The sequence below is a fragment of the Pseudoliparis swirei genome, chromosome 19 (assembly GCF_029220125.1).
Source record: "Pseudoliparis swirei isolate HS2019 ecotype Mariana Trench chromosome 19, NWPU_hadal_v1, whole genome shotgun sequence".
In the NCBI taxonomy this organism is placed as follows: domain Eukaryota; kingdom Metazoa; phylum Chordata; class Actinopteri; order Perciformes; family Liparidae; genus Pseudoliparis; species Pseudoliparis swirei.
The window spans coordinates 16,903,792-17,170,553 of record NC_079406.1 but is presented as its reverse complement, the minus strand read 5'-3'; the positions used below and the strand labels follow the sequence as shown (position 1 = coordinate 17,170,553).

Genomic DNA, 266,762 nt, shown 5'->3' with positions numbered 1-266,762 from the left:
TAAATGTGTTTCATTGGGGACTACCCTTTGCGCATGCGCCAGCTGAAAATCAGTTGTTTACATGAGGTGAACACACTTTCAGGGCTGTACGTGGTGTAGTGGCTAGCACTGTTGCCTCACAGCCAGAGGTCCGTGGGTTCAATTCCCAGTTGGGGCTTTCCTTCTGTGTGGAGTTTGCATGTTTTGTTAGTTAGTTTATATTTTGAGTTGGACAAACACAAATTAATTTAATTTAATGAATATCGTTATTTTATTTTAGATGTATTTGATACAAATGAGTTGGACTAACTTAATTACATTTTATTGCACTGATGTGCTAAATTTGAGTTGGAGTTGTATATAATTATTGGATGGAAAACCTGCCAAAAATTTAATTGAGTTCATCCAATGAGTCATTTCTTTGAGTGTACGAAGATAGATCAAGTTAAGCAATAACTTGTCCTATTAGATATAATAATTAAAACAAACGATTGAGGAAGAAATCGGGTGTGCAGCAGCAGTAGCTACAGAAAGGAGTATCATGATTTTGACAGCGGGCCAGATCCCTGGAGGTTATTAATGTGTCCCGTACTGCTAAGGTGGGGTGACGGGGTTCATCATATTGCAACACACGTCAGCCAGTTCTCTGCAGAGTAGGTTTGCTGTAGTTAGGGATGTTTTATACATTTGTTTCCTCTCCGAATCTCAAAATTCCTTTGTTTATGTGTTTCAGAGCCACGATGGTGTCACACATCTTCTTTGACCTGGTGATGCTGTATGGCGGTGATATGTGTCACAGATGTATTTCTGCTAAGTTCAGCAGAGAAAAGATACAAAGGGACCATACTGTTCAGGGACAGCCTGGAAAGGAGAGTCTTGGTCCACTTCAAAACAAACTTTGGGTTGGTTCAATTTTGGTAAGCACATCAAGAGGTTTTGAGGGAGTAGATATGATACAAGAATGCATACTATTTCTCCCCTTGGTGTGGGCCAGATAACCCAAACTACAGATGTGAAAGACAACTCTGATAGTCATACAGGAACATTTTCAAATTCTTACTTTCTTCTTTCAAGTCAGCGTCCTGAACTCCCTGGATCAAGTTATTGTAATCCATTGGTTGAAGGATTATTAAGCTTTGCACTCTACCATCAATGTAATTTAGTTATAGTAAACACCACGTTGGTCAAACTACAATGATTAAGAACTAACTGTATTTACTAAATCTATGAAAGATAGAAATACAATAGAAAGAGAAAAGAAAAAGACAGAACTTCTGTTACTAATGCAATATGTAACCATTGTGCCAAGTGCAAATGTGTGATTTATTGTTGTGTTTGACTATCTGTATAGTTGTAACGTAACCAAATCCAAAGTTCAGCTGACCTTTGGACCATAAAACGATCTCACTCCGTGGGCCATCCAGCAGCTGTTTTCCAAGCTTTTAATCAATAACAGAGGAGAAGTTCAAAGAGCATTTGTACGTCGACAGCTCAACAACAACCGAGCAAATGTATCTGCTGAGGAAGCTTCAGAGCAGCTGCTAAATCAACCTTTTAGTTCAATGATCTAAAACCTTAAAAAAAAAAAAAAAACACCCAGAGAAGAATGGAGAAAAACAATATTCTTCATGAATATTGTTTTTCTCAATATTGCAATAGAAGCTTGATTGAGACCCAGCGTGGCCCATTTTAAAAATAAAAACAAATAAATAAAATACACTGGTTCATTCAATAATACAATAATAATTCAATAATTGTAAGATCTAAAATATTTTGTGTCCAAAGACCACAGTTTTGAGTTCTTAAAACAAAAATAAAAAAATCATGAAAATAAGGATTGAAAATCATGAATTTCCATCAAAACATTGAGAAAGCTCACAAAAATCTCACTTGATATTTCAGGAGCTGATGTTATACCACAATCCACATGAGACACTAAGGTAGCGTAAATAAAAATAACTTTAAAACATTTTAAAAACCTATAATAACCTTGGTCTGAGAGCCCCCTGAGAAGGACGATGCGACTCAAGAAGTTCTCAAAGACGATGTTTTGTTTGAACAAGTTTATTTTCAGGAGTCAGAATGTCCCGCTGCAGTGAAGAGAATGTAAATGATTATTCACAGTGATAATATTGGCAAAGTTGTTGTGAAAGACTTTCTTATATCTAATCCATGTCTTTTACATTCAGAGAAACTGTTTGTTGTCTGCTTTTCACTATTTGTTTTATAGCCTTGGCCCATGCCAGAAGTCACACTCCCAGTAAAACCAAATCAGAAACTATTGGTTTAAGTGTGCAGGAGGAGTGGCTCCCACTGGTCGATGATGGACCCCGATAGGAGCAAGGACTTTGCTCAAGGCAACCTTACATCACGCTCAGTGATGACTGAAATATGGACAAACAGTACAATGCAAACAAATCACAATATGATGGAGTTTTAGAACCATGAAACTAAAGGAAGAAACTTTCCACCTATAACTTGTTGCAGAGTTTGGAAGATAAATATTTTTTTAGAAAGAAATACGTTCTGTATGTCAAATATTTCCTATAAGTGAGACTCAAAGCCAATCTTCTGAATGTGAAATGCTCATTCATAATAATCAGAAAACATCTCTGCCATGTGTGACTGCGAGAATATGTTGAATCTGAATAAAGTGTTATTTTGGGCTGGAGACACTGACATATGCCTGTTTTGAACACACTGTTGCATACACATGTGCATCAGAAAAGTTGAACACTTGCACATTAATACTTCTGCTTCTCATTTAGGAGAACACCTTTTATGGTATATTTTTAATACTCTAATATCCTCCGAGGCAACTGTATTTAGCAGCAAAGCCTTTTTATTGTGACACAAAACTGAGTTGAAACTCAGAATATAATAACAAGAGAATATCAAAGTAAAGACCATGCTCACTTTTCTTCTCCACTAGATGTCAGGAAAGGCACACACTAAATGAATGACAGCAGACAGGGTTGAGGGTCGAGGGGGAAGGAGACGTCCATGTGCTGAAGAGCTTTAGCAGCGAAGCCAAGGAGGGAATGAAGGAGCATGTTGGGACACAGCTATTATCTTCTTCTGCTTTCTTTTAGAGACACAAACAAAAAGAGAAAAAAAGGACAGCCAAGACGGATTTTGAAGTTTGGCAGGCAGCGAAGCAGGATGCTAATTACATCACAATGTTCAAATGCGTCATCATATCATACAAAACACCCAAGAAACAGTTTCTGTTCTCAACTTGGTGTTCACGTTAGGTCCAAATGGAGTATTGGGAATAAAGGAGATACACTTAGTCACTTTTTCCCCCTAATGACTTCTTCCGTTTCGGTTTTAAAATACTTTTCGGCTCACATCACATTCAACTCTCAGCTTTCAGGTCATATTTACAAAAAGACACCTTTCATTTGGAGCTCTGCATGTGTGCACGTGTTACATTTCTCGCATAAAGATACTGTTAATAGCCCACTGTGATCCTCACTCATACATATCCATGCAGCCTTTCATGTGGGAGATGGTTTGTTTAGTTTTCCTTGCCATTCCCCAAAATGATCAACTTCCCCGTTGACAGGTCGTTGTCCATTTTACAAACAGGTTCTCCTCAGAGGAAGACGGGGAAGATATTTTCCTGCTTAAGTGCTGTTCCTCTAGGCTAGGGGGAGAAGGAAAATATGAAGAAAATGGTTTTAGTCAATATGATATGGGAGAAATAAACTTGTATTATATGTGTTTGGTCCCAGGGAAAAATAAAGTTGCACTTCACTTGAACTGGAGTGCCGATGAGTCGACACTGGAGGGGAGAAAAAACAAAAACCCATCTTGGCACATGAAATATTCATTGAAAATTCCGCAAACCGCACCTCAGTATTCCAGGTACTCGTACTCCCAGGAGAGAGGGTGAAAGGTGGAAAGAAACATCACCGGTGAGAGCAACCATAATGTATGTAACATTTATTTATTTATTGATTCCATTACTACTGGGGGTGCATTTGTGAATTATAGAATATACCACAGACACAACAATGCTGTTGAAAATAAAATTGGACTGTTTTCTGTGTGCTGTGTTGGTCTGTGTGGGGACGCTCGGGCTCTCCATCTTTCTCTACACCTCCCCCTTCTCTCGTCTGTCAAGGACAGATGGAGACAGAGAGACTTGGTCAATATCCTCTTTGCTTCGAGGCGAGAGCAATGATGGACCACTAAAGCCCAAAGTTCACTTCGAGGCGAGAGCAATGAGAAGTAAAAGGACCCAGTTTATATTCTTTTCTCATCGTAGATCAAGGAGACGAAGCAGACGTTGTCTCCATCCACATTTCAGTCTCTCATTGAGAGTTGACAACAGCAGACAGAACATGGCAAAGACTCGTGGCTCAGGGCAAACAAGTGTAGGTGTGTTATTGGACGGGCCTGTGAACCATTAGTTTTATGCCAGGTTGAAAGAGGTTTCCATGATATTTTGCTGCCTTTGTCATTACCAGCCAATAGGAGGAGGAGAGACTGTGATCGTAATCAAACAGGGATAATTTAATCCGAAGTCTTGTGGGCAGGAGCGCCAAAATAAAAGCTTGGAACTGTGATGCAGACCTTCAAAATTACTTGTGCCCACTTTATTTATAACGTTTCAGTTCCTCAGTATCTCAAGAGCACCTGTACTATAGATGTAGGGAAACACTCTCAAACCCAAGAGCGCCAGCAGCAGCCCTTTCCAAGGTTGATGAGCTTGTATAATTGTACACATTTTGGCCAAAGCAATTCCAAGTGTAAGCAAGAATACTGTGAGGAGATTGTAGCCGTCACCCATGGGTTTCCCCCCCAAGCACCAAGGATAGCCAGACAGCCGCGACGAGGTTCCGTTGGACGACATATTTATTATATTTCTTGTATTAAACACACACCGAGCAGACCGCAACACAACGCGTCTGCTCCCTCTGCTCCCTACCTCCAGCTCTGCTGCCCTTTTATACGAGCAGCATCGGCTGCTGACTGATTGTCAACCAGCCAGCAGCCGAGGCCAGATTGGGAACAGCTGCCACAAATACATTCACACATATGAAAACTACATATATATTTTACAAGTCGGAAGTACCATTGGGAAATCTAAATCTATAATTTCAGATACTTATAAATATCAATATACCTCAACATCTGAGCGAAGAAAACCTGTCTGGAAAAAAGTCAAAGAGAAATTTGTAAAAAGAAATGTAACTTTGGAAGATTCTCACTTATTTGGCTCCAACTGCTGAGGCAGATTATCAGAGTCGACTAAACTTGAGAATCAGAGTGATGCCAGTGAGGGATCAGTTTCCCTCTATATGAAAAATCTGTAACTTTGATAATGTTTATGCATCTGAGTATTGCATTAAAAACAGACTTAAACATTAACCGAGCAGTACAGTAAAAGTTTTCTTGTCATTTCTGTCGTTCGTGCTGGTGACATCAATGAATGCTGTGCGGTTTCTAGAAGGACAGTGACGGGAAGCGAGTGTTTCACCGCTGAAAAGCACCGGCAGGACTGTGTAACGTCCCTCAGGAGGACGGCATGCTTTGTGAACATGATTTGATGCATGGAAGAAATCCACCTGTTTTGGCAAATCCTCACCTGCTCCTCACCTGCTCCTCACCTGCTCCTCCGCTGAGGGAGTCGGGCTGTGACTGGGACATTGTTGTGAAAATGAGGAACAGTGGAGGGGAACAGCGAATAGGTGATGCTTAGTCATCCTCAACGACAACAACTGTCAAGGTCCCCTTGAAAAAGAAAAAAAGAAAAAAGTTTACCACAACAAAATAAAAAGAAGAAACAATAGTTTAAAAGATTAAAGATCCGTTCTAGACATGTTTTTATATAATGTGCAAATACTTCTAAATGTGCTGAATGCTGGACCAATATTGGCTTTCAAACTATTTGTCACTTCACAATATCTTGCTTGTATGTTGCTGTCTTTAAGATGAACTCGAAGAAACTTTCTTCCCTCAGCACACATTTTTTATTCCTAATGCACATAGAAAAAAAAATTATAATTAAAATCTAAAATATATAATTTCCCTGACTTATTGTCTCCGTTCTTACTAACTGTAGAATGCAGTTTGAGTAGGAACATTCCTGTAGGGACATAAATATATAATGTGTCCATTGCTTGGTGAAATTATTGAGTAATTTAGTTTTGCGATTTACCATCATTCATTTTAAAGTTTGTTTCCACAGTTTTAAAATAAAAGTTTCAGTAAAATCTTAATGTAATGTTGATGTATTTCCATTTTGTGATTATTATTTGACATATCAAAGATGTGAGGTAATAAAATGTGTTTTATTGTATTAGATTAGTTTAACAGCACAACTTCAACAGTAATACTGCTGTACTTTTAAAATGTGAAAGCAAGATGTATTTAATTATTCGATCTGTGGTGCTGATTACTTTACTTTGACATCATACATTCATGTCCAGTAGGTGGCAGTAAGCACATTGATCTTCCACCTTCAGTCCGGGAGGCAGACAGTCACCTCATTTAAGTACATTGATGCTGCAACTCTGAGTCAACGGTGAGCAGAGGAAGGAAAATAACTGCTTTCTTTCACCTGATGAATCAGATTATAACCAAGTGACCCGTTCGGTAATAACCGTCTCCTGTCTTTTCTCACCAATGCAACCTGCTTTCTCATAAGGAGAGCACATATTCTTTATTCACGCCTCTGAAGCTGAGGTTACTCTTTGCTTCCACTGGGGAGTTTCACACTGAAATTAAATATTTTTTGTTGGAGACTTCAGATTATTGACTAGGAACCAAATTCATTGCAAGTTTGTCATCGTCACTTTGAGGTCAGAACTCACATAAAAAAAGTTGCAGAAAGAATATAGAATACTTAAATATAAAATATAGACTGAGGAATAATTAAACATTAAATATGATACCGAGGACACATCTAGTGTTGTAACAACTGGCAGTTAATCATGTCGCTTCTGATTGGACGAACATTACTTCAGGTGAGTCGGGTCAGACGAGTCCACATTAATATGCTCTGACACAGTTGAACACTAATTAAAAAAGAGCCTGACCATCATTCCCTCACAGTTAATTAAAAAAAGACGACATCATGACACATTTCTTTACTTTACCTTATATTGAGCTGGTGAGCACAATCAAAATAATATTTCCTTCCAAGGTGCATGCGCCTGCAATAACAATAAATGAGCAAATTAGTAGAGTTTATATAAGTATGTCGAGATTAATTTAGACCACTAGCCTAACACCACCTGCCTGATGGTCTGTTTATAAACCACATTAACCCCCCTGTCAGATTACATGAAATCCCCAGAAAAAAACTAAGATGACCTTTACCTGCCGGCTTTCAACAGAACACATGAGCACAGAAGGACCACAATGTGAACACAGGATGCTCTCCCAGCTCCCCTGTCACCTTCCATCTTTAACCCCGTTAGGCCTCCTCTTTGTTGTCCTGGAAGCTCATCTTGAACTGCGCATCCAAACGCAACAATGTGGGATTGGTAATAACCTGCTTCAGGACTTGGACGTCTCTGTTGCAGGCCGGGGCCACCAGGGCCACCAGGGCCAAAGTAATTACGCAATCTGTTTAGGTGTCATCAGCACATTATTTCTGCGGTCGCTCAGACATAAAGGAGACCTTGAGTTGCTTATTTGTGTGTGTGTGTGTGTGTGTGTTTGACAATCAGTCAACTTTCATTGAAGAAAATTATGGTGCAGAGGACGAGGTGTGATATTTTATGAAAGATTTTCTTATGGACTGAAGAAGTCTCTAAAGGTCTCCATTGTGGAATATGCCTACTATGAACTATTCATACACTCTGTCACATTCATTGAATGTATTTTAACTCTAAATCTGTCCTTCTGTACACATTACATCTATTGCATCTGTCCATCCTGGAGAGGGATCCTCCTCTGTTGCTCTCCTGAAGGTTTCTTCCCTTTTTTTCCCCCTGAAGGGTTATTTGGGAGTTTTTCCTGGTCCGATGTGAGGTTTTGGGGCAGGGATGTCTATGTGTACAGATTGTAAAGCACTCCGAGACAAATTTGTAATTTGTGAAATTGGGCTATACAAATAAACTGAACTGAACTGAACTAAACGGAAGTCGTTAAACTACTATAATAATAATAATGAATTGATGCGATTTCAGTTGGATATAATATTCAGATATCACTTTTTTCAGTCTAAAATAATGTCAATGCCCGAGCTAAAAACAAATATATTTCTCAGTTGCTGGAGGGAAAAAACGTGTTAATGTTTGATTGACAGCAGCTGGCTTTTAGCGTAATTTTTTAACTTAAATGTGCAGGGAAACGTTAAATTACTTCAAGAAGTATGTTAAGTTACTACTTTGGTTTAGGCAACACAACTACTTGGTTTAGGAAAAATTAGTTTGGGTAAAATTAAGAAGTATTTAATGTAACATATGTCAAAGTATATGAGTCAAGAATATTTTGAAAAAATGAGTGAACACTGAGTTGTGGTTTCACTCTATGATTATGGATGTATAGTTCTGGTTGTCCTACTAACAGAAACTTAGCATTTTCAGGAAGAACTAAGGGAGCAGCTATCTAAACATCCCAATGGACTATGACATCATATCTATCACAGGTGACTCACATTCATATTGAGAATATCATTGTAACAAGAAGGGTTACCTTCCCGAGTTTCGCCCAGCACCAATGATTGAGCCCACTCAAGGTTTCGCTTGGCAATACTTTACTGAGACGTCCGTGCTCTAGCAGCCTAACCACGCCCCCACCACCACAATATCGTACATACGTAAACAGTTGTTGGAGTTGGTTTGTTTGTTGTGATTTCACACAACATGTCTCCTGCTATACTGACAAATTAGGTCATCCATTTAGTGCTATCCAAAATGTTTCTCACTATTACAGCTGGGCTCGAGCTTGAGATCTCTGGTCAACATTGTATCTTTTTTTAACCGAGGCTGCAAACCTATAGCCAAATATCAAATTGGTTCAGAAGCGTTACATCGATGAAAACACGGGCAACATGTTCGTCCGGGAGTATTCCCTGTGTACTTTACTCCCTTGTCTTCCTGTGATGACATGGTAATTGCTTTTTCTGCTCCTGTATCTCAAATATTGGACCAGGTTGCACCGGCGAAAACAATTGTGCAGACCCGAGTCACCCTGGAGGAATTCTAAGAATGAATCTGCCGAAGCGCAGGTGGCATAAAACTAATGAAAAATAAAAATGCAATCTACTCTTATACCAATGGAATCAATGTTAGAGATGCTTATAACATTTCACAGTTAATTGCCAATAGTCTTCCCTCTTCCTCACCATTGATTAACCAAATAATCCCACAAGATCACTTCCCTCTGAATTTTCTCACTCAAACAAATGAAACACTTTTTCCCCTTTTAAACTATCTATAACATAAATGTAATGTGTAACTTCCAGCCCATAAATCCCAATAGTGGTGCAGAGTTTACTTGGTTTCTGGTTCTGACGTCCACCGATACCGATTACCGATGAGCCAAATCAGGTGATTGTTTAAAATAGATTTTTTTTAGAGCTGGTTGTTTACAAGGCTACAGATCATTATTATTATATAGAGATTTTTTTACTTTGTCATGCTCATATATAAAGATTATTTGCTAAAAAACATCCAACAATTAAAATGATGAGACATTTGTACCTTTATTGATTTAAAAATAATCCAGGCATAAGCAGTTTTAATTATGCATCATTATATTATTTGACACTACTTTGCAAGCCATACATGATGATATAAAGAATCCTAACATATCTTAGCACTCACAAGCGGACGACATACACACGTCGGTGGCACAACTCATTAGGTTGTCAATTAGGCCAAGGTCAATGGGAGAGAGCAATATAGAGCTATTTTAAGATGGCAACACAATTAAAAGTGAAATTGCGTGAGGAAATAACTCCATACGCAACCAAAAAAACAATCTGCAGGTCAAACACCTGGCTGTCATTCTGGATGATGACCTCATCTTTAAAAAATCACATTTCAAACATGACAAGATCATCATTCTACCACCTGATAAATAATTAAAAGGAAAAAGCTTCATATTGGAAACAAATTCTAAGAAACTGGTTCATGTAGAGTTAATGGAACAAGAAAGCATTATCACATTATTCCAATGCCGACAGAGGCTTCACCTTAAATCCTTAAATTGTTTATTTTAAAGCACTACAGTGAGCCAAACTCACCATGTATATTATAGTTTATAATAAGAACGCTATTGCATAGGAATCTGTCGATTGTATTAATTAATAATGGGAATATTTTTTTTAAATAATAAAGAAAAAAAATGTATATTGTGACTTATTCAATTTGCTTCGTGATATAACGTGCATATAGAGTTAGTAAGATAACTCACATCTCAGATCTGGGTTGCCACCGTAACAGACCGTGGTTTAATCTGTACTGCATGACCCTCTCTACGTTCCTGTCCATTTTTGGCTGATCCAATTAAAAAAGGCCAAAGTCCCAAAACATATTCTAAAAAATATATATAAAATAAATAATAAGTAATAAATCAATTCGTTATACCTTTAAGAATGAAGTTTACCCCCCTGGACGGCTTTAATGTCATTATTTATAACAACATGACTATCACACACAGTCTTCCTACTCGGTTCAAAAGAAGAATGTAAAAACACTGTAGATTTAAGGACAAAAAGTTGCAGTACTCAAAAGTGTAGTGATGAAGGTTGTGATGGATTCCCGACCTTTGGACCAGCACTGCACCACAAGCAATCTGTTCTTTAATGGAAAAACATTTTTTAGGACTATTTAGATTTATGAAACATTTTCTCCCATCAGGCTCATGCATTTCTGTGTTTTATGACAATATATTGCCTCTGAGAAACATGTTTTCCAACATTTGCAAACTTGAGTTGACTTCTCACTGACACAAAACTTCTATATCATCAAACAACAAATAGTGGATTGAAAAATCAAATGCTCTCACTCTCTCTCTTTGGCTCCCTGACACACAGTAGTGCTGCTACATAATACAAATGTAAATAGACAGCAGTGTGGTAGGTATTTATAATGGACTGTGCTTCATCATTACATCTATTCATACACTGATGACAGGGGCTACCATGCAAGGAGCCACCTGCCCATCAGGATTACCATTCAACACATTCATACACCGCTGACAGGATCAATTTGGGGTTAAGTGGACTAGCGCAGGGGTCCCCAAACCCCGGGCCGCGGCCCGATACCGGTCCGCGGCTTGGTTGGAACCGGGCCGCTGAAAAAAAGTGAATAAATAAAGTTTTACATTTTTTTTTTAATCAGTCGGAAAAATATTTTATTTTGAAAAAGGAACGGATCCACCCGTGTGTACGTCTGAGCCGCGTTCAGGAGTCTTAAAGTTCGGGTTTATCGCTGCAGGCGAGTCTCACGCGCCGAACCTTCTGCTGGCGGCACATTTCAGTGACAAAGAATCTTCAAACAGTTTTCAACCTGCTCAATGAATTCTGTCACTTCAGGGAAATGACAACTGTTTTCAAGTTGGCCGATAAAGTCGCTGCTGTGTGGGCGAGTGAACAGCGGAATATTCTACATGTTTCAGACGTTGACCGGGTGGAAGAGGCTTTTAAAAGAGTTTGAGCGGTACTCCAACCACAAAAGACCCGACTGCAACAGAATAGACCTGCAACCGATTTGTAAACAAACCCACCCGGTGAATCGAGCCCGTCCGAGCTAGAAAAAAATGTGCTGGAAATGCAAATGACGGTGGCCTTAAGGGACATTTCACACAACAACTCTGCCGGTGTTCTAATGACAGCGACCAGAACTCGGTTAGGAGCAGCGGACCAAACACACGTCTGTGTCGCCGTCTCCATTAGCGGCTCGTTGCAGGTAAACAAGCGCACGGCTCACACGAATTCGGCGTAATGATGAGTTGTAGTTTTGGCACTTTATGCCCTTCGTATAATTGTATGACGTCATATGTATTACGTCATTTATATTGCCGGTCCGTGAAAATTATTTCTGACACGGAACCGGTCCGTGGCTCAAAAAAGGTTGGGGACCACTGGACTAGCAGACTCGGGGAATCGAATCGCCAACCCTCTGACTGAAGGACGGCCCCGCTCTACCGCTGAGCCACAGTCACCCGCCAACATAAAGGGTTCATTGGCCCAAGATTCAATTTGGGACAGAAACCTAAACCACAAACATCTAAAAACCAGAAAACGAAGACCGGTTCATGCTGAGCCACTGGACTGGGCCACCTCAATAAACCCGGACTCAGAATCAGAATCAGAATCAGAAACAGGTTTATGGTGGAAGGTGCAACATTTGGACATGACAAACAACAATCAGGTGGTAGTCCAACAAGCAGTTTAGGTCAAACTTTATTGCCATGCATCTTACTATTAATATTAAAGCCAATTTACAGTTTGAAAAGAAGTAACACAGTAGTTCAGCAGTTTTGAAGTCTAGTATTACTACATAACCTTTTATTTAATCATTTTTGTATTAAAACATAAAGCCGGGGACATGGAGATCTGACATTTTCTAAGCTGTTGCTGATTCCCAGGGCCTGGAGAGAAGATGCCTCTCCTGCTTCTCCACGCTAACAGCACGAGGCAGAGCTTTTCCTCATGCTTAAACTGACACCTGCAGACTGAGGGCTCAGTGCCCTTGAGGTGGTTTCCTTCCCTCCACCAGCCGGCTAACCCTGACAGTCTGAGCATCTAATCCCATCGCAAGCTGTTTTCTGTATATCATAAAAAAAGATGTTTGAGAGTAGAGGAGAGACAGACAGCAAGGAAGGATGGTACATGAGGAAGAGAGAAAGGAAGGGAAACAACACGTTGTCACAACAAAGCAGAAAAGCCTCCTCAAAGATCAAACTCCTGTCTGCAAGAAGGTCAATAAGTCGGCTTAAGCGGGATCTGAGCCGGAGAGCTGGGGGGATCTTAAAGCATCTTTGAAGGTTTAGGAGAACAGCTGCACGGTATTCTTGTGTGTAAATAGCATGTGAGGATAAGTATGTGGGTACCTGTGTGCAATACCGTGTTCAATACCGTTTGTACATTTCTGTGGATAGCCAACCTTTAAATCCTTTCCTTTCATTTGACAAACCCAAAGAAATGGACACAAGAAATACAGTAATATAGTCTGTTTAGGGAAGTTCCCTTTGGCTCAGTGCAGCAGATCTAATAGCAACAGCATCCCAGCAGTAGGATGGATAGAAAGAGGGAGAGAGAGAGAGAGGTTGTCTCACAAGCCTTCACCACACACAAGCCTAACAAGAGTGAACATCGTCAGTTAATTGAACAAACTCTGGACAGCTGTTCTGGGAGTTTCCCCATCTGAGGGTTAGTGAACTCAGGCTCAGAGTGTGTTGAAGCTGCTTTCAGGCCCCAGGTGACACACACTCTGTCTACACTGTCCAAAGCCCAAGCTGAACCTTTCTGCGAGGTCAGTGTGAGTCCATTTCATCTCATCTCAATAAACAAACACCAAAAGCATTCTATAAACCTACATCTGAACCTCTGCAGCCCTGTTATGCACTTCTATACCTCTATGATGAAATAGGAGAATGATGCAAGCGCAATGACATTCATCTGCCATCCTGGCATCTCAAGAATGGATCCAGAATGTATGAGTGTCAATAGACAAACAAAACATGAGGAGTTTTTTAAAATTTATTATAGAGACGTGTGATTACTGATCAAAGTGAAGATGAATAGCAAAGAATGCTATGATTCAAGTAAAAGCTCAGAGATTATGTTACATGTATAAGTATAAAGGTTCCCCAAGGGACCTAATGTCTGAAGAGATGTGTGTGGTAATAGCCAACGAGAGACTTTTTCTTTTGATCACATTTGCAAATAAAGGAATCCATAAAGATCCATTTAGTTGTGTGAAACCTCTTAGTGAACGACGGCTCTCGTCTTGCACAATGTCCGTCACCAACAAGTTAAGCTTTCTATGTCATGGACAAATGTTTGATGCATTGTCTTCAGCGACTCCTTTTTTTTATGAGCCGGGAAGTGAAAGAACTAGCAGGACCCGTTCTTCATGCGAGTGCATCCTGGTACGAAACCAAATGCACATAGCATGCAACATGAAACTCCCCAAACACGTGTTACTAAACACAAGAACCACCAGATTCTTGCATCTTTAGACCGGTCGCCAACGGTTCTGATGTGAGAGATGTGAGCCACCTGAAAGCTATACAACGCGACAACAAGCCAAGCAAACAGTGTGACCTTTGAAGCGTGCCATTGAGCACATTATCCCCAAACTCAATCAGCTTAATGTGGAGGTATGTGGTGAGAGGCAAACGCAGACGACAAGAACAAATCGCATACAATAGAAATAAAGAACGTAGGCTATAGCGATCTTTCCATCTTTTCTCTGCAGTGGCGGGCCGTCAGGGCCTTCTAAGCCTAAACATAATTAAAATGTTATAGCTATTTTATGTATGTATCTGCACATTGCGGGTATGTATTTGTAGGTGTTGCGCTTTCACTTTCACTTGTTTTACGTTACTTAATACACAAGAAACACGGCAACGTTATCTCCTTCCGTCTGCTCCTTCACAATAAAAGCCCGGCACCGGAACACTGGTGGGTGAACTAATATCTTACATTAGATTGTTCAGCTGTAGTAAGACGGCATTGAAGGCCTAGGTAGAAAGTTTGAGAAAACAGCGCTGTGCCTTTCAGTTAAGGTTTGCATGAACTCACACTCTTTGATACCTTCCTCCTTTCCCAACCCTGCCGTTTAGAAATCAGACTTAAATACACCACTAAATGGATTAGTGGCCACACATAACTCTTGCTGCTGCAAACCAGAAAAAGCTCTGGTCTTTTTAATCCTGCAATCTGTGCGATGAGGCTCTTCATACTGAAATAATATTGACACAGCAGAGTTGACAACAGAGGGCCGTATAAATATATATTTAAATGTTGTATTGGCAGACTGAGTTTAAGGATTTTGTGCGTTACTTTTTCCTAACTTGTCTGCCTCTCCCCGTCTTCAAACCGTGGAAACATTTTCAATCTCTCTCTCTCTTACTCATCTTTTCCTTGCTCTTCACTTTCAGACCGCCACTGGCAGCTGTAACCATCACCTTCTTGTTTGTGACACGCGTTTCCACATTATGCCATAATATGTGCTGATCTGCATTCATCGTGAGGGTTAGCTGTCGGCGGCTTCTGGCATGTGTGAAACTCCACAGTCTGGAACAAGTGGACCAAAGGCATTTACACACATTCTGCATATTTTGTGGGTCAAGAATGAAACTCCGGGACAGTTTGTCCTATATTTGTGAAGTTACTAACCATCCATAACGTGTGAACGTATAGATGAAAGTAATTGCAGTTTCCTCACAGGTGTTCTCCATAAGCAGGTTTGATGGTTTGATATATTGCGTGTGAAGTACACAGGTGGGTGGTTAAGAGGGTAAGTGGTTCTGATGTTGTACACACATCATTATTTTGATTGGATTCATAAATGTTCGCATCTGCAGGGTTTTAGTTTTCAAAAATAACTTTTTAGTTTTTTGTAACTTATTTGCGCTCAGGGGCCCATTTACATTTTTTCTTAATTTAATAATACTCTTCACTTTATGTTCGTGATGCACCGATCTTTTCTTAGTCCTGAGACACTACCTGGGTTTTAGGTATAGTATATCATATTATTAAGCTGCATCACTCACTGTGAGTATGTGAATGGGTTCATTCTTTATGTGCAAGATATGAGAATACACTTACACATTGCTTTCTAACTATCTGATACAAAACCTATCAAATAAATACATAGATATAAATGTATTGAATAATTTTGTATGAAACATAATACATTGTAGACCATTTAAAAAAAAAATGTACAGGAATTACAGTACAAACAAAAGTGTGAACCTTTTTAAAATCAGAAACAAATTGGTAAAAACCGAAACAGGAATATCAATTCTAGTTTGTAATGTATAACGTATATGCATATGTAATGTAACTGAATAGCTCGGCCCCAGTGTCACTGATACCCTCTCCAGCTATTTGAGTCAGCAGAGTGCATCTTTAGATTTGACATCTTGTCCTGCAGAGCTTGTCCTCTGGCAGCAGAAACACGACAACTCCTTCAAGTGTTTATGTTGAGTACAATCAGCCTAAACTATCCTAAAGAAAAAGAAGAAAGCATGTGCAACACAGCTCACGTCTGCAAATGCAAACGGGCCAAATCAGCGAGCCAAATTACACCTGGTAAGTTGCAGTATGTTTTGAGAGCATCTGTCCTTCATCTCGCTCAGCATCTCTGTCTCCTGCTCTTCACTCTGCAGCGTTCAGGCGCTGCCACCTACATGTTATCTGTCAGGTCACAGCGGAATGAATACATTTAAAAACCGACGACTTCATAATTTAAGCCTGTAAAATGAGGGCTGAATGTAAAGTATTACATTATTTAATCACTAATTTCAGTAAATAGCATCAAGGATGAATTATGCAGAATAAACTGTCACAGGTTCTTAGCTGTCACATGTCGGTTTCTCCCCACAAGCACCAAATGATGAGCGCACAAGGATGATCTTTGATAATATCCTTTATTTGGACTGCAGACTGTGCCTCTGCTCTCCTCTCTCGTGCCTGCATCCCTATCCCTCCTTATTTAGGGAAGAGATACTCATCAGTTGATTACATGCAGCTGAGGCCTATTAGGCCTCTTCACAGCACCTATTCCCTGAGCCCCTCCCCCCACACCTCCACAGCTGAGCCTAACCACGCCCCGGCCGGTGGTTAGGCTCAGCTACCTGCTTAATATATATATACAGGACTGTCTCAGAAAATTAGAATATTGTGATAAAGTTCTTTATTTTCTGTAATGCAATTAAAAAAACAAAAATGTCATGCATTCTGGATTCATTACAAATCAACTGAAATATTGCAAGCCTTTTATTCTTTTAATATTGCTGATTATGGCTTACAGCTTAAGAAAACTCTAAAATCCTATCTCATAAAATTTTAATATTTCCTCAGACCAAGTAAAAAATAAGATTTATAACAGCTGAGTGTTTGTCAAGGCTCAGGAAACCCTTGCAGGTGTTTCGAGTTAATTAGACAATTCAAGTGATTTGTTTAATACCCTACTAGTATACTTTTTCATGATATTCTAATATTTAGAGATAGGATATTTGAGTTTTCTTAAGCTGTAAACCATAATCAGCAATAAATCAGAATAAAAGGCTTGCAATATTTCAGTTGATTTGTAATGAATCCAGAATGCATGACATTTTTGTTTTTTTAATTGCATTACAGAAAATAAAGAACTTCATCACAATATTCTAATTTTCTGAGACAGTCCTGTATATATATATATATATATATATATATATATTATGCTGCTTGCCTTTAAATTAGTTATAGACTATATGTGCTCAGAATATTTTTGGTATATATATATACACATATATAAATAATATAGATATACATATATATCATTTTTAGATGTCTACCTAAGATAAGCGATCTCACTGGCTGTGTTTTTTTCTTTTAGTTCATAATATTTTGCAATAGTCAAAACAAAAGAAATCTACAAATCAATGTAGTAGTAAAATATCAATACCAATAAAGGTTGGTAAAAGAAACAGATCCTTATCAGAGGTGGGAAAATTATTGATGTGTGATGTACTGAGGAGAGTGAGGGAGATGACATGAATTGTTGTCTGAATACAGCATAAGAAGCACTCCTCACAGTGAAGGTCTGGGGTTGTGTTGCCTCAGGGAACTGAACCCAGAGAAGCAGCAGCGTACGGTGAACAAGCTAGACATGCAAGACTGGCCCATGGCCCTGAGGCATTGGGTTGTGATCTGTTCTTTTACAGCCTTGAATATATACAGTTGTATTTTAAATGATTGATACGTGCAGAAGGAGGAGGGGGTGGGGGGGGGGGTTACTCATTCTCAGGCTGCTGCATAGGCCTCCATCGTGTTAAGATTATTAGATTGTTACAAGAAGAGAAACATGCACACATGCTGAGTAATAACAGCACTAAGCAAACCTGACCCATCTTAGTATGGCCCTGGGGGGAAGAGCATCAAAAGTGACCTCACCCAAAGCCGTTTTCTCTCTGCAGCACATGTTGCACTCATGAATGCGATAATTGAGTTAATGTTCCTCGACTGCTCAGGAATTAATTACATTACATCCATGGAAAGTCTGCAAAGAAGATTCATTTAAAGCATGTATTTCAATTATTTTCAGAATTTTCCATTTACTTCAAGCTTTAATGCTGTGCTATTAGCGTCACTTCCCTCTCTTCTTTTTGAGAAATTTACATTTGATTTGTTTTCAGTGAACGGTCTGAAATGTCTGTTGCTAATGGACTGAAACCGAGGATGGAAATGTCATTTTTTACTGTTGGCCTTTTGTCCACCACGTGTAAAGGAGGCTTCATGCAAAGTTAGCAGCTTTCATGTATGAATGATTTTTCCATATCAAGACATTGCATCTGTGAAATTTAACCTTTAACCTTTAACCTGACCTCTCCAGAAATAGCCTCTACATCCTGTGGGAATTGATTGATGCACAAACCATCCAGCAAACTGCCACACTAAAATAGTCATCTCGTCCCACAATAATCCCAAAGGATTACCAATAAATGTAATCCTTTATTCCAATTTATATTGACGAAGTAAAATCCCCACAAGTGTCTTTGTTCTTATTGGTAAAAGGAGGAGAGCATTGTTTTATAACCCTTTAGTTGATGAGACCTCCTGGTTAACTGTTTTTTACAGTGGGCATAGATGTGTAAACTTGCACGTGTCCAGTATCAAAAATCAGTGGGTCTTTGTTTTGCTGCATGTTGTGTCCTCCTATATTGTTTTCTGCAGCCCTATACTTTGTCTAGCACCTCCTCTGCCAGCTGCTGTGGACAGTCAGAAGAAACCGGCTACGCAATTTTCAATCAACCAACTGCAGTCTTGTTGAAACAGAAGAGGATGTAAGAGCTGAAAGAGGGAGAATCTCTGACAAGACCAGCACACTGATGGGAGGCGGCCGGGGTTAACGACCCCGACGTGGGAGAACAAACAGCTGAACCGTGAGGCCACGCGAGACGAGTAAGAAAGAAAGAATCAGAGCATTACCGCAACGGAGCGGAGAGACGGGCGCTTTCACGACGGATGAGGTAACTCCCTGAAATGACTCGTTTTCTTACATATAGTCCCTGTAGTCACGGTGACACTATTTCAAGGTTGTGCACAACGTGGAGCGCACACACACGCAGGCACACGCACACGCACTGTCCATTTTAATATCTAGGTGTGTAAAAAACTTTTCCAGACAAACACTGATGAAAGAGGCCAGTTCTCCACCCTGTGGGTCTGTTTGCGAGTCGAGCCGACTGCAGTTGTACAACTGGTTCAGAGCCACTAAACCACACGTCACCTGCTGGTCTTTTCTCCACACCCGATGACCATTACTCTGATAATATTTCATCATCGCGGTGTGGGGCTGGAGAGGTGACAGTAACTGTTCACAAGTTACTGTATGCTGCATGGAGGTCTCTCCATAAAGCCATATTTAACTATGAGTCAATAAAGTCAGAAAAGCATTTGGAAGAATCTTCAAGACCAAGTTCATTAAGGTCAAAATGAGAGGCGTCGCCATTTATAGAACATCAATGGTAGATTCTGGTGTTGGGGGGTATGAAAGGCTGTGTGAGGCCTGAGGGTAACAACTTCATCTCCTCTCTAAGGGATCCTGTTGTACATGTCAGAGAGAGAGAGAGAGAGAGAACTTATTCTCTTTGAAAAGTCAAATTCAAAATAGACGGACCAGCTGGCTTTCAAAGTAGCACAATAACTTATTTTTTTACAAAATACAGAGCAACATTTTGGGGAAGTAAATCAATACATTCTCTAATCTAAAAAAGGTCCACAGGGCCCACTAGAGCATAAGTAGATCTATAAATTCAAGTTGGAAGTGAAGTGCGGGGTCCTCTTATAAACCAGAGGCAGTTATATAAGATATAACTCAAATTAAAAAATGTGAGCTTTAAAGAATTCTCAATGTCCAGTGAAACAGCCCAGACCAGAGCAGCGCTGGGGGAAGCCCCTCTGTCCTCCACATGATTAAAAGAGCAATCTATTTCCAGGACCACTTGGAACAAGTTGATCCCGAGTGGGAACAGCCTCTACCCAGAGACCGATCCTCTGAAAATCAAAGTAACCACCATCTCAGCAATCTAAGCATTGTGGTCGATGACCCCTCAGGGAAATATCTGTCTCCTTAGCTGCTAAATGCTCCGCTCTGACCAGGAGCTCCCATTGCTGACTGTCCGTCTGCAGGTCAGGTAGCGAACAGCTCCATCAGAGGTTCCTGAAAACAGCTGCCTGCATCTGGAAACAAAGCTGGAGAGTGGATCAACACATCCAGCTGTGAACACAGGAAAGTAAAGCGAGAACTTCTCTTCAGGTTCACCTGCAGGAGGAGCAACACCCATTGAGTCATGTGATCCATTGGTAATGAACAAATATCGATTGGAGCAGCTTTAATACCACCTGTATTTCCCTTATGTGTTATAAGAGTTATTTATACAGCTGAAATGATTAAAACTCTGGATTCTAGATGCACCGGAGAAACATTTCAAAGGTAAATGCCTAGAGATAAAATCACGGCTGTATGGCTGTAGTGCTTCATTATTATTCTGTCCTCGCAGATCATCCCTATTAGTCAACATCTCCAAGACACACACACACAGACACACACATGTGGGTCAATGTCAGTTATTAATATCTTCATAGCTGTAGCCAATTAAGTCAACATGTCAACCTGAAACCATCTGCAGCTAATAGGCTTCCATTTGATAATTATCCAAAGAGGAGAGACAAGAGAGTAGACAGCCTGATATTAATGATAATAAAAGGGATCATCGAGATAGCGGCTTGGTGCACGGATCAGATATGAGTGGATCAAAGTGTCAAAGTGGATCAAGCTGCGTTTATTTTTAATTATGATCCCTCCCCAGAGAATAAATGATGCAGAGTTGAGATAATCAATCATAGCGGAGTCAATAGCTCTGTGTCTCTGAGCTGGTGGGCTTCACAGGGCCAGCTTCTCACTGAGTGGAGGTATACTGCTGTCAAAACGTCCCTGCTTAAAACCTCGGATGTCAGTCCACATTTACTCTCTGCGTCACAGCGGCTCAAGAGGAATTTATTCTTCAAAATGTCTGGGAAGTTCTGCTGTTTTCATTGGGCGCTCTGTGAATAAGCTATTTCACAAAGGTTATTCCATTTTCTGTCTAAATCGGCAAGGATGAAACAGAAACGCTTTCACAACAACTGGCTTCACCAATCTGTGTCCACCAGTAAAATGAACTGTAAACTCTAATCTCTAACTCCTCAGTGAGGTTGTATGTTTTTCTTGATCCATTAACCTTCTGTACACATGGCATCTATTGCACCTGTCCATCCTGGAGAGGGATCCTCCTCTGTTGCTCTCCTGAAGGTTTCTTCCCTTTTTCCCCCCTGAAGGGTTATTTGGGAGTTTTTCCTGATCCGATGTGAGGTTCTGGGACAGGGATGTCTGTGTGTACAGGGCTATACAAATAAACTGAATTAACCTGTGTAAGTGAATGATGAAGAGTTTCTGCCAGTCATCCCCGCTGGCAAAATTAAAACTACTTCAAGATGGTTTCATCCACATAAAAGCACTCAGTCTTAAGGACATGCTCCGTCAAAAATGATGCAGCACACCGGCTGCAAGCGCGAGTCGCCGGAAGTATAAGTTCTTCAGAAAGAGTTTTCCAATTGAAAATCATGTGGAACTGACCTGAATCCTTTTAAAAATCTCTTTTCAGACATCTCATATGAACCAATAGAGCCCTTACAATATTAGTGAAGTGTATAACTTCTCTAGAACGTAATGTTATTCTTGCACATCACTTAACGAGGTGCACAATTACATAAGTGACCCATTAACACAAATATTTGACTCTTTGTTTTTATATAAACATGGGTTCTTAAAGACCTGTACAGACAGAAGGCTTCTCATGTAACCAGTCTGTCCACTGGTTTTGTTACAGGCTGGTATGATCAGCTGTGCCACGCCTACTTAGTTTACGATATGCAAATTGTTTAAAGTCAAACTTGGTTGCAGCTGTCGGTGTAGTAAGCGATCAGCCGGACACGGTACACCTCCTTACACTTTTTACCTTCGCATTGAAAATGCCGGAAGGTTATGTTTTGATCGCCGTGTATTTATTTATTTATTTATTTGTATGCGTGTTATTCGCAAAACTCAAAAAGTATTGAACCGAATCACATGAAATTTGGTGGGATGATTGTTTATTATCCGGGGACCAGTTGATTAGATTTTGGGATCGATCGGGTCAAAGGTCAAAGGTCATGAACAGGTCAAAATCTTTCGCAGAACTCAAAAAGTATTGAACCGAATCGCATGAAATTTGGTGGGATGATTGTTTATTATCCGGGGACCAGTTGATTAGATTTTGGGATCGATCGGGTCAAAGGTCAAAGGTCATGAACAGGTCAAAATCTTTCGCAGAACTCAAAAGTATTGAACCGAATCGCATGAAATTTGGTGGGATGATTGTTTATTATCCGGGGACCAGTTGACTAGATTTTGGGATCGATCGGGTCAAAGATCAAGGTCAAAGGTCATGAACAGGTCAAAATGTTCTTGAATCGCATGAAATTTGGTGGGATGATTGGTTATTATCCGGGGACCATTTGATTAGATTTTGGGATCAATCGGGTCAAAGGTCAAGGTCATGGAAAGGTCAAACTCTTTTTTTACCATAGCACGATACATTTTTGTCCAATTGGCATGCAACTAGTGCCAAAATGTTCATAATTCAATGCCCAATCTTGTGATATGCGAAGGTATGCGCTCTACCGAGTGCCCATTCTAGTTCTTTTATGTATTTGGTTAAGGAAAGACTGAAAACTATGGAATGTGGAGCTGTGACTGGATACCTGCTGTTCAGAGTCGGGGGTTTAGCCAATGGCCGAGAGGATAGACAATGACCCCACTAACACCATTCCAAGGGGTCCTCACTAAACTGTTCATCAATGTGTCAGCGATAGCAACGATATCTCGATGAAACTAACACCCTGTCACATCCATCGGGAAAGATGGAAAGGTAGAGATTTTCTGCCGAGATCTCTCTGGACGTATCTCTCTCTTTCAGCAGCGCCATGAAGCCTCCAGGGCTCCCTGAGACGCCACCGGGCCGGGTGATTGATTCCACCCTCAGAGATTAATCTAGATCTTGCCTGTGTGCTGTGTTAGTGTGTGTCTGTGTGGTTGCGTCAGAGAGGGAGAGAGAAACAGTGTCTAATAGAGACAGAGACAGAGCGCCTGGTGATCTACAGCCTGTTTAGGTCCTCGTTTCCCAGAGTTCATAGCTCTCCTCCATCAAGCCCCAGGCAGGGAGTCAAGCCGATGCGCTCTCCTCCACGGTGGTCGAATTCATCCTGACTCAGGAAAGGTAAAGGCTGCCTGTGTCGGCCTCAACAGGTCCAAAAGCAACTCATTTGTATCACTTCTCTCTGATCTGCAATCTCAGGACTCCTTATCTTTGATTGATTGTCTGCTCCTTCTTTTGTTTTTATGCTACATGCAATAAACCGGACAGGAAAAATGAGCCTCAGTTTTGGAACAATTTCATTAGGCAAAGGTTAAGTAGGCAAAAGTGTAGCCAAGGGAAGGAAACCAACGCATACAACGAGCTACATGCAGCCACCCACAGGCAGGCATAAACACACACAACACGTGCACAGTTGTGCACCTTGCACTACTACACACTGTCAAACTCCCATTTGAAAGCAGATCAGCCTCTAATTTAGTCAGATCTAAATAACTTCCTCGAATGCAGATGGTAATAAAATGAGGCTCTACTTGGATATCACTCCACTCTGGGCAGGTAGGTGCAGCTGGAGCAGGTGTGCGTCTCTGAAACAGGGCCAGAGGCTGGATGCAGATATGCAGTTCATTATGCCCAGCTGTGCATGTGTCGCTCTGACAGACCTTCACTGCCTCAACACCTTGCTGATGACAAATATGGCTGGATCTTATGAATAGGCGAGTATTACTGTGATGGAAATAGTGATGACTTATTTTAATGTTGGGGAGAAACCAAATAAACAATGATTGACACTAGACTTGCATTTAGTCAAACTTCTTTCCCCAGATATGAAGTTATGCATCACCAATAGGAAATAATACAATAATAATACTAATGCTGTTGTGGCGAGGCCTTAAGGGAGGGGGAATGAAAGAGACCAACAACGTCACCCGGGGCCTTGCAGCCCAAGAAATACAAGTTTACACCTCAAATATATAAATTAATTCACAGATTTGTTGACCGTTATAAGTCCAGAGACGTGTTTTAGTAGAATTTACCAGAAGTTTATAACAGGAAATTAAGATGATTTAAAACAAAACAATTAACAGCCCAAAACATGCAAAAATATCTAAATTTGACCAAACCATAAAAAACAAGAATGGGCACTCGGTAGAGCGCATTCCTTCGCATATCACAAGATTGGGCATTGAATTATGAACATTTTGGCATTAGTTGCATGCCAATTGGATACAAATTGACCGTGCTAAGGTAAAAAGAAGATTTTGACCTATCCATGACCTTGACCTTGACCTTTGACCCGATTGATCCCAAAATCTAATCAAATGGTCATCGGATAATAACCAATCATCCCACCAAATTTCATGCGATTCAGTTTAAAACTTTTTTTGTTACGCGAATAACACGCATACAAATAAATAAATAAATACACGGCGATCAAAACATAACCTTCCGCATTTTCAATGCGAAGGTAACAAGTACAATGGTGGCAACAAAAACAGGTAAAAAAGTAGCAGCAAAACATGTGGGGCAAAAGCAGCACCAGTGGGACCCAGAGGACAGGCCCAAAGGGAGCGAGGCAGTGGCAGCAGGTGGCTTTTATATACTGCCACTGATTGGGGCGGAGCCAGCCTAAGGGCTGCGTTCCAAATCCTACCCTTCCTTCTCTGGGGAGCGTTCTCCGCTACACTTTGAATGAGCCATCACAAAGTATAATTTCATACCAACAAGCGAGGCCTGAGAATCTGCAACAGCTACAACAACAACTTCCTGTTCCAATGTGCTCCACAATGAAGTCAAAAACCAGAGAGCATGAAGCCATAAAGTGGCATCAATACAAATATTCTGTGATGATGCACAAGACTGATGAATTCAATCAAATGTTTAGGCTCCACATCAAATTGCTTCAAATGTCAAAGTATACAGATGTGGAACAGCACCCACCACAGAGCCCACATTAGCAGCCTGGTTGGACAACGGATCCTCGATTCTAAATACATACAACCACTCATCCACGAAGCCGTATTAGTATGGGCCAGAAAAGAGGACACAACCCCTGCCTCCTCCCAATGACACCTGGGATTGGCTCGAGCCCCCCCGACCCTACGTAGGATAAGCTTTTTGGATGATGGAATCCAGATGTGAAGGGATGAAATCTGCTTGATTGGGTGAAGCTGAAAGCTACAGTTTGAGATGAAATGCTTCCCATCATGTGGACTCTTCGTTGGTGTAATTAGAGAGTTGTTGTACGCCACATTAGAAGCTTTGGTGACAAATGACTTAACAAGCTACACAGGGAGTCCTAATTATTCTGCAATTAGAAATGTAATTACGGGTTGCTTCAACTAGCAGTGAGAGGAGGAGCAGAGACGGAGTGAGCGTCACATTATAATGCCAGCTAATCTTTCAAAGTGCATCGGCCCCCAACCACAGACCCACGACTTCAATTGTGCACTGCACTGGACCAAGTTGAGGCGATAAGGTTCATAATCCATCATTGAAAACCCACACTGGGTAAAACTACTGCTTTAAATGTCCCTAAAACCAGTAACAAGTGTCCAGACTGCTGCCCTTCTGACCAGTAACAAGTCTCCAGACTACTGCTCTTCTAACCAGTAACAACCAGTGTCCAGACTTCTGCTCTTCTAACCAGTAACAACCAGTGTCCAGACTTCTGCTCTTCTGACCAGTAACAACCAGTGTCCAGACTTCTGCTCTTCTGACCAAACCGATCGAGTTGTAACGTGTTGAGTGAAGGCAGGTCATGGATGCTTCTTGGATCCCCCCAGCCCTTCAGTGTTATGTCAATAGTTGTTAGTTTACAATCGGCATCATGAGCTGACCAGTCTGTATATTCCTGTGAAGTCAAACTGTTCAATGAGCTCACGGCCTGGACAATGCAATATCATCAGGTCAGTCTGGTGCTGTTAATCTGTTCTGCACAATGTATTCATCCAATCTAAGATAGAGGTATTGGCTCGATGTACATAAAGACTAGACTCCCCTGAAAGTGTCTCAAGTCGAGTATCAATATTGTTTATGTTTGTTCCCAAACAGGAAACCTGTGTGGAGCTTTAAAGCAGTTCAAATGCAATTCCTTTGAAATAGGACCAGAGTTAAGCAATACGGTACTCGAGGCAGTATTGTGCCGTCAATAATGTCCTGTTCAAGGGTGTTGTTATTGGCAAACCCTTCAACAGAACATTATTGGCGATACAGTACTGCCTCGAGTACCTCATTGCTTTTATCATACGGTTGCCTGTGACAATATAAATAAGTAAATAGTAAGCCTCTCAGCACAACATACTTGTAGCCACCAAATGTTGTGTATCGCATTTCAGTAGCCTAGAAGAAAGAGTCCCTGTATGTGTGGCTGTTGCTATGCAACAGAAAAACCGCATTGGGAACATCACCGTTTGTTAGCCTAGCTACATCTAGCATCATCTCCTTCATTCATATTACTCATTCTAAAAAAGTTGCCATTAAACTAGACAAAATGACAATGGCACACTTTCAATACAAATATTTAATTTAAACATTAGGCCAAAATATTTTAAATCAATCATAAATGCTTCGTAGGCCCCGAGTATATCAACGTTGTTTATAAACGTAACCTAAATAGCCTGTGCTTAATAAACTACAGTTACGAGTGACTTGGGACTCGATAGACTAACATTAGGCTGTTGTTAACATTTGTTTATGTTGATTTGGATACCTACATTAATTGTGCATCAGTTGAAAACGTTTCTGATGTCCTCTTCGTCTCTGATGACATCACTTCCGACCACTTCTCTCTGCCGGTGGCTCAGTGTTGACGAGCCTTCTCCAGCTGGACATTACTCCAACGCTGTCTTTCATTGATATTTGGTGCCCAGTAGATTGAAGGTGTCCACTCACTGACACGGTTTCTCGTGCGTCCAACCAGCATTAGAGTTTGCACCAGGTGCCAGACTCACTCTCAACCAATCACAATGCTTGATTTCATCTACCCGTATCATAATTAAGAATGATGTATCATTAATTATATTGATCTGCAGACAATCATCACATTTCCCGTGTTCAGCTGACCGACTAAAAGAATCAAGGGTATGTTATCTTTAAATTTAGTGGAATTAATGAGTTGGAAGGGCATCAAATTAACTTTCTCCATATTTGACCCATAATTAGAAACAAATTACATAGTTATTTCTAAGAAACTACTTGGAAATGACTTGGAATTAACACCCATGAAATAAAGCATCAGCATCTTTTGTCAGACCCAATAAACATTGTTCAGGTTCTGATTGTTTTTGGACTACCGGTTGGTTTGGGCACATTTTCTAGCTTCAGGTTGAGACATGAGTTGCACGGACCTCCCAAGGTCACCAAGATGAGTGCAATGTCATGTTGATCCCAGAGGGCGTTCATTCATCTTTTCAGCAGGGGCCGCAGAGTGGGGTGAGGGGCACCACCAGGAACAGTGCAGTTGATCTGGTCTCCACTGCAGGGCCCAACAACAAACACATGACAGCACTACATTATGTATGTTTCCGTCTTCACACACTTCTTTATCATATTATATGCCGATCGCTATATTCTTTCAAGGTTTTAGCGACTGAGGTCCGCCTGGTTTCCTCGTGCTGCCTCACGTGAAAACAAGCTACAAAATACACGAACATGTTGCTCCTCATTTCAGGGTCAGCGTGTGTGAGCGGCGTTGGGACTCGTGGACCACAGGACGATGGTGGAGTCATCAGGTGATGACAGACGAGGGCTCAGAGGGCACCGTCCCACTCACCCCACCCGGAGTTTGGGATGACCTGCCAGGCTGCAGCAGCTTGCTCTACGTTTCATTCCAAGGATCAGCCTGTTGGGAAGCTTTGGGCTGTCAACACGACACACCGGAGATCAGAGGCTCGAGTCATGTATGACATTGATCTTCTTGAAAAATTGTTTTTCACAGATTTGTGTATTTTAAAGGGAATAAAAACAGTATAAAACATCAATATCTTAAAGGAAACACTTTTAGACACAGCTGAGAAAATGTGACTCCAACGCATTTGGGATCAGACTTTTAATTTGACTTAAATTCACATAAATAACATTGGTTCATATATATTTTGTATATTATACAACTTTATATAATATATATTTCCCCCTATGATTTTCATCCCTCTCTGGCTAAAGGTATCTCTTGTGTCTATGGAAACAGAAAGCCTTGCATGAATGCAACGCTGCCTTTGTTGTGCTGTTCATCGAGGTCCAGAGGCCAAAAGGAGAGGAGCGCGTTTCTCATGAGTTGTAGAAAATAATTTCCCAAGTTACACAAACAGAAAAGCAAAAAAATGTAGAATCTATTGCATTGTCTCTAAGGTTTTACACTGCACGACAAGGAGTGGGTAGCTATTGAAAATCATTCGCCGTATATATATATATTTACTGTATTGACTTGTGGCACAAGAAAAGAAAAAGCACTGCAAAGTATCCGATATGCATGGGAATGAACACTTTGTTTTGACGTGTTCTAGCCATCTTCTGTTTTTTTGTAAAAAAGAAAAGACAATATGCTTGACGCGTGAAAAGAAACCCCATCGTGAAGATGAGGAGAGTTTTGAACCTGCTGCGAGGTCACGTGACCATGCAGCGACGCGGCCGAGCCCCCTGCTCAGAGGAGTTGAGCTCGTCAGTCGGGACCGACCACACACACACACACACACACACACACACACACACACACACACACACACACACACACGTGACCGCGTGGAGCCGGCCACCGACAGGATTCCTCAAGATGGTGGACATCTGGATGTCAGGTGACATTCACTGACCGTCCTGACAGAAACAAGAGAAACCTCTCCTCATATCGAAGCTCCTGCTGCATTGACCGTCTGTGTCATGCAATCAATATCTCGTCAAACAAGAATGACTTCACGCATCACCGCCCAGAACCCTGCAGGTTGAACGATGCACTGAGGGGACGCGGCATGCCAGGTTTTCACTACCAGAGCTGAGAGTTTTACATCACTGGATCTTCGCTTGAACTCGTCAACACGTAACCATGGTTACTAGCGAATGGTTAAAATCAGTGCGCGTTTTCAAGGTCGAGCAAATTATAGCTTGTAAATACAAATGTTACATGACATTCAACATTAAGTATATACCTGGTGATGTGTAAAGAGTGAACATGGCTGTGAGTTGTCAGATCTAACAAGATGGGATGTAAAACATCGATTATTTTTTTTTTAACACAACCTCAAGTGTCCCTGTCACAATCCGTCCTGACTGGTTTTCTGCTACACAATCTCTGAACTCTGCATACACTATAATACATATTTGATTGTCTGAATTAGAGCCACTACCTGAATATCAAACCAGAGAAAAACTGCCAGCCACACGAATACCAAGACCAAGCAACCAGCGGATCCAGCTGCACGCCATCGGAAGAGAGACGACAAGAAGTCGAGTCGGCTGGAAGTAAATATGCAGAGAGTCAGTCTGATGGAAAACAAGATGGAACTTGGAGGAGCTACTTAAATGACCCAGTGAACCGGTGTGGCATCCTACAATGTTTCATGCATTTATCACGACAAGGCCAACCGAAACAAAACATGACATGTGTGAGGGTTGGTGTGTGTGTGTGTATGTGTGTGTGTGTGTTAACAAATCACAGAGGAAACACAATCATGCCATTGCGACAGACAGCAAGTTAAAGTGTTAACCCCTCCTTCCCTGATTAGTTGAAAACAGTGACTGAAAAAATTAGTTTATCATATTTCAACATGATAAAAAGCACATCCACATCATCATAATCATATCCCTTTTCTAAACAAGATAAAGTTACTATAGTCAGGGTTTGTGTTCAAAGCAGTGAAAACACCTTTCTAACTTTACAGCAGGGGCTTCTGAATCGGTGTATCATTTGTTCTTTTCCTATTCCATTGGAGATTTTGGATTCCTATTGAATGTGAAAAGAGAAATTAATACACAGATTCTTATGGAAATGTAACCTAGACAACAAACAAGTGATTTAACTGTATGTTATTGCAATACTTTATAATGGTTGATATCCAGTACCCATAATATATATTTTTTACAATAATTGAATTATTTTTTATATATACGAGTGCGAAAATAAGGTGATGCAGATTTTTCAGCAGTAGACCTAGTTGTCACTTCCCCTCTCCATTACACCGCTGCCACTCATCTCAAGCTACTTTAATACTCAGAGGGGGAAAAGTAAATAGTGTTAATTAAAAAGTGCATCATTAATATGTGGAGATCATAATAAAAGTAAACCCTCTTTTTTTGTCATAAATAACTTTTGTTTCTTGATTATTCAATAAATCTCTTATTATACAAGTTGAGTAGTCACATGATGCAAATCCCTGTGATCATATTAATATCTGGGAGCAACGTAAACACTTCCTGAAACTTGGAAGCTACAACCCTCCAAAACAAAGACTGGCGAATCAAATCTGGGAGGAAGGTCACGAAAAAGACGTCAGCAACGAACACCGACAGCCACCGAGGCTCCGGCACACGAGGAGACGCGTGATGCGAAACAAAAAGTCCACAGCTAGCGTGGATTAGCGCCAGCAAGATGGTAGCGTGTAGTTGACTTGATGAAGTGGAGTGAAAGAAGGCACGTCAACATTATGCTTGCTTTCTGGGGGTTGGATGAGAAGAATGATGACACTCTCATGTCTGTGTGCTAAATATGAAGTGACACAAGCAGCAGCGGTTAGTTCAGATGAGAACACAGGCGGGGAAACAGCTGGCCTGGCTCGGTCCAAGCTCCGGTCAAAGAAACATCCTTGCAGCTCTTCAAATGCTCTCAAACGACAAATGTCAGAGCGTCGTTTTACTGTCCAGTCTTTATGCTAAGCTAACTCCACGGCTGGCTCGAGCTTCATATTCCTCATGCAGGTATGAGAGTCGTATCGCTCTCCTTTCACTTGCAAAAAAACCACACGTGTATTTTGTACGTCAAACTTTTCTTTTGGATGCAAACTAATTTACAGTTTAATTTAGCTTTGGTCAGATTAAGTTCACTTGACATATGGACCAATTAAAATAAAACCAACAAATCTGAGGATTCTTCACTGTTGTAGTTGTTGTTGCTGCCTCTGAATTCTGCTGTGTTTCATCCACCGTGGGGTTCCATTGGATTTGATCATTGGTTGTAACTTAAAACTCAAACTGGCTGATAACTGGGATCAGATCAGGAGGAAGATAAATGGAAAAGGAAGACATTAAACCCGATGTCCAGCCCTGCCCTCAGTGACTCCAGGGCCTCAGATGGATTCGAGTGAATGACCGTGCTCCTCTTCACTGAGGGATTTGCTAAACATTGGATGGCTACAAACTAACAGGACTGACATTTTTCCAGACTGGTGTGGATCCCTCCAACACTTTCTAAATGCACTAGAACGTTACTGGTCGGCTCTTAATGGAGAGGATAGACCCAAACTCAGTCCCACTGGCAATGTCTTTCAGCTCCCATCAACCTTTCAGTCACCGGGGCCGATCGGACCTTTCAGTGGACGGCGCTGCTCGGCCATTCCTGAGCCTTTTTCAGTGGCAGGCCTTCAGCCCGGTCAAGTATGGCGACTCTTGCCGGCACAGGCCCATCTGCTGCTGCTCCTGCAGATCTGAGGCCACGCCATCGACAAAGTCGGGGACGGGGAGCCCCGAGAGTATCATGACTGACTTGTTCCAGATCATGAAAGTGGGCACAACGGGCAGCAGGAAGGAGACCTCAAAGGTGTGAATGTGCTGGGAGTTCATGGCATCGTGGAAGGTCAGGGAGTTGTTGTCGTAGTCCAGTAGGACTCCCAGCCGCCGCAGCTGGAGGCTTGCCTCCACCAGCATCTCCTTGCCGTCATGGCGCACCATAAAGTTGTTGTTGCAGCGCGAGAACACCCATGTGGACGAGTTCTTGCCACTCCATTCATTTTTGGGGGCTGATTTGTAAGCCACGCCGATGGCATACCTGCAGGGAAGACACATTTTGGAATGCATTAGTGATCTGCAACCAGAGTCGTCCTTAATGACTTTCCTTGCACAGCCAGGCTACCTCACACACGAGAGAGGCACAAGCCCGTTGGGTCCTAGCTGCATGAAAAGGTCTACTTCTGAGCCAATTAGTGAACAGAATATAAATAGGACAAGAGCATACATTGTGTGCAGTAAGTGTGTCTGTTTTGTGTGGGTTTGCACAACAGCACAGATTTAAACTCCAGAGAGAAAGATGTTTTGGAGTATCGAGCCTCCCTGCTGGCTTATATAATGCAGTCTTTTGCACATTTGTTTCTTACCACGTGGACGCTCCCAGCAGCACCTCCCAGTAGTGGCACCCGCTGTCAATGAAGACATTCCCCGCGGCCCCGTAGGAGCCCGTGCTGCTGAAGCGCTCCGGGGTGTGACTCTTCTTCAGCGAGCTCTCGTCCTTCTCCATGGTCAGACAGTCGTTGGACAGACGCAGCTTCTTGTGGGCTGTTTTGGGATCTAACTTGAAGGGTTGACCTGCAAAGAAATGTCACGCTGTTAAGGGTCTATTACTGTATGTTGGCAGATAATGCTGCTCATGATAACGATCACATAAGCACCATCATTCCCAAGCATCATTAACAAACTGACACCTATGTCTAAAATCAGAGTTCTCAAAGGTTGTCCCTGAAAGGCGTAACAACATGATGCAACATATATGGAGACAAAAGTTATTAAAAAAACAACATCACTAAGAATAATAAAAGCAAGGCCAATAAAATCCCAAGATGTAATTTATTTTGTATTATTTGCTGTTCTTCTAATACTATTTATATTGCCATGCAGAAGAAGACAGCAACTGGAACATAATTAATTATGCAAGTTTGAGCTTTAAGCTGCCTTGTAATGTCTTCTTGAACAGATATATACAAATAATCTCTGTATCTTCTTTCTTTATGTATCTTTATAATCTCTGTATATTCTTTCTTTATGTATCACACACTCAAAGTACAAAAACAGAATATATTGTTTCGGTGGAAAAAGTCAACAGATACCACAAGATCAGAATGTGAAAGAGCTGAGAATAAAAACAACAGCAAGATTTTAACTGAGACTGACAGCAAAAGAGGAAAACAAATAGAAAGTGGGCTGAGAACTCACAGAGAGAGAGACAGAAAGGGAGAATGTTTGAAATACAAGGGCAAGAGTCTCAACTTCAAAGCCCCTCGCAGCCTTTGGTGAAAACATTTGAGAACAGTGGAGGAAGCCACCCGGCGGCCTCCTCAGCGCCGTCTGCCTTCCATCACACAGACTGGGAAATTAGCTGGAGGAAAGAGCCTTCGCTTCCACTGCAGTGGAGATGCTGCTATCTGGTTGCAACAATCCAATTTGCAATGACTCCAGTAATTTGGGTGTAATGGGGGGGAAATTGAAAGGGTAATAGTAGGTGAGTGGCACAGAGAGAAGGAGAGAAAGAAAGAGAGGGAGAGAGAGAAAGCGAGAGAGAGTGGAGTTAGGGAGCGAGGAGAGAAGTTGAGGGGATAATATGAGGCCGAAGATTCAGCAGAGGAGCCCCTCTCTTTGTCCATAATGTGTGTGTGCATGTGTGTGTGTGTGTGTCATGGAGGTTGGCCACGTCCCTTCCAGACCTGACATTTAACTCTGACACCTCTCCTCTCATCTCTCAGCCTCCCTCAGCTTAATGAGCGACACAATGACGATCCCTCTTCCCCCCCCCCCCGTCTCTCATTCTCATCCCCTCTCCCTCTCCGATAATCTGCGTGGTGCGTGTGCATATGAGACGACGAGGCCAATGTGCTGCTGGCAACCAATTACATTAATGCGCTCTCTTCTTTGAACTGCTTATCGCTGCCAGCGCAGCCATTCCCAAACACTGGGGCTCTGCCATGCCTCTCCAGGGGAGGACTCCTGAGAGCCAGGCTGTGCCCGAGGTTGGGGAAGGATACACACACACACACACACACACGCACGCACACGCACACGTACACACGCACGCACCAACTCCGGCCTCCTCACAAGCAGACATAGAGTATAGTTAGTGGCCAAGAGGAAGTGTTTTGAACTAGCAGCAGCAGACATCTTGTAAAAAGTCCTGCATTATAAGGTTTAAATGGTGCGTTCTTCATATGTAGGAATATTTGTATACATACACACGAAGCTGGTAGAATACAGAATACTCACAATAATACTGAACTCGGAGGTTTGCAAAATGGAAGACGCACCACCTGGATTACTGTTGCACATGTTGTTCGTTGCCACTGTGTTCACACAAGCCTCAAGCCATCAACGGCTCAACACTGTCATGTGAGCTGGTTATTTGTATTAAGTATCATTGTTACTTCTTGTTTAACCCTCCTGTTGCCTTAGGGTCAATTTGACCCCATTCAATGTTTAACCGTCCTGTTACCTTTATATTTTACCCTCGGGGTCAATTTGACCCCAGCAATTAAAACCTCCAGAAAATTATTAGAATTAATATTGTTTCCCAAGTTTAAGTGTGAGGTACTTTATGTTTGTTTGTTGACTACCTAAATAGCCCTTTAAATATATAAAAAAGTTGATATTTCTTATATGTTTGACACAGTGAAAAACAGCCTGGGGTCAAATTGACCCGAAAGAACACCGACATTAAACATTGAATGGGGTCAAATTGACCCTAAAGGTAACAGGAGGGTTAAGGATTGTGCAAACTGTGTCAACTCAACACCCAACATGAGTCACAAACTCATCAGTGGTAGAAAGGCCATTGACTTAAGTATTATCTTTAATCTCTGCATTTATATCGTATGCTGCTAAATACTTATGAGAAGAGAGATAAATATTGTATTTTTTGTTCTACTATAATGTATCAGACAGTTGTCGTGACTCATTCCTTTGCTGATTAACATTTTCCAAACATAACACAAGTAAGTTAATGATGATCAGTTTTTAAAATGTGACGCATTGTTTCTAAATTCAAGAATCACAAAGCAAAATTACAATATTCATAATAATTAAACAGCATAAAATAAATCAAACTTTTGACAATACAGTCCTATTTGTAGTCTGAACGCAGGACTTCAAGATGCTCGACCTTGAGCACATCTTACCACAGCTATGGAAGACGCCCCCCGTGGTAAGCTGGCCCAAGACCCCGCGTACCAAGACACCGTGTACGGCCCAGACCATGATGACGACCCTCATGAAGACCCTGTCATGCTGACCCTGGCCCGGCCCCCTGGGTTGACCATCTCCCCTGACCAGACCCTGTTCCTGGTTCATCCCATCCATCTGGATCGCCACTAATCATCATCCTGGAGAACGCCCTCTCTCTGCAAAAAGGCTGAAGCACTGGTCGTGGAATCTCCTATCCTCTTCAACTGCACACACTCCACATACAGCTGCCTTCACCTGTGTATCTTGTGGACTGGAGGACCACCACTGGAAGGGACCTGATCCTGCACCAACCGGACTGGACCTGGAATGGCTGGACAGTGCGGCCACAGTCGGTGTCCTGAGCGGAGCACAGTGCGTCAGGAGCCTCACAGCTCATCTCTCTTCATCTCCATTCCGGACTTCTGCCCTCTTCCATGCACTTCAACCAACTCTAACAACCCTGGCCTGCTGCACCTCCCCAATCTCTCCTTCCCTCCCGATGACCGCCAGTGACATTGCTAAACCAGAACTTTTAGGATGGTGGACTTTAGAACCAAACCAGAGAACCGCCCAGATTAACCAAGTGGTGGTGGAAGGACTTGGTGGTCTAAAAGTGGTCTGGTACCCCTCCTGGCCGGTGGCATCCATCCAGGAACATTGAGATCGTCAAATCTTATCAGTACCTGGGTGTTTCACTGACACTTGAACAACACATACATGCACTTGCACAACATACAAAAGGAGAAAGCAGCAACTTTCTTTCTGCTGAGAGACTGAGCAGGTTTAAGAGGCACTCCTGTTCTCTTCCTTCGAGTCTGTGGTGGCTGTGGGTTCATCGACTCATCTGTGTGCAGTGGCATCTTTGCAGCAGCAGCATGACAGGGGAGAAGCTGACAGATAAAGAAAGCCAGCAGCGTGCTGGGGGCGTGCGATACCGGCTGTGGTGTGGTGGGGGACAGGAGGTGGGGGACGAAGGGATGATGAGCATGATGATCCCCCCGCCTCCAGGACACGTAGCCCACGCTCAGCAGGACACTCGGTCGCCGGCTGATTCATCGGTCATGTGAGAGGAGGTACCAGAAGTCTGAGGGAGAGTCCTTTCCGCTCACTACCGGTTGGGCTGGTTAGGCTGGTAGGCGTAGGCACAACCAAACTGAACAAACACAGCTGGTCACTCATCAGTTTATCACTATCACTACTACCTGGTGCAATGTGCAACAACAATATGCACTAGTTTTTTTTTTTATATATATATATTTATATATATATATATACTTTTTATTCAGTCTGTACATACTGTTTTTCTTTTTTTTTAATTATTATTATCTGTTTTTTTTTTTTTGTTTTATATTATTATTTTATTTTTTTTATTTATTTTATTTTTATTATACTGTGATACTGTGATCCTGTAATCCCCATAAGAGGACTAATAAAGGAATATCTTATCTTATCTTATCTTATCTTATCTTCTTCCACCACTGGAGATTATTCACATTGCAGAGTTTCCTTGAAACGAATAGACCTGCAGTCACAGTCATCGTGGTATTTGCTAGCAGCCCTCAGAGATCTTGCCACATTGGATTTCTACTGGAGATCTGAGCTGACGGCCTGAAGGCTGGAGAACGAATGAGTGGTGCATCAGCGAGGAGACCGGTTCAAAAGAAGAAAAGTCGATGTGACTAAATGTTGGAGAGAGTTCAGAATCGTTTTTACATCAGCTGCCTGCAGAAACACACACGCACACACACGCACACACACACACACACACACACACACACATTATATATATATATAATAATAAAAAAGAGATGACACTGTTTGTTTCTAAATCACCAAAGCAAGAGCACGTCCGATTGTAAACGATGACATCATGGCACAGTACATCCGGGACTAGGTGCGTCAGTCTGCTCCCAGTCGGTAAAACAGTAGCAACTAGAATGGGCACTGGGTAGAGCGCATACCTTCGCATATCACAAGATTGGGCATTGAATTATGAACATTTTGGCATTAGTTGCATGCCAATTGGATATAAATTGACCGCGCTATGGTAAAAAGAAGATGTTGACTTTTTCATGACCTTGACCATGACCTTTGACCCGATCGATCCCAAAATCTAATCAAATGGTCCCCGAATAATAACCAATCATCCCACCAAATGTCATGCGATTCGGTTTAATACTTTTTTACTTATGCGAATAACACGCATACAAATAAATAAAGAAATAAATACACGGCGATCAAAACATTACCTTCCGCATTTTCAATGCGAAGGTAATTCGAGATGTGTCCAGCTGTCTGCGAGGTAATAAGTGCTCTCTGTTTCACTGCTTTGAAGCTGTGCATTGTTACGAACTAGCAAGTAATAAATGGAAACCCGTAAACTCAAAAAATAAAGTTAAAAAAGAGGGGGAGGAATAAAAGGAGATAGTGTTGTGGGAGAATTTATAAAAAGCAATTTAGTTCAAACTTCAATTTAAAGGTTCCTTGCTGGAATACTTAAAGTGGGATAACATCTGGGTAGCCGACTCTATTTCAATTCAGTGGATTTCACTCGCTTTTTTCTTTTTCACTGGCTCACATTTTCACTGAGGGATACCGTATTGAGTTGTCTCCGTAAAGAGGGAGATATAAAAAAGAAGATCCAATTTACTGCATAACTAAACAATTCCTCCAGTAGAAACATCGGGGAAGTAGAGAGCTCTCCAGAGCTCCAAAAAAACAAAAGCCTTATATCTTTGTTAAACTCTGTTAAACTTGCCGATCATTTCAAGTCATTCAAGATTCAAGATTCAAGATTCAAGATGTTTTTATTTGTCACATACACACACAGGGTGTGCAGTGAAATGAAAGTGGCAATGCTCAACAGGAATGTGTGGCAACAAGTACACACTATTACAATAAAAAAACAACACATTTACAGTAAGTGTGTGTGTGTGTGTGTGACCTCCTGGTGTACAAGTCCTGCAGGGTGTTCAGCACGCACTACTCGACTACTCTCAAACCAGGCTGTGATGCTTCCTGTCAGTTGTCCTGGCACCAGAGTGACAGATCAGCAACTTCACCACTGTGTCATTGATGATGGTGTTGAGCTGAACCTGGCCACACAGTCATGTGTTGACCACCTGTGGCCTGGCGGTCAGGTGTTCAGTCCCAGCTCAAATGCATGTCTGTGTGCCACTTGGCCTCCAATTGACTGATCCATATGTAACGTGGTGTGTGATCCAACAGTGCTGTCGACTCAAACACGCATTGACAAAAAATGCATCGGTCCTGCACCCTGGCCAGAGCACAGCAGGCGATGAGGTGCACAGCAGCTATTCCTGGCACGGTGTTCAATTCTATTCAGTTTATTTCATATATTTAGATTCTTTTCAAAAATGTTAGTTTTGAAAACTTTGTTCAGTAACTGTTTTGCAATGTTACTCTAACACAGCGGTTCTCAAACTGTGGGGTGCACCCCTCAAGTGAGTCGCCGAGGTACAACAGGTGGGGCGCGGGGGGCAGTGCGGAGAACTTCACATATTCCAAAAGTACGTGTAAATGTTTACGTAACGATTACGGCGTTAACAGGTTACTCTTGCGCATGCACGATCGTGACGTCCGAGCTCCTTAGCGAGTCCCGTGTAGCTCAGTAGTTTGACAACGGAGAAACATTTGGCACGAGGGAAAATAAAATCAACCGCAGGCGATGCAGATGAGGAGAGACCAGCCTGAGTGTTATGTCTGAAAACTCAGCGGGCAGTATGAAGCCAAACTAATTAAAAAGACACTTGGCGACATTACAGCCCACTCACGTCAATAAGCCACGGGAGTTTTTTAGGAGGAAACTTGGTGAATCACTTTGTAAAAGTGGCATCAGCTGATGAGCTGTTTAGGCGTCTGGACCGTTACCTGACAACACGGGCTGAGGGGAGAGTTGTGTGGCTTCTGCACAGATGGAGCGCAGACCGTGGCAGAGAAGCGCTAGATGTGCCGTGAACTACGCAAGGTTTTGACCGATGCTATCAGCGTGGTGAATTTCATAAAAACAAGGTCCCTGAAAGCACCACTGTGTTCACTCTGTGAGGAGACCGGAGCCTTCAGCTGTTCACATGAAGCTCGGTGGCTCTCAGGAGGAAACGTGTTGTCTTTGAGCTCAGAGACATTAAACATCCGTCATATGATGACGTGTCGTACAGGACGATGCAGATGAAATGGAACACAAATGATCCATACACATCCTGCAAAGAGGAGGTGGACTCAGTTTATCATTTATGTTATCTTTGTTACATTACACATGTATATACTTTTAAGGAGTCACATTTGTTTGCTGATGAATCATTTCTGATGAAATTGGCCTATCTCAATGACATATTAGGAAGGATGAATGAATTCAATCTTCATCTTCAAGGCAGAGAGCATCATCTTCCTCAGCTGCAGACCAGATCAGGTTTCACTGAAGCTGAGATGTTGTTTGGCACAACTTTATTTGCATTGTTCTAACAAAGTGATTGTACTTTTTATTTGCTTTTGTCTGATGGAGTAATCTGGTTTCATTAAAAGTGAATGCAATTTTCTTTATTCTATTATTAGAAAAAGCACAGATAGGAGTCACACAAAGTGGTTATTGTAATAAAATCCAGCGTGGACCATTTAGTTTCATTTTTGTTGGGGAGCCAACATGTTTCTTCCTCTTGAAGCGGGTCGCGACAGAACAAGTTGGAGAACCTTTCCTAACAGCAGTAAATAGTGTGTTTGTTTGGACTCTTTTCAGCTGCAGACAACAATGGAGGTCTCTGAGGCAGTAAATAATAAGGTAGATTCAAAAGTAGTTTTTTCATGAGTTCCTACTGCTTCCCGAGAGTTGGAGAGAAAGCTGCTTCTCTTCCCATTTCTATGTTGAATCTACTTTCAAGCGAAACATTGTTGTCTTTGGCATGAAAATATTTAACTTTGTCTTTGCTTCTCCCGTTTTTTTTGTCGATATTTTGTCAGCATGTCTTGTCTTCAATTGACAGTTCGCAGAAGAGATTGACAGGAACGGCGGGGGGAGGAACGAGAGTGACAACAAAGATCTCCCGCCGGAATCAAACCAGAGACATCGTAATCACCCGTCTCTCCTCTCCTGTTGTGCCCTCGCCTTCACCTCGTTCTCTTCTTCTCCACTCCTCTTCTCTCATCTTCTCTCCTACTGTTTACTTGGGGATGTGTGGTAGCTTGAGGCCTGTCACCAGAGATGCACGCTGGGTAAATATTATTGCAAGTCCTCAACAGGAAGTGAAGAGGGACGTGTACCCTGTGGGCTCTTTGACAAGTGATATTTTTGGCCTGGACTTGAGCTGCTTACTTAACGCACGCACTGGGATCTGAGACACACACACACACACACACACACACACACACACACACACACACACACACACACACACACACACACACACACACACACACACACACACACACACACACACACACACACACACACACACACACACACACACACACACACACACACTCTGGGGTGTTTGCCTACTCTCTGCTTCTTACGCCCAAAATAGTTTACCAACACGATGACGAACATTATAACGTCACCAGTCCAGTGTTTGACTGTCAGCATGTCATTCCATCAGAGAAGCTTTTGTTGTGTCACAACAATGTGCTCAGTCACGATAGAGCCCAGTCTTCACTTGTAAACAATAGGGCTGCTAAATGAAGACCTATTAAAGCCAGAATGTATGCTGTTGCTACTCCTGCTCTACACCATCCTGCAGCTCTGGACTGCAAAAGGACAACATGTGGATGTTGATGTTCTGCTCACTGGGACCAGTGCTCTCAGGAAGCTGCGATGCAGCTGGTCATTGTGGGAGCACACAATCGCACCTCAGTTACCCGAGCTGGCCCCTTTTCAGATGCACCCATTCATATTTACAAAGGTAGGTAATATAATTATGGTTTTACTACCCGGTAAAATTACAGTTTAAAAAAAACCTTCAGAAAAGCAAATATCAATGAGAATGCAACAAGTTAAACAAAGAAGAGAAACCTCAAAACATCTTTAAAAATGTGCTGAGTCTAAAGCTGAGGAAATCCCATGTAGTCTTCCACTGTCCACATGCTCACATAAATAAATCAGACACTATAAACAGGACAGGCTGCTTTCTAAACCGGACCAGAGAGACAACTCAGACACATCCCACATTATCATGTCACAATCGACACGCCGCTGGTACCACCGAGTCGACATTTGAACCCTTCCCTCTGACCTCAACTAACAAACGGCTTTCCTCTCTGTAACTTTGTTTCTTATTGGTTTGAAGGCAGACAATTAAAGAGCCGACACAAGGCACAGTCTAATAAAAGCCTTCTTTATCTATGTGAGGCTCTTGTTCCGTCAGCCGCCACTCTAATAAGTCGTGACCAAATCAGATGCAACCGTAATTAAATGTCATGTTGATCTATGGCGAAGAATACGGTGCTTTAAACACAACTATAATTATGACAGTGTTGTCAACTAGAAGATGCAGATTTGACTTGTTTATGTTAAAATGTTAAATTAATTAAATAGGCTTAATTTTTGTGGTTTTCCAAATATATCAGCTATATTGCGAATATTAAAAAGGAGTTAAAATCAGTCAAAGCCTGAGCCTTATGAACAGAAAGAAGTACTTATATTTTGTTTTTTAATAACAATGTTACCGTTTGATTGTTAATTTCAGATTTAGAAATTGAAACTGGACCAGCAGATTACAACTGTGCATGGCGCTGACATGCACTGTTTTAATGGGGAGAAAGCAGTGGACTGAAGGCACTCGTGTATGCACACACTCACAACTGCAAAGAGCTATTTGGTGTCTTCTATTCGTCCAACACTCTCCTTCTCTCACTCTCACTCTGTCACTTTTCATCCACTTTCATCCCCCTCTGTCTCTTTGTCGGCAGTTGTGGAGGAACCTGGTCACAGTTCGCTCAGAGTTAAATGCAGAAGTATGACCATAGTAATAGAGGGTCACACACACATGCACACACACACTTTCTCCTTCACTGCTTCTCCTCTTCATCATACTTAATTCATACGCGTTTCAAGAAGCTGTGGGTAACTTCACATGTTGGCTGTGAGAATCTAACAGCACTGTGATACTTCTCCAGTGTAGTCCACAGCGAGCCACTCAGGGTTCAATGAGTGGTTTCATTGGAGTGACCGAAAAGCCTTTGAAAGCTTTTAGACTTCACATCATGGTTTTAAATGTTGTCTCCATCAAGCCAACTGAATTGCACGAGACAGGACTGAAGCAGAGGCGAGAAGCCATTAAAAGAGTTCTCCACTGTTTCAGCGTCGCACTCCTCCAACGCCTCATGCTGGTGAGAGAAACACAAAGCAGGACCAGAGATCTTTGATTTGACTTTGTGTAAATCCATCTGAAGCCACTTCTTCTAGTTGTGTTGGAACCAGTTTATTTGTATATGTTATATGCCCTCTCGCAACACCTAGTGTTGTAACCGGAAGTGACGTTTAGGAAGTCCCTTTTGGCCCACGAGCTCAAGGAGCGACAATCGGTTTACAATCTGTGCAATCATCGCCTTAAGGTCCACTAAATCGGCTTCATCCATGTTTATGTTAATATTTCGTTGTTTTGAATACACTTTTGGTGATTGTTAGTTTCTGTCAAATGCATAATGATGTACTATTGTACTTACAAAGGCATGAGTTTTGTGTTCTTTTTCAGTTTTACAAAAATATTACATTTTCCTCCATTAAATCTGCCAAATACAACAACTGTCTGTTCCTTGGAGAATACGGTGCTGGAGAATGTATCGTCAAGCTGGCTGTTTAGCTGAAGAACACGTTTTATACCACAACCTTTAGCGAGAACAGTACACTAGTAGTAAAGCTCCCCATATTGTGGGGAGTAAAACCACTTTGATGTTTACAAGTGGTGGAGCTCCACTTTAATGTATCTGGGTATCATGATATATATTATATCTTCATCAGATACCTTTATGTTTTCCTGATTTCATTAATAGACCGCATGTTTGGGCACCATTTGATGAGCAGACCATTTTTAAACCAATGTTTAAGGTCCTTGGGGCTAATTTTGTCTCCGCTGCTGTAACATTGAATCAACTCAACGAGTTGCTGCATTTGGCCTTATTATTATTTTCTCATGCAACTGCACAAATGGCTACAAGCTGAAGTTATTCCAGGTATCGTCATAGCGATGCAGAGGAGGGTCCTGGAAGGCAGACAGATGTAGCCTCTCTACGAGAAAAACCCAACAAACCAAACCACACAAATGTGTATACAGACTCTGGATTTATGTTATGTCTGCGTGGCGTGTCTGGCCCGGACTCGCCATCTCGAGTTGAAAAGATTTACCACTGGGAAGAATTGACAGACGGCATAAACACTGAGGAAAAGGCACCAGAAGAGGAAGTTGTACGCCACAGTCAGAGGTCACAGAGGACAGCATGCCCAGAGAGTGGTTACAGAGGGACATGAAGGGGAAACATGGAGACATCAGAACAGACTTGAACGAAGCCTCTTGAAGTTCAGGAGAACAAAAACAAGCCGGTGTCAAACTCCTTGATTGTTATTTCCAAGGCGAGCAGTTCCCGCAAACTGTATTTCAGTTGTTAACAATCAGTTGGTTGTTAAAAGAGATGAGAACACGTGTGTCACGATGCAAACCATCAACGCTTACACTCGAGAAACCTTTTCTCTTGTAACATCGAGGATTACACAGAAAACAGATCACATTAATACAACATACTATTAGGGTTGCAACTAACGATTATTTTGATAATCGATTCATCGGTTGATTATTTTATCGATTAATCGATTAATCGGATAAAAAAACAAAAAAACTTTAATTTTCAACCCTTTATTCAAAACAGGGTCCGTACGGTCATGGAAAACCTGGAAAAGTCATGTTATTCTTAAATGGCTATGAGCAGGCCTAGAAAAGTAATTGAAAAAAATAAATGGCTATGAGCAGGCCTAGAAAAGTAATTGAAAAAAAATAAATAAAGTAATGCAAATTTGTTTTATTCAAATGTTAATTTACACGGTATATATACGGTATGCTTTAGAATTCTCATTGTTAGTTTAAATACTACATCTTCTCACTTTGTCACGTAAAGACAGAGTTTTCACAAAATGTTTAATCATGGAAATTTGGCTTAAAGTCATGGAAAGGTCCTGGAGACCCACTGGTCACCATGGTGATGAACCTGTTCACTGGTCAGCATGTGGATGAACCGTCACAAACAGACTGACAGCTTTCCTCTCCTGAGCAGTGGTCCCCATGTGGACCGGCACTCTGAACAATATGAGACGCGTTCCGAATTTTTTTTTTTTCACCCGCTGCCGTTGAGATTACAGTGAGACGCGGAAAAAATGTGAAGTGGTGCTCTTCGCAATAAAACATCTTTGATGGACGTGTCGCGTCTCGGCCAATCAGCGTTCAGATGTCCACAGCGTTTGGGAAGTTAGGTTAGCTTGAATGTTAGTCCGCTACATCTACTGCTGTCACGCTGCACGGTGTATCGAAACTAACAAAGTACCCGTACATTAAAACGATGTGATTTAGCATATTTTTAGTATCGATACTTCATAAAAAGAGCGCACGATCAGAGCTCACGCGCTGCTCCGCTCCGTTAAATGTTGTCTGCACGCGCAGCGCAGCGCTCACAGCGAGTGGCGTCGTGGCTTATCTCCGTTGCCTTTCTCCGTGGAAAAATATTTTCCGCTATCCGCCACGGAATAAATAACCACGTTTTCTACGTTCTACTCTTGTGGAAATGCCACACACGTCGTGACATGTAGCGCCCTGGTGTCTGGGTTCATAACGTCACCCGGAGGCGCACTTAGCTCCGTGAATGTCTCCGACTACGTGAAGGACTTCCGCATCCAGCGCCACGTGAGCAGCAGCAGCCAATTAGATTCATCAACAGAGGAGCAGCTCAGCGCTGATTGGCTCTCACAACGCAGCGTTCCGTCTCTCCTCTCCCTCCGCTCTTGTTTCTCCTGCGCGGCTCTGCGCTCAAATCAACTTTGTTTATACTCCGTGACTTATTGAGTGCCGTAATAATCGCGCGACACAACGAATCGATAATGAAATTCGTTGCCAACTATTTTAATAATCGATTTTTATCGATTTTATCGATTCGTTGTTGCAGCCCTACATACTATACTTTACATCATACAGTTTAAATAAAAAGTGCTTGCCTCTGTGGTGCCTTATGGACAGAGTTTGCTAATCAAATTTGTCTGACACACAGTGCAGCATTTACAGTGTACTTAGGAGTTACAGACAGCGCCGTGGCGCACCACTTTCCAGTATCTGCACAACTTGTCACTGCCTTCTTTGCCGTGCCTGCAATATATGATGAGCTTAGGCTAAAGCCTCCAGAGCCTCATTTTTTCATCTTTAAAAATGTGACAGCTAAACCCTCCAATATAGTCACAGACAGAAAGTCTTCAAGTGCAAGGAAAATAATGTGCGGTACTCAAACGCCTGCTACTAGAGGTCGTACATCAGCAGGATGGAGAGAAACCCAATAAGCCTGTCAACGTGAGGTATTTGTGATCCATTTTGTTGTGGCCCCTTTTTAATCTAAAAACACTGCTTCACCAGATCAGATGAGAGAGGCACTTTAACCCTTGTGTTGCCTTCGGGTCAATTTGACCCGATTCAATGTTTCACCCTCCTGTCGCCTTCGGGTCAATATGACCCGATTCAATGTTTCACCCTCCTGTTACCTTTATATTTACTAACATATTTTACCCTTGAGGTCAATATGACCCCAGCTATTAAAATCTCCAGAAAATTATTAGAATTAATATTGTTTTCCAAGTTTAAGTGTGAGGTACTTTATGTTTGTTTGTTGACTCCCGAAAGAACACCGACATTAAACATTGAATCGGGTCAAATTGACCCGAAGGCGACAGGAGGGTTAAATATTGAATCGGGTCAAAATGACCCGAAGGCAACACAAGGGTTAAGCTGAGTACCAATTCTTCTGAGAAGAAGAGGGAGGAGAGAAAGAATGAAGCACAAGAACATACCACAAAACCTCAACCCTGGAGAAAAATACTCACGGATTGTTTTGTTATTTTGATGGCTAGTCCAAACCATTACAGCACGGAGAAACGCTGGTTGCCAATCACACGCTCAACATCTCAAACCAACTTTTCTGTGGGTGGACAAGCTTCCCCACCTGACAGCACTGACTCCCAGAGAAGATGACAGACAGTGGGAGTGGAAGAGGACAGAGAGAGAGAGGGGAATTGTCTTTAGGCATTGTTGACAATGTGTTTGGTCCACTGATAAAACTTATTTTCTTCATATATAACCAGTCTATGTTATAGACATCAATCATTGTTTTTTTATTTTCTCTACACCCTTTTTCTTTCTCTAAATTGTTTGGAACACAGGTGTATTCACTTGAAATAACAATTCAATCAAATTTTCACTGAATTGTGAGAGAAAGATCAAATGTATATGGCGTTTTCAAAACAGGAGATCATTCAGACCCTCTTTGGTGAAACTGTAATATAAGGAACAACATAAACCTGCTTTCATAAAGTAATACATGCTTTTGTGGTAATTTGTGTTAGGATTTATTAGTTGTAGTATGCAGTATATATACAATTATTGGGTATTCATTGTATGTATTACTCACTTTAATCTATTTACGTATATTGGCAATGCAAAAAAAAGAAAGAAGTAAATGTCACTAAAGTCAACACAGCTTAGTTAACTAAACTCAGAGAGAGAGAGAGAGAGAAAGAGAGGGAGGGAGAGAGAGATAACAGCTGTGATATTAACAATTACAAATATCACCAACACACAAACATCCCATTCCTGTGTGACAGTGGAGCTCATTACAAATCAACCTGCTCCATCGCGTCATCTATAAGAGCCCCAGTGATGACGAGCGGACTGCCAACAGATACCCTGCTCTTCACCTCTAAACGCTCTGCAGCTTGATGTCACGCCCACTTCACACAGAGGCAGTAATCCACTCTAATGCCATAAGAACACAACTCAAGTCTGACGGTGTCTTAGAGGCTGGAAGATGTTGACATGGGGGGCAGGAAGTCAGAGGATTGGATGGATACATGGTTCACTTGAAAGTGCCAGAAGGCAGGGCAGGATGCTGGGTGAGGTGGTGGCGAGCTCCCTTTAGAGGCCCTTTAACACTCATAACTATACAATATATTTAATTGTAAAAAAGGGAACAAAATGAAAAGTATGCGTTTGTGTCCTATTCACTTGTAACCAACATACTGCTTTTAGTTATTTAAAGAGAACACTCGTAGCATTGCGCCAGTAAAGATGTAAAATTGTGTGTTAAGGAATTATGATTCTGAATACATTCAATTTGGATACATAAAGGCAGGCAGTGAGGGTAAACAGAATATTAATTTGTAACTTATCATTACAGCTGACAGAATCATAATCCATATTTACAGGCCACTACATTTCTTTCTCCTTTTTTCTCATGTTGTGTTTTTATTGTGATTTATTTGGGAAGGTAGTCCAGGCAGATTAAGGCGATAACTCTCAGTAAATCATCACTACAAGGGAAGCCTTTCATATTGTCATTATATTCTGAAGATATCGATCATAGCCCGCTTTAAGCAACATAGAGCAGTTTGAAGTTTGGTCATTAGTCTTGAAGCTGGTGTGGACAGGTTTAGATGATGTGTTGCCTCTGCTCACAGGCCATTTAGAGGGCCAGCAATGTGAGGGAGAGAGGTTGTGTACATGTGTCAGTGGCTGAGAAAGAGAGAGAGAGCGAGAGAGAGAGAGCGAGAGTGAGAGAGCGATATAACCCCCACACACCGATTTTACCCAGCAGAGTATCCACATTACAGTTAATCCTAAATGCCACAGCCAATCTCCTGCCGTTCAGAGAAGTTGGCATCTCAGCTTCAAGATTCAAGATTCAAGATTCAAGATGTTTTATTTGTCACATACACACACAGGGTGTGCAGTGAAATGAAAGTGGCAATGCTCAGCAGGAATGTGCAAGGGCAACAAGTACACACTATTTACAAATAAAAAACAACACAATATTTACAGTAAGTGTGTGTGTGTGTGTGTGTGTGTGTGTGTGCCTAAGAGGGGCAGTTGTGTGGGTCTATGTGGGGGTCCTGGTGAGGTCGGAGTTCACAATCCTGATGGCCTGAGGAAAGAAACTCCGTCTCAGTCTCTCTGTTCTTGCAGCGTGACTACGGAGGCGCCTGCCTGACCGCAGCAGCTGAAACAGTCTGTTGTTGGGGTGGTGAGGATCCTTCATGATCCTGCCGGCTCTGGTTCTGCACCTCCTGGTGTACAAGTCCTGCAGGGTGCGGAGTGTAGTTCCAATAGTGCGCTCAGCCGAACGCACTACTCTCTGCAGAGCCTTCCTGTCCTGAGCGGAGCAGTTGCCAAACCAGGCTGTGATGCTTCCTGTCAGGACGCTCTCTACAGCTCCAGAGTAGAAGGACTGAAGGATCCTCTGGGAAACTTTAAATTTCCTCAGCTGCCTGAGGTGGTAGAGGCGCTGCCTTGCCTTTCTCACCAGAGTGTCTGTGTTTGTTGACCATGTCAGATCCTCGGTGATGTGGACTCCCAGGTATTTATACCCGCTCACCCTCTCCACAGTAGTCCCGTTAATCCCCAGTGGTGATTAACGGTCATTTGCCTTCTCTGCACGACTGCTGTCATTTAAGGCCGATTTAATATTTTTTATTGAGCACCCTTGAGGCAAATCCTAAATTAGCTTTATCGCTGACGTTTTAACCCGGTACATGTTGAGCCCGAGACCCTGGTGAGGAATATTTAAGTGATCAGACTTCCTAGAAATGGCCATATTGTCCTTCTTCACTGATTTAGAAAGGCACATTAAAACTTAAACCAATGTGTTTGAGTATGTGCTCTTTGTGAATAAAGTTTAACCCAAATGTAACCCAACAGCTCCAACCAGCATCAATACATTTAAACATTCTCTGTTGATTCAGATTGTTTCTACATATTTATTTTTCTGTGTGCAGGGAAGAAGAAGCACTGCAAAATAAAACTGTTCAAGAAAGATTTCTGCAGCATGCAGAGAAGGAGCCAATTACACACAATCTTTGTGTGTGTGTGAAAACAACTATGTAACTCAGCTGAGACAGAGAGAGAGAGAGAGAGAGAGAGATAAAGGCATGGAAAACAAACCAAAAAACACAAAAGGAAGCATAAAAAAACAGAAAAAAAGTCTGGTGCGTCTAAAATGAAACTTTTGCACAACTCGTTACCCGCTGACTGGAGTGTAGGTTCCAATAATAATAATAATAATAAGCTCTTATATGCTCTGTTTGATTTAGTACATTTCTTAGCACATCATGAATGCGCCCAACGTCTTGACACTGACCCTTTCTTACATCATGTGACACAATTCTCTTCATAAAGTCGTTAAGTCTCCATAAAAAAAGTGGAAAAGAGATCATATGTATTTTCCAGGGGGAGTTAGAACAAAGCTCAATGCACACAGTAAGTACAATAATTTCAAAAAAATCTAAACAAGTGGAGGTGATATTTATTGTCTGAAACACAGGTGGACATCATAACAGTATTCTGGAAAGATTAAAGGCTAAAACTATATAATAGGTTATTTTCCTACACAAGCGTGATGGCTTACACAACCTGATAAATAATGTTTAATAAACCAAGTCAATCTAGGTTGTGCTTCCCTTGTGTAAAAAAGAAAATCTGATCTCGACCATCTGTCACTTTCATGACTAAAAATAATTGTTTCAATATGATACATTTCTAAAAAATAACACTTATTTACCTCCAGACAAATCATTTCGGGAAGCTCTCGTGCAGTGAATGTTGGAATGAGTGTCCGTGACAGAAATCAGTCGAACACCACAGACGGTGTTTAATTTTCCATAGTTTACAATTGAAGTTAGTCGTAATTCTGCTACTTATCCATTTGTAAACTAGAGACAGCCGCCCTGAGGAAAGCTTTCATGATGGCCTGCGAGTTATGTTGCGCACACGAAACAGACATGAGCCTCCACTTACTGTTGGTCTTGAGGCGGGCGGGCTCACTGTTGCGGCTTCCTGCCTGGTTGATCGCCTTGACAAAGAAAATATAACGGGTGCCGCTCTGCAAGCCGTGCACCGTGTAGTGATTCTGCTTGATGTTGGGTACGATCATCCAGCTGTCTGCCGAGTTGTACAGACCTGGCAGGTCCACAGAAAAACACAAGGACACACATAGCATGAGTTCATGTTGATGTTTCGGGGGTAAATCCTGCTGAGAAGCTTTTCAGTCATTTTCAAAAGAAAAAAACCCTTATTTTCCCCCAACAGAATCTGACCATAGCAGTTTGTTATTTTTTCTCAGAACATCAAGTGAGTCATCAGACAGCAAGAGGCTCGGAAACCACACAGTTAGCGATGCCATGCAACATTTATGTGGACGCACTGATCTACCCCGTTACCTTTCCGTCAGGTTTATCACGGCGTGCTCTCTTGGGGTGATATTGTTTGCACACTAAGCTGGATATATAACCCATTAGGAACACGGCATCTCCACAACATGACCGAATGTCTGCTGGTAAGCGCCTGAGGGCAATTAGCCTCAATGTTCAACTGTATGAAAACATGAGCGAAACCAACGTAACCCAGTTAGTGGGCGCTTTGATTCAGAGCGGCTGCAGCAGAGGGGGAGTAAAGGTTGGGCTAGCTCTGCAGCAGCCTGCCTCTAAACACAACGTTTTCAGTCTCTCAGCTGCAGCCGACAGTGAAGGATGAAAAATAAATCTCAGCTCCGAGCTGAGGAGAGGCTCGACGACAACGGGGGGCTCTTCATGACCTTCTCGAGAAGGCCGTGCTTTTTTAAAGTACTATTTGTCCCATCTTGAAGCTGAAACACATGGTGAGAGGTGTTCATTGAGGATGACGGAGTTGGAACATTTTACAGTTACGCCGGTGCTGCACCTTGATGTGTGAAAAAAAAAGCGTGGCGTGAAATGAGCCGCTGTCTGTGCCTTGGCTGTGTTTGCACAGGCTCTCATGAGAGAGAGGACAGGTGAATGGTTCAGGCCCTCATCTCCTTGTTTAACGGGTTTGTGAAACAACACAGATACAAATGAATGATTATTAATTCCACTGTGAGCTTCACAAACCGTATCAGAAATAGTGCCGTGTTGGGACAGAAATGATGTTCTTTGAGCAGACAGTGAACGCCGGCCTCGACAGTTCTTCCACCCACAACACTTTGAACACATAACATTTTTTCTCTCTCACAAAACCACACAAAGCACAATATAGCACTACAGCTGGAGTTAACGTTCGTAGAGTTGGAGGTAGAATCCCTTTCCTCGTCTCATCTTTCTCCCCCTCTGCAAAATCCTGAGAGGGAGCGTGCTCTCAGGGCCACGCCTGCCTTGTCCCTTCTGGTGAGGACGGCGTGTGAATTATTGAACAAGATGGCAACAGCATGCATAAGTAATATCCGAGAGTCTGCTTGTAAATATAAATAATTCACAGGACGCAAATAAGGCCTTTAAAAGTGAGGCGGCTTTAAGAATGCATGAGGGGAGGGGACTGTTATAGTTAAAGTGAAGGCTGTGTCTCTACACGTATGCCGACTTCCACAAGCTTTCCTCAGACAAAGACAACCACGTACAGGGCTTTCTTTCATCTTCCTCCAAGATGAGAGAGAAAGGAAAACAGAGGGCATTTTAGAGCAGCTCTTTTACACCTCACATCGACACAATCCGTTTTGTATCCAGAGATGGCCAGCAGATTCATCTGCATTGTATTTTAGGCTCTCACACAAAAAACAAGAATGTCGTTCTACTGGGACAGCTGTCCCTTTTTGTGAAAACTGTGCCTCCCCTCACACCTGTCATTTTAGCCACTTCTTGTAGAAATTAAGTATGCTCCAATGTTATTTGCGCTTTCAAAAAGAGATACAGGGGAAAGACGAGGGTGAAGGACTTCACGCTGCTTTCATTTTTAACGCTTTTGATCTGCGTAGCACCTCTCTTTTTTTGCAAAATCAAATTCGGTCAGAACACAGCGATACTGCGACTGCTACTTCTACCTCTGAAAAGGGCTTTTTGACACTAACCGAGTGCTGCTGCTACGGAGAGAACTGTGACTTTAAAGTGTGGTGGAGCAGGAACTGAATGTGTCATTGTAAAAAAGAAAGAAAGAAGAAAAGATAAAGGAACCGGGGAAACAGATCAGCTTGTGTCTTGCATCCAGATATCTTGTGTGAGTGTGTGCATGTACAGTATCGTGTGTGTGTGTGTGTCTGTGGACAAGAAGGGAACAGAAACACACGGTGTCCTCGGCCAGCAGGAGGTTTGTCATTGATGAAGTGATGTAGAGTTCACGGTTACTGTATGTGTGTGTGTCCGTATGGGTAAGCAAGTGTGTTGGTGGGGGTGTGTGTGGGGGGGGGGGCTGCATATTATTATGTATTGTATGTGTGCATAAGGAACATATTGTGTGTGTGTGTGTGTGTCAGCAGCTGCGCATGAATACAAGGTTTCACAAGTTTCCTCTGCAAAGACTGAACCCTTATCCACATCACATCAAACTATCCCACAAAGATGGATCCAGCTGTTCCTCCCTGTGGAGAAACTTTGAGCTTTCCTAACGCCCACTGGGCCGCTGCTCTCACCTGTGATAATCATGTTATCACTTCACCACAGGCCAGTGCAAATGAATACACATGAAAGACACCAGCAGGCAGAGGTATTGCTGAGGAGACTGAAGAAGTTTGGCATGGATTCAGTCATCCTCACCAATTTCTACAGATGCACAATAGAAAGCATCCTGACTGGGTGCATCACAGTGTGGTATGGGAGCTGCACAGCCAAGGACCGCAAGGCCCTACGCAGTGTGGTCAGGACTGCGGAGCTCATCATTGGTAGGGAGCTCCCAGCCCTGCAGGACACATACCACACGATGCCTCAGGAAGACTGGCAGGATCCTAAAGGACGGCCATCATCCAGCCTTCAGACTGTTCACCCCGCTGCCTTCTGGAAGGCGGTACCGTAGTATCCGGTTTCGCACACAGAGACTGGAGAACAGTTTCTTCCCGAGAGCCATCAGGCTGCTAAATGGACATTGATACACTATCGACACTTTTGCACTCGTCACTTTACATACACTGTCACTTTCCTTGTACTTACACTTACATACTGTCTCTTACACGACAAATACATACTTATCAGAATGATTGCACTACCTGCTACTCCCATTTGTCTGTAGTTTAGTTTATTATATGTTACTATATGTTATATGTATATTTGTAGTATTAGTACTTGTACAGAGTGTATGTCATGTTATGTTATGTTTGCTATGTTATGCTATGGTAGTTGTTGTGTGGTGCCTTGTCCTAAGAATTTCAGTGCCCAGTCTGACCCTGTGTCATTCTGTGCATCTGACAATAAAAGACTTTTAACTTGTAACTTGTATTGCAACTGCGGTTAGCAGGCCTCTCGGAAAAACCTGAACATTGGCAATAGGAACTGGAAAAGAGAGGTTGAGGTCATACGGTGGAGCGAACGGGGCTATTGACGTCTACTGGTCCAGAATCAGCTCAGCGACGCAGGAAAACGGACACGTATGGAGCGTGCTAGCTTTGTTAGCTTATAGGACCAGGAGGAGAGGCATGAATAGAAAATAAAGTGGCCGTAGAGCAATGAACAATGGTGCTGTGGATGTAAAGTGGGAAGCCTTTTCACCTGTAGAATATCTAAAGTTATTTTTGAAAACGTTTTTTTGGAGTGGATGTACAGAATAAGTGGATATGTGGGGATGTTGGCTGGCAGATAAATAAATGAGTCAACAACACTAGACACTGCCACTTGCTCAGGGCCAGAGGTAGCAGCTACAGTACACTATTACAGAGCAGACGTCTTTACTTGCAGTCATATTTGTTTTTTTGACGCAGCTTACTTTTCTCCACGGTATTTGGTTCTAACTGGCTGATTCTATTTTCGGCTGCTGTGCTTGGATGACCCTGCAGAGGCAGGGTTCACAAGCCCTGCCGCCTCATGGGAGAGCCAAGGCTGAGGTTGATGGCGCTTAGGTGCGATCAGTTAGCCACGCAAAGTTTGAGAAAAATGCTTTGGAAAAAACTCAAGCAGTGTGCCAGGCTAAATGGCTTTCTCTCTTTCTCAGTTTCTCCTGTGAATCTCTGAGGACTTTGTGGCAGCTCAGTGCTGAATATCTGAGTCACTCTGAGTCACAGCTGAAATGTATCCTGATGTTTCAAATGGCTCGGGCACTTGAGATGCATGGTGAGATGGAGAAATGTCGGGCTACACAGAAAGGAGAGGAGAAGAGACGATGAAAGGATTAAAGTGGAGAGGCTCAGGCACGGTTATGTACATTAATCATACCCTCCTCATGTCAGGAAGTGGTATTTCTCAGCTGCCCTCTATAATCATTATCCACTCGGATTCTCACCTGTTCCTTCCTTCCACTCCTCCTCCCCTGTGACATTTATTTCCCTTAATTTATGTACATGTGATATACAATCAGCTCTAAGAGCAAATGGGGCCAAGATTTTTGGTCAATATATAATTCATGTGCAGGAATATTACAAGTTTGAATTCATTTAAAGAAATTAAAACCCCTGACTACAGAGATCATTGAATGAATGTGTAGTACCTTTACACCATTTCCCCAACTGGAGAAAAAATGTCATCAAATTGTGCAGGACTGCTCATCCATAACTCATACAACATAGAAATATGCATTAAAGCACAACTATGTGTGGTAGGTTTGACCGTAACCCATGAATTTAGTTATTTAGGACACTGGAGTTATGAGCCAAAACAATCAGGGCTGATCTGACAGATGCATGTTAGAGATATTGAATCCACATGTCTGCCCTGAAAACTCCTAACGTGCTCCTATAATTACAATGATTGCAGCTCAAATGTTGCAGCTCTATATGGTGCAGCTCTATTTGGTGCAGCTTTAAGTATGCAACAAGAGAAGCATCGGCAGACACTTACCATGGCATTGTTAAATAAGGATTGGACGAGGACAAAGCACTGATTTTACATTCTTACATTTTTCTGGAGACTTTTCACAACGCTTGAACAAAAAAACAGAAACTAAATAGCAAATCTTTTCAAAGCATCCCCTCATGAATATGTACGGCATGTCCTATTTTTGTATTCTTGATAACTCGGCTCTATCTCTCTATAAATATAAAGCATAGAACAAAGAATAAAGTTAGATAGAAAATCTAGGTTATGTACCACAGTTTGTATAAAATGTGAAAGTTATGAAAATAAGACTGAGCCATCCTCAAAGTGATTTGGTGCTCCAGCTCCACTCTTCTTCGTGGCAGAAAGATCGGTGCACACAAATTAAATCTTAAAGTAGAACGCTTCTTTTAGATTTAATCTGTCAGAAGAACCTGTCTTCAATGAACTTGCTGATCGGCAGTAACAATTACATGATGTACATTGATGAATGCTATAATGTAGCACAATTGCACCACAAATAAGAAAGAGTCGAAAAGTCAGAAAACAGACTAATGTCAGTTTAAATCCTACAAAAATGTGCTTATATTAGTCATCATAAGCTACTGGCCTCCCACAACAAGTGAAGCTTGAGACCAAAACCCCTGAGTGAGATTGTGTTTTATTTGTAAGAGGAAGATTGTGTTGTTTCCTCTGTCAAAAGTTACACAATCTCACTTTAAAAGCTCTTCAAATCTTTATTGGATAAAAGCACTCTTGATGCTTAAAACACTCTGTATGCCTGAGAGATCCGTTGATCTCTAACCTCTGAAGTTACCATGCAGGTATTTTGCTCTGATGATATCGAAGAAGCCTTCATATTCGAGGCTTTCCAAAGGCAACTGGATGGGAGTATTCTTTTGAACGCTCTAAATAGTCAGTTTGACATTAAAATGAATGACTTCCTTCGTAAACAACATCAAAAGCAAATCAAAGATTTCTGCCAATTTTCCAATTCTATGTCAAATTAAACTGTTACGATATTTGAACACAGGTCAACAGAATATTTGATCCTGTTTGGCCAACCCTTGATTAAATAAATCTAATTTTCTTGGCTCAGGTAATGAGTCCATGTGATCTGCTGGACAGATCTCTTTTTCTTTGATACCAGACTTGTGTGTATGTGCACGAGACTCACTGATGAAATTGGTCTGGCCGGTGTAGATGGTGTACTGCAGCTCGTAGGAAGTGACGCTGAACTCGTCCTCGGACGTCCAGTGAACAGTGATGGTGTCATGGGAGGCGGTGCACAGCTCCTCTCTGATTGATGGCGGGGTGGGAACTACACAATGAGGAAAGAACAGCATGATTCATAGTAAAGCAAAATATATAAATTGTCACAATAATAGTGGTTATAATCTGCATTAATACAGATGTAATTTTTCGAGAGATGAGTCACCCCAGGATTAGTATGAAGTTAAGTGCACCGGAGTAGAAACGAAAATGTCAAATATAGAAATATAATAAGTAAGAACTGCTGAAAATAGTTATAAATATGTTGAGATAAAAAAAACATTTTAGCTGTGTATGCATCCACGTACTAAAGGTTAATACTGCATGTGTCATTCGTAGACCAGACTGACGCAGATCTTACCTGTGAGGTAATCTAGTCCCTCCAGAATCTTCTTCTCTCGAGAAAAGTCAAGGGCAAAGTTGTCAAACGCATCATTCAGGTTGACGTCAGGAATGAGCACCTGGGAGGAGGCTGTCGCCATGGCAACCCTACAGTAAGGTCAAGACATGGGAGCGAGGACAGGAAATGTCATGGGGACAGGGGAGAGGTGAGGGAGCAGAGGGGACGAGCAGGAGAAGATGAAAGGTGATGTAGAGGGGAATAAATGTGAGAGGGGAAGGAGGCGAGGTGACAAGAGGGGAGAGGTGGCAGACAGCAGTGGTTTGTGAGAAACAAAACAAAAAAAGGGATGGAGGGATATAAATAAAAACATTAAATACAAAATAGAAACTATGTACAAATATGTACAGCATCAAACAGAAGTGTCTACAACCAGCCCCGTCATAAACGAGCCAGAGATCCATCAAAACCCAAACCAGACGCACATTGACACACTGACTGCATGGTCTGTGCAGCTGTGTGGAAACTTGTGTCTACTTGTGTTCGGCGCGCCTGGGATCCGTCTGTGGCCGGCCAGCCTGAACCACAGAGCTGAGTCTCTGAGACTTCTGTTCCTCAGAGAAGAGAAACCAGCCGGTCAATAAAGCGCCCAGCCAAGCGCTGGAAAAGAATACGGGCCAAATATAAAGATGCTACGCGAGTTACAGATTTTGCACAGAGCTTTGCTTGTGTGAGAGAATTTGTGAGAACGCTTCCAGAAGGTGTCACAGAAGTATGCAGGTGGAAAGAGACATCGCATAGCTGGCCACTTAAAAGACAGACGATTCTCACCAGAGGCCTGGCATTGATCGCGGGAGCTAAAGAGGCTGATATCATGCAGATGTCATGGAAACAAAAAGGCCAACTCATTGTAGGGCTCATGTTTGTGTCTTACCACTGCTTTTATTCCTGTGTGCCTTGTCTTTAGTGTATTTCTAAGTCGCCTGTTGATGTGCATATGAACAGGTCTCTCACCGGTAATAGTAGGTGTGTGTGTGTGTGTGTTGTAACCCACCTTTCAGCTACATTTCGGGCAGTCTGGAGGAAGCGGGCGTGGTCATTCTCCTTCAGGCTCTGTTCGGCTTGTGTGACGAGGGCACTGGAGCGCTCCAGACACTGGCGACAGTTTGCAATCTGCTGAGCCAATTTACGCAGTTTCATCACCTGGAACAAAAACACAAATACACACCATGTTGCTTTGTTTTACAACACACCTGTTATAATCATTTGTTCAATCAATCTGTTTTGGTGACCGGGCGGTTGGTCTCTATATGAGGCATTCATCATTGTGACACCAATCCATAAATATGTTCTTGTACTTCCAGAACGTATGAAGAAGCTTTTATGCCCAATTGCTCTATAATACTGAAGTCTGAAGTGGTAGCAGCACCTGAGATGAGATGACACCTACTAGGTGTAACCAACACGTTGCCATATTGCAGGCTATTGATTTAGCTGAACTTTTATTACAACGCAAACCCTCTGCAGACATTTTGGATAGATATTGAATGTGTTGGATACTATCTTGTCAGAATAATGTTTAAATTATGTGCAGTTCATTTAACATGAAAAAACACTGAGCTGCATCACAGCGTACGTGAGAAACTGAGAGGAGAAAAGAAATAGAGAAAAACATTTAACACATCTCATAATTTCTATATCACCTTTTGACGGCCGTCATACCCTCAATAATACACCTCCAGATTCCATTAGCAGAATACTCTTTTTTATCTGATATAATACATGCAAAAGCAAAATGCTGAGAAAAAGATTTATAAAATGGATTGGAAACAACTTTGAATCCACAAAAAAACCCACCAAGGATGAGGTCACCCGTCCGTCTCTTTATACACAAACATAAACACACATGTTATGTTCTGAGTATCGAACGAGCATGAAGAAGCCTATGTGTGTTTGTTTGAATAAGAGTCATCCATTTATCTCCATGAAGGCTCATATCCTGATTCCTCAAATGAACTTAGCTTGATGAAGCTCTCCCTCAGGCTGCGTGTGCGCCTGCAGACTGAGAATTGAACAGCAGCCTCTGTTTGCAGAGCCAAGCAGCAACGATGGTTTCATAAAACCTTATTGAAATGTTACATGGCAAACGATAAGGTAAAGTCACTTTAGTGTCTGGAGAGTATACGTTCAGTCAGAGCTCACAACTTGAATCTCTGAACACGAGTTCAATGAAAAAGAGCAGAAACATAAAATGACGAGTGCCCTTAAAGAATGTCATTAATATTTTTAGAAAAAAATATTTGCTTGCAGGGCTTGAATTATTCAAATAAGAAATATAAAAAAATCACACACACACACACACACACACACACACACACACACACACACACACACACACACACACACACACACACACACACACACACACACACACACACACACACACACACACACACACACACACACACACACACACACACACACACACACACACACACACAGGGTGGCAATCGGTTAAGAGCTTATCATCCAAAGCTCTCAGAAACTCTGCTGCTGCTCTGCCGTCTCTCTGAGCAACTTAATGGATTTTTCAATTGACGTCTTCGCTGCTCGTCCAAGTCCAGCCTCACCCGTGGTCACTCAAATCAACATTTGAGCTGGTTGTTGTCCGCGAGTTTAATGATTGGGTTTTTATTCGGCAACACGTGTCACAGAGATGATTACTCCCTCTTTCTCTTTGTCTCTTGGAGTAATGGACAATATGGCAGGGCTCTTTATGTGTGTGTGTGTGTCTCACTAAAAAAGTTTTAAATGTGTCTAATCACAGCTTAAATGTTGCGACAGTGTAACATTTTCTACAAACTATTGCTCAAAGTAGTTTTCAGGCATCCTGCTTATGGCGGGAGGCTGCATGTGAACAGCAGTCAGTCTCATGCTTTGAGCAGCTGGCCATCGATCACAACCTCCAGCCCCAGAGGGTTGTGGTGTCATCACATCGTCACGCTCCCACTGCCATTCCTTTTGAGACATGGCAGTAGTAATAGGCAGAGCCTCAAAGGGTTAATTATTGTTTTATTAATTCAAACAAATGCCTGTTATACTAATAACATCAGTTTTTAGAAAACCCCAAAGAGATTTGAGTTGTTAATCCTTAAGGCTCTAGAGGAGTTCAAATAGTTTTCCGGATGGGAAACAGAGAAGGGTGGAGGACAAGCAGCGTCACATGATAAAGACACTCTTGCACACACCAGGACATCGAAGAGTGTGTGCTTTGTTTGGGCACGGAGAGATTCGGCTGCTCAGGGAGCACCTTGCACAGCTCTGCTCACCACGATCACGCCTGCATAATCCTGTTATTTGGTGGCTGAACACTTCCCTTTGCAACACCGTTCTGAACTTAAGAAACAAACAATGTTTTTTGTTTGGGGAAATGTAAAAAACAACTTAAGTTTAGTTGACCTGAGTGTCTCCTCTCCTCCCCACAGCCGGGCAGACTTCCCTTCTAACACATCAATGGTTATTTCACACCAGGGGTATTTCATTCATCTTATTTGGCCCATCGTATGCCCATTTTTCCACAAGTTGATATGGTTCCTTGGGGTCTTAATGAAATGTTTGTAACATATTTTGGTCAAAATACCACAAGAATCATTTCAAACAGCACCCTTTTTACCCTGTCAAAAACACCTCCCCACAGATTAAGCTGTTTTGAGTGCCTGTTCCTTTAAATGCTAATGAGCCAGCTCCCCCGTCCTCCCCGAGATGCGCTCGCCTAGCTGCTGCCTGCCCAGCTAGCCATTACCTTTGTAGAAATATGGCTACTGCAGATGAAGATAGCGTCGTGCAACCATATCGTTTTGAACCAGAGTCAGACCCTGAACAAGAAGAGGCTCCCGAACAAGTTCGAGAAGTTAGGGCTCAACAGGACGTTTCTGAATGGTAAGTTAACTTTGTCACTTCTACATTTTTTGTTTGTTTGTACATTGGCTAATCGTTGTATTTGCTGACTTATTTGATGACTCATGTCTGTAATATGAACACAACTTTACCTGCAAAGTTGTGGTGGGGGGCGGTCCAAGGCCATGTAGCCAGACTCCCTACATGGGCGTGCTTCAAAATCTACGTAGACGTTGGTGGTGATCCCATTGGACGCACTCAAGCATATCGTTTCTGACATAGAGGAACCACAACAAGCCGCGTGAGTTGTTTTTTCCCCAGCGTTTTTATGTTGGGAGACATGCCAGATACCCAAATTAACGTATAGAAGCACTAAAAAAGTGGAATTCTCATAATATGTCCCCTTTAAACAACCTCAAATATTAACACATTGTCTGCTGACATCAATGAAGCGTTCTTCTCGTGTTTTATGTGCACTTCCCTCTCTCCTCCGTCTCTTACGTATCACTCCTTCTACTAGACAGACTGTCAGGAGAACAAGCCTTGCTCTTTGTCGGCTGTCACTAAGGACACACTGACACATTTGCTTCCCCCCAATGCGCGCGCACACAGACACACACACTTCCATCTTTGTATTCAGTGTTTGACAATCTTTCATCTTTCAACAAAACTCTTTTGCTCTTTCAGAGGATCTTCCAAAAGCACTTAAAACCTCACCTGTGGGACGGTGATATTTAGAGTTTGCCTCTTTCCTGAAACCCTTAGTACTTAAAGGGCAACACACCACCCATAAACACGTGTCCACAAACACATACAAATACACACACACACACACACACACCGTCCAACCGAAAGTTCACGTCAGTCTTCGCTGCCATCTCATATTATTTCATGCGTCCATGTGATGTGTGTTTGGGTAAACAAGTCGGCTTCAACTAAAGAAGCAGCTTGAAAAAAACCTCTGAGAGACTCTTGTTCATTCGCGAATATACGTACTCTGAAGGAGACAATGTAAACTCAATAACATCGCACTATTCTAAATCTAAAACTGCAATACAATGTATTACATTAATTAAGTCTTCATTCTCCTTTATGTCGATGTAGCTTAAACTTACTGAAACCACACATCATCATAATTACAGACAACTTTAATTATTCCCGTTGTCGAGCCAAAAACTGAAAAAAAGTGTAAAGACATCCTGGGAATATGTTACCTTGGATTCTTTGATCTTCACAGCGATGACCTGTTTTCTCTGGCGGATGATCTCCACCAGCTCATCACACTCCTCCACCAGCTTGGCTTCATGCATGGCCGTGTTCACCTGGAGACAGAGGCAGGTACACATGTGAACGTCGTGCTTCTTCCTCTGGGTTTGGACACATGTTTGGATAAGCAGCCATGACCACATGCAGAGAACATCATTTGTTTTTTCAGTCTCTTCATGCGAACAAGATGTGCTCCTGGATTACAACTAAATGACTTAATCAATAGATTAGTGATTTCCAGGATCTTTAATTGTACCCTGATCCAGGGATCCTTGGAATGCATCCAGTAGGTTGCCTCACAGTCATCCATCTAATGGACATCGAAGGTGATAAAACACTTCAGAAAATAATTTGTCATCCTCTGAAATGTTCTGTTTCTTGCTGCTGGATTTACATAATGTATTGTTCTCGTATGACATAATACCATCTCATTGTACGAAAACATGTTTATTTCACTCATTATGAACAAGAAATGAGTTGAGGATTGTTGTACTATTTGACTGGTCATTAAAAAAAGCTCCAAGAAAACGGTCTGTGCAGACACTCATTAATTCACTGACAGATTTTGCCGCTTTAATAGATTCTTTGATTATTTCAGGACCAAAATTGCCAAGGCAACTCATCATCAGTTCACTATCTCAGACTAACACTTAATGAAAAGCAAGCAACTTCAGGGGGGGGAGGGGTATCTGCACTGCAGTAGCTTAACTGCTGAGGGTCATGTTGGCTGTGGTTGCCGGTTCACCAGCAGACTTATTGTTACGGTCAGCAGACACAACTCCTGAGTTAGAAGCCAGATCTGTCCTCTGATGAGATAGAAACGTATCTCTGCACGTCACACAGACAGAAACCTTGTCGCTGCAAGAGCTGTGCATAACTCAGCGTAACTGTACACGACTGTGGCGACAGGAGTCACCATCCATTTGTCTGAAGGAGCCAATTCAGAGAAATCCAGGACTTACTCCAGTCAGAACACACTCCACAAGCCAGCACGATGACTGTGGGGCGCTTTCACTCAAACTGGCAGCTCCAGAAGTACCCAGAGATGAGATGAGGAGGAGGAGTTCCTCTAACAAATCAAATGGGGGCTGACCATAAACAACGGCCTTAAGGCAACCAACATAAAACAACAGGAAAGCACTGGTGAATGTTTTCTGCAGCGCACTGACAGAGTCCTGCTGAGCCGGCACACATTATTAGGGTTGGGTACCGGAAACCGGTGCCAATATGGTACCGGTTCCAATACAACCGGTATTACCCGGACCGAAACGCAACGCACATTTCGGTGCTTCTTTCCGGTGCCTGAGCCTATTGAAATTGAAAAAAACTATTGTTGTGAACTTCTCTGGTGACTCCGCCCTGTCAGCAGGTTGCGAGCCTCTCATATTTAAGTTTGAGAGCGGAGGCTGCGCCGTGTGTGACTAGTGAACCCGTGTGGAGCACACCAGCGTCAGGCTGGGCGCGACGGGGAGACCGTCACCGGTCCCCCTGAACACGTGGAGACCGATGATGACGAGCAGCCTGAACTCAGATTAGTACCGTAACGTTGACTGCAAGTCTTGCATTCATAAAAGTAGCCCAAGAAATAATAAATTAGCCATTATAACCATGCTTAAGCTAGCTCGTAGCTAACACGAGCTACGAGCTACGAGCGTGACAGTCTGCTAGCAGATGTGTTGATGTACAGCGATCCCGGCTGTATACCCGGTGTTACCGGGAATATAATGACGGAGGAATAAAGACCGTGGGGCATCACTTTGTTTCAGTGTAACTCTCGCTGTCAGAAGCAAAACTTTATCTGTCACGTGTCATCTTCAGTCCCTCTGATTGGTTGTTCTCTTTGCCCATCAACACAGTGACAGGATTAACCCTATAAAGTCTGCACATGACAATACATATCACATATAATGGAGAACATATATTGTGTATGTTAACAGTCTGATATCCATTGTTTGTCAGTGCTCCATGATAACGGCCTCTACAGGGAATATGGCCAAAGAGGTTTTTAATGTCCTTATTGTGCGTAAAAAAAAAAAATATCGGTTCAGGCACCGGTATCGTTTTAAAAGTACCGGTTTAGCACCGGTATCGGAAAAAACCCAAACGATACCCATCCCTACACATTATACCGTGGTACACCCCGAGTGCCTTGTGGGCAGAGACTGCTCACACTGGGTTTGGCCATTGTTAAGTTACATTTAAATCAAAATCATGTGTGCCGAAAAACTGGAAAACTAAGGAAGAAAATCGAAGAAATATTTTACATTTTGATTTTGGAGCCATTTTTAAAATTAATAACCAGTTGTGCAAATAAAAAAAAAGTAAACAGGTCACAATGATATTAAAATAGTTGTTGGGAAACTATGAATAAATAAGAGTTGAATTCTGTTTCATTGCCACTCTTATGTAGGTATAGTTCCTCATTAATTGTCTCAGATGGGTTTTGTTTATATTATTAATAATTAGTTCAGTGCATGGAGTGAAACCTGAAAGTCTATGTCCAGAGAAAGATGAATCTCCTTTTGAATAGTCCGTCATTCTTAAATTCATTGTGAATTACAACCGAGCTACTTGGCAGTTTATAGTTACGGAAACAATCTTCATCTCCGTCCTCCTCCTCTTTCACCTCACTCTAAACCTCCTCCTCCTCCTCCTCTTCTTCTTCCTCAGCCAGCTCCTGACATTGTCATCATCACTCTGCTACACAAACACGGTCACAAACTGTGCATCTCCCTATTCATCAGGCTCCTCTGCAGGTGTCCTGAAGTCACAGTGCCACGTGAAACTCAACTCAGAGTCTATTCTTGGAACAGGAGGAGAACAACCCAGCCAGGTTGAAACCTCTTTCAGTGACAAAGACATTTCCAGCTGTTCCTGCAATCAGGACAGTTGTAGAAATCAGCTGCCTGAGATGGCCTGAAGAAAAGCTCAAGCCACTGCGATTGTTTAAAATACCAGAAAGTATAATAAAGTTATCTTATTGGTTGATGATATTTAGGATTACAATATTTCTTAAATTAATTGGGATTGCCATTTCATATTGGGATTATTGTGCAATAATGCAGCGCACAAGACCGGTCATATTTGTTACGGCAGTTGTATTCATCCTGCTAATGCGTATCTAGTCTCACTCAAGGATTCAAAGATTCATAAATTACATTATGCAACATTGTTGTGCAACGCAATGTGGTTGCAGCTCATTTCATGCCAAACAAAACAAAACCAGTTCTGCATTTCTGTAGTGAGTTTTTAAAAGTTGCTTGAGGAGGAATGTAAACAACAGCAACAAATGGACATTTATCTGAGCAGATGACATGGCTGACATCCTAATATGAACACTTCGTCATCAGGGAAACATTGTTTATCAATTTGGAATATGTTTGAGCACCGAGCATCATTGACATCAATCTAGCGGGATATTTGAGTGCACCCCATTCTTTGCAATCCACTCATTATCTCATTAAAAAAAGCATCATCAGCAAACATAATTACACTCTGTCAGGAGATGCAAACATAATTAGCAACATAATAGTAATAAATAAGCCTATCTAGACAAATATGACGCAATGTAGCACAGATTGCAATCTGACAGCAGAATGATGAAATGAAATGTCCATTACAAACCCTCAGCACCTCTTCCACCTCTCGGTGGTTACATTGAGCCCATATGCTCCTATACATCATTAAGTTGAGTTCAGCTACACCATTATGTCAAGATTTGTATTCCAAGTACTGTATTACTTACAAGCCTGAGTGAAATAAAATGAGCCATGCTGCTGCATTTGTTTTCTGGCTTCAAAATACTGACAGTCACAATTTAACACCCACTGTGAGCTGTTCCAGCCAGTTATGATGTGAGTGGAGAGCGGGGCCGAGCGGGGCCGAGCGGGGCCGAGCGGGGCCAGTCACACCAGGTCAGGCTCAAAGTCCATTCTGTATGCACACACACACACATACTGGGCTGAAGTCCAAATGAGGAGGAAGGTTTGGAGCTCCCTTCATATTGTGATATTGTGAACATTGTAATCTCTCACTATTTTGAGATTTTGAGAAAATCTGTTGTCTCCAGAGAAATGAACTGAATTGCGTGTTGATTGATTGATTGATTGATTGATTGATTGATTGATATATTTATTTGTCGTTTGCCAGAGTACAGGTGAAAGAAGGTATTATAAGAAAGGGTGGATGAAAGAGATTAGCATAACATGAGGGAAGAAGGCGAGAAAACACCAACCCCCGACGGTGCCCCCCGAGACACCAGTGTGGAGCAGGAAAAACACTTAGCACATAAGCACACACATTTTAGACATGACTTGAACGTCTTGTAGGAAGGGAGGTAATCCAGGTGATGCAACTGGTGACCTAAGCCCATCCATTGGGGGGCAGAAGGTAACCAGCACCGGCTGGGGCAGTGCCAAACAGCAGCGCCAGCAGCCACAGTAGGTCCCTACGTGGGGTAAAAAAAAAGCCAGCAGGGTAATGGATAGGCTAAGAAGTGAATGCAATCAGTATTATGCATTATTGGTGTGTCTGGGGTGCTTGTTCCAGCGCCCAGGCCACAAAGGCCACAAGTTCTCAGTCCGCAAGATGGTCATGGTCGCTGCCATGTGAGATAGCCAGGTCCTGGAGAAAGAAAACAACCACAGGTGTCTGTAGGGGCTGGAATGGAGAGAGGTTCTCTACCAGCCGATCTCAGATGTTGTTTGTTCTACCGCTACCTTCTACTGAGGTTCTGTTGAGGAGAGGAAAGCAAGCATATGGGTGGGTTTATTCGCCAGTACATCCAGCATGCAATTTGGTGCACCTGCTACCTTTTTCACCATTTTCATTTTCGATCCAGCCAGCCTCGGGGGCACCAGCCTTTAACGTCTCCTTCATTCTTTTCCGACAATACAGGCAACGCGCCAAATCCAACAGAAATCCTGTAATCATAGTTCGAATAGGTAGATGTGATGTCATCCTCCACGGAAAGGTAGCTACACACACGCACGACACGCGTAACGACCTGCTGCACCCCCGGCAGGGGCGGGCAGGTTCCCGAAATCAAGCTTTTGAAAGTCGACAAAGGCGGTGCTAATTGCGTTGAGAGATTCAGTTGATCAGATGACTGAAGGATCGGTCCATGGTTTTGTTGAAGAGCGATGAGGAGAAGTCTCATAGTATAAAACAAAAGAACGAGAGAAGCCAAGCAGGGAAGGGAAGGTCATGGGGAGGAGAGGGAGAGAAAATGCGACCGCCTTCGAAGAGAGCCAAAGAGTGTGTGTGAGTTTTAATGATTTTGCAGAGTTGAAGAGGTCAATGGCTGCCTTACACGATGTGAAACTCTTGGAAATGTCATGTGTAACCGATGGCAACTCTGAGACAGTCAGACAAGATCACACACAATGTGACAGCCGTTCATTTGTGGTTCAACACAATCAGAGCCCTGTTGTCTGAGGTGTCAACTTGTGTAGAATTTCAACATTTTGCTTTTAAATCTGACTAGCGATACATGAACAAAGATCATTATTTCATGTGGCATTTTATAAGATAGCTGAAAGTAGACAAGTGACAAGAAATGAGTGGCTGACACACAACACAGGTGGATGTAAAACGTAAAGGTAAAGTTCATGGTTGGCACCTAAAAGCTGCAGATGGTAACAATTTATAAATGTCAATGCAATCATATTCAATCATATTTGTTCACTGCTTGTGAACTCTGCTCAAACTGTCAAACTAAGCAGCGCCGCTCAAATGAATCACGGTTCAGTTACTCCATTGACTATTTTTTTGAAAAATGTTTTAGTTTCGTGTCAAGCTGTAAAATGAGAAAGTTTGTGAACCGGCCGCCGTGCTTTAAAATGACATTGCTTCAAACCTTACTGAAGGTGTTATCACGAATTTACTTTATTTGCTTCCATACGATGTTGTTTTTGTATTGTGTTTAAAAAATACTGTTATACTGTAATACGGTACATTCATGATTTTAATCAAAATGTAATAAAACACTACAGCGAAAACACAATATAACACATTCAATGACATTACATTCAGATGTGATTTTGCAAACATTTGCCATTTTGTGGTATGTAAGATTATTCTCAGAAATGTCTCCTGCCCGACACCACTTCAGAATGTGGACAACACGCACAGACAATTGAACAATGGACGCTCCCAGATTGACCCACTCTGGCCAAAGTGGCTGCCATCCAAACAGAGTGAGGACCGGTTGGCTGGAGCAGCTGTTGACCTCTCGCTGACCCCAAGAGATTCACATCTTGAATCAATTCTGTGCTCATTCCTCTCCAATCAGCCTTTCCTGTCTCCTATTCCACTTTACCTTTTTTCCACGTCTTCCTATTATACCTCTGGTCCCCATTCGGTCTGCTTGACTGAGAAGACCCCCCCCCCCCCCCCTTTGTCTCTCAGACATGATCTTCTCTGAAAAATGCAAGGGTTCAGTCTGACAGCTTTATCTCGGATGCTGTCCACAGATTCTGGGACAGTTCCGAGAGATTTATGGCACCTTTGTGGCACCTGGCTTTAAAGACAGGAAAGAGTGGCTTAATGGATGCCGTAAAAGAAACTGCATGACATATTACGGAGGTTATGTCAGAAAGAGGTCATTCATGGGAATGCTTCACTGGTAATGAATTTAAAGTGGGACTTTTAAAGCCGACAAAGTGTTTGCGTACACTTTTATTTGCTAACCAAGTTTACCTACAGTATATAATATAAATCAATGATTAATCGTCATGATAATATATGATATATGGGTTTGGAGATAAACCTAGACAGGCAAGGGGTGAATTGATTCTGTTGCAGTCTTTTTTACCACACTAGCTGATAGCACTTTTGATCTGCACCACTTTGATCCAGACGAAATATCAAAAAATAATATATTAGATGGTTTGCCATGAAATGTGTACACACAATCATGGGGCCCAGAAGATAATGATTTTTGTGATTTAACAACTTTTCTTTTCGCGCCAGTCAAGACACAGTGTTCACTTTTACGCATTTTGAATAGATATTCAGAGTTCACTGACTCAACACTTTAATGATCCTCTGACTTTCATCTAACAGTCCAAATTTCAGTCCGTCCAATACCTGCAAAACGTACACATTCCCATCTGCCTCAGTCTTATCTCCTTGTGGTGGCGGGGGCGTGGTTAGACTCATCTCAGAGGGAAGTGGGGGAGGGGCTCAGGGAACAGGTGCCAGGAGGAGGCCTAAATGGCCTCAGCTGGAACTAATCACATGTGTTGTCTCTTCTCTACATTCTGCTGACAGGGAGGGATGGAGGTGGAGAAGAGAGGAGAGCAAGAGCAGAGACTGCCAGAGTGCGCAGGTCACAATAAAAGCATGACGAACCGATACCTTGAGTGGGCTCGACCATTGATGCTGCGGGAACACGCGCCTGCTAGTCATGTTTAGTGATAAAGATAACATGCCATGGTGCCAAAATGCTGAACTAAGTTGGTGTCCTTGGTAAACATAAGAGGCCTGCCTGCTACACCTGGGCATGTTAGCAAGCTGACAGGCTTATGGCTTAAAGCGGTGGTTCTTAAACCTTTTCTGTCGCGCCCAACCGCCCCAACAACATTGTAACTAAATGGTCCACGCTGAATTTTTATTGAAATAACAATTTTTTGTAACTGCTCCATCTGTGCTTTATCAAATAATAGAATAAAGATACAAAATAAAAATTGCAATCACTTTTAATTGAACCAGATTGCTCCATCAGACAAAAACAAATAAAAAGTGCTATCACTTTGTTAGAACAATGCAAATAAAGTTGTGCAAAAAAGCACTATTATTTGGCAAATAGCTTATTATTGCAATAGCATTACAACATTTTTCAAGATAATAACAATCAAGATAATAACAATAAGTGCAACCTGTGAAAAACTAAACTAAACAAGTTAAAATATTTGGCAATAAAGAGTTTCATTGAGTTTTACTCTAAATATCTTTTCAAAACGATAACGTGCAGATATGTGTAACCTGTTAACGCCGTAATCGTAATGTAAACATGTACACGTACTTTTGGAATACGTGAAGTTCTCCGCACTGCCCCCGCGCTCCACCTGTAATACCTCGGCGCCCCACAGTTTGAGAACCACTGGCTTAAAGTATTGCTGCTCTTTCACTGAAATGAATGGACTCGACAGATGGAAGGAGGAACATTAACATAAATACTTTATCTGAGAAATATATCATTTTACAAATGAAAACCTTGTGTGGCCATCTGCCAAAGGCACAAACAATAATAACTGCATAAAGACAAGAATTATAGTTCCGTATAAGCCATTATCCCACTGCATTGATGTCCTCGTCTGCGCCTGAAAGTGGAACTGGAATTATAGCAAAGACAAACAAAACCCGCCGACTCTCCGATCTCACTGATGCTCCGGGAGAAAGGTAAAGAGAGGCGAGATGAGACCTGATATAAAAGGATTAGGGAGCATTACAGCTCATTGATATGCTCCACACAGTGGGACCACAGTCAGTGGACACACACCTAGACAGTTCTGGCTCACGACTTACAGCTCGATGTTTAATCAGTAGACATACATGTCTGAGAATGAAACCCAGTGGGATCTATTTGATGGGATTCTTTCCTTTTTCCATCAGTCCTAATACGCTACACACTTACAGCTTTATTAGTGAGCTAATTTATTTCCTCCCAGCTGGCAACACTGGGAGGAAATACTCCTACTCTCCCACTCCCGCACCAGAGATCACATCACCCCAGTCCTTCAAAAGATCCACTGGCTCCCAATACAGCAACGAATCCAGTTCAAGATTCTCATCATCACCTACAAAGCCCTTTACAACCCGAACACTCCTTATACTTTTCTGACCTTTACACCGTCCGACACGCTGCCACACGCAACCTCAGATCTGCAGATGCCAACCTCCTTACCCCCCTACTCTCTCCAAGCATCGGCCCTGGGGGTCAGGGCCTTCTCCATTGCTGCCCCCTCCATCTGGAACTCTCCCCCCCATCACCTCAGACATTCTCCGTCACTCGACACTTTTAAAGCTGCACTTAAAACCCATATATTTAAATTAGCCTGTGATACTCGTTTGTCTTGTGATCTCTTACTCTTACTGTCTTCCTTTAACCTCTCACTCAGTCCCTCCCCTCCCACTCACAAAGCCGGCAACCACCTTGACTACATTTTCACTAGAAACTGCTCTACCTCCAACCTCACTGTAACTCCTCTCCATGTCTCTGACCACTTCTTCATCTCTTACTCTCTCTCGCTCTCTGGTACTGACAACCCACCCATATCTACAGACTCTGCCTGCATGCCGCAACATTCGCACCCTCTGCCCCTCCTCTCTGGCCTCCTCTGTCCTATCTGCTCTCCCCTCAACTGACTGCTTCTCACTCATGCATCCTAACTCTGCCGCAGACACTCTCCTCTCTTCCCTGTCTTCATCTCTTGATTCTCTTTGTCCTTTAAGACACGACGGTTCGGAAATCCTCTCCGGCTCCGTGGTTGTCGGACTCGGTCGCGCCGAGAGAGCCACCCTGAGGCGGAAAGAAAATGGCGAATCGAATCAAGCGGAAGACTGCTCTTCTATCAATCTCTCCTCCTCCTTCTCTTCCTCTATCTCTGCAGCCAAAGCTCGTTCTACCTGACCAAATTCAGTCTTCCTTCTCTAACCCCAAAAACTCTTCTATCTTTTCCAACCTCCTTGATCCCCCTGTCCCTCTCCTCCTTCCACCCTTTTTGCCGAGCCACTTTGTCGACTACTTTACAAACAAGATAGGCGACATACGCTCCTCCTTTACTAATCCATCTTCTATCACCTCACCAACACTAACTTCTTCATCCCTCTCTTTCCTCTTTCACCCCTTGTCTCCCAATCAAGTTCTTAGCTTGGTGACCTCCGCCCGACCGACCACCTCGCCCTTGACCCCGTCCGTCTCCCATTCTCCAGGCTATTGCTCCTGACCTTCTGACCTTCCTCACCCATCTTATTAACAGCTCCTCTCAACTGGCTGTTTCCTAACTCTCTGAAGGAGGCGAGAGTCAACCCTCTCCTGAAGAAACCCACGCTGACTCGTCTGAAGTCAGCAACTACAGACCGGTCTCTTCTACCTTTCTCCAAAACTCTGGGCGAGCTATCTTGAGCCAAGTGTCCTCCTATCTCCACAGTAACAACCTTCTTGACCCTCACCAGTCTGGATTCAAGGCCGGCCACTCAACAGACGGCCCTCCATGCTGTCTCTGAGCAGCTTCACACTGCTAGAGCAGCCTCTCTCCTCTGTCCTTATCCTTCTCGACCTTTCTGCAGCATTTGACACGTGAACCACCAGATCCTGATCTCTTCTCTTCAGGACCTGGGATCTCAGGCACTGCACTCGCTCTTTCTCTTCCTACCTTAAAGACCGCACCTACGGGTAACTTGGAGAGGATCTGTGTCTGATCCTTGTCCTCTCACTACTGGGGTTCCTCAAGGCTCGGCCCTGGGTCCCTCCTCTTCTCTCTGTACAAATTCTCTCGGCTCTGTCATTAGTTAGCATGGCTTCTCCTACCATAGCTATGCTGTGACACCCAACTGATCTTCTCGCTTCCACCGTCCGAAACACAGGTGGCGGCACTAATCTCTGCCTGTCTGACTGACATCTCTCAGTGGATGTCTGCTCACCACCTGAAGATCAACCCTGACAGACCGAGCTACTATTCCTTCCAGGGAAAGGCTCCCCACCCACCCACCTGACTATCACCTTCAACAGCTCTGTGTTGGCCCCTACCCTGACTGCCAGGAACCTCGGGGTGACACTCGACAGTCAACTCTCCCTGACGGCCAACATCGCCAAGTTGCCCTGTAGGTACATGCTGCACAACATCAGGAGAATACGTCCTCTTCTTACTCAGAAGGCGGCGAGGTTCTGATCCAGGCTCTGGTCATTTCACGCCTCGACCACTGCAACTCCTCCTGGCTGGTCTACCCGCTAAGGCCATCCGACCTCTGCAGCTCATCCAGAATGCAGCAGCTCGACTGGTCTTCAGCCTCCCGAAATTCACCCACACCACTCCGCTCCTCCGCCTTCCACTGGTTACCGGTGGCTGCCCGCATCCGCTTCAAAACACTGGTCCTGGCGTACCGTGCTCTAAACGGATCGGGCCCCGTCTACATCCGGGATATGGTCACACCGTACACCCCGGCACGTTCGCTCTGCTCGGCAACAGCCAATCGACTTGTGACTCCTGCACCTCGAGCTAATCACTCGAAATCCAGACTGTTTGCTGTCCTGGCTCCTCAGTGGTGGAACCAGTGGCGGTTCGTCCATAGGGGGCGCTAGGGCGCCGCCCCTCTTAAAATTTGGAGATGAAAAAAAAAGAAGAAGAAGAAAAAGAAAAAAAAATCTGTCAAAAAACATTATATGCCAAATCATTTAAATAGTAAATATACCGTGTTGACGCGCTAAATGTGTGGGAGACCGCACTTAAGTTTGTGAAAAATATAATATATCGCCATTATCACGGAGAGAAGCCCCTTTCGGGCTGGTCTAACGTGTGTGTGTACGGGTATTGATACAACATTTCAGTCAAGACCGGCTTCACATTGGCGGATGAAACCGAATCTTGGGCCGATTGATTATTCGCAGATCAGAGTGTTCCTCAGCCCATAGAGCAGTGTTGCCAGGTCCGCGGTTTTCTGAATGGGCCACTTTGAAGTGTTGTGAATTTTTTGTCCTTGGTTCGGTAGACCTATTTTATGCAAATTACATGAATATCTTTAAATAAAAACCATATTTTAAATGAAATAATTTATTCATACCCAAATCCTACCAAACTGACTCCAGATCAGCACGTACACACACATTTTATTTATGATAATATACTGTATCTAATTACACAAGGCCATTTTAGGACATAGGGGAAATAACTGTTTAGGAAACTGCTTTTAATGCTGGCAAACTAAACATATGTTGTTACTTTGTAGATATTACAATATATTTGGCAAATGATAGCAATGTTGTTGGACTTTAAAAGCAGTGTTTTTGTTGTTTTTGTTGTTTTCGTTTTAAATACTGTTTTCTGCTGTGATTCCCAGAGCTCTTTCACCAGAGAAGAGCCTTCATGAACATCAAGGGGAACAACTCAGCGGTTTATTTCCAACGCTTTTTAACTATGTGGAGTTACTGGACATTTTTTGTAAAGGTGTGCTCACCTTCGCCCACGGTGAAAGCGCCGCGGAGAGGGAAGCGCTCAGGGGCGCTGGTATCGGCACGGAAACGCTTGGGATCTCAGATCTCGTGCAAGCTGCGCTGCTGCATATTTCTCTCCAACGTCCGCTCACTGTGCACAGCAAACTGGAGCGAACTCCAGCTGCTGAGTGAGGGAGAGACAGAGACTTCTCCTCATCCCTCCTTCCTCTGTGTTCACGGAATCATGGCCAAGTGGATCGATACCAGATTCTGGCGCTCCAGCTCGCTGCTGGCTTCCAGCTGTTCCGCCCGCGACGGGACACGGAGACTCTCCGGAAAAGCAAAGCGGTGGGAAGGAATCTGCTTTACCTCAACAACGGCTGGTGCACACGGTAACGGTGATCCCTACAGCACTGTTCGCCGGACCTGGAATCTTTATCATTCACCGCAAACCGCTTCACTCCCCACGTGAGTTCGGCTGATCATTCATCTGGCTGAGTTTACATGTCACCGTGAGGGAACGCACGAGGCACAGTGACCTCAATGAACAGACATGGTGTGGAGCGGACCTTCCGACTTTAGTTATTGTACCGTGGATTTAAATAAAGGAAACCTTGCCACGAACTCTCCCCTAAATATAGACAGTTAATTAAAATGCCCTACCAGAGAGAAGAGCATTCCTGGACCATCACACACAATCAGCAGGGCCTATCACCGTCCCCCGAGCTGCACTGGGAAACCTTGACCACGCCATGGTTCATCTGATTCCCACAGGCAGACCAAAGCCTGCAAACCTGTGGTGAGGAAGTTCAAGAAGTGGGACCAGTGAGGCTCTGAGACCCACGGAAGTGTTTTGGACTGTGTACTGACTGGGATGTCTCAGATCACAACAACAGCCCGGATGACAGAGGCTGTAATCTCCCACATCAGCTTCTGTGAGGACAGCTGTATTCCATCCAGCTCCAGGTGAGTTATAACAACGATGAAACCCTGGTCTACAGCGGAGCCCAGGTAGCCAAGACTGCAGAAGGACCAGGCATTCAGGAGTGGGGGACAAGGACCTGTACACAGAGTCCAAATACAGGTTTAGCAGAGAGATGCTAAACGTCTCCGTACTCTGAGAAACTGCAAAACAGCAGCTCTCAGCAACCACTCTGCTTCTGTACTGGAGGCTCAGGCCAGATCACCAACCACAAGCCCACCCGTCTTAATTCCCACTCCGCTGAACAATGTAGCTTCTGGCAGGCCCAGCTAAATGAGTTCTACTGTCATTGAAAGACAATGGAGCCAGTCCTGAGACCATCCCCACAGCCCCATCAACAAGCCACAGACCATCAGCCCACCCTCCCCAGCCCATCAGGGGCTCACACCTCTGGAGCACCCTCCATCAACTCAGTTACTGACTGGTCATCCTGGAGAGAGGCAGTGCAACAGGCTGTTCAAAAGCAGAACCCGCAAAGCTAAGCGGGCGGCCCGAGGACTCTGTCTCCCCTCACTCCACCCTGAAGCACTGTGCTGACCAGCTGTCTCCGGTGTTCACCGACATCTTCAACTACCTCCCTGGAGACAGGTTGCCTTACGTTCCAGTAGCCTGCTTCAAGGCCTCCCACCATCATCCCTGTCCCAAAAACCCAAGATCACAGGACTCCAATGACTACCCAGGCCCATCGCTCTGACCTCTGTGGTCATGAAGTCCTTGAACGCTTGGGTCCTGTCACACCTCAAGACCATCACCGACCCCACTCCTGGGTTACCCCTGCAGTTCGCCTACAGAGCCAATGTAATACACACAGAGTCTGCAGACGATGCAGTCAACATGTTGCTTCACTTAAGCATCCTCCCAGCATCTGGACTCCCGAGGAACCTACGCCAGGATCCTGTTTGTGGACTTTAGCTCTGCCTTCAATACAATCATCCTGTCCCTGCTGCAGGACAAGCTTCTCCCAGCTGCATAAGCCCCGACTCCACCTGCAGGTGGACTCACAGACTTCCTGACCGACATGTGGAAGCAGCACGTGAGGCTGAGGGGAAAACCACCGTCCTCGAAGGGCTCCGGACCACCAGCACGGGTTCCCCCAAGGGCTGTGTCTCTCCCTCTGCTGTTCTCCCTGTACACCAACAGCTGCACTCCTCCAGTCACCAGTCCGGGCCAAGCTCCCAAAGTTCGCGGATGACACCACCTCATTGGACTCATCTCTGGTGGGACGAGACAACGCCACAGGTGGGAGAGACTGACCACCTGGTGACCTGGTGCAGCCAGAACAACCCTGAGCTCAACGCTCTAAAGACAGTGGAGATGGTTTGGCTGGATTTCAGGAGGAATGCAGCCCCACCCGCCCCCTCCTCATCCTGTGTGACTCCCCGACGCTGTGGAGTCCTATCATTCCTGGGCTCCATCGCTCTCCCAGGACCTCAAGTGGGAGCTGAACATCCGCCCATCACCAAGAAGGAGCCCAGCAGAGGATGTTCTTCCTGAGGCAGCTAGAGGAATTCAACCTGCCAGGAGAATGATGGTACAGATTCTACACGGCCATCGCTGGAGTCCACTTCATCTGCTCCTCCATCACTGGCTCAGCAACGCCCTGCAGCCACAGCTAAAGACGATGGGCGTAGGTGCAGTGAGCATCATCCGCTCGGCCCGAGTGGGTTATCGGCACCGCAATCTGCCTTCCTCCAGGTCCTGTTCACTTCCAGGTCACTGAAGCGGGCGTGAAAGATTGTCGCTGACCCCTCCCACCCTGGACACTCCCTGTTCGGTCCTCCCTCAGGAGGGAGGCTGCAGGTCCCATCATGACCAAGACCACCCGCCACACCAAAGCTTTTTCCACGGGCGTCGGGCTCATCCAATAGGAACCCGGGACTGACTGGACTGTCACCCCAGGACTACCACCTCTTCTTCCCACCTTCCTCTCTCCTCCTTCCTTTCCGCCTTCCTCTCTCCTCCTCCCTCCTCCTTCTTCTTCCCTCCTCCACACACGTCACTTTAACATGCACTTTAACTAAAACACACCACTTGAAGCACACACCCAAACACTTCACATTATTTGTTGTCTTTCTGTCGTGTTGATTGTTGTTTGTTTGTCATGTCCAAATGTTGCACCTTCCACCAAAAAAAATTCCTCGTTTGTTTGTGAAAACATTCCTGGCAATAAAACTGTTTCTGATTCTGATTCTGATTCTGATTCTCCATTGCTGCCCCCTCCATCTGGAACTCTCCCCCCCCATCACCTCAGACATTCTCCGTCACTCGACACTTTTAAAGCTGCACTTAAAACCCATATATTTAAATTAGCCTGTGATACTCGTTTGTCTTGTTTCTCACTAATGTCATCTTTCTTGTTTTGCTTCTATTGTTTGTCTTTACCATGTTAAGTGGCTTTACAAATACAATATATTACACATTTTAGGGGTTGTAAAAAACGTCTGCTGCTTTAAACCGCTTCCACAAAGAATACTAACGCAACATTAGTTGGGTCTGGATGTTATACCTTGGGATACAGTACAGGCTCGGCAGTCTACGCATGTTAGGGAAAGCGCTCATGAAAAAGCCGCCAACAAGCACAAGAGAAGTCGACCCACAATCACAGAGCATAAGAGGGAGATAAAGTGGGGCAGAGAAAGATGAAAGAGCATCTGTTGTCAAGCTGCAAAACACATCCAGAGGAGAGGGAAGACAAAATCAAGAACTTCACAACAGTGACACAGTTCTCAAGTGCACACGCTTTAAGGAGGAGTGATGTAAGTATGGAAGAGGAAGAACAGGAGTCCTGGAATTAAATGAAAATCTGCTCACAACTTGTACAAAACAATGATATAAAAGAGCTAAGTGAGATATCTACTCCAATAAGAGAGAACAAAAACCTTACATTCCCACACAATAATAGTAGAATATAGTTAATAGCATGAAATTGGGACATAATATAAAAAGTTTGCATCCATGCTGGTAACTCTTATTTGAAAATATAAGTAATTAGGCAATGGAAGTGATACATGCACATCAATAAAGGCATTTTACACAACAATTAAATTTTCTTCTCTTCACATTTTATAGTAAAAAAGATATTTTGTAATTGTGATAAACAGCATGCAGGTAACAGGACATGATTGCGGGTATCAGCTCAGCTTTTTCTTTGCTCCATACTTAGTTTTCATTGCCATTGTATCAACAGCGATTCCATTTCTAAGAGGCCGTTGCTCACGGCATAATGGCTCACCGAGTGTCTCTTCTCTGCAGCCAGCTCTCTGGCATTGAATGGATGACAGCGAGCGTTAGCTCAACAACAATCAGTGAAATGCTCAAGGATCCTGTCACTTGCTCAACGTTTTTAAGAACGCAGAACATTACTCTGAATGTCATGAAGTGCAGCAACGTAATTAACAATCCCACAGCAGAGGAAGCTGTATAAGGAGGCTGCTCCAAAGAAAAGAAACCGTCAAGTCATCTTCCCTCGCCTTGACAGAGGAGACATCTCCCAAGAGATCCCCAGGAGATCAGCTGCATCGTCGCTGTGTGTGCTGACACAGTGCAGCCGACTTTCATGCCGCGTTTGAATCATATTGTTTGGCACCAAGACAATGTGATGCAAACGAGGAGGAGCGGAAACTAGGGTCAAGCTCTTAAAGCCCATGCTTTGTGCACACGTCTGTGCTGTAGGCGATTGCCTGCCTTCCTCAGAGCCTGGACCCGCTCTCAGTCAGAGAGATCGCGGATTATCACGCTAACACGTATACCACTTGAAGCACACACCCAAACACTTTCACATTATTTGTTGTCTTTCTGTCAAAGTTGATTGTCATTTGTTTGTCATGTCCAAATGTTAAACCTCCGCCAAAAAATTCTCGTTTGTGTAAACATTCCTGGCAATAAAACTGTTTCTGATCTCTGATTCTGACGTCCCTTCTCAAAATGCTTTCTCAACCCTGCACATTCTTCCCTTTGCTTCTTCTTCTACCTTTTCATTTGTCCTCCTCTCTCTCAAGAGCCACATTAATATGAACTCACCTGAACACGTGGTACTAGATAGGAGGGAAATAAAGTTTATTTTCATAATTGGCCTGGGTGTCATCGAGCATGTTCTATTTCATGTTGCTCTTTATTTATTTTGATGCAGAAGTCACATGAGATTTTGCAGAACATGGCATGCAGACTTACATAACATGAACACAGACTTTTTTCTCTCCATGCTGTTTACGAACTATTTGTCTTACTTTACGAATCGAAGGATCATTTAATTTGGATTGTAGATGAAATAAATGACTATTGTTCACGGACCTCGAGTGACTCAGAGAAACGGAGTCAGTCTTCAATAAGAAATGAACTCAAGACACAGAGTGAAGGCGGCAAACAAAGTGCATTTGTCTCCGCGGTTATTAATGTCAACTCGAAGAAATGGTATTTTATTAAGAGCCAGTGGGTTAAAACACAGAGTATGATTTTGTGTATGTGTGTGTTTTAGGCAAACACGTGGTAGCTCAGCATTGGTACTATCTGCTGGATTCCACCGTACCTCCTCGAAATCATAGCAGAAGCCCAAATGGGAGCGGCCAGCAGTGACGAGGCTGGACGAGGTACAATACTCTGCAGACAGGTTCATGCTCGACTCTACAAGGTTGTCACTTAACGAAGCGGCTGAGCCACTTTGGAAGATAAATACCATTTGACAGGATAATCTTGTCTGTTTTAAAATTGTCCAGTGGGATCTAAATTCTTTTTGCAATCATCCTAAAATCATTTTCAACACCATGATGAAGAACTCAACCTCCTGTATTACAAGACACAGTTGAGATAACACCTACACAGTCAAAGCATCACATTACGCTATATCTGCACAGGGAGTAGGCATGCTTTGTAGTAGCGTTGCCCGTAGTGTCGTGGTCCATCCGATGTTCAAAGTTGTCTGAATTACATAACTGCCTCTCTTTGAACAGCTGGAGGACGGATGGTTTCGAGAGCTACTCGAGCTCATCCTTTGTTCTTTAATCATGGTTTGAGTCAGATTATCTGGAGAGCTACAGCTGGCAAGCACAAGAGGCCACTAGATGCGGACTGGTATCTGATTCTTCTTCATGGTGAAAAGCGCTGCATCAGCCACTGGACTGCTGGCAAATAACAAGATATGTACAAAAACATCCAAGTGGTTGTAAACAGCACATTAAAGATAAGAATTTTAAAGATATTTGGTTTATTTGCTCCATTTTTGGTTACATTTTTATATTTCCAAGTAAAACGCCTTCGAGAGTAAAATTGGTCTGAAATTCAAAGCACTAAGTTGACCTTAATGAGCCCATGATAGGAAACCAATATCCACTTCTGAGACGATTCAATATTTAATCAGTTGCGCCTGAGTTTCTTTAAGCCGGTTGTTTGACAAACCAAAACCTTATCCAGGAGGAGGGAGGGAAAGAAAGGAAAGCTAAAGAAAGAAATTAAAGTCCACTTTTTACCGCTTGCACTTCTTCAATCCGAATTGTTCCAGTCAGAGAAAGTGAAAGCAGCGGGCAGCGGAGCAGACCCCGAGTAGCGGCGGCAGTAGACGGTAGAGAATCAACCACAGTGAATAGCGCCATGGCCTGTTTTACGGTTTCCTGTTCACTTATGCCGTAAGTTATGTCTTCAATACTTGAAACCCGCTATCTTTTGTCTTGCATTTAAAGTTATAGGACGAGGGAGTACATCGGCTTTATGGATGTTTCTTACTCTGAAGACAAATACTTCCTATCCAAGGTGGTTGTAATTTAAAATGCCTAATATTCAGATATAAAGTGAGATTTTGTTTTAAATTCACAAATATCTAATATACAGACTGTCTCAGAAATTAGAATATTGTCATGAAGTTCTTTTATTTTCTGTACGTAATTCAAAAAACAAAAATGCTCATATTCAAAACAATGAAATGGCTTTCTTCTCGTTTGGCTACGCTGGGAAATCTTCATCTTAAAATTTTAAATTATTAAAAATTTGAAAAAACCTGATTGGGCTAGTCTCTTCTCTGCAGCCAGCTCTCTGGCATTGAATGGATGACAGCGAGCGTTAGCTCAACAACAATCAGTGAAATGCTCAAGGATCCTGTCACTTGCTCAACGTTTTTAAGAACGCAGAACATTACTCTGAATGTCATGAAGTGCAGCAACATAATTAACAATCCCACAGCAGAGGAAACGATAAGGAGGCCTCCAAAGAAAGAAACCGTCAAGTCATCTTCCCCTCGCCTGAAGAGGAGACATCTCCCCGAAGAGATCCCCAGGAGATCAGCGCTGCATCGTCGCTGTGTGTGCCGACACAGTGCAGCCGACTCATGCCGTGTTTGATCATATGTTTGGCACCAAGACAATGTGATGCAAACGAGGAGGAGCGGAAACCAGGTCAAGCTCAAAGCCCATGCTTTGTGCACACGGTCTGTGCTGTAGTGTATGATTGCCCCGCGTCTTCCTCCTCAGAGCCTGGACCCGTTTCGGTCAGAGAGATCATGGATTATCACGCTAACACGTACACCACTTGAAGCACACACCCAAACACTTTCACATTATTTGTTGTCTTTCTGTCGTGTTGATTGTTGTTTGTTTGTCATGTCCAAATGTTGCACCTTCCGCCAAAAAAAATTCCTCGTTTGTGTAAACATTCCTGGCAATAAAACTGTTTCTGATTCTGATTCTGACGTCCTCTTTTCCTCGGCTTGCCTTCTCAACCCTGCACATTCTTCCCTTTGCTTTCCTTCTTCTACCTTTTCTCATTTGTCCTCCTCTCCTCTCAAGAGCCACATTAATATGAACTCACCTGAACACGTGGGTACTACAGGGAGGGAAAATAAAGTTTATTTTCATAATTGGCCTAAAAGTCAATGGAGCATGTTCTGCCTCATGCTATTGCTCTTTATTTATTTTTGATGAATAAGTGATGAGATTTTGCAGAACATTAGTATGCAGACGGAGACAATATGAACACAGACTTTTTTTTCTCTCTCCATGCGTTGTTGATGAACTGTTTGTCTGTACTTAATGAATCACTCAGCGATCATTTAATTTGGATTGGGTGAGCGAGCTGCATGATTTATTGTTCACGGACCTCAGAGTGACTCAGAGAAACGGAGTCAGGCCCTCTAAAAAGAAATGAACCGCACACAGAGTGAAGGCGGCACCAAAGTGCATTTGTCCTCCGTGGCTATTAATGTCAACTCTCATGAAGAAATGGTGGCATTTATTAAGAGCCAGTGGGTTAACACACAGAGTATGATTTTGTGTATGTGTGTGTTTTTAGGCAAACACTTGGTAGCTCAGCATTGGTACTATCTGGCTGGATTCACTCGGTACCTCTAGTAAATCATAGCAGAAGCCCAAATGGGAGCGGTCAGCAGTGACGAGGCTGGCCGAGGTACAATACTCTGCAGACAGGTTCATGCTCGGACTCCTACAAGGTTGTCACTAACTCAAAGCGGCTGAGCCGACTTTGGAAGATAAATACCATTTGACAGATAATCTTGTCTGCTTTAAAGATTGTCCAGTGGGATCTAAATTTTTTTGCAATTCATCCTAAAAATCATTTTCAACATCTATGATGAAGAACCGAACCTCCCTGTATTACAAGACACAGTTGAGACAACAACCTTGTACACAGTCAAAGCATCACATTACGCTGCTGGCATCTGCAATAGGAGAAAGTGCACAAGTGCTTTTGGTAGTAGCGTTGCCCACAGTGTCGTGGTCCATCCGATGTTCAAAATTGTCTGAATTACATAACTGCCCCTTTGAACAGCTGGAGGATGGATGGTTTCTGAGAGCTACTCCAGCTCATCCTTTGTTCTTAAGTCATGGTTTGAGTCAGATTATCTGGAGAGCTACAGCTGGCAAAGTACAAGAGGCCACTGGGAGCGTGACTGGTATCTGGATTCTTCTCTTCATGGCAGTGCGTTGCATCAGCCACTGGATCAAATGGCAAATAACAAGATATGTACAAAAACATCCAAGTGGTTGTAAATATAAAGACATTAAAGATAAAGAAGACTTTAAAGATATTTGCTTTATTTGCTCCATTTTTTTGGTTACATTTTTATGGCTTCCAAGTAAAACGTCTTCGATATAAATTGTCTGAAAACGGTGCTGCACTGTTGACCTTTAATGAGCCCATGATAGGGAACCAATATCCACTTCTGAGACGATTCAATATTTGATCAGTTGCGCTCTGAGTTTTCGTTTTTGTTGCTTGGACAAACCAAAACCCTTATCCAGGAGGAGTGGGAGGGAAAGAAAGGAAAGCCAGAAAGAAAGAAATTAAAGTCCAATTTTTACCGCTGCACTTCTTCAATCCGAATTGTTCCAGTCAGAGAAAGTGAAAGCAGCGCGGCAGCGGAGCAGACCCCGATAGCGAAGGCAGTAGACGGTAGAGAATCAACCACAGTGAATAGCTACGGCCTGTTTACGGTTTCCTGTTCACTTCATGCCGGTTAAGGCCTCAATACTTGAAACCCGCTATCTTTTGTCTTGCATTTAAAGTTATAGATGAGGGAGTACATCGGCTTTATGGATGTTTACTCTGAAGACAAATACTTCCTATCCAAGGTGGTTGTAATTTAAAATGCCTAACATTCCTAGATATAAAGTGGAGATTTTGTTTAAATTCACAAAATATTCAATATACAGGACTGTCTCAGAAAATTAGAATATTGTCATGAAGTTCTTTATTTTCTGTAATGCAATTCAAAAAACAAAATAAACATTCTGGATTCATTACAAATCAACTGAAATATTGCAAGCCTTTTATTCTTTTAATATTGCTGATTATGGCTTACAGCTTAAGAAAACTCAAATATCCTATCTCTAAATATTAGAATATCATGAAAAAGTATACTAGTAGGGTATTAAACAAATCACTTGAATTGTCTAATTAACTCGAAACACCTGCAAGGGTTATGAGCCTTGACAAACACTCAGCTGTTATAAATCTTTTTAAACTTGGTCTGAGGATTTAGAATTTTATGATATAGGATTTTAGAGTTTTCTTAAGCTGTAAGCCATAATCAGCAATATTAAAAGAATAAAAGGTTGCAATCAGTTGATGAATCCAGAATATTTTGTTTTTTTAATTGCATTACAGAAAATAAAGAACTTTATCACAATATTCTAATTTTCTGAGACAGTCCTGTATATCATATCCGGAATAATAGTGTAATACTCGCGTGCACGTGAACGTAGTCATTGACAGTTCTAAGTACCACTCTACTGAACTCTCTGAGTCATACTGTCCGATCACAGGTATGCATGAAGCTTTCCTCCTGTCACTCGGGGCTCAAACACAACGACATGTCGCATACCTCCACCTGCTGACAGATCTGGATGAGCTTGGCCATCTGGTTCTCCAGTTCGCCGTTCCTCTTCACCAGGTTGGTCAGGTTGTTCTCCAGGGTTTGCTGTTGGGAGGAAGGAGGAACAGAGAGTCACGGACCATCACTACTATACAGAGTGTGAAGAATGTACATTCACAAGTCAGGTTAGGGACCACCTTGTTATTCTGTATTTAAAGTCTGAACATTCAGTTTAAAACACTGGAAAACACCTGAAAGATCACTTATTGTAATTTCTCACCATGCAATTGTGTTTTTTCAATAATCAAACAATAAAGAAGACAACAATCGTTCTTTAATATGTGAATCTGGTGATAGCATGCCATAGTGTGTGATGTTTTCGGAGAAGTCTGTGATATCAGTCCCTTGTTATCAACCACTTAACCAATAATTATTAATTAGAAATATTATTATATTATTAATAGCAATACCCATATTGATACTGAAAAGCAGAAGGATATAAAAGGAACTGTCAGATAAAGATTTGTGTAATCAATTTACATACATATTTTTGGGGTCAGCTACAACACAGATATTATTTAGTCTTTGGATACTAGAGAAATGGTCACTACTAACAAATATTTCCTGGGACATCTGCACGAAATAATAAAATACTGAAGTACGTTTTACCCATCGATCATGTCCTGAGAGTTACCTTGAAACAAATCAAATCCAAGCAGAAAAAAGTGTTTACAAATGTTTAACTGCTGTTCTTTGGCACATTTTAAATAGGACCGTGAATGGATCCAAATGCTTTGAGACATAACAGGACGCTATTAAAACACATCCAAATGATTTCTATAGCCGAGTCAATACCAAAGTTACATTGACAAGTCAAAACTTGAAATCCGCATTTGAAGCGAAATATATTAGTCATTGCTGGCTGTAGGAAACAAAATCAATCCAACCAAGCAATTGTTTTATTTTTTTCTCTGTTTTATTAACCAAAATACTGTCTGTGATATGATTATTATTTAACTGCCTGACCTTGTCATATTTGACTTTACAGCCATAAAAACCATCATATGATCCCTGTCAAACTAAAAGCTTCCACTGTTTAATGATCAAACACTCAATTACTATCCGTTAACTGTGGCTGTTTGTCAAATGCAAAACACAAGACACACACACACACACACACATACCAAAACATTTAGTCAAACACATATACAGCACAAAAGATGAAAATATTTTGTTTTTTATTTTGTTTATTGTTGTTTTTGTTGTTGTTTTATTTTCTTCTTTATTTTATATTAATTTTCTGATTTATTTTGATTTCAATTTAGGATAGGAATTTATAAGCATTTCTTGCTTCTACCTATACCTTTTCAGTCTTTCTCTTTTGTATATTATATAGGATAATATTGTATTGTATTTGATTTGATTGACTGAATAAAATACACAAACAAACAAAATGGAAACGAGCAAATGGCGAGACAGAAATAAAAGTGCCAATCAAAAGGAAGCAAATCAACGATGGCGGTAACAAGATGGGCATCAAAACCACCACAACACAACGACCACAGCTGCAAAGGGACAGGAGAACAAAGCAGCAGACAAGCGGCGGGCGTTTGAAGTGGCTCAACTCATGCAAGTGAAAGGGAGGTGGGCTGAGAAAGCACCTGGCCCCACCGCTGACTGTCTGACTGTCTGTCTGACTGTCTGTCTGTCTGTCTGCTTTTTTGATATCTCCTCTGCTTGAGCTCAGCCTGATTTACTCTGTCTGCTTGTGTTTGTTTGACTTCATTATGTATCTGGCTGCTTATCTCCCTCCCTTTTCCACCCAGGTGTCCACCTGGATGCCTGTCTGCCTCTATGCAGCGATTGCGAGGGCGGTTGGGGAGGTTTTGGAAAAAGGCAGCCAGGGAACTCACCGCAGCGCTTGTCTTTGAAGCCTCCATTACCGCATCTGACATTCTGCCCGGGCTCACCTGATAAGCCTACAAATACACACATACGCTCGCATAAGTGCACACATAAACACACACATGCAGACGAGCCCGAGCGCACACCGTCTGCCACCTAAACGCAACTGAAGAGTGGAACTCCTCCCTGAAAACGCTGCCCCAAACACTCCTGTGATCGTCTTCGACATGAATGCAGACGAGAATGTGGCTCAGTGTCTGGAGCTGGAGTCACATCACGGGAACTTGTGTGTTTGTTGTGTCGCAGCCCTGCGTGAGTGAGTTTGTGTATGAGGGAGTTTGAAGTGGAACATCAGTGAGAGGGGACAGATGGGTCATTAGTTAGCAGGCTGGAGACAAAGATGATTAATACATCAGAACGTATCTCTGTGTATGCAGATGACATCTACTTGTACTTGCACATGTACATGAATAAAGCCACTAAACTGTGTTTGTGTGTACCCATTTCACAAGTGACCACAACACGTGTAGGAGAGTGTGTGTGTGGATAAGTTTCTGCTTAGCAGTCCTGTGGCTTTAGCCTGGCAGGCAGGATGAGTGGCAGAGAGAGAGAGAGGGTGGGGGGGGCAGAGCAACCGTCAAGAGCAAAACTCATTAAAACACACAACAGACATCAAAGGCAGCTCAAACCACTCCGAGAAAGAGAGAGGGAGCAGAGAAAGACACAGATAAAGGGAAGAAATGGGGGCAGAAAAGGGTGTGGAGGGTGCCAGCAAGTAGTGGATGGTGTCAATCAGGAACATGCTATGATGGCTTATTCTGTCAAAATTAGAGTAGCTATGGCAACTGTCTATAACTTTATAGACATCAATCCTGGGTTTCACGAGATATCGTGTTTAGTCCCTCTGTAGTTATTTGTAACTACAAGCTAGTTTCAGACTAGTGATTTACTGAATTTAGGTTTTGTGATTCAAACTTTATGTCATATCTGTAGCACCATACAAACTATTTATAACTATATACTATAACTTATTAAACAGAAAGTCATTGTAACATCATGAGCTGTAACATAACTTCTAAAAAAATAAACGTGTTGGATGCCAAACAATAAAATCAAAACTTTAAAACTATGATAAGGTTAAATTTCCAACCATGGGCGTAACTTAATTTTAGGACTATATTTTGATAATTTGAGACTGTTCAACTATACTGGCAGATGAAGTAGGAATACAAGGTAATAAGTACAACAAGGCACACAATTAAGGAGACAGCGAGGGATACAAGAGAGGGCAGAGGGAGACGGAGGAGTGAGTGAACGGAGAGCAGAGGAACCCATGAATGGAGGGAGGAGGAAGTAAAAGGCAAGTAGAAATGAGTGACCCATTGCATTTCAGTTGCTTGAGGCGCATGGTTGGGCTTGCTGGGTACAGGCAGGTATCTCAGCATAAGGTCAGAGCATTTATTCACTGATTCTCTCTGGACGTGGCATGTCATGAGAGTGAACTGAGATGGAGGGGGTGGATGGGATGCATATAGGCGGTAGTCCCCGTCTTCTATCTCTCTGTCCCTCTCTACCTTCTCTCTGTTCTACAGTACATCTACTCCCCCTCTAACCTGGCTGTCCGTGTCCTCCTTCGCTCTGTGCCTCGCTCCTTCTGTCCGTTCTCAGTCCGTCTCGGCGCAGCTACAACTGCAGCTGCTGGCGGCCCATCGGCGTGGGTGGGACCGCCACCCCCTCATATGACATCATTGTGTTGAGGGGCTCCTGGGTCTCATTCTTTTACGGATGATCCCGTTTCTCTTTGAAACAAAAAAGGACTGATCCCTATTTATATTACAGTAGCTACCGAGACTGGAGAGAAGGATTGTGGGAAAGCACAACCGAACACCTGCATATGGTTTTAAGGTTTTAAGTCTGTAGATCGATTCACATTACTGCTCAACAACAATATTACATCAAAAAGAAATACAATTCTGTTTGTCTATAAGGTGACAACCCAAATACTCATTTAGGAGAAAAAAACTGCAGGGCATTACTTGCCAAATAAGATGACATCGTCCAGTGGCTGAATGAATCTTCAGGTCGATGTGATGATGTAACAACAACAATTCATCCACCGCCACAACAAAAATGGAACAAAATGCCCAAAGGCAAAGTATCCAACTTCAAAGTATTTTTATTTAAATTAATGCGGGATCCTCCCCCATGCACAACAAGAGAGTAAGAGAAACAGAAATGAAAGGGAGAGAAAGTGTGAGAGATTAAACTCGAGAAAAAGAAAGAGAAAAGAACGAGCGCCGCTGTACAGCTGTGGTTAACGAGGCTTTTCAGAATCGGGACGTGTCAGTAACACAAGCCTTCTGGGAAACAGGGTTTTTGTCTGAGGATAATATTCCATAGGGCACAACGCTTGAGAGACCAGCCAATTGTAGTGAGGTATAACAAAAGGGGAGTCACGCTCGTCTCCCCACCCTCTGGCTGAAGCTCACTTAATGAGACCAATAGGGATACTTAAAGCGAGATTAAATGTTCACACTTTTCTGTCTGGACCTCGCTACCAAAAGCAGTCCATTTGTTCATTTTGGCTCTGCCTGTCGTGACGTACACGAGAGCCCCCCTGCTGCCGATTCCACATGCAAATAGATATACAATACGTCTGTAATGGACTGTAAAGTATTCACTTTCAAGGTTTCAGCTCTGAATAAGACGAGACACATATTTGAACTCCAGGTGGAATTCTGCGACCTTCAAGCTAGAAGCGACCGCACGGACCTTCAAGGGATCTTGCAACAGTGGGGAGCAGCGTAACCGGGAGCAGACGGCGAGAAGATACTCGCTTTCATTTATAAGTCTGGTGGGGGAATTTATTCAAAGTTGCTCAGAGGAAGCAGGAAGAGGAAGCAGGGAAGGGTACGGAAGGACAAGTCTATCCTGCCGTGTGTCGACTTCTCACAGCTTTGACGAACCCTAATTGCTTTTTCCACTCACGGCTTGTTATGAGAAAAGGCCATCCTAAATGGATACAAATCCAATAGTAATTCAACTTTTCAGCCACATGAGGGGATGAGGATCAATAAATCTCTCTGTAGGTTTGTAAGGGAATATTGCATCGTCATGACTACTGAACAGCAGCGAGGAGGACAGACACAAGCTGGCATTTGATTTTGTTTCTACGACTCTGAGATATCCCAGAGGTCCATATGTGCTTTCAGCTTCCCAATTATGTGTTTAGGTTGGGGACCGACTGACCCAGGACTAACAAAAAACATAAAAAAGGATGGAGAGAATAATAATGAAAAAGAAAACACAGAAATAGATGTAACATTTCCCGATGGCCTTCATAAAACAATTTCATATCATATAACAGGCTGAGAATACTGTGATATTTTAATGTTAAGAGATGGGAATTTAATACTGCAGATTATGGGGGATCTGGACGAGATGAAGGGGGGTTAGTAGAGGACAGAGAGATGGTTGAATGGGCTAAAAGGATCTCACCGTTTCATCTCAACGGGCCTACACTGGATTCTTGTCGGAACAGTGCAATTCAGTTTGAACGATTACTACTGAGAACAATAGCACATGAACAAGGCTCGGCGGCTGTTCGATATGATCTACAATACCTCTGCTTAAGAGAGAGAGGAACTGATTTTCACCTGTTGTTTGAGTCAACAGTGACACCAACAGTGTTGTGTGCTAATAGAGTATATCTTATAAATGGAGCAGCAGGTCGATGGGAGCAAAGAAATTAACTTCATTAAAATAAATAAAATAATTAGTGAGAAACATAGGCCAATTCTGTTAACATCAATATACGACACTGATATAATTATTATGGTAGTAACTCAAAAGCAACACACTTGTATTCCCACTGGATTGGTGCCTTGCTGCTCTGATCAAACACTTAGTCAGTCACTGGGTAACAGCAGCAGTGATGCACATGCAGTACAGTAACAGCTAAACTCCAACAACTTAGCCCAAACTCCTCGTGCTCCAATAAAGATCTTTTCCAAGATTGATATTTTTGTGTCATGGTCATTTCTGTCTGACACACTGGGTGGATGTAACTCATGACGACCACAGCACATTACACAGTGGGGATGACCATTCAAACCCAATGATTTTCGTGGTTGAAGGCTACATTTCCATCGGATGGCCAGTCAAATAAAAAACACTGACTTGGTATGATTATTCAATGATTATTATATAATTAATGTAGTATTGACTTTTAATAAATATTAAATGACTTGCATGTCAGAGACACCAGAGCCTCCAGAACAGGACACGAGTGGCTCTTTAAAATCGTTTGTGTCATCTTGTTGTACAGTATGCTTTTCAGCTCATAACAACTCCTTGTTATCCACATCCAGCCTTCTCCATCGGCGGTGATGTCGTGAGGTTGGGGCTCCTCGCTGTGGGCCAGGTCAGGAACACTTCTCTCCTCAAGACTCGAGCTGAAGGCAACACCTGTGACTGCTGAGTAAAGACATTATTATCCCGGTGGCTTGGTTGGCTGCTTTGTGGAGTAGCGACAGGCTTTTGAATATCTTCATATATCACACATGTACAAGGTTATGTGCTAAAATGCAATATTGATAGTAAAGTCCAGAGAGAACTGCTGTTACCTAAATCAACTATGGCAAGGTCGGCACCATGGTGAATGCGTTTCTTTTAATCTGTGACTGAGAGCCGGTGTGCACAGTCTGAGGCAAAGATTACACGATACAAGTGAAATGAATACGGTCACAAACAACTGCTTGGCATGTTTGGCTCTGATTTGTTGCCCAATACGCTTTGGCCACGGAGAACTATCTAAACAGCAGAACTGAGCGGAGCGCTTTCTGTACCCATGAGGCTGCACCTCCGTACTCCTGATCATATCTGGACTGTGACAGATGTGAACCAAACACAAGAAGAATAAACTGCTCTAGTATTCTGACTTTTTAGGTTCAAACTGAAAATGTTGGAGAACACCTTCAAGGGACCAAGAGGACCACACCAGTCACATCTTCAAATGTGGGCTTTGATGGACAAGTGGCCTAATGCGGCCCTCCACCTAATCCAGGTTAAAGCTCTTGAGTCAATGGGCATCTCTGCTAAAGTGTCCTTCAGCAACGCAACCCGAAAACATGGTCCTGTAGCCGACCTTCAACTCTGAAATCTCCGTGAAACCGGAGGAGTCATTGTCCCGTGGATCTTTCTTTTCTTTGCATCGCTTGCACAGTGATGACATGTCAGCTCCGATATCATCGTCTGCGAATGTTAGCGAGCTTGCTACTTTTGTAATGTCAAGCAAACTGGATCTACATCATACAACAGGACATTGTTTAGCTTTTGTCATTCCCATACAACCCACACCCCTCTGATCTTTCATCAGCAGTTTTGTACTTAACTTGTTTAGGGTTTTATAGGGTATGGAAATAAGCCTTTGGGCAAACCTTTACAAATGTTTTATTAATGTGAACAGTCACCATAACTTAAATAAATGAATATACAAGCCAAGCACTGTAGATATTCTGATATCGATGCCATGTGTGACGTGAGGACGAGGCGCAGCTCGTTACTAACCGCCCGTCCTCGATATTCACCCACAGCTCCAAGTGGCAGCCTGCAGCTGGATGGGCTGCACGGTCCTCCTTTCCTCCCGATTGGTTGCAATTGCAGACGGATCTCGTATTCACACTTTAGTTTATTTAAAATACCCGCTTAGCTCCTGCATGAAAAACCAGACGAGTTACAGAAAGCGACACAGAGAGAGAGAGAAAGAAAAAGCCACACAAACAGGCAGCGCAGAGCCACATTCCATTGGCTGTAACACCATTATCTATCTGCCGACTCGGTGGCTTATTAATATGACACGTTACTCCTTTTCTAAAATGCAATAACACAAAGAGAGAGAGAGAGAACTGTTGAAATGTTTTGGGACCGAGTCATTCTGACTGATGGGAACTCGGAGGTCGTTGCTTTGCTCCGTGTTCAAAACCCTCGGACTCATTGCAAAATGATCAACAAAATACCAACGTCTTTTAGCGAAGATCGGATATGCATCTCTTTCAATTTGGTCTCCAGAAGAGTGGACATACAAATAATGAATTCATACTCTCATGTAGTTCAGTGTAAGGTTCGGAGAACATCTTTATTGAATATTACTTAGATGCACATTATAAAAAATAAAAAAAAAGAGATTCAGTATATTTACTATAAACATGTCCATACAACAAAGCTGTTCACCTGCACATTATGCTGGCTGCCTCTCATTCGATTGTCTTACTACAGAGAACATTATCGAGAGCCTGATCAAAGAGTTGGTGCTGTACTCCCTTAGGATCCTGAGGTTCAGAGCTGTTTGCCCGTGAACACGTGATGAATAACTGACATGACAGATAACCTCACAGAGTCTCACTTCCGACACATGGACCGCAACACATATGCGCTTGTGGAAAATTCATGTGCTCTTCACAAACACTGGATGTGCAGGGCTTTCTGGTGGAGCTGCTGCATGAGCCTCAAACCCATTTCCCCCTTTGAGACAAGGCTGCAGAGAGGAGACAAAGTGGTTTTCTAGGAATGCTTTCACTATCATCATCATTATCATCATCATCGTCTTCTTCTATCTCAGCATTGCAGTCTCTCTTCCCGTGCACCTGGATGCATGAGTCATGTACACTGGGACTGTCAGCTCCCTCTCTGTGTTTCTCTTCTACTCTTCTACCCCCTATATTGCAATTTAATCAGAGTGAACTTCACTTATTGAGACTCATCTCACTTGGCTATGTCCTAGAATCCTCCTAAACATTTGATTGTGATGATGAACTAAGACTGAACGATGTGAGACACAAAGAGTGACCATGAGACAACCGGGCCAGGTCGTGAGGGCTGCAGTCGGCTGAGTCTTCAGCGATAGTTTCTCCGTGTGCCGCAAGCAAATCTGGCACGAGAACACACTGACAATCTGCTATAAACTATATAAATGATACATCATATGCAATATGAATGATCTCATTATGATCAATGTTAAAGTATGCATGCTGCGTAAAGCAATAAGTTGACATTTTAGGGAAAAAATGCATCTTTACTCTCCTTGGAGAGTTAAATGACAAGATCCATATTAGTCTCACATCTGTATTATGAATATGGAGCCAGGGGAAGGTTCGCTTAACTCAACGTGAGGACAGCATCTCTGAAACTCATTTATCAACACGATACATCTTGCTGGTCTAAAATGTACTAAAGCGGTGGTGATTAATTAGTTTGTATGGCTAAACAAACACCATCCAGCATGCTGCTTAGTGAGCCTGAGAGCTTCACTAACCACCTGCTGGCTCCAGATACACATTTACTTTACAGACATGAGAATGGTGTTGATCTCATCTAATAACTCTTAGAGTCAAAAAACAAACAAACAAACCGGCATTTCTGCACAATCTGTTTACTAGTTTCTGTCCGACATGTTGACGGCTGACACCTCACGTGTGGAGGGCTTGTCATTTAAAGCTTGAAGCGATGATGAGTGAAACCCACTCAACGTCTCATCATGGAGTCCCTCTAGCTTCTCCATCTCTTTCCCTCCCCCGGATGCTGCTCTTCATTTCCTGACACTTCTGATCTCTCGTTCTCTCTATTCGACAATGTCAGCTGTCACCCTCTCCAAATTTCTTCCTCGACCCTGACCGCCATCATCTTGTCCTCCACTTCTTTGTTTAGCCGTTTTTAAAAATGTATCTGTCACAATAAGAATCCTGTTTCTAAGACTTAGAGATATTCTATCTTATCTGTTTGAATTGAACATGTTTTATTGGGTCACAACAACTCGCGGCCCCACTGCCAACAGCAGAAGTGGAAATTACACGTTTCATCTGATCTTCGATTATTGAAGTGCTACAAATGTATCTCCTCTCTCTTTGGACTCGCGCCGCTGTATGTGTCATCTTCTTTAATGTTCAGCCACAAAACTGGAACAATAATCTGGTGTGAATGACACTTTCCAGGCTAAAAGCTTTACACTTGTCAGCTTCTAGTAAAACCTCCAGACGAGTTCATCCGATCTCACGGACGACAGAAATGGGGGTCGGTTCTGTGAGTGTGTGATAAGGTGATGAGCAACACGGCTCATTTCTTTTGAGGTGACAGGGTTCAGAGGCATACGAGACGAGGAGGGGAAACTACCCACTCATACATGACCATTAAAAACATAAAGAGGAACACATGTCACGTGTGTGTCAACATTTAGCCTGAGATGCTGCTGCCTGCTCAAGGGCATCTTACTACAGCATAATGTATCATTACTGGCACAATATTTCTGGAGAAATGGATGCACAGAAGGCTCTGACGTCAAGCAACTGTGATTCCAAGCTACTTTTACTGCAGTCCCAAATTTAGTCCCAGAAATACGCCGTCTCTAAGACTTTTGCTTATCTCGACAGATCTCAGCAGCGCATACTCAATCTGCCACAAATATGCTTCTCCACTTCCCTGCCTCTTGAATTAAAAAACTTCCTTTTGCACCAACCTAATTAAAAAAATTTCAGCACTGCCATGTGACTTTTTTAATATATGTTTGAAATGTACTTGCGGTACATAAAGGGAAAGTGGAAAAAGAACAGCACGATTGTAGTTGGCGTATGTTGGCTGCTGTTTCAGCGCTACTGGATGTGTGTCTGAGAGAAACGGGGAGATTTCCAGCCTGAAGCGGTTTTTTTGCCTCCCACAAAGAGACCCCCTCCTGAGGCCTGCCGGCCTGCAGATGTGGAGCAGAAAAAGACCCGGGCGCTCATCCTCCCAGGCTGCAGTAGGTAACATGCACACGACAAATCAGACAAATGTATATGCACAATAACAATAAGTCGGAGCCTGCACACACTCCCCTCCTCCATTTCACACACGGTGGCAGTGGTCAGTGACAAGACAGAGCGACGAGACTCACAGTGGATCCGTCCACTCTCACGGACGGGTTGGCTTCCTCCAAGGCGGGCGAAGTGATTTACTCTCCACGATACTTTGCCTTATCTAATTGGACCGACCGTGGTCGGGAGGCAGGCCAGTAAATCACGTCAGAAGCATGTATTTATAGAGGAGGTCATGTAACTGCAGTGCTGATGGCAGCTACATAACGTATATATATGAGACCTGTTAACACGCCAGCTGCTGGCAGGATGCCGACAAAATGAGACGACAATGCAGTCAGTGGAGCGTGAGCAGAAAAAGAGGAAGCGAGCAAACGTGAGAGGCAGAGAGATAACCATCTAATTCTCATTGCACATATAATATATATATATATATATATATACCACGTCTGACTGGGACACGTTTCAACACCATGGGTTCACGTGCTGAGATTCCCAGCCCAAGGAATGAAGGCTGGTAAGGATCCCAGCGGAAGTGCAGAACCAGCGCCACTGCTCTGCCTTCGTGATTTGGCCAGACACCAGAGTAATAGTGCAGGGAACCAATCTGGACAGCGTCCGCGATGGAAACAGGGCGCCCCCAAACTGAGAAGACACATTCCCTGCGTTCCTGGGATTCTGGTCGACTCTCTGGCGTCGATATCGGCAACAGACATTCCTCTCGACTCCCCGGGGAGATTCACTTTGTTACTGACTAACCGTGCGAAACAGGAACCTCCAGGGATGTCCTTGCAGACCAGTAACATCACCAAAGTATCTGACTTTTTTAAATTATAAATAAAGATATACCTATCATACCAGGGAACATCCTAACTGGAGGTCTGACTTAATAAATAAACAAACTATAATGCAATGCAATCAAAGTTTAGAGAGAAATCTGGGTTTCGTTAAAATTAAGCAGCCACCTGCCAATTTAAAGAAATAAAGCCACTCAGATATTTTCTCTTTGATAACACTGATTATAAAGGACATGCAGGGGAAAATCTCGAAAGAACACCCAGTGATATCAAATGTCGAGAGGGTTTGTCTCTGTCAGTCGGTCTCTACTATATGTGGATGTACCTTTATTCATTATTCTAACTTCTATTTAAGCTGACAAGTCAATGAAGAAATTATTTAGCAATTTTCACTTACAGAAAATAAGAATTTTCAAGGCTTGAGATGTAGTATTATGTACGTGTGTATGTGTGTGTGTGTGTGTGTGTGTGTGTGTGAGAGAGACCATTTCAAGCCCCTTTCAAGTGATCTTTTTGCCATAGATACTGTATGAATATACGGGACAGGGTGCTGGAAAGGGGATGTGTGTCCCTTTAAGAGCACAGTGTCGTTATATGTTCTCAATCTTTATGTTACAGGAGATGAAAAGGCGAACAGGTAACTCTCGTTGTCCAAAGTTAATTCACGGTCATATCGTCCTGCTGCTATGTGGCTCCAACATCTTTGAAACCAAATTGACTCGTACATCTTGGACGAACACTGCCCGGTGTCTGGTGCCCCTCACAGAAGGTTCACTCGGGGTCAAAGGTGCATGCAGTGGAGAAATATGGGCTTGAACTGATGAATACATGGAAGCAGAGAGTATTATTTGGAATGTTTAATCTAAAACACACAGACATTTTGTATTTTGCCAAAAACAATGGTTGCATTTTCGAGTAAGATTGACTTTAATTGTCTGTTTCAGCTCCGATATGGATATTTTGGGAACATAATAATCAGGGTAGATGAGTAATTAGAATTGGATACTTGGAAATGGAACTTTTCCATCTCTTTTCTTAAATTAATTCCTAAGAATAGAAAACAATATAAACGCAACTGCTTGAAATACACATTTACACAGAATCTATGCATACAAAAAACTTTTACTTTACCAATGGCATCAACAAAAAAATCACCCGCAACAATATGTTGTTCAAATTACAGGCAGCGACTTCTTTTAAATCTGGTGTGTAATATGCAGCACTTCCTGGCTTCCTACATTATGTGTGCCACTGCGTTAGATAACGGAGCCCACGGTTGTGTGTGTGTGTGTGTGTGTGTGTGTGTACGTGGGCTTTTAAAGAGAAAGTGCATGTTTCAGGAAGCAGGAGATTCATGGGAATGGAATGAAGAACATTTCTGTCCAAGGCAGCTGCGTCTGAGACGCAGCGAGATGCTTGAGTAACGTGTGGGAGACACGACATTCTCCTCAGCCAGACAAAACAACACAAACATACTTCGAAATTCATTTGGAGGACTTTGCTACAAAGAAAAAGGAAGAAGGGTAATAACGTTATGTATGCCAGATGTGTTACAATGCAGAGATAGGACAAGGCAGCTCAAAAAGAATGGATCCTCAATATTTCAATGAATTTTTTATGGATAAACATCCAAAACATTTCTGCATATTGCTTAAACCAAACAATCACTTGGGTTTCTCCATCTATTTTTCTTTTTCACAGTCCTACACTTCTACAGAATAATAATAATGTTCATGAAATCTGAATATACAGGACTGAACTTTTGTTCCTGAGGGGAAACTGTCTGTTGCTGTAAACTGGAAGTCAATTAACCCTCCCCCGCCTTTGGGTCATTTTGACCCGATTCAATGTTTCACCCTCCTGTTACCTTTATATTTACTAACATATTTTACCCTTTGGGTTCAATTTGACGCCAGCAATTAAAACCTCCAGAAAATTATTAGAATTAATATTGTTTTCCAAGTTTAAGTGTGAGGCACTTTATGTTTGTTTGTTGACTACCGAAAGAACACCGACATTAAACATTGAATGGGGTCAAATTAATCCGAAGGCGGGGGGAGGGTGTAATATTGATTCGGGTCAAAATGACCCGAAGGCAACACAAGGGTTAAATGATTAAACACAGACTGGCATGGATACCCATTTGGGGAACAGTTGGGGCTTTTTCAAGGGAATTCATCAGTTTAACTGACAACTTTTATTTTGTTCAACTCTTCTCCTGTATTTTCCTTTTCTTTCTCTAAACTCTTGTGATTTTGAACAACGCTAACTTATGCCTGATTGACTGGCCTTCAAGGAGAAACATTTGTTCTTCTGGTTCCTGGAATGGGATTGCCTCAGCAGTCTAGTCGCTGCATCAATGACATCAAAGACAAAAACATAACTCCATTTATGGCATGATGTTGAACAACGTGTGTCTGTAAGCAGATTGATTCCTCACTATTTGGCCCACGTCCAGTTATGATGCCATTTACATGACAAGCAGTTGCCACCGCCTTCCAAAGATGAAAAGCACCCCATAATGAGATCGACTATCGACAGCGCCTGTCACCAAGTAGTCAACCATCTTTCCAGGATGAGAGGGAAAGATATACTGTAAAGGAGGCTTGCTAACAGTTATCAGCCACAGCCTACATAGTTGAGTCAGTACTCCACTTACATTCAATTCAAAACACCAGAACAATCAAAAACAGTTCAGAATTTAGTTTCAACCCACATCATGAGATGCTTTTGAGTTTCTATCCTTCAGGCTCAGCCACACTTCCATCAGTGACGTAGGTTAGCACTGGTTTAGCGCTAGCATTCTCTGAAATGACATCATCATTAAACTAGCATGATCATTTGACCTGATTACCACCTTATAGAGATGATATCGTGGCAGTGTTAGCGAACCGTTTCCCATTCATGCATCCAGGAGACACGGAGCAACAATAAACATTTAAATTCATTCAGCTCTGTTTGGGTCTCGACCCGCTGAGGGACGTATCTGGCCCATGAGCCACTGAATGCTCCACGAGGTTCACCGGCTCGTCCCTCGCCTTGCAGGGAGCGTTCAGGGAGTCGGAACGATGCTCTGGACAAAAATGACACAGAGCAGAGCGAAGAGAGTGAGCCGGAACAAGTGGGGGCCATGAAACCAAAACGATGAACTAAAAGATTCTCGTAGAGCTGAGGGGAACTGCAAAGTCAGGTGTTAATTATCCGTGGATTGCACATTACACACAGTTATTACATCCATTGTTATAAATGCACTCTTTAAAAGTCACAAAGTGCATATTTAATTTCAAAACAGCTGGCTGTGGTTATAGGCTGAATATTCAGTAAAATTGCTTTAAATTCACACTTCAAAATGTAGATAATGATTCAATGCTGAAAAGTATTATTAAAGTATAATCACTGTTCCCTAGGTAAAGCTTAGAGAATATTAACCACCGGGCTATTTAAGTTTGGGGGTGAACCGGAGGTCCCCGTTGTCCTCAGGCCGGTGAAGACGTGCTGTTCTTCTCACACGGGCGTCGTCAGCTCAATCCGAGTGTCTTCCCAGAGGCAACACACTTCTCCTGCCTGGCGGCCTCACAACAGGACACAGAAGTCATCTCGCACACAGCAGCATGCAAAAAGGAAGTGTGTGTGCACAGACACCAACAACATGTCAGCAATGAGAACAGACAGTCCCCCAATGTGCCTTCAGCCTTTGTGTGGACACATGCACACATTCATACGGCTGCGTACTTCGGTCTGACGTTCCAGAGTCCTGAGACATATTCCCGTTATGCTTCATTATCTTGTCCATTGTCCCTGAGCCACAAAACACAACAGAGGACCTAGGACTGAATCTCTCGCTGGTATGAATACAATTTGTGGATTTTAGGATAAGCGTTTAACATTTCTAACGTCCCTCAGAAACACTGAAATGTAATTTCTAAATCAAGTTATATCCATAGAGTGCATGTGTTACCAGTTTCCTTCAACAGAGCCCCTTCCTTTCCCTCATATACATGTGATCTGTGCCAGGGAATGTTGCACACTCATAATAGGGAGTGCTTACTCATCAGATATTACAGCCAAATAATATGGCACCATAGGAAGGGTAAGGATCAAAATGCTTAGAAGCCAGTGAAAAAATAACATCCGCGTGGCAAGATGAGTCTCCACTGTAATTAACGTGTAAATCCTCCTATGTTGTGGTGTGTAGCTGCCACCATCAAACTAAAATACATAAATAGTGATGGGTTTATGATCGGCTGTGCATTATGACAAACCACGCTGAACAGTAAATGGATGAATAATACCACTGCAAACAAAAAAGAGATGGTGTGTCACATGTTTTAGGAAACAAACTAAATCTGGCATGCTCAAATGCATCGTAAATATACTTATAGAGCATGTTTTTAGAGTTGATGCCACACAAATCCAAAAGGCGTATTTATCAGCTTCTTAGTTAAAATGTTTTTCCCTGAGTGTCTAAAGAGTCGGAGGCTCATCTAAGCTTTGCTATGCTGTCAGCTTCCAGAAGCTTTACACCAAAATACACCCAGCACACGCCTTCAAGAGCCTGAGTTTCAGTTTCAAGCCTCGAAAAAAATGCCAGAAAGACAATTGTGAAAAAGACAGATGTAAGAGAAAAACAGGGCGGGAAATCGAGTTTGGATTTAGAGGTCCATTTTACAGGCTGAGGCGGATGGTCATACATGTATTTAATGCTGGTATTTAGTGTTTTCAAAGTTTTTTCCGAGAAGGGTTAATGCAGGAATGTTATCCTTGGTAGTGTGAAAAGTCCCTAAAACAAGATTTACTCCACGGGACACTAAAACAATGAGGACATTATTTAGGGCATGCAGACCAAACACGCATATTTCATAGGATTTCATAGACTTTGAAATAAACAAGTTATTGAATTTAAAATAAATCCAATAGAGGTAGTACATTAATACGGCTCTACGTGGTGATGGCTTGCAGCTAACAGATAAAGGCTATGTCAACAAAGCAAGGAGCATCTCAGATAATAACACACACCTTCCCTCTCTGCTCAGGTCGACATTACTCCACTGCATCTTTACATAGATCACAGTTGTTTGCTGCCATTTTAATGCTTTGCAGATAGAATTCAGCACCTTTAAGTATATGTTGCAGAGAAGATTGCATCCTGCGTGGACCGTTTGGCACGTTATGCAAATTGGAAAGGGTCCAGGGGGGAGAATGGATTTGATGTGTGGCATGACGAGCCGCTCAAAGCACTTTATTATGATGGGGGTCAGTGCCAGTGGACTGTCGTCATTAAAGCAGGACGGAGTGGATTTCTTTGGCACAGGTAAGATGGTGGTGGCCTTGAAACATGATGGAACAGGAGCTCGTCTCAGAGAGGTATGAAAGACGTCCGTGAAGACATCCGTAAGCTCCTCTGCGCAGTCCTTCAACACACGACCCGGTGGGGTGTTGTTTGGACCTGTTGCCGTGCGTGCGGGTGTTGGTAGTGGCGAGTGTTCTCTTCACGCTGGCAGCAGGACCTGACCGCGGGGAGGCGGCAGAGTCCTGTGTGGGTGTGGACGTTGTGCTTCAAACTGTGCAAAGAAGCTGTGGAGGTCGTTCATCAGAGCGATGCTGTTGGCAGGTCTGAGGCTTGTGTCTGTAGTCCGGTGGTCTGAATGCCCTGCCACAGGCTCCGTGGGTCTCTGCTGTCTTTGAAGTGAGAGGTTATCTTATTTGTATAATCCTGTTTTGCTCTCCTGAGGCTGTGGGACAGGTCGGCTCTCGCTCTTCTCAGGCCAGTTTCACCCCCGGCTCTGAAGGCCTCGTTTCTGGCCCTCAGCAGCCGATGGACTCCCCCCTGTCAGCCATGGCTTCTGGTCAGCCCGGGTGTTGATGGTCTTTATATGGGTCACATCATCAATCGGAGGAAAGCAAATGGAGGGGGAGGGGGGCATCAATTGATAATGTATAAATGGGGATGGATAAATGTGTACATTGCTTTCAAACATACACACAGACTCAGATGAGTGATGGCGGTTCGATGCCCTTTCCCATTGCGTTGTATCACCGCTGACACCAAGGCTGTTGAAAGCTTTCCACTTTCTTTCTGCATACATTGTGCATATGCATGATGCAGTGCCTGGGAGTTATTTGATAAGCTTTATTTATTATTTCATTTTTTTCATGACCCACTTAATTGTATGATAGGCTGGCGTGACATATTGTCACAACACATGCATGATGCATTAACAGTAGTGAAGTACTGGTGCTCGCACACACACACACACACACACACACACACACACACACACACACACACACACACACACACACACACACACACACACACACACACACACACACACACACACACACACACACACACACACACACACACACACTACCTAAAAGGGATGTGAATGCACGTAGGCACAGAAATGACGGATAGACTCTAAAAGCTTTCTCCTACATCCTTGGTGCTTCCTTTAGCATGACTACGTGTGCTCCACCTCACACTGATCTCCAGATAGAGCCATGAGTTCCCCTGGCATCTCACACTCAGCTCCCAATCACTCCAGATATGACAGAGGTAATAGCATCTGCTACGACACACATGCATACCCACATGTGCGCACACACACACACACACACACACACACACACTTACGTGTACCTATAGATACTTTTCACAGGTACACATATTTGATGGCAAACTTCCCAAACACAAACACGCTGGAGGGCTGCGAGTCTCCCTCTCACCAGCAACATACTGCTGCACCAGTGTGTGTGGGTTAGTGGGCGACTGTGGGCGCAGAGTAGAGATGTTACCTAAAACAAGGCAGATTGGCCAGGGGCCAAATGAGGTAGCGGGAGGAGAGAGAAGAACATAGTGACAGGAAGCAGGTGGGAAGGATGATGTTCATGCAGCTGCATGCAAAATAGAAAAAGTGAGAGAAATGTAATGAGGGAGAGGACAGCCACAGAGACAGTGTGGACACACAGACTGGGCATTAAGAAAAAGGAGGAGAAATAAAGATTTGGTGTGCATGAAGAATTCAGCTTGGTTGAGTACTCCAACTCGCCGCCTTTTGATTAGATTCACTCGTCAGTGTTTGCCGTACAATCAGTTCAGGTGCGCTGAGCTCGATGTGCCTGCTTCTGCGTGTTAACAGTCAGAAAGTACAAGTAGGTTTGGTTGTGATTAACTACACAATAGTGTGTGTGTGTGTGTGTGTGTGTGTGAGATCCTGCACACATGCAGAGGCCCCCCTCTGGGTTTAGCAAAGCAAATGGGTGTAAATACAGCGGCTGTGGAGTCAGCAGCAGGAGCAGCCATGATGCACACAGCGCACAGAAAAAGAGTTAGACAGTGCCTTAAGGAGCTCAGATGAGAAGGTGAGGAGTGAGGGGAGTGCAGCAAGAACACGGTGAGGATAAAGGGAAAGGAGCAGGGCTGGAGGGGCTGAAGAGAATGAAATGAAGTTAGAGAGCAAATGCTGGAGAGGAGAGGGGGGGGGGGGTGTCAGGATGCTATGACCGACCTCTTTCCAAAACAGGAATTAAGCCAACAATCGCAAGAAAATGTTTTGCATATTTCTTCATTCTTCTGCTACACAGAGTCTATCATCTGGCATGCGTACGCGTGAGACCTTGGAGACGCACACGTGCACAGCACATGCCACTGCTGGAGGGGAAGTGCACATAGGAGGCCACAGAGAGAGAGAGATCTCTTCAGGTCCATCTGCTGCTTGGTTCAAGTGTCGCGTGAATGTCATAAATGTCAGCAGCTCGCTGTCGGCGGTGCCACCATGGCAGCTCAGTGCTTGATGCTAAAGCACACGCACTTTAAGCCCTCGAGAGCCCGAGGAAATGAACTGCCAGCACAGACGAGAGGAGAGAGACTTCTTATCCGAGGGATGTGAGCCATTGACCACCAGTCTCCATTTCCTTCAGTCTTTCTCTTCTTGACTTTTGGTTTCTCTCTTAGCACTTTTTTTATTCAGTTCTTCCTTTAATCAAACTACTGTGTGATGTGTTGGTGTCGGGGAGCAAGTGAAACGGACACATTGATGAGCACAAAAACATGTCGGCACAAGAGCTGCGAGGAGACTTTACAGACAATGGGTCTCAGACGAGAACCATCAGCAGGAACAGATGTGTTCTTACGGGGCAGGAATCAGAGAGTTTGGTGTGTTCATCAATGTTCTCGTAATTTGAAGTTTCTCTTATGAATGAACACAATTTACAAGTAGTACGACCCTCGGGTGAAACTGCATTGCCAGAACTCGTCACTTTCCTTGGCTTTAGTCGGTCCCTTACTTAAGCTGCTAACACTGTTAACATGTTTAGACTTTCCTTATGCAGGGACCGGACGCGTATGGAATAATTGTGGCGTTACTTATGTTAACTTGTTATTGCCATGAACATGCGCTCATATTTTATGCACAAATGGCATTCCTCACTGGTAATGTATACAGTTATCTGAAGTTATGAGCATTTTCCGAATCTGAATCTTCTCAGCCGTTCTTGATTAAAAGAATAATTCAACATTTTGTAATACGCTTGCTCGCTGTGCCCAGAGTTAGCTGATAAGATAGATACCTAAATCATGTCACATGGTAACTACAGGCCTAAAGCCGGAGTAAGCAGTCTGGTAGCAGAGCATTGCACATGGAAGAAACCTCGTCTGGCTCTGTGAGAAGCTGCTGACCTCGGCCTACCAGCACCTCAAGCTCATCTCACACGTTGTAGCTCATCTGTGTAGAAACAACCGGGTTATGTGTGGGACTGTCTCTTGGTCGGGAACAGCAACTGTCTGTGTCGCTGCTGGTTGCCTGGCAATTGCTACCAGCCAAACAATGTCTAAATGCTAAAGAAGGCTAACCTGCTGCTGGCTCCAGCTCGATCTTCTGTACAGTGATCTTAAGCATACTTTCCAAAAGCCCCAAACAGATCCCAACAGAAATGGAAGCACAAAAGGATTTGCCTGAACAGGAACGAAGACAATCTCAGTTACAATCTTCCAAGATTGGAAATTGGACTTATTTCCCCTGGAGCAACTGCACTATTCTCAATGACCTATTCCTTTGTATCCAAGCTGTTGACTTCCAAAAAGAAGAGTTCTGCAATAACTCTGCTTTGCATCTTCACATTAATAAATACAAATTAACCTAAATGTAGTCTGACCTATAAATTCGTGACCAGTTATGAACCATGTGGTTGACCTACAATGTTGAACCTTCATCTTGGGGGTTACACTGCTCCCCTTCCAGCACCTTTTCACAATACCAACATCCTTTGCTGAGAGCACACGACACACAATTGAGCTCCTTAATCTCGTCGATCCGGCCACAAAATGACACTAATAAGCCAAAGACTTTCCCAAAGCAGCAGGTGATGAGACATCCACCGCTGCAGTGGTTTCAGTGGCTCTGATAGTGTGATAAACCAATACAAATCTAATGTGCAGTACCCTTTAAGATGCAGTCTTTTCAAAATATAAAAAAGTTCGGCCAATTATAAGGCCCAAATGCCTTTGCTTGCGAGCAAAGAGCTCTGCTTAGCAGCTGCCTGGGGATTGGACTCGCCTCCCTGCAGTTTCAGCTGTGGCACATTCTTTTACAGCACTGCACTTGTTGGCATTTTCTTCCCTGAAATATCCAACCTCCTTGCTCAAGGAAGCTTACCTTCCTCTGAATGTCAACAATCATTTAGTGACAGTGCAGCTCCCAGCATGCACAGCAGACAGAGGAAATAACTGGAAGGGTAATTCAGAGGTCAAAGATCAAATGGAGTGAGGCGGGTCAAACAGAGGCTGAATTGACGTGTGGCCCATTAGAAGAGCTGAATGGGGCCTTGCAGAACACCAGTCAATAATAACCTATAGTTACATATGACTGAGAACACAGTGTGATTCACTAAATACTCGTCTTACAAAAACACAGAGAAAAAGGAGAATGCAGTAGAAGACCCACAGCCCCTTTTGACCTTCCATGATTAGCTGTGCACATGTCGGACTTCCTCTCCTTTGCCATGAGTGAGAAGAAGATTATAAGTGAGCTGCCGCTGCCACTGGGGAGCTGAGCTGGAGCTTCGACTGGAGCTGGTCTCCTCCCAGATTTGGGGTTGATTGGGGATTTCAAAGTCAAGCAAGTTCAAAGCCTTGGCTGTGGAACGCTGAACAGAACCACAGCCAGCCATGAAGTGGAGAGGAAGGAGGGGAGAGCGAGCGAGCGACTTACAGGAAACTCTCCCACCGTCTGTCCAGAAGACTTCGGCAGAAAAGGGGAGGCGTAAAAAAAAAAAAAAGAAGGGCAAATGCCAGTGAAAATAACCTTTGCGCCCCAATGGGTGAGTCAATGTGAGGTGCTGAGCAGGTGGGATTGTTCTGACATTGATGCAAAACTAAAAGAGAGCCAAAAAGTTTTGATTTAAGGAATCATAAATAATACAGGATGTGGGATTGCATTTTCACTGAATCACACAGTGTGATGGATTGTTGTTCTACATGGAATGTTATCAATGTCTCTGGAAACTGTGCCGCCCATTCTCACACCCACCATGTTGTAATGTAGAGTGAAACGTGAAAAAAGCCCAAATGTGATTAAGACTTTCTTTGTGAAAAAGAACATCAACCTACGAACACACACACTTTTCTCCAGATGAGGCCTTAAAACCGCAAATGAAGTGCTTTCTATTTTATCTCTGTGCGCTCCTCCATGCCATTCATTTGACACCCTGACAATCAAACCTTGGCAACACCCCTTGCACCCTGGGGACTTAAAGAACCAATTCATTTGATTGTGTTAGTTATGCTCGTGTAAAAACAGTTACACCTCAAACTTCTGTAATAATTGTTTATTTTGGATAACGGGTGCACAAAGAGGTACGTAAACGTACTAAAGACAGACACACTTGTGCTGAAGGTTTTTAGGCCAGCTGATGAGACTGGCTGCTTTAGATCTTTAGTGGTGGAATTAGCTCCAGTTAGTGCCTCGCTCTTTTGTTTTCCCCCTGATTCAGCAGTCCTGGACTTTACGCAGAGCCTCTGAAAGCACACAGTGGCCACAGGGAATGCCAGCTCATCGACTATTATAATGACGGCCTTACTATTGCTTTCCGTCTCTCTCGACCCTATCCCGATTGTCTGTCTCTCTCTTTCTGTTTCCCCATCGGTCTTTCTGTCCTTCTTGCTAAACAAAGGCTGGTGTGAATGTGTATGATGCGACTGTGGTAGTGCTGAACGTTCATAGTAAACAGAAATGCACAGAATCAGCATCCCCAAGGTAGGAATGAATTAACAATGCTGCTGCAAACTGCAAACACAGATATCATACTCAATGTTGCAGGCTATAAATGAAAACAACTCTCTGTGAATGGCAATAAGCTCCCGAGCTCGACAGTAAATCACAAGTCCTTTTCAATCAAATCTTGTTCCAGATGGTGACTTACCTTGTTTCTGTGACACACAAGTCAAACAACACATCACAGGAGCAGAACAAAGGCATTGTTGCTGATAGGACATTATCGCATGCTTTGTCAACAGAAGAGGCCAAAGGACTCACCTTGAGCTTATCGAAGCGCTCAGTGAGCGACGACACCTGGTGCTCCCGGTGGCGCCCCACCAGCTTGCAGAGGGCACAAATGAGCTGGTCATCCACCAAGCAGTACATGTTGACCTTCTCATTCTCGTGCTCCAGGCAGGTCAGGCCGCGGATGTGAGTGTCCGGCAACGGCTCCACCAGGCGGTGGCTGGTGAACGGCTTCTTGTTCGGGTGTGTTGCGCGGAGGCAGCGGTCGCAGTACGACACCTCACACGTGACGCACGTCTTGACGGCCTCGCGCGGCGGGTCCTGCTCACAGAACTGGCAGCTGATGCGTGGCTCCATCTTAGCAACAACAGCTGGGCTGTGGATTGCGTTGGTGTGGTTGCCGTGCGGGTGGGAGTGGCTGGAAGTGGCCGGGCTGCCGCGGGCGCTGCTTCCACTTGTGCCACTACTACTACCACCACCACCACCGCCGCCAATGGTTCCAGCTATTGTCCCGCTAATGGTGGCGGTGTAGGGCCGCTGCGGCTGCAGGCGCCGGCTCTCAGTGGGGGAGTTGGGGCCGCTCAGGGAGGCCTTTTGAAAGCGGTCAATGATGTTCTGCAGCGTCACATTGCGCTTAAGGCCCTCCAGGCCGCGGTGATTCAGCGTGATGACGTAACGACAGGTGGGGCACTGAAAGGCCGATATGGACTTGAGGGTCTTGCTGGTGGAGCAGTGAGACACCAGGATGCGGTGGGCACAGTTGAAGCACAGGCTGTGGGCGCAGGGCAAGAGCAGAGGGTCTTCAAACAACTCCAGGCAGATCGGGCAGGTCAGCTCAGACTCCAGTGTTTCCATCTTCAGTTGAACCAATCTAGAGGTGACATCAAAGCCCCCAGAAGCTGGCAGGTCACCTGCATTAAGAAGAAAGAAACAAGTATGAGAAATTACTGATACACGTCACGTCGTCACTTAATTACAGGAAGAACTTAAACTTTACCGCACTTTCGTTCCCTGTCTTTTTTTTAATTGAATGCAACAGAGGAAAGTGGAGGGACCTCAAAAGTGTTCCCATTTACCCATTTCTGATTTTAACTGAACCAGTCATGAGATACTGGCTTCAGGGAAGAAAGACTGGCTTGTGCAGATTCAGCAGAAACATCACGAACACACACTTTATTTTACTATTTTGTATCAGCCACCCAGCTTGCAGAACAGTGATCTGGGCTCCCATGTTGCAGCCGTGAACACATGACGCCTCCTTGCAGAGCTGCATCAGAAGAAGAGGAACGACTTCATCAAGGAGGGTACGGGTTAACTAAATAGTCGGGAAGAAGGACAAATAAAGGGAGCAAAGAGAATAGTAGAGGAAGAGAGAGAGATGCTAAGCAGAGAAGGACTCGTAACCTTACATTTTTAAACTTTATATTCTTTCTCGCACATTTCTCCCGGTCATGCCTGACTGTCTATATTTCTGGCATCCACTGTAAGATTGACTTATAAAGCAATAAACACTCAAAGGACATTTAAACCTTTAAAGCATGATCCCAACAACAATTTCCAGTGGGCAGTGAAACGGGGCTGAGCTATCCTTCAAATCTCTGCACCTCGTAGGCTACATATCAAGCTGTCACCCCTGGGTGGCCTTAAAAGCACTGAAATGAAAAATGACCAATAACCCCCACACTCACTGATTCAGTTGTTTCGCTCGTTATCCTTTTAAGTAAACAGTGCAGGCACCGTGAAACGACAGTGATAGTAGTTAAACTGTACAACCCCAGATGGCTGACAGTTCCATGAGTTGAGGTTTGCTCCTGAAGGACTGCCCTCGTCGCCCTCTGCATCGGGCATGCAGGATTCATCGGTGACTGGGTTTTACTGGTTATGGCTGATCAAAAAGTTCACCTTCAGGACTTGGTTTACACTTCTGTGAGTGACCTCTGAGGTTTAGATCATCGTGTACATGACTATGGTCAGACACAAATACAAGCCGTAACTCACGGGGGAAACACTATCAAGAAAAGGGCCGCAGATACAAATGACACTAACATTTTTTAGATAGTCCAAAGACACAATTTCAAAGTAAGGAAGTGAAGTGATGAGTAAGCACAATGTGTGTCCACAGTGGTGCTTATCAGGAGGGTTATCCTGTTACCATTGATTCAGCTTCCTGGTTTTCGTACGCTGATAACTCAAAATCAAGCAACTTTAAAACACATGCACAGTCTGCATTTTTTGTTTTTGTTTGCAACATCCCGCTATTTTGTCCTGGCTGGCAAGATTTTTTTAAATCTCCAAAGATTAAAATGCTGAAAAGAAATGAGCATTTAGAACTAGGGTTGGGTACCGAAACCCGGTGCCAATATGGTACCGGTTCCAATACAACCGGTATTACCCGGACCGAAACGCAACGCACATTTCGGTGCTTCTTTCCGGTGCCTGAGCCGATTGAAATTGAAAAAAACTATTGTTCTCTGGTGACTCCGCCCTGTCAGCAGGTTGCGATAGCCTATCATATTTAAGTTTGACAGCGGAGGCGTGATCCGTGTGTGACTGCGTGAGCCCGTGTGGAGCACACCAGCGTCAGGCTGGACGCGATGGGGAGACCGTCACCGGTCCCCCTGAACACGTGGAGACCGATTATGACGAGCAGCCTGAACTCAGATTAGTACCGTAACGTTGATTGCAAGTCTTGTATTCATAAAAGTAGCCCAAGAAATAAATTAGCCATTATAACCATGCTTAAGCTAGCTCGGAGCTAGCGTTAGCTCGTAGCTAGCGCTAGCTACGAGCTACGAGCGTGACAGTCTGCTAGCAGATGTGTTGATGTACAGCGATCCCGGCTGTATACCCGGTGTTACCGGGAATATAATGACGGAGGAATAAAGACCGTGGGGCATCACTTTGTTTCAGTGGAACTCTTGCTGTCAGAAGCAAAACTTTACTTGTCACGTGTCATCTTCAGTACCTCTGATTGGTTGTTCGCTTTGTCCATCAACACAGTGACAGGATTAACCCTCAGGCATGAGAATCCCTCACCTTTCGGCGAAATTCGCCGTTTTGAAACCAAAATAGGTGACTTACGTGAATCGTGTAGATCCGAAGAGTTTTTGTTTTGGGGTAGGGGGGGGGGGGTCAATTGGCCGGCCGGCGTTTATGAGATTGGAGTGGGACACGGAGAAAATGTGAAGTGTTGCTCTTCGCAATAAAACATCTTTGATGGGACGTGTCGCGTCTCGGCCAATCAGCGTCAAGATGTCTTCAGCGTTTGGTGGTTTAGGTTAGCTTGAATGTTAGTCCGCTACATCTGCTGCTGTCACGCTGCACGGTGTAGCGATACTAACAAAGTACCCGTACGTTAAAAACGATGTGATTTTGCATATTTTTAGTTTCGATACTTCATTAAAAGAGCGATCAGAGCGCACGCGCTGCTCCGCTCCGTTTAATGCTGTCGCGCAGCACTCACAGCGAGTGGCGCGCGCATCGGTGAGCACATTCTCACTAGCACCCCTCCCCCCCCCCATTCTTTTAAATTCACTCTTTCATATGACAAAGAAAAGCAGCAAATCCTTCTGTGAAAAAGCAAAACAATTTAATATTTGGCAATTTTCCTTGAAAAACAACTGAAACAATTGGTCAATTAAATATATATTTGCCAAATAAATGTTCTGTTGATTGACTAATCGATTAATTTCCTAATCGTTGAAGCCTTACTGAAAACATTTAAGGTGCATTTTGCAGCTAAAATATGTGGTCTATATGACCGTAAGCGGTGTGGCCCTGTCCTCTTATTGACTGTATTGACTCATATTAAAAGGTCTCTGGCGTTAGCTCTGCTGCCCACAGCTCCATCATAATGACCCTATTGTGCCGTGACACTTTGCTAACTTGGTAGAGTGAATTCTGATGCATAGAGAACTACACAACTTTCCATAATCGCTGAGACCAGCAAAGTACGAGCTGCACACATGTCCAGAAACCGAGCTCAAAGGCTCAAACTCATTTGCACTAACACAAGTCTCCTCCCTTCTGCGGCAGCAGAAAGAAGGCGTGGCCCGGAACGGCACTCAGCGGAGGAAAGCAGTTATGAGGATGCAGCGGCTTCTTCACAAAGTTCATTATCTGCAAAGGAAACAAATAACTTCTCACATCCAATCATGCAGATATTATACAGATGGAAGCATAGTGTGTGTGTGTGTGTGTGTGTGTGTGAGGCTGTATATGATTTTACATTTGAGGTATTTGTCTACGAGAAGCTGCATGCACATGTGCACATAATGTCCTTATCCAAGATTCGCCGTGGCGGCTGTTCATCAGATGCTTTCTGTGGTTGTTTCCGCACAGACCGCCTGTCGACGTAATCAACGAGTATATCACTTTTATACAATCTATAGCCTTTTTTTGGTGGATACTTTGCTTCTAACTGAGAACACATTGCAGTTAATTCAGTAAGACAAACCGGTAATACACATTTTTTATTATTTTAACAAGAAGAATCCGTCAAATCAAATGAATAAATGATGTTAACATTTTCTAAGTGAGTGCAATCAATAATTATTCCACCAAGAATGAAGTTCTCTGTCCCTGAGAGCAGCGTCAGGCTGAAAACAGGTCAGCTCTATGCGACTGCTGGGTCAGTGGAATATGTCAACAACAGGAAACAAGGCCCACATTCATTAAGACTCTCAGGACACACACCCATTCAAGGTCATCAGGTCATCGCACCATGTGAGGGTGACTCTGTAATCAGATCAAACTAATGCAATAAAGAACAACATCTTTTCATCACAGCACCATAAACGGTTGCCAAGTTGGAAATTAAAGTTAATTAATAGTTTTGTTTTTGTCCCCCCACTTATTCCCAAGACTGAGAAGAGGAGGTGACACAATTCAATCATTTTCTAAAAACCTTTCCTTTCTGTTCACAAGTATGAGACAAATAAAACAAAGGAAGTCACACAAATCCCACGATTCCCGTCTTACTTACAGAAATAAACCGTATATCATCTCAGTGAATGTGCTGTGGGATTGTGTAACTGCCGAGGCAGCAGAAACACAACAAGAAAACAATCAGCTGGATAGATGGAGACCGCAATGGAATACCAGACCTCAATTATGAAGCTTGCCTCATCAAGAGAGATGAGCGCATGACCCTGATCCTGGATCTGTAGACTGCATCCGCCTCCCTTTATTCCCGAGGACAGAGCCTAACAGGGACGCTTACGTTGACGTTAATGTGACTGTGTTTAACGAAGCTTGGTGTTATAATTAACACCAAGCTTTAACACACCATCACCAGGCCCATTAAACTTTAGCTGTGTCACTCTGGGGACACAATGCCGGCTGAACCCCTTGGGGACTGAAACGACAGCTACATAGTGAAGGGGATTCATCTGCTGACGGCTCACACACACAAAATGAATACACACATACACACACACACACAGAGCCAGCACGGCACATTTACAAGCACAAACACTCTCTGTTTCGTTGTTCCTCTTCATCTGCCATTCTTGTTGAGATGAAGTGTCCCATCTGGAAGGACAACAGCTTGAGAAAAAACACACATGCGCACACACACACACTCACATTAGAGGCATACGCACAGGTGCCCACGAACTAAAACGCGTACGCACACACACACACACACGCACGCGCACACACACGTGCCCATGAACCAAAGCACACAGACATAAAGCTGCGAGGCACTCTCTCTGATCTATTGTTGTGCTGATTCATGTAGATTCTTTGGTCTCATTCAGAGGTTTTCTTTTTGCAAACAGATGAAAAACAACAACTCAACATTAGTCTGTCTGAAGAGGCAGTGCTACATAAATAATTGTCTTTCGTGCCCACAAAACAGACTGTGAATTCTAATTGGCTTATGCGTCATACTTTAGACATCCTTTGACCAGGTGCATGTCCACATCCACACACAGAAAGCCCTTTCAGCCGATGACGTGGACACAATGCAGCGGCCGGATGGAGGTTTGTCTCACACAATGCGCTATTTTGAATCGTCTAAATCCCAATGTGTTTGCTTTGCCAAGAGGGACTTGTATGAGCTTAAAGCAGCACGGCTAACAATCATGGACCCGATGCGTGTTCAGGTCTGAAGCACGATGGCAGCCACCTTGCTGCTGTGGAGGGCAACATGCTAAAGGGTCATTAAGGGTGCTGACCAACTGCTGCACAATGCAAGGACCCGATGTGACTGCATGACTATCTAGTGGGTGTGTATCAGAAGTGTTTTTATGCTTCAATTAGATCCAATAAGCAGCAGTAATGAATTCCTCTCACAGCTTATGAGACATGACCTTGGAGAATGCACCAAAATAGAAAACATTGATGTCACGGTTTGTATCATTTCGTAATCTTGCAAACATCGACATAATGACAGAGCCAGTTCATTTTAAACTAGTCACACTGTCCTCCTGGGTGTCGACTGTCTACTTGCATGTGTTTGAATTAACTTTGTTGACACATGCATCAGTCGAGAAAAAAATGTATGTGTGGAAAAAAGATGATTATCTTTGTATAAACAATCCAGTTGTAAAAACTGAATTGCTCCCCCCTGAATTGCAGAGGCAACAGGGTTTTTCCTGGGTCAAAATGGGTCTTCGGTGCTCCCAAAAACACGGTCTGTGTTGCCATGTCCCCGTAATTAGCAGAAATCTATGTATATTTTTTTCCTCCTTTTTTCCCCCCCATAAATAATGGAGGCTATGCTTGAGGAAATCATTTTGCTTCCACTTTAGATTAAAATAGATAGGCTAATAGATTGACAATAGTCCAGATGTATTCGTGCACGTCGGGCTGTTGAGTGAGTGATCAGCAGCTGGCCGCTCGGTCCATTCGCCTCACAGTTGCGTATTGATCAGACAAGAAGACACGCTTATCAACTCCAGTGTCTCCCCTACCATTATAACAGGTGGAAATCTCCACCCGTCACCCTGTAATTTTCGTCTACCTCCCCCCCCCCCGTCAACAATTCTTGGCTCGCGCGACAGACCTTGATCGACATATTGAGCACCCCTGCATTAAAACATTAAAGAATAAGAATATACACTTTTATTAATCCCCAAGGGGAAATTAGTTCTCTGCATTTAACCCATCCTTTTATGCAGTGGGCGAAGCAACTGGGGTTCAGTGCCTTGCGCAAGGAACTTGCAACTAATGGGGAACCCTTGCAGGCCCCTCTTACCCCACTGAGCTAAAGCCGCCCAAAAGAGCCGAGAGTTTATTTCAGCGTGAGAAATACGATGTGTGGCGGGAGTGCGTGAGTTAAAACCGAAATGCGTGAGTCTCACGCTCAATGCGTGACACTTGAGAGCCCTGCATTTATACACAGGGGGGCACATAACTTGCTCACCAGTGCGCGCGCCAGCATCGGAGCTCTGCCGCGCGAGCCGAGAGAAGAGTTGTTGACGGGGGGGGGTGCAAGTGACTTTTTTTCGTCCCGATGTGCGCGCACACGCCGGCATCCGAGCTCTGCGGCGCACGAGACGGAGATCGGAGTTGTGTTAACGCCACACGTAGAGACAGAATGACATGCTGCTGTAGAGACGACCAACAACAGACGGATTGGAAGCTCATTCTGCGCATGCGTTAAATGCGTTAAAAAAACAAAACTAGTTAAACCTGTAATTGAATTAACGCGTTATTTTTCACAGCACTAATATATATATATATATATATATGGTTCTTTGAAATAAGTTTTTTTGAGAAATCATAGGTAGGGCACTGATCTAAATAAACTAAACTAAACTAAACTAAGGGGTTAAAAGGGCCCCATTTGTGAATCCCACAGAACCAAACCCACCCCGGGATGGGGTGTAGGAGTAATCACACAGGTGATTCTCGCCAAACCGTCCCACCCCGTCGGGGAGGTCGGCGATTCATAATCAGACTCGCCTATGAATCGCTCCTCCCGTGTAGGCGGTTCTGAACCGCCTATCGCCCACCGCTCCTGTGAGATTCACAAATCCCTGCTGCTTTGCTGGAAATCACTTCTACTTATAGACTCTGGTCCGGTGCTCCGTGACGTCACTAGCGACGTCACAGCACAGAACCAAAGTGGCTTACATGTCATGTGACTGTTTCCATGGTGACGGACAAGGCCACGGAGATCGAAGGCACTGACAAGTGACTTCCACCAGGAAACCTGTTTATATGTATGTATGTACATGTTGTGTATGTATATAAGTACTTATGCGTGTACATACTACTGTTTATATCTGTCAGGGGACACAACATGTAACTATCTAATCTTTCATGGAACAATGTAATTCTCAGGCAGGTTACTGATGCCACAATGGTGCTAAAACGCTAGCTCGCGATTAGCATCCGCTAGCTAAACGGCGCCATCCTTTCATAACTTTACAGATGTGTGTTTGAGGTGAAACCCCCTTGGCTTTGAAACACACACACACACACACACACAGCCCATTATATATATATATATACATACACATATATACATACATACACACATATATATTATATATATATAATCTGAGTTCAGGCTGCTTTTGTTGAATGATCGGCTCTCCGAGCCGATCCGCCCTTCTGTGAACCCCACCCCACCCCGGGATGAGGTGTAGGAGAATCACACAAGGTGACTCCCACCAAACTGCCCCCCCCCCGCTCCTTCTGTGGGATCCACAAGTCAATCCCACCACCGCCTGACGTGAGTCTGCCAGGATCCCCCCCATCCAAGGGATGCAGCTGAGTGTAGGAGAGTCACCCGAGGTGACTCAGCGAAACGCCACAAGACTTAAGGAGTTCACTCCCCTGGGACGAGGGGACCACCCCCCCACTCCTCCTGAGGGCGTCACATCACGGTGCTGCTCTGCTGGAAATCACTGCTATATATACTAACTCTGCTCCGTGACGTCACGACTACGAGCGACGTCACGGCATCAAAGCGCAGGCAATGTTTCCATGGTGACTCAGTGACGTCATGGAGAATGTCTTGTCCGCCAGCTAAACGGCGCGAGCCTTCATGAACCGTTTTCTCTTTAACTCCGACACACTTCTATCAACACACAGCACCCCAAAGCGAGCGGACGTAACTTTAATACCTTCACTCTCTACAGCTGTTTCTCCCCGGCTCAAATCTTCGTGCTACGCGAGCTTACTGAAGCGTCATCGTTCATATGTTTTACACCAAGAAACAACTTTTCAGTGGGCGAGGGTTGTTTATGTGTTATTAGTTGTTATGCTAGGCTAGGCAAACAGCTCCTTCTGTCGCTTCATACTGACTGTACCGATGTCAGTGTTCTCCGTGTCTCACTTCAAGCTCATAAACGCCGACCAGTTGACCCCCCCCCCCCCCAAAAACAAAAACTCTTCGGATAGATAGATAAATTTGTCAGAGCAAGTAAAAAAAGAATAACACAAAACACAAAATATGAAAATGGTTAGGGTGGCAAGAGGTGAACTGTAGGTGAACTCTCTCTGGCAACAGGATGGGAGAGTGAATATGACACCAAGCCTCTTCAGGCGTCACCTGCACCTGTCTACACCAGCAGCACTGGCGACAACCGACTGGTAGAATAACTCCAGCAATCTTGAGGAATTTCAGGAAAAGAGTCGACTCATCCCCTTCTTGTACACAGCGTTGATGTTGGCCTTCCAGTTCAGTCGGCTGTCGATGGAGACGCCCAGGTACTTGTACTCCTCCACCATGTCCACGTCCACCCCAGGACACTCAGAGGTGTAGGAGCTGTCGCCTTCCTCCTGAAGTCCACCACCATCTCTCTGGTCTTGGCCACGTTCAGCCGCAGGTGGTTCTCATCGCCCACTTTACAAAGTCACTCACCACTGCCCTGTACTCCTCCTCCCGTCCATCCCTAATACACCGACCACTGCAGAATCATCAGAGTACTTCTGCAGATGGCATGACTCCGTGTTGTACTGGAAGTCACTGGTGTACAGGGTGAAGAGGAAGGAGACAGAACAGTTCCCCTGGGGCTCAACATCACTGACCACCGTTCCAGACAGCACACGGCCCATTCTGACAAACTGTGGTCTGCCTGTGAGGTAGTCAGTGATCCAGGAGATGGTGGGCGTCCACACGGCCACTGCAGCTTCTCACTCAGCAGCAGTGGCTGGATGGTGTTAAATGCACTGGAGAAGTCAAAGAAAGTGACTCACAGAGACATCGGTTCCATCCAGGTGCGACTGAGCTCACAGCAGGTAGATGATGGCGTCGCCCACTCCCACATGAGGCTGGTAAGCAAATTGCAGAGGGTCCAACGATGATTTCACCTGCGGCGGAGGTGGGCCAAGACCAGCCTCTCCAGCACCTTCATCACATGGGAGGTGAGGCGACCGTCGGTAGTCGTTGAGGCCAGATGGTGCTGACTTCTTTGGGACAGGGACCAGGCACGACGTCTTCCACAGCATCGCCACTTCCCCCTGGTTCAAGCTGAGGTTGAAGAGGCGCTGCAGGACACCAGACAGCTGGGTGGCGCAGGTCTTTAGGACCCTGGGGCTGATGCCATCAGGACCTTCAGCTCTGCGCTGGTGTAGTTTCTCCAGCTGTCTTCTCACCTGGTCAGTCGTCACAGAGAGAGGGGGAGGTGGAGGAGCCCATTGTTATTGAGGGCTCGGTGGATGTGCAGCTCAGCAGGGGACAGAGGGGAGGAGGTGTTTGGGAGGTGTGATGTGTGGAGGAGACGGGGAGGGCTGTGAACTGAACCTATTGAAAAACAGTTCAGCTCGTTGGCCCTCTCCAGGGAGCCCCTGGCTGTCTCCTCCCACCTTGAAGCCAGTTATCTGCTTCATGCCAGACCACACCTCCCTTGTGTTGTTCAGCTGGAGTTTGGCCTCCAGCTTCCTCCTGTAGGAGTCCTTGCCCTCCCTGAGCTTCACCTTCAGGTTGCGCTGGGCTTTCCTCAGCTCATCCTGTCTCCAGACCTGAAAGCAGCTTTCTTCATGTTAAGAAGCGCTTCAGGTCCCTGGTGATCCAGGGCTTGTTGTTGGGAAGCAACGCACAGTACATGATGGAATGGTGGTGTATTAAAAGAACTTGATGTATTCCGTGATACAGTCGGTCATACTGTTGATGTCCTCCCCGTGCGGTCCACACAGCACATCCCAGTCCGTTGACTCGAAGCAGTCCTGTAGAGCGTCGTTAGCCTCCATAGACCACCTCCTCACAGTCCTGGTGGTCACCGGCAGCCTCTTCACCAGAGGAACATACCTGGTGTCAGCCGGACCAGGTCATGATCAGACCTGCCGAGGGGGGGAAGGGCAGTGGCGCTGTATGCGTCCTTAGTATTAGCATACAGCAAGTCCAGAGTTTTATTGTTCCTAGTTGGGCAGTCTATGTATTGATGGAAGGTTGGCAGAGCTTTTTCCAATGTGGTGTGGTTAAAGTCACCAGTGATAGCCATGAATGCTCCAGGCTGATGATTCAGCAGAGCAGACACAGTGGAGTGGATGGTGTCCACAGCTTCCTCAGCGTCAGCTGATGGCGGCACGTACACGACAACCACAATGGCGGACGTGAACTCTCTCGGCAAATAGTACGGGCGCATCCCCACGGCCAACAGTTCAATGTTCGGGCTACAGAAGCGCTCCTTCACGCACACATGGTCCGGATGGCACCACCGTTCATTCACATAAACAGCGATCCCCCCTCTTCTTACCGCTCTGTGTAGCGTCTCTGTCAGCCCGAACAGTCCTGAAGCCGGGCAAAGCGCGCTGTGATCCGGCTAGTCCGCGTGCAGCCACGTCTCAGTGAAACACAAGAGACTGCTCTCACGGAAGACCCTCTCGGTCATTACCAGCGCGCCGAGCTCATCCGTCTTATTCGCCAAAGACCTCACGTTCCCGTTATGATCGACGGTACGAGGGTTTGTATCTCCTCGTTTAGCCCTCCGCTTGACACCCGCTCTGCAGCCGCGAGCCCTTCTCCGTAGCTCCAGCGGGATCACAGGTCTTTCTCCAGGCAGAAGCTTCGGCCTGCACAGCGCGATCAGCTGAGCACGCGAGTAAACGACGGTCCCCGTCATTGTTATGCTGCGGCTCTCCGATACTCACGACAAAGTGAACAAAAGCCACAGTAGAAGTATCGAAAAAAGTAGTTATGGTCCAGTGTCCGACCGTAACTAAGACAAACGTGAAAGAAAAGAAGAAGAAAAAGAGAGGAAAAGTGCAAAAAAAAAAGACAATAAAATAAAAGCAAAACGCCACTACTGAAACAAGCAGCCGTTGGCACAGCGCTTCCTCCCAATGATTCACGTGGATGACCTATTTTGATTTCAAAACGGTGAATTTCACCAAATGGTGACAAGTTTGCAGGTATGACATTAATAGCTGGTCACTGTCTGTGATATGCTGGTCTAACTTGTTTGTTTAAGACAAGAATTACGGCGCCAGTCATGGAAAACCCGCTACTGCCCCTACTGGCGAACACAAGTATCGCCCTGCAGCTACTTCAGGTGAAAGCAGGATAAGGAGGTGAAATAAGGATGATGGGGGCAAGGTACTAACACACTACAATACAATAACAATTCTAATAACAATATTTGCCCATAAAATATCCAGGGTGCCACCTATGTATATATGTTCTTATGTGTGTGCATATATATGTATGAATGTATATATATATATATATGAATGTATATATAAATATATACTTATATGTGTGTGTATATATGTATGTATGTACATCTATGTATATATGTTTACCATTTTAATTCCCTTTTACACAGAGTCAGGCCTGTACACCAAGTCCATTGTTCCTGCGAAGACTCGCAGCAGAAGACGCTACGCCAGGTTCACGAACTCTGTACCGGACTCTGGCAACAGGAATTCAGCCAGGAAACCACATGGGGACCCCACTGGACCACTGCCCCACTGCCAAGGGGGACTTGGGACCACTAAGGACCAGTGGAGGGCTGAACAGGAGCCGGAGCGAGCTGCATACAATTCATTATACAATACAGCAAAAAAAGTAATAAGAAAGTCGTAACAAAGCCATAGAATAGTTGGGAGAAAAAGTGATAAAAAAGTTAGAGTATATATGTAAAAAAAAAAGAACAAATATAGTACATCCTAAAAAGTCATAGAAAAGCTTTAGTAAAGTTCACCATATAAAGGCATCAACAAGTCATCATAAATTAATTAATAGAAAAGTAATAGTTTAGTAAGTCAAAGAAATCAGAAAAAAGAGTATCTCATTTAGTCAGAAAATAAATTATAGTTTAAGTTTGAATTTAAAATGTTTGCTTTCAATATTCAATGACATCAAACACACCACAGAGATGTTGTCTCAGTTTGTATAACATTCATTTTGCCGCATATCTAGAGAAGAGGAAGAGGGAGAATAACACCACCTTTATTAACAAGCGACACAACAGAGAGTTACATGTATAATACACAACAATATCCTTAAAACCAATGTAAAGACTGAGAACCTGTGACCCACGAGAAGAGGAGGCGGCGCCTCTATTTCTGTATTTCCCCTTTTCTTTTGGGACAAAGCTGAAGCCTCTTCAGTCGTCGTGCACCTGCAACCGTCTACACCAGGGGTCCTCAAACTCTTTCCTGGGAGGGCCACATAACTTTTCCCTTCTCTGATTGGGGCCGGGGTCAGTTTGTAACAGAAAAAGTGTGACGATCGCAGGGGTGCCTAAATGTAAACATTTATTGTTTTCCAGAAAGCCACACATAACCAAATATTAATAACCCTTTCCGGGATCTTCACACGTTCTATTTGACAGCGGCTAGTCTCGGATTTGCGTGGCCAGACTGAAAAATAATAATAATGCGTCTCTGGTATTCTTCAGGGGGCCGGGCCAAATGTGCAGGTGGGCCGTATCCGGCCCGCGGGCCTTAGTTTGGGGACCACTGGTCTACACAATGAACACAAACCTTGGTTTATGGAAGGAAATGAAATTGTTTCAGTTTGCACTTATGAATGTTTTTTTAAATTTCAATTAATTTTGTAATTACTTAATAAAGTAATCATTTTAATACAATTACGTTTATATGACTGTTTTTAGGAAACACTAAGGTACCTACTTCTGTGACAATGGGATTGGGCATCTGCCCATATATAAATATATCAATATATGAATATTCATAGTTTTCCCACAGTTGAAGATGGACACTGCTCTGCATCAATTTGATTGAAGAAATTAAATTTGCTGTTAATTGAACAAATTGGCCATTCAACCCAAGATCCTTGCAAAAACAGATGATTACATGCACAGGCAGACAGACACGTCTGAACCAAGAGAGGAAGCTGTGAGTGCCAGAGGCAACACCACTACTTGGTTATGTGAAATACATAAAACTTCAGTTTGGCTTAAAATCACAACACAATTCAAACAAAGCAAAAGTACTTGTGTTAGATTGGAGCTATAAAACGACAGTGTACCCAGACACATCACCCAGACTACAAGGACTTCCTCAGACTCGTCTGTGATGTGTCAAATCTAAGGTCAAAGTTATGCCGTTTGATTTTCCCGTGTGGGACCTCGACACAAGCGCAGTGTTTCCCCCACCATTCTACCAGGGTGGCGGCCCGCCCCCCTGAAATCTCCGCCCGCCATCCTGTAATTTTCTCTATCGCGCCAGATTACAGCAGAAGTAATTTAAGGTCCCTTTTCTTAAAGAGCACGTCTTTGTTCTTTTATTAAACTAAACAGCCGTCTCTTATTGATTGTCTCTAACCAACAGCATGTCATTTCTGTCTCTACGTGTCGCGTTAACACTTCTCGGCTCTCCGTCTCGCGCGCCGCAGAGCTCCGAGGCCGGCGTGTCTGCGCACACAAGTGAGCTCACTCCCACTAGCCGGCAGAGAGCCTTGAATATGTCACGTGAAAAACAAACCGCTATATCTGCATTTCTTAAACGCTCCCACGGTGGAGAAGATGGAACACGTCGCTGACCCTAACCCAACAAGGAGCCTGCTGGCTGCCATTGCCCTCTCAGTCCCAGTCAGCAGTGTCAACTGTGAGAGGGACTTCTCCACCATGAACAGAGGAATATAGACTTTTCACAATGGGATTTGCTGTGTAAGCTATCACTATTCTAAGATATCAGCTTTCACTTTTAAAGCCTAACAGTTTATGTATTTGCAGGTCAAGACAAACATCCGCAACAGGCGGCAAGGAGACCATCTTGCTGCCTGCGGATTTCAATTAATGGGCCAGATGTTTCTGACTTTCCTTATCAAGAGGCTCTGGAACTCTTCTTTGAAAAGCACCGAAAAATCCACTGCAGTGACAAAACGTGCACCCTTTGTGGTGGTCATGAAAATAAATGAACACCAACATGTTTCAAGTGTTTGTGTCGGTCGGGGAGAGCCGAAGAGAGACACACACACACACACACACACACACACACTCAACCTGTGCAACTGGAATCTATCCATCTCACTGGCTGTCAATCATCGGCTTATCACCGCAAAGGAAGAGGAGCAGAAAATCACACAGTTAAGGTTTAAAGGCTCCAGAGAGCGAGACCGTAAAGTCGAGCAGCAGGGGGTCGGACGTCTTCCTTTGTAAAACACGCCCTCAGACATCGGCACGGTCCTGAGATATGTTACAACTGCAGGAAATGTTTTGGGGGGGATGGGAAAATGCTTTATAATAATAACTGCACGCAATGAAGCATTAGTTGAGTATGAGTTAACACTTAATGAATTATTTATAAAGCATTGTTTCACACTGCAAGTATTATATAATGCTTCATTGCGTGCAGTTATTCTACAGTGTTACCGGAAATATGAAGCGAGGTGATAGTTAGCTTAGCATTAGAACTAAGAGGGGGAATCAGCTCAGCTGAGTCTTTCCAAAGTAAAGATAACCCACCTGTCAGCCCCTCTACAGCTCACGAATGAACAGGGTACATCCATGTATCCTTTTATAACCACAAGAGGAGGTCATTTATGCTCACAGTGGCAACAAAGCTCAACTTTGCTCATAAACGAGCGTACATGTTTGTATCTTCTGACTGAGCTAGTATCGTTGTTTCCACTGCTCACTGACTGCATTTACCAAAGACTAAAAAAACTATTCTTTTCAACAAATAGTCCAGAAGAACCTGCCAGCTTCGCTTCACCCAGAAATGTATATTTTAACTGGCAGATCATAAAATGTTTGGGTTGAACTTGTTAACCCCAGAGTGCACTCGTACAATAGTTGTTTGCTCAGGTTCGTTCCAGCGGGTCAGAGCTGAACAAAGACCGATGCTCTTCCGCTGACGAGCCCAGCATGGAGTGTGTGACGTCAACCGGCTACCAATATGTCCAAACCGGCAAAAGAATAAAGATGCTGGTAACAAATATATATTGGTAACCTAATCCAGGTATCACAATATTAAAGTAGCGTAACTTGATTACCCTTCAATGCTTTTGGATTACCTCAATACTAAATTCCAAATCTGAAAATACTGTCATCATCCGAAGCCTCAAATCATTGGCAAGTTAGTGTTGCCTGCTTTTTAAACTTGAAGCAGCCGCAGTACCCATATGAATTGAATTAAATTAACCTACATGCAAATTTCCAAATGTGTCCTCTATTATTATGTTTGCTGGACCAGAAATGTGTCGCGGTTCACTCATTTCCTCCAAACTGACTTTTCGCCCTGGGATGCCTCTCGCAAAAAACTATCATTTTGATGAACTGGAAAGTTTGCAAACTATCCTGCTTTGCAATAACTTCTACTGTACTGGGATGTTGCTCCTCTTTCTGTTTCGCATACAAGATAATGGCAAAGCCGCAAACTAAAAACACATCTTTTCTGACTCGACCTTGAATAAAGAAAGCCGCTCTTCAGTGGCACTTACTGATCACACTTTGTAGTTTGGCTTTCTTGAATAAATTATACTTTCTTTATTCTTGTTGTTCTGAGTTTGTACTCATGATTGATTGCACTTAAGTATGTAGCTTAGAATAAAATGTGTGCGCATGTATGTGGTAGTTTATTGTTCTAATTGCCTAACGCCATTTCATGTAATCTATTGCTTCCAAACCTGAACATTACTTACAAAAAGCTGCCTGGAAGAAAAAAGAAAAAATGATGCTACAGTAAAATATTCAAACATTGCCCGACAAGATGGCGGCTTGATTTCTCTCTCTGCATCTTTCTAAATAAGCAGCTTCCATTCATTCACTTTATGAGGGAACTAAATAGCGTACCTGCAGCCAGCACACACCTCCCCACAGAGAACGCCTGGCCTGTGCAATGTTGGTAAAGCACCGACCCTCAGACATTTTGGCGAGGCACATTTAGGAATCAAGGGTGCACACATTAACTTAAGACTAACGCTGCCCCGCTGTCTGGACACTTTCATGAGTGACCGTGTTAGCAAACAGAACTCTGCAGCTCTGAAACATGGCATTTACCCTCATCATCTCAGCGGAGCATTTAAACCAGAAAGAAGTGGGACATTGATTGAGTGAATTTAGTGGAATTTTTTCACGTTAGAACATGGAACGCTTGCATTCTTGGGGAGGCAATTCATTGAAGCAATTGTGGTGAAACATACCCATACGTCGAGGACACGTGTCAGGAACAGGACTGCTGAGCTTTGCCAGACACAAACAGACTATAATATATTCACTGCTATGGTTTTGGAAAAAGGAAATGAGAGAACCTCAAGTTGACCAGAAGACACCAGACTGTCCATGAAGTCTGTCCGTGGAGAAACATGAAACCTGTTCTCGGACATTTCCGTGCAAATCTTTGAAGGAAAACATGTGTCTCATTGCAGCCGCTTCATGGGATAAAAATAAGGCTTCGGCATATGATAAACAGGCCAGGTTTTCTTCTGGCCACCCCCTTCATTAACGCTGTCTCCCTTCATCTTTTGCTTTCTTCTTCCTCTACTCTCATGCTTCTTACCGCCTCCACTTACCAAGTATTTCCTCTCTCTCCTCCTCTAAAGGCGGCGGAGTGAGAGAAAGGCAGGAAAAGACAGAGCGGTCTGGTTTCATCAAACATGTGATTCCTATTCATAGAATGTAAACAGTGATGCAGCCAAGCCGGTGTTTCCATGTCACATCCAGTGCAGTTGAGCAGGCTGGTTTAAGCCTAACCCTCTCATGCTCCACTGGAGACGGCTCATCTTACAAAACCAATTTCAAAATAAATCTACAATGTTCGGTTGTATTTTGATCCATCCCACGGTACTATGTTGCTTAATTCTTATTTCCCATTTGTTTCATTAAGTTAGGATTGGTCCGTTTGAGGAGACATCTACAAACTCTGCGCTGCAAATTGATTCCACAATTAATTAATTTGATGTATTTATTTCAAACCATTTTGTCTTAAGCTGCCTGAAAGAGTATTTTAAATGGAAACATTTCCAATTTAATATTAAATATGTTCAACAAAAGCCACGCTTTTAGTTGCATAGCGAGCTCCTGACAGTCTTCAAGGTGAGCCTGCTCTCTGCCACCACATCAGTGCAGTTGTAACTAGAATGGGCACTCGTGCATAGAGCAAGATTGGGCATTGCATTATGAACATTTTGGCATTAGTTAGATGCCAATTGGACAAAAATGTATCGTGCTATGGTAAAAAAAGAGTTTGACCTTTCCATGACCTTGACCTTGACCTTGACCTTTGACCCGATTGATCCCAAAATCTAATCAAATGGTCCCCGGATAATAACCAATCATCCCACCAAATTTCAGGCGATTCAAGAACATTTTGACCTGTTCATGACCTTTGACCTTGACCAGTTGCCCGATCGATCCCAAAATCTAGTCAACTGGTCCCCGGATAATAAACAATCATCCCACCAAATTTCATGATTCGGTTCAATACTTTTTGAGTTCTGCGAAAGATTTTGACCTGTTCATGACCTTTGACCTTTGACCTTTGACCCGATCGATCCCAAAATCTAATCAACTGGTCCCCGGATAATAAACAATCATCCCACCAAATTTCATGCGATTCGGTTCAATACTTTTTGATTTAATAACACGCATACAAATAAATAAATAAATAAATAAATAAATACACGGCGATCAAAACATAACCTTCCGGCATTTTCAATGCGAAAGTAACAAGGCAGCAGGTGACTCACTATAAGTTAGCTTTACCATTCCCTAGTTACCAATATTCGCTCTTCATGGGGAAAACAAGGCTGCCCCTCTGGGGACGAGTTCTCTCAGTTCACCTCGCCGTGCCTCAGCGGATCTCATGGAAACTCCTAATATTATGTAACACACAACGGCCCAAGAAGATGCTGCATGAATGATGTTGGTACAATAGGAACCTGGTCCAGTTATTGACGTGTTGGATGTCATCCAAAGTAAGTTTTGGTACTTCTCATATAGCAATGGCATACTGATATTTACTGATATGATGATTTCTTCCTGTACAAACTATTAACAGTACATGGCTTAGTATATGAATGAAGTACTTAACTATTTATGTCATTATACCCTCATAAAAAATTGGTTTCTTTTATTTCAACATGATTTTAAAATGTGTTAATTTCACCCAACTTTAAAACCGAGGAATGTATGATTGCATGCACCTTGCTAAATACGATTAGCTGTTATTGTGCATTTGGAATAATGTGTTGGTGTCTATTATTACAGGCACACATGACTCCCCAGGGGTGTCACTGAAGGTGCAACTGAGTGTCTGACTTTGCACACAGCCACATCCATTTTCACAGATGGGTTTGTTTTATATGCTTTTTCGCTGCCTGTCACCAGTGCTGATGAGGGCTCCTTTGTGTGAAAGACATTTGCTGATGCAAGACACTGGAATTGAAATAAACAATAAATTATTGTCAAACGCAATGCCAAACAGACTTGCTAATGGGCTTAATACATTTATAGGCTACATGAAAGCCGAATGTAATTAGATTTTGACAGTGAGTCGAACACACCTTCTCTCTTTCCCCCTCCACTTAATGCATCTGCCTGTTCCAGCTTGGCAGCCTGTGGCTAATGAAGCTAATAATATCAGGCGTTGTCTCATCAGCTCTCTGAGGCTTCTTGTGCTGCGATGGGGAGCCTTATGAGGCCTCAACACAACACCGAGGAGCAGCCACGCCCTGCCTCCCTTCATGCCACTTCCGTTATCCATGTACATTTGCCCAGGTGAGAACAAACCCGGGATCAGAAGTTGGCAGAACAGCTTATTAGATATTTAGACGTGCCTGAGCGAGCTGGAGGGAGGAAAGGATGAAGAGCCAGGGAGAGCAGACGAGTTACCACGAAGTGTCCACAGAGGCAGACATGGAAGTGGTGAGCGGCTTCAAGCCCAGTGTCTCGTGATCAGGGTGTGCACCACTGACCCAGGGAATCGGGCTTGGAGATACATGCTGGTCGGTATCAAGTCAGTTCTCTCTTCTAATATTTTGCTTACAGGACGACTTGGATACACGTTTAAAACTGACATGAGTAGACATGGATCCAGAATCATGTTTTCTATTAGAAAAACATTGTCTTCTTGCTTTGCTGCCTGCAATCTAAAATATGTTCAAGGCCAGCTCACCTTGAATATCATCCAAGAGATACAACATTGATTCTCTTGTCCATGACTAAGCTCTACAGAACTCTTTTAGAACTAATATTTTGGAGAAAAAACGATTCCACAACATGTATTGATGACACAACAATGACATGAAATCGTGCACAAGCATACGCTGCAAAACTTAAGAAATCTATTGTCTTGTCTTACAGGAAACAAAACTTGCTTGTGTTTACAATAGATTTCAAATCAGCTTAAATGTCTCTATATTTCCATCTGTGTGTGTGAATGTATGTGTACAAGCGCATGGGGACAAGTTAATGGCTCACCTTTTACTAGTATTTTCTATATATATGCAAATGTACTCCACAGTGTGAAAAAGCAATCTGCGGACCATATAAACGGCACTTTCAGCTCACAGAAATAAATATTTTTCAGTGGTAAATTACATCCTGCACACCTATGTTAGACTGGAAGACTCAAGAAAACAATAGCCCTCTGCATGAAGAATGACGGTATATGTCTGAGAGGTTTTCCCAGTGTGAAAAAAGCCGATGTCTTTGAATGCATCATATTTGCGCTATAAAGGTGCTAATTGATCCAAAAGGCACCAGCCACTTCTTCAATAGCTTGCCAAACTGTATTAGCGAATGATGGCGTCCAATAATAATAATAATAATCCTTATAATAATAATATCCTTATGAAGAAACATTTCTGATGTGCTACAACGATGCGTTTGTCGACTCGAAAATGACAAGAGTTCGGAGATTTGTCCTCCTTATTGCAGGAAGATAAAAGTCTACATTTCTCAGAGAGAATAACCTAAACCCACGCAGCTACAGATTCTGCCAGTTTGTGGTGAAAAGGAAAAACAAAGAGTGAAAGACAGAATGACTCGGTGGTGACCGTGAGTGTCCGGTGTTTATGTATGCAAACTATCCCGTGTGCATGCAGCTCCTTAAATGTGCAGCGGCAGCTGGGCCTCAATCTTCCAAACTGTCTGCAGACTTTCAGCCGAAGGAAATACATTGTTACGCTCGATACAAAAAGATCGTACAGATAAAAGACTTGTTGGAGTTGTCCCCGCTAAATGATCCGTAACCTCATGATACACAGCAGAGGTTACTAACCTCGTTTTAGGGACGACTCACTCTCCCTCCCTTTTTTAAATGGAGGTGCAAGGGGAAAAAAACCAGTGTGAAATGACAAAAGGAAATTGAAGTTTCAATATTTGATAGAAGATAGACAGAAGTAAAGAAAGGAGGGGAAAAAACACAGGGAGGTCAAACTAAATCTGCTCAAAAATAGAACACAAAGAGCAATAAAGTGAGAGGCCTTCATCGGTGTGACCCCAGGGAGGGGGTTCCTGTCCTCTATCTCACGCTCTCATTCTATAAAGTCAGAGCCTTCTATTTATAGCACTGTAATGTTTGGCATTTCCTTCAGGGGTGGAGGCGTATGAGCCATTGTTTTCCTTGGCTGCTGTTCGATTGGCTCAGCAGGCTCCATGCTTTCAAATGTCGGAGGCTTGTAGCTCTATTTTTTCGATTAGTTTTATTTCTCACCAATAAACATTCATTTGTTCTTTCTTGAGATGAGAAATCTTGCTAATCTGAGCTCAGGTAGATGGATTGTTTTTTCCTCCACTTCTCTACCCTTTGTGAAATATTGATATAAACAAGTTGCAGGTTTCTGGGAGAGGAAACCGCACCGCAACATAACGGTCCAAAAGCAGATCGGAGCTTGCAGCTGGAGCAACAATGACGCTGCAACGATACACAGGACATCATTATTGGAAACAGTCATTTGCAGCGGCGAGCATGACTCTAAACTACAAAGAGGCAGGCAATATAATATCACAGAAACATTTAAATACATGCAGCCAATATTCAAATATAAAATGTACTTGGGCTGAGATAGAGTTAGCTTACATACTCTCGAAAACATTTGGAATTATGTGTTTGTGATTTGAGATCGTCCCCGCGCCCCTTTAGCCATGCAACTGAGGCCGACACAGATCAATAGGTTGTTGAACAATAGCCCTGCAGCACTGCACAACCAAAGAGAATAACTGTGAATATTAACAATGTCTACTGCTATATCAATATTGAACTGAACCGATGGCCTGGAGACTACGTACAAGAGTTAAGACCAAGGTTTTTTTTAGCTGGCGGCAGGTTCACCAGAACTCGTACATTAATGACCGGTCAGGACTTCAGTAGAGATATTTTATATTTTACAACCTGTCATCCTGCAGGCACTGACCGATGATCTATGTTTAGCAGAGTCTTTGGAGAATATCAGAGACTCCGAGAGACCGTGTCACGGTAATTAACCAGCAAGAGAGGAGCTGCTTTCAGAGAGGTGTTCCTTAAAGATGCCTGCTGGGGTGGATGAGTGTGTATGATGAAAGTATGAATGTGCGCAAGAGTAAGTGGAGGAAAGAGCCATGCCTTTTCTACTACTCTACCCCCATGTCGTTTTGTGTATGCTCTTTGCTGTGTGGCTATAAATCCTCCCCAGAATCCACCAAACATCCTTGAAGCTCAAACATCTTTTTTCACGCCTCGTCCCGTTTACCCCTTCCCTCTCCAACGGTCTTATTATAGTTATTTATCTCTCTGCCACCACCTCCCATGGCCAATCCGACACAATTGTTGTTGTTGTTTTATCACAACTGCATCCTGTGCTGGCATTTGTGTTGTTCATTATAGCTCTGGTAAATGGCACAGAAAAGAGAGTGAGAGATAGTTTCCAATATAGTTAGAAATCTTAATTAAAAGACTAAATACAAATTATTTTCAAAAGCAGTGATGTGGGAAGCACGTTGAGTGTGAGGCAATTGTAGATAATTCCAAAACAACCTCAGATCAAAAAGGAAAAAGACACACTCTGCTCACATGTCGTGATGAATACAGATGTGGTCTTTACCCCGACAGGGTCACACCTCCATTACTTTGCACAGAGCCCCCCCCTGTCTGCCTAGTTCATTATCTCTCATGTCATGCAGATCCTGCCCGTCACACCTGATCATCCCTCATTCCCTTCACCTGGTCCTCATGCCCGTTTCACCTGTTGCCCATTTCCTCATTAGTCCCTCACTTCTCAGGTCCCATCACTTGTCCTCTGCCAGACTGTCTTGTGTGTTGGTGCCAGACTCTCCAGCGTACCTCTGTTTCATGCCTGCTCCACTGGTTCTGACCCTGTCCGTCGACCCTGGATTTTGCCTGCCCGTTCTCGGATTTGTTTGCCTGTTTTGACTGGCCTCCCGGTTTGACCCTGCCTGTAACTGCAGTAAAAGTGTTTTGCTTATCTATCTGCCTCCGAGTTGTGCTTGTGCGTTCCAGTACCTGTAACCCTTAGCCAAACGGAGACCTCTGGGGCGGACAGCGTGACGGCAGAACCGTCCCCCGAGCTCCTGGTGCCAGCAGGTGAGATCATGGGAAACACTTGTGGAGTTTACACAGGCAGCCGGCCGACTGCAGCGTGGTGGGAGGTTGGACGCCTCCTCAGCTGTTGGGTGGGAAAGCCCCCTTTATCCTTATGACTGGGTGGATTCTCAGGATTTAGACCCCAGTGTTTTGGGATTTGTGTGTGTGTTTTGCACACGTCAGAAACAGGACAAGCTGAGGCAGCGATGACACCAACAGTTATTTAATTTCTAACCACAACCCCTAACAAAAATGACTACATTTTTGTGTTTGGTGGTTTTGGTTCAAGCTGTCCAAAGCAAAGGGACTCTGAAGATGTTGATCGTTGGACATAGTTTTGCAAGGTTATTGTCAGGAAATTAAAGTAAATCTCTACATTTAGATAAAATTCCACTGTACATAGTTACAAAATAAGAGACTTATCTTGTACAATGCATCTGTTTAAGGTCTCAATCTGCTGTAGAGAGCTTCTTGGCTGATTACATTTACAATAGCGCCTCCTTCAAGCAGCATTACCAGACAATTAGATTGAAGCCTTTTGGGGTTCAAATGCACCTCGACTCTGTGGAATGTCATCCAAAGTGTGGACCTCCAGTCTTTATCCCACGAGAACACAGCCAATAAACCTTTTACTCAATGAAGCAAGACTAACCTACTCAGCTGTTTTGTGACTCATGATTGGAGTAGACCCTCCACATGGTCATTTATTTACGACACTGGAACGAGGCAAGTGATGTACATGTTCAAAACACTTGTGTTTTACAAGTGCATTGATGTCAACTGAGAAGGTTTGCTCGATGATACGGAACCAAGAAGAGCAAAGGCAGTGTCTGCAGAAGGAGAAATGCAAAGACAGGGGTGAAATAAGTTATAGCCCGTTTGTCCTCGCTCATTCTTTTACTGTTTTTTGGTCTTCATGTGTTTCAGATTATTGGTTTCCAATTTCTCTTTCCTAGGTCAATGGGTTGTTGAATTTAAAATTCATGCAGCCTATAGCCCCGAGCTAAATGCTGGGCCTCTGCCTGCAGCTTATTGGCTTTCACTGGTTTAGCTTCAGAGACTGGACCATGGCATGTTCTCTGCCACTGGCAGTTTGTCATCTGAGCTCCACTGGACTCCACACATGTAAAGTTATAACCCAATAAGCAATGGCGCATATCATGTGATCCATTCCTGGCACTCCTTGTTAAAGAAAACATCATTCAGAATTTGGCCTGAAGTATGGTTTGCATTAGTAAACAACCTGCAGTAACTGTCACTGTCCCGATTTTTCTTCCTAAATGGGCCCACAATCCATTTTTGATCATAACACACATAGTTTAGATTCCTGTCAATCTTGCAAACTCAGTTTCTGCTGTGAGATGATATTCTGGGAAACGTCCACTAAGTAGTGATTGAGAGAAACAGCATTCTTCATCAATTTTCCAGGATGTATTGTTAATATAAATCAGAATTATTGAAGGTACTGATGTGTTCAAGTTTAGAACAAAATCACACAGCAGATGGAATATGTGTCTGATGAGAAATATTATGTCTGCTCCTCAAAAGTTTAGGTACGCACCTCACACAAACGCAACATCCAGACTTGTTATCGTATTATTACAATGAGAGAGACGGGGACGGAGGCCGTTGGATGGCCTTCTCCTGTGAGAGAGGTGGGAAGAAGGAGCAGACGAGCGCCAATCCAAGGTCAGGATGACGTGACGAAATGTGGGTGCTTGGAGGGTCGTTTTTGGGAGGGGAGGGTGAGTTGTTTTGGGCTTTAACCTGTGTTGAGAAATAACTCCTGGTGTGATTGCAATCGCAGTGAGCTTGTATTTTACTTGTGCTCAGTGAATAAAATATCCTGTTGAAAAGGAGAGCGAGAGAAGGTCGTTGGGTGAATTATTCCGTTGGCTCTACCAGGCATCCAATTTTGATGTTTGCTTTCAGTATTCTCTACTCATTATATGCGAGCTCTGTTCTGCTCTGATAACGCTGCTTACCAGTTGACCAGCTGGGTGCCACTGCTCAGTCCCAGTCTGAACTTTTCAGTTCAAGCTGCAGTGAGGTGGATGTTTAATACCCAACCAGCATCACCATAACATCCCATTAATATTGTGTTTTGCCAGAAAGGAGGTTAGGCAATGTGTTGCCATGCATGACAGCTCTCTGAGGATCGACATGCAGTGTGAAACGTATCCGGGGGACAGGCTCTGCCTCCGCTCAGTGCAACGAAGAGATCAAAGGACTCTGGAAACAAAAACAGGAGGAAATCTGTCACACCATACATCCATTTATGCCATGTCTGCCTCGACTCCCACATTTATTCCCGTGATCCATTCTATATCACTTAGAAACCATTTCCTCTGCTATGAACGCTCCCCAGTAAGAACTTGGCAATCTGTTAGTTGCCGTTTTTAGTAAACTCCATAACTAATGACAACCATCACAAATAGATTGAATGCATAATGTCACCTCCATCACAATATTCATAACTTTGGATATACAAGTCATTTCTTTCACTGAAAAGGAGATTTAAATTGTCTTGTTTGAATAATATGAACGTATTTACTTATTTCCACTCCTGACTTCCACTCAGACTAAACTGGGTTGGCAGTTATTGCCGATTATTAGTGACGGCCTCACCCTATTCAACTTACTTACTGCACCAGACTATGGGATTGTTGTTCTTAATGTATGATTTTCACCAGGACAAGTCAGTCTCTTCTAATACAGTGGTTGGTCAGTTCCTATTTAGTATCATTAGAACCGCGCTTCCATCATTGCTACGCCAACTCTTGTGGTTAATGTGAGGCTCGTTACAGATCTATGTTGCTTCGTAGCTTATGTAGATATATTTTGAACAAAGCCCCCTCAGTACACACATTGGCAGCTGCTTTATGCAGCTCAAACGTACACAAGAGCATTCAATACTATGATGATTAATTACTTCAATGCGCCGAACATACTGTTTCGCTTTTGTGCCCACCATAAAAGGATATCCTCGCGGGTTTTGCTGCCATTATAAAACAGAAAAAATCCAAATAACACAAACGCTAAAAAACCCGAATATTCACAGCAAACCCAGGCGACGGGTTACATGTTGTGTAGTATTATATTACTGAAAGCAGTGCCAACGTCAGGCTGTTTCAAAGTTTCATCAAGGTAAATCGTAGACTTAAAAGACCTCTTGGAATTAGACGTACGACTCTGAAATGAAGATGGAAAAAGGTTCTGCAAAACTGGGCTTATTTCTGACCTTCTAACCTTGAAAACCTTCGAGGACGTTTGAGGACCTTGAGTAAAGGTGAGGAGCACAGTATAATGTATGATCTAATATGTATCTGCAGACCAAGATAAATCAGCCACAGGACACAAATGGCTAGAGGGCAATCAGAAATATTGTTTCTGATATTTTAATCAGCGCTGTAGAAAGTAAGGATAAAATAAGAACAAATTTGTGTCTGCAGTTGTGGTAAACTGACGTGTGTATCAACACCCTCTTATGTTGGATTGTTTCACTCACTGCAAAAAAACATCAATGGATCCAAAGTAATTATAATGGCATGTATTATTTTCCGTTTCATTTTTACAATTCTAATTAAATCGTGAATCGCCACCTTAACGTGGTGGAGGAGTTTGAGTGGCTCAGTGATCCCGGGAGCTATGTTGTCCGGGGCATTAGCCCCTGGTAGGGTCTCCCAAGGCAAACAGGTCTCGGGTGAGAGTCCAGACTAAGAGCGGTTCAAAAACCCTGATGAAAAGCAGCACTCGAGCTTCAGCTACCTCGCCCGGACAAGGGAAACCGGGGCACCCTCCCGGAGCCAGACCCAGGAGGGGAGCTCGTCGGCGAGCGTCTGGTGGCGGGCCCGCCTATGGGGCCCGGTCGGGCTCAGCCCGAAGAAACGACATTGAGTAGCAACCCTGTGGACCCACCACCCGCAGGGACAATCATCGGGGTCGGGTGCTATGTAGACCGGGCGGCAGGCTGGGCGGGGGGCCTGGGCGGGCCGATCGCCGGCGACATAAACTAGCTCTAGGGACATGGAACGTCACCTCGCTAGCGGGGAAGGAGCCAGAGCTGGTGCGGGAGGTGGAGCAGTACCAACTAGATCTAGTTGGGCTCACCTCCACGCACAGCGCTGGCTCTGGAACCAAGCTCCTGGAGAAGGGTTGGACTCTCTTCTTTTCTGGAGTTGCCCAGGGTGAGGCGCCGGGCGGGGTGGGGATACTCACAAGCCCGGCTGAGCGCTGCTGTGTTGGAGTTTGCCCGGAGAAGGAGAGGGTCGCCTCCCTGCACCACGGGTTGCGGGAGTAAAGCTCTGACTGTGGTTTGTGCTTATGCACCAAACCGCAGTTCAAATATCCGACCTTCTTGGAGTCGGTGGGAGGGGTCCTGGAGAGGGCACCGCCTGCCGACTCCATGGTTCTCCTGGGAGACTTCAACGCTCACGTGGGCAATGACAGAGAAACCTGGCGGGGAGTGATTGGGAGGAGCGGCTTGCCCGATCAGAACCCGGCGGTGTTCTGTTATTGGACTTCTGTGCTAGCCACTGCTTGTCTATAACGAACACCATGTTCGAACATAAGGTGGTTCATAAGTGTACTTGGTACCAGAACACCTTAGGCGGAGATCGATGATTATATGCGAGCTCTGTTCTGCTCTGATAACGCTGCTTACCAGTTGACCAGCTGGGTGCCACTGCTCAGTCCCAGTCTGAACTTTTCAGTTCAAGCTGCAGTGAGGTGGATGTTTAATACCCAACCAGCATCACCATAACATCCAAATTAATATTGTGTTTTGCCAGAAAGGAGGTTAGGCAATGTGTTGCCATGCATGACAGCTCTCTGAGGATCGACATGCAGTGTGAAACGTATCCGGGGGACAGGCTCTGCCTCCGCTCAGTGCAACGAAGAGATCAAAGGAGTCTGGAAACAAAAACAGGAGGAAATCTGTCACACCATACATCCATCTATGCCATGTCTGCCTCGACTCCCACATTTATTCCCGTGATCCATTCTATATCACTTAGAAACCATTTCCTCTGCTATGAACGCTCCCCAGTAAGAACTTGGCAATCTGTTAGTTGCCGTTTTTAGTAAACTCCATAACTAATTACGACAACCATCACAAATAGATTGAATGCATATTGTCACCTCCATCACAATATTCATAACTTTGGATATACAAGTCATTTCTTTCACTGAAAAGGAGATTTAAATTGTCTTGTTTGAATAATATGAACGTATTTACTTATTTCCACTCCTGACTTCCACTCAGACTAAACTGGGTTGGCAGTTATTGTCGATTATTAGTGACGGCCTCACCCTATTCAACTTACTTACTGCACCAGACTATGGGATTGTTGTTCTTAATGTATGATTTTCACAAGGACAAGTCAGTCTCTTCTAATACAGTGGTTGGTCAGTTCCTATTTAGTATCATTAGAACCGCGCTTCCATCATTGCTACGCCAACTCTTGTGGTTAATGTGAGGCTCGTTACAGATCTATGTTGCCGTAGCTTATGTAGATATATTTTGAACAAAGCCCCTCAGTACACACATTGGCAGCTGCTTTATGCAGCTCAAACGCACAAGAGCATTCAATACTATGATGATTGATTACTTCAATGCGCCGAACATACTGTTTCGCTTTTGTGCCCACCATAAAAGGATATCCTCGCGGGTTTTGCTGCCATTATAAAACAGAAAAAATCCAAATAACACAAACGCTAAAAAACCCGAATATTCACAGCAAACCCAGGCGACGGGTTACATGTTGTGTAGTATTATATTACTGAAAGCAGTGCCAACGTCAGGCTGTTTCAAAGTTTCATCAAGGTAAATCGTAGACTTAAAAGACCTCTTGGAATTAGACGTACGACTCTGAAATGAAGATGGAAAAAGGTTCTGCAAAACTGGGCTTATTTCTAACCTTCTAACCTTGAAAACCTTCGAGGACGTTTGAGGACCTTGAGTAAAGGTGAGGAGCACAGTATAATGTATGATCTAATATGTATCTGCAGACCAAGATAAATCAGCCACAGGACACAAATGGCTAGAGGGCAATCAGAAATATTGTTTCTGATATTTTAATCAGCGCTGTAGAAAGTAAGGATAAAATAAGAACAAATTTGTGTCTGCAGTTGTGGTAAACTGACGTGTGTATCAACACCCTCTTATGTTGGATTGTTTCACTCACTGCAAAAAAACATCAATGGATCCAAAGTAATTATAATGGCATGTATTATTTTCCGTTTCATTTTTACAATTCTCATTAGATCGTGAATCGCCACCTTAACGTGGTGGAGGAGTTTGAGAGGCTCAGTGATCCCGGGAGCTATGTTGTCCGGGGCATTAGCCCCTGGTAGGGTCTCCCAAGGCAAACAGGTCTCGGGTGAGAGTCCAGACTAAGAGCGGTTCAAAAACCCTGATGAAAAGCAGCACTCGAGCTTCAGCTACCTCGCCCGGACAAGGGAAACCGGGGCACCCTCCCGGAGCCAGACCCAGGAGGGGAGCTCGTCGGCGAGCGTCTGGTGGCCGGGCCTTCGCCTATGGGGCCCGGTCGGGCTCAGCCCGAAGAAACGACATTGAGTAGCAACCCTGTGGACCCACCACCCGCAGGGACAATCATCGGGGTCGGGTGCTATGTAGACCGGGCGGCAGGCTGGGCGGGGGACCTGGGCGGGCCGATCGCCGGCGACATAAACTAGCTCTAGGGACATGGAACGTCACCTCGCTAGCGGGGAAGGAGCCAGAGCTGGTGCGGGAGGTGGAGCAGTACCAACTAGATCTAGTTGGGCTCACCTCCACGCACAGCGCTGGCTCTGGAACCAAGCTCCTGGAGGAGGGTTGGACTCTCTTCTTTTCTGGAGTTGCCCAGGGTGAGAGGCGCCGGGCGGGAGTGGGGATACTCACAAGCCCCCGGCTGAGCGCTGCTGTGTTGGAGTTTGCCCCGGAGAACGAGAGGGTCGCCTCCCTGCGCCTACGGGTTGCGGGGAGTAAAGCTCTGACTGTGGTTTGTGCTTATGCACCAAACCGCAGTTCAGAGTATCCGGCCTTCTTGGAGTCGGTGGGAGGGGTCCTGGAGAGGGCACCGCCTGCCGACTCCATTGTTCTCCTGGGAGACTTCAACGCTCATGTGGGCAATGACAGAGAAACCTGGCGGGGAGTGATTGGGAGGAACGGCTTGCCCGATCAGAACCCGAGCGGTGTTCTGTTATTGGACTTCTGTGCTAGCCACTGCTTGTCTATAACGAACACCATGTTCGAACATAAGGTGGTTCATAAGTGTACTTGGTACCAGAACACCTTAGGCCGGAGATCGATGATCGACTTTATAATCGTATCATCTGATCTGCGGCCGTATGTCTTGGACACTCGGGTGAAGAGAGGAGCAGAGCTGTCAACTGATCACCACCTGGTGGTGAGTTGGATCAGATGGCAGGGGAGTCAGCCAGAGAGACCTGGCAAGCCCAAACGTGTAGTGCGGGTGAACTGGGAACGTCTGGTCGAGGACCCTGTCCGGGAGGTCTTCAACTCCCACCTCCGGATGAACTTCTCACACATCCCGACGGAGGTTGGGGACATGCAATCCGAGTGGACCATGTTCAAAGCCTCTATTGTGGAAGCGGCCGACAGGAGCTGTGGTCGGAAGGTCATCGGTGCCTGTCAGCGCGGCAGCTCCAAGAACCCGGTGGTGGACACCGGGGTCAGGAAGCCGTCAAGCTGAAGAAGGAGGCCTACCGGCCTGGCTGGCCCAGGGGTCTCCTGAAGCAGCTGACAGGTACCGGCAGGCCAGAAGGGCTGCAGCTGCGGTGGTTGCGGAAGCAAAAACTCGGGCATGGGAGGAGTTTGGGGAGGCCATGGAGAAGGACTTCGGTCGGCCTCAAAGAGGTTCTGGCAAACCGTCCGACGGCTCAGGAAGGAAAGCAGGGTCTACCCCAGGCTGTTCTCAGCGTGGGGAGCTACTGACCCGGACAGGGACATCACCGGACGGTGGAAAGAATACTTTGAGGAACTCCTAAATCTGGCCAACATGTCCCCTCTAGAGGGGGCAGTGCCTCTAGACTTGGGGGGGGTCGCAACAATATCCCTGGCAGAGGCCGCTAAGGTTGTTAAAAAGCTCCTTGGTGGCAAGGCGCTGGGGTGGATGAGATCCGCCTGAGATGCTGAAGGCGCTGGACATTGTTGGGCTGTCTTGGCTGACACGCCTCTTCAATGTCGCATGGGGGTCATGAACAGTGCCCATGGACTGGTAGACCGGGTGGTGGTTCCCATTTTCAAAAAGGCACCGGAGAGTGTGCTCCAACTATCGTGGTATCACACTTCTCAGCCTCCTGGGAAAGTTTATGCCAGGGTCCTGGAAAGGAGGCTCCGACCGCTGGTCGAACCTCGGATTCAGGGAATAACGATCGGATTTCGTCCGGTCGTGGAACTGTGGACAGCTCCCTCACCATGGGTCTCGAGGGTCCTGAGCATTTTAACCAATCTTTATGTTTAACGAGACTTGGAGGCTCAGGCCGGGTCTCTCGGGGTGTTGTGGGGGGTGTGCGGGGTATGGGGTTCCGGACCTGTTGCTGAGCTATCGTTCTCTGTCACTTCTGCAATGGGGCTGTCAGCGATCTCGGCATTCGATGAACCTGCCGTTGGGTCCTTTGTGGTCTCCATCAGGGCTGCCTTTATCACGGTCTGTTTGGGTTTTCATGGACAGGATATCTAGGCGCCAACCTGTGGGTGGATCAGGTCAGGTTCAGGGTGCTTGGGATCGCCTCTCTTCTGTTTTGCAGATGATGTGGTCCTGTTGGCATCCTCAGCCATGACGGCAGCTCACTGGGGGCGTTTTGCTGCCGGTGTGAATGAGCGGCAGGGGATGAGAATCGACACGCCAAATCTGAGAGCCATGGTGCTCTCGCCCTGCCAAGATTGCTCCCTCCAGGTGGGGACAGAGTGAGGAGGGTAAGAGGTTCAATATCTCGGGGTGCCCATTCACGGTGAGGGTAAGATGGAGGCGGCCAGCCGACAGGCGGATCGATTGTGACTGCAACAGTAAAACAGGCGCTGTACCAGTCTGTCTTGGTGAAGAGCTGAGGCGAAAGCGAGAAGCTTTCGTCCCTGGTGGGTCTACGTTCCCTCACACACTATAGTCGCGAACTGGGTAGTGACGAGAAAACAGTCGCAGCCTAGAAGCGGCCTGACCAGTTTTCCTCTCCGTGGGTAGCGGGCTCAACTGCTTAGATAGAATCAGGAGCTTGGGACATGGGAGAAACTTGGAATTGGCTCCTTCTCGCGCGGCCGAAAGGTCAGCTGGTGGTTGAGCATCTGGTCGGTCTCCTGGGGCACTCAGTAGAGGTTTTCCAGGCACGTCCTGCAGGAGGAGGCCTGGCCTGGGAGACACGCTGGAGATTTCAGATCTCCGGCTGGCGCAGAAGACACCTCCGAGGATCCCCAAGGCCAGGCTGGAAAGTGTCATGAGAGAGAGGAAGTCTGGAGTAGCCTGCTGGTCCTGTGCCCACGCGACCGACCCGGAATAAGCGGATGAGAATGGATGGATGGATGGATTATTTAAAGAAAAAATGAGGCAAAAATGTTTCCTGCCTCGCAGCTTTACAATCCGGGCCATGACTGCATCAAGACATCCGCCATTAAAAACTTTGCCACAATGTTCACGTTTTTTCTCCCTATGGGAAATCTCAATGGGACATCTTAATATTTCTTTAAAGCCACTGCTTGTCAAAACTGATCAATAGGTAAAGATAGACGGAACTTTGCCCACCAAGCGTCGGCAAACTGATCAAGCTTGGGTAAACGGGCAGTGAGCTTTGCAATGTGCGCCCACAGCACAGACAGAACAGGCAGAGAATTTCTCAGAGGAAGGAGAGGCGGAGGGGAGAGGAGAGAAGAAGACTGGAGACTAGGAGGAGAAGGAGAAAGACGAGAGAGACTAAGGAGAAGGAGAGAAGAGAAGGAGAGACTAGGGAGAAGGAGAGAGAAGAAGACAGAGAAGGAGAGAAGCAGGAGGAGAGACTAAGAGAGACTAAGAGCGAGAAGGAGGAAGGAGAGGAAACGGAGAGAGAGGAGCTAAGGAGAAGGAGAGATGAGGAGCTAGAGAAAGGAGAAACTGGACAGGAGACTAAGGAAGGGAGGCGGACAAGCACTAAGGAAGGAAAGGCGGATGAGAGACTAGGGACAAGGAGAAGAAGGCGAGACTACTGAGGACTAGAGAGAAGCGGATAAGAGACTAAGGACAGGAGAGAAGAAGACGAGAGACTAAAGAAAGGAGAGAAGAAGAGAAGAACTAAGAGAAGGAAGAAGAAGACGAGACTAGAGAAGAGAAGAGAAGACGGAAGCGAACGAGAGAGAAAACATCTAAGATATTACAGTCAGGAAGGAGATGCATGACGTTGAAGGTAGGGAGACTTTATGTGCAGTTCAGTGGAGAGGCTTTGAGCCGGGTCTCTCGGGGTGTTGTGGGGTGCTGCGGGGTATGGGGTTCGGACCCGTTGCTTTCTGAGCTATCCGATCTCTGTCGCCTGCAGTAGGGCTGTGTTTACGCATCTAAGCAGTAAGTCAGACGCGTTCCCGGTGGGTGTTGGTCTCCGCCAGAGGCTGCCCTTTATCACCGGTCCTGTTTGTGATTTTTCATGGACAGGATATCTAGGCGCAGCCTGGGGTGGATCAGGTCAGGTTGGGGGTCTTGGGATCGCTTTCTTCTGTTGCAGATGATGTGGTCCTGTTAGCATCCTCAGACCATGACCTTCGGCACTCACTGGGCGTTTTGCCGAGGTGAAGAGCGGCAGGGGATGAGAGTCAGCACCGCCAAATCTGAGCCATGGTGCTCTGCGGAAACCGTGGATTGCTCCCTCAGGTGGGGACAGAGTGCCTGCCCCAAGCGAAGGAGTTCAAGTATCTCGGGGTCGGGTTCACAGTGAGGGTAAGATGGAGCGGAGATCGACAGGCGGGGTGCAGCTGCAGCAGTAAAACAGGCGCTGTACCAGTCTGTCTTGGTGAAGAGAGCTGAGCCGAAAGCGAAGCTTTCAATTACTAGTCGGTCGTTCCAATCCTCACCTATGGTCATGAACTTTGGGTAGTGACCCGAAGAACGAGTCGCGAATACAAGCGGCGAAATGAGTTTCCTCCGTGGGTGGCGGGCTCAGCCTTAGAGATAGGTAAGGAGCTCGGACATCAGGAGGGACTTGCTCGAGCCGCTACTCCTTCGTCGGCGGAGTCAGCTGAGGTGGTTGGTGATTCCGATGCCTCCTGGGCGCCTCTAGAGGTTTTCCAGGCACGTCCTACTGGGAGGAGGCAGGAGAAGACCCAGGACACGCTGGAGAGATTATATCTCCCGGCTGGCCTGGGAACGGATCCCCAGAATGAGCTGGAAAGTGTCGCGGGCGAGAGGGAAGTCTGGGTAAACCTGCTGGGTCTGCTGCCCCCGCGACCCGACCCCGGAATAAGCGGATGAGAATGGATGGATGGATGGATGGATTAAAAAGAGAAATTAAAAGGCAAAAATGTTTCCTGCCTCACCCAGCTTTTACAATCCAGACCATGACTGCTGCAAGACATCCGCCATTAAAGCTTTGTACAATGTTCTACGTTTCTCCCCTGATCCATTCAAATCAATGGGACATCAATATTTCTTTAAAGCCACCCTTGTCCATAAATCTCCTTGGTGAATAGACGGAACTTTACTTACAAAACGTCAACCAAAAACTGATCAATAGTGGGTAAAGCAGACAGTGAGCTTTGCAATGTGCCTTACAGCACAGACAGGAAACAGCACCCTTTATTTCTCAGAGGGAGAGACGAGAGAGACTAAGGGAGAAGGAGAGAAGCAGACGAGAGACTAAGGGAGAAGGAGAGAAGAAGACGAGAGAGACTAAGGGAGAAGGAGAGAAGAAGACGAGAGAGACTAAGGGAGAAGGAGAGAAGCAGACCAGAGAGACTAAGGAGAGGAAGAGAGGAGAGAAGAAGGAAGGAGAGACGAGAGAAGAAGAGAAGGAGAGAAGGGACGAGAGAGACTAAGGGAGAAGGAGAGAAGCAGACGAGAGAGACTAAGGGAGAAGGAGAGAAGCAGACGAGAGACTAAGGGAGAAGGAGAGAAGCAGACGAGAGAGACTAAGGGAGAAGGAGAGAAGAAGACGAGAGAGACTAAGAGAGAAGGAGAGAAGCAGACGAGAGAGAAGAAGAGGAGAGAGACAGAGAGAGAAGGAGCAGACGAGAGAGACTAAGGGACAAGGAGAGAAGAAGACGAGAGACTAAGGGAGAAGGAGAGAAGCAGACGAGAGACTAAGGGACAAGGAGAGAAGAAGACGAGAGACTAAGGGAGAAGGAGAGAAGAAGACGAGAGAGACTAAGAGAGAAGGAAAGAAGAAGACGAGAGAGACTAAGAGAAAAGGAGAGAAGAAGACGAGCGAACGAGAGAGGAAAACATCCCTAAAGATAGCCAGTCAGGAAAGAGAATGCATGACGTTTGAAGGTAGGAGTGTCAGCCTGCAGCATTGGCTCTAGTTTATTTGAGATGCTGTGCTGATGTGTAATCGGCCTGATGAGCCATGTTGTGTAATGGTACGAGACGGGGCATCTCAGAGGTTTTATGGCAAACCAACTACGACTACTCCAGTGTACCGATGGGACATACACAGGGTTGGTTGGGTGTGTGCTCTTAGGACACTTTGTCGTGGTTTTTGCTTCGCTCAAACAGATGGTGACGAGAGAGAAAGAGAGCGGCACAATATCAATCAAGAAACAGGACTTGAGATTCAGCAAAGAGACGCTGATTTAAGTAAAGGTTAGAGACAAATAGAAAAGCAGTTAGTCAAGATGTACTCCGTCCATCTCGTCACGAGAGCACTGACCTTCCCTTTAATGCTGCTAACGCTTCAGCACACATCCAACAACGGCCGAACAACAAGCTTGTTCCTCACACTGACAGCTGAGCTCAGCAGGATCATCACAACATAGTTCAACGCCGCATGAGCTGACTTATGTGCAGTGACACTTCTACCATCTCCTGACAACTTTGTGCAATTCATCACAATTTGACAGGGTATTAATTGCGGTGCACCGGCTTACTGCTCTGATGTTACCCGGTGGCATATTTGTTTTAAATATTTTCAGATCAGGTGAAAACAGAAAGGAAAGACCATGAAAAAACTGCATACGCATTTTTGTTAAATTATCATTATTCCGTGAGTGACATGTTTTTTTGGAATCTTAAAATACAAAAAGTCTGCATATACATACATACATATAAATTTATATATATACACATATATATATATACACACATCATATACATATATATATATATATTGCAGGCAATCATATCTCAACTCTTAAGAATATTATTACAGAACTATTACAGTGGTGCCTTATCAAAAAATACAGACAAAATCGAGTTTCAAAACCAGTTCAAGCCACTGCTTTTCTGTTGGCATACTGAGGATATTGTGAATATATACTCATATTCTTAACAAGACCGTAATAACATGTAAAAAGAATTCATGGCACTGCAGCTCCACACTTGAGCCAAAGAAAAAGCCCAAACCCAAGCAGAGCGAGGCAGTGTGTGCCAAGCCTTTTACATGACAGCGCATGAATCTAACTGCTGAATCATTCCAATCACATCGTCTGCGCCGCAGGGGAGCAGAGACTCAGAGTCCGGTGCGGGACTTATGGTCCGACAGTTCCAGGGGACTTTAACGCAACATGGATAAATCATGCACGTTCACTCAAACTACTGGAAATGATCCCTGTGATAAAAAGCCAGCTGATCCAATGTTGCGCTCACGTTTATAGACACTTAATTCTGCTGCTGTCCAATTGAGCAGCTTCCTAAACCAGCAACACACATCTGTCCATTCATGGCAACATGTCCGATTGGCTTCGCGTGTTTTCGAGATACGGAAACACTCACGAGACACTCAGGAGCACCAGGTGTTAAAGTTTGAGCCCTAATTACACCAGCAGCCTGCTTCACACATGTTCACTTGTGGACCATTGAAGAGGTCCGACATTCCCAAAGGTCCCCGTTTCTCTTCCCGGGCGCCTCTCTCTCACCCTCGGCGTGTTGTATTTGAGACACAGAACCAGAACCAGAACTTGAGCCAGACACCTCTCGCGGAGGGCAGGGGTTGTAGACACACACCTACCAGCTTTGCATGTCGAGCTCTCTTTTCTTCTGTCATCTTGAAAGTAGCCCGAAATGAAGTTAGAAGAAACACGGGAGGGGTGGGACAGACACGGGTCTGAACGGAGCCGGGATGTACTCGAGCGGACTCCTTCTCTCCAAGTCTGCTCCACACGGCGCAACAACAAGCACTAAAAAAATACCCGTCCGGTGCGTTCAGTCTGCGGGGCTGCAACCGCTCCGCTAGCGACAGCGCCCAACGAGCGGAATATTCAACTTTGGAAAAAATGAGAGAGGGAAAGGGGGCGCGCGAGAGAGAGAGAGAGAGAAGCCAGACAATCACAGGAAAGCGACTCCTCCTACTCACACAATACACAAAGCCAAAGCCAGCAGAGAGAGCCGCGTCGGTGCCGAACAGAGCCGGCCACGTTACTCCAAACTGGAACCACTTGCTGTCGCTGGAGCCCAATAAGTCACGTGTGGAGGGGTAGCCTCGACAACACGTCACACGTATTCATATGCCGTTTATCGGATAATCACCTTTACATCGGAGGGCCACGTTGGTGACAACAACTAACCGGCTGGTGTATGGCTTGTGGAAGGAAGTTGGCTGAGAGAAACCGGCGATGCTGCCCAGTAACAGGGGGTCACACAATGAGGTCACGACCCACCTCCACAGGGCAGCTAGGAGGAGATGACAGCAGTTTTCCAGTCAATTAACGGCCACAATCCTGAATTTTCTTAGCCTGGAAAATGATGCAACTGTGAGTAATAAAGCAGGCCTCTGATATTAAAAAGCCCTGCGTTGTTCATTAGCCTATTATCAATAAGTAAAACAGGGTGGTAATGCTATGTTCAATTGCAAAAAAATAGATTCATAGATTTAAACTCGGGCAAACCTGGTTTAGAATAATGCCGATATCAAGTGGTGGCTGGTGGAATTTATTTTATATATATATAAATATATATATATATATAACATCTAATAGAACATGTTTATATATTAATATGCCCCTATGAACCTTGGTTGAATTCTTAAGAATTCAACCAGCCAAGAACATCGATGTCAAACGGTTTAATTCTTAAATTAAATTAAGAATTCAATCATTTGACATCTGTGTTGAATTCTTTTGAATGAAGAATTTAGGTGGCTAGATTCTGTGAACGACTCTGCCCCGGAATCATTGAGCCTCTCAAACTGCAGGACTGGTCAATCCCAGCGCCAAGAGATGGATGATTCACCTGCGCAGGAACGCCTGACGCCATCTTGAAGTTGGTAGCCTGATGGACTCAACAAAAAAATATTGAGTGTTTAAAGAATGTAATTGGGCTCTATTTACAAACTCTGTTCTGTGACACTGTAATGTCACTAGTATAATTCTCTGTGACATAACAGAGGAAGTGCAGGAAAAACATATATGTTTCGCAGATATCCTATTCTACAAATATTACTTGGTATATTCCATATGAAATTGGATCGATTTGAAATCCTATTGGCAAACGGGAGGAAAGTGGAGGAATAGTGGGTGCGCAAAATTGAATTGCAGCTACTGGAAGACCAAACAATCCCAATCTTATCTGCTTTCGGCTCCCTCTACCAGGACGGGCCTTGGCCTTGGCCAAGGCCGTGACTGGAACAACAACTCCCCCGAAGATCACTGAAGCGAGACTCTCTCATTCCCTTCCCCCTATCCACAGACACCTGTGGTTGTTTTCTCCCCAGGACCCTTCAAGGCCATCTCCATGGCAACGACCATCTTGTGGACTGAGAACTTTGTCTGTTGTGGACTGGGGGAGGACAATACATCAGGCCACTTACACACACAACCATCACACTGAAAAAGCACTCACTACCCCCCCCCCCCATCCCACGCCCGCCTGCTTTGCCCCCAGTAAGACAGGACGGGTCTCGTCCGCGCCGTGGCGAAGGACCGGGCTGGCTGCTTGTCGGTGCTGGTTACCTTCTGCCCCAATGACGGGCTATCGCCCAGTCTTTGGATTACCTCCCTCCCCTTCCTACTCGCAAGTCATGTCTAAGATGTATGTGCTTATGTGCAATGGTGTTTTTGTTTCTCCTGCTCCCACACTGTACCCTCTAGGGCATAGTCGGGGTGGCTTTTCTTTTCTCGCCTCTCTTCCCTCATGTTATGCTGTCATCTTTCATCCACCCTTTCCTAGATGGCGCCGCGGACGGCGCCTCGGTGTCTTGGTGCGCGACTCTTGCACCTTCCGCCAAAAAAAGTTCCTCGTTTGTTTGTGAAAACATTCTTTGGCAATAAACCTGTTTCTGATTCTGATTCTGATTCTGATATCTCCAAAACACAAATATTGACTTTTTATTATTATTTTTTGGGGGGGGTTCAAGGTCGGTGGGGCCAGGCCCCGTGGCCCTCGACCGACCGGCCGCCACTGAAAAGCTCAAAATGTCTGTTTCTTTTAGTGCGAGTGTGAGTACTTCTTCCTGACGCCGTCGGTCTGTTACTTAAATGGTTGTTTTTATGTACCACATTGTATTTTTCCCATATTTTTAAAGGATACCACAGACCGGAGACATCCTAAACCACAGAAAATATATCAGAGAATCATAACAACCTTTTTCTGGAGCAGCGGGTGGTATGTCTGTCTGCCGGTGTGTGTTCTGCTGCTTTGGTGTGTGTGTGTGTGTGTGTGTGTTCGTTGAGAACAGTGCACAGGGTTAAGAGGTTTTGCAGAGCTTTCCAGCAGACTGCTCTTGTGGGCCGCTGCTGCTCTCTGCATCTGTCAGACCCAACGCTGCATGTACCACCATTTCCTCCCCGTGCATTGCACTTTGCATTTGGCCTGAGGTTACACTTATGATAACAGACAGATGTTATGAGTTATGTAATAAGTGTATAATAATAAATGCAATTTTAGTGGTATTCAAAATTGATCACATAGTGTCATAAGCACTGACAGAGTTAGTGTTGAAAAGCCAACATATTTTATATATTTTCCTTGATGTCTCATCACACATGTCAAATACCTAAACATTGTTCTTCTGTTTCAAAAAGCAGAAGTGTATAAACATAGCCCCAATAAACCAACCTTTACTGAAGTCACTTTTGAGGCATCACTGATCATTATTATTGATTACTTTTTTTTAGTTTTTACTTATTGGCTGACACTAAAGTTGTACAGTCAGATTTCTGAAATATGAATGTGACGGTCCCTGTCTCTAATTGCTCATTATGCTCTTGTCCCTGGAGAGCAGATTGCCTGATGCAGCGCACCTGGTCAGAGAGCAGGGAGGGCATAAAAGCCTTGAGCTGGCATTGCACGGTGCTGGGCGGGTTATTCTCTCCTCACAGGTGGAGTGGTCAGGACCTTGATGCCGGTTCCTTTGCTTTTGGTTTCCTTTGGTTTGGCTGACAACACTTACACTCCATTACACATGCATTCACATTGACACTACTGATGTTACTGACTACCACACTTCATAACGTTAATATTTCTTTATTAAGTAAAATAAACATTTTTGATTTACAACTAACTGCTGCATCTGCGCCGTATTTGTCACGGCCTGAGAGCCGGGTTGTGACATGAAAAACATGTATCTATTATGGAGCTTTGATTCTATTATAATTCTCAAAATTCTCTTCGACTTAAATCAAGACAGTTTCCCACAATTTGGTGGGAGAAGGCACATGTAGATCATGTCACAAATGCCTGTCATCTTACTAAAATTAATTTAGTTTAGCTTGTAATACTTTTCTTTTTTTAAGGGTCAGTTTGATTAAAGGGGATCGAAGGAATTGAATACAATATTAATGCTAATGTTTTTTCATTAGTGTATAATTGTTTTGGAGGGCTATTCAGTTGGTTGAAATCTGAAACCTCACCATATCATTACATCCTATACACAGTTTATTCAATGTATTTTTATTTAATGTTATTTTTTGACAGGAAATGTTTTTTTTTTTTAATAAAGGTTTGGGCAAAAACTGCTGCTGTCATTCAGGGTCATGCTTGGACAGAACCCATGCAGGTTCATGTAGGGTCAGCCTCATCACAGCTCAAATGTAGTAGTGTACCAGTGAGTCAAACGAGCCTCCAGTGTCTAAAGCATTAGTGGCACGAAGGTGTAACACAGTAGAATGCTGGGTTGGTAATTAATGCCAGACAAGGTGTGGACCGACAAGCAGCTGTGCTCCACAACTGTCAACAAGAGCCACCACAAATTGTCTGAGTACGTATCTGTTTCTTTGAGCTCAGTGTTTACTGTATTTACCTGTCAGCCTATATTCAATACATATACAAACACAGATATCATGCCTTTTCTTGTCTTGATGACTGTTTGTGGACTCTGTCTTTGGAAAACCCTGTCTTCCTGTCTGCAGCTAAATCGGCCTCCCGGTGTGCAAATTGTTCCCTATTGTCTGACAGCTGGGCTTGTTCTGCCACTAAAGATACTGGACCATCTTGTTACTGTGAAGCCAAGGTAGAGTTTCCAGACAATGGCATTTATATTTTCTCAACCAAAGTGAATTCTCACATACTTTCTGTATGTGATTATACATGGCTAAAATAACTAATTTTCTTGACTACATGGTTTGAGCAAATACATATTGAAGGATTCAAAGTTTTGTGCTTTAAATCTGACAGAATGGTTCGCTGATTGACTCCCCAGATGGAGCTGAGATCCAGCCCCAGGCTGTCTTCACTTACATTTCCTCACTGACCACGTGGACATCTAATTTGTGCGACTGGCGGTAGTGAAGGCAGCCTTAGCCTCGTCCAGGACTCTAAATGAACTCAGTAATTTGTGGTGCTGGACAGAGCGGATGTAAGTTAACGTGTAACTTGAGCAGAGCGACCGCTCACTGCTGTGCTGTAATCGGTCTGAGGTATGTTATTGATCATTTTAGCCATCATAACTTTAGCTGCTGAGACTCACTTGCTACTGCAATACCAGCTGTTTTTCTTCACTCTACTCCCATGTGATTCTAGCAAATATAAAAAATAGTACTATATCATTAAGTTAAAGCAAATTGCCTGCAAACCAGTTCAGGTAGTCACACTGAGTCTGCCGTTCACATGGAATATGGCATACACCTTCAAGTGGAGCATTTAATGTACGGGTTGTTCAATGTTGGTGGCATTTTTACTTTAATAGAAATAAGATGATATGCTTTACTCTCTGAAGTCCTCAAAGTTGCACTTAAACATTGCGTGCAAGTCTTAACGGTCACTTGATCAGACGTAGTGCCCAAAGTGTCCTCCTGCTGCTGTAGACATGCTATCTTTAGTAGAATCCATGAACAGGTCGAATATGTATCACATTTGTGACAGGATCCGATCTAAGGTAGGTATGAGAACTAGACTGGAGCCGGCAATGTAAACCAAACTGAAGACATGGTGATAAAATATCGGTGTGTCCTTTGAATGATAATGTAACTGCTGTTTGTGTGTGTGTGTGTGTGTGTGTGCTCGTGTGTGTGTGTGTGTTTTAAGTGGATGGAATGCCCAGACTTTCTTATCAAAGTGACATTGCCTTCTTCACCCTCTGGCTCCACAGCAAGACAGGCTGGAGCCGGACTCAGGCTGTCCACAGACACACAGCCAAAGCTGAGGAGTCACTACTCCTTGTCACGCAGCATCGATAAGATTCACATCCATCCTAGCAACATGTTGAGTCCAACCGTTCTTCTTATTTATTTATTTTGTGCCTCCCAGTGTCCCCGTCCACCTGCCTTTGATCCAAAAATAGATGTTAATACGTCATCTTTAAGGACGTCTTTTTTTTAAAAGATGCATATCGAGGAGAAAGGAGGCTTACCGGAGGCGCTATGAGCGAGGATACAAAGGTGGGTCGTTTGCAGAAGACGTATATAAGAGGCATAACACGTTATGCCGTGTTGTGAATTGAATTAATGTATAAGTTGTATTGAACAATGTAATGCTCATCTGACAGAGGTCATAAAATACAGCGGAAGGCAATATTAAAAACAATGGACAGATCAAGCTTGCCATTTGTCATAATTAACTGACGTCGCTTCAAAATGACGGCCCCAAAGCCAGGGTGTCGCCTCGACTCCTCTCCTTGTGCCTCTGCCTTGCCTCCTACGCGCGCATCTCAAGTGGGAGGGACTAAGACACGAGGAAAGGAATCGAGGATGAACTCTCAATTTAAGTTGGTAACATCAATTTGACATGAAAGAGCTTCAATTGTCACAGCTTCTGAAAAAGTGAATTGGGAATCTATAACTCTTTTCACAGGTTGCTCGGATACTGACTATTATTAGAGTTTATTATTATTACTATTATTATAGTATTACTGTACGTTAACACTTTTTTCAAACAGCATTTATTTGACCATATTTATATAAAAAATGGTTGCCTTAAAAAACAAAAGACATGTCGAAAAATGTGATGAAAAGACAATGAAAGACAGAATGAGGGCAGACTGGAGGACTGAGGCTGCTGTTGACAGAAGACAAACCGGCCACTGGAGACTCGGCCTCACTATTGTGCTACAGCGGCCCAGGCATGGGTAATAATATTACATATAAAATTACCATCAACGCCACGACTTTAACAATGTGTGTGTGTGTGCACAACAAATCACCAACACCCCCACACAGTGTGTGTCCAGAGGAAATGCATCAGCTCCTCTCTTCCTCTTTCCTCTCCCAGCCCACAGCAACATGAAGTGATCGAGGAAAAACACTCAGAGACGTTCAAAAACCTTTGTTCCTTTTGGAACGGAGGGAGTTTTTGTCCGAGTGCAGAAAGCTCAAGAGAGTGTTCGGGTAGTCTGTGTTTCTCACTGTTGTGGTCTCATAACACAAACACTCCTCAGTAGCTGTGGCGATCCTTTTATTTCACTCCAGTTCAATTAAACTGTAAACAACATTTATGATGAACCTGGTGAGAACACTGGGAGATATAATAGGTTATGTGAACGGTTTGAGCCGCCTAGCTTTCATTTGGCAACAATCGTTTGAGAAATCTAACATCACTTCATGAAGCACTTAAGGAACCTACATTTATTTCTCCATTATTTGTCTGATATATTACCACAGGTTTGTACTTCTTAATGGGGATACAAGTGGGTCATCCTTTCCTTCATTTCCAGTTGATTCCCTCATAAATAGATCAATAAAATACTCAGAGGGCCTAAGCAAACAAGTTGCTGGGTGTGGCATCACTCTATCAGATTTCCATTAGTCTCGCCATATTAAATCTTGTTTTTATAGACTGCAGACTTTCAGTTTTCACTTCACCCTGCATAGAGAACAACATCATTCATATTTTGTATTAAAACAATTTCTGAATAGAATTGAAGCCACGGTTGTGGCATTTTGACTTTACAGTAATAGAAATAAGATGATATGCTTTACTCCCTGAAGTCCTTAAAGTTACAATTAAACATTGTGTACAAGTCTTAACGGTCACTTAGTCAGACGTAAACTATCTACTGTAGCTACAAGTGCCCAAAGTGTCCTCTCTGCTGCTGTAGACATGCTATCTTTAGTAGAATCCATAAACAGGTCGAATATGTATCACATTGGTGACAGGATCTCAGGTAGGAGGAAACTAGACTGGAAAACTCTGTCCTTTGAATGGCAACTGCTGTGTCTGTCACTGTGTGTGCATGTGTTTGTGTGTGTGTGTTTGTGTCTGTCACTGTGTGTGCATGCGTGCGTGTGCGTGCGTGCATGTGTGTGTGTGTGTGAGTTGCATGCTCTGTAAAGGGAATGCAGGCGTTCTTATCGTAGTGACATTGCCTTCTTCACCCTCTGGCTCCACACCAAGACAGGCTGGAGCCGGACTCAGGCTGTCTACAGACACACAGCCAAAGCTACAAAAAACACAAAATTATGAACATAAAATGTCCTCTACACTTGTTTACACACTCCGAAATAGGTTATTTGGCCGGACATAGCAGCAGGTCAGTGGGTGTTTGTCATCAACAGCAGGCACGTGCACAGACATGTTGGGGGGCAGGTGCTCAAACCAAAAAAAAGGGCACCCAATGCCACAAAAAGAATTCTGACAGAGTTGAAGCATAAGCAGCATTACACTGATGATGCAATACATCCTCGACCTGCATTTCCTCTGGGCAGCATCAGACTGCTTGCTTACATTTTCTTTATGAATAAAGATGAATTATTATATATAGCAACAGTACAAGCGTTCTGATTGGCTAATGGGTCGTCATGCCAGCCACATATTGCCCTCCTCGCTGGTCTGATACGGATCAGTATTGCCCTCTTACGTCATTTTCAAAATGAGTGATATTGATAGACATCAACAGACATCCCTCTGAACAATACCAGAGGCCTTATGATTTTTTTTTTCAGTCTGGCCACGCAAATCCTAGACTAGCCCCTGTTAAATAGAACGGAATAAGAATGCACTCTCTCTCTTCTCTCTCATTCTTCTCTCTTCACTCTCTCTCCCTCTATTCTCTAAACATAACTAACGTCAGTAAACAGCTGCACGGCTTTGAAATCACGGATTTCGTGAGTTTTTGTTTGTTTATTTGTTTAAGAAACGTCGGACCAGTACTTGTGACGTCATGTTTTCAGCAGCGCTAATGTTGTGGTTGATTTATCACAAAACAACGTCAGGGGACAAACACCGTCATGACCTGTTTGTCTGGTGCTGCGGGTCAGAGGAGAAGGAGGTGCAGCCGTTTGGTGGCGCGAGGAGCACTGCACAGAGGAGGAAGTGGAGGAGGAGGAGGGAGGAGCGGGGGGGCACGTGAGCTCGTGGTCGCCGCGGAGCATGTCGGGGCGAAGTTCTCAGATAAATGCCCCGTCGGATATTAAAACACATTTGGGGGGACTTGATGACAGAAAGAGTAACTTTTATTCTTAAATACTGATGAATAAAAAAAGTGGGCTCCAGCAAAAAGGGCCCTTTTCTCATCCAGGGCAAAAGGGCTGGTGCTTGAGCACCACTAGGGCTCTATCTGTGCACGTGCCTGATCAACAGCATAACCTTCGTTTGTAGAGAGACAATGCTGTGCACCACTATAGAACACAAGAGATGAGAATAATATCTCAAATATCTTCAGACAAACTTACCCCACTAATTAGTAGCTGCAATGCCAGCTTGGGCTCATTCAACACACCCAAGACACATTGGTAAACATAAACAGTGATTTAAAGAGCCTTTATAGCCCCTTAACTACTACTGCATAATTAAAGCGCTTATCTAGCTCGTAATATTTCTAAACATCGTTTGTATGAGATAATATTAAAGAACTGAGATGCATTTAGGGGCTTTAGGCCACCTTATTAGGATTAGCAGACAACACAACTGCACAACTAATTTGTTAGAATTAGTTGAATATTTGAAGGAGACGAGAGCTTTTAACATCAAGTTAATCTGTACCGGTGGAGCTCATACATTACGGCACATGGTTGAAATATGCTATAATGGGTCAGTCTTTGCTATCATCTTGACTTTCAGGAACTTTTAACTGATTATGAAACAATACTCAATTCACGACCAATGCCATTATAGGACTTACACAGTCAGACCATAGCTAGACAGGCAGCAACCAGCCCTTCACAGGAGGACAGCTCCTCCAGCCAGCCCGGATTTCTGGGTCTGCTGGAGGGACGGGAGGCGCGGGAGAACTAGAACCAGGAATACTGTAGTCAGTCTGTCAGACCCGCTGCTTTAACATGTGAGCTTTTCTAAAGAGACTCTGGTGCTCGGAAACATTATCACATTAGTCCACAGGGACCGCCAAAACCAACACACAATTAAAATTCCTTATACACTCAAAAAAACGATTCAAGCCCTTCTTAGAGGTGACACATTTAAATATTGTTTGATACATTTAAATAAATCAATTACAAAACGAAGATATTTATATTGAATGGGTGTAACACAAAATGTATGAATACTTTCATTTACTAGATTTATTTAGGTTAGATGGTGTGCATATCAACTCAAAATAAATGTGTTTCATTGAGGACTACCCTTTGCGCATGCGCCTTCTTAAAATCAGTTGTTTGCATGAGGTGAAGACATTTTCATTGCTGTACGGTGGTGTAGTGGCTAGCACTGTCGCCTCACAGCCAGAGGGCCGTGGGTTCAATTCCCAGTCGGGTTGTTCTTTCTGTGTGGAGTTTGCATATTTAGTTAGTTAGTTTATATTTTGAGTTGGACAAACATAAATTAATTTAATTTAATGAATATCGTTATTTTATTTTAGATGTATTTGATACAAATGAGTTGGACTAACTTAATTACATTTTATTGCACTGATGTGCTAAATTTGAGTTGGAGTCGCATATAATTATTGGATGGAAAACCTGCCAACAATTTAATTGAGTTCATCCAATGAGTCATTTCTTTGAGTGTAGCAGCTTCCAGAAAATATGATCATGACCACAGTGCATATAAAAAAGACAGAAATATCACCAGAGCCGAAAAGGACGAGACTAAAAGTCAGATGTCCACCTTATTAGTAGAAATAATCAACCAATACAAATCATCACATAACATAAAGCACCATGCATTCTCTATGTAAGCCAAACCAACGTCTCCTGACATCATTGTAATACTCATGTAACTCCAGCTGATATGTTTTACCATGGCTGCCTGAAACCATCGAAAAGAATCTGCAATCAAATTCAGCTCTAAAAACCTGTTTCCATAATGTCACGTTTGTGTTTTCTGCTTGAGTAGCCGCCCGGCTTGGGAACGCAAAGCTTGTTGTTAGCTGTCAGATACTTTAGGATCACGTGAGCTGCTCTTTTATTCACTGATGATTGTTTTGGTTCGGTGGCCTCGTAACACCAGACGGTATCTCAGTTAGCAGAGCGGTTGGTTTCCAGAGGCCTGATGATGACTTGTTTGTGTTTCAGTTATTCAGTCTACAGCCCAACTGGGACACATAGGCATCAGCTCCGAACAGTCAGTGGGTCCCCATACCGCTGCTACATTACTGGTGTCGATCAAAAAGCCATTAATATTCTTTATTTTACTTCATCATGTCCTAATGCAAGGGAGAATTGAAAATGGCTCATAGAAAGAGTAGTGAGACACCAACGGTGTACAGAAAACAAGTCTTGTGTGTGTGTGTGTGTGTGTTTGAACCAGACACCACAGACGAGGTAGAGGGCAAGATGTGGGAGTTAGACGAGCACAGCACTGAATTATTTGACAGCAACCCACAAACTTCACCGTCATATGCATTCTCTTATCTGAGATCCGAAAATCCAAACAAGATGACTGAAATACAAATGCTTGATTTTAAAAAGGTGCTAAATTCAATATTCAGAGCTTCAAAGTAGCGGCAAACCAGCATTTTCCTCATGCAGATAAAGAGAGGTAATCTGTGCCTGAGCAGAGAATGATGTCGCCCTCCCTTGTAACGCAAGTTTCTCCTTTCTTAGCCTAAGAATATTACCGATGTCGATTTAAAAGTCGATATAGTCAGTGTTTTGATGTGTGGCAATGGCGCTACACTTCTGTTTACATCTGGATCACGGATCAAGACTTTGAAAGACATTCCAAAATAGAGCGTTGCTTCGTATTGGTCACTGATGCAGACATAGTCAATTATGTCAAATGAGTATTTGTCATCTGGGTAGCACAGAAGTCGTTTAGGATGACAGACATTTGGAATGGAGTCACTCACCTTAAGGGCCCCCTGCTGATCAGGAGGGCCCTTTATGCAAATACATACTGCATCTGCACACACTTCTAATAAACAATATGTTTGTATTCCAGAACCCACAGCACAACAGCAGTCCCCTGCAAAATAACCAAAAGAGAATGACAAATGATGTCTGATAGTCAACTGAACCGAAATAATCACAACACTGCAGTTTTGGAACTGAAACATCACTGGTGTACAGTGGATAATATTTTGTGTTTGTGCGTGTGTTCGTGTATGTGTGTGTGTGTGTGTGTGTGTGTACACACTGCTCCTGCAGCAAAAAGCAAAGGAACAGAACCTGAAAAGATAGGCAGCCTGTGAGGCAGACTGAAGACATAAAAAGCCAAAACACGGAGGAGGCAGATAAAATATGGGTCAGACAGAGAAGGAGAGGAAAAGCTCAATGTAAATCAGAAAGTGTAAACATGTACAGGCCTAATCTCATTATCCCTCGTCCTCCTGGGTCTGTGATGGGATGCTTGATTAAAGCAGGAGATAAAAGAAATGCGGTAGAGGACATAAATGGAGGTAGGAGGGAGGAAGGTGATTGAGTACATGGAGAAGAAATAAATATTGATTAAGGGAAAGTGTAGAGCAGGCCTCATGTGCGGCTACGACTCTAAACAGTGCATTGTGTGCTACTGTGCAGCACTCATTAACATAAGCAGAATGATGGCAAACTAAATTCTGTAGTATATTGAGTCAAATAGGGAGCTTTTGGAAATTGCCTGAAATTGGATACGATAATCTATCCTCTGATTTACATGTGAAACCATTCAAAGCACATGTGGACTAAATGTATGTTAGAGGTATTTGTGTGATGATTGTAGAAGATCGTAGGTGCTGTAATCATATTTTTTTCTTCAACAAACAGACTATAAACATCTAAATGTAAAATATGTATACTGTATATTAAAGCAAACTAAAAAAGAAAAGTCTAACAATCAGAGTAGAACCTGCATTTCACTGACCTCCTCTCACTGCTGCCTTTACAGTCCTTTTAAATACAAATACATTAATTGTTGCACATAGTTTAATATCAAAATGAGGCTAATCGGCACATTTATTTCTGTAAGCAGATCGCTTACAATAAGAAAGTATCAACCACAACATACAGTAGACATCGTAGCGGTAGGAGGAGCAGCACAGGGAAGACGTCTGCATTATTCAGACCAAAGGGACGAGCAACTGAAAACCCCTGCAATCTTTTCCTCAATTTATTATTCATATTCGACACTGATTGCATGTCCTACTCAACTTCTTTAAATTGTTTAATTCTTGTTTCAGCAGCAAAGGACCTCATAATTATTTTTAAAAAAGGGTTTGAGGCGTTTTCTCTCGACATGCACGTCATGTGCATCATACTGCATGTGCACTGTGTTCATGCACTGGACCTGAGCATCTCGCCTCTGGCTGCAGCCACCAGGTTGAGGTGTGGTCCCACCTATTTACTTGAGCCTAAAGAGCTTTGAAAGGAGGGTGTGCCGAAGTAACTATAATTAACTGCTCATCAGAGTGCCTGAGCGAGCGTGGAGCACACTCAAAAGAATACAGTGCAAAGAGGCTGCGATGGCATTTCAGTCCAGCGCTGCCATCACAAGCTATTTTCTGTTCTACACCGACAGCACAAACACTAATCTAACTTTGGGTTTTCCCATATTGTTGTGGAATACTTTGGTTGACCTCGATGTAAGTAAGTGATGTAAGTAAGTGCCCTTACTGCTCTGTCAACGTGTCTACCCATTTGCCACAGGATTCTTGTTTGCCGCGACAATTCATTTCCCTCCTCATCTCGTTGCACTCCAGAAAATAGAAAGAAAGGAGTCCGACACAAGTCTCACAAAGATTCGTGATCTGAAAAGTTCATTTGCAACCGAGGATATTAGCATCAGCAAGGACATATTTGGTATTGTGCCACCTACTCCGATATGGTGGTTAAGATGACAACACGATTGCAAAAACAGGTGTGTTGCCACCACGGGCGTTTGTAGGATTCAAAGGAAGGCGGGCCTAAGCCCCAAGAGGAGAGGTCTGCTGGGGTATGTTCGCGCGCCCACAGCAATTTTATTTTGGGACCCCGGATATCCATTGTTTCCGACAGTTCATAGATTGGTTCAATCAGAAAAAGTGTGATTTTGCTCTGTAATTTAGCTCGCATTCAGTGTATGATAACAGAAGAGATAGAATTTCAGGGTCATAGTGATATTTTATGCTCATTTGGTCCCTATCACTGAGATAAAGATTAACTTATTCAGTGTCGAATATACAATTTAATGTAAAGAAAATATTATAATAATATATACTAATGCGAATAATAGAGAGAAGTATATAGCTATTTCTTGCATTTCCAATTCACTCATTCACACTGTCGCTCAATGGAGACAGTTTCTAACTCTTCCCTTTCATTTGCCTCAAGTAAAGCTAAATGGAAGGAAGTAACACTCGTTAACAACTACGATAGCCACATTCTGTACATACCTGGACTTACAAGTTCACTCCGTGCATCATTTACTTTGAGCTAAACTGATTGGCTGTAATCCTGGCTGTCGTTGACGAGACACGTTGAAGCCCCCCTAAAATAGGCCTAACGACGCCCCTGCCACTAATTGTTGTCTCTTCATTTCACGCATAAGCCATAATATAGTCAGCAGAATAAGATATCTTTTGATTCAAGTTGTTGCTCAGTAAATTCACCAGAAACATCTTGAAATTAATCTCACTGGACTTTGGCCGACCTTTAAAGTGCATTTATGTCTTCGACATTATCCCGCAGTTGAAAATTCCCCTTGATACACACATTTTTTTAAATGAGGAGAAAAATTAAATAAAGTGCTCACAGTTATTGCGTGTAGGCCAATAATGCAGTGGCAATTCACACTTGAGATACTTTCTCATACAGTTAGTGCAGACACCATGAAATAGCCTATAAAGGTGTTCAGGCCGCTCTAAAAGTGCTGCCACAGTAACTGGAGCCACGTCAAACGACAGCGTGACCCCAGGTGTTGGCACACGCCTTGTTCTTCAGCCTGCTCTTCCTCTCCTCTGCTTCTTCATCTCCTTTTCCCCTCGGCTCTATGAAACATTGACCTCCTCCTGTTCCCGCAACTTTTCCTCCATGTCTACTCCTTAACATAATGTAAAAGTATCCCAATCTTTCCCTGATTCAGTGGTTCATTATTTTCTCCCACCTTCTTCCACCATGCCTCTTTCTTATCCTTCGTCTCACCCTAATTCCCTCTTTCCCTTTTCAATCCACTCTCCCCCTCCTCATCACTCAGAGGAACAGCAGAGCTCTTCATCAAGCAGACGTCAGGCATCTGTCACGGTCCAGGCCAGTCTCGACGTGATTGATTTTTGTCCCACCTGCGTCTTTGGTAATGACCAGCTGTCAGTTACTTTACTGCCCGCACTGCCTCCCTTCAGTATGTTCTGTCACCGCAGCATCCAGAGGCTAAATCTCCCAGCTCAGACCTACAGTGCATTATCTAGCTTGTCTTCAGACGAGATGTATGTCGGTATACCATAGACCCAGCTTGTCCTCGTTCTAAATCTCTGAGGAGAATGCCATCACGATGGTTATTTCAAAGAAACAAATGGTTTACATTCTTTTACGGCAAACACAATATCTCTTTTACGCTTAAAGTTTCCAATTATTCCCGGGCAATGACTTTTCTGACAGAAGTTAATAAATGTGTTTTTGGGCCTGCGAGCACAACGCTGTGTTTTGATTTCTTCGAGTAACGGCTTGTAAAACAGTTCTGGACGCTGAGGCAGCAGACTCGAATAAAATGGGAACTGGAGATCTGCCACATTGTGGAGCACAAGCAAGACATATCTCCTGTGTGGCAAGCCGATATCATTTCATGTGTGGAATCAGCACATCCTATCTCTTAGTTTGAAGAGAAGGAACTTAGAATAGATCCCAAAACAAGCTGCCATAACAAGTGAATGTCATGTCTGTGTGTTATTTTCTTGAGATAACGTGCTTTTCCCCAAGATCAACTTCTCTTACACAGAGACAACACATGGTACGTGCTCTGCCCTTTGATGCATATGTTTCAGCATGAAGGAGAGCAGCTCGATTACATCGTAACTAACAAAGACAAATCCAGATTCAATATATTAGGACATCAATGCTGACTTGATTGGCGGATGAAGCCATCCATCCATTCTCATCCGCTTAATCCGGGGTCGGATCGCGTGGGCAGCAGACCCAGCAGGCTGACCCAGACTTCCTTCTCACCTGGAACATTTTCGAGCTCATTCTGGGGGATTCCGAGGTGTTCCCAGGCCAGCTGGGAGATATAATCCCTCCAGCGTTTCCTGGGTCTTCCCCGGTGTCTCCTCCCAGTTTGACGTGCCTGGAAAACCTCTAAAAGGAGGCGTCCAGGAGGCATCCGAATCAGATGCCCGAACCACCTCAGCTGACTCCTTTCGACGCGAAGGAGTAGCGGCTCAACTCCAAGCTCCCTCTTGATGTCCCTCTTGATGTCTCTCTAAGGCTTGCGGAGGAAACTCTTTTCGGCCGCTTGTATCCACAACCTCTTTCTTTCGGTCACTGCCCAAAGTTCGTGACCATGGGTGAGAGTTGGAAGGTAGACCGACCAGTACATTGAGAGCTTTGCCTTTCGGCTCAGCTTCCTCTTCACCAAGACGGTCCGGTGCAGCGCCTCTTTCACTGCTGTAGCCGCACCAATCCGCCTGTTGTTGAATATTGAATGCCGGAGGTCACGGTCCGAGGATGCGAGCAGGACCACATCATCTGCAAACAGCAGAGAGGCGATCCAGAGACCGCCAAACCTGACCTGCCCCCCCCCTCCCCCCAGGCGGCGGAAGCCAGACAAGCTATTTAAATTTCAACTTGAGAGTGAATTTCAATGGATTTTTTGTTGAAGGCACAAATAAGGCTGTCTCTCTCCCTCCGTTAGGGAAATCAGACCATGCCGCCATTTTTCTGCTTTCGGAGTATAAACAAAGGATCGCGAAAGCGGTAGTGACGAGAGCGTAATGCGGTGGTCTGACCAATCAGAGGCTTACAGGACGCGCTTGGGTATTGTCGACTGAGCTACAGGGGACCAGGAGTCCAGACGCCAGCCAGCGTGCAGCGAGTAGCAATGAGCCTCATAAAAACAATAACGGGAGTAACAACCCGCAAAACTTAAGTTAGCCTTTCCAATCAAAAGGGTCTTTCCCGTGGGTTATCGTGATCATGAAGCTCCGCATTGCGTGGCTGAACTGCTAACTCTCGCGTATATCCGCACTACAGACGTAACCCGGCAGCGGTCTATGGACTGAGGCAGGCGGTGATGGAGAACGAAAAGGAGGAGCGAGACAGAGAGAGAGGACAGCAGGCAGGCACACACCAGAGGCGCGCGACAGGCGCGGACTATCTACACCACTACTAGACCAGAGCAGAGTGAGTGAGTGCCGACGCATCCCTAACGCTGACGACCTGAACTCATTTTGCACGGGTTTGTTTGTAGCAAAGCTAGCAAGCGCAGGCTTCGCCAACAACAACAACATGCGTTAAGCCGAGGTGTGAGTTCTCGCTGGGGATGAACACACGCACAGTGTGAGGAGGGCTCTGTTGAGGTGAACACCAGGAAAGCTGCAGGTCCAGATGGCATATCTGGGCAGTACTGAAGACCTGTGCTAACCAGCTAGCTCCAGTGTTCACCACAATATTCAACCTCTCCTGGCTGAGTCAAGAGATCCACTATTGTCCCTGTGCCCAAAAGAATTCCAGCAGCATGTATGAATGACCGACCGTGGCCCTCACCGGTGGTGAAATCGAAATGCTGAGAGGCTGATAAAGACTACATCTGCCTTCCTCCTTCCTCCATGGACCAAACAGATCCACGGATGATGCTGTCTCCAGGTACTGCACACACACACTCTCATCTGGACAGCCAGAGGGGGCTATGTGAGACTGCTGTTCATTGATTATAGTTCAGCTTTCAACACCATAGTCCTCCAGACTGGCCGGGCAAGCTGATTGAGCTGGGACTGAACACCCCTGTGTGCTTGGATCCTGGACTTCCTGACCGCCAGGCCACAGGTGGTCAGGGCACACCACCTCTCAATCCCTCACCCCACACACAGGATCCCCCAGGGTTGCGCCTCAGCCCCCTACTGTACTCCCTGTACACACATGACTGTGTGGCCAGGTTCAGCTCAACACCATCATCAAGTTTGCGGATGACACAGTGGTGGTGGGCCTGATCTCGACAACGACGGAGAAGGCCTACCTGGAGGAAGTTGCTGATCTGTCACTCTGGTGCCAGGACAACAGCCTCATCATGAATGTCACCAAAACTAAGGAGCTGATTGTGGACTTTCACCACTTGGGATTAACGGGACTACTGTGGAGAGGGTGAGCGGTATAAATACCTGGGAGTCCACATCACCGAGGATCTGACATGGTCAACAAACACAGACACTCTGGTGAGAAAGGCAAGGCAGCGCCTCTACCACCTCAGGCAGCTGAGGAAATTTAAAGTTTCCCAGAGGATCCTTCAGTCCTTCTACTCTGGAGCTGTAGAGAGCGTCCTGACAGGAAGCATCACAGCCTGGTTTGGCAACTGCTCCGCTCAGGACAGGAAGGCTCTGCAGAGTAGTGTGCGCGGCTGTGCGCACTATTGGAACTACACTACCCACCCTGCAGGACTTGTACACCAGGAAGTGCAGAACCAGAGCCGGCAGGATCATGAAGGATCCTCACCACCCCAACAACAGACTGTTTCAGCTGCTGCGGTCAGGCAGGCGCCTCCGTAGTCACGCTGCAAGAACAGAGAGACTGAGACGGAGTTTCTTTCCTCAGGCCATCAGGATTGTGAACTCCGACCTCACCAGGACCCTCTTAGGCACACACACACACACACACACACACACACTTACTGTAAATATTGTGTTGTTTTTTATTTGTAAATAGTGTGTACTTGTTGCCCTTGCACATTCCTGCTGAGCATTGCCACTTTCATTTCACTGCACACCCTGTGTGTGTATGTGACAAATAAAACATCTTGAATCTTGAATCTTGAATCTCTTGTACTACTTCAACTGAGCCCAGATCTCAGTGTGACGCCGAGACGTCAGGTGATGTCGGCAACCATTTCAAAAGCCCCTTCATGTCCTATGGTGACCTCCAGACTGAGTGTGGATGTAGACTCTGGAAGCCGAGTGAAAGCACGGTTCCCCCCCCCCCCCCCGCTGCCTTCACATGAGCGTCTTTGATCATCATAGACCAGGTGCAACTTCCGGATCTGAAATAAGGGATACTTTCAAGATCTCACTCTCTCTTTCTCGACTTTCTGTCACTGTTTGTTTCTCGTAATCCTTCCTTCACTCTTCTGACCTTCCTTCCTTCCTTCTCCTTCCCTTGCCCTCTTCCTCTCCATGTGCCTGGCACTGAGTGCTCCCGCAGAGCGGGGGTGCAGTAGAAGTCTTCTTTGAACAAGAACCTTGGCTGCAACCCTTTCATCTTGTGCACTACCTGGCCAAGACGGGCTGCAGGGTACCACGGCTGACAGAAGGCACACGGCAGAGGAAGGAGGAGGGATGAGACGAACGGAAAGGAAGGGAAATGAAATGAGCGGGAAAGAGGAAAAGGGAAATGAAAACAAAATGAAACTAGAATGGGCACTCGGTAGAGCGCATACCTTCGCATATCACAAGATTGGGCATTGAATTATGAACATTTTGGCATTAGTTGCATGCCAATTGGACAAAAATGTATCGTGCTATGGTAAAAAAAGAGTTTGACCTTTCCATGACCTTGACCTTGACCTTTGACCCGATTGATCCCAAAATCTAATCAAATGGTCCCCGGATAATAACCAATCAGCCCACCAAATTTCATGTGATTCAAGAACATTTTGACCTGTTCATGACCTTTGACCTTGACCTTTGACCCGATCGATCCCAAAATCTAGTCAACTGGTTCCCGGATAATAAACAATCATCCCACCAAATTTCATGCGATTTGGTTCAATGCTTTTTGAGTTCTGCGAAAGATTTTGACCTGTTCATGACCTTTGACCTTTGACCCGATCGATCCCAAAATCTAATCAACTGGTCCCCGGATAATAAACAATCATCCCACCAAATTTCATGCGATTCGGTTAAATACTTTTTGAGTTCTGCGAAAGATTTTGACCTGTTCATGACCTTTGACCTTTGACCTTTGACCGATTGATCCCAAAATCTAATCAACTGGTCCCCGGATAATAAACAATCATCCCACCAAATTTCATGCGATTCGGTTCAATACTTTTTGAGATTTGCGAATAACACGCATACAAATAAATAAATAAATAAATACACGGCGATCAAAACATAACCTTCCGGCATTTTCAATGCGGAGGTAAAAACTAGCCTCTCTAGTATTAATGATCTATTTATGCTTTTGCCAGGCTAAAAAAAGAGGGCATAAATGAAGATGAGTGAGAGTCTGACATCAGACGAAAAAGATGGAGAGTAGAAAGATGAGAGACGCCGAGGGAAAGCATAAAGATGAGAGACAGAGAGACCCTTGTGGCTCATAGAGGAGAGACAATTTACAATTTACTGCTAATACAGCTCGTTGGGTCTCACATCAAATATGTCCGAGACAGAATGGTTCAATCACTGGAAGTAACTATGCTTGTATACAAGTTGCATTCCTGCTATATTTACTAATTAGCATAGAGGAACAGCACAAGGTCATAGCCTGGATTATTACAAATGTCATAGATTTATTAGATATATTTTGTAATGATTAAACATTTGAAAGGACTCTAAACTTTATATGCCAAAGCACGATTGCTGTTCATTCAAAGCCTATACTCAGTGTTACATGCAACCTCTCAACTTTGGCAGCGTGACTTTGCACATTATCCCAGAATGCACTGCTTGGTCCATTGCATCTGCTGCAGAGTGATCCTCCTAGAAAGGCAAAGACTGAGCACTTGGTGATGATGGTGTGATGTTCCTCGACAAATAGAGGGGCAGAGAGTTATGTGTGTGCGTAGATGTGAGTGCATGTGTGTGTATAATGCTTCAGAAAGCTCCTAAATAAACAGGCTGCATGCTTCTTTTGGTAAGACACATAATAACTCAAAAGCCTCCCATTGACAGCCGTTGTCTATAGCCATGAAGGACTGTGATTTTGACAAATGTATTCTCTCATAGCTGTTTACCAGCGCAGGTTCTGAATGAGAAAAAGAGGAATGATGCACGGCAGGTCAGTCCTGAGTCCTTAATGTCGTGGAACACAGACAAGGATCATTACAGTCACACCGTGTTGTTCAGGCTGACAACATATTGTTTACCTCAAGACAGGGCCAGCCCTCTTGGTTGTCTGTATCGCACAACAGAAAATGGAAATTCATCTGTCAGCAGGTATGTAAAGTGTAATTTGTTCTTGAGAGACCATCATAACAATGAAAACATGCTAGGCCAAAGCCTGTCTTCACTGACTTTGAAATGAGCCTCAATCTAGCCTTCTTTATATTATGTTTCCCTCCTTGTCCCTCCCCGTTTCTGTATGAAGGACAACCTTGATCAAGTTCATATTAAAAACTAGAACGGGCACTCGGTAGAGCGCATACCTTCGCATATCACAAGATTGGGCATTGAATTATGAAAATGTTGGCATTAGTTGCATGACAATTGGACAAAAATGTATCGTGCTATGGTAAAAAAAAGATTTTGACCTTTCCATGACCTTGACCTTTGACCCGATTGATCCCAAAATCTAATCAAATGGTCCCCGGATAATAACCAATCATCCCACCAAATTCCATGTGATTCAAGAAGATTTGACCTGTTCATGACCTTTGACCTTTGACCCGATCGATCCCAAAATCTATTCAACTGGTCCCCGGATAATAAACAATCATCCCACCAAATTTCATGCGATTCGGTTCAATACTTTTTGAGTTTTGCGAATAACACGCATACAAATAAATAAATAAATAAATACACGGCGATCAAAACATAACCTTCCGGCATTTTCAATGCGAAGGTAATAAACGTTTCACATCGAAGCAGTGTAACCATGGGAATCAAACCCTTTGTTCATAAGAAAAATAGATTATTCTTTGGTCTGCAGTTGTCCAATAAGCCTCACAAGCCCACGGGTGACAACCACGAAATGGAAAGTATATCACTGAAAATCAATGTTGCATTAATTAACTTACATTATGTCTATTATGGGATGCCCACCGATGGGATAAGATAAAACACACGTGCCACATTTTCAGTGAAGAAAAACAGTAATACACAGTGCTGGGCCACCAGTGTCTGATTTGATATATAGAATATATTAAATTCAGTTTATGAACTTACACTTATATTGTATTGAATATTTATTAAATAACTATTTTTAAAGGATTTTTTAATTGATGCTAATTTTAAATTGTTATATTTTTTATTTCACCTACTTCCAGGGGGCCACGCAACTCTATTTGAGAACCACTGCTCTATAATAATGTTTTAACACATTCTTGCAAAAAGACAATATAAAAAAAGGAACATATATGTAAAAATGTTTATATATATATATATATATATATATATTTATATATCATCACTAAGGTAAAGTTGATACATCTTAAATGTTGTCCATTCTTATGTTATTGTCAGGTACTCGAGATAACAACACATAGCAGCTGAAATATGTGTCTGGGAAATGTGTCTGAAAAAATATTTTGTTGTCTGCTCTCAAGTATAGATACGCTCCTCATATCACAACACTCACGCATGTTATCGGTATTTGTACATGAGGAAGGGGGACTGGGACCCAGTCCTGTGAGAAGGGGTGAGGAGATGGAATTCTTGGAATTCTTCTCCTCCTAGACAGTTCAGTGCCAATCCGAGGTTAGGATGACGCGATGCGAACCTGTGACAAAATCTGTGTATTAAAAGGTTGAACTTTGTTTGAGAGAGGGAGCGCTTGTCCTGCCAACCTGTGTGTGGTCGGAAGGACTCCCCTGTGATTGCAATCACAGCGAGCGCTTTACTTTGTGTGTGATCAGAGAATAAATCTACCAGTACGAGAGAAGTCCTTGGCTGAATTCTTCCGAAGGCTCTAACAGGCATCCAATTTGATATTATCTATCACAGCTAAATCCAATCCATGTCAAACTATTTCTTACCATCACTGAGGTGTAAACAACTTCAACAATTGTTTTTGAGAGAAATGCATATCCACTCAACCTGTGTACAATAAAAATCAAAAAGCTTTTTCAACACAAATACAGATAGCTTCAAGAGCGTGGTACTGGAGCTGGAGGAGGTTATGTGGCTCTTAACCGGAGGAAATGCACCGGGAAAAGCCAGTCGAGCGATCTTAAAAGACAAGAGGCTGAGGAGGGAGGGTGTCTGGGGCTCTCAAGACTAACAATTGCATGATGTTTCCACTCAGTGGGGGGCCGAGACGACTGCCAGGCTCCACGCGAGGCGAGGTGGCAGCTTAATAAAGCAAACCCTTTTAGACATGAATGAACGTGTCCGCTGCTAATCCGGTCATTTCCGTCCTTGTGGTTCTCCGTAGGTCTCGGTGCTTTACATGTGCACTAAATATTGAGGCTTTGAGTCATAATCACGACCTTCTCATATCCTCCCTCCTCTCTCATCCCTCTCATCTTCTACCTCAACTCACCCACTATGTTCTCATCATTTTACATATTGCTTCCTATCTGATACACTTAATTTATACTTATGCGAATATGATGAAACAAGAGGATAGATCACCAGCTGAAAAAATGTGCCCTCTCATATTGTAAAGCTTTCAAATTAAGTTGAGGCAGCGCTTCTTCAACACACTCAAAAGAAATATAGAAGAGTAAGCATGGACATGAATTAAAAAATAGGTATTGGTCCACAGGCTCTTACACTCGGCTGGATTGCTCGTGAGGTGCTGATGGAGATGCAAGTTGGGGTTGGAGAGGGAGAATCATGAGGAAGGATCCTTCAGAGTGGAGTTAAAAATAGAGCATGAAGTGGAGGAAGTGGAGGAAGAGGAGGGGGGGGGGCGTACCTGTGGGCTCGGAGGCAGCCTAGTTAGCGATGAGCAGCACCACTGTGGACCACGCTGGGCTGGAGAGGGAGACAGAGAGACATGGTGAGACAGAGATACACAGAGGAAGGGAGAGAAGGGGAACACAACAAAAGATAGCATGAAACCACATGTTCGAGATGAAAACAGACACTTATTTCACAGTAGGCTGCGGAGCGCAGGAATGACGAGCAATAAATAGTCTGTGACAGACCCACATGCTGAAATCATGTCTCCAAAACACACCGGTGTTCTATTGTTGGTGCTCGAGGTGTAGTTTCAGAAGGAACCCTTCCAGAAAAAGAACTATGCGGTCATAAGTAATGATGTCACGTCATGTTGCCTACTATCTAAGAACTAGTCATTCATGAATAAGGTCGCTCTCCTACTCCTGACGCTTTTTCTGTTCACATTTTCTTTGTCTGTTAATCCAGATTCAGGCCACACTGACACCGTAGTTTACTCTGCATATGTATCTTTATACATTGTAACCATGGACACTATGGACACTCAGTGCTTTGTTTACCTGAGGGCCAGCCAGGTGCGCTGTTACTTTTCTGTCACCATGAAATAGTCGGAGTAAACAGGACACATAGACCATCATTTCGATCCCAATAAGCAATTATTCTCAACCTATTTAGGAGGGATTCTAGTGAGCAGAGGAAGACTTTGTAGAAAATACCTCCAGATTCTGAAGCTTCATCCATGAATCCTGGGGATTTTGTGCTTTTCAATAAACACTAAGACAGCGTTATTATGTTTCATATTGTATATGTTCCTGCATATCAAGTGTTTGGTTGCTTTGACATTTCTTGGATCATGTGGAATTCTACGTGAATACAGATAAAAACACAAAGGAAACATGATGATATTTGTGTGATCACTTCTCTCATTTTTCAATTAGGTTTATTTGCTGCACTCTGAATAATTAATTATGTTTATAAATCCCTCTGTAAGCATCCATTCATTTTTAATAAAGCTCATTATCTAGCATATTACCTAACTCACATGAGTTGTGCGAATAAAATTAATTATGAACCACGTCGCTGCTTGCTGCCAACCGCCCCCCCCCCCCCCCCCCCCCGTCGTCCACTGTGTGTTAATCACTGATGAGCATCGATGTGCCAGGAGGAACCATTATGATTGCCCAATAAGAGACAAGAAGTAAATGAGTAGTCTCTTCATCACATAGAAAAGACACAAATACAAAGAGAGGCAAAACTTATACATTCTGACAAATACATTCAAACATACAGTATAAAACAAACAGAACAGGAACAATTTGTAAAAAAAAAAAATTATATTTCATTTTGTTTCTACACATCAGAATAAACAATTCTTCAAAATAGTTTAGATTAACACTAGACTCATTCCACATTGTCTGGATGTAAACAACTATCTGCTACAAGCAGGTGCAGTATAAAGTACATGGTGACTGCATATAGGCTTATTTTTTTGTCTTTAGAAATAATTAATTTTAATGATTAAATTACAAATATTAAAATCACTGTTATATCTCAAATAGGAAACATATAAAAGGGTCAAATGTCAAAACAAAGCCCAGAAATCAAGTGACATTCAGAGTTCAAGTTTAAAGCCAAATTTCAAGGCAATTTTTCTTTGCTTCGTTATATATTTTCCATGTTCCTCTGATGGCCAAAAGCAATGGGATGTTTTGCTATATCAGATTTTAATAGAGGAATAATTTTTAACAACAACTCAACAGCAAGTTTCAGGGCTTTGGCCGAGCAGCCATGTTGTACCTGCTCTTATGTGAGAAAACATATCCACAAACCCATCACAGTCATGTAGTCATGTAGAAATGTACTTACTACAAAAGATGAAAACAGGTTGACAATAAGCACGTTTAATAAAATCATCATTTTCTAATTGTATCAAAGATTGCCATGAGTGCCCTGTCATATCTGGACTTTGCTTAAATGATTCTGGAGTAGGATAACACATATTTATGAGAAAAACTCTACTCTACAATCTATATGGTAATTTAAATCATTATCATAATGTAACTCCTGGAATGCATTTTTGATTGATGACTTCCATCCATCCATTTCCTGCTGTTTATCTGGGGCAGGGTCGCCATGGCAGCAGGATAATCAAAGTAGTCCACACATTACGGCCAACCCTGACATGGAACTTGTGATGGAGGGGACTTTGTTGGCCAGATTACTGTGAATGTGTGTGAGCATGTTGGATGTGTTTCCATTCACACACCCTTCAAGGTCGAGCAATGCCCTGTCTTATACACAACTCGGTCCTCCATTGTTGATGCAGCTGACGGGGAACCAGCAAGCAGGTCATCAAGCTCCATATTCCACTCGGCTGCATGCGTATGGTTGAGATGCTGGAATCAATTATATAGCTGCAGCTTTTAGTTGCAATAGACTTTGGACAAACTTCACAGAGGACAGTGTTTTGCTGGAGGTTGCTGCCATGTTGATTTTCTGTGTCTTCTGTGAACTTGCACGTTTACTATGAACTACCCGAGCACAGGGAAGCAGTGGGAGTTCCATACTGTAATTACCGGAATTATAGTGAAATCAATGATTTGATTCTGAAATTGAAGTAATTCATGAGTTTGACTTATCAGCCAGACATTTCAGTTGAGATGTACAATTCCTTCAACCTGTTCTGGGTCTAACCTGGGTTCTAGAGAAACCTCCAAAAGGCTCCCAGGAGGCATCCTGATCAGAGGCCCAAACCACCTGCCCAGTGTGTGCTGGAGGTCACCATTTGATAAAGAGCCCTAATAACCACATCATCTGCAAAGAGCACAGGGGTAATTCTAAGGTCCCCAAAGCAGACGCTCTGCACCGTGAGATCTTATCCATGAAGAACACAAAGACAATCTCTGAAAAGAGACAACCGGGGTGAAGCTCAACACTCAGTGAAAAGATACTTGATTCATACTGAGAAAACAGGCAGAGCTCTCTCTCCGGTGATATAAGGACCGACAGGCTTGCCTCTATAACTCAGAGCCTGGTATGTAGGCCTGCAGCAACCCCAACAAGGCATCCCTAAAACACAACACACACCAGATGGATTGTTTGAACCAACAATGTAAAAAGGGAATGTCTCCTTTCAGTACTGTTCCTACAAAAGGAAACACTTTCATCTGAGTGGAACATTTGGTTCCTCTGAATAGAAACAGGTGTGGCAGTGAAAAGCAGGGGTCAGCACATTCATACATTAATAGGGCTGGTGATTCCCGAGAGGTCCCTTTGACTTCAAAGGACTTTAAAAGGACTTAAAAACAGGTTTGCCATCAGCCTGTGAACAGCATAACAACAACGCTGTCTCACTTGGTGCTTTTCGTCCTACTTTAGTTTTAAGCTACTACAAAATGATGTTTCTAGAACACAATTCTCTACCTGTGGGAGTCGGAAAAGGAAGATTGTCAGAAGGACACCCAGGGAAATATATCCAACCTGGTAATATAAATAACTGATATATTCTCTCACTCTCTCACAGGTCCTTTGCTCTGGTAATAGCTAGACAATGATTTCACTTTGATGAAAACCCTGTTAGGATCCAGACATCGCGGTTCGGCTCGTTGACATATTTGCTTCTGTCACAGACGAAAGTGGATGAATGGGATATTTGGGAGCATAGCATAAAGCAAAAAGTGAAGGGACTCATGTGGTTACAAGTTCAGATGTAAAAACGTAGCTGACACAAATAATGCCCCATTTCTTCTTCTTGTTTGGTGCCTTTTGCCCAAAGGTTGTACTTGAAGTTGTTCACTTACAGGAGAGGCACTGCTTCAAAAGTACAACTCTTAATTGGTGTCTAAAAATTAATGTTTTTTTCCACTTACGCCAATAATTATTGTGAGAAAATAAAGCTAATCATGTGTGAGCAACATGTGCTGAGCAGCAACACGCCTTTGATGTAGATAAAAGCCTCTGGTTTGGCAACAAGATAAGAATAGCATAACATTTCAAGGGTGTTGGTGAATGAGTTATGTCTGACCCTGATACTGTGTGCACGTCAACATTCTATTAAGTCAAGTCAGGTTTATTCATGGATTCCATCGTTAAAGTATGTCTTTAAGGACAAGCCTTGCTCTATTTACAGTGAATAGTAAACAAACACGTTATAGCTCTGACCAGTGATATATTTTTCATTTTGTTCTAAACTAATTTTAAAAAAAGTCAGCTGGGCATTCTTGTTCTTCTCCAGTCCTCAAACAAAGTTTCCTGCTGGTGGCCACTGGGATCCGCCCAGTACAACCACACTCCTCTACTGTTGGCTCCTCAGCAGCAGCACACATTGCACACATGTACCTTGACATTAGCTGGCCTTCACTTTTCCAAACCACTTTCTTCTAGCTGCTGTCTGGTCACAATCCCACGTAATACTTGATAAATACAATTAGATATGCCATCAACAACCTTTCCATCTCGATCAAATTAAAATGGATTGATTTTCTATATTATTAGGCACAGATAAATGTGGTGCAGCTAAAGAGTTCTGAACACCGCTGACACAGTTTGGCTTGAATAAAATGCAAAGGACAAGAGGGATGACAAGTTCACTATATTCAATTATCCGGCCTCAGCGGAGGCTGCCACTGTGCTCAGCCTCAACCTATTTGTAAATTAACTGTCAAGGCTTTGACGGAATAGAACAGACCAAAAGCTGTAAACACTATCAATATTCCTCAAGATGAGCCCTTTACACATGATTGATATCGGATAACAAAGCTGGTGTCACACAGATCCCATGAAACCAATTTGCCACCTCTTTGTTTTGGATGACTCGATGTCAAAAGCTAGCGATCGTTTTGGTGGTAACTTTTTGGGAAAAAGAACTTCTTGGGGTTTTATGAGAAAGGGCGTTGGTTGCCTCTTCCAGAATTAGCTCAGCACAGACACACGTCTCTGCTCATTATCAGCCTCACCACAACACACAGGAGCCACTTTATATCGCCAGGGAAACTCACATCCTCGCCCCGTTTCCTGCTATGACCTCACTCACAGCAGAACACAGACATTGTACGTCAACCATCAGCATTTTTCTTCCCAGCGTGAGAAAAGCAGGTCTTTTTTTAAACCCCATTAAAACTGTGTTTGTGTTTAATCCGGCCTGTTTACAAAATAAATGACCAACGCTAGAATGGAATATTACGTTTTCATTCATTTTAAGAGTTTTGCTCATTTACTGCATTTTCCTGCTGGCATGAGTATATGTGTTCTGACATTAGGAGGGCCCCAATTTAAGCACAGGACAACATTTTTGTTTTGGAAAGAGTATGCTTCGATTAAAAAACAAGATACTAACAATGTTTTATTATACAAGATAACATGAGCAATGTTGCGAAATCAGATTGTTGGGTTGTTCACACTGATGATTTACTTTTCCAGACTGAATTACAAGCTTCCAGATAAGTACTAAATATAAGTTATTCTTGTGTGTCTGCTGATGCATTAAAAAAGATCAGAGCTGTAGTACCACCCATGCTGATGATCTCATCCTGTGCACTTTTAAAAAGTGGCAGCGTAAGTTTGAGTGAGCAGTCACACACAGCACTTCAATATTATAGTTGCACTAAATTAAATTTAAAGTTTAGCATTGTGAAATTAATGAACATGGCCTGCGGTGTGCACTGTGCTTCCTCACCAAACTTCTCCGTAATGAGGCTCCAGCTTCGGCCGGGTCTCAGTCCCAATGCAGACTGCTCAATAAGGCTGAACCGCTCACCTTAATGACTGTCGACTTCTCTCCTCAGTCGGATGCACTTTTAATTATCAGTTCCAAGGCTCTCCGTAGGATCTGTACTCGCCTTTTAACTAACTTTACAGAGTTGGCTCAACATCTCTTGGCATTGCTGAATCCCACCACGCAGCAGCAGCACCGCAGTAACCCCTTCATGGTGGTGCTGTCTTTAGCTGGGCTGCTACACCAATAACCTGCACAGCTGCTGAGCTGGCCTTTGTTTCATTAGCAGCAGATGAGCTAACAAAGCCAACACCACGGATGTATGACAAGCAACGACAACTGTGATCGAATTTGGTGGAGGATTATTCCCATTTTAGTCTTCGATATACACACTGTTTTAATTCTGATCATTCTTATATTTTGTAAAATCCCATATTTTCTATTCTGTCTTGAAACAGTTTGACCCTTGGGGAGTCAGTTGGGTGAGCATCTTTAATGAAAAATGTGTTCTAAAAATCATGAGTCATTTCAGCATCAGCCAGGGAAACGCACACATCCTCGCCCCGTTTCCTGCTATGACCTCACTCACAGCAGAACACAGACATTGTACGTCAACCATCAGCATTTTTTTTCCCAATGTGAGAAAAGCAGGTCTTTTTTTAAAAGGTTTTAAAAGGTCTGTTTACAAAATAAATGACCAACGCTAGAATGGAATATTACGTTTTTATTCATTTTAAGAGTTTTGTTCATTTACTGCATTTTCCTGCTGGCATGAGTCGATGTCATCTGACATTAGGAGGGCCCCAATTTAAGCACAGGACAACATGTTTATTTTGGAAAGAGTATGCTTCGATTAAAAAACAAGACACTAACAATGTTTTTTTATACAAGATAACATGAGCAATGTTGCGAAATCAGATTGTTAGTTTTCGTGAGAACACGAGCTGCAGCATTCTGGATCAACTGGAGGGACCTAAGAGACGTATTAGAGCAGTCTGATAATAAGGAGTTGCAGTAATCCAGTCTCGAAGTAACGAACGCGTGAACCAATTTTCTGCATCTTTTTGAGATAAGATGTGCCTGTTTTTTGAAATATTTCGTAGATGAAAGAATGCAGTCGTTGAGATTTGCTTTACGTGGGAGTTAAAGGACAAGTCCCGATCAAAGATAACGCCGAGATTCTTTACAGTGGTGTTGGATGCCAGGGCAATGCCGTCTACAGAAACCACATCACCAGATAATTGATCTCTGAGGTGTATTGTGGTTATTTCGATGCTTCGCCCACACAACGATGGCTTCCTACCGAGCCGCTGTTCCTCTCACAGGGGCGTCATTATGGCAGAGCATATTTTCTTCCATCAGCCTTTGAATTAGGCACCAGTGTTTCTCCAATAAGTCTAATTTCAAGTCAGAAAAAGTGAATTCTTCGTTAACAATATTATATATTAATATTCTTGATAAATATCAGATAAGGATAGATTATTGTATTTGATGTATTCATGTTTTGTAGATGTTGCTCGATGTGTTATTTTACATAGTTTGTGGGGGATTCACCTGGCCTGTGCAACATTAAAGTAGATAACACAGAAACACATACATCTGTAACGGAAGAAAGACAATTCATGTGCTAATATTTGGCGCACTGGCTGCTAACAGTTCGTTACTATGGCTGTAACTGTGTCGGTAGAGGTAGATTATTTTGAGTATTTATTTGTGTCTCTTTAGTAAAATATAAGTTTTATTGACATAATATTGGATATTGGAAAAACTAAATCTCAGAAAAAGAATCTTCTCACTCTTACCAAACAAATCTTTGATAATTGGGTCAGTGTTATTCAGCAGATATGAACAGCATGTGTGCACTGGCAGTGCAACAAGCAGATAATGTTGCTGGATCAGCCGCTGTTATATTTAGCAGGTAACGCAGCTAGATCGGCATCTTTGAGCCACTTCCTCTGCCGCTGTGTCGTATAATCATTAAGATGAAGATCAGCCGGACCGATAGCAGTCAGCGCTGAGCAGCCTTGTAGTCTCTTTCAGGCCAGTGGCTCCTCTTCCAACTGCTGGATTATCTTTTAAATAAACAATGCACTGTGATTATTGTTGCGAAACAGGTTTTTTCTCATTTAATGAAGTTCAAGCTCAAGTGATGCAACATCGAATGTTTCTTCACCCCTCAGAATCAGGTTTCACAGAGCTCTAGGTACCACGTCACCATATGGACCCAAACACAGCATTCAGGATTGAACACTTTTACTTTACAATGCAATATTAACTTTAAGTGTAAAATGGTTGTTTGCTTATTTCCCCAGGAAGGAGGCAAACAGCTCTCGTGAACGGTGTCTCATCACAGATGAAAGAACAGCCTGAAATCAACATGCTAACTCTGGCTCGGTCCTCTTCCATTATTAATAAGCTTCTTATTTGTAATGAACATCTAACACTATTAGCCTTCTTTCTCTTTTTTTAAAGTGAAAACCAAACGTTGTGCGGCAAAATAAATGGCCAGTTTCTCCTCTTCTGAAAAAACTCCAATGTGTGGGTGTGCTTTGGAGAAAATAGCACAGGACTAAAGTAAAGTAAAAGTAAAGAAGGAAGCGACCACATGGATTAGTGAGTCATCATGACATTGAGTCATATTGGGGCCAAGATGACTTCTGGGATGGACAGATGTCTAATATTAGAGAGAGATGTGGAGTAAGTATTAGAGGATGGAAATGTGCTCTCAGGGACCAGTGGAGAGGAAAGGAAACTTAACAGACAGTCAAAGTAACAGATTTGAACTGCATATATGAGCCAACATCAAACACACCACCAGGAGGAGAAGGAGTGGGAGTCATCGTGTTCCTTCTGCAGCGCTTCCTGCTCCTGCTCTGTTCTCGCTCTACTGTCTTCCTCTGCGCCATCTAAATATTTAATATTTAGCCTGATGTTGTGTTCGGGATGTGTCCCAGTCTCTGATCAAGCAGACTGTCATTGATTTGTTGCTGGAGCAGAGAAAGGCATCGACTGTTTCATCAAATATGAAGAGGCGATGAAGACGGGCTCACTGAATAAAGGCAAATCAATAAATAATGCATCATCGGCTTGTCTTCAGCTGTTTTATAAATCATTAAATAGGCCCAATACAATGCACTGCCACCATTACATACGGTTACCACCAGTTCAAGGAATGCTGCTGCAATTTCCGTGCTTGTGCTGGTGTAATTGGTGTTCCAGTCTCAAAGCAAATTGAAAGTTGTGTTGCTGTCACTAGGTTTGTGTCCGTTTTATGTTTATTGCGTACGGTGTGTTACTGTAAAGCAATAAATACATAATGCTTCAACCAACTTGCTAAAATAGCAGAACTTGGGCAGTGCCGCTGGGTGTCAAACACCTTGCGTGTAGAGCCAGGAACGCAGCATAAAGTGGGTCAAACAGCCACAGGACTTTAGTTCAGGGATCGCTGTTGGTGTCTCGTGCAAAACTAATTGTAAAGTTGACATAAGTTCTCGTGAGTGGTTAGTGTGTCGTCAGTCAGTCAAGTTAACATCAACCACGCTCTTTGCCTTGACCTAAATGAGTTCTGTTGCCTATATTTTTTATGTCCCTATATATGCATTGTAATATTGCCCCGCCATTACTGACACGTGGTAAACTGTCGTTGGAGGAGGAGGTTTGGTGTTTGATGCATATATGTGAGAATGAGTTGCTTTAAGTGTTATGATTTGGAGTGTTTCCTGTTTTGTTTTGAAGTCCCTGTCTCGTTTCCTGTTTCCCCTCGCTTCCTTCCCTGTGCTTGTCTGTTTCGGTCCTGATTGTTTCCCAGCCACGCCCTGATTGTTTCCACCTGTGTCTCCACCTGTGTCTCGTTTCTCCAGTGTATTTAGCCTGTGTCTTTCTGCTTGTTCTGTGTCTGTTCGTTTTGTTCCTGTCTGGTTCTTGTCCCTGTTCCTGCTAGTTATTAATAATAAATCCTGTGTTTTTTTTCAGAACTCTGCATGCTGCGTTTGGGTCCAAACCTTGCCCCAACTTAACATTAAGAGTTCAACATCCTAGACTGTTCATCTCGAAAGTGGTCTTATAAATGCTAGAATTCAAAACAGCAAATACAGCAGTAATTACAGAAGAGCAGTTTTCTGAGCCAGGCACGATGAGCTGTATACAACAAAATCATAACAGCTCTTGTTGCATGACTGAGCCAAAATCCTCTGGCTTTGATGTTCAAACTGTGGTGCCGCACAGCTGGGAAAAGGTGTCCTAAAAGTGGGAACTAAAATCTGTGATGGAGAGAAAATGTTGCTGCTGCCATAATCCTATTGGTAATCGTTTACATTTAATCACCACGCATGAATATGAACGCTGTTCTGCGTGTCCTTGAAGAATCCCCCCAATTTAAAGTCACTTGTTAGGGTAGGGATGTGAACATTTTCTGCACTTCTTCGGGAACATGAGAGCTAGTCAAAAGACGGACTCCAACCTCCAGCCAAAAACACGTGGCACAAATCTAATTTACTCAGCGTGGTGTTCCAAAAACAGCGCAAGGGAGACAAATAAACAAGAGAATAAAAAGAGAGATGGAAAGGGGAGGGCTCAGGGGTGCAGAACAATGCCAAGGAGAAGATTGCAGATGGCTGGCTTTGTGGAGGGGTGCTGGAGCACGTTTTCAGGCTCATTTCAGTGTAATGTCCTCCTTTTATCCATGGGCACGCACACAGCCTGTGAAGGGTCACAAAAAGGCATGCGGCCACGTGACGGATGGAGAGATGGAGGCCGAGCAGTGCCGACGAGTTGGCAGAAAGACGATGTGACGTGCTTCTGGAAAGGCTCCCGTACATCACCGGCACAAGGAAGGAGAGGAGCAGCGAGTTCCCTGAAGCAGCCCGCATGCAGACAGTGATACACGTCACACGGCTTCTGAGTAGAGAACGCAACCTGAACTTCTGCACCAGATTGAAAAGTAATGTTCTTTTATATTAGCTGTAATTCACGGTTTTAGGATTTATTAACATGAATTCAAAAGTAGTTAAAATGTCAGCCATGGCTCTGATAAAGAGGGTTTTGGAGTGCCAAATACCAAAGAGTGCATGAAAATTGTAATATAAAAAAGAAAGGAAAAAGAAAGGTGGCATTCAATAAAAGGACAACAACATATAAAAGTGTTGGTGTAATTTGGCCTTAAATTATGAGGACAAGCTATTTTTAACGACTGTCCTATTTCTTCAAATGCTTTACCACAAATTCCCTTGAAATTGGCCCAGTAGAGTTGGGGATCCCAGCAGGGTATCGTTAAGTTAGATCAAAAGTGTAAAGATGAAATCCTCCCTTCAAATGGTTTTCATATGTTTACAACGATTCACAACTGGTACTTTTTTTTGTGAAGTAAGACCCCGAGTTGTTTTATTACCAATAAGTGGAGCAGGGCTTTATGGAGGAGCAAAAGATTATCCTCCCGAACATTCGAACTGGACGTACACTTCTACGTCAAGGTCTATAAAGGTCTGACCAAAGATGCCTCCAGCCGAGGAACTAATTCATAGTTCAGTATAGGATTACACCCACTGATTGCCATGGCGCCAAAGTACTATATGATGCAATTTATCAAGCTTGATAATTAACGTTTTTTGAGGATTGTTTAATTGTAACTTCTGAAGCAAAAATGTTAATATTTTTTCTGTTTACACTTTTACAACGTGAATATTCACAGTTTTTCTGACAGTTGAAACGTCCAATACATTGAAGTGTAAACATTTGGCCACCGCCACTGTTCATGAATGTATTCATGCCGCTGCTGCACAACATGCCCTCTCATGAGTGCCGCCTCACAAAGGAGATAACAACGCACATTCTGACAAGAGCGACCCCTATTTAACCCGTCGACACATCAACCCTGAAAACGGAGTTCCTGAACACTTTCAAATAATAGCTCTGTTTTAGTGAACTAAAAAGCAGTTTTGGCGTGGACTAAAGCCTTAAATGCATAATAAACAATAAATAAATATCTGTGTACATGTGGACTTCGTCTTCTATGAAAGTGAACTGAATATCTTTGAGCGAACACAAAATGCTACAGCGCTTACAGACATCATCTTGGGCTTTACGAAACTGACAGCAACTTTTAGTAATTTCAGACAAATCAGATAATCAATTAATTGAGAAAATAATTGTCAGATTAATTGTTTAGTTAGAGTGCGTGACAGTGTAGCTACAAGTCAAGGCAATTTTATTCACATCTGTTCACATCTGCTGCATGCAACTGTATGAAATGTCTAACGCACGCTGTGAGGGGGGATCTGGGAATGGAAGTGACAGTACATATGTTACATTTAGTGAAAAACAAACTCAGACTGCTCCCATGTTGAGAGGTTAGTGTTCTTAGGATTGCGCTAGTGGTTTCAACAAAGGCATCAAAGTGGCCTGGAAGTATCTGAGAGAGTATCTACTGATTGGGAAGAGAATGAATACAGTTCCAACTGACGAGTCAGGAGCGAGGCGCAAAATAAATCTCCCCTTTGGGACGTGCAGAAAACGACCTGCAACGACTTCACACATATGCTGTCGGTTCATAACGTGGGATTTAACACGATTGTATGCCCGACACCAGAAACACGAGACTCACAAGCCACGCCAGTACCTGGTTCCCATGAGTCAAACCAGGGACAAAAAGCCCAGAGCGAATCTGTCACAATGCAGCCCATTACCCACCCGGGCACATTTTTGATGTATGAGCTTCAAAAGAGTGGAGCATGAAACGGGCTCTTTGTGCAGAACAAAGTTCCACAGAGAGCAGTGGCATATTATGTGGTGGGCATTCCCCTTGAGTCAGGGGATGCGACATATGCACACAACACACACACACACGCACACACACAGACAGAGATGGACAAAAAGACGCCGGCACACTGGGCCCATTCAATTGGATGTATGCATGAGTTTCTCTAGACTTCAAGTGTAATATTCTCTCACACACACATGCGCACGCACACATTTTCTCTTCTCTCCATCCTCTCGTGGCAGAATATGCCCTTTGTTCACGATCTTTGGGGGAGAGTCGGAGAGCTGCGCTGCTGGGGCTCTGGGAACAGACATGAATAAATGGACTGGCCTTCATTGCAGCTTGAGGGGAGCAGCCAAACAACCCGAGCAGGAGATCTGACGACCATTATCAAAGGGCCTTCAGCTACAACCAGCGCACATTTAAAGTGAGAGCTACTCGCACCCATGTCCAAGCCCACATGGATTTGCACAGGCATGTGGTGAACCCAACACACACACACACACACACACACACATACGCACATCTTTGTATCAGATCCAACAAAAAAAGTCTCTTCTGTCCATCTCATTCTCAGCAAACCAAATGGACAGTGTTTGAGAACTACAGAATGGAAAGATTTTGAAATTAATATTTGATTCAAACACTTTCACTTTTTAGAAAGTGCTATCTTGTATGCCGAACAATGAATATATCACTAGAACCGTCTGCCCACTTGGAGTTAAATGCTTAAAGTGAAAGACTGAATCGTGTATAGGCTACAAAATGGATAAAAGACGATAAGTAGGCTACATTCAATTCCCGAGAAGGGTGTTTTTTTCTCCCACAACAGTGGTTCAGAGTGGGATGTTAATCTCAACATGCCAATGTGGCTGACTAGCATGTTGGAAATGTAGCTCCCATTAGTGCTGATGTGTCTCTGTGTCACGGAGCCTCGCCAGGTATCCTCGTCACGCAACGGGACGTTAAACTCCCCCAGGGCTCTCAAGTTTTGAAGACAGGCAAGAGTGACATTCCCATCAGCTTTTTTTTGATTGGCTGATAAGTGTCTCCTCACAGCAGACCTCCAGGGGAGTGCTTGATTCCTCCACGGTGAGGGCAGCGCGGCCAGCTCATGTTGGCGCGCTGCGGCACATTAAAACATTAAATAGCCGAGAGTTTTTTTCAGCGTGACAAATACGATGTGTGGCGGGAGTGCGTGACTTAAGACCGAAATGCGTGAGTGTCACGCTCAACGCGTGACACTTGAGAGCCCTGCTCCCCTGCAGATGCAATGGTTGTGGTTTACTTCAGGTTACAGCCGTTTCAGGCGGATGAATCGGTGCCTCTAGGGCGCTATAAACTGTAATCAAGGGTACCACGCGGAGTCCTAGACTCTAGCTCGTCTGCACTACACAAATAGATTTTTAGTTCAAATTTAAAGCTAAAATTGGAAGCAGTACGTAAACAAAAAGGAATTTAAATAAATATGAATCTTCCCCTTTACTTACAATTGGATAAATACACACAACAAATAAGATAATTCATAGCTCTAATAACTATGACTTTAGAAACTACAAGCTGGGGTCACCTGATGGAGTTTAATTTAAATACCTATCGTCACGAATGGTCCAATTCCTATTTGTGTCCACAGCTCCATCTCAAAGACAGAGTGATTGGATCACAGGCTCGAATCTTTGTTCTCTAGTGTCTGGATTTGGGAGAGATTTGTTCGTGATAACAACTATTGATCGGACTGTCCTCGAACATCGCAGGCACAGCGTGAATACTAAAAGCTAAAAGATAAAACAGAACTTTGTGATTGATGCCATACACATTTAAAACCTTTGACAATATTTTAAAGTTTAAAAGGACTTGGGCATCGGTCAACATGCACTCTTCCTTCCTACATACATTTGTTTGCCTTGCTTTGGGTGAATATAAAGACATCGTTAAGTCGTTGTTGCTGTTGTTTGCTTTTTATATTCACTTTCATTAGCCGCATCTAATCTGAGGTTTTTCTATTAAGGGGGTTTAAATAATGTGTTTGAGTTAAAAAAATCTCACCTGCAGCCTGACATTAGGTGCTATTTCCATTACAAAATGAGAAGGTGCTTTTTTTTTGTCAAAGGCCCTTTCCTACTCTCATCTTTAAAATATCGCCGGGCTGTCAACTTAACTCCGGGACACCTTAAGAGAGCAGCTGCCTCCGGCACACGACTCATGGTCGTCTGTATGAGACTTCCCCCCCCCCCCCCCAACAAGCCTCTCTGTGGCGGAGCAAAGGGGTCCTCGTTGTGTCCATCACAGAGTAGAGAAGCTGCCTTTCGGTTTTTGCATCAGTTCAAGTGTCCTTGTTGTGGGTACACACACACAAACACACACACACACAGACACACAAACACACACACAGACAACTCTCTCGACTATGGAGTGCTCTAATTAGCGTTGATACACATTAGAGTTGAAAACAGTGTGCTTGTGTAAAGATAACTTCCTCAGCGATGGATCTGTTAGCTCTGTTTGTGAAAAGGTCAAAGGTCGGCACAACGCACCGAGGAACTGCACAAGCAGGATGGATGACCAGTGTGCTGTACAGCCATGGAGCTGTTTGTTGTTGCCAGTTCTCAGCGACAGCACACTTCCTACTGCAGGTAAACACCGCTCTGTAACACGAGAAGACGTCCTCCTCAACCAGATGTTCAGACCAGCAACACTCAAAAAAGAAATCCAGCGACTAGAGTGAGCAGATGGTTTGGCGGTATGTCGCGAGGCTTGAGATGTTCAATTAAGAGTTAAATAAAAACATTGTCATCCGGTTGGTCAACCTGTAAAACATTTCTCAATTCCCTCTATTATCAGTTTGGTTTTATTGGCGTCTGGAGGAAATGACTCACACTGCTTTAGTAATTCCAACAAGGTTGCTTCAGCATTGACATCGCACTTGTTACTGGAACAAGTTCATCTTATTATTCAAGCAGGTGTTTTATCAAGTCTCTAACACTTCCAAACACCTATTGTACCTTATTGCTTATATAACGGAAAATACGTCATGATGACGTAACATTTGGTCACATTCTTCAAGTGCACATGTCAATGGTTTGAATTCACATTTCTTTCTGATATCTGATCCCATATTTTCAGGTAGATTTGCAGATACAGACTGATCAGACTGGCATATCTCTAGCTATCGGTATCTCAATGATCTCAAGGCTGCAAAACAAAAACGATCCTGCCAAAATCAAATGAATGAGGTTGTTGGTGAATATACTTTACATTACATTACATGTCATTTAGCAGACGCTTTTATCCAAAGCGACTTACAATAAGTGCATTTCAACCTAGAGTACAAACTAAGAACAACAAGAATACAGGAAGTAACATTTCCTCAACATAGTCGAACTACAAAAGTACCATAAGTAAGTGCTATCTAAGTGCCACGACCAATACCTCCAATCTACTTCTCTAGCCACAGGTCTTTAAAGAGGATACACATTAGAATAGCAACTGGCTCTTTGGCAAAAGGATGCCATGCTTTCCTTTCTGGTCGTGGACTTGATGAAAGTTTCCCTTAGAGTGTGCCTGCTTCAGTTTCTGAAGAAAAACTCTAAAAAAACTAAATTTTTCGACCAGAATATTTAACAAAATATTGTTTTAATATGACAGAAACACATTGTGTGTGAGCGTGGGTCCATTTTTATGCAATCAAATGCTTCTGAACACCAGATAGTGAATATCTGAAAAATATTACATCAGCCAACCAAAGATGCACTTTTTACAATTCCAGCACAATTGCTCATCTGATAGATTTTTTAAATCATTTTGCAAAACAAATTATTTTCCTGACATTGATTCTCAGAACACTTTCAGCTGCATCGCAGCACAGCCTGCTAGATTGCTTTGATTATTACTGAGAAACTATATGGGAGAGAGGAGAGGCGGGAAAGAAAAAGAAGAAACAGAAGAGGAGAGAGGGGCAAAGACTGAGGATAGCACTGGGGTTGAAAGTTAGATTTATATGTAAAAGAGGAGAAGAAAACGCATGAGAGACGGACATACAGGGAGAGTAAATGCGATTCGATGTGGAGAGGAGAGAGCATTCCCTCTGTGTGGATGGGAAGGCTAATCCCCAAACATGGAGCAGATTAAGTGCATGTTCAGAATGCATGTCTATGAGGCACAGCTGAGGGATCGGGAGCAGACCCAGACATGTATGATATGAACCCTTAGCACATACAACCTCCCTTCTGGTAATGTCAGGTCAAACATCTAAAAGAAGTGTTGCGGTTTCATTCAAATGAAAGTATGATGACTTGTTCAGAACACACACACTATAATGTACCTCTATAAAACCTCTTTACATGACACAACTAAAGTCCTGTTTGCTATTGTGTGTGTATGAGTAGGGTTGGGTGCCAATACCGGTTCCATCCAATACAACCCGTACCGGACCCGAAAACATAACGCACAATGATTGCTTTCTTCCGATTGCCTGAGCCGATTGAAATTGAAAAAAACTATTGTTGTGAACTTCTCTGGTGACTTCGCCCTGTCAGCAGGTTGCGATAGCCTATCATATTTAACTCTGACAGCGGAGGCTGCGCCGTGTGTGACTAGTGAACCCGTGTTGAGCACACCAGCGTCAGGCTGGACGCGATGGGGAGGCCGTCACCGGTCCCCCTGAACACGTGGAGACCGATTATGACGAGCAGCCTGAACTCAGATTAGTACCGTAACGTTGATTGCAAGTCTTGCATTCATAAAAGTAGCTCAAGAAATAAATTAGCCATTATAACCATGCTTAAGCTGCGGAGCTGGCGTTGGCTCGTAGCTAGCGCTAGCTCCGAGCCTCTGGCGTGACAGTCTGCTAGCAGATGTGTTGATGTACAGCGATCCCGGCTGTATACCCGGTGTTACCGGGAATATAATGACGGAGGAATAAAGACCGTGGGGCGTCACTTTGTTTCAGTGTAACTCTTGCTGTCAGAAGCAAAACTTTACTTGTCACGTGTCATCTTCAGTACCTCTGATTGGTTGTTCGCTTTGTCCATCAACACAGTGACAGGATTAACCCTATAAGGTCTGCACATGACAATACATATCACATCATATAATGGAGAACATATATTGTGGATGTTAACAGTCTGATATCTGTTGTTTGTCAGTGCTCCATGATAACGGCTTCTACAGGGAATATGGCCGAAGAGGTTTTTAATGTCCTTATTGTGCGTTAAAAAAAAAAAAGTATCGGTTCAGGCACCGTTTAGACACCGGTATCGTTTTAAAAGTACCGGTTTAGCACCGGTATAGGAAAAAACCCAAACGATACCCATCCCTATGTTAGTGGGGCAGATAACTGTAACAATCGTTCAAAAGTGGATACAAGCACCAAATTTGGTATATGTATCCCTCTGGGGTCATTAATTAAATAAAGAACGTTAGCCACTTAAATTTCAAAAATGGCCCCCATTTTTCAAGATGGCCACCAATTTTGCTGCTTGACAGACATATTCTGCCACAGAATTGTACCCATGGGACATTTTTACCATTAAATCCTCTATTATTTGCCCTTGGAACATCAATAATGTAAAAGATCGTAATTGGTGACATCTAGTAAATAACATGGAAAAAGACAGAAAAATGATTTAATATGAAGAATGTTTAATAAACAGAATGTATCATGTTATTGAGGAGGTTAGATCTATTTAGTTTTTCTGAGACATCTAAAATGTTTGAAAGTTCATTGCAGTTCTTTCTAGTCCAGACACCTACAGCTGCACAGAGCTGTACAGGTAAGACCAAACTGGTAACATTTGCATCTTCCTTTGCATTCTACCTTGCATCCACATTTGGTCAGCTGCTGGCAACTCTCTGCTATTGGTGATAGCTCTGTCCAGAGGACCTGCCACTGATCATCTTTCTTGGTCCATCCCCACTCAGAAGGACTCTCTGGTTCTGGTTGAAATGCTGTTGCCTGACTCCAAATGCAGCCTGCCTGGTAGGCTGCACGCTTTACATGCTGAAGCAATGCTGCTTTAGTCAGAGGAATGGCTTCAGATGACCGCTGTTTTCTAAGCAAACAAGTCCAACCTGGCATCATCCACTCCTGCTGCTTCACTGGATTTGTCAGACATCATGACCACAAACCTTTCTAAAGTCTTCAGGTCACTGTCATCTATTCTTGGTGGATAGTGGCTGAGTTTGGTGAAGACTTCAGAGGCTTCATCAAATACACCCGTCTTCTTCCCTTTGCCACGGAAGGCTGAAACAACATCACAGCCTGTAAAGGCATGGAAGAAAATGATTCCTCTCTTCCTATACACTGACAGAGGTCATGTACAGGGACCCACCTCATGTTCACTCCTTGACCAAAAGCAATCCATAACTGTTGTAGACCTGCTGCTTGAAAAACTGGTAAAGCACTGACTGCTATAACAAGGACGTCTATCACTGGCTTTGATCATGATGTTTTGCTGCCATTTTGGACTGCATGCTTGGCATGGACAAAGATCCTGGTGTCCGCTTCCTCATGTGGGCATGAACTGACTTCATCTAGGTTGATGGACTGATTGCTGACAGCTTGCTCCTCTTTGGTCACTATAAGCACATTTGGTGTCAATGTTTGTGCAACCTTGTCAGCAAGGAAGTGGAACAACTCAGTTTTATTGTTGTCATTTCTAAGAAAGTTCCGCCAGTTAGTTGGTATTTTGCCATTGCTGGTCACTTTCCTTCTGGCTCCATGTCCTCTCTTAGACCTGGTCTCTGCTTTCAGACTTGATTGCTGGTACACGTCAAAGACTATGTCTGTTCTCTTGTATTTCGCAGAGTATGCCTGTACTTTTGGGAGAAACTCAAATGATGCATAGTCGTCAAATGTCTTAGAGCTCCGTGGGGGCAAACTGTTGAGTGCTGAGCCATCAATGATAATGGTTTCTACTTCTGGTTTGGTATCATAGATTTTGACAAGAGACTCAAGTATGGCTGCCAACTGAGCTTTTTGAACAATGTGGAGCCTCCCACCATCACTCAAGGCAGTTTATTATACCTCACAATTAGACTTATCTTTAGATTTATAAAGTGTATGGTGTTGTGTATCATTGTAATCCTTGACCATCAAAACATAGGGGTATACATTACCACTTTTCATTTATTGTGTTTGGCTGAAAGCGACGCAATGACATAAAATACAGAATTTGGTTATGGAGGAAGGCAAGAATGCCACAAAGCATTCAATGATGCTGTCTATGGTATCATTGCAATCCTTGACCATCAAAACATAGGGGTTGACATCATCTTATATGTACTTTGATGTTTCTTTCAGGAGATATCATGGAAGCATATTTTGATAATGGCGGAAATAAAATGGCGCCGCGTCGACATGAGCTTTTTTTGCGTTGGCTAACGTTCTTTATTGGAAGAGCAGTATCCATAGAGTAATTGTGCCAATGTTGGTGCTTGTATCCACATTTGAACGATTCTTCATCAAAAAATGCTGTTATCTGCCCCACTATGTATGAGTGGGAGAGCTGAGAAGATTTCCCGAGGATTGTATATCCATAGTGCCATCTAGTGTCTCCAGGAAAAACACACGCACACAAACGGATGAGAATCCAGCTGTGATTAGCACAGCAGACCGTCTTTCATGTAAAGCCTTTTCATCGAACATTACAGGAGCTGACATGAAATAAAGCCATTTAAAAGTATTTATTTACGTGTTACTGAACAACAACTCGTGAAGTATGGAACACTTGTACACATTATATTCTCAAGTGCAGCTTCAGTGTGTACACAGAAAATAAATTAGACAGAATTGAGTTTCAAATTAAAGCAGCAGGTGTAATGCCTTTACAGCATATTAGTAAAATGATGCATAACTGTCACAGTTTCAGCTCCACACCCTCCTCGTCGTCAGTCTAACTCTCTTCACCTGTTCACACACCTGTCTTTGATCACTAATCAAATCCCCATATAGTCTCCTGCCTCACACACACACCTTTCCAGATTGTTCTTCCTTTTCTATGCCGGACTCTCCAGCACTTGTTTCTAGACGGATTTCCTTTTGCCGACCCTGCCTGTCCCTGGTTAACCCGCTAGTCCGACTCCCCGAGAACCTACCAGCCCTTCGTCCTGTTGATCCTCTGCCTGCTGTTTCCAGAGTGTGGAATATAAGTTCGAAGGATCCCTGGAGTCGAGGGTGCATTTGGGTCTACACACGAGTCGTTACAATAACAGAATCATTTATAAATAAAAGCATCGTCATTATGTCAGTAATCGCATCTTGCTATTGGATCTGTGTGTGGTAATGATAATTCAACTGACAATGTATTCAAATTAGTTGGGCGTCGTTTACATTTTATATTGCTGTCTTCATTAAATGGAACATTTTTTAAATGCGCAACGACATCTCACATCAGTTGATGCATTCATACTTAATCTCATTAAATATAAAGCTATAACACGAGTTAAGAGAAGAAAATGTAAATAATTTCATGATCCAGATGAAAGTTGTATGATTGAATAAACCAGCATAGAGAGCATTTCAATATATCCAGTTAACTTCACAGCATAGTAGCAAAAACTCACTGTTTTATATAAAGCACCTTCGTAATAGCGACAACAACAGTATGAGACGGAGGAAAGATCTCTTGCTACACGAGAGACCAAGAAAAATCCATTTAAATTACATCCGGACATGGTACTGTCAGATATTCCTAATAATTTGACTATTTTTTGTCACCGTGACGGCATTCCCGTGAACACAACCTCCATTTCAGAGCCCCGCGTCAAAAACAGAACACTTACTCTAATGCTGCACACACACACACACACAAACGCACGCACGCACACACAAACACACAACCACACACACACACACACAAACGCACGCACGCACACACACACAAACACACAACCACACACACACACACACACACACACACACACACACACACACACACACACACACACACACACACACACACACACACACACACACACACACAAACACACAACCCACACAGACACACACACACAGACACACACACACACGCACACACACACACACACACACAGACACACGCACACACACACACACACACACACGCACACACACACACACACATACACACACACACACACACACACACACACACACACGCACACACACACACACACACAACACACACACACACACACACACATACATACACACACAAACACACAACACACACATACACACAAACAAACACGTGCACGCACACACACACAAACACACAACCACACACACACACACACACAGACACACACACACACGCACACACACACACAAACGCACACACGCACACACAAACACACAACCACACACACAAACGCACACACACACAGACACACACACGCACACACACACACAACCACACACACACCCACACCCCCACACATACTCACACACACACACAAACCCGCGCACACACACACATACACACCTACTCACACACTCACACATACACACACTTCCACACACGGGTGTGTTTCAAACCACAGTGTGCATTACAGTAAAACACAAGAGGAACGTAAACATTTCACCGAGAGCAGTACAAGTGAAAATCCATGGTCGTGACGGAGCAGAGAAGCCGATGCCGCGTCCGGTTCCGTTGCTCTGCACTCGTGAACAGCAATGATATCGGAGCTGTTGTCGCTGAAATTCAATATACTGCGGATGACGGGAACCGCGTCCTGCGAAATCCATTATGAAACAGGCCGCTCCTTAGGAGCACACAGGCCACAGCTTTGCATGTCTGTTTGTATGTGTGTGTGTGTGTGTGTGTGTGTGTGCAGTGTAATTGCTGCTGAGGATATTGAGCGTATGGGTGCACCAAGCTGTCCCCTGCTCCCCATCTGTCTTCCTCTCAGTGTTGTCCCTGCATCTGTTTCATCTCCCCGCTGTCCTCCGGGCTGCTTCGCTCTTCCTCATCACTCTCTCCAGGATTCAAATGACTTTAATGGCTGGACTGTTTTCAGCTAAATGAAATGCTTCTTCCCCCTGTCTCTACAGGCTGCACAGGATTACAGTTCTCTTTGATATTTCTGGTACGAAGCCTCTCACTTCTTAACAGACATAAATCAGAGTGTTTGGTCTTGAATATTAAAGATAAGAAAGGTAACTGACAGGTGGCTATTACTATAATGGACATCTATCAATCGGTCAGGGTTGAAAGGTAAGGTGATCAACTATGGCCTTATAATGACGTTTTCCTGTAATAACATATATAATCGATTAAAATAAATAGTGAGCCCTTCATTCTGGTGTCTCTTAAATCATGAGCTGTAACTCAAAATGGGTCACAGCGTTGCTCTGGTGGATCTTATAAACAAACCGGATACTCAAGGGTAAAAAAACAGATTATCTGGCAGAATGTGTGTTTCATGCTGTAAGCTCCAAGCCATTTTATGTTCTCCATGTCATCGTCAAATGAGATAATACTTTTCAGAAAGTTTCTAAATAGGAGAACCCCTACAAAAACACAAGCCTCTCACTTCTTAACAGACATAAATCATAGTGTTTGGTCTTGAATATTAAAGATAAGAAAGGTAACTGACAGGTGGCTATTACTATAATGGACATCTATCAATCGGTAATATCTTTACCCTCATTACACACATTACCATTCTTCATGTAAGATGTGATATTTTTCCTAAATGCGGTTAGGAAACACGTTTCTGTTATAATACAATTTCTCCATGTCATCGTCAAATGAGATAATACTTTTCAGAAAGTTTCTAAATAGGAGAACCCCTACAAAAACACAACTCTAATTCAAGAATAAAAGTAACTCATCACACCACAAGAGGACATTTCAAAGAGAATCTGGTGAGGAACTGTGCGATAACATTATCCAAGTATGACATCAACATGTCACATGACAAGGGAGAGTGTGAACAACGACAAGCTATTACAAGCTATCATGACAGGAGGAGAACAAACTGGGAGGGAAATCTGCTTTGATCCATTCAGGCCGATTCACCTTGATAAGTATTGAAATGATGTAAAGTCTTAACAATAGACTCATTTCAACATTCGGTTCTCAAGAAGGACATGTTGTAATTTTAAAACTCAGATAAAGATCTGAGATGTGACCTATTTTTGTAAATGTTTTTAAAAACACTTTCTGTAAATCCCCCTGATAAAGGACGACCTGGGAGAATTAAATGAGGACCAGTTCAACAGTTGCATAGTGTTTCTTCATGTTTGATCCTTTCTTACATGAGCACAGGGATGGCTGTAATTTCAGTAATGTTAGACTTTTTTCATCCTCTTCCTCAGAAGGAGAACCGCCTCTAATTCTCTCCGGATAGGTTTTATTTTCCAGCAGTGTTATCCCCATTGTTACCTCAGTGAGCTAAATCTGTTGGAACGTTGCCTGGCAAAGGGACTCAACTCTCCATGTTCCCTTTGAAGGCCATTACTCTTTGATGTGAGCAGTTTTACTTCATCATATTTTCATCATTAATTAATTAAGGCAAATATCATGGCCAGATATGGTCACTGTTACAGTCACTGAGGAGTTTGACCCAAAATGTCTCCTCTACCCAGAGGAAGCTTGATTCACTATCGATGACCAATCCTTTTAATGGAATTATTTGAACGTTTGCGATCAATGCTTATTCACTTTTGTGCTGAGAGTTAGATGAGAATATTTGTAAAAATGTTTAAATCTGTACACTAAATATAAAACTAGAGCCAGGAGACTGCTGGCTTAGTTAGCATGAAGACTGAAAACAAGGGGACACAGCTGCTGACAAGGGTTTCATCTTAAGTATCAACCAGAGAGATTCTTAGTCGCCCGACACTCATCCAACTCATCAATTAGTTCATTCAATTGACAGATCTGTGCAAACTGAACTTCTCCACAAAAAATCACACAGAGGCTCCATTTTACATCTTGTGTTTACCGGACAAGGGTTCATTAGTTTCTTGGAAATAAGTAATTCAACTGAAAAAAGACAACGGATCCATCAACTAATCGATTAAGAGGTCGCAGGCTGAATATTTCCCAGAGAGAAAAGCCACTCTCGGCAAGAAAGAGAAGCATGACCAGTCGAGAAAGTCTCCTAACAAGCAAAGCCTCATCATTCTGTGAGAAGTGTAGCACCAGTACTCTGTGAGGGGACAGAGAGCCCAAGCTGCCTCTGGGCGGCACTTTATTACAAAGCAGTCAGGATCTAATTACAAGGCGGAGAGGGGCCAGATACTGTTTGCCAGGCTCCATTTGAAAGGACAAGGTCCCCTGGGAAAGACAAGAGAAATCAGGCTTGATATGCTGTCTGCTTCTCTTTCAATTACAGTCATTGTCAGAAGACTCGCTGGCCAGCATAATTGACGGCTTGAAACAGTTAGGAATCCAGCAATAACAGAAATTAAAATTCAGATATGGTTCCCCAAAAATTAAACGATGTCTGGGAAATAATTATTTCATAAGAGAGAAAACCAATACAAACTAGTACTAAGTACTTCCTTTATAGTAACTGGCAAAGTGATTTTTCTTGGACCAGTCTTGGACCAGTCAAAGCATTTTAACGCTTCATGACGTTCACAACAATCCTTTGATTGAAGGACGAGTCACTGAAATCTTTTTCTGCAACAAAAAAAAGGTGTTCATCATAAGGGGAAGGATCCGAGGTGCTACAGCTGTCTCTTCTACAAATGGTAAAATGTGCTGCTTTTATAAGATTATAAATTGAATATATTAGTCATCGTTTTAGAACCTGTTATTGATGAAACAATTACTCAATTTCAAAAAGTTTAATTAACCTGGCAAACAATTGTCAGATTGATTTTCTCATTCTAAAACATATTTATAAGTGCAAATTACAAGGAGTTGCTCCAGGCATAAAGTGAATTCTGTCTTATAAGCAGAGTCAGTATATAATCACTATAAATAAGTGAATGACTAATCCAATATGTTGTGACACTTACTGAGTATATTTAATTGATCTTATTAAATTAAGAATATATGGCTACAGCCAACAATAAATTGCATTTGGAAATGACGGCAGCTACCGTCGGAAGCTAAACGATGTTACTGTAAATGTTTTGTGTAAAGGTCGTAGCACACGATTCCCGATCAGGTCGCACGTTGTGATGAATTTTGACGCACGTGTGCGTGCAACGCTGTGGGTCGAGATACGCGGCAAATTTTTGTACGGAAGCTGGAGAATAAATCGATTAATCCCGCAGGATTATAGTCAATGCTTTACAGCCATGTTTGCTCCACAGCCACAAGGAGTACCAGAACGATGAAGCAATCACATAAACACTAATGTGCCAGGTGCCAAGGCAATTTCTTTGTCAAAAAAGTCCACAGAATATTCCAGTCAAAAAGAAATTCAGTTTAAACTCTTTGAGCAAAAGAAGAAGCTTTTTTAACTCACACTGCCTGCAGGAGAGGAGATGAAAGAAGAATGCGTGAAATCTTTCTGGATACCAAAGGATAGCACAAGGAAAATAGCCTTTAACTAATCCACTTGGATCTCTGCACTCAGATGTAAATGTGTACAGGGGGAGATTATGTAGTTACACAGTCCTCAGCGCTGCGATACAACTTTAACATAAAGGGCTCCACTTTGTAATCTCGACCCATTCAAACAAAATCATCGTCATCCTCATCATCATAGTTTTATACTTCAGCACATATGAAAGACCAACACCCAGCCACATCCACTGTGGTGAATGGCATCTTTCTGATAGCCAAACACACAAACACACTGCGAGAATGAAATTGTTTTCTATGTGAGATCACATCCTGGTGATGAGATGTGTGTTTGTGTGAGGGGCTGGGGGTGGGGGGGGGGGGAGTTCAGTTCCTCCTTAAATTCTCTTTATAAAGTACTGTCATCTCTCATTTATGATTTAAACATGGATCAATGTTTTATCCAATAATGTCCAAGACCCCCCCACCCCACCCACCCCAACCCATAACACTCTTCACCTGCCTTACTTATTTCTGATCGAGAGGTCAGATCTATAATTCCAGGGCCAGAGGATTCTTAAAATAAAAGTGTTAATCTCAGTCACCCTGGAGTCCTCCTGAGTGTTATGGAGCTCCTGTATCGTATGATGCTGCAGCTCAGCATTAAAGCTCTCAGCACTCTCAAGTCGAGCCTGGCAAATGCGTGAAAAGATGTCACATCCGGTTTGGGGGAGGATAACTTTTTAAAGTAAAAGTTTTATTTCTATCAGCGATGCCAAATCGCGACCTATGCAACATATACTGTATGTTATGTAATATTCAACCGAAAACCAATAATTAGACATTTTAAATAAAAAATTGTATCTAGCCCGACAATTCACGAATACAGTGTATTCCAAACATTCTGTGATTATGATTTATGATTGTGATGAGCATCTTCACATCTAAAAATGGAAAGGGAGATTACAAAGCGGTTAACATGCAATGTGCGTGTTCCTCTAAATGCATGTATGCACCTATATTCATGCAAGTATAATCATCTGATTACGTCCTGGGGGATTGGAGGCTGCAATTATCTGACACAGCCCAGTTCATCACCTTGCTTATGGCTCAATACTCAGTGAAACTATAGAAACAGGCCTTTATTCATCAATGTAAATGCCCAAGATATGTTGATTAGAGCCACCTGTCGGGATTCACAGAGTCTCAGTTAAACGGACGGGATTGGTCGGTCAGCTGTTTAGGCAGCTGAATAGGCTGACGTGAAGCAATTAGCACGGGTCACTGAACAAAACGGACGTGACCTCCAAATTTAGCACCGTATGCTTGTGACAAATTGTTTCTTCTCCCTATAAACCCAATAATTAACATTCCTACAGCAGAGGACACGTAACAGATAATCTGGCTGAAATTGGCAGCAGTGCGTGGAGAACGGATAGGGCCTGCTATGAAGATGATTATGAAACTACAAAGGAAAGATTTAGATCATGTTTGTAAGCAGTGTGTGTGTGTGTGTGTGTGTGTATGTGTGTGTTTGTCGAATCATGAAAGCTACACAATTAGCGGGAGAGCCGGAGGGGAGGAGGAGAGGAGCCAAAAGGGGGAATTGAGTATGTTCATGCATGTATATGGAAAGCATTACTTATGTCAGTTTGGCAGCAGAGGTCAGAGACACAGCGAGAGGTTAACACAACTAATTAAGGGGAGAAGATTTCACTCATGCGCTGTCTCCCCTACTTTTGTGATTACAAGTAGAGGAAGTGGAGACGGAGGACAACCAGAGGTTGTTGCCATCTTTCATTTAGTTCTTACTCAAACTACTGTCGTGTCCCCACCCTCCACGGCAAGAGAAGAGAGTACTATAAAGCATGTCAGCATGAAAAACAAATAGCTTTAAAATCGTCCTTGCAGGAATGCAGGTTGAAATTTAAAAAAAGAAATCTTTCACAAACCTTTAAATCCACCATGCCATACATAGGTGATGATTTCACAAACAAATTCAACTGAAGAAGAAGACTTTTATATCCTGTATAAGTATAGGCAGGCTCTAGAAATCGGATGAGCTTAATCCAGACAGGTTATATAAAAAACTTGTTCCAAATCTGTGCGCTGTCAGAAGAAGAATACACTTTAACACGCTATGTTTAAACGTAAAGCTGTGAAAGGACAGTTGCCTACAAGATGCTGCCGTTTCAAAGGAGAGGATAAACTGCCTTATTGTAGAATTGAGTGAAGCAATCATCAGGGACAGAAGCAGTTTGAAACCTTTTCATTTCTTAAATAGCAGCTGGAGGCCACGGGGTATTTATGATAGCTGTTCTGCTTAAGGGTAATTTTACGCATTCAATATCTCTGCCCCCGTGTTGGATCACTCACACAGAGCTTCGCTGCTCGAATGCAGGACATGTCGCCTCGGTTATGCGATCTGCCTCGAATAAAAATCCCCCCGCGGGAGTTGGGCGATAACTTCATGGGGCTCGAATTTGTGTCATTCGGCTGGTTCTGTGAACAGAAGAGACGATAGAAACCCAGATAATAGGGATGACAACACAGTGAATTACACAAGCTGGTATACCATACTTTTAATATTTATAATAAAAACAGATGCATGAAAAGATCATTGTCGGCTCAAGTCCTGTGTTTTATGAACTTTGGGGTTGGGGATGATGATTGAACCTTTTGATATATCTTAATTTTAGAATTGTACATGTATTTCTATCCAGGCAGAAACACTCTGGCAACTCCACGACAGACCGCTGCCGTTGGAATCAGTGACCCATGAACATCGGATAGCAAACAGTGTGTCAGTGCTTTTGCTGTCCGTCTTCAGGGGGAACCAAGAGTGTTTATCGTCTGTTCGAGGGTAAATGCGTGCACATGTGCATGAAGGGCACGGAGGAGGAAGCCGTCTCCCGTAGGAGGAATATATTTGAAAAGAGCCTCCCGTGACCTGGCTTGATCTCGCCCCTCCATTCTCCGGTGGGGGTTGCATGTGTGTGTGTGTGCATGCTCAGTGTTTGGGGATTTGCAAATCTGTCTAACGGCTGTCCCCCCCACCCCCCAGGACAGAACTGCCCTCTCACCAATGGCTCATAGCACTAATCTGACTGGAAACAGCCCACCAGCAAGATCCAAATACCCAAGAATCTTATCGGCCATGAGATGACAGAGGAGAAGCTGCTCTCCCCACTCTGCTCACCAGGCACACGCTGAACCGCCTGTCTCACGCTTCTTTATCTGTCTGCCTGTTGTTTGTCAGCACAACACTGTACAACTTGCACTTCTCCGGACTGCATGTGACAGACTGGGATATGATGTCATCTCACCCGTATGCATGTTGAAAGAACTCCTTGGCACATTTGCCCTTGATGCCTCATTAAATATCTAACCACACTGTACACATTTAAATGCAGTTTAAATGTGTTATTTGCATTACTTCCAAGGGAAAAACAGGGGAAGAGAAAAAGGTTTGTGATTTCATGATGCATATTAGATAATGACACTATCTGTCACCAAATAAAGGTAACACAATGGTGATTGAGTATACGGCCCATTGATGAAGGTATTGCAATATCTATGTATCTGCAGTACGATGACATGGGTGTCCTAAGTTACTGCTCATGCAAAGTGAACATTTCCTACTGCTGCAGCTGCTATTGGCAAAAGTGAAGTTGACTTTAATTTCTAATAAGTCACAGGAAATGCAACGGGTTTGTCGGTGAGCTTGACATTAACAGTATCCACATACTTTGACTTTTGCAGAATCACGCCACGTGCAGCAGAACATCTGATCACAGTTGGTCACAATTGTGTCCTGATTTCTTCATTAAAAACAACAACTGTTTGTTCTGCTGCCCCCAGTATTCTGGGACCTGTGGTACTCAACCAGGACTGAACTCTTAAGGCTTTGCTACTTTAAAGCTTGATCTGATTGAACGCTGACTCACTGTTGCCCTCCTGTTACTGTTTATACAACTCATAAGGAACACTATAAGAAACTCTTGCCACGTCAGTAAAAACGCCCCCACAAGCCATCTGCCTTGTTCCTTCAGGAGAAAACTATGAGCCCGTTGAGCTGTGATGCCCACTCATCAATCAGCAGGGCTGCTCCACAAGCAATCCAGCACAGCTTGAACTAGATGACCCTCATAATTGAATATTAACCCCCCCGGTGAGTGGCAAGGCAAACGGTGGTGACTGGAGGCTGTGATGAGTTCCCAGCAGAGGCCCGTGTGGCGCTGTTCAAGACTGTGTGAGTCGCAGCCTGCCTACCCCGAGGCTATTCTGTCACACTGTCATAATTTCAATATTCTGGGATAAGAAGTGCATCTTCACACCAACATTCACCGCGGGGTCCGCAGGTGTCAGCCGTTATGAACCTACCTGGCACATACTGACAGAGACAGCTTTTAAATAAAAGGTGGCATTGCAGGAAGGCTGTAAAAATGGCCTTTTGTTCAGTCGAGTCAAGGAGTTAATTTATAAAGTGATTGTATTTTTCTTGCCTGAATAATCTAATGTATGAAAAGGATGTTGAGGCAGAACATCTTGTGGGGAGGCACAAAAGATGCTCTGCACTGTTACAAATGAACTTTCTTTACAGTTTTTTTCAATCGCTAACTAGCGCTTACCCATACTTCAGATACTTTTTCTAAACTCTTAACACAGACTCACACCTACAAAGCACAATTGGCCAAATGGATAATTTTCTTCTCAAAAGCACATTTTGTTAAATATATACTAACTCTTCATTTCAAAATAGAACACATCTTTTTCTGCAGACACTAACTTTACCAAAACACTGGAAATCTGACTCAAAATGAAATTATTCTGTCAAAGAATAACTCTTGTTTTCACTTCACAAGCTCCTTCCAGTCAATCAAACTACACCAGGTTGCAAAACACTGGCTGTTGTTGACATTACAAAAACTGCATAGACTTTTATGTTTCAGTTTTACAGGTATTTGCATGCAAAACATGCAATCCACTGTTTTTAAACAAAAATTGTTGGTTGGGAACTGTATGTCCACATGTAATGTTCACATTCAAAAGCATTCCTGTAAAAAACTAATCAGTTTTTTTCTCTTTACTGTTTACTACCGGAGGTACAGTATAAATACTGTTTACAGTATGATGGAACAGAAACAGTTTTACAGTATTGCTTACAGTGAACAAAATATCCAAGAAACACACAAGAGCATTCTGAACAAAAACTCAACGGCAACAAGTCCAGATAAAAAGGGAGGGAACTATTGTGCCTTTAAAAAAGTTCAATCCAAACTGTTTTTATTTTTTATTTTTATTGTTTACAAATAAACTATGTTTTGGGGCAACGGCTGCAATAGATGATTGAGCAACATTCGGTTAGTCAATGTAGGCGGTGTCTGTGTGATCAACATCTCAACCGGTCATAATCAAAATTTACATAAATTCTAATCCAAAACTTGCTAAAACATATTTCTCAAAAACATTCCAAACCCTGACCTACCATTAGGAGGAGATGGGGAATCAATTGTTTGTTTATTATCAGCTGAGATATATTGTTTTAGAACTGATATCATTGCAGAAGGGATTTGGCTCTCGACGAAGGCGGTCGCAATTTTCTCCCCCTCTCCTCCCCATGACCTTCCTCGTCATGTCTTGTCTGTCTCTATACTTGAGAGACTCTCTCCTCGCTCTTGAACTAAAAAATCAACTGGTCCTTAAACGCACTGACACCATCTTCTCGACGAGAGCTCGGGTTCGGGGAACCTGCCTGTCCTGCTGGGTTGCTGGACACGATGGACGCGTGGGGAAGTGGCGGGTCTTGTGCCTAGCACCACTCTCCGTGGAGGCGTAGAAGACATCTACCAACTTTGATTACAGGATTTCTGCTGTTTGTGGCTTATCGGAAAATTAAACGAAAGGTGTGCCGTTAAAAGCCCCTAAGGCTGCCCATGATGATTGACGTTGGGCAGAGTTGTTGGCACTCAGACTTTGGCATTAAACCGTCAGAATGACAACATCGAGAAGCTGACGGCTCTGCAAATGAAATTGGATCGATTTGAAATCCTATTGGCAAGGAATAGTGTGCGCAAAATTGAATTGCAGCTACTGGAAGACCAAACAATCCCAATCTTATCTGCTTTCCCCTCCTCCAGGGACGGCCTTTGCCTTGGCCAAGGCCATGACTGGAACAACAACTCCCGAAGATCACTGAAGCGAGACTCTCTCATTCCTCCCCTATCCACAGACACCTGTGGTTGTTTTCTCCCCAGGACCCTTCAAGGCCATCTCCATGGCAACGACCATCTTGTGGACTGAGAACTTTGTCTGTTGTGGACTGGGGAGGACGACACACCCGCACCACACACACGAACTTCAACAAACTGAAATGCTGACAGGACGGGTCTGCGTCGCGCGCGACGGCGAAGGACCGGGCTGGCTGCTTGTCGGTGCTGGTTACCTTCTGCCCCATGACGGGCTATCCTATCGCCCAGTCTTTGGATTACCTCCCCCCCTTCCTACTGCTGCAAGTCATGTCTAAGATGTATGTGCTTATGTGCAATGGTGTTTTTGTTTCTCCTGCTCCCTCATGTTATGCTCTCATCTGTCATCCACCCTTTCCTAGATGAGCGCCTGGGCGGCGCGGTGTCTTGGTGCGCGATTCTTGCACCTTCCGCCAAAAAAAGTTCCTCGTTTGTTTGTGAAAACATTCTTTGGCAATAAACCTGTTTCTGATTCTGATTTCTGATTCTGAAGAGGTTTTTAGACTGTATCTAAGGTTTGGAATATTGTTTTTGCCATTGTGGGATCTTGTGTGTTAACATTCGTAAATAATACAAAAACAATCCATCATTTTGTTGGGAGGTATAGCTTGTCTGTTAAGAAAATGTAAGCATTGTGGAAATGTGTTCACTGACATGCATATTGTTTGAAAACGACATGAAATGTGTGAATGGTACGGCCACAAAAGACCGATGCTGTGCTCATTGTGTTTAGAGTTTTGAAAATGTGACCACTGATTGGACAAACGCTTGGTAGCGCTTGAAAACAATTGTAATTGTTTCTGAAGATTTACTGGAACAGAGATGCAACCTCCGTGTTTCTGGAGAGGCAAAAGGACTTTTGACCCATAATAATTTTAAAAAGTAAATTATTGGGAGTTTCCAAAATCTTGTGTGCACATTTTTAAGTAAATCAGAAGAAATATGTAAACAAAACCAATCAGTCCACAATATCCTAATTCCACAGGAAGCTGGAGTTGTATTTTCTACCGACTTGAGCGAAGCTGAAGCGGCATGCTGAGCCCCTGAGGTTTCCAGAGGCTCCCTGTGACAAAAAGGCCTCATTCAGACTCAAACTGGCATCAGCTGTTGGCAGACAGCCCAGCACAAAAAAACCTCCCTGTGAAGGGTGTCCTTTCTGGCAAAGTGATCTGTGAGAAAAAAGGGATTAAAATGCACAGAGAACATCCCTGAGCAAACAAAGAACGTGACCTTCTAAAGATTAACTGTAGTGACAGGCAGTCAGAACAAAACTTGGATTAAGACATGTCCTGTTTCCATGAAGAGACTAAAAACTCTCTACGACGTTAGAATCTCTCTTGCTCGTCAGTGTTTAATCGAGCAAATCTCAAAGGAGTGCCGCGATACTGTAATAATTTGACCCGGTGAACTTAGATTAAATCAAGAGCACTAATTATTCACGGCTTTGCATTTGGTGTAGCCCTTCTTCCTTGTTATGAAAACGTTGGATCCACGCTAGAAGACACTTAGTGGGATTCAAAATGTTGGCACCAGTATTTTGACAGCTAAAAACATGTGAAAAAATAACAAAATATAAGAACATTCAAACACAGACCAATCTTGAAATAGTTTGAAATTCGAAGTCCCCACTTCCTTCTATAAATAATGTTGGCTTGAGGTAGGAATGCGGTGACATAAACACGCTTCAAGCTGCAGAGAGTCCACCAGGTACCAGCACTGTGCAGCAGGTGTACATCTATTCTCGGATATCTTTGCAGCTGCACCATCAACACAGAATGGCAACCGTCTGCCACGGTTAGAATCATCCCAGCTCGATACTGAGGCCGTCTTGCCCTTCGGGGAAAAAAAACTCGCTGCTCGCCATGACAATGTCTTAATCATCATCTAATGGTGCGACTGAGAGAGACAGAGAGGGGCAGGTATGGGTAGACTGCGAGAGCAGCCAGGCAGCACCCTGTAGATGCATGATGAATGAGGGTGTCAGATGTATTCACCCAACTAGCGCCGTGGGCTGAAACCTGTCTCATTAACCACAGTGATCACGCCTTAACAAGAGAGTGAGAGAGACAGAGAGTATAAATAACTCTTTTTTACATGAGATGTGAACCACCAGTTTAAAAAAAAGAAGGTATAATAGCTCTCTCAATGCTTCAAATATGGCCTCCCTGCTAGTTTCAAGCCCACCCTGGGGCTGGATTGGGGCTATATTAGGATTTGTAGTCATTGGTATAAAAAGTTGTCATTTAGTAGTTGGAAATGGCACATTTAGGGATATGAACACACACGGGCCGATACTGGACACCATAGTCTTGCTGCCTTTTGTTTCGGCGTCCTGCATTATTGATGTGGAACTGACATTTACACTCAGCTTCTCTGAAGCCTCAGCCCGGTGCCTCCACTGTCACCTGCAGCCATGTCTCCACTGTAACCACTCGGCTCACAGAGCCACAGCATGACTGTGTGTATTATATTCGTTAGTCAGTTCATGGTGACGTGCTTCACTCTATTGTACTAATATAGTAGTATACTTATAAAAAACGACATGCATTCATTACACTGAACACACCACGTGTCTCTTTGATTACCCATGTCTTTCTTGTCCACATAAATAAGAAAGATGCTTCTTCGCACCTCCTGTCGTGCTCTGATGCTCTTGATATGATCAGGGGCGTGGTCGCAGTCAGCTCAGGTCACTCTCTTTGATCAATACCACACAGTGACGGAAAGGATGCTTCCAGGAAATGTGAAAACACTTTCAGTAAACCTCAAAATCCTCTGGTGCGGCTTAACGTGCCATTAAAAGATCTGACACGGCGAGGCGGCATCAAGCACCATCATCCAGACCCCGGAGATAAACGGTCTCTCACTAATGTTGTTGCTCGGAACCCTCCTCCTCGTGGCTTCGTGGGCCCAGTGACATCTCACTTTAATGCATAAATAGTAAGTCGATGATGTAATGCTGACGCGCCACACATACGCGAAAGTTGCTCTCTCACAAGATCACTCCATCGGTCACGCTCTCGTTCTTCTCATCGTGAACGCGTCCGTGCAAGTGGAAACGCGTTTTTATTCATTTCACCCGCGAGCAGCTAATCACGGCTATCAACATTGCAACCCGGGTTCTCCATCGCACCGCGCACACAGAGGCTACTCACAGTGTTGTTGCTCGGCCAGTGCTGCGCGCGTCACTCTGGCTGGACCCTCTCAACCCGCCGCGGCGACTCCGCGCGTCGACTTGTGGCCGCTGCTGGCTGATGTGACGCTCGCAGTGGAGGTCACAGTTGGTGAGCGCAGAACTTTGGACGAGTCGGAGGCTGAGGGATCACGCGCGCTCTGTCGATGCCGGACGGATCTGGGAGGATCCGGGTGACACACACTCACACACACACACACACACACACACCACCGAGGAGTGTTTATGGCAACGCCCCAAAACAGAACTGATCTGGTTGATTTGGCACCGGATCATTAACGCTTGTTTAAGATGTTGCTCTCAACTCCGCTTTGCGCAACGGGGTCTCACTCTCTTCCTCTCTCGCTCTCTCCCTCTTTCTCTCTCCTGACTTGGTGCCCAAACTAAACGCTCCCCGAGGACACGTGACTAGCCCAAGGGGGCCGGGAATAGCTCGAGTTCCCCCGCTGCAGCAGCTGTGACCGGTTACACCGCTGCTCCCGCGCCCGTGCAACAGAACCGGAGCTGTGCGCGCACACAGTCCGTCTCCAGCCGCCCTCCCGGCCCCTGAGACCTCACGGGGTCGCTGTCATGTTTACCTTTAGATGCAGTGTGGTGAAATTATAATGGCTCCAACATTTGAGAAATGTGGTTATTATCATTGATATATAAAATAAGTTGTTTTCTTTAATATCTCTCTGATGTTTTAAATATAAATCAAATCATGAAAACAGTGGATGAAAAAAGTAGATGAAAAAAACAAAAAATAGCAAACACTCTTGATAGGCTAAATAACAAGGATGTTTTCCCCAAACTTGAACTTTGCTTGTTGCTTATTAGACATTAATATTCAATGTTGTGTGACTCGATATCAAGTTTAAAGGGCTTCAAAAACTAAAAAAGTGTCTACTCTCCAACTGATAAAAAACACACCATGTGAGTGAAGAAAGCAGAACAAGAGACAACATCTTCACAAAATGTCATGCTTGTCAACATTTAGCATCTTGCTATCTTACACACACTCACCCAAATTAACATAACTACAAACAAATGGCCTACATTGCAATGCCACTCAATAACAACCAGAAAAGGACATTTTGAAAAACCTTGTACTTTTTTAAAATTTGCGTGCTGAATATCAAAGAAGGAGGATTTGAAGCCTACATGCCGACCATGTGTGTCCACACAACAGAATAGTTTTTGAAAAAACCCACGTGTTTTTTTTTACAGGTGCATCTTTTTTCTCATATCAAAATAAAAGCATCAGCCTTCATAATGTAATGCTGCACCCTTGAGAACAAACCTACAAAATGTATATATATTTTTTTCACCCAGCAACACAAATGAGCAACAACTCTTATTTAAAACATTATCTGGCTCTCACTCTGCTCACTGTAGAGCAGAGCGGGACAGAGAGAACTAAACGGCTCAGCTAACTCCATGCATAAGTACAGAAAACAAACTGTACACTGTTGTCTCTATGACGTCTTATTGTTGACTCATTCAGTCTGGATTCATTACCTCAGTAAATTTAGTAAACATGAGTTTATGGTCTTAATTGCTGTGTTGAGTCTTCTTCAATACAGCATGATATTCATTCAGTAAATTATGGTCTCATTTGGAGTAAAATAGAGGATAAAGGAGCTTATGCTAGGGCGTTGCTACTTTGTTTCTGACAGGTTGCTACCACAGCGTTGTCCGGTTTGGGTGTTGTCCGCATTTTCGTCTTAGAACTTAAACACTTTCACAGTGGCCTCGGTTCATGATTCTGGTGTCTTTAAAAGGTCTAAAAAAACTCAAGGCTTCAAATCTGTAGTCACAAACCAATGGAGAGTGACTACGCCCAATTATTATACAGCTTACAGTCAGTGACAGAATATTGGATACCCAAATTCCATTTAAAGTTTTTTGAGATAGTAGGTGACTATATTCTAAGGTTTTTTTAGAATCTCATATGAGGACAGGAGTTTATGTTTTAAACACTGTTGGCATATATACAGTATGTAAACACCCTTGAGAAGGGATGCAACGTTTAGGTTACTAAGTAAACAGGATTAGTTCCAGAGGAGCTTGTGTGCACACAATCCCTGAGGTCTTTTGCATCATACACAAGCTGACTGGTTTGGAACATGGAGCGAACAGAAGCTACAATTGTGCAAACGCCAAATGAGAAGTCCTCTGTGCAACGGCTGTGCCAGTTCACAGACGCTGAAGGATGTTCCAGGTTTTAGTCATGACCTGCATTTAACCAGAGGAGATTCTTACCATTCTGATATGCAATATTCAAAATTTGGATCATGTAATCTTGATCTTTATGTCAAAGTCAACAAAAAAATGTTAATCTTCTCCACATCTGCTTTGCTCCCACAAATCAGCAAAGCAGCATAAACCCATCAACTTTGCTATCATAATGTTGAATAAATACAGTTTTTTTGTCAACAGCATGAAACCTTTGAGGCTAAATCCACCTTCTCAGCTACTTGTGGTCTTTTTGCAAGTGGGCGAATGGAAACAGCATTGCTTGTGCACTCATTAGTCTGCTGTGCTGGCAGAGGAATGTCACATCATTACTTCTGCCCGCTCGGCGTGCACAATGGAAACAACTTGAGCTACTGCAATGGAAACCTTGGACCTGTGGTGTAATGGGAGAATTATTATCAGGTCCAAGAAATGTTGAAGGTGGAAGGCCTGGAAAAGGATGCTGGAGTACAGACGAGCGATATTTAGCGTTTCCTTTCATAACAACACGGTTTGCATGGGGATAATGTTATTTTTTCCTTCTTTCAGGCAGATCAATGCCACAGCTCTTTGCGAAGTAAAAAGAAAGGGGCTGGAAAATGTGTGCATCTTACATTTTTCTGTCACAGTTTTGTAACAAGGTTATGGTTACCATTTCCGTAACACAGATCCTTATTGATTGCATTTTCTTAGACAGAGACTGACCCATTCAAAGATCAATCTCCATTTGGCCTGTAAAAGCACTCCCAAAAAGAAATATGGTCTACAAAGGAAGCCCCCAGGGGAGGAATGCACACGGGGAAACGGCCTTGAAAAGGGACTAAAGGGAGCCCGGCAATCTTCCTCAGCATGCCTGGACAGCATTAGTGAATATTTGCATACGGTCTTTGAAATATGACCATTGCCAAGTCAGATGATGAAGGCATAGGGGTGCTGTTGGCTCGTTGTCACCTTTCATTTATGGTGATGTAGGCAGTTGACGAACTGGATCCCAAGGGTTCAGTGAATATCAAAGGTGGCAGGTGAATCTTCATGCTGGCGTGGGAAGACTGCAAATTCGTTGCTCCCTCGAGGACATGTCATCGGCAGCTAGACGGATTACACCTCTGTCAAAGGTCACGTCAGGACACGCCGACATATGCAGAAACCACCCCTGACCCGTCTCACTCTCTAAGCAATGCATGTATGCACACACAGCAGGATACTGTAGAAGTGGGCACTCAAAAAAATATGATTTGCATTTCTGAAGTAACTCTGACTTTCTATTTCACTCTTCTCTTTTTCCCTGTGAACTAGTAACCCACCATCAATGACACATTTCTCTCTGTGTAGGCTTTCAAAGACGTGTCGCCTATTCATCCTTTCAAACGGCGCACAAATAATGAGATGTCCTTGTCCTTCTTTATCTTGCTGGTGTGAAGGTAGAATGAGAACATATTTCATGTTCCCTTCAATGAGACATGTCCTCTTGCCCAAACAAAAGAATGTTACGTACAGAAGGGGCTCTAAAGGTACCGGGTGGAGTCTTTGACCACTTGCAGCCCGCTGGAGCAGCCAGAAACATGTTTCCAGAGCGTGAGCGTTTCCTGCTGTCCTTTGGTGGTGGTCATGTGCATAAGAACGTAGCAACCAATGAAGAAGAAAGAGAGCGGAGATACATGCGATGCAGGATTTAATTTATATCGAAATAATCTGCTTTGTGTTTATGAGGAAGGGAATATGTATTCAAAACATGTATTAGAGATCATGGGTTCATGGCGGAGAGAAGATGAATTGCAAAACTAAGAGAACTGGTCAGTGAGCAAAAATACTGTGTTTGTGAATGTGGGCTTTGGTATCTTTTTAGTTTTAAACATAAATGGAAAGTTGTCCTGCAAATAAAACATGAACCCTCACGAAGGTGAATCCTTGAAGGTCGATAAAGAGTATTTATTATTGTGTGCAGATAAGTGGCGTTATCTATTACAAAGCTCTTTTAATCTGGAAAGAGATTAGCCCAAACATATTGTTAATCATTACCGGGCTTATGAATAGTTAATCGGAGAGGGACCACTGAGGCCGGGGGAAAGTAAGAATTGATGAAGCTGTGTGAAGATGGGATATGTGATTCTTAATTAAGTAGAATGAAGTATCCCATACTGAGGATGACCCATTTTGATGTTGTCTGAGTATGTGTAAGTGCAACAAAAATAAAACCAATTTTAAAAACAAAAGAGTTGTTTGTTTCATGATGTTGTGTGCACATACGGTATATTCAGTCTATTGTAAGCATTTTGACTAAAAGCTATTGAGCATACTCGAGCGGCTCAATCTTTTCTCTCCAACTGTGCATGTTTCCGCATTTTAAGTTTAATAAATAATACTTTCTGAAGCAATTCTGAGGATTTTACAGAGTTTTTTTTTTTTAAGGCTCAGTCTTGAAGTAGGTCGCTGCCGGGTGCTGTCTTAACGCTCACTGTCCAGTCAGGTCCCTCAGTCACGCAGCCAGCCACAAATAAAACACCGCATTCACACCTGCTCATAAATGCCTGAGTAGGAAGCCATCTCAGTCCAGTGCACTGCAGGGACTTTCATCACTCAACATTTGCAGGGTTGAACAACACCTCAGGTGATCAGGAGTCGTCCACAACCTGCTGAGTAAATCGGTGTACAATCCATAAAATACACGGCTCACACCTACTCACGAGTTATTTTTAGTTCCCAATGCTTTTTGAAAGGTTTAGAGAGCAACACGTCTACAATTCCATCACTTTCAATAGATGAATATGTTTCACTCTAGTATACTAGTTTAAATTTTTTTTTAAAGGGTTCCAGCTCATACAATACACATGTGAATGGGAAAGGCCACGGCAATAGAACAAAGAATTGTGATTGAAGTTGCTCAGAGAATTTGATCAATTTCAAAAGAAAATCTAAAAGCTGCATTAATCTGCGCTTTGCATTTGTACTGCTTTGATTAAAATAATTTAAAAGATCATATGTTATGCAAGGTATGTCAGCTTAAAATGTAACCTCTGATATGAAAGAGGGCTGAATTAAATGTATATGTCTCATATCCACTAAACTATACATCAATCAAATGTTATGTTTATTGCATTTATTGTGACATCTAACTGACTTTTCTCTACTTTTATGTTTATCAGAGAGATTTTGTGTGTCATTTAGGTCAATCCCCATCTGAAAGTGTCTCCCTGTACCAGCAAGTTAAAGAATTTGTGTTTAAAAGATTTCTGTAATTGTTGCAGATGTGGGTCAGATTTGGTGTCACCACCTTATCTCCTGCATTACCGAAGGGAATTCTCAAGCACAAAATCGGAAGAACAGCTGATATCAGATTGCTAATCGGATTAGCTTAGCTATGTTTGAACTGGGAGAAGACTATCCTGCAATGTAAAGACATCTAATACTGTTCCACTACACTGATACATCGCCGATAAGAACTTGGACATGTCTGACCATCAGAGATATGAAGTGAGATGGATAACGGCCGTGCTCGGCAGGTGGCATTGAGCTCTAGCACTGTGAACATCTTGGCAAAGTTAACATAGCTCAAGATCCCGAAGACAACCAAAATGAGAAAGAGAGGAAGTGTGTGTAAGAGTGGGAGTGGGTGGAACAAACTGGTGAAAGAAATCGACCCACTAGCTTGTGGTTTAGGAAAGACTTGGCGTTTATTTCTCTGAACTTGGAAGCAAACAAAACTATGACATATTGAACCAAAAATATTGTTTTATTCATCAGCCACGGAAAGATAGAATTTTAGTGTAACATGAAGTCACAACTTTGAAAATATGTGTGTATCTCTGTTTTAGAAGGCTAGATATTACTGTATTGATAATGAATTGCAATTGTATTTACTAATTTGTATATATTTGCTTATTCTGCTTTGAGAATCGATGTAAGTATATGTATTGATTATTTTCTGTCCACACAGGTACTTTAAAGTAATATCATATTCTTTCTGTCATTGACACACATGCATGTTACAGTATGGTATATTTTAGTGTTGCAGGGAGTCACATCTCTCCTTAACAAGCTCCATCAGTGAGCATTTAGTGTTTTGTTTCTACCTGAAGAATGAAAGCCAGCTGGGTGTAGCAGTCTAGGTACAGGCTACCATGGCCCATTTCATTCTCAAGCTAATTTAATGTCAGCCTGATGGCAGGATGAAACTTCTCCCAGCTGCGGAGGCCCGAGGGGTGGTCTCATGTCACAGCAGAGATGCACCGAATATCCGAGCATCTGCTCCTGCCTACCCAGGAAGCATCGCCAGATTAGGAAACCTCGAGGGGTCTGTGATTATCTTGGGTCCTCGTCTACGACTAGAGTCCGGGTTGGTAGCGGGAAGAAGACTCGGCAGGCGAGCACAAAGTAAGAGAGACAGAGAGAGAGAGAGAGGGTGGGAATGAAGTGAACACAGTTAAGACTAGCTGAAGGGAAGAAGGTGATATTCCTGATTAAGTAAAGGTCATTTCAGTTTAACGTCTCTGCCGCTTTCATTCTGTAAACAACTGTTGTATTCATGAACCATATAAACTGATCATAAAACATCTGCCATCCTGTTGTTAGGGCATGCGGTAAATCAGCAGACTGTTACAGTTTCCATTATTACTGACAACGAGACTGTAAGAGGCTCCAGTGACTCCAAACACTGTTCGTTTATTCCCCATCATTCTGTTAACGAGTGTATGGCATGCTACATTTCAACATGAAGGATAAATAATATTCAATCATATTGTATTGTGAAATAAACCACCGGGACATTCTCTTCTGCAAATAAATAAATCACATGTATAATTTGTAAAAAATAAATAAATGCTTTTGCGATTTTGCCTCCAAAAAGCGATAGTTGACCTCTATGAAAACCTGTTTAAAATATGCACAAATAAAATGAATTTTTGCTAATTTGTGAAATGATGATGGAGCTGGAGAAAAAGCAACTTCCATGGAAAGTGTGACCAAAGCATTGTCTCTAGATTACAGGAGAAAAGGAATCTCAGACAAACATATTATTCATCAGTTCAAAACGTTGTATCAAGTTCCACGTGACTCCAAATTTGCGATTTCAAATTGTGTTTGCATTTTTGATGGCCACTTTGTACGACCGAATCTGAACAGAAAAGCGTGCTGCAGGATACATGATCAACTTTGACTCCTGCTGAATGTCTCTTTGATTTCGCCCTTTGTTCTCAAACAAACCCAGTCTCCTCTCATAAAGCCTTGTATTCGTCTGAGAAAAAGCAAAACGATAGAATCGAGCCGCATCCTGTAATGCAGTGCAAACGCGTTAGCTTTCTACATGCATGGCAGCTCTGCAGGCATTGTACATTATCAGTGGCAAGAAAACAGTGCACAGGCCAATGTATGATCGGTGGTGCTGTGCATCACGCCATCAATCTGAGTGAGGGGGAAGGACATGGTGGACAAATCTAATCAATTGCTGCACAGTGAACCATGGAGCTTATAGATTATCAATACATCCAGATGAGGCGAGCGAAAAGGGACTTGTGAAAAAAAGCATGCTCACTGAGACGGTCATTGCAGAACGTCTGAGCTCGCTTTTTAAGTGGTTCGGTTGTGAGACGCCAGAGAGGCAGGTACGACATGACAGGACATTAACGTCTGGCCTCTTCTGCTCTAGTGGACTGTCGCCCGTCTTTGTCCACACCATTCCCAGTTCTCACTGCCCACTCATGACCACTCGTCATGGTTCATCAAACAATCTGCTGATCCGTCCCACAGGAGGGACTCCCCGCATTCAGCTGGCCACAGAAGCAGGTGCTCTGGGCCACGACGAGAGGACGTGGGAAAATAAGCGCATCTTTATCACAAGAGTTATTACTAAGTACAGACATGCTGTTACACACATGAGCAAATGACGGCATCCGCAATCATGTCCACAGATAGATATGATGAACATGTTTTAATGACATTCGTCTGCATTTCATCCAAGAACACCTTTATTTAATTACATTGTTTTAAGATCGCTGGTGTTAAGTTGTAATAGGTCATTTTAACTTTGCACATGTACATAGGGAACGTTTATGCTTTAAATTAATACATATAGCAAGATATTATAACTAGGAAATATTAGGGAGGATATGAATATGTATTATGAATGCATCATGAAGCATAGGAGAAGGACACTGTATTGACTGTATTGATTGTATTGACTGTATTGATTGTATTGATTGCATTAGATGATTAATGTTAATGGCATAATTAGTGTTTATAATTATAAGTATGCCGCATGAGTATGACATTTAGTTTATTGTTTCAATGTTGTCACATGAATGGGAAGCCGGTTGAAGTCTGTGACGTTGCTTGAATCCGGAGAGTGACATGTGAGACTTTTATTGTGAAAGGGGACTTTTTGACACAACTGACCGGAAGTAATGTTGGTCGCGGGATCATGACGTTTGACCCAGTTATTTTATTGCCTATTTTATTACCTGGCCGTAAGCCAACAGAAGTGTAGCATGCTGTATACGGACCAATGGAACTAACTTTTAAGATTAAGAGGTGTGGTTGCCGTTACTAATACATGCGGGTGTAAAGGGTGAGTTTGTTCTCTAGACGTTCGGAAGGTTACAAGACAGCTCCCTATCTGCTGCTTTGCTTTTAGTCTGTAACGTAATATTCCGTCTGGCCCTACGATCGTAGCTTCAATTTGTTGGTTAAACTTCTCGCCATTAAATATTTTTTAAACTTATCCATCGCATTCAGATCCTCATTTCCCATCGAGCACCAGACCTCCAGTTCGAATAACCCAATACTGGGTTTACAAGAAGAAGCATTTAGAAAGACGTTCAGCTTTTGAAGGTTTCTCATGAACGTGGAGAAAATGACGTGTTCCAGCGAGTTACTGGCAGACTCGATGGAACAAAAAGAAGAAATTCGTAGCAAGCCTGAGTTCGAATGCAAGCACACACACACACACACGTTGTTTGTCACAACACCAACAGCAACAGCGCGCACAAGAAGCTCACGCTGTGTTGTTGGACAAATATCAGAGGCAAAGGCCTCAAATACTTTCTCTGTCACACTGGGTGACCCAGCAGCACTTCGCTTCCTCCATATGTACACAAATAAGCCCCTATCCATAAAGCAAGCCATAACCATGCACTGCAACACACACAAGCACAGGACTCAGTTGTATGCACTAATCATTCACGGTGCAATATTGTTCTACATTTTTGAGACATAGCGTTCTATTTGCTTTCCCAGTCAACGAACCCAGCACCCAGACTCAGTTGGGAATCTGTCACAGTCGTCTTGACTTTTCATCTCTCAGCCTCAGATCACCCAGCAGCATCGGTGACCCCGACAGACCCCCCCTGAGGAGCACGTGGGACATGCCCACCGGTGCTTTGTTACTGAAATCAGCAGGATGGAAGTCGAGCCACACGGGGAGAGAGGTGACAGGTGCAGATGTGTTCATGTTCCTGCATTTCGAACTGTGTCTTTCAAAAGGTTGTTGGTTCCTCTAAGGAACTCTAATCTGGAAATGGAACTCACCAGAGGATCTATATTACTAATTTACTGAGACAGGGTTGAACAATAGATACTAAGTAATACTACATAATACATTCACAGCATTTAAATTCATCCCAGAGAAGCATGTAATTTATGTCTGACACTTTTCCAGATGCATATCATATGATGCATGACTGATCCCCCACCCCCCCTACACACACAAACACACACACCTCACACAGCCAATTTCAAGCATATTTTCAATTTCTCTCATTAAAAAGGCAAATATATTATACAAAACATTGTCTCAAAACAGCCGCCGGCAGGCTGCTTCTTCTCTTTCAATGATCCGAGAATTCATTAGAGACAACAAAGCGTATGAGAAAATAAATAAGAAAATATAAATAAGTAACACAATTAAATAATTTCACTGTGAAGTCTCCCTTTGAAATCGTAGTGTGACGGATGCACATGGACGGACTTCAGGCCTCCTCCTGGTGCTTGTGTGCTCAGCCTAATGGTGTTTGTCTAAGAGAGATAAGGACTTCTCCATGGAACAACTGATGGGATTTAATTAACAGTGAGTGACAGGACCCGGTACCTGCGGCGCTGTGTTATCCTGCATCCTGTCACGCAAGTTTCAAGTTTCAAGTTTCAAGTTTTTATTGTCACATCCCCTTTTATACAAGTATAATCGGTTCGTGAAATTCTTATGTGCAAAACACCCGACAGCAGTAGCAGACTAAAAAAAGAATAAGAATGAGAATAAACTATACAATATCCACACACAAAAAAGAAGAAAGTATTAACAATATATATATAAAACAGTGTAATAGAATATACATCATGACAATATATATGTATAAAACAATGTAATAAAATATACGCTTTTTTGAGACTATATATATATATATGTATATACATACAATATATATATACAATATATATATATATAAACAATGTAATAAAATATACACCATGGCCATAGATATTCACAGAATATGTTCTGGTGTGTAGTGTTAATGAGGGTCTCAGTCCTTGTTCAGCAGCCTGATGGCCTGACTGAAGAAGCTGTCCCTCAGTCTGTTTGTGCGGCACTTGATACTGCGGTATCGCCTGCCTGACGGTAGAAGGGTGAACAGTTTGTGCCGCGCGTGGTTATTGTCTTTCAGCATCCGTTTGGCCCTGGCCACGCACCGCTTGGTGTATATGTCCAGGATGGAGGGAAGCTCACCTCCAACGATGTACTGTGCCGACCGCACCACCCTCTGTAGTGCCCTACGCCCAGGGCGGTGCAGTTCCATGACCAGACGGTGATGCAACCTGTCAGAACACTCTCGATGGTACTGGTGTAGAATGTTCTGAGGATGCGGGGCCATGTTGAATTTCCTCAGTCGCCTAAGGAAATACAGGCGTTGTTGGGCCCTTTTCACCACGTGAGTTGTGTGCGTGGTCCATGTGAGGTCCTCGGAGATGTGCACGCCGAGGAACTTGAAGCTGCTGACCCTCTCTACTGCAACTCCGTCTATGGAGATGGGGGTGTGCTCTCCTCTCCGCTTCCTGTAGTCCACGATCAGCTCCTTGGTCTTCTTGACGTTGAGGACGAGGCTGTTCTCCTGGCCCCACTGTACCAGTGATCCAACCTCCTCCCTGTAGGCTGTCTCGCCGTTGCCGGTGATCAGCCCGAACACTGTTGTGTCAGCAGCAAACTTGATGATGACGTTGGAGCTGTGCATGGCCGTGCAGACGTGGGTGTACAGGGAGTAGAGGAGGGCTCAACACGCATCCCTGAGGGGCTCCGTGTTGAGGGTCAGCGGCTCTGAGGTGGTACGCCCATCCTCACCACCTGGCGCGGCCCGACAGGAAGTCCAGTATCCAGCTGCACATGGTAGAGTGCAGGCCTAGACCTCTGAGCTTGGTGTCGAGCTTGGCGGGAACAATAGTGTTGAACGCTGAGCTGTAGTCCACAACCAGCATTCGCACACAACAGTTCCTCCTCCAGGTGGGAAAGGGTGGTAGTGTGCCATGGCAGTGCGTCGTCGGTGGCTCTGTTTTGACGATATGCAAATTGCCATGGGTCCAGCGTGGCAGGCAACATGGAACAAATGAAGTCCTTGACCAACCTCAAGCATTTACTGACAATCGAGGTGAGGGCTACGGGTCTCCAGTCATTCAGGCAGGTTACCTTGGGGTGTTTGGGGACAGGCACAATGGTGGACATCTTGAAGCTCTCAGGAACAACAGCCTGGGACAGGGAGAGGTTGAAGATGTCTGCAGACTCCTGCCAACTGGTCTGCACATGCTCTGAGGGCGCCCGGGATGTGGTCGGGACCTGCTGCCTCCGGTGTCCACCTGCACGTCGGCGAAGGCTCCTGCGACGCCGGCCTCTGAGATGATCAGCAGGCTGGTCTCCGGCGCGCGCTGCCTCGGGCGGGCTGCCGTTCACGCCGAACCGAGCGAAGAATGTATTTAGCTCGCCTGGGAGGGAGGTAGAGGAGTTCTCTTCACCGCTGGTTCTCCTCTGAAGTCCGTGATTGTCTGTAGCCCTTCCACACACCTCTCACGTCATGGCTCTTGAGCTTCTCCTCCACCTTGTTCCTGAACTCCCGCTGGCAGAGCCGATGGTCTTACGGAGGTCATAGCGGGCTCTTTGTATTCCGCCATATTCCCGAGTCAGGATGGTGTTGTTACGCGCGGAGTGCAGCGCGAACATCGCCATTTATCCACGGTTTCTGGTTGGGATATCCGAACCGACTTGGTAGGAACAACGTCATCTATGCATTTGTTGATGGACCCGGTGACTGAGCGCGCGTACTCACTGACGTTGATGTTCGACGCGACCCTGAGCATATCCCAGTCCGCACGCTCAAAACAGTCCTGTAGCATAGACGATTGGACGACCAGCGTTGCACTTCCTTCACAGCGATTGGTTGCTGCTTGCCTCTGCCTGTAGGCGGGAGTAGTTGGATGGAGCGGTGGTCCGGAGGAGGGCTTTGTATCCATCCCGGAAGGGAGTGTAGCAGTGGTCAAATCCGCCCCCTCGTGTTGCCTTTTATGTGTTGGTAGAACCGGAGAACTTTCTTCAGGTTCGCTTTGTTGAAGTCCCGCCACAATGAAAGCAGCCTCGTGCCGACTCTGCTCGCTGATCGCCCGTAGAGTTCCTTCAGCGCTATGTCCCCGTTAGCTTGAGGCGGAATGTACACAGCAGTTACGGTGACTGCTGTAAACTCCGCTGTAGCCAGAATGGTCGACACATGAGCATTAGGTACTCCAGGTCCGGGGAACAGAACGACTTGAGAGTATGTACATGACTTTGGTTGCACCAAGATCTGTTTATCATGAGACATACCCTCCACGATCTTTACCAGAGAGAGTCTTTGTTCTGTCCGCGTGCCGGCTCGATGGCTGAGTCGGTAACCTCCTCCGACATCCATGTCTCCGTAAGGCAGATGATGCAGTTGTCCTTAGTTTCCGGTGGAATTGAATACGAGCCTGTAGCTCTGTCCAAAGACTGTACATTTGCCAGTAAAATGGTGGTAGGGGGGGGATTTGGCTCGGCGACCCCTCAGCTAAAACCAGCACGCCGCTCGCCCTCTCCCCGGCGACGTTTGCGTGAGATCGCGCCTAAAATGGACGGAGATAGTTCCGTCCCCGTTCTTCTGGAAAAACTCTGTAAGAGTTGAAAATGCCGATCCAATCTCCAGAAGTGTGCATCTGTCGTACGTTAACCGGCTGCTAACGTTTTGTGCAAAAATAGTCGCAATAAGAAGAATAAATATAAAAAAACTGCTACAAAATCCGGGAGCTCGCAACACAGCGGCCATCACGTACGGCGCCAAGATACAACTCTGCTGAAAAAAGCGTGGAAGCTTTCATTTTACTGGAGAGGCAACGTATTTTTGTAAGAATGGAAACAGCCTTGTCTTAATTGCTCAAGTATTATCATGTCAGGGAATGTGGCCAACACGTAGCTGCTCCCCCTGGATTAGTACTTCCACTGTGAGGGGCTAAGTCGTGTGGCACCAAACACTTCCTGACTTAATCACTCTTAGAAGTAGATGCGTCACCATCTTCGTGACCTAAAAAGTGAGAGGGAACTTGGTTTCCACTGTGCTGCAGATATGGAATCACCGGCGTGTTCGCCCTCAACCTGCTGCCGAGGACACACTTCCTCTCTGACTGGACAAACAAGTGCTGAGTGCTACGACTGGGGAACAGAAGGCATTCATCAGCAACGTCTGTCAGTCACCGAACTGTCACAGCACGGCAGATTTCACCCCGTGCAGATTGTTTTTAAATCCATTATCTGCCCACATCTCCCTCATCACGGACGTAGAAAACAAAAGAAATGGGAAAGTTTCTAATACTCATTGCACTAACTCTCTACTGAGTGCGAGGCTGTAATCAACCATAGGAGGTGGACTTTGAAAGCCAGGCGAGGCCGATCGATGCTGAATGCTGCTCCACATGGAGGACAGAGCTCTCCACACGAATGCTGTCCAACCAGAGTGCTGCGGACGCTTCCTGTTTCAAGGCCGCCGTACGTAGAGGATTTGTCCTCAACTCTGGGGACCAAGTTCTAATTCCACAACTGATCATAGATATCGTCTGTGAGTGGCCGTCTTTTTAGTGAACACACAAAAAAGCGAATCTAATTCATGCTGCGGTCACATGATCCAATTCAAGAAACATAATACAAGTATTTACATCATTTAACTCTCTACACTGTGCGAGATAGGACACATTTTAAATGGAGCAGCTCGTTTATTGCACGCTTTTAGCCACAACCGTTTCATTTATTTTGACTCCATTAAAGATAATCCATGAATTCTATTGATTGCTGAAAGCATTTCTGCTCCATTTCATGTCGTGTGCTGCTGAACACGATCACACTGGCAGCACAGATACAGCTCTGGGCTTATGTGCACATGTCGATGCAAATATGGTTTTCACATTAATCAACACCTCCGGCTTCCTTTTGAGACACGCCTGAAGCCCCACAGTCATGCACACTATTATAACTTTGATAATTAGAATTACAGGTATAATATTTAGGGGAAAGGTACAAGCAGTGTTTGGAGTGGAGATATGACTTTAAGTTAGTGTCATAAATATCAGCAACAAGAGTTTTCATTCATTTTCGTCTTCACACTTGTATTGCAACGTTCAGAATATTTCCGGGGTCCTTTAATTAAACTCTCGGTCGAGAGCTGAAACTATTAGAAAAACATCCTCTTATTGTGTCAAGCTTTTTGCCAATTACCATTATGTAGGCTGCAAGGCAAATTTATATGTGTTAATGTTTCCAGACGATAAAGACCGTCATGAAAAAATGCTTTCACTGCAAAATTGTTGGAAGCAATATCTAAATACATCAGCCCGAATCTAGAAACAAGCTGGAGACAAACATAGATGAGAGATCAAGCTAATAAATCAAAATAGCAGCACTTCATACACTGGCTGCAGGGACAAGGCAATCATACATACATATCTTCCTGTTTTCTGTTTAATTTGTTTGCGAGAATTGCAATCAGGTTCTGTTGGCTTCTCAAAAATCTTATTTTTCCTGCGGTCTCAATAAAAAAAAATACATTTCAATTATGTTTTTAAGGAGATCATGCTTCATTCAAAGCAAGCAATCACTTTCAATATGTGACTCCCACACATATTTGGTCCAAAGGCTCGATATAACCGGAGCTTACCGGTTCCTCCAGCATCTGAGGCAAAGAGGAACAGAAAGTCTAAATGTGAAAAGATGAGCTTCTGGATTTCTATGAGAGACACAATACTGTCCTAATGTTTCAAGCAAATCAGACAAATGCGATGAGTAGATGTGAAATGGATTTGCATTTATAAGGCACCTTTCTAGTTTTTCAACCAATCGAAGTGCACGGCCCAACCTGCAACATTTACCCTTTCACACACACTGACAGCAGAGGCTGCCGAGCTGCTCATCATCGGGATGTAAACTCATTTGGGGTTCAATATCTTGTCCGGGACACACGGACATGCGGACTAGAGGGAACAACCGGCTCTGCTTCCCGATCCACAGCACGAGACTGAGCCTGCAGTCGGAGGAAAGAGAGTTCCAACCTCCGTTTCCTGACGGTAATTACTACCCGGGATTAACTCGTGACCTGAATCTCCTTCACAGCCGACTAATGCTCTCCACTCGGGTCCGGCGTCGGATGCTCCTGTGATGAGAGATTGCTTGTAAAGAGTTGTGCTTTATTTTTCACAATCCAAGCCTAAGCAGTGGGGCACACTTCTTGAAGATGACTGGACAGCAAATTTAATCCTCAGACGGGCAAGTGAAGCTTAGAATTATATGCCATATCTCACCAGCCAATTGGAGGATTTAACCAAGTCTAGGCCAGATGTCTTGGCCAATCATAGCCGGAGGCAGAAGATCAAACGCACATGGGAGAAAGCAGCGGCGAAGAAACGATGATATCCGTGGTGTAAGGGAGTGGCTCTATACTGATCTGCAAAAGCCCAAAATGAACTTTCAGAAAACATTATGTTAGTTATGTATTTATGTAACATTGGCCATCTCATTGTAAAATAAGTGTATTGTGTTTCATTGAAACACCCAGCAATACTTTTTATGTCGACGTGTACTCCACAGAAGTTTGAAAAGCTTCTTATTTGAATTTCAATCAAATATTTATTTAGATTTTTTCATGTTGAGAATATTGTGTGTTTGTTTACATTCGCTTCCTTAGCGTGACACCGCCTATTAAATCAATGCTGGGTTTGTATACATAACGGCTTTCATCTGTGGGGCTTGCTCTAACACTTGAAATTCAAATGCAAAGTAATTCAATAAATGACACACTACTGCTTCAGAAACCACAGAAACATGTTCCCGTTTCTTCCTTTTCTTTTCTCATTTTGCAGTGCATCCTCTCTTTCTACAATCTCTGCACCTACATTGCTCTAATTTGCATTGCAGCACAGCAAAATATCCAAACATTTGAAACAAAAATGCCAAGGGTGGCTAAGCATGGTGATGGCCTCAAATAGTTTAGTGTAGTAGAAAAACAAGATATTTAAAACTTGAATAAATAATAGTCGTGGTCTAGCAACAGCGCCCTGAAGAACGCGACACCAAAACACACAAGCACAACAAGAGTTACAAACAATACAAAAGGGCTCTGTGTGTGCGTGTGTGTGAGAGTGTGTGAGTGTGTAAGTAATAGTGATGTTCTGTTCGTATACACTGCCCTCTAGTGGCGGTACATTGGTGTTACTCAAACAAAGCAACAATCCACTGAACATGGATCATTGGTAGGTCATCATACCCTCTGCCGTTTACAGACATCTCATATACAGGACTGTCTCAGAAAATTAGAATATTGTGATAAAGTTCTTTATTTTCTGTAATGCAATTAAAAAAACAAAAATGTCATGCATTCTGGATTCATTACAAATCAACTGAAATATTGCAAGCCTTTTATTCTTTTAATATTGCTGATTATGGCTTACAGCTTAAGAAAACTCTAAAATCCTATCTCATAAAATTTGAATATTTCCTCAGACCAAGTAAAAAAAAAGATTTATAACAACAAAATCAAACATTTGAAAATGTGTTTCCAGGTGTTTCGAGTTAATTAGACGATTCAAGTGATTTGTTTAATACCCTACTAGTATACTTTTACATGATATTCTAATATTTAGAGATAGGATATTTGAGTTTTCTTAAGCTGTAAGCCATAATCAGCAATATTAAAAGAATAAAAGGCTTGCAATATTTCAGTTGATTTGTAATGAATCCAGAATGCATGACATTTTTGTTTTTTTAATTGCATTACAGAAAATAAAGAACTTCATCACAATATTTTAATTTTCTGAGACAGTCCTGTATACACTACCGTTCAAAAGTTTGGGATCACTTAGAAACGCCCTTATTTTTCAAAGAAAAGCATTGTTTTTTCAATGAAGATAACATTAAATCAATCAGAAATACACTCTATACATTGTTAATGTGGTAAATGACTATTCGAGGTGGAAACGTCTGGTTTCTAATGAAATATCTCCATAGGCGTATAGAGGCCAATTTCCAGCAACTATCACTCCAGTGTTCTAATGGTACATTGTGTTTGCTAATCGCCTTAGAAGACTAATGGATGATTAGAAAATCCTTGAAAACCCTTGTGCAATTATGTTAGCACAGCTGAAAACTGTTTTGCTGATGAGAGAAGCTATAAAACTGGCCTTCCTTTGAGCTAGTTGATTATCTGGAGCATCACATTTGTGGGTTCGATAAGACTCTCAAAATGGCCAGAAAAAAAGAAGTTTCATGTGAAACTCGCCAGTATATTCTTGTTCTTAGAAATGAAGGCTATTCCATGCGAGAAATTGCAAAGAAACTGAAAATTTCCGACAGCGGTGTGTACTACTCCCTTCAGAGAACAGCACAAACGGGCTCTAACCAGAGCAGAAAGAGAAGTGGGAGGCCCCGGTGCACAACTCAGCAAGAAGACAAGTACATTAGAGTCTCTAGTTTGAGAAATAGACGCCTCACAGGTCCTCAACTGGCAGCTTCTTTAAATGGTACCCGCAAAACGCCAGTGTCAACGTTGACAGTGAAGAGGCGACTCCGGGATGCTGGCCTTCTAGGCAGAGTGGCAAAGAAAAAGCCATATCTGAGACTGGCCAATAAAAAGAAAAGATTGGTATGGGCAAAAGAACACAGGCATTGGACAGAGGAAGATTGGAAAAGGTGTTATGGACAGATGAATCCAAGTTTGAGGTGTTTGGATCACACAGAAGAACATTTGTGAGACGCAGATCAGGTGAAAAGATGCTGGAAGAGTGCCTGACACCATCTGTCAAGCATGGTGGAGGTAATGTGATGGTCTGGGGCTGCTTTGGTGCTGGTAAAGTGGGAGATTTGTACCAGGTAAAAGGGATTTTAAATAAGGAAGGCTATCACTCCATTTTGCAATGCCATGCCATACCCTGTGGGCAGCGCTTGATTGGAGCCAATTTCCTCCTCCAACAGGACAATGACCCAAAGCACACCTCCACATTGTGCAAGAACTATTTAGGGAAGAAGCAGGCAGCTGGTATGCTGTCTGTAATGGAGTGGCCAGCACAGTCACCAGATCTCAACCCCATTGAGCTGTTGTGGGAGCAGCTTGACCGTATGGTCCGCAAGAAGTGCCCATCAAGCCAATCCAACTTGTGGCAGGTGCTTCAGGAAGCGTGGGGTGAAATTTCAACAGATTACCTCAACAAATTAACAGCTAGAATGCCAAAGGTCTGCAATGCTGTAATTGCTGCAAAAGGAGCATTCTTTGACGAAAGCAAAGTTTGAAGAAAAAAATTAATACTTCAAATACAAATCATTATTTCTAACCTTGTCAATGTCTTGACTATATTTTCTATACATTTTGCAACTCATTTGATAAATAAAAGTGTGAGTTTTCATGGAAAACACGAAATTGTCTGGGTGATCCCAAACTTTTGAATGGTAGTGTACATGTTCTGATCATCTAAAAACTCAAATCAGTTCTCTATTCTCCTGACCCCATGCATTCATATCCTCCCCCCTCGATTATTGCAATGTGTTGTATTTGTGTATCATCTTTGTTTAATCTGTCTCCAACGAGTTCAAAATGCAACAGCAAGAGTTTTATTAAATGGGTTTAAATCCCTCTTACATTACAGAGCTCCTGTCTCCATCCCTCTGTCTTACTCATTGAATGTGTTGTAACTCTGTAATGATTCCTTCTGGACACATGACATCTATTGCTTTTGTCCATCCTGGAGATGGATCCTCCTGTTGCTCTCCTGAAGGTTTTTTTTCTATTTCTTGGGAGTATTCCTGATACGATCTGAGGTCCTGGGACAGGGATGTCGTATGTGTACAGATTGTAAAGCCCTTTGAGGCAAATTTGTAATTTGTGATATTGAGCTATACAAAATAAACTGAATTGAATTGAATCCCATGCTGTCAGAGAACTGAGACTTGCTGACCTCTCTCTGTCCCGGACTAAGTGCTATGAACACTAGGCCTTCCCTATCGCTGCCCCAAAACCTTTCCGGCCACTGTTTGACAAACCTTTGCACATCTCTTTGCAATCCACACAGTCTGTATGCGGCACCTAGATGGACAGAGATCAATAATGCTGTCAATAATGCTGTTTACATGGCAGTATACGAGATAAATAAGAAACTTTGGCTGGTAGATTGGTGTACAATCAGAATTACTTGATTGATATAGGAGATCGAATCAGCTCATTTGTATTGCCTGTGAGAAGATGACATGAATAGAAACAAATCAAAGTTCAGTTTCACATATTTGAGAAGACTTTGTTCTGTACAACTGGGCAACGGTAGACTTTGTTCTTATGAACTTCAACAAATCCGTTTCTTTTTGTTAATTATTAATTTGTCAGGAAAAATAATTTGTTCTTCAAATCTTTTGAAACCTTCTTATTTCTATTTTGCAGTGCTGCCTTGGTGTGGTTGAGGAGAGAGAATGACCCAGTACGAAGTTTTTGAGATCAACTCTGTGAGGGCGTTTTCGGCAAATGACCCAGTTCTCACTGGCATCGAGATATTGCCACCTGGTCACACACAACACAGCTCAACGTTTCTTTCAGGGACAGACAGATACCATCTTTAGCCTTTTATGTTATGGAATCAGCTGGATTTATGTGATTATGTGAGGCTGTCTCTTGCCTGAAGTTGTCAGGCAAAAGCACAGTTTTCTTTGCAAATCTCATATAATCCAACTGCCTTCACGTCACCCGAGGCATTTATATTTGTATGACCTAAACTAAGACGCCACCTGTGTGCCCTAAAACTTTCCCTGAAACTGGTTGGAAATGAGAATATATTCTTCGCCTTGACCTGTGAAAGGCAGCAGTTTACGTGCCTGGAAAGTGTTGGTAAAGTGAAGAATATGCTGGAGAGGATCCGCCATATTCAGCTGGAGTTAAATGGAAAGACATTAAATTGGCTTTGACTGACCCTGATGATGACTTTATAACCGGCAGGCTGTATAAACGCGTTCCAACAAACAAGCCAACAATAATTTCAAGTTCCTGCATGTGCACTGGGAAATTAACTGAATACAACTTTGATCCCAGAGCAGCAGACTGAAGGCGTGAATTCACGTGTACTCATCAGTGCCAACCCACACACATTCAAGTTGCCCTTTCCAAACTCAACTCTGTGGCCGTGCTTAATGAGTTTCCTGTAAGAACTTCAAGCGGAGGAAACAACATCCTGAAGTTTGGCTCGGCGGAGTAAAAGGACTTTAACATAACAAATTCTAAGAATTACAGTAAATAGCCCAAAAGGTCATTTTCAGTGCTCTTGAAAAGACTCCCTATAGGTACAGTCTGTAGTTTTATTGTTAGCCTTCACTGGGCTTCAGTAAAGATACTTTAGAGTCTGCACATTTAAGTGCTCATGTTGTGTTGCAATTATAGTGATAATATTTGTATATGACACTATGCCGCAGCCATCGATCATTATTATTATATCGTTTCATAGATAGATACGTATTATTACCAGCAACACATGGCCCTGATCACTTGTTTGCCTGCAAACTTCACAGAAGAGCAAAACGTGGTTGTGTGTCGTGTAGCCTGACTGAACTTATCAGTGTTATTTGGACAGATTTGAGAAATGTGCCACCGATACTGAAGCAACGAGCTTTCACTGTCCTGGTTTCACTGACCTATTTTAGACAGCTGGGGGAGTCCGTCCGTTCATGTCATGTCCACATGTTCAAGTCCACATCATTTAACTCTGCTGCCTGCAATACAAAGTAACTCAAAAAACAAGCTTCCAGAGAACCAACATCAATATGCGTTACACACGTTTGCAGCTGCCAGCCGGTTTAACATTTAAATTTAAAGTCCACACAGAATCACATATTGTGAAAATGATGCTGCTAACCGCTCTCCACAGTGTGTAACCTTCAAACGTTCTGCACCTCTGCAGACCCCAGTGAGTGCTGTCAAACAGCTGTTTTCCATCAGCTGTCAAAGTCACAACACCTGCAGTGATGTCGCAACTGGGTTCAGCCCAATGTATTCACTGCAGATTAACCCCTTAAATATGTTGTTTGTTATGATTGAGTAATTACTATTGTATTCCTGTTGTATTTCAAAGAATAATGGCCAAAATGACAAGAAAAACAGGTTGATAAGATTAAGAATGATTGACTTCTTCGATAAAACACAAATGAAGAAAAATAGTAATCATGGACAGCTATTTAAATATTGAATGCAGTTATTATCCAACTTCCACATGAGCTCAGTTAATCTTTGACCCTACATTTTCCCACGTCTCTTATTTGTCATTTCCTCGCTCTTCTCTCCTCGCATGGTTTTCTTGCTTCTCTCCATGCATCCCTGGTGGGAGGGGCTAAGACGCAGGTGAGGGAAATGGAGACGCAATTAAGAGACGTGGGACGCACTCAGTGTTTGCCCTATGGGCCAATAATAATCACAGAAGGGGGATCCTTTACATCAGTGACTACTCTAACAGATTCCCACAAGAGGGCAGTCTCTACCCAAATCAGTTCTCAGCCCGTCCTTCCAAATGCAGCGCTCCCGCTGCCCGAGGACATCATTACACACTCAATAAAGCCATAGTCAGTCATTTTCTCTGCTTAATTGATCCCACTGCTTCCCAATATTGCGTGGTGTGACATCTTTTACTGCAACAGCATGCCTCAAAGTGCAAATTGCTACCGTAATTATCTTGTTGTTTTGCTCTTGCATGACCAACCGTCTGTAGGCAGTAGCCTATGCAGTAGACTTGTTGGTCAGCGGCTGAGGTCACGGGCTCAGCAGTGCATTCCTCCCGGTGCTGTCTGTAGGGCTGTAATGACATTGTCCCGGTATTTATCAGGGCTTGTGAAACACTCGTTTGGAGGACCAGAGCACAGCACGCTCCCCAACCCCAAACAGTTGGGAACAGATATGGAACATGACAACATCGTGAACAAACACAGGGCCGGCCTGATAAGGGAATGTTTATATTTACTATGCAACTTGAAAACACACTATAAGCCCCCCCCCCCCCCTCTCTTTCTCAGATACACACATACATCCCCCCCACACACACACACACACAGTCACACACACACCCCTACACCCACCTACCTGCCCGCCACACACACACATTGTGCTCCTCTCGGCAACAGCCAATCGACTTGTGACTCCTGCACTTCGAGCTAATTGTCACACCGTGGTGAAGCTTGTCTTGTCTTGGGGTTTTGTCTCGTAACTTCCTGTTTTATTTTGAAGTCTAACTCTACTCTCGTTTCAGGTCACTTGCCCTTCCTCATGTGTCACCGGTCTGATTGTCTCCCCTGATCCCTGATTGTTTCCACCTGTTCCCCATTACCCTCATGTGCTTATAGTCTGCGTCTTCCCTCTGTCCTGTGCCAAAGTGTTTCGTCTCATGGTCGTTCACCAAGGCCACATTCATAGCCACCAAGCCTTTTTGGAAACTTATTACCAACCTCGAAGGAGCGATTTTTGTTATAGTTTTCATAATCCAGCGTTTGGTTTCTTAGGACATTATTTAGCCTCCACCTCTTAGGAGAGTTTTTGTTGTGATTAGTAAACTGCTCACTGACGCCTCAGCATTTTGAGTCCTGATCGGAATCTCGGCCTGACAGTCGGCGACGAGGTGGTTAGTCTTGCCGCAGTAAAAGCAGCTGCCCTCCTGCTGGCGTCGTCGTCGCTCCTCCGGTGTCAGCCGCATCCTGCCAATCTGCATGGGCTCCTCTTCTCCAGCGATGGAGGAGGGAAGGCAGTGCTCAGGCGGCGAATAACGGGGAACCTGCCCGCCCAGGGCAGGGGAACGTAGATACCTCTCCATCGTCAACCCGCTGCTCTGTGGTTGCCGGAGCTCACGAACCCGGTTGTCTGTCCGGATGGCAAGCGAGATGAGTGAATCCAGGTCTGCAGGTAGATCCACTGGCAGCAGCAGCTCCTGGATGCGAGTCGCCAGCCCCTTCAGGAATATGTCGTACAGGGCTGTGTTGTCCCACCCACTCTCCACCGCCAGGGTGCGAAAGCGGATGGCGTAGTCGCACACCGAGTCCCTGCCCTGTGTCAGCCAAAGAGACAGCTGAGATTATGATTAACCATGTCTTCAGAGTCCACGGTTTCCCTAGGGACATCGTTTCCGACCGGGGGCCCCAGTTCGTGTCATGCTTCTGGAAGGAGTTTTGTCGGCTTATCGGAGCCACGGCGAGTCTCACGTCAGGCTATCACCCGGAGGCCAACGGCCAGGCCGAACGCCTCAACCAGCAGCTGGAGACCGGTCTCCGCTGTCTGGTGTCCCAGAACCCCTCAACCTGGAGCCGGCACCTGGTCTGGGTCGAGTATGCCCATAATTCCCTGCCCACCTCGGCCACAGGGTTCTCACCCTTCAAATGTGTGTATGGTTACGAGCCTCCTGTCTTCGCGAACCAGGAACCGGAAGTGTCTGTGCCCTCCGCCCACGCCATGGTCCGCCGTTGCCGACGTATCTGGGCGGCCGCCCGGCAGCTCCTCATCCGCCAAGGAGACCGGGTCAAAAGGGCCGCCGACCGGAGAAGACGACCCGCCCCTGCGTACCAGCCGGGCCAGAGAGTGTGGCTCTCAGCCAAGAACCTCTCCCTCAAAGGCCTCTCGAAGAAACTGGCACCGCGCTTCGTGGGGCCATTCCCCATCACCAAGATTATCGGGCCTGCAGCGGTTCGCCTTCGTCTGCCCCGGGCTCTCCGGGTCCACCCGACATTCCATGTCAGTCAGGTCAAGCCAGTCAGGGAGAGCTCCATGGTCCCGCCCCTCCCGCCCCCTCCTCCTCCTGAAGTGGTAGACGGGGGTCCTGTCTACAAGGTCAAGAGGTTATTAGCTGTGCGCAACCGTGGTCGGGGCAAGCAGTACCTGGTGGACTGGCAGGGGTATGGCCCGGAGGAGCGTCAATGGGTCCCATCCCGGTTTATACTGGATCGGTCCCTCATCGAAGACTTTGTGAAGGACCATCCTGAACTGCCTGGGCCGTCAGGAGTCGGCCCTTAGGGGGGGGGGTACTGTCACACCGTGGTGAAGCTTGTCTTGTCTTGGGGTTTTGTCTCGTAACTTCCTGTTTTATTTTGAAATCTAACTCTCCTCTCGTTTCAGGTCACTTGCCCTTCCTCATGTGTCACCGGTCTGATTGTCTCCCCTGATCCCTGATTGTTTCCACCTGTTCCCCATTACACTCATGTGCTTATAGTCTGCGTCTTCCCTCTGTCCTGTGCCAAAGTGTTTCGTCTCATGGTCGTTCACCAAGGCCACATTCATAGCCACCAAGCCTTTTTGGAAACTTATTACCAACCTCGAAGGAGCGATTTTTGTTATAGTTTTCATAATCCAGCGTTTGGTTTCTTAGGACATTATTTAGCCTCCACCTCTTAAGAGAGTTTTTGTTGTGATTAGTAAACTGCTCACTGACGCCTCAGCATTTTGAGTCCTGATCGGAATCTCGGCCTGACACTAATCACTCGAAATCCAGACTGTTTGCTGTCCTGGCTCCTCAGTGGTGGAACGAGCTCCCCACTGACATCAGGACAGCAGAAAGTCTCTACATCTTCCACCGGAAACTAAAAACACATCTTTTCTGACTATATCTGGAGTAAAACACAGATTAGCACTTCAGTGGCACTTGAATGGCTCTTACTTATGGTATTTTTGTAGTTCGACTATGTTGAGGAAATGTTACTTTCTGTATTCTTGTTGTTCTTAGTTTGTACTCTAGGTTGAATGCACTTATTGTAAGTCGCTTTGGATAAAAGCATCTGTTAAATGACATGTAATGTAATGTAATGACAATAACTTGAATTGGTACAAAAAACACATCCTAGTAAAACACAAAGCATTAGACAACACACATTACATATATGTTGATTGTAATCCATTACATCTGTTCCTCTAAGCCTGTGCAGGGTTGCAAGGTGGCAGTGCCAACCTGTGCCCGCCAACAAGTTATTTAAGGAAACTCTAAATTCTAAATCAAAATAATCTTGAACTTTATTTTGTTGTATAATGAATTAGCCTATGCTGAATTACAATCACAATACGGATTAAAATTATACTGTTGAATGTATAACACATATTCAAAAGAGAGCAAAATGGATAAAAGCAGTCAGGCTCATAAAAAAACCGATTGCCTTTTATTTTTAAAAGCATTTAAAATGCAATGATGTCAACTCCCATCGCATATGTTCACACTTTAGCAAGACAGACATGTCATCATGTCTTTGTGTGCGCCTGCAGCCGCTCTCACTCAGCCACTCCCTGTGCTGTCAGCATGGCAGGGTGGAGTTGCAGGTTTCAAGTGTGAGCTTCACTCCCTCTCCGTCTATGTGCCTTCCTCTAAATGTGTGCATGGCAAAGCTGAAACCGAAAAGAGGAGGGCCCAGCTCTGTTTTTTTTACGAATCAGAGGGGTTTCCCCACCCTCTCTGACTCCCTCCCTCCCTTTTTGCTCAGTCCCTCCTCGGTCTCTATAGGCACACAAGCCAAAGAAAGAAAAAAAGTGCAGGGAAAACAAGTGATAAGCAGCAAGCAGCTTCTGGGTTTTGCTTTCAAGCTCACTCCTGCTGAATCGGCATGCGTGAGTGTGTCTATATGTGTGTGTGTGTGTAAGTGAGTGTGTGTGTGTGTGCATGCAGGGCGTTTACTCTTTCTCCTTCCACAGTAGCAAGACATTGCAGCAGCGTCTGCCCCGAACAAAAGGCTAAACGCAGCAGAGCCCCAGGAGGAGAAACTCAGGGATAGAAGCAGCAGAGTAGCCCAGCGTGACTGCAGCTCTCAGCGGGGAACTCAACCTGCCATTTAGCCTTCCTGGTGCCGGAGTGGAGACACTAGACCAGCCCAGGCTGCCTGTCTGTCTCTCTGAGCTGAGGAAAACACCCTGTTCGTGTTGTGCCTGTTACTTTGGCTCCATCTCATACACTTCGGTCTCTGTAATCCTTTACTGAGACTCTTGCACCTGCCCTCCATCACCTGGGCGTCTGTCCTTTTCCTCCGCCCGTCCTAAGACATGTCAGACAATGACTGCCTCTCGCCCATCGGCCTGGACTGCTGCAGTTGCTGCCTGGACCTGGCCAACGGCTGTGATGACTCCATGGCCAGCAGTCCGGGCCTGCCAGGTAGCCCCACCAGCCCTACTGTCAATCACTTCCGCCAGCTCCGCAGTCAGCTGATGTACCAGAACCTGAACACGGACAAGCTGAACAACATCATGAGGCAAGACTCCCTGGAATCCGTGGTGAGGGACCCCTGCTTCCTGCTGAACGAGGGCATCTGCAACAGCAACATTGACCAGACCATGCTGTCTATACTGCTCTTCTTTCACAGGTATGTCTGTTGTTTGCTTGACCGACAGGAACATGCTTATCTGTGAAGATTACGACTGAATATAGAGGCTTATGTCACTAAGACGTGCAATTTGAACTGGTCCTGAAAGTTGTTCTTTACGACTCTTTGGAACATGTCGTACAAAGTCCACCTTTGCACCTGCACCTGCATGTATTAAAGGACATTACGAGAGATGCTTAAGAATCACGTTTTGCTGAAACGTACCAGATGGCTAACAGCGGCTTATCAGATTTTTTCTGATCAGCACTTCTTCTTTTTTTACTTCCACGTCATCCACGTCTTATCATTCAACATATCTGATGTTACACAACATGACAATATTATATCGATTGTCCCGAGCTAAATGGTCTCTTTAAAGGAAAACCCATAAGACATAGTTTAACTCTGAAGAAGACATGTTGTTCCTCGATTCATCAGACATTAGTAAAGGAACTTCAGACAACACATGAGAGATCAGAGCCGAACTAACACACAACGTTATTCTGATGAGTTTGTTGTCATATTCATTACATTCAAGGGCTCTTTTTATGCAAGAGGTTATTTAAAACTTGTGTGATGATCCGTCATGGTTATGAAACAGTGTCTGACAGCTCCCACTGTTTGTGAGAAAGAGAATGCGACAACGTTTCTGCCAGTCGGAGAGTTTGTTTGGCAGCTTTTGTTCAATCATCACAAAAAAAATTCTAACATAAATTGGCTGCTCTGTGAATCCTTCCAAACATAATCTATATATACAGCCAATAAGTAACCTATCTCAGCTAGAATCACATATTTGATCAGAAATACAATCTGTGATGATGTTTATCCTGATAAAATATGCCGGGAATGGACATGAGACGTGTATTTGCTATCATACATTCAGTTACTTACAGATGTTATCATATCAGCAATGGTCCGTGGCCGAGACTCATTATCAGTGTTTTATCAAAGTTATTCAGGAGCCAAGCTGCCATAGAAAATCCAAATAAGTTAAAATTTAACCCACCTTATCTTTGCCATATATTTGACGGACTTGTTCATATCGCCCGTTGTGGCGATGGCTGCTGCATGATTGTTAGACCGTACGATGGAAGTAAAAACATTTATTGTGCACAGAACTGACGGCAGCAATGATTACACCTCATCGAGGTTCAACTCCATTCAGCAGCTTTTAGCGACAAATCAGTGCAGTGTGAGGCAGTTTGAAAAAATCAATTGTTCCTAATACCTGTCTGATTAAAACATCACATAAAAGCTATGTGGAGAACTTCCACACACTCACTTTATTTTTCCATCATATATAACGGCTCGTTAAATTCTCTTTCATTTGACACAGATTTCGGGAATATTGTTCTTGCCATGGAGCATTATTCAACGAAGGAACAGACTGTTCTTGATTTATTTACACTAGTGAGGGAAAGTCATTATGATGCTGAAGATGAGAAACAAGGGATGAAGAAACTTTGCATTTGGACTGCAGATTCATACTTTAAACATGTCTTAAGGCCAGAAGTTCTTCTTTGTTATGCTCAGGTGAGTTATTCTTCACTGCATTCGGTGTATACCGTATTGTGACTAAAGCGTGCTGGCACAGCTTATTTAAAAGTGCAACAGTGTTCTTTTCTGCTCTGCTATTCTACTGCGTCACAATGACACAGCAACATATTTTCGCAACCACAGAGTTATATAGTTATGGTCTTACAATTTCTTTGACTCATCAATTAAGAATCATTTTTATTTTTCTGTCATTAAAAAAAATATTCAGTATTTAAATCTTGATCTCCTTATCTCCTTATGTGACCAATGTATCTGCAGTTTATATGTAGACATATACACATACTGGCATTTCCTAGGGTCGGAGAAAAGTCAGGACGTAAGTGCATATATCTTTGACATTCAGTGTGTTCACTCACGCCGAGCTCCCGTTGGTGCTCGGCTCAACGGACAGAGTCTTTCCTCACAACACTTTGCCCCTGAACCCGCCCTCCTCCAGAGGGAATCACAGACACGGATCATGTGGCTTTCGTGGATAGGCTTTGTCGCAGGATTTAAACATTGATGTGTACCCTTTACATTTTTTCATGCAGAAACACAAACGCACTCATTCGTTCGCACATGTGCTTGCAGTCTAATCCTGTGAGTTGAAGCAAAAAAAGCTGCCTTGCTAAGCTGAGGTTTGCACAAGTTCATTGATTTTTCTCGCACATGCTTCGAGAGGGCCCGGCTTCCGATGAAAGCCTGGCTGAGGTTTGTACATGTGACCTCTCCCTGGGTGGTCAACCCGCCGAGCAGCCATCATTCTCATTTGCCACTTGTGAACAGAATGAGAGTTTCAGCGTAGCCTGAGGAAGCATGCCAGGACATCTTTTGGACTTGTTTAATATCAGCAAGAGGCAATGGCAGCGGCCAGCAAACTTGTTATGGAAATGATCTTAGGGTCACAGAAAGGTGCTGAGAGATTCCTGATCACTGTGCGAGCAAGAGCCAAGGTGCTCTACACTTGCAAAGAGAGAGGCACTCTCACACACCTCCACCCGGGCCGGCAGTCAGTACTTAGCAGCCACTAAACACCATCACATGGCAGCGTGAAGGAGGTGAAGAGCCTGCAGCGATCACAGTCAAAATACAAATGGAGAAATGAGCGACGGCACAAACGTTGTCACAAAGTGTCAAAGAGCTCCTAAAATAGTTTTTATCTGCAGCAGCCACCGATGTGACCACAGGGCAGGGCCGAAGAAGAATGTTCACCCTGCACAGCTCCCTTCAGGTTTATGGATCAAACATTTAGCCGACTGCAGATCTCCGGGAGCGTTCGCAACAGCAACTGTTGTAATGTTTGATTGAATGAATACAAACCACACACACTAACCCCCGCCCGCCACGTCTAGCCCGCAAACGCGTCTGCTACGATTTTCACTCGCACGTCTTAGAGAACAGATAAACTCTCATTTTAATCGACACAGCTGTCTGCACCAGCTCTGTGCAGGTTACCGTGCCAACTGCGTCTCACAGGTGTAACCACAAACTTTCAGCGCTCGGTCCAGTCATTTGTGGTTGTGTTGATAATCACATAACCACACACACACACACACACTCCCACACACACACACACACACACATACTAGCGGTCAGTGACGGTGTACATTATAAAATATGTTTTCAAAAAATGTGAATCCCTGCAACCAAGAGAGGTCCTTGAAAATACACTCATGAATGAACGAAATTAGGCTGGTTGGTCTCGCAGTATGAAAGATTAACTGTGGACAGACAGAAAAAGAGATTGACTAACACAACATACATAATCACTTCATCTCACTTCGTGTGATGAATTGTTGCTGAAAGGATTCTGATCGGGACGTTACAACCTCTGTTGTTACATTCTTCTTTGCAGCCTTCCACAGCGAGGCCTCATCACTGTGGTAAAAGTTTGGCCTGAGATGAACTCTTGGCTTCGGTCCAGTTGACTACTGAACATGACCTGGCCCTCCCACAATGGAGTGGAGACAGGATCCAGCTGTGTCAGAGACTCCAGTGCACTTGAAAGCTTCACTCTGTGATCAGAATATAAAACCCAAAATAGCTTTGCGAAAGTTCAAGACCTACATTTAGTAATTCACTGTGGCGGTTATGGAACATGTACTTTTCCATGTGTAAACCATCCAGGAATCCATTTGTGTATTAAACAATTTGAACAATTCCCAAAGGAAAAGTGATTGATGAGTAAAAAGACTGGACGAGCTTTGTAACCCAGGAAAATAAATCCATCTCTGTCTGGGTGATGAGGACATTCCAGTCGATCAATTCTCCACAGTAGAATATGATAATAAGGTCATACTTCTTTATCTTGGATATGACTGTAGAGTGACCTGTTGAATTAATTTAGATGCAGGTCACACTTATAAACATATCTTGTATCCATCAGTCAAGGCAGAGCTGAATACAGAATACACTCCGGACAGTTTTTGAGGGCAAACATTTGCATAAAAGGCTTGTTAGAAAAGTGAGAAACACTCTTGTGGAAGTTGCAGCGATCATAGTGCACCCAGTTTAATGCCCGGTTCTGGATGTGTTTGTTGTGTACAAATGCTTTATATGCCTTCTGCGTTACTTTTGAAAAACATGTGTAAAGAGTGTGTATTTAGGCTTATAGATATTAGTGTGGCTGTATGGAAACACACAAAGATAAATAAGGATAAGGCAAATAATACGCTGCTTCTTCTGTATTCTCTGCTGCTTTAAAATTAGCAGACACATGCTGCATACGTAGAGCACAATTACGGCACCATTGCATGGTGTGAGAGAGAGAGCGAGAGAAAGAGAGAGAGAGAGAAAGAGAGAGAGAGAGATTGAGATTGAGATTTGTTTGTGTTGCTGTGTCTTGATGCTTCGGTAATATTGTTGTGACAACATTCATGCTAATAAAGCCTATTGAATAGAGAGAGAGAGAAAGAGGGGGAGAGAGAGAGAGAGGGAGAGAGAGAGGTTTTGCCGACATAACAGGCGTATTTTTGCAGACATCCTCGATGATGACAGGACCTTTATCCCATTACGTTGTTTGAGTTACACAACTTCATAGGTTGCAGGAGACAAGGATGTAAAGAAAAACACAGGGATTACTGGTGAGGAGGCAGAGGGAAGGATATCGGGGTGGAAGAACAGATTCATGGCCAGGCAAGTCTGAGGAGGCAGTCCAGAACAAACAGAGGCCACAAAGGGCGAGGCCTCGGCAATGTGAGGACAGGGAGTGGGAGCGCTACAGGGAGGGAGAGTCAGTGGGAGACAAACCGCCAGGCCGTGGCAAAGACAAAACATAGACAGGACTGGCTCAAAATAGCGTGCTGTTGACGTGAGGTGGAACTGTAATATACAATATAGACTGCAGGTGTATGTGGTCAAAGCCACAACCTTTTTCTATAGCTAGAGGAAGTCATTCTTTAGGGGGCAGCAGGAAGCAAAACGCAATAATAAGGGTTTGCTTTACAGATTCTTTTATGGGTTTCCTCTATAAAAACAGGCTTTGAACACTTTTGTGTTGAAAAGAGACAGAGCGGGAGAACTTCTATTTGTTCCAACACAGGTCGGTATTTGGCAGCTCTGTGCTTGAGTTTATCACTGAAGGAGCAAATTGAAGAGGGATGTACAATAAGGACTTTTGAATGGACCTTTTGAGTTATAGCTTTGTTGTGTTGAGACTGTGTGAACAGCCGGCTGTTGGTGCCGTGCCAAGAGATGACTGACACCACTGTTGCATGGTCCGTGTGCAGGTGTGAGCGTACGTGTGTGTTGGTGACTGCAGTTTATCATGCGTACGTTAACTTCCCAAACCAACCCCGTCTCCTAAAAAGTGACAATCCCATGCAACTAAACTGCACTCTCAATTCCAGGGGAACATCCAAAGAGATTCAGGCCGCTTGCCATCTGCAGGACTGAGTATGTACGCAGAGTACAGTGATGAACGATGCACCGTTTCAAACATTTGCACAAAAAATGCAACACAAGTACTTCGTTAATAAAATAAAATGTTGGTTTGGCTATGAAATTAAAACAAAACAAAAACGCAACAACTGACCCTTGGTTAGGTTTAGGAAACAAAACTACAATTTAATGACGTGTCCAGCCGTCTCCTGATTGGAAGCCCTTTGTTGTATTTGTGATATATATCAAAAGCAAGTGTAATGCACAGCAAGATACATTTCCAACGAAACGTAATTCACAATGCAATTTTGTAGCGTGGGAACGTAATGTTTTGGAGACAGAGCTGTCCACACACACAGCAGACAGATGAGTGTGTGTGTCAACTGGGAGCTCCACGACACACCCTGGAGCATCGGTTGGTGCAACCTGCTGTGCACAGCGCTGCACGTCTTACCCAACACTGCTATGCTTCCGTGTTCGGTTGCCCCTAGCAACACAATTAACATAATTTGCTCATCAGATTGCATTCACAGTATCTCTTTGCTGCAAAAGTTTATCTCCAAGTAAATAAACATTTCTATGATGTTTATAAGAATCATAAAATCGGACATTCCCCACTGCTTTAACAGTTATGTTACTTTGTTGTTTAACACAATACAACAAGCCCATCAGATATCTATCAAGTTACATAACGCATTTTGACATATCATTTACACTATATATAATTTAAGGCCTGAACATATTTAATATGTGTCTTATTGTCAACTAATCCACTGAAAATATCAAGAAGAATGAAATGATCCTATTACAAGTTGCTAAAACCTGATATCGCTAATCCTCCGTGCCAAAGAGCTCTATTGTTGTCCAAAAACTCATCAAACGCTGACATGTTCCATCATGACATCAACATGGGCCTTGTTTATTTGAAAACGATCGTATACATTTTTCTACTGCTGTAAATCCTTGCCTGAAAATAGTCCCCATAAGTACGCAACATACTCTTGTTTGAGGTACATTTATCTAAAAACTACAGTGCCCAGTTGTTTTAAGGATTTACTTCAAACATTTATAAATATTGTATACATTTATAAATGTAACTGTACATCCATGAGCTGTTTTTAAATACAGGTATGTTTTTAGTATCAACAAATGGGCATGAGGCCGACAGCACCGTGGAAGATGGACTCATGGGTTGTTGGCTTTGGGCTTTTCATGGAAATGGTTGACTGACAATTTTAGCCACTCTTATTATTTCAGTCATTAGTTAGAAAGACTCCACAGAGACCTTGATAGCAAATATCCTTTAATCCTTTCATCAAACAATCCTGTGCCTATTGATACTGTGCAAGGGTCAGGAATGAGTAACTTATCTGTCCATCTGGAAGACATAAGAAACAAACAAACACTCACACACACACACACACACACACACACCTCTCCATGCACACACACACACACATAGTTACTGTGAAGTATACAGGACACAAAGCTGACCCACAGCAGATCCCAGCTCAGCTCTGTTGTCCCGAGAGACTGAGTGGAGATGCAGAACTGTATTTACTTGAGGTGGATTAGAAATCCATAAGTAACTTTTACCGTTTGCCATCTCAAGACAGGTCAAATCCTCAACATGTGCTGGGAAACACTTCAGGAAAGGATTTAACGCATTCGTCAAAATGTTATCATGGAAAAATAAGTCATACAATTATTTTGACAAAAACACATAAAGAAGAGATCCAACATGTTGGATCAGGTGCTTTGACCTGCTCACTGTAGGCATCCAATATACACGTAATATATGTTGAACACCTAATCCACTTGAAAAGCAAACTTGAAACAAAACTAATTAAATGGAATTGTAAAATAAAGAGTCATGTTTTGATTGTGTGATGCCTATTTTATGATGGTTATCATGCTGTATCTACAGCATAAATATCTAATAGTCAAGTGCTGAGGAAACACTGGGCTCCTTGTGTTGTGGTTATGGAGCAAGATGTGTCCAGAACAATGGTGTGATTTCTGTTTAAATGTATTTGTACCGAAGCCCTTGCCATATAAATTAGACTTTTAGAAAAGAATGATGAATTCCTTAATCGAGTCCATAATAAGTATGAAGTTCAAATAAGTGCAGACGTCTTTGGAAAGTGCAAATTGGGCAATATGTCTGAACAATGAAAAGTAGGCAGGATTATTTTCTTTTGAATTCCACAAATACTTCAAAAGGGGAGCAGTACCACCCATCCATTAAAACCTTTCTTCTTCTTGCACGCTCCGTGTTTGTGCAACTCTCTATGTCCCTCCCTCTTTTATTTTCCACATCTCTTCCTTCTGTCCTCATGTTTTCCTCCCTCTCTTTCTTCTCTTTCTTCTTCTTCTTCTTCTTCTTCTTCTTCTTTAGTCTTTCTCCATTTCAGTTGTTCTTGTTTGGACTTATATAAGTCTGAGGGAAGGCCGGGAGGGTTGGAGTGACCATGGTTTGTGCTAGCGGTGAGTTCACTTGAGTTTGATATGGGAAATAAATAGTCACATTCAATTACATGCCAAATTAATTTATTTTGTATCGCCCAGTGAAAAACTATCTGTCGGCTATAAATCAGATCAGGAAAAACTCCCCCAAAAAACCCTTTTAACAGGGAGAAAAAAGGGAAATCAGAGAATCAATGGTTCAATCATCTCCTCCCCTAGCCCTAAACAGCGTGTAATGCTATGAATGGAATGTGACTATTTATTTCCCATATCAAACTCAAGTGAACTCACCTGTTTGCCTTCTGTGTGTTCTTGGCTGGTTGGAACAGCCACTTATTGGTTTGAGAATATGGTTAAGTGCTCCGGAGTTCATGTCAACATACTCCATGGTAGTCGGCAGTGTGCTTGGTCACAAGTTGATCTGGTGGTTTTCTGCCTTTCGTGGTGACCAGTGACCGCAGTGCAGGTTATTTAATTGTGCGAACAGAGTGTACCGTGTCGGTCTTGGCCTAGTGGTAAAATCCCCGACAATCAACCTTTTTTCCTCCCAAAGACATGAGTTCGAATCCCGTAACATCCTTATATATTTTTGTTGTTGTTGTTTTTGTACTACAGAGTTATGCTACGTGATGCATGTTTGCACAAAACAGACTCCCAATTGTATGTTGATTAAGTGTTTATTTATTTGACCAAATGTATTTCAAAGGAAGGGCAGTTTGCTAACTTCCTGTTTCAACCATAAACAACACGCGACGCTTCAAGTCGCTCGACGCTTTCTCTTCTACATCGTCTCCTCCGGTATGTTCAGACCAGACACGACACGAGAAGGTTTCTCATTGCATTGTAGAATTTAACAATACGGCATTCGCCAGGACAGCTGCGTGTTCTCCTGCTATTATCAACATCTGCCGTAACTACGACAACAACAGACGCATTCGACCGAAGGTCGCCAGTTAACAGGGACTCAGGTTGAACCGTAACACCGGCCCACCTCCGTCATCAACCGGATCTGACTCTGACTTGCGCCGCCCCGGCTAAATTCTATGCTTTACAGAACACGTTAAATTCCTCTAATACCCAAAGGCAATAAATCACTGACTCACTTATACTACTGCTCGCGAAGTGTACTCACACTCATGGTTTCCAACACCCAGCATGCAACACTACTGATCGCGAGCTGTACTCACACTCATCATGGTTTGGATGTTGCTTTTCACACTCATCATGGTTTGGATGTTGCTTTTCACACTCATCATGGTTTGGATGTTGCTTTTCACACTCATCATGGTTTGGATGTTGCTTTTCACACTCATCATGGTTTGGATGTTGCTTGCAGGTTTTCACAGCGTTCAGGATATTCTGCCTGCATTTTAATCCAGAACACCGGCACTCCGGCAGAGTTGAAAAGTATGTGGTAAAGTTATCACGTAGCCTCTTGACATGTGTCAAGAGTAAGAGGCTCAGACGCACAGACGGATGTATCCGGTCATTTTTCAAAATAAAACACATTTCCGGCCTTGATATATTTTAATTCTTTTTTCATTCTTTCTTTGCTGCCCGGTACCCAGCGTCACTCGCTCGCAGACAAAGCCGTTTTTGAGCGTGATTCGACAGCATGGCACCAACACGTAAATCCTTTAAAGGTGGAGCTGAAAAGCTCAGGGAGAAAAAGAAGAGATGTCTGGAGGAAGGTGCCTCAAAATATTTAAAAATCTCTGATTTATTTGGAAAGCCACCGACTTTGAAATTGGTGGAGCCAAATGTTATTAAAAACAACATATATGATGTAATTTCTTTGTAATCGTCCAAAATAATGTTCTGGGTATGGGTATATATTTCCAAGTAGGCCACTGATTGGTCGATACGTGCGATGCAACGCGTCGTGTATTGAGTGTGCCGGTCTGACAGTAACTCCCGGGCCACTTTTCCCCCCAGTCCGCCCCTGCCTTCAGACGGGCCATGGAAAATATGTGTGTTTCTCGTATAGTTCATGGTGTCAATGCAGGGAAGCTGACATCATGCACAGTTGCCCGCTCTACACCAGCCAGGCTGAGCGGTACGAGCTGGGAGGTTGGAGGCCACTAACATTTTCATTCTGTGCTATTTTCAATGGGAAGGTTTGGGTTTCCCATTCTGACATTTTCTTAATCTGCATGAGAAGTGAGACTGTGGTAACCCACCAAAAAAGGCTACGTTCAAGTTTTGTCCAGATTTTCAGGGAAGAAGCATCTGAATAATACAAAGTGAGATAGTTTGTGCTCAAAGAAAAGGTGACAAATTAGATTTAACTTTTTTCTAGCATCGCTTCCAAGTACAGGCATACTTCATTTCAGATAAATTCTGATGGTTATTCCATTTGCTTCTCCCTGGACGCCTGATTCATAATCCCAAATTCTCTTGTCAGTATTTTTCTTCCCACAATAGTCTGCTATACACAATGCAGCCAGACAGAGCTTTTGTGAAGTAGGACTGAGCCAGGCCTATCATTAGCCTATCTTATTCTCCCTGGGCCCTATTCGCACGCAGGTTGGGTACACAATGTAGCCAGACAGACACACACACACACACACACACACACACACACGCACACACAGTGACACACATGCACAATAGAAAGGGACTAAAGAGCAGGAAAATTAGACGGCATGTCAGAAATCATCTTTTCTCAGAGCAGCCTTATCAAATATCCATGAGCGTGCATACACACACACAGCCACACCCACACTGATGTGTTTCCCCCTTCAGGGCACAGAGCTAGTGTTAGACATACTTTAGCAACAGTGTTGCCACAGTTCATTCCTGAGAAGTGCACACAGTGTCTGGGAACGAAAACCATTACTTCTCAGAGCGTCTGCAGGTCATGAGGACACAGGAAAGGTTACAGAAATCGGACCAATCACAAGTTACCGAACATCTGCAGTTTGGCAACGCGCTGTGCTTCTGTGGGCAGTAAACACTCCTGAGCTCTTGGGGTGGATGTGTAATCTAACAGAGTAGAAGAGTCATTTAAGTTCCCGAGACAGGACCGTCATGCAATGGGCAACTGGTAATGTGCTTGCTCCCCAGCAGCGTACTCACAGGGAGCATATGTCAAACTCACTTAAGCAGCAGTATGTTGTTTCGGCCAGTTAAACAATTATGTAATCAGGGTGTTTAAAAGTAAATGTATAATTGGATTCATAATGGAGTTTCTGACATCTGCTTCCCATCAGACAGAGATAATCCTAATGTAATCTGCAGCACCTGCCTGGTGTGCCAACACGTGTCAACTCGACTACCCCCTGCCATGCCTGTACACTCCTGTGCTGTAATGTCATACATAATTGCATTATTAAATTTGGCTTTTGCACTACAGGGAAGAGGATAAGAGAAGAATAAACAAGCGAGATACTTCACACAGCTGCCAAGCTGAGGGCAGAACATGTTAGGCAACCTGCTCACGCCCTGGTGCAATGAGTTTATTTTATCAGATCAATCCAGATGCAATAACCGTCCTTGCTAAATCAAGAACACATATTTTTTTTTACATCTGTGGACAGAGGCAGTGCTTGGTAGAAATTGCATGTAATATAACTGCCACTCTGAATTACAGTTAACAGTATACATGCTTAAAAAAACAAACAAATGACAAGCACTTCCAAATGAACCATATTCAAACTCTGACTTTAGTGGAATGAATACGGTGTGTTACTGGTGCGTCCAACTTTCCAAACTCTCATTGGCTTCAAGTCCCTCTGCAAAACTGGAAGAGTAGAAAAAGAAAGAAACTGGAAAACTGAAAAATGCAACACAGCAGAGACCTCCAAATGTACCACTTTTTTTCTGAGATGGCAATGAAGTTATCCTGGTAAGTCACCGTCCATTGAGAAATGAAGCTGTTTCTATTAGGAGCTTATTGCACACAACCATGGCTCTTAAAATCAAGTTGGTTCTGCTTCCTATAACTTTAACAGAAAAAGGGAGAGGTTTGCTGGTTTAGGACCAGTCTACTCCCAGTGGTCGGCTGGAGAGGTGGAGCTGTTCTGCCAAGCTCCTCTCTCTCTCTCTTTGCCTTCCTGGCAGACAAAAGCCTGCGAGGGAGAGAAGAGAAAAAGAAACGTGCCAAGTTTCAGTGATTTTCTCTGGCCGTTCCCCAGCAGAAAGGCAGAGAGAGAGAAAGAGAGAAAGAGAGAGAGGGACTGGCAGAATATAATGAGTGAAAATAACAAGATGCATCCTGTCCATGAGCTCACTTCTGTCTTCTGTGTTGCTGTGTTTAAAAGAAGCAGTTGTACCACAAAGAGGGCCGGGCCTGTCCTATCTGATCTCTTCCATTTTACTGTGCCATCACATTAAATGACCTCTTTCTGCATTCCTTCCAGTATGGTGTCCTGGAGAGCAATGAGTCACAGATCATCATTATGTTTGCATGCTGTGGTGTTTACACAGTCTGGGTTGAGGCTAAACAACGATCCTGTGGAAGCGTGTCGATGTTCCTGCAGCAGAGTAATAGAAGCCGGGCTTAGGAACCAACGCCAAGAAAGTCTGGGACTCTGGGAGGAATGTTCTCGAATGCTGAAACTCTCTTCCCCTCCGGTTCTTTGTGTATTCCTCCCAACTGTCTCTTGCCCACTCTTCCGAATATACTTGTCCACAGACACACATGCACACACACGCACACACAAACACACACACACAGATTCCATCCAGGCCTCCATCCACAACCTTGACACAAGTCTTTCAGGGTCCTGAAATGCACACAAAGGTGGAGCATGCACCGCGAGAGAGAAAGAAAAAGGGGGAATTTATGTAATAGTCGACATCACAACCTTCCAGTACTTGTGAGCCATAGATGTGGAAGTTAGCTGGGGTCAGGAGGTCTTCTTACATCAGCAAGAGCTAGAGCCGAGGAGGAAGACAGTTGATCCTCTTCTTGAACTAAAAAGTTACAGCAAGTCAAGAAAATAGAGTTTCGAGAAGCAACAAAATAAGCAACAAGTGAGTTACATCCACAAAAGAAGCCATTTGTTTCATTTAAAAACACTATTTAAGGAGCAGAGGTGGTTCATAGCTGCAGGAACTTAACAGGAAATCATGTGTGAAACATACATAACTCTTCTTTAAAACATTCCCATCTGTCAGCTCCACACACTTGCTCTGCATGACCCCAGTGTTTAACTGATGCATCATCCCCGGCTTGTTTAGCATAATTCAAACGCAGCTTTGCTTCAGGCTTCTCTGAAATGCCGGGTCATGGTGCGAAGGAGGGAAACAGTGCACATACCGATTAATGCTGTGACAGAACTTTGCCTCTTGCCTCAGAATGTTAAGTTCAAACAACTATCGTAGCTCATTTAGCATAGAGCAGCTTTGAGGTCGAGGTTGTAACGCATCTGATATAAATTGCCCAACTTCAAGCAAAAAAGTCAAGAAAGACATCAATTTAAGAAAACCTAATTTAGAGAATATATAGATTTTAATTTACTTTCCCACATGTATAAAATCAAACAAGCAACGACAGGCAATGTTATAAAAGAATATTTTCAATATGGTTGAGAATGCTCATGCAGTCTCGCACATAGGTGCTTGGGAGTAAATCCAAGTAACATGAGGGTGATGAGGGTTGGAGCGCTCAATAGGCGAATGTTCTGAGCCTCCAACCATGAATAATCTGTGGGTCTACTGGCCCAGAGTCCTTTTCTCACCCGAGGTTGCATAAGAAACAAACTGACACAACAGTGTGGAAGTGTTGGCAAACACTGGCTTCAATGCTTTTTACATGATTTTGTCAGCAGTCCTCTGCTGTGGTTCTTTGACAGCTAGCAAGGGGTTGATATGAAAGAATAAAAACTGAAAGACAAGCTGGACACTTCCTCCTCTTGATTTAAATACTTAGAAGAACATAGCAGATTCAGACAAGGCAGCGCATGTCCCCATGGGTGCTATAATATTTAGGCCATTGCAGCATCGCTCAGCACCTCTCCTGGGGCCTGTCTTTTGAAGTGAGACTCTCATGTGCTGCCATGTTAGCATTGGAATTTTAATTGTTTTCAAAGAAAGAATAAAGATGTAAAAATGTACACTTTTATTGATCCCAGAGTGGAAATTCTTCTCTGCATCTGAGCCATCCTTAGTTAAACAGGAGCAGTGGGCGAAGCGCCCGGGGAGCCCTGCAGTCTAAACAGACAGTGGCACCTGCTGTCACCAACACAAAGAGACGTGCAGTGGGACAGATTAAAGACTTAGATTTCGGCTTAAAATGTCGACCCATGACAAGAAGCTAACATGCTTTGCAGATGTCTGCACTGTTGCTATTGAACAACATCCCACTGAAGCCGCTCTAAAATGTGTCGTCGTATAAAAACAAGTGGGTTTTTGATCTGGCATGTCGATGACTCACAATGCTTCATCATAGTGTCCATGGTAGTGTTGCTTCCAAGTAAAATGCTGAACCTTCTAATTTGGTGTTCATCTGAGGTTTTTTCCACACATGAAAACTATTCACTGATAAAGGAAACCCAAAGCCAACAGTGAGTCCTTTTGACATTTAGATTTGAGGTCTTTGCCATATTTAGACTTTATCGCCTTTTCTCTTTCGCAAAACAAACCTGCATGACCCCACCCCCGTATCTCAAGGTAATCATGTTGTTTGACAGTTTACCTTAAGAACTAAGAGTACAGGCAAAAGTTCCTATCAGAGGAAACACTGCTGTAAATGCCCTCTCCTCCCCCCTTTTTCTCTTCCTCATTTTTTGCATTTTTCTGTTTTGGTGTTTGGTGGCTGTCTGCTGAGTCACCGATACAAAGCCTCAGGCTGCAGAGCACAGACAATAAGTGTCTGGTGAACCACGGAAAGGCGATACACATGTCAATGTGCTTATATATGAGCTATGTTACTAAAAATTCCATCTTTTGCGGTGTAATATAGCAGATTAAATAAGGAAACATGTTGCATGGTGTGTGTGTCACTGTCTATGTTGCTTTCAGCATTGAAACAGAAGATGTTCTGTTCCTTCAATGCTTTTTTAATACTTCTTTTCAATAACAAGAAGGAAGGGCATGATCGGGCAGCACTACTCTGAGGTCATGCACCCTTTCTGCGGGAATAGAGCTCAGACCCTTGAAGAGTAAGAATAAGGATATACATGTATTGTGCGCAAGGCTGATGGCTCACTGTGACCCCTCCTACCTTGCATACATATGCAGTACAGCCTCGCAACCACTCGCCCATGTTTGTGTCAGACGGACACACGGGGCACAGCAGCCACACCTGTGCCAGAGAGTTACCAGACAACAGTTATGATGTGACAGGCGTGAGACAGGATAGTTACCTCGAGTCAGGGTTAGGCAGACCTGGGCAATGCCAGTAAGATAGGATATACTGCTTTGAGATGGTGTGAAAGGACTGGAATAACAATAACTGTTAGAGGAGGAGGCGTGCACAGCAGACAGAGAGGGTGTTGGAAAACAAAGGAAGTCAACGACACACTGACAGCAGGACAAACGTCTGTGCACAAGGTGGCAGCCAAGATACAAAAGCTACACGGACACATTCGGTCATTAGCGGGGTACATTCAGAAATGGCTCGCTCCAATAGACAATATTTAAAAACCCAAGAGGCACACACTGCTACTATTACGACTATGATTTATATGTTGTGAAGGCTTCCAGCTACCTTCCACCTCAGCGAACTACTTCCTCTGCGGTTCGGGCTATAATTACACTCTCACCAAGAGAGCACATCACAGTCATCACAAACAAATGTAAAAAGCCTTGCCGTTTTTGACTGCGTGCATGTTTGTGTTTGTGTGTGTAGGTCAGGAGTTATCCTGCGGGTGTGGGAACCTGTGATATACCCGATTTTGTTTCAGTTCTGTAAATCCTGACGTGGTTCCTCAAAACAGCTTGAATAGCGCAATTGACGTATGTTTCATTTACAATTCACAGGTTAATTTACTGTAATAACAAAGAGGGCCAGATGCTTTAAATTACTTTAAAACTAAAATGTTATCTTCACAATAATCTACAGAGATAACGTAGCATCTTACACTGAAACCAAAATACGGAAAGTTTAAAGAGCTGTGCCGTATGACGTGGATCCCCATACATTATGCAATTTAAGTTTAATTGGGCAAATAGTAAATGTTACTAGAGTCACTGCATGACAGGATAGATGTTTTTGTCTTGATACTGTATTTTATCTGCCTGTCTCTGACAAACACCCTGGCACATACCTGCCCTTGTTTGCAATAACTCAGCAACAACACAGTTGAGCCCGGTATATTCCTCACATTTCACGATGCGTGCTGTGGCGTTCTTACAATGTCGGAGCCAAAGACAACCCTGGATCAGTACGCTGCTCTGGGGTGCGTGACCTCCCTGACCCCTCCCAGTCACTTCCTCTTTATATACATTTCTCTGGATTGTTTTAATTGCTTTTCAGGGAACATATTTTGAATGCTTTGTACTTTATACTCCTCCACTTTCTGTCACAAAGTAGTAAATCCCAAGCTGATGGGAACCTTGTCCCTCAATGCTTGAACTCTGTGACCTTGATCTAGGTAAGTTCACATGTTACTGGCTCCCAGATGGGCACATCTGCCCATCTCCAAAACAATAGAGCTCTATGTCAATTAGCCAGATCTGATTAGAGATTTTATGTCAGCCTCAGCGATCAAGTATCATTTTCTCCTTTTCATTTCACACACGTTCATACGGGCCGTTTGGATTGATCCTCGAGAGAATGACGTTCACATAATTGAGTTTTCTTCTTTTCAACGATCTCACCTCCGAGCAGTAATCATTAAATCTCCAATATTTCTTTCTTAAATGTATTTTATCCGACATAAAAGAACTCAGTCCGAAGAAAGGTGTGAAGCTGGTGAAGAATCTCTGTATATCGGTGTCTTAAGAATGTGAGCCACCGCCTGCCAAATGCTGGAAATCAACACGTCCAGACAGAGACCAAAACAAAGTGTGTATTCTTTTGTGTGCGTGTGTGTGCGTGTGTGTGCGTGTGCTTTGTTTTCATACGTCGAAGGCCTCAGATTTGTGAGCATATCAAGTGCATTACGTGTGACTGTTTCTTGGTGCACGTTGGTCCCTTTTGCATGCACAACTGGATATGAATCTCTCAGTGTTGTTCACGTTCATGCTTGAACGCTCGCCTCACCTAGCAAAGGAGTGTGACGTGTACCTGTGTTGTGCGTGCGTGCAAAACAGATACGAATGTTCTTTGGTTTGATAAGTGAACTTTGGACCTCTCGGCGACACGCAGGAGGGGACGCCCACTGAGCCTACATTGTTTACCCGAGCTTTTAAACAATGACTCGAATGGCAAACCGTGTTTACTCACTCTGCAGATCTGCTGCCAGACCAGGAAAATGACAACTCAAAAACACAATTTGTCTTGTGTACTCTCACCGACTCCAGCTTCAAGGGTCCCTTTAAATGGAAGTATGTCCTGTTTGTTTCTCGGAGGAGAGCTTGAACCTTAACTTTGCCGTGAGCCAATCATTTGCTGCCAAACACTCAACTCTAAAGAGAATGTTTTATTTGTGGCAATCAAGCTTCTTCGGAATTAATGCCGGCTTTCAGCGTATTCTCGATTCAGCAAACAAAATATTCCCAGGGAGACTTGTCACAACCTCACAACAATTTAGAAATTATTCACAAACGCTTTGTTTTCGCAAATTGCAAAGTAGTGACACCATTAATGTGATTATTCAGCAGCACCGGCATTACCGACTTGCTTAGTTCAAACATTTGCATTAATTTCAAAGCAGCGTGCTCAGTGAACAGAAAAAGAGCACCTCTTTGTTTTGTAACCTGCAAACCACACTAATGGAAGTCGTGGCTCAAAATGTTGAATGAATGTTATGTCTTGTGATACTGTGCCTGCTTACTGCATATGTTTATTTTAGTCACAGCATTGTATTGTCTATGTGAGGTATCCCAAAAATATCCTGAAGTCTATTTTCCATCTGTTCCCTTTTCCCTCGACCGTCTACAAACGTGTGTGTGACCAAGAAAGAATAACTAAACAACTCAAGTGGCCAATCACTGACGCTTATAAGACGTGCGTCTTTGTGTGCGGGGAAGGCCATTTGAAGGCAGGATAGGCAGGGGTTCCTGTACACTCCCAAACAACCTCTCAGCACTTTGTTCCCAGTTTATTTGGATCACGCGGCAGCTTTTGATGCTGATCGTCCCCTGACTGAATCACATCCTTAAATAGTGCTCTTGTGCTACACGATCCATCCTGCTGAGCCGGTATCATTCACACACACATGCAACAGTTAAAACGTTGAGTGAAGAATTTGAGTTTCCTTAAAGTTGTTATAAACTCAATTCAAGTTCAGGCTGAGACAGGAATGTAACTATTAGCCCTCGTTAGTCACCTGCTTTTCAAATGTCTCACAGTAATATGTGACACTCACATTAACTACATCGATTAAAATATATATGTCTATACTTAGGACGTGCAATAAAACTTAAATACGAGGACACTGTCAGTCAAAGTACAAGTATAACAAGGACACCTTGCCATTGACACAGCATCAGAGAGGATTCTTCATTCATCTGTAGCCATGCAGGCATCTCCACAGTTGAATACAATTTACATAATCTGTGACAAATATGCTGTCACATCCACTTGTAGGGAGCACTATAGTTTGTTGTATAACTGTACTGTATATCATCAATTACAGATGTTTTTTTCAGGCATGCATAAAGTTCATGCTGTGGAGCCATGGCAGATGAGGGGAATATCCATAAAAAGAGGCAGTAAATGTCTGAGAAATATGCAGCCATGCTGTGTAAAACATTTCTGAAGATAAATTATAGATATATATGTACCCTAATGAGGTTGGTACGAAAAAAGATTTTTTAATATTGTTTAAAAAAAGATCATCCTTATTTTTTTTTTTTACTTGGATTTATTCTTCATAAATTAGTTAGCAAGCGTAAAAACATACATACACATATACGTGCAATTTTATTACATACATCATAAAAAAACATAATGTTTGAACATAAATAATTGTATTTATTGTAAAACATAATTATTTTCCCATCAGTTGTTACCTGATTTAATCATTTACTACTTTCAATTATTAGACATCTTCGGGTTTCAACAAAACATATAAAGCATCGTCAAGGCTGCAATTACTTCTTTTACTTTTTGAAGTTACTTGCAATTAACACTAAATGGAGCGTTGAGAATGATGTTTTAATGTTTGTGTTTATAGCCTGAGCATACTTGTTTTACAGTCTTCACGCGGGTGGCCGACATCTGGATGTACATTTAACTTTTTCTCCCAAAGGAGATGTGGCTGCCCTAATATCACTTTCTCATTAACGTTTCTCGAAGCGCTCTTCTATTAAACGCCGACATGTTTTCCTTTCAAGACTTTAAGAATGGGGCATGCACATCTGGCTCTGACCTTGTCTGTCTCTGCCTGTCCTCTGGCGGTCGGGGATCCTCACCACGCAGACAGGCTGAGGAAACATTGCGAACAGGACACCATGTTCTCTCGGCACTCCTCTCGGTTTCCACGTTGGACTATTGCCACTGTGCTCTTTCCGACTCCACATTCGGTGGAGTGGTTTTAATTTGTGATGCTATTAGAGAGTTATACAAGGTGCTGAATATAAACGAGTTCCCTGTTTCACCACCGCACAGCTGCTCTTTGAGTTATATCAGCTTCCCCTTTGAAGTAAAGTGAAAAGCGGCCTGTGAATGGTTTCAACACAACTGTAACGCCCTAGCTAGATTTATGTGCATATTTAAATATAAACACAACATAGCTTGATGTGTGACTGCATAGACGCTACGCCTGTAGCAATCAATCCAGGTTTTTAATAGTGTTGCCCCAAGTTAGAACACAAAGAGTGTGGCATTAAAGATCTGGAGAGTCCATTCACTACCGATAAGAAGTGGTCCTTGTCCTGGTTCTATTCATCTTCCTATTCATGCTTTCAACACAGTGTCCAGTATCTCCGCCTATCGGAAGGGTACAGTCTACAATATAAACAGGATAAATAAAAGAAATGCTTCATTTTGAGGGTTTTATTTGGACCTGTACTTGTACTCTCCAGCGTGGTTTAGTTGCCGTACGTAATAGATCACTTGTTATCCTATCATTGCCTGAGTCAGAGCACTCAGGACCTAATTCAATCAGCGTGTATAGTCCTGAGTCATTCCTGTGGTCTTGTTGAGGGAGAATAATATCATTTGTTTGGCTTGTGGAGATCAGTTGAAGGCCGGCTGATGAAACGTCCTCAGGCTAAAAATATTAGTAACCTTGTAGAAACGCACGTGGCCCTGGTCACTGCGAGACAAACATATCTTTAGGGAGATTTTGCTTTACAAGGATGCAATACGTCTGAAGTTTCTTTTAGAACGATAACAAATAGATAATTTTTGTTGAAATTGACAACATTTTACCGGCATGATTCATCATAAGATGATTGCGTTCTGAAGCTCTGGTGATGTCAGGCACCGCAGGGCAGAGAGCGACTAAGCGTTGGCACACAATGTTAAAGGAAGTGTATGAAACAATTAAATAAATACAAGTAATGCAAGTATGATTCATCTACTGGTAGAATTCAGTTAAAAATATATATGTATGTCTGCTTTTTTTAATGTAGCCATTTAAGTTTGATGCACTTTCCTTCAACAATGACCGGCAATGACTCGGCTCAAATGTATCCGTGGGAAATTAGTCGTTGCTCCATCGTCATCTCGCAGGTGACAAAGGATTAGCTTTAATGCTCAGCGGAGGAGCCTGCTGGAGTCTGTGGGAACCTTTTTGTGTTTGGATGACACCGACAGCGATACTTAGCAGGATGCCTATCATCCAGTTAAATCCACATTGTGTTGACAAGGCCAGACGTGCATGAGCATGCACATATGCAAGCGTGTGGCGAACCGCACGCATCGACATACACATGGGCAAACAAAAACACAAGCGAGCACACAAACACACACCGGGGGACGGCCCATCGAGGGCCCAGCTCCCTCCAGTGTTGTCCCAGTTGCCGGTGACTTGGGTCACACAGCTGCAAAAAGAGGAGGAAGGTGGAGAGGCATGAGAGAAAGAGAGATTGAGAGGGAGGAATGGATTGGAAGAAGGAGAGGCGCTAACGTTAGAGTGAGGCATACTTTAGAGAAGAATGAAGGAAGTTAAGGAAATAATGAGGGAGTACAGTATAATGATGTACGTGGGCGAGGGGAAGTTTCTGTTTAACTTGGTGATTCCATTATTTCTTTCAAGGAATAACTTATTCATAAAATTACATATTTGTCATGATGATCCTGTTGCTTCTTGTGATCCCCTCACTCTGTTGTTTTCCTCTAAAAGAATGATCTTTTTTGAAGTCAGATTTTGTTTGTAATTCCACATCTTGACTGTTTAATGTTTTGTGCTGTAAAGCAATGAAGTGGTTGGGCTCTAAAGATGCTAAGCCATCATTTAGTAGTTATATTCACTGAGCTTATATGCAGCCATTTAAAGATGGATTCACTCACGCTACATCTCAAGCGGCTATCGCTTCAATAAATTCTAATTCAAAGATGCTCAGCGTCATTCCTTAGAGATATATTAACTTACAGCATAGATGCCATTAACTTTCTTCGTGACATCCTAGTTGGACAGGTTAGATCTGTTAGTGAAGTATCACCCATTGCTGTGATTCAACAGTACGTCAGCTTCTCAGCTCATACACTAGATTCCCATTTCTCAGCACCAATGACAGTCTCAGGGCGACTCAGGTTAGAAATAGATACACACAACCACACCAAATATGACAGCTGAGGTATACAGGACACTAAAGTAGCATAGAAAGATGAATATAGACAGATGGCACTAAACTCTATGACCTTTTGTTCTGGGACATGATCCAGCCAACAGTGTATTTATCATCGGAGCCATGCAAAGTTGCAGCTATTCCGCTGCTTTGGAGTATTCACTTTGTATGCAAATAATTAGCATGTTTCATAAGCAACAGCTAAACCCTGTTTCTTTACTCCATAAATATATACACAGAATTTATTTGAAACCCAAATAGAGTGAAGTGACCTGTATCTAATTACATCACATCCATTCTTGAAAAAGGTTGAGGTAAACTCGGCGACCCGTACCGAGTCGAAGGGCTTTGATGTTGCTAATAACATATTCCGCTGTTATTTCACACAACACGGCCAATTGCGTCCACCAACTATGACCTTATGTCGAGCATCCACGGAGCCATTAGTGAGAGCACTTAGTGCTTCCTTAGAGTCCACTCCCTTATAATTCATAGCTGACATTCTGACAGCTGCACAAATGGTAATCGTGTAAGTTACCGGGACTAGACTGTTATTTCTTTTTGGAGGGGATGCTGGGATGGGGGATGAATGTGGCCTGACAGGGGTTCACCATGCTGCCGTTTTCTCGACCGCACTCCTCTGGGTCTTGGCTCGATTTCAGTATTTTGAAAATAAATCTAACCGGGACATTCTCCCCATTATAGCAGAAGGTAAATCTTTACATTATGGCCTGAAGCTGTCTGGCTTCTGCTGAATCACAGCCTGGTGCCAGATGCTGCCAAGTCCCCAAGCTTGTTAACTGCTCTATACTGCACGGAGCACGACCAGCTACTGTACTGCTTGTCCTGCTGTACACTGCTATTAGTTTCAGGGAAGGCTACTGTTAATTAACTTATTATCACTTTGTATGAAGTGACATTAAGTAGAAATGAAGCACTTAAGTCGTCCTATTTTGTCTGAGAAAATGTAATCAAGGAGCCTGCCTTGTCTTCTTGGTGGTAATGAACAAAGCTTAGCATGTCCACCAAGCAGAATTTAGTCGTAGCAAAAGAGATGCTCTTATCAAGGGACTAATGACTTACAGTTCCTCACAGATGCTGAAAAGTACAACCCCCCCCCCCCACACACACACACACACACACACATGCACATCTGTTTGTGGCGTCCTCTGATTCCCAGCTGCCTTTATTGGTTTACAGGGAAATTAATGCTTTTATGTTTCCTACAATTCACATCATGATTACCACCCTTCTGTAGCTAAGTACAACCTATTAAAAACAGGTATTCAGGTGCTTGTAACTAATAGCAATGTTGAGTACATGACAATGTTTTAACTTTTAAATCCTTCAACAATCCAACTTAAAATCTGCTTTTACAGGATGTTTAACATCACTGAATTACATGAAAGCAAAGGTTGCTGTCTTATTCCTGCGCTCCCTTTCTTCAGCGATTTCAGGGAATTACATTTCTATGAACTGCTGTTCCGGGCAAGTTAACCTGAATAATGATTGTGAGCAGTGGTTGTAAGAAACTGAACTGAGTGAACCTGAAATTCCATAAGTATGAGATGACATTTTGTTGACATTTAGCCAGCCAAATTGTCTCTAATATTTGATTATAGATTTCTACAAATACAATTTTCTTGCAATCGTATTCTTCTAAAAGTGATACTGTAGTATACTCACATCTATGAAGCTCCCTAAATGTATTTCTTGCCATTTTGTTTATTATACGTTTTCGAATTACTACCTTAAGGCACAAAAGATTGCTTTAATTCCTATCTTTCTAAATGTAAATATGCAAACTCTACAACCCAAAAGACACGTCTCCAGAGACAACATGCAGAAACTGGTTTTACACGACTTTCTGTCATGTAACACCACACTCTGTGCTGTTTGTGTAGAATATCGAATGTCAAAACATTTCACTTGCCAACAAAATGGATTTGATCCATACTAGAGATGTGAGGCATTAACGTTGACCTGTCAAACTGGAAAACAGCTTATAGTTAATGATGGCGGGAGCGGCATGTTACACCTTTACCAGCAGCGATAGCTCTTCATACATCACTCGATTAATTATTGCCCTCATAACAAAAAGAGTCTTACTGAAACTGACAAACCCACTTATCAGAGTGTATGAGCGTACAGGACACACACACACGCAATCTGAAATGTCACATAAGATGCCACTGAATTGAATTCATCTGCATCAGTTTAATTTAAAATACAACATCTAATAAATTAACTCAACATGTCTTTGTGGTGGAGAACTCCACATACATTTCATTTAATTAATCATATAAGTAAAAGAACCCTTTGACGTTTGCTCATATTTGTCTGCCCATCATTTTCTGGAAAATCTGCTGGAGGTCGTATAAGGTCATTACATGGAGAGCAAGTTTGTTTCACACCATGCAACAATGGCTCAACTCTGTGTTTTTATCACATAATATTACCTCTGACTTAATGAAGCATGGAGATCGGCATTGCTCCTTTCAGATAAACTCAGAAATAAGATCTTTTGCTTTGTCTGCCTGAAACAGACACTCTACCAGTGTTGAGATGAAGCGATTCCCTTTCAGGGAAATGTCATTTTCCAAGTGACTCTGGGGCATTGTGTTCGACTGGATTGGTGACACTCCATACAAGTGCCAGTCAGAGCATGGCACTCACAGCTATGGCTGGACATCCAGAGGTATCACCAGCCCTCAATTGTCTCTTTGTGCTTTGAGAACACAGTTGCTGTAAACAAAACTGCAACAGAACCTCGAGCAAACGGCCAGACGCCGCCTGCCTCTCGAGCAGCCCCTTCATCTGGAAGCCAAGATGGGACACACTCAGACGCGCCCCGCTGAAGTTGCGCTTTTTGGGGCTGCGCCACCCTGTCCCAGGACGCTGTGCGCCCTCCGCCTGGCCGAACCAGCCCACAGATTCTGCTGCCACTACCAGCACTTCAGCTACCCTGAGAGAGCTATGAGTTACTCGCCCCCCTACTCACCGAGTCTGTTCAAGAGGCCAGATCGGCGGTAAGTGGGGGACAGCAGAGGGGAGTCAGAGAGTGCATCTTGAGAGTGAGACAGAGGGCATGACAGTGATGTGTGTCAGTGACATACACGTTGAAAGGCACATTATCAACAGTTTGGGAGAGGATGGATGGTAACGGTAGTGTGTCACTATCAAAGTGATGTAGAGTCGCGGACGCAGTATTTGACATGGAATAGCTCCGATCACAATTCACATGTAAAGCAGCATTTTAACATTTATTCATAATGCCCAATCTGGCCAAAGGTCATCTTTTGAGTTTCCGGTAATTGTTAGCTGCAGCGTTGAATGCAAGCATGACGTGATATCTCTGGCGGCCATCAGATAACAACGTCAGTCTTGTCCTCCTTTTCTGCATGTACTGCACGTTTGATACAAGCTATCACGTACAGGTGCATTACATGCGACTAAAGGGCAGAGATTGACAGCCTGTTAAATTTATTGAAAAACCTCAGCGGCGAGACCAAAGACCATGTGCCTCGTTTCTATTCATGGCTCCGGAGACTTATAGGTGATGTGATAATAATGAGTGCCGCTGGGTGTCTTCGTGTTTGCAGTGTTCTATATTCATAGGTTGTAACCGCTCTTGTTGCTCACAATGACAGCTTCCTCTGAGACGGCCTCTGGCTGCAGCCCCTGGCAGGGCTGTGTGTTCCCGGGCCACACTCTCCTACACGCCATGCATTCCTAATTATGAGAGTGCAGATGGGACACACATAGTAAAGAAAAGACCTTTTGTCCGAGAAGAGATCTCAAACTGATAGATTTAGTTTTCTCTGTGGAGTTGACCACCAGTGTTTCTTGTTGGGCTGCATTGTGTTCATAGAGAATTTGATGCGACCAAACCCCAAAACGCCAGCCGTTGGAGGCCTGTCTCAGCTACTGTCTTCTTCAGACCTTGGCAAAGATAATCACGGTATTATATAACACGGTTGGCTATTGCACACGGGACATCTGATGGACGGCGAGGCCCATCACTTTGGAGTGACTCACTGGATTTGGCGCACGGCAAACATGGTCATAGAAAAATGCAGACACAATTTAAACTAGAACTGCTTATGTTTTCTGTACTTGTTAATATACAGTATGTGTTGAAGCAGATATTAAGCTTAGGGCATCCTTATTGACACTGCCCCCCCCCCCCCCCACACACACACACACTGTGGTAAATGGGACTATCAAAGTGGTGCACAGTTATTCACCAGCCCCTCGTTGCCAGAACAAGGTCTGATTTTAAGCCTGGCTGCTGTACACTCACGGCACAGCATCTGAGACGACAGGCTCTATGGGCCCTAATACTCAGTCAATGTTCTTTCTGCTGAGCCTTGTTAGGACTACCGACAGTCAAACTTTCCACTCTCATTATTTTGTTCTGTAACATAACTCCTTTTTCTCCAAAGGACGTGGCAGGGCGTAGTTTTCTATGCAATGATCAGAGAGGAGGCTCATGGTCTTTTGTTATCATTTAAAATCCATGATTCTTTTTCTAAGCAGTGCAAACTCTTTTAGGAAATTGGATTTAAGTGTATATATATATATATATATATACATATATGGCATTTCATAGGATACACATACAAATGTAATGGCTCCTAGTATTAGACGTAAGACCCACTCAGGATTATTTATTTTGGCGAGCCGGTAATGTTCTACGTGTCTTTGTTGCTTTGGAACAACATTTATTATGTAACACAGGCTCCCTAATAGACGTAATTGGCTTATTATCAGTTTTGGATCATATAATTGTAACGGCAAAAAGGAATGTAATGTGACAGCGAAGAGGCGTTGAGAAATTATATTAAAGATAATAAAACCTGCATAGACGCCTCGCTGACAACAAGGTCTATTGCTCAATAGAGCTGCCACCACTGGAAAATGCCATGAAAAGAAAGATAACAGATAGCAGTTCTGTTTTTCTCTGTCGTCGACTTCTTCCACAAATTGTTTATTACACGTTGCAGGATGCTCTGTACAGTTGCGCCACGTGTTGTACGATGCCGGTTAAAAAGTGTGTGTGAAGTGCAAGAGGTCATACACCAGAGAACAGTGCTTTGGACTCATTCCATGAGTGCAGTGGAAATGTATATTCAATATAAGTTGCGGGACAAACAACTCATTACAATCTGTTTTTTTCGAAAATATGTTTGACTGCTTGGTTGTTTAGTCCACACGTTAACGATTATTGTAAGCAAGTAATAAATACGTGAATGCATTTTTATTTATATTTGACCTTTTATTTACAATGACCAACAAGGCAGCAACAGGATGCAATTCGTTGACAAACAAATAAAACGTAGAAAAATCTCAATCAATCGCATACAAAAATTACAACACCATACATTCAAGAATGATTGGCAGGAAACAATGGAATAGTTTATCTTTGGGGGCAGGAAAAGGAGGCGGAAAATTCCATCGTGAACACTGCGTCCACAAACAGCCTTTGTTATTGACCTTGTCCCCGACGCGACGGTGTAGTATACGTGTTGACCACTAGAGGCCAATAGAGTTCAGGTGGGGACTTAAGGGGAATTGTACCGGGAAGAGGGTGGAAAAGTTCCTCTGTGGAGGACCTTTGTATTTGTGCGTAAGGTGCAGGACATTCCGTTATAGCATGTTGCATTTAGTAACAAACAACAATAAAGTGATGCGAACAAGATGTTATTGTTGTCATTACCGTGTAGTAATAAAGGAAAATGTGCTTTTTTAAGTGTAAAATGTTATATTAGGCAAATCAAGAACTATTAAATACCTAGCTACTTCCTTTTTTGTAAATAACATTCACTAAAAACGTTAAGTTGCTTGATTTAATAGTTTTTATTTAGTAGCAACACGAGTGACTTGTTTCTGCAGAACTACTGTGATTCCATTAGTTGAGACGGAGGTTATAAGGACAGTTGTTGCAGTGATTACCGACCTCGGTCTGTGGGTTAACTGCAAATGCCAGTGGGGCAGAAATAAAGTTCAGAAACAGGACACATGCTGCATTCAATTGCTCATCTAAAAGTCGTTTATTTTCGGGTATTCCGTTTGTTTAATAATAGAAGCTTTAATGCAACCTAAACTGCATTGTTTTTCTTGCATTCGTTTTGTTTTATATATAAACTGGTTTAAAGGGGGGTTTAACAATTGTTTCCAATGACAGTAAAGATGTCAATGCATTTTAATGAAACAATAACACCAAGTTGTTTTTTCTCTGATTGGTTGTTGATGAGATATACGTATGCCTATACTATTCATACTCTAACAATCAAACATATAGAAACAAAGTTCAATACAAAGTTGTCATACTATCAGATAAGCATGTATACGTCAATGGAGCCCATCTTTGTACTATATAGTAAGGACTTTTATATTCAGAATTTGCTATATATGTTTGAACAGTTGTGGAAGGTTTTAAAAGTCAAACGTTTTGTTCACAAGGCAGCAAAACACTACAAATTTGTATTGTGCAAAAAGTTGACGTGGGACGTATCAGTGCTCCCAAATCCATGTTTTCCCCTATGGCCTGAAAGGCCCCCCTAAACCCCGACCCGCCAACTAATTTGACTAAATTATGCCCGCGTCAAATGACGTCACGAGGCAAACCATTCAAATAGCAGCCGGTGGCCGAAATAGCATCAGACAGTCGCCTGTTTAAACCGGCGAAGCTCCCTCCCCATCCCGACACAGCACCGCGCTCAGAACACTGCAGCGCGCGCGTGCATCGCTACGACCGACCGAACTCACTCCGGATATACACTTAGAGGACCAACCCCGCCGCAATCATGGCGAGAAGCGTGATCCAAACGAGTCTGGTACTCAACATGAGCACGGAGATGTTCGTCAAAACACCCATGGAGTTGGCCGTCTACCAGTTACATAACTTCTCCATCTCCTTCTTCTCCTCGTTTCTCGGAGGAGATGTTGTGTCGGTCAAACTTGACAACAGGTAAATATCCGACATAAGTCGCCACATGATGAATGACAAGTGTTGCTATTATTTCTGCAATAATGCGCTTGTTGTGAATCGGAGCGCGAGCACTCTGTTTTTTTCCTTTCTTTTTCTGCAGGCCTCCAGCTAACCTTACTGTATTTTCATAATAACGTTCAAAAACAATTTTGCGCTAGCGTGCAATGTCTGATATCACTCTGCTGCTGTTTATTTGGACTTTGCGCAGAAGTGTGTGTGTGTGTGTGTGTGTGTGTGTGTGTGGGCGTGTGCTCTGCCTCGCTCGGCCTTTCCTCACACTCTGCTCGTTCCAGGAGTACCTCAATACGCGCCTGATGGTACTCCCAAAGCGATCCACCTGCAGCTTAAAGACTTTTCCTTTCTGTTTTGAATGCTTTGTGCTTCAACGACTCATACAGGAAGCAGCAACGTGTTTTATAGTTTTCTTAATGGTTGAAAACTTTGTGGCTAACTTGACATTGTTGTAAAGGCTTTGAACTGTTAATTTACGGCCTCTTTTTCTCGTCCTCTGCAGTGCCTCTGGTGCTAGCGTTGTGGCCATCGACAACAAGATTGAACAGGCGATGGTAAGCCCAGAAAACCAACAAAAGACACCATGCCCACACACACTGACCCCCTCCCCATGCTGTTTCCCCCCCAATTAATTCAGCACAAAACCAGCACTTCATGAATGCCCAAGGAAGTCCCTGTTCACAGGCGCCTGTATGCTTTGTTCATGTGACGACAAGTGCAGGGATTCCAAAACAAAACGAGAGACTGACGACATTTGTGCAGCACATAATTCGTGAAAACGCCCTCGAGTCAAAGTTGTAACATCTACACTTGAGATCCATGCCATCAAATAGACAAAATCATTTTATTATTATTTTAACATATGCATCAGCTGATTCTCTATCTAAACTGATCCATTTCCGTGTTGTTGTTTTTTTAAAATTGCAGGATCTTGTCAAGAACCACCTGATGTACGCGGTGCGTGAGGAGGTGGAGGTCCTCAAAGAGCAGATCAAAGAGCTGGCGGAGAAGAACAACCAGCTGGAAAGGGAGAACTCCCTGCTGAAGAACCTGGCCAGTCCCGAGCAGCTGGAGAAGTTCCAGTCTCACATCCCGACAGACGTGCTGTCGACTCTGGACAATCTGATCGCCCAGGTGACCCCAGACCAGCACCAGCCCTGCATCCACAGCTCTGGCTCTGCTGTATAAGTGACTCTGCCTTGGGCCAAGCAGAGCCACTGTCTCTTTACAGTAATGGACCTCCATTTGAACGTAAGCGTTACAAAGTCGCCTCTGCCGAGAACCCCTTCGTAACCGCGAAGGTGAAGCATCGGGGCTGTAAATGACCGATTAGACACACGAGGACTGTTGACACCGATGAGCACAAAATAGAACTTAAGCCGCGCTGACCGGTGCGGCGTCAGGCTGATACCATCCGATGCTCCGGGATCGTCTCTCTGTGTAGACAAAAGCGCTGAGGATAGAAAGAGGGCTGACTAGGCACCGACAAGCGCTTGCTTTCAGACGGCAAGGGGCGGCGGGCTTTCCCTGCCTTGCCGAACCCTTCCAACGAACCCCATTTGCTCGAAAGAGAAGAGGGAGAGAGAGGGGCGAGCAAGGAGGTGTTGATCGGGCTGGCCCTGCAGGTGCTAACTTGGAAAGTGTTGGACGTTGCTCACCCGGAGGAGACCCATCTGAGGCGGTCCTCCACATCTCAAACGAGAGTCATGTGGATACGTCTGCTGTCGTAATCCAAGTTTGAAGGAATCCCCCCACACCCCCAGCCAGACATGTCAGCCACATAGCGACAGCTTTTCCTGTGCCTCCAATGTATTGCTCATGTGTTCATGTACATCTTGGCATAACAAGAATGATCATCAGGATAAGCTAAGGCAACAGAGGTGGAGGTTAATGCAGTACAGCCGATTAGCGCTGATGCACCGCAGCAGTGTGCTGACCAGTGTACTGACCAATGTGCTGACCAGTGTGCTGTAATGATTCATAACATGTAATCTTGCATTGCCAACAGTTGGGGCTTGCTTTTTATGGGGGGAATTAATCCAGCTGTATCTCGGGGTTTTGTTTGTGATTCTGAACAAAAATCTGTTTGTAAAAAATGAATAAAATTGGAGCAATGTACAGTTGTCTTAAAATATTGTTTTGTAATCTTGGGCAACTACTATGTACCTGAGGTGAACGTAGTACAGCTGGCGAGTAGAAGCCAGCATTTGTTGCTGCAGATGCACTCCTGATTTGAGCAACTTTGCCCAGTATCTGGTCTGTTACTTGCTTAGATGTCAACTGGAAAACGATGGCATGACAACATTGCCTGTACTTAGTAAGAGAGAAACACATTTCAACACTGAGCTCTGTTTTTTAGCTGCCAAAGACTTTTTTGTTTCTTCTCACAACTGAAGCCGAGCAAACCAGGACCATGTGTACACAACTTCACAGGGAGAAGACTTGTTTGTAGCTAGTGTGTATGTGTTTTTGTAAAGATAATGGTATTGTTGCTGTAAAGTATCCTCAAAAAAGTTGTTCACTATGGTGTTCGGATACAACTGCACATTTGCAATAAACCTTATGTTTACATAATACAATCTGTTTACAAATGTCTTTTGTTCCTCAAATGCGCCTACATTGTGTGTGTGTGTGAGATAGCTGCAACAACACCCACGAGGATTTCATTTTCTGGTGCTAAAATAAGAACCTTTTCTTATGAAATCCTTTTGCAGGGTAAACAACACATTGTCTGTTTGAAAAAACTGACCTTGGAGGTTGGAACAACTTCATCACAACATTGTATTGACATTTGTCCTTACATAAGAAATCCTACTAGCTTCAGGGACAACACTAACCCAACTTCAAAACATGACTTTATTAATATCTTCCTTCACACTTCTTATTTTATCTGCTGACTGGGCAAAGTGACCTCTTTAAAGTGGGTGTTGACATTGACATCTGCAAGAAAGCGAGTCAAAGAACATAAAACAATACAAAGGTTCAAGCAGGAGTTGGTTACTACCTGCTATTTTTTATATCTGCCTGGTCATGACTGTTTGCCGGTGTGATGTGCGGCATGTGATTTGTAAAATTCAACACAATATTACAGTGACCCACAAGGTTCTGACTTCAAACAAATGTACTTTTCACTTCGCATCTTGCTCCTCAGACTGAGGAAAGACTTCTCTCATTGTCTCTGAATTTGAAGAAAAGCATACAAACTTTATTTTTTTCTTCCCAAAGTCCAAAACGGTGTGACCACTAATGACATTGAAGTAATAATAGCGGATTGGAATTTGCCAGCGTGAAAAAAACAAGCTTGTCCGAGTAGCATTTCCCCTCAGACAGATTGGCAGCCAGTCAGTTCAGTGTGTGTGTAACTAGATATGTTGCGGCTTCCCTGGTGTGTACACCAGGCACGCATCCATCTGTCGCTGAGAACGGAGCCTCAGCTCGGGGCCAGAATCACCACCATTATATAAAATAGCACCAGAGGAAACACAGTGGTTCCCCCATTCCTCAAGTTTACGCACAAAACTGTGGTACCTCCTAAAACAACTGATTCTATGTGACCAATACGGCTGCTCTGAAATACTTTGTGTTGGATGAGTGGCAGGCGTGGTGTGCAGAGGATTGAATGGAGGACATCTTCGTCGCGATGAGAAGGGAGGCAGTGGTTCTATTTATCTAGATACCCAGACACCTCGTTCACATCAATAAAAGAAGAGGTCGCATTGTTGGCCACAGCAGGAAGTTGTGCTGAACTCTAATGGTATTTGAGTTACTGTCTGAGGCAGCCTCCAACACAGTGGAAAGATTCTTCTGGCTGCGCAGAAAGCGTGTACATGCCACCGAGGTTCACAACAGGTCTGAGGGACATGTGGACTTTATTTTGATTTGACTAGTTTGCTTTAACACTTGCTCTGTGCAGTGAGTTGAAGAAGCATCATCAATCAGACACAGATTACACCCCCGTTTAAAAGCTCACTAGCTGATGCGTAGGGCGTGTTCACATTCATTTGTTAACGAGTAAAGGCTCGCACCCATTTCTCGCTTCCGGAGAGTCGAAGCATCAGTGAGTCACTCGCTATAAATATAAGTGTGGGAAGAACCTTCGGTGTGAAATTCGGCTTTACATTGGAGCTTACTTGAAACCAGGCCGCCGGGCGTGGAAGAGTTTGTGTTGGATTGCCGGTGTGATGCAATGGCAAAAAACTGAAAAAGAACATCTGTTTTGGATGGAAATTCAAGGGTTGTGCTGGGATGAGCGGTCTGTGCCTCAATGTGGTGAGGATCGCATGCAGGGGAATCATTTGGTCTGACTCATTTTCATGGAGACATACACAGCTTGTGTGCGCCCTGAATGTCAGAATATCATGTCAACATTAAAGTGAAAGCCGAATGAGACAAATGTAAAATGTAAGCTGTGTGCCATGCTGTAATGCAGCGTCGTGCTATTCCCAAAGCAGTTCAAAAGAGCTGCAAAGTGTTGGTGACAGACATATGATAAGCAAAATGTTCCCTTCTTGCTCTTACATAAGACACCTGATTTATAGCTTCAGGGACAAAACCCTTTACCCAACTTCAAAACATGACTTAATGAATATCTTCCTTCACACTTCGTATCTGCTGACTGGGCAAAGTTACTAATTACAAAAAATTCGGGATATTTAAACTCGGTATTTATCAAATGTGCTTTAAATACATTGTTTCAATGCTAATTTAGAGCGTACATTTTGAAATATATCACAAATATATTTGAAAATAAAGTTAAAAGTACATTTAAGTAATTTCACGGAACTTCCACTTAAAGTATATTTTTCTTGTAATATATTTATTGAAAGTATACTACAGTAGAATTATTTTAAAGTGTGTTAAAAGTTGAATTTTTAAAATACGTGAAAGCGTGACTAGTATACTTTTTATTTATTTGCAGAAAGTACATTTAAAATGCACTATTGACATTTTAAATATATTTTAAATACATTAAAGTATATATAGATTTTTTGCCTGGGACATGACTTCTTTAAAGTGGCTGTTGACATTGACCACTACATGAGAGAGGGTCAAAGAACAAAAAACACCACAAATGTTCAAGCAGGGGTCGGTTACTACCTGTTAGAGACAGATTTATTTATTTATTTATATCTCCCTGGTCATGGCTGTGTTCCAGTAACGGCTTTGTCCACATGCAGTTCAGGAGACACAACTCTTTCCTCTGTAATTTCCTCAAATGTACAAAGTTCAGCCACGCAGACAACACCTTGAATAATTGGCTCAGCATTTTAAATTCTGATGTGTGTCCTAGTACACGTGTATCTTTATGTCTGTCCACATATGAAAATGGGCCAAGTAGTCCGAGTAATCCTCAAAGTTGTCAACATTGGAAAAGAAAAGGGCTTGCTTTGCCTTGTTTTGGGGGAAATTAACTGTTGAAAATGAAATATCCAAATGGATTTAAAAGGTCCCAACTGATGAATATTATGAAACATTCTGTCTGGGCGTTAAATCAGTTGCATTGCTTACGCTATTCAGAGGACGAAGCTGACAAACACATGTGAACCTGAAGTACACACAAGGGAGTCTGTGGTTCAAGTGTCTGGAGTTTGTCATGCATGTGAGTCTGACCTCAATCCAAGCTGTTGGTTGGATTTATTATCTTTAGTGATGTGCAAAAAACATAACAAATCCGTTTTTTGTCCTGAACAGTTTACCTGTGATAAAGAAAAACTTGCATTTTAGAATCTTGGGTTGAAACCGTGAAACTCAAAATGTATCACGGGGTGTCATTTTACCACAATCATAAGATAAAACATCTTGGATCGGATTGGGCTGACTTTCAGAAAAATTAAGCATGAAAGAAATCTAAATTAAAACATTTTGGTTGCTTCGTGGCTATCGAGTGAGTGCTCTGTTGAGAATCTCGTGTGTTTCTTTTCTCGACGCTGTCCGCTGTGTTTGTAACCCAACTGATCAAAGCCGCTTTGGAATGCGGCGAGCTCAGGACATCTTATTCATAAAGACAAAAGGTCAGGAGCCACTGGTTACAGATTCATGAGATACCCCGCATTCATGGCACCACTGCACAGCAAGAGCCTGCCCATAATGTACAGCCCCGCTGACCTTCGCATTACCATGTGACACATGCAGGGTCAAAGGGGAGATGGTTGCATAACCTGTTATATACTATAAATGTACATTTCTCAAGCAACGTTACTTCAGAACGGTGTTCACCAGTCGCAAGATTGTCCTCATTATTACTTGATCAAATAAGACACTACAGAAAACAGAATTTATGTCAAATAAACATTCAATAAAAAA

The 266,762-nt window shown here is 43.4% G+C and overlaps 2 protein-coding genes across 8 annotated transcripts; one reads left to right on the top strand and one right to left on the bottom strand.

The window, feature by feature from the left end:
* Positions 1 to 28,373: 28,373 nt before the first annotated feature.
* mid2 (midline 2) lies at positions 28,374 to 204,859 on the bottom strand. Of its 5 annotated transcripts, XM_056440108.1 has the most exons (12): positions 204,686 to 204,859; positions 169,387 to 169,445; positions 107,748 to 108,625; positions 86,582 to 86,647; positions 84,678 to 84,773; positions 62,168 to 62,275; positions 58,111 to 58,259; positions 57,078 to 57,205; positions 56,622 to 56,765; positions 50,502 to 50,663; positions 32,637 to 32,844; positions 28,374 to 32,311 (listed from the first exon to the last, which is right to left on the bottom strand). In XM_056440108.1, exons 3-12 carry the CDS (start codon positions 108,567 to 108,569, stop codon positions 31,894 to 31,896), a joined length of 2,301 nt encoding a protein of 766 aa, XP_056296083.1. In that variant the 5' UTR covers positions 108,570 to 108,625; positions 169,387 to 169,445; positions 204,686 to 204,859; the 3' UTR covers positions 28,374 to 31,893. The 5 variants fall into 5 exon arrangements, with proteins under 5 accessions (XP_056296083.1, XP_056296082.1, XP_056296085.1 ...); XM_056440107.1 differs by lacking the exons at positions 169,387 to 169,445; positions 204,686 to 204,859 and adding an exon at positions 145,743 to 146,015; XM_056440110.1 differs by lacking the exons at positions 50,502 to 50,663; positions 169,387 to 169,445; positions 204,686 to 204,859 and adding an exon at positions 145,743 to 146,016.
* A 26,101-nt stretch (positions 204,860 to 230,960) lies between these two features.
* tsc22d3 (TSC22 domain family, member 3) lies at positions 230,961 to 263,038 on the top strand. 3 transcript variants are annotated; one of them, XM_056440113.1, is made up of 4 exons: positions 230,961 to 231,038; positions 231,123 to 231,784; positions 260,962 to 261,013; positions 261,387 to 263,038. In XM_056440113.1, the coding sequence occupies exons 2-4, from the start codon at positions 231,468 to 231,470 to the stop codon at positions 261,645 to 261,647; spliced, it is 630 nt and encodes a 209-aa protein (XP_056296088.1). In that variant the 5' UTR covers positions 230,961 to 231,038; positions 231,123 to 231,467; the 3' UTR covers positions 261,648 to 263,038. The 3 variants fall into 3 exon arrangements, with proteins under 3 accessions (XP_056296088.1, XP_056296087.1, XP_056296089.1); XM_056440112.1 differs by having other exon boundaries at positions 230,973 to 231,784; XM_056440114.1 differs by lacking the exons at positions 230,961 to 231,038; positions 231,123 to 231,784 and adding an exon at positions 258,296 to 260,426.
* Positions 263,039 to 266,762: the final 3,724 nt, after the last annotated feature.

Bases quoted from the DNA above. Each gene is read 5' to 3' on its own strand.
- mid2 (XM_056440108.1), bottom strand. From the start codon at position 108,569: ATGGAAACACTGGAGTCTGAGCTGACCTGCCCGATCTGCCTGGAGTTG. The intron at 86,648-107,747 runs GTGAGTCCTTTG...GTGTATTTGTAG, and splicing joins AGCGCTTCGATAAGCTCAAG to GCTTATCAGGTGAGCCCGGG. The intron at 50,664-56,621 runs GTGAGTCTCGTG...TGGACCTGCCAG, and splicing joins CGGCCAGACCAATTTCATCA to GTCTGTACAACTCGGCAGAC.
- tsc22d3 (XM_056440113.1), top strand. From the start codon at position 231,468: ATGTCAGACAATGACTGCCTCTCGCCCATCGGCCTGGACTGCTGCAGT. The intron at 231,785-260,961 runs GTATGTCTGTTG...CGTCCTCTGCAG, and splicing joins ATACTGCTCTTCTTTCACAG to TGCCTCTGGTGCTAGCGTTG. The intron at 261,014-261,386 runs GTAAGCCCAGAA...TTAAAATTGCAG, and splicing joins ACAAGATTGAACAGGCGATG to GATCTTGTCAAGAACCACCT.